The sequence below is a fragment of the Parasteatoda tepidariorum genome, chromosome 9 (genome assembly GCF_982258835.1).
Source record: "Parasteatoda tepidariorum strain Cologne lab strain chromosome 9, Ptep-v5.0, whole genome shotgun sequence".
Classification (NCBI taxonomy): domain Eukaryota; kingdom Metazoa; phylum Arthropoda; class Arachnida; order Araneae; family Theridiidae; genus Parasteatoda; species Parasteatoda tepidariorum.
The window spans coordinates 58529104-58817461 of record NC_141763.1 but is presented as its reverse complement, the minus strand read 5'-3'; the positions used below and the strand labels follow the sequence as shown (position 1 = coordinate 58817461).

The window sequence follows — 288358 nt, the reverse complement described above, 5'->3', positions numbered from 1 at the left end:
ATAGTGAAACTTCTAAATAATGGCAATCTTCAGGGATTTGTTGAAAACTGTAAATAGTTTGATTATTAAAATAAGACAATTGATATAAATTGAATATTATTTATGTGTTACATGTATTTTGGTTTTAAGAAGTTTGACAATTATGCAAATCAACATTAATATAGATTTGTTAAAGGTCATTGTTATGTTCGACTAGTTTATAATTTTTATAACTAAGCAAATAACATTGCCATAAACAAAAACATAAAGATTTCTTGAGGTAATCTTTCTCTGTTAGAAAATATTTTTGTTTTTTCAAAAAAAAATTTTAAATTTTTAATTTTTTTCGAAAATTTCTTATAAAAACTATTTAATCAATAATAGAATTTTTTAAAAACAAAAGCTTAAAATATGAAATATTAATTTGATTGCTAGAATTAAAATTATTTTTTTTCTTTTGTTTAAAAGAGCTCTTGTTTTTTAAAAATTTCCTTCCTTGATGCATGTGTTTGATCAGTTCTAATTAGAAGACTTGATTGTTCAAATATATCAAGTCTTGATTTGAAATTCTTTATTTTGTTAATCAACACTTAAAGTAGTATTATGAATTTGAATATTAATCGGTGACTAAAAAGGTTGAGAATGACAAGTTATATTTTAAATAGAAACCCAGTAATATGAGTTTTAGTTTCAAAGAACCCATAATTGCCTAAGTCTAGTGGAATCGCAGATTGGATATGGTCTTAATCCTAATTATGTTTAAATAATTGGAATTCTGTGGTACTATGAATATTTAGAATAATGGTATCTACTAATCGAACTTGGTATCTTATAAAAATTATAAATTAAATTCCTAAAGATTTTGAACAATTGAGTAAGTATAGTAATAAGTTTTATTTATTATAATCTTATAAATATCTTATTATGTATTATAATTTTTTTTTAAAAACTAGAACCAATTTTCGACTTAGTAAATATTTTAAGTTGTTATTTTATTTATATTTCTCATTTCCGCTTAAGTATACAAATAAAAAAAGTATTTCTTTAAAAAAAAAATAGGCAATTTGTTAAAAAACTATTTATTATAAAAAAATTATTTTTATGTGTGCAATTATGTAATCAAAGGTTATTTTATGTAAATAATGATACTTTTTACCAGAAAATTTTCTCCTCCAATTATTTCTATAAATATCACTATTACTGTGGATGTGTTAATATTTCTATTTCATCAATAAAATTTTTTTTATTGAGATGATTTGCCAAATGACAAAGAATTGTAGGTTACCATTATTTAGAGGTGTTCTAAGAATATTTCAGTGAACTTGAAAATATTACCTCTTAATTTTTTAGTCAGACTCACGTATGAGCTTTTATGACATTTTTATATTATTTTTATGCTGTTTATTACAAGTAATAAACTGCCAATACTCCTTATGTAAAAGAAATATTAGTGGCAGAAATCAATGTGAAATGTAATTAATTGTAACATTGTAAAGACTTTTCTCATTAACTATACTTTCATTGTATGATTTTCATTGCACTATCATAACTTTTTCTTTTTAAAAATTATTCTTTTATAGAATAATTTTGTAGTCAAATAAATGTCCATGCTATATATATGTACACTTCATAATAATTAATTTTCATAACTTAAGTTTGAATTATAGATTTCTTCACTACTTCATTAGAAATTTTTATTGCCTCTTACTTAAAATCAGATTTTGTTTTGTTTTTTTATGCTGAAAAATTTATCCAGAAAAAAAATTCGACAACCAGATGAGCAAAAAAAGATAAAAGTTTATGTATATATGTGTGTTTGACACAAACTTTTTGTTTATATTTTAATGATGCATTTTTATTAAATTTTGAAAGTTTTTATTTGTTTAAAATATTTTATCTTGTAAATATTACATCACATTTCATAATTACTAGAGCATAATATATTAAATGTGTAAATTTCTCACTGAGCATTTTATTAAATTTTTTTTTTTTTTTTAAATTAGGTAGTATGTATGTTTTTTCCCCCTATTTAATACCTGTTTATGTAATGCTTCTTTTTAGTTCAAATAATTGTGCCTCCTTCAAGTTACTGAGACTTTGTATAATAGTGATTGCTGTGAATTTATTTGTTAATTTTCCTAATAACTTTTAATTTTTTTATAATCGTAAATTTTTTTTAGAAATATTTAATTTGAAAGAAAAATTGCAATTATTACTCTAGAATTAAAAATTATTTGTGTTTTAAAACTATTTGGTGTTAATTAAGATAACAGTCAATTCTTTGAATAGTGACAACCAAGACTTTGTGTTTAAAATATTTTTGTAAGTAAAATTTTTTGTTTATTTTTAATTAAGAAGCTTATCAAACCTTTATTTATTTATTATTTTTTTAAATGAAAAAATGACTATTTATAATTCTGAAAAGATGACCAGATCGGTCTAATGGTCAACATTTATTAATGAATTTCTTATGGATTCAGTGTTCTGAAGAATTAAACTTGATTTATCTAATGTTTGTTAGACCTCTGCTCTTTGAGACTGAAATAGAATTTTTTTTTTTAAATATTAGAAAATTTCTCATTGTTCTCCCTTCCTCCAATTAACAGCAGTTGATATAATTTAAAAAAGAGAATTTTCTAACGAATATTTTTTCCTTAAAAAAAGTCTTTATTAAAATAATAAAACCATGTATTGTTTATCGTCATTATCATAACCAAGCTTGCTATACTATTATTCAGGAAGCATTTTTTATATACTTTTGTCCCAGAAAACTATTTCTTAAAAGTTGTAAAAATTTCTTTGCGTCCCACCCATTTTTTTACTTTTTTTAGCCCAATTTAATTTAAGCATAATTCAAAATTAATTGGGAATCCTAAATTCTAATTACGTAGTTTATAACAGGCGATTTTAAAATAACCATGCCAATATCCCCTGTCAGGCATGTTCCAAAGAGCAGAACACAATTTTATGTCAAGGAATAAATGTTAGAAAACTATTTTCACATTTACAGTGATAGAATTTTGAAAATTCCAAATGGATTTTTCTCATCAAATCATGATCTTAAAAGTAAAAGAAAAGACCGTAATGCTGTTTGAACAATATTTTAAACTTAAATCGGGATAAGGTAAGACAGAAGTTAAGAGAACAAGACATACTGTGCTCTTTTGAAATGAAGATTATAGTCAGTTACGTTATAGTCAGTGCTTTCTTTCCATTGTGCATAGAGGTTTTTCCATTCAGAAGAACTGAATTCTAAAATATTCTCTTTTTGACTATATTTCTTCATATTGTAATCATAATCCATTTCATAGGGCAAGCAATGGGGAGGGAGAACTGTTTCGGGAGCGGAACATAAATTATGTTCAAAGATCTTGTTTTTTTGTGCAATGAATTATAAAAGTGAATGTATTAGTCTTTTTTTTTTTCAATGACTCATTTATTGTACATTAGGATAGGTTATTTCCTGGTTCCTTGCCAAGTGCAGTAGAAACGACTATGTTTAAATCACTTTTTGTATTAACAGTATTGATAATAAGCTTAAGGGAGCATTCTCACTGCATACGATTGCCGCTCCTTCAACCAAGATAAAGAGAACCTGATTGGTAAATTTTTCACAGTAAAATATATTTCACCAATCAGGTTCTCATATTCCTTCAATGGCAAACGGAGGATTTGGGTCACATCTAGTGAAAATGGTCCTGAAGTTATAATGTATGCATCAACATTTGAGATTTATTTTTATTTTAATACTTATATTTAGTCTTAATAAATAAATGGATATTGTTAATAAATGACCATTAGGCTTGTCTTTTTCAAATTATATGTAAAAAATTTCTTTTTTTTAATCAAAAAAATTTTATGAATTGTTTTCAGTACATTGACAAATATATTTGATTTCATGTACTTACATAAATATGCTTGTAATTTAAGATTATTGTCTTTGATATATTTTCAGAATTGCAAATTACTGCTATTATGTTATTTTTACAGAGTTTACTTATAAATTGAGGAAAATTTTTTAGAACTGCAAATTTCTAATTATTTTAATGTTTTTTTTTTTCTTGGTACATTTTTTTTTCCAAATGGAAAACAGCAAACTTAATTTAAATTTTTTAGTTATAAAGTTCAAAGCAGTCATATATTTTTATAAATTTTATTTACTAGGTGTGTTTGAAAAGTTAGCTTTAAATAATAAAACCAGAAAAAAGCGTTGTAGACAGTAAAAATACTTTTACTGTCTACAATGCTCTTTTGACATTAGTTGTACGAACGCTTCTTTCGATATCATTCAAAGCATCATCCTTTTTGTCTCTTAAGACATTTTAACCTCACAGAAATATTCTTTTGTAATGGAAAGCATATTGCAGACTAGACCTGTGAATTCAGCTCTCTGACGTAAAACACAATTTTAAGACTAATATTGATAAAATGATATGATGAAAAAGTTCTAATTCTTTAAATATTTTAAAAATAATTAATAAGATTTAGTATTTTCAAAATAATTCAAAGTCATGTTAATATTTTCAGAGTTGCTAATGAAATTTATTAATTACGTCTCAGGGGTCCACAGATTAAAAAAAATAATAATCTGGGAATTGCTGATCTAGGACTATTTAAACAACTTTTCAAATGCACCTTGTTAATTGCTTAATTTCTATACAATTTAGTGTTGTGAAGTTTTATAACTTGGAAAAATGTAACAATAGGTATCTTTTTTGGATTATAAAAGTTTTTTTTTTTTTCTTCAAAGAACAAACGAGTAGTTAACTTCTTAAGTAGTGTGGCAGAAAGTTTCCTCTAAAAAGTTTTTCCTTTAAAGATGATATAAGAAAAGTTAAACCTTTTCATCCCTGATATTGAATTTTTTTTCATAAAAAATGTGGTAATATTCCACAAATTTATACCAAAGTAATGTTTTGAAAATTAATTTTAACTTCCAATTTTCACTATTGATTATCTGCTTAAATCAATCAGATTGTTTATTTCTATTGTGTTAGTGTATATATGTTTTAAAAAAATTCTCCTTTTTAAAAGAAAATCATAAGATTTCTGTGTTAAAAATCAAAGCATGATATTAGAAAACTGTAAATATATTGATTATTTGTGGTGAGAAATTGTTTAACTGGAAATAAATTTGTAAATAAAGCTGAATAATGACTGGTTTAGTTCATCAATACTTTGACAGTTATGCTTGCTTTATACAATGAAAATTTCAGGCGTACTATATTATTCTGCAAAAAATAATTTTTAAAGATTCATTGAAGAAATATTCCTGGACCTATTTAAAAAGCTTTTATCATATCTTTATCTCAGCCAGCTCTTTGGCTCAGCCATTCTTCTTAAAAATAAAATTTAGCATTTTTAAAAACTGATCAAACACAGGAACTACTGTATTTTGTTAGGCACAAAATTAGAGAATTATTAAATTAAGCTTCAGTGTTATGGAATTTTACTTTGTTTTTCAATATTTAAAATTTCAATATATTGTGACAACACAAAATTCTGTTGCCTTACTACCTTACTTAATGATTTTAGATACTTACATGAAATAGAATTGTATTTATCATTAACAGTTATGAACAGTAAAAAAAAATAGCCAACTCAAAAAACATGAAAGAAATTTATTTTTTAAATTTTTATAAAGAAGCGATTATTTTGCCTCTGAACAATCATTACCATTCTAATCTATATTATCACAACATCAATTTACATGTTCTTATTAGTAAGTTTTTGAATTGCATTTGTTGCAGCTTTACATGGTAACTTTTAGAGATTTCTGACTTTTGAATTATTATTTTCTCAAATTGAATTGCAGTTTCTCTGAAAAAGGCAACAGAGGAAAGGTATTCAATAAATTATTAGACTTCCCAATTTCAATTTTAAAAAGTCTGTGAATATTGTATTGCTAATTTAATTAAAATTGTTTTAAATGAACTGCAAAGAGATAAATCAAAATTTTGAAACAGCAAATATACAAGATCATCATCATCATCATAGTTGGCCAGACAGCCCAATGTGAGCCAATGCCTTTCTCTGAAGATTTCTCCACGACGATTTCCAAAAATATACAAGATATGATTTAAAAATACATCTTCTAAAACCAGAGTAAGAAAAATATCTCCACAATGTAATTGTACTCACGTTTCTTTTTTCCTTCGAGAGTTCTAAAAATCCTGAAACAAATTAGGTAGAAAGCAAGCTTAATCACTTTTTTTTTTTTTTTTTTTCCAATTTGAGATCTGAACTGTCGTCAGTTTTTGAATTTCCTTATTTTTAAATCAAATGAACAAAAAGTTAATTATCAAGTGTGATATGTCATCACTTAAATTTTTGTGAACGATAACTTTTAACTGCAAGCGCAAAGTTTTTAAATCTTACAATGTCATATATTTTAATACTGACTTATCAAACTTTTAAGTTATGGAAATGGAATTTTGCGGTAATTTGTTATTTTTAATTGAAAGGGTTCTCCTCATGCTTCCAAACCCCAGTAACTGCTCTTTCCATATTACTTATCTAGCTCATTTCATTTCAACTGAGAGTGGGACAGATTAAGCGTAAAAAAATATAAACTGTGCTTATGTAGTTACACAGGTTTGCTACTCTTAACAGATGAACAAAATTCCCTGACTTTTGCAGACTTATTTTTAAAAAAATTCCAGTCTAATATCGCAGTAGTGCTGTGGTCAAAATATACAGTGAACATAGCTGCCAACTTTACTGGATTTTCCAGTAGACTACTGGATTTTGCCAGCTTGGTCTAATGGTTTAATTAAAATTCTCCTGGATTTAGCGAATTTTAGAAAATTCCCTAAAATTGAGTAAGTTTCCTAAAAAAATCCATATTGAAATAGAATTCTTGCAGTTTATTGCTTGAATATTTAAATAAGTATTACTGATACATAATGAGGCGAACCTCATTTATTGAAATCAGTTCAAAACTTTTTTGTTCTAAAATATTCAGTTTATTATTATTCAGAAATCTGTTTTTAAATTAATAAAAGAAATCTTTAAACTATATTCGACGAATTAAATGCCTATTAATATTCAAAATTACGAGTACGATTAATGTCAATCATTAACTGGAAAATATTGCAGTTTTTCTATTTTGATGACTATAAAAATTCCTTATGAGTAAAATATTTAGTTCATCATTATTCAGTTACATCTTGAAACTTATATTTCGTAAAATCGACTGAATTTTTTCCTACCCACTTTCGCAGCTATGAGTGAACCACAAAAAATTAATAACTTATTCATTATTTCGTATATTTTATTTCAATTAAAAAATGTAACATCACAATATAGAGAAAAAATAGTAGAAACAAAAGAAATATATCATATAAAAGAGTAAAAAATATTTTTAAAAATAAAATTTTGATTCACTTGGCCAATACAAAAACAATTTTTGTTTTGATTCTGCAATTTGGAAGTCAATAGCAGATACTTCTGATTAAAAATTCTTGATAAATTTTATATCCCTGTTTAATTTAATTTTGTACTTCGTACCTGCATGATGCGTAAAATGCAAAATATACAAGAGTTAAATTTTTATAGAAAAAAAAAGGTGCATCTCGAGTCATGTAAATTAAAATAAAATTCTATTTTTCTACATATATTTAAAAATACTGAAAAGATGGAATTATAATAAATAATCCCACTTAATTAATAAATCAGAATTATTAAAGATTTACTTGCTATATATATATATAACTTGCTAAATATTTAATGCAAATTAAATAAAAAGTTGATTTATCTAAGCTTCTTCCTAATTTGATAACAGAAATACATTCTAAGATTTAGTTATTAATAAATTTATTAGTATCTCTACAGGATATTTTGCATCATAAATAATAAAACTTATCTTAAAAATATATGTTTTTAAAAATACTAAATAAAAAATGTTTTAAAAATACCAAAAAAAATTTTTTTTAAATATTAAATAAAACATTTTTTTTAAAAAAAAATACTAAATCATCTCACGAAAGAAACTAATATATAAGCTTTATGAATTCAATAGTAATTAAAATCTTATTTATTCAATAAAATATTTTTAAAAGTACGCAAAATATGACAACTGGATAGGATTGTTCTCTTAGTAATATTTTTTCTGATTTCTATGCACATGTAACATAAAAAGCTCACAAAATTCAAATTCGTATAAAAACGACCTCTTCACGAAATTTAACCTATGAAAATAATCGCACAAAATTGTTCAAAGGCTGATTCTCGGAAAAAAAGCGATTGGAAACGACATAATTTTACGACAGCATCGTCACGAATCGAACGCGTCTAATCTCAAATTCGCATATCAATAATAGTGGAGTTTGGAAAACATTGTAGAAAAAAAAAAAAAAAAAAGGGTGAATGAAAATCACACCCTACATGGCGAAGTTACGATGGAATTAATAAATCACGAATCGAACGAGTCAAAGCGGGGTAATTTAAGTTTCAACGTAGTAATAACATTGCATTAAAGGTATCAGAGTTTGAAAAACCATGTGAAAAGGGTCGACTGCCTAAAAAACTATTACCAAACATCATGATAGTTTTTTCAGAACTATCATGATGTTGTCGTTATCATGATTGATGAGCACAACATTAAGACTGATTGAATCGCAACCAATCGAAAACGTCAGAAAATGATAACTGGTAGTCAAAATTTGCACAGGTTGCGTATAAGCACCTTTTAAGAACTATTTTTAAGCACTTTAAAAATGCTACGCACCCTGTTGCAATAATCATATTAATATTACTTGAATTTGAAAAACTATGCCTAAATCGAAAAAATTATTAATTACTTCGGAAAAAACTATCATCTAACTTCGTGAAATTACGTTAGATCACAAACTGAACGCTATAAAAAGTGACTATTTCAAAATCGAACATCGTATTGAAAATATCGGAAACATCAAACCCATATTAAAGGTGCTGGAAAATGAAAAAATAACAGCTGATGAACTATCAACTAATGACAGTAAAATTATGATGGAATCGTTACAAATCGCTTCGAAAAAAGGTAAAACTCAAATTCGAAATTCTGCTGCGGTAACAGTAAATACGATTTAAAAAACCACAAGGAAGCGGCCGAAAAACGATCATAAAAACACGTAGATTTTTTAAAAAATGAATAAAAAATAGTTACTGATAAAACTAGATGTTCATCAATTATCCCTTTATATTTCTTAAAAAATAGGTACATCCATATCCTTCAACCTATTATCGATTTTAGCAACCATATTCCTTTTTCCAATTGAAAATTTTCTCAGTCAAAAAATCAAGGCAAGCTATGGTTCTGTGCAATTTGGTCCCATGCCAAATGGGGTGAAAACGGTGTAGGAAATGTGTTCTACGGTAAACCCAAAGGTCAAAAGTTTGGCAGTCGCCAAATCTAACTCCCTGACTTCTCCAGAGTTAGGCTAAAAAATTTTTATATTCCTTGATTTTTTAGACCATCTCCAAATTCACAGAGTTTCCTAGGCAGCGTAGCAACCCTTGTCGCAGCACCGATTTATAACTAAAAAATATAATCGCACTCAGTGATTGTTAATTAATACTTTTTAACCATTTATACAGAAGTCAATCATAGATAAGATTTGACAATTTAAATGTCCCCTATTATAGACATCCTGAATCTTTCACACGTGGTTTGCATGAAACTTATTCTAGCATTATGGGCAGCCTCATTCTTCCTGCTTCTTTGTGGCTCCGTGAACTGTTATAAAAATAAGAATTTTAAAATTAAGCCATATGCAATAATTGGTGCATCATTAGTCTCTCATTTTATGCGATTTAGAAGAATTAATAGAACATTTGCCTCTGTTGACGGTTTTAAAAATTTTTTCTTTAAGTTCTAACACTGTTCAAGATATCTGAAGCACTATAGTAAATGAAGTTTAATAGTTCAGAGGCTTTACTGTATTTCCAGGCTAAATTGCCCCACAGTTCAAATTATTTTATCTTATTAATGCTGTACTTTACATGACTATCAACAAACTAAGTAATCAGACATATTTTACAATATAATTTATTATGAAATAGTTTTCTGGTAATACATGTAATGGTTAATTCTAAAACATTTTGCATAGAATAAGATTCAAATAAAATGAAAACATTTTAACAAGTACATTTTAAGACAAGGATTCCTTTTATATATATATATGTGTATAAATATTTCACTTTAAGGGAAAAAAATAACTTTCCAATTACGATAATCAATTTCTGTTTAAATATAAATTCACTGATAGAGGGAAAAATACAATAACTTTGAATGTTTACATTTGAAAATAATTATCTCGTTTTAAATCACGTTCTTTCTTTTTATAATTATAAAGCTAGTATAATAACACTCAATAAAATAACTCACATCTTAATGAAAGCCTGATTAGGAATTTAGTAGAGTAACAAGTTTAAATAACATCTTATACTGTAGCTAAGTTGTGGTCACTGGAAATATACTCCAAAATTATGGGAATAATTTAATTTTGTTAATAAGATAATTAGTTTTAATAACTCAACATTTATAAGAACGTTGTTAAAAATGTATACAACCACAGCAAATAAGCATTAAAAATTAAAACTCAGGATGAAAAAATGATTACAGATATCAAATGCCAAATTTCCTCTCTTTTAAAGCAATATAATTTATCGTTTTGGCAAAAATAGATCATTTTATTGCAATATGGCACGAGAAAAAAAAATATTTTCTTTAAAAAGTTCTTAATTTTTCTTCCAACAATAAATGTACAAACCGTGAACTATCTGTGAGCCGTTGAAATAAACTATGCAAATGAATACAATGTTCTTTTTTTCTAAAATATAAAACTGAACTAAATTCACGTACTCAACGGAAATATTATAAAAATGGCAAAAGATAACTTAAAAAAAATAAATAAATAATTAGATCCTGGTGACCACCACATAATTTTCAGTGGGACAGAGAGAGAAAATATTGGCATTACCGGTCCATGCAGGGAAAATATAACTTCATAATATAGAGAAATAAAAAGATTAACTGAACTTCTATTATATTAAACACTTATTCATTGTGAATGGCCAGGAAAGAAAACAAATAGACAATTGTTTTAAAAGCAATAACTAATTTTATTAAGCTGTGTTAGTATATCTAAACCAAAGTGGGACGAAGGTTAAATTTGTTTGCATGGAAAAATAAACTGAATTGTTGAAAATAATTCAGAAAACAAATTCCTCAGAATTAATTTTTAAAAAAATATATTAACCTGTTTTTGAAACTTATACCAGCAGATGCATTAAAAAGTAAACATATGTAGTGATTATGGAAAATAAAGTTGGAACTTTGAATTTGGAAATTTAAGAGTATTTTTTAAACGTTCTGGTAATGAAAATTATTTTTTAAAAAAGGTTAACATAACAAAAGATTAGCTAGTAGTATTGGAGTAAATATCATTACATTCGGAACCATTTTTTAAAGCAACAAGTTTTAATAAATAATGCATAAAACCTAAAAAAAAAAAATTTATACAAATTATAAAAAATTGATTGCAGATGGTTTTCATGCTTTTCTTTAAATATATATATAAATTTATTCTTTCTTATAATAACTTTTTACAAAATGAAAAAAGAACAAAAATAATATATATATGTCTATTAAGTATAACAATATAGATGTGTTAGACAAATAAAAATCTGAAGTTTAAATCCAATTGAGCAGAAGCACATTAACTGTACTCATACGTTGGCAACAAAAAAAAAATGTTTGAAGAATAACGTAACAAATGTAAAAAAGTAATGAAAAAGAAGTAAAATGATAACTATGTACATATTTAAATCTGGAGAAAAAAAAATGAATAGCAATATAACTTTACTTTACATTTATACATCAAATATAATTTTTTTTTAACAATAATATTTACACTTTTATGTAGGATGAAGAAATAAAACAAATGCTAAAATGAACACTTGAGAATCTGAAAAAAATGTACAAGTTATGATAAGTTTATAAAATCTTAAAAGCCTCATCCATTTCATTTGTAAAGTCCAGATGGATAGACATGTAAGTATGATTTATGGGGTGGTGGTGGAGGAGGTTGTTGAACCAGAGCAGCAAACTGTTGTGCGTTGACAGGAGAGTAGTCACGTTGTGGTGGCCGTAAAAGCGCCATTGATGGAGTAAAAGGATGAGTTGGAGGTATTAATGGAGGCTGAAGACTGCACTGTGCAGAATTGGCATTTAAAGGATGAACTGTAGGAATAATTGGAGGTTGTGGTTGCAAAAAAGGGCTAACTGGAACCTAAAAAACAGGAAAACATTGTGTAAATTAAATATATTAGCATGTTGAAAAGTGATAGTGAGAGGGGCAGCAGAAACTTCTAGAGCAGGGTTTCTTAACCTGTGGTTCATGAACCCCCAAGGGGTCCATGAGTTATATTTTGGGGGTCCGCTGACTACTCTTAATTTTTAAAATGTTTGGAAGCCTACCCATTGCTTGTAAAGCGAGATATGGCAGCTATTATTCGTTTGCTACAGTGCATCTTTGCAAAACGTGATTTTCCACACTTGTGACAATAAAAACATAACATCGAAATCGATTGAATGTTGAACATGATATGCACGTTGCTTTGTCGAAAACCATCCCCCAATTCAAGTTATTAATTAAGGAAAAGCAGCAGGAACCTTCACATTAAAAATGTTAATTTTAAAAATTTTGTATACTATTAAAATAATAAAATAAATTTTTTTCTAATAATTGATGTTTTATCCAATTATTTTTTTCACAGAGGGGGTGGCGGGTGGTCCGTGACTTCTTAAAATTTTTTAAAAGGGGACCATTATATCAAAAAAGTTAAGAAACACTGATCTAGAGTTAAAAAAATTTTTTTTTTTTAGCTTTCTCTAAGAAATTTAAGCACAATCAAGTAATTAAACACATAAATTTTTTTTCTCTAATATATTTTTTGAGAACCATGTTTGAAAGCATAGATTTAGTTAAGATTTTTTTCAAATATAAATCTGATTAACAATAATTATATTTAGCATTTTAATATCTGCCTCATTAACTATTTTTTTCGTTACTAATTTTTAGGACATTTGCAAAAAATCATTAATGCTGCTAACTTTCTTTATTTTTTTTATAAAAAAAAAGTAGATAAAAATTTATTTAACATAAAGAAACAGAGTATTAAGTGTGCATGGATATCACAAAAAAGAGAGAAGAGTACTTATTATTATTAGCAACAAATGAAAATTTAAATCTACCTGTGGAGGAACCAGATACTGGGGCCGAGGAAAGGGTGAAGGTGTGAAGTTAAACTGTGTCGGCTGTACAGCAACAGGTATAGATTCTTTAAGTGGAGGACGAGTATGACGAGGTGGTGGCGGAGGAGGAGGGGGTGATGGCCGAGCACCTATTAATAAAAATGAATACGAAAAATGAAATTTTAACTGCAACAGAAAATAAGTGAAGAAAGAATGCTTCTTGAAAACGAACATATTATGCTTAAACTAATTTAGAAAATAATATAAATACCTTCCGACACATCAAAACCAAATTCACGCCTCAACCGTTCATTTAAATTTTCTCGATGTTCTGTTACATCAGTTTCTGGCACTACTTTGATTTCTTCTTTTTTAATTTTGCTCACTGTAATAGGAAAAGAAGTTTTTAAAGGGGAGATTATAAAAAGGATAAACTCAAAATAATGAAACAATTTAAAGGGCAGATTAAGAATACTGGGCTACAGTACTCTTCCAATGAAAATTATGTGATGAACATTTTTAAATATACGAAGCTTTGCTATTTTATGAGATAGTACACAGAGTTGAATTGAATTGAACGTAGGGTTTAGTGGCGCAAGGTCCAGGTGAGGACATGCTGCACCGATAGTACACAGAGAATCTATATATATATTTCTTTTACACGGCAACAAAAAAAAGCCTCATTACAACTCCCCAAATGGCAACGATAGAAAATCGACCAATGATTGCCGCTAAAAATGTCACATACCAACTCTAGCTGAGATGGCCCAACATATAGCGCTTTTAAAAACGGAAACTGAAATAACCAGAGAGCATAAGCTAGGCAGAAGTGAGTAGTCTTTGTTGATAGATCTCTATTTTAGTATTTTGTTGAAAGTGCTTTTTTTCACGAATTTATTTGTTTTACTAGAATTTATTTGTTTATGCACGTTTTTCCATTGCAATTCTCTTATTTCAACTTTTAATAGACTTATAGCCAAAATTTTAACCTTTTCAAAGAGATATCAGTTTTAAAAATTTTATCTCAAGATTTTATACTATAGAACATTTCTAATAGGTTTAACGAATTTCATGTCATTTATTTGAATTCAAATTTATTTTAATGACTTAGTATTTACTAAAAAAGTTGTTATATGGATTTGAATGATTGTTTTGAATTCTTAGAATTTTCTGCATTTGCAATGTACCTAATTTAGTAGCGAGTGAAGCGAGCTTGCTTTAGGAAGCAAACCATATAAGATTGCGTAGCAATTTTCGGGGGTTGGCGAACGTTAGTGAGAAGGGGGCGCAGCCCACTAGTACAGTTATATTACCATAATTCCTAGCCACGATGGCTTAGTGGTTAAGGCATGAACTGTCATTGTGAAGAACTGGAGTTAGATGTCCAGTGATGGCTTAAAGCCCACCCAGCTTCAGATTGATGGGTACCAGCTAGTCAGTGAAGTAAAGGAGGCTTGTGAGCAGTGCTGACCATATGGACATAATCACGTTGATGGTCATGAAATTGTAGAACTTTAACCTTCATGACCCCACTGGCCCGTAGAGTGCTGTTGTGGGAATGCTTTTTATTAACATAATTCAATAGAGGACTCTACCGTGGATCAAACTCGCCAAAGAAGTTGTTACTTTAATGATCGATTTGAAATTTATCCGCATGTTATGTAATAACCTAAATTACTAAATTAACGGAATTTAAAAAATGATAGAATCTATGTGTGGAGAAGAGGAAAAAAAAAATCTTATGTCGAATTGAATTTTGTGCGTCCCAATGATATCAAATAAGAAATATTGGGATTAAAAATAAAAAAAAATTTTTTTAGTAATAACTGCTGAAAAAAGTTGAAACATGGCATCAGTTAACAACGGAATTGGCTCAACTCTTAACAAGTCAAAAAATGATCATGCAAATACGTAAGTAAAATCTCAGAGCTCGTAATATCGGAAAATAAAAAACCAAACGAATATCAATAGCAATAATTGTTGAAAATTCTTGTTATTACCATGTGGATTTACAATAGAATTGAACGTATTAAAAGTGTTTATTTAAATGCACAATTTGAAATTTCTAAATGGTAATATTATACTAAAATATCAAGATTTTTGAAACATCAATAGGCAAACAAATAGTTGGAAGAGAATTTCCCTAGAGCATAACCCTAAGTTTTGATGCTTTGCCTGAATTCCTTTTTTCTATATTTTAAATTACTTAAGGGAGTGAAAGAGAATTAGAGAGAAAAAGTTTCTTCCCTGGTATAGCTTAATATATATATATTTACACATCGGAATTTGTAATTTACGCTACCGTCACAGATTCAACTTTAAGAAAAATGGTAGTTTCACAAAATAGATACTTTTTCCAAAAATATTATTTTTGTATCCCGTAAGAAACGATAAATCCATATTTTTGTGTTGATTTTTTAACATAATTTTTAATTTTCACAAATTATGTCTAAATTTTCACAAAATAGGTACCTCTTAGAAAAACCTAGACAGACCCCTTCTCAGAGATGACGCCGCACTGTGTTAAGTCAATCAAAAACTAGGCTTATGTTATAAGTTTTAAAATATAAGTTAAAAAATTCTAAAAAAATAATCCATTTTGGAGTAAATTTCTTAAAGTACACACTTTTTAAATTTTTTTTTTGCATGTATAGTTAGTTTATAGAAAGAACTTCCCCTGCAGCTAAGCCTAGAGCAGCCTGTTGAAATGGAAACATTAAAAAAAATAGTGCATTTCAAAAAACGGAGCTACTCTCTCCCATGACTTTCTTTTTCTCGTCAACCCTAACTGAAACCTTTCTTAAATATTGATCCAACAATTCTACTTGAAATAGTTACAACTTGTAACTATAGTAAGCGCCACAGCTCCAGGTGAATGACAAGGGGAATTTTTTCCATAGACAGACTATACTATCAATTTAACATAGTTGGAGAAAATTACATGCCTTGCTCTTAGTTTTAAAATACTGAGAGACGAGAAAAAACTGGAATAGAATCAGCCTTGATATTATCCATTAAAAGACGATGCTTTCATATAAAAAACAAGAATTCGAAAAAGAGTATTAGAGCCTCGTATAGAATTAGGTTAGTAATTGTGGACTACTGAAATCTGTGTTAACAACACAGAAACTTTGCGTAATACTGTTCCCAAATCTTTTCTACTTGTCAAAATTTTTCCTTATGGCTTTTGAGAAAGATTTAACAGATTCCAAAAGATTAATAAACATGCACTATTTAATAATTAAGAAATTTCAGATTTCAACTCTCAATAAGGGGAATGAAATACCGTAAAAGTAAAAACGCCATACCTATTTGTGAAGCAGGATGCTTTGCAGCTAATTTCTTTGCTCTTATTTTTTCAAACAAGGGCAAAGGAGTAAGAGTAACCTGTTCTGGCAATGTGTCAGGTAAAGATATAGCACATATTGATGTTGTAGTAGTAGCTGGTTTGATAGAACTCTCAGAGTCTAATTTACTTTTGGTTGTATTTTCTCGCATTCTCATTCTATATTCTGACAAAGAAACCTGCAATAGAAAATAATCAACATTTAGATTTTAACACAGAATATTGAAAGAAGAAAAATTAACATTTATGCAGCTTATTGAAAACCTGTTCTGTTCATATTGACTGATCTTACTTGATAGCAGGGTAAGACAGCGTGTGACACAAGCTGTCTTACTGCTTAACAGATATGCTTAATCCTCAAATCTTTAAGTTAGTTTTACAATCATGACAATAACATAAAACATTATATGACTCGAGCTATTTTTATTTTAACCATTTGAAAGTGTTTTATAGAAGGGAGTTACATAATCAGTTGAAACGCCAGGCATGGGCATCTGTAACTAGGTTTGAAATAGTACTTCAGAATCAAATAAATGGGTAAATAGGGTATGGCCCCAATTAAGTCTGTTTTCTTTGATATACAGGGGTCAATGATATATGATTTAATATAACAAATAAGATAATTTAAATGTCTAATGGCGACTAGTGGTGTTTTTAAGCACCAGATAGATACTTGTGAAAGTATTAAGAGCTACAATTGCTCTTCGTAGTGTATCAGTAATGCTTCATAAAAAACGAATGAACATTTTTCTTTTAGGCCCAGAGAAAAAAAACTTTTATTCCTATTTAATTCATTCATTGTTATCTACAGAAAAATATTTTTAATTAATTCAAGAAATTTCTTTCAAAACTACCCTCTCCCCCCAAAATTTTTCCCCTTCTCTTTTCACGAGTGAAACTACTCAATTTATTTATTATATAAATCATGTTGCATTAAAGAATATGGCCAGATGCAACATCCACTTGTTTACAGTTTTTGATAAGATTACGAAATCTATATTTCTCTGCTGAAAAATCTAATTAAATACTGACCTTTCGTTTTTGTGTTGCAGAAGCACAAACTTTAATATCTGGACTAGTATCTTCACTGGATGTGCACCGGGATATAGGAGAAGGTTTAGTGATTTCTTCCCACTTCTTTGTTGAACTTTCACTCGATTGTGACTCTACCTCCATGGCATCTTCATTGGTTTCTTTATTTACAGAAGGTTCATCTTTGATATTATCAGTCTCACCAGTTTTATTTTTTGAAAGAGATTCACTGTCATTTGATTGAAAACTAGAGTTACTACAGCTATTTACATTATTACAAGAAACGATAGGACTACACACGGTTTGATTAAGTGGATCTGTTGTGCCACAATTTGTACTAATGTCACTCGAATTATTTACAAGAGTTTCACTGTCACATTCAACATCAGTATTGTTAGTCAATAAAACAGCACAATTATTTTCTTGATTTTTTATATCTTTGTTAGGAAAAATATCTTTATTATTTTGCATAGATAAATCATTGAGCTCTGATTCTGGATCACTGTCTTTTATGTGTGACTGCTTAATAATATCAAAAGAATAAATGTTTGAGTTAGATGAATGAGGTGCCTTACTGATAAATGATGAATCATTTGTTTCACTGGATGCTGTTGTATTTACAGATGAAGGTGCTGTATTTGCACCAGTTAAATCCTGTGATTGCTTTTGAGCAACCAAGTCTTTTTCTGATGTTTCAGATTCACTCAATGTTGAACAGCTCTGGTTTCCAGAAATTACTTCAGACATGCTGATTTCCATATCTGATGACATGTTTTCTTCTGTCGTTGTGTCCAAGTTCGATGCTTTCAAATCAGTTTCTAGCATTATAGAGCCAGTTCCAGAATCTGATTTGTTTTCAATGTGATCTTCAATATTTTCTGGTGACTTTACTAATGAGTCTTTAATCACATCAGCTTTTTCTTCTGCAAAAGATAAGGGGTCTGATAAAGTTTCTTCTGATAAAGATTTTTCTGCAATAAATTTATTTTCTTCAGACACCAATTCTACAGAAGAAATTAGTGAGAAGCATGTTTCAAAACTCGGTTTCAATTCCTACAGAGGAAATCGAAAAATTCACATTAAAATTTTAAAACTGGCAATAAATTTATACAGAAATGCACAAACAAATGTAGAATTAAAAATGTAATGATACCTTTAGCAAGAACATTAGTAATCAAAACTTGGAACATTACAGCTATGAAGTTTAATTACCTTGTATGTTATAAATCAAATACGTTAATCTAAAATGAACGAAAATTTGTTTTTCATTTAAAAGACAGATCTTCAAAGATAATATACCACGAGAAGAATTATGCCTAATGTTCAGCAACAAGACTTTTGTTAATTAAAAATAAACAACTCCCACAAGTTAAATTGTTCCAGATCTTTCACAAGCCTTTATTATTTGAATGTCAAATTATGTTTAGATCCCGAGTAATAAAACAAAAGATTACACAAAATTTTCGGTGCCACAAACATAGTCATTCTGTTCTCATTATAAAGTTATACACCTTCTTTGATGTATATCACAGTTTTGAATACTTTTTGCTTGAAAGCATAAGTTATTTCAGAATGCACAAAATCCCACGCTTCGAAAGAATCACACGACAATTACATGCTATGCGAAACAATATACATTTTCTGCAGTATGGAGAAAGTAATGATCAAGGCTGAGAATTAATAAATATTTGTTTTGTTTGGTACATTTCTATCAAAACAAACTGTTTCATATTTTTAAGACAATAATTGATGGTTAAGAAATAAAAACAATGTAAATATTACAGATATACAATGATGTGACAATAAAATGCTTTACAAGCATAAGCTTAAAATACGAACCTTCTTTAACTTAGCATTCTCCTTCACATTTTCATTTGTTACAATTTCATCATTTCCATTACTAACAATTGAAGTCTCTGGAATAATAGCAGCTGAATCTTTATCAATGCTAGATGTCTCATTCTCCACAGCATCACTTCCATGCTCTGTACTGTTATCACTGATAACAGAATTGGATACAGTGGTGGCATCTGTATCATCAACAGAAGTTGCAGTGGATGGACTTTGAGGAGATGGCAGTGATTCGATAGATTCTCGCATCAATCTTCGTTTCTTCAAAGGTGTGGGCAACATATCTATCAAAGAAAAAAAAATTTTAAATACAAAATTCAGCAATATCCTGGTAAAATTATTGAGTTACAAATTTTTTAAAAACCATTTCATACAGTGTAGAGTAAAAATAAAAAAGTGAATTAAACACTGTTCAAAAAAATTTTAATCATAACTATAAAATAGTAACAACATACTGTAACACTGGAAATTACAATTTTATATACGGTATCAAACCGAGCAAGGTTATTTATTAAGTTGGATCTGATACAAATGAATTATCAAACACAATTTTTTTTCTGTATTTGATAAATCTTCTTTACATTACATAAAACAATGATAGAAATACCTTCTCCTGGTCCTCCATAATTATCAGAATCTCCATGGCAATTAGGGCTAAGACAACCATTGTCTAAGTTTGACGGAGGATCCATACTGCAATGATCTGATTTCTGTTGAATTTCACAGCCATGGCAGTCATACATTGCCTGTCTTAACCACCTCTAAAATAATTGAAAGCAAAAGAAAAATTAAGTTGGAACACAAAGAAAAAAAGCATAATTAGCATCTAAATAAACCATTTCTTTAAATTCTAAAGGAATAACAATAAAGTGTTAAAATTTGTTACATAAAATGAACACTATTAAAAACAAAATAAAAATATAGTTAACAAAAAAATTATGTATAAACCGAACACAAACCAACGAATCCGAATTGGATTTATCGGTTAACACTTCTTCAAATCACAATTTATTATAAAGAAATTTTTTTAAATTAAAAAAAGTATATATTGGATACTTATTGTTTTCACAAATAATACCAACAACAGGACTTGGATGTTTTACTATAATACAAAAAAAAATAAAAAAAATATTAGTACTTAAAAGTTGACTAACTTTTTTGGCTGAACCTGGGCCAGTACCAGGTTTCATTTGACCAGCTGAGTTACTCCGGCGAAGATGTGCAGCAGATATTCCAGATGAATGTGGGGCATCTTTCGTACAGCGCACATAACAAGTAGCAACAGCTGCTGACATGTTCCACTTCATTTCTGTGTGAATGGGGAGAGGTGATGATACTGGAGTGTTGTTCACAGCTTCAGACTTTTCTTGTAACCATTCATTCATTAGTGACTAAATAAATAATACATTTATAAACAAATTTAAAAACAAAAATTCATTAGTTTTTTTTAAACAGTAGTAAAATACTGTAGAAGCAATATATTTAATACAAACACGTTTGTGAAATAGACAAACTTTTTAGAACTATCAGCAATTTCTATCATTAGTGACGTGAATTGTTACTGCATTAATACTATCAAATAAAATTAAATAACTTAAACTTTTATACCTGCCAACCTCCATGTTTTAAAATACAGAAGATTCACTAAAAGATTTAAAGAAATGACTTAAAATGCAGAAGATTTTTCAGGCTTTCATTTTGTATTCCAAATTCAAGAATTCACCAGCATTGCAATAATTGGAATATAGTGCTCCTCAAGTAAAATATATATTACTCCATCAGGAAAAACAATGACTTAAAGTCTTGGAGAGTCCCTCCATCCCATTATTGGTATTGGCGGAGAAGTCCTGGGGGCTCCATTGGCATTTCCTGCAATAGAGTCAACCAGACGGCGCTGTCGAGATTTGCCAGTGGCCACCTGAGGAGTGGCTCCTTTTGTAATGGCAACAGGGTTTTCCCAATTTGTGCAAAGTGCGTCCCTGGAGCATATTCTGGCTCGTCTTCACATTTCTAAAAACACTTTCGCGACGGACCCTTTGCTTGCCCTGGATTTTTTTCAGTATAGACAATATAGGGTTTTGAAACAATCAGCAAAAATAAACCAGAAATAGAGGTAAGATTAGATTCTTAACATTTTATGTTTTGGATCAATTAATAATCTTTAACATATATGAGGCTGAAGCATAGTGAAAATTGAAACTACAATTGTCCAAGGAAGACATGAGAGTACATTCTCAAACATGTATAAGTATACATAAGCCCAGTAGCAGAAACCCACCAGCACAGAAGCAAGAGCTGAAGAATTTTTTTTTTTTTAAAGCAAACAAGAGACTCCTTTTCACACTTCTCATAACTTGTTTTGAATAAAAATTAAAAAGCTGAATCGAGAGAATAACACAGACAAAAAGTCAAGAATTTTTTTAACGGTTACTTGCTTCCAGGCTTAACTCAATATGAATTTACTCAATTATTACTATTATTTCCTTAGATTTCTGAGTAGAATTCAATTAATTCAAACAACTAAGTTTTTAAGTGCAATTTTTACACTAAATAGAGTTGAGGCTATGGAAAATTCTGGCACTGATAGAGAAAGATGCAGAAAGGTAAAGCCCTAAAAATGGGGCTAGGTACTTGGCCATGGTTAGGTGATATGTGAGTGAGATGCTGCAGATTAAACTCTATAAATTCTGCACCCAGGTACATAAGTACTTCAAAGTAAGTACAAAATTTCAAAATGCAGAAGATTTGAGGCTCAGTGCAGAAAATAGGTATAAATACGAAAAAGTTAGCAGCTATGAAATTTATGTGAAGTTTAAGTAAAATATATCAATATATTTAAAAAATATTCAAATAACTGTTATTAATTCATATGTTTCACATTCTATGTGTTTTATAAATAATTCTTAGGATTACAAAATTATAAAAGGAAAACATACCCGTTTTGTCTTTAACACATGAGATGAGGATGCAGTTGTGACAGTTGATATTGGCGATATTAAACCTGGTGATGATGATGCAGGTGGTGGTGATGACACAGGCACGTGAATGTTTTCAGTTAATGAAGAATTAATGTCGATTGATGGAGTGATTTTTATTGGCGAAGATTCGTCAAATGACATCAGATCAGATCCACCACTATTAGTTCTTGTCCGGCGCCGAGAAGGAGTTCCAGAACCTCTTCTTCTCTTGCTAAATATCAAAAGATAAATATTGTAATAAAACTTGAAAAAAATCCAATTGCTACAGAAAACTGAAGATTTTTCAGAGATTATCAAAGGTAATATTATATAACTTCAAATTAGGTAATGAATTAGAAATACTCTTAAATGATGATTAAATTATGATCCAAAAGCAAAAAAAGCTAATAATCATATGTTATTAACCTTTTTGCAAAAGAAAATGAAAAAAATAATTTTTAAAGCAAGAAAAAAGAAAGCAAAAAATGGGACTTATCAGTAAACAAATCTGCTAATGTAATAACCAGATTATAAATAAAGTCAGAAAATCAATAATTTGTAACACAGCATTAGATTTTTAAAATTTTTTCTTCTTCTAACTTTTACTTGTTAATCAAATTTTCCATAGATTTTAATTTATACTGCAAGCACAACAAAGAGGAAGCAATAACTTTGAAATGTAATAAAATACTTATTACAAAAGTCATAAGAAATAAATAAAAAAAATAAAAAAACTAACCCTTTCTTTTTGGGTGTTAGGGGTGCAACTTTTTCTTCCTCCTTAGGAATTACTTCAGATGTTCCACTTGTTTTTTCTTCTTTTTTTGGTTCAGATTCTGATTTGTCATCACAAGAATCTGATTTATGATGGTGTGTTTTTTGTTTTTCTAAAGCAAGTTGTTTTCTTTTTTGAGCTTGTTCCATCTTTTGAAAAGCACGCATAATAGCATCTATTTTACGCTCCTCTCTGGTCTGCTAAAAATATATTACATAGTTATATTACATAGTTTAAGCAATGTAATTAAGATAATTTAATACACCAGCATTTTGTATAGCCTACATAGATTAACTTACGCAATTATTTTTAAAATGAAATTTCTTAGATATCAGTATTATAGTGAAGAAAAAAAGTATACACAGAAGTCAAAGATATTCATCTCTTTAAATGTAGTTAATACATTTACTCATATTCATCCCTTTTCATTATCTCTTCTTATTCCCTTTACCCAGTGATTTATAAGTAAAATTACTTTTATTACCTTTCGTTTCCCACCACTAATTGGTTCTTCTGATTCAAAGTCTGAAGTGCTTTTTACTTCCGGTTCTTCTTTGATGGGAATAGGGGATTCTTCTACAGGAACAATCTAAATACAAGTAAAGATGAAGTGCAACAATGCATAAAAAAGACATAGACAAATAAATAAAGAACACAAAAGCATTTTTCACAAATTGCTTTTTGAAATATACAGAACATATTATTTGGTGTCACAGCAATAAAAGAAATCTATTATTTACAAAGAACGAAACACACAATGTAAAGCCTTCCATTTGTCTCAGTTTTACACCCATAAATTTTACAGAGAATATCAAAATTCATATCCAACAAGCAGGCATCCTGCTCAAACGTTTCACTCATTTTAAAATTAATTGTTACTTTACTTCAGTTCTATATTAAATTTTTTGATTAACTTTTAATTTATCCTTAGCTCAATTGCCAAACACACACATACAGATATATAGTCAAAATAATTTACTACATTTAAAGAAATTCTTAGTTAATAACTCAACTTAGAAATATTTTCACCCAATCTAAATTAAGTTGCAAATACCAATATAGATAATAAAATATTCATGCAATTTCTTGCTATTTATAGTAAATTTCACTGAAAACGGAAGTATAAATAAATAAAATTATCTTTATAGCAAGTCATTTATGGATAAAGCGAATTTTAATAACTTCATTTGCATACATTAAAATCTTTTTTTAAGAAATGTGCAAAAACAAATTTTTTCTGTGATAAAAAACACATCAAGTATCGATATAATATAATAGTATAATAATGCCAGACAAGAACACAGATGATTAATATTAGTAAAAAAAAAAATGTATAATTAAGTTGAAACTAACAGTATTTTTAAATTAATACACATCTTTTCATAACCTCTGGATGCATCATAATTTCATGACATACCCAGGAATTAATACTGGTATACAAATCAAAATATTGAGTAGTAAATATTTAATGAAGATCTTGATTTATACTTATAATATCTTTAATTAAAAATATAAACCCTAATTAAAAATTTAAAAAAAATTATTCATACATTAACATTAATACATTTTTACTTAATTCCAATATAATATAATCGTTGTGTCAGTGCAACACATTTGCATTAGAAAACCTTTAGATTTTGAGAAAAGTTAAGAACTTTTAGAATTCCAACTCAATTTCAGAAAAAACTTTTGGTAAATTTCAATGAAAATCCAGACTATATTTTACATATACCATGCTATTTTTAATCAGAATACTTTCATTCTTTAAAATTTTCTAATGCCAAATATCAAACGTTGTGAACAGTTAGACTAATGCGTGAAATTTTCACAGCAAATGATTGTAAGATGTTAAAATTATAACATTTTAATCTCAATAATTGATTACTGTAACTGATAAATTTGAGGCCAGCTGCTTGCCAGGTACAATATAAGAATTTTCCAAGATTTTCTAAAAAAATTGCACTTTCCCCTGATTTTTGGAGTTAAAATAAAATTACCTGACCCATGGGAGCCCTGAATTTGTAACTTATTTTTATTAAAAAGAAAAAAAGCTGGAAATATCAATTTACCAAGGTTCATAACTTTCACCCCTAGTTTTTATAACAGAAATGATAATTTTCCCTGAGGCTAAGGTGCCAATTAATAACTCCAATTAATGATATGATTTCATATCATTAACTTAAACTAGAGAACTTGGCAATGAATAAAAAAAATAAAGTTTAATTAGATGCCACAAGCAATCTGATTTAGAAATTTATAATATTAATGTACAAAAAGAACTAGAAAAAAAAATATTATAAAATGAGTAATTGATATATTTAATAAATAAATGAATTTTAGAGGAAAACAAGTCCTAACCTTTAATATATATAAAAAAAATAGTATGCTTTACAAGAAACAAAATTTATCAATAATAAAAATATAGCCATGGTAATACCTGATGTTCAATTGGTTCCGTTTTAATAGTCACTTGTTTAGGTTCACTCTTGATAGTCACTTGTTTAGGCTCAGTCTTGATAGCCACTTGCTTAGGCTCAGTCTTGATAGTCACTTGCTTAGGCTTTTCATTTGCTTCACTGATTCTTCTTTGATGTCTAGTTTGTTTCACCTCAACAGAATGATTGCTGTCCTCATCTGCTGTCATTGTTGACCGCCTAGTTCTGCGCCTTCTTTCCTGACTACGAATGTAAGAGGAAATTGTGAGACATTATTCAAATAATAAATAGCCTCAATTAGAGTAAAGGTATAAAAATATATATTTACCAAACTTCAATTGTACCATTCTTTTTCTTTGGTTTTACAAGACATTCTTCTGATCCACAAGAACATTCATAATCTTTTACACTAAATGTAAGTTATAAAATTATAGCATTAAATGAAGTCTCAATAAATAACATAATTGTTAACCAATTATTTACTACATTAGATTTGAAAAGGAAATACTTTTTATTATATCTAAATAAATTTTTTCGGCAAAAAATCTTACAATATTGAAGAGAAAACTTAGCAGAAATAAATGATCTAGAAATGAAAATACTACTGGAATATAAAACTGAAGCAACAAGTATGTATAATTGTAAAACAAATATATATAAATAATGTACATAAATTAGCAATAATGTATATAAATTAGCAATAACGTATATAAATTTGAGTTATAAAAAATACTGCAAAGCTCATATAAAATACATTAAATAGAAAAAAAATATCCTTCCTCTTACAATTCACATTTCTTAACACCACCCCCTTCCAATAAAATTATGAGTATAGCTCGTCTGTGATCTTTTTCAAACCATATAGGACAATGACAAACTGTAGTCTTCATGAGACTCAAGTTACTATCGAATATAATTATTTTTTTTTAAATAAAAATTAAATGGTTACTTCATGCACAATTTTTCAATATTAAATCCAGGCATGAAAGTGGACAAAAATAAAAAAAGCTGAACTTAGTCAATGCAGGCCACTGAGAGGAGGGGTGGGAGAGTGCTCTATATGAGATTTATAAAAGCAACTTTTAACTATGCTGGGAGATTTTTATTTAATATTTAAAGTGGCAGAAGCATTTAGACAGTAAACTTTAAATTTTTCTTAAATATAATTTTAAAATTGTGAACACTACTATATTAAAAAAAATTAAGCAATTAAAGGAAGGCACGACTATTAAATTACTTACTAATGAAAAATATACCACATCTTTACCGTAACTAATTCAAGAGAAAACTTACTTCTACTTTGTTCAAGAATCGCGATATTGGATTTTAAAATCGCGTGAATATGAATCACGATATTGCATTTTAAAATCGAGTGAATATGAATCACGATATTGAATTTTAAAATCGCGTGAATATGAAGCGCGATTTTGGATTTCAAAATCTCGATATTGGATTTTAAAATCGTGTGAATATGAATCGCGATGCATAATTTTTAGATCACGTGAATACAAATCGCAATTTTTGGATTTTAAAATCGCGCGAATATGAATCGCGATGAATAATTTTTAGATCACATGAATACAAATCGCAATTTTTAAATACCGCACAAATAAGAAAAACAATATCTGATATTACAACTGCGTGATAACGAATCGCAATATTGGATTTAAAAATGCGTGAATACGAATCGAGATGTTGGATTTTAAACTCGTGAGAATACAAATCACAATATTGGGTTTTAAAAACGCTTAAATACAAATCGCGATATTGGATTTTTAAATTGAGTGAATAGGAATTGCTAGTACGGCTTCTAAATCGCAATACGTAACTTTTAAATCAGTTAAATACGAAAATCGATGATTGATATTAAAATCGTCTGATTAAAAATCGCGATTTTAGCAGATTCCGGTGCAGTTCCTAACATTTAAAATTCCGAAAATCAGCCAAACAAACAAAAAAAAAAAAAAAAAAATCAAATATCGGCGGTCGGAAACAAAATGCTTATTCTCCTTTCCACTCTATAGCAGAAGTCGCGGTAATCCGACTATCGTTCGGGAGGCTTGGGTTCTCTAATTGGACTCACCCAAAATTTTAGTTTTTTGAACAGGGTCGGAAATTTTAAAAATTGGGAGAAAAAAGTGGATTTCCGCTTTTTTGCGGAAGTCTTTCATTCCTGTAAATCTTACCTTAAGGAATTTTTTTTATTCTTTTTCATAAAAAGAACACAGTTTTTCAATATTTTAACACTTTGCCGACAGATGGGGAGGTCTTCCTGTTTTGCAATAGCTAGTTATTATACTTTTCAGACTGCATTTTTTGTCCGACATTCATCAGGATTTGTAATTAATTCACCAAATATTACACTCAATATACTAGTACCATAAAGCAGGTAACTATATGTGAACAAATTCTTTTAAGGGAAATATATAATAAGGTAAAATAAAAAATCTTTATATATATTTAATACATAAAAAATAACAGTCATTAATAGAGAATTATGTTAATTATTAACATAATACCAAACACCTTCTTAATAAACATCAGTCATCTTTAAGCCTCAAAATATACCTTAGTTTTCTTACATATAGCAGGGGTGATGATAGTGACTCAAAGTGAAAAACTCTGAAAATTTTGTGTGCTAAATATGGATATCAAGAAATTAATTTATATACAATACACATTTCAAATTTAACATAATTTTTTTGAGCTAAGATAATTAAATACCTTGAAGAATACCTATATATTAACTAAATTTAAATAAAACAAACTTAATTCTGATAATTACGACATTGTATTTTTATAGAACGCAAAAATACAAACCACAACATTGGATTTTTCGCAATTCGAAGATTTTAAATCACGTATAAATACAAAAATCAATATTTGATTTTACAAATGCGGAAGAACGAATCAAAATATTGGCTTTTTAAAATGTGTGAATGTGATTCACAATGTTGATTCTAAAAATGCTTAAACCTGATTCGCAATGATTTTAAAAGCATGTGAATATGATTCAAAATTGCGTAAATACATGACGTGAAGTATGCTAAATAACGCGAATATGAGCCACTATGTATGGTTTTTAAATTGTGAGAATAGGAATTGCAAATTTTAAATTAGGTAGATACGGAAATTTATGTCGGATATTAAAATAGCATGAAGAATCGCAATATCAGCAGAGTTTGACGCAGTTCTAAGTAGTCAATTGGCCAAATCAAAAATTTTGTTGGATTACAAGTTTTTGATTTGCAGAAGTCCGTCAACTAATGTTCTTTAGTTTCACAGAACACCGCAATATTCACAAAACATAAATAAAAAATCAAGTCCTGTTTCTAGTTTTAAAACCTTGATGGATGATACGTAAAACCCGGGACACAATCACCCCTGATATAGAAATCAATAAAATCAGAAGATTTAGGTCCTACTTTACATAAATTTTTTTACACTCATTAAAACTATTTAAATACATTTCATTATTATAAACTTACCTATAGATTTTACAAAATGGGGGTAGGTACTTAATATTAGAGAAAAAATATACATACCTTTAGTTTAAGTAACAGAAAATAATAATGATAAAAATTTAAAGTTCCATTTAAATTCATAGAAACTTACACTTTCCTTTTGCCAAAAGAGACAGCTGCCTTACTTAAAGAAATTAAACTTTTGGAGTTGCCTAGTATAACAGTTGTACCCTAAATCTTTTTCTTTTTTTTGTTACAAAAGTGTTTGATACAAGAAAGATAAACATTTTATTATTATTTGCTATACCGTATTTGTTTCAAATTTAAAATAATATGTCTCTGAACATAACACTTCTCTTAAATATTTATACAAAAAGATTTAGAGTACAACTGTTGTACCAGCAGTCTTCAAAAAGTTAAAAAGCAGTAAATTACATATTAGATATAAATGTGTTTAACTATTAATCAGGGATGAGATTAGCAAAAAGGCAAAAAAGCTGAATTTCCACGATAGTAAATTTTACGCAAGCGCAACCATATAATAATAAATTCCAGACAGTTTAAGGTAATAAATAACGTGTTGACATACAATTGTGTACTAATCTATTATTATATAAATGATTACATTGATACTTAACATACCAATAAAAATTACCAATTGAAAAAATAAAGCTGGATTTTATATTATTCCTCAGTTCACATAAGAGACAATTATTACTTGAAAAACTACCTGGTTTAGCAAATTAAAACTACTGAGAATATACATTAATATTTCATTTCTTTTAATAAATACTGTTATGTGATTTATAGCAAATATATCGGTAATATTACTTTTAAATTATATTGAGAAAAAAAAACTTTAACAATGGACCGAATTATTATGTTCATATTATAGTCTAATCTAACTAGAGCTCTCTGAAACATATCGTAACTCTTTAACATACAAAAATTGCTATTTTAGTTTGAAAAATTACATGACAATCAGCAACTGTTTAGATAATTGTTTTTTATTTGATAAGAATTTTGCATTTTATAGCATAAATAACAGCAATTATAAATAAAATTTTGATGATGAGTTAATTAACTCTTTTTCCAAAAAAAATTTTAATTAAATCCTTTTTTAAGTGATTGCTTTTGTTTGCTATATCTTTTATGTTTGCTATATTTAGTCGTTAGTTCATCTTCAAACATCTTGTGACAAATCCTATTTTTTCTTTTTTGCAAGCACAGAATGTAAGTTTTGAATATATTCCCTTCCAGTTTCTCTGATGTTGTAAAACTTACATATACTAATAATAGTCGTGAGAAAAACAGTCACCTTTATAATAACTAATTAAATAAAAAATTTACTTCTTACAAGAATCACGATAGTTGGTCTTAAAATTGCGTGAATATGAATAACAATTATGGATTTTGAAATCACATGAATATGAAACTAGATATGCGATTTTGAAAATGAGAAAGTACAAACTGGGATATCGAATTTTTAAAACGCGTAAATACAAATATGAAAAGCTATGTTTGATATTAAAATCGTGTGAATAAGAATCGAGATATTAGCAGAATCCAGGCTCGGGACCTCTAAAAGGCTTGTCAGAAGCAGCATCGTTTGAACTACGAAAATCGGATCGATCTGGAGGGCGGGTAAAAAATTCGGAAAATTTTATCAGCTGCGTGAAAAAGGGGAGAAAATAGCTAAAATAAGTAAAAATGAGAAAGGATTGGTAGCTATGTAGTTTCTGTAATTTTCTGTTTCTCTTTGAAAATCGGTGAATTTTCTGAAAAAGCGGAATACTTATAAAAAAAAGTGAAATTTTTAGAAAATCTGAATTTTTGATAAAAAAAACTGAAATTCAAGAGAAAAAAGCGGAAATCCGCTAAAAAGCGGAAAAATCTCATCCCTGATTAATGCAATATATCTTTACATTAAATTGATCTTAATGATTTGTGTAAATGGAAAATAAATCAAAAATTTAAATATCTCACCTGTCACTTGGATGAATTATTAGAGGGATTGTTACTTCATCTTCTCTAAATATTACTCTAGTGGATCTTAAGTATAAGTGCAATTTTCCATTGTACATCATATGTCGGATCTAGAAGATAATATAAAACAATTAAAGAAACAGCTAAGAAAAATTTCCAGAACACCCTAATAACATTCCCTTTCAATGAAGGAACTTAATAAAAGATTTTGAATGAAAATCTCACAATTACAGTAAAAAAAATATTGGTAAATAATAATACTCTGTTTAATGTTCAGAAGCAAACAACTTGGAAAGAAATAACATTTTTTGATGTACTTTGAAAACTTAAATGAGTTCACAATCAATTCATAATTGCTCTGATAAATGCATAATAAAGTTCAAAACTTCAGCAACCTTCAACATTTTTTAAACATATTTAAAATGGCAAATTAAAATAATGAGCTAATTACCTAAACTTTCTGCATTAGTTTTGACAGCACACATTATTTATAATGCCATAATCTTTTCACATGGTTCCAAATCAATTTCTGAAATTTATTCCACTAAATTTTCAACAAAATTTAGATTTCATAGGTAGATTTTATAATACATAAGCATATTCTCCATAAATAAAAGTACATGTCCATTGCACAAGGAAAAAAATTTATCTTACAATTACTTTAGACAAGATTACAATTCAAGCTACAATTACAAGCTTAGAGAATAGTATCGATGAACTACAAATGTAGTTATAGTTAACAAAATGCGAAACAAGATTTTGTTGAATACAGAGTATTTTATACATACATTCTTGTTTTAAAAAAGAAACAACACAAGAGATACTTGGCTTATTTACTTAGAACTTCACTATATATTGTTACTGTCACTTTTAAGATTGGTTACAATTATTTTCTAGGTTTCCAGCTAAGACAAGGCGTTCTCTAGCAATTTCAAGTTTTCGCTGAGCTTGTGTAAGTCATATGACACTACTCGGTTGACAGTAAAATTTTATAAATAAAAATTTAGCAAGGTTCAAACCAAGCATAGCTAAATGTGAACTTTGGTTAATAGGGATTAAGTTAATTTTACTTAACTTTATGCATAATCGATTATTACATATTTTCATAAATAATGATAAGCCAACTGAATCAATCGTTATACCTTTAAACCAATATGTTTAAACTATTATTCACATATTCTATGCTCATATTTTCATAAAATAATGTGGCAAAACACAAATTGATATATAAATGACATACATGATAAAAAAAACATAATCATGTAAAACACCTACTTCAGCATTAGGTTTACAAGATCGTCTCACAAATCTAGCATCATTCCCATACATGGAAGCATCAACACAGACACTTTCTTGGTCCAATAGATAAAATAACACATACGGATAAAGCCTGAAAATATAGATTTTCTCAAAAAACACAAAATGACATTTTTATATTAATTACAAACAAGCAAAGGAGAATAACTCTTTTACATGTATAACAAAAATAACATTTAGGTATTGAGTGTAATTATAAAATAATATATTAAAACATTCAGTTACTATTTTTGTGTAAGCATATTTATGAAATATTCATTAAAAACATTAATCAATCATTAAAAAAGGTTTCCATGAAATACTTTTAATTCAAGGCTTTGATCTCTTTTTTTTTTTTAAGCTATGCCTAACATGCAAACTCATTTTGAAAGATGTGATTAAATTTAAAAAACATTTTTTGCTAAAGTAGTTCATATATTTTAGTTAAAAAATATAATTGTTTTTTTTTTGTTTAAATCCTGTAAAAAAATTTAATTCAAAAATAATAACTTATAGATTGAATAAAACATACTAAATAGTTATCACTGTTAGATCAAAAATCTAGGAATAAAAATCAAATGTATCAGCTGGGATTAGAGCTCTTAATATCTAAGGAAGAAAGTAGATAGCTTAACAGTTGCACAAGTCCAAAGGAGTCCATATCATATAATTTTATAAGTAATAAACAAGATCTTTAAAGAGGCATCAGTAGAGGAAATTTTTTTATACTACCCAAGTTTGGAACCATGCTCTTCAATTTAAGATAAGTTTCGTTTCAATATAGATTTCGCAAATGCACTGAGGGCAAATAAATAAATGAAACATTTGGAATAAATTTTGATCTAATAATCTGATTTTCCCGTATTATAACTTAATGGTTTGAGGGTTACCTCAAATATCCTAATTAATTAGTGGTGATGATAAATTAAATCACGAAATCAGACACAAAAACCTACTATCTCTGAATAAACATACTTTTGTTTCTAGACGGATTTGTATTTTTGACCTCTTATAGAGGACGAAAGTTTGGACATTCTGAATGTTAATTTTTGCATACCTTGCTACATCTCAAGAATTTTTTTTGTTTATGCAAATTGAACAGTTTTTGCACACAATTATAAAATTAATTTATACAAATTCCATGCAAAGAATAATTATTTCATTTAATAATAGTCGAAAAATTTGAATTGTTAAAAAAAAAAAATTTCCACAAAATTAGTCAAATAGTTTCATGAGAAATTAAAATTTAAAAAAGTTAAGATATTTAACATTTGATTTCAAGAACTATTCAACAAATTTTGTTCACTTCCCTTATTTTACGATCTATTAACTATTTAATTAATTAAAATACTGCATTAATTACCGTCTGTTATATAAAGGATGAATATCATGAAACTGTGAAGCCAGTAAAAATTTTCCTTTGTATTCAATAAGAGGAGAGTTTCTTGGCAAATCTCGAAGGCAAACCAGCTGCTTCCTTTTCCCGTCATCATAAGCATGGCATTGTTTTGTACGCATTTGCTCAAGGAAACGTTTTTCAAAACCCTAGTGAGAATTAAATACCAAATAAGTAAACAAGTTAAATATTATTTATTTAAATTGCTCTATATGTATTAAATATTCACCTGAGTACTTAATGACCTAGCTATATGCTGAATCTCTGGAGTGTATTGGTTATTTATAGCATCTTCAAAGTTTTTTTCACACCACTCTAGACTGTACTCCCAAGCATCTTGAGCTTCTTCATCAGCAGTGCTGGTGCTTTCTTTATTTTTACCCTGCAACAAAATAAAATTTGTAGCTAAAGATTTTACAAATTTCTGCAACTAAATATTTTACAACTTTCTACATTTAAAGCTTTTACAATTAGATAGACCTAAGTACAGGCATAGCTTTTACAATTAGATAGATCTAAGTACAGGCATACATCTCGTTTAATAACTAGTCATACAATTGTTATAATTTTATGCATTATAAAAGTTTATTCAAATACAGAAAAATATGTGCTTAACCTACTTAAAGTGCTGGGTATTTAGTTAAGTATTTAAATTTCCTTTAAAACAAGCTTTAAACAAAAGTAATAATTGAAATTTTTTTATATTAAATAAGATGGCGAAAAAATTTTTATTATCAAGGCAATTGTTTAGTCCTTAGGTAAGGAGCAATGATAAAATTAAAATTCTTAGAATCTTGTTCTCTTCTTAACAAAATACATAATATGAGTAACAATTTGTACAGAATAGAAATATAGTTATATTACCCTCCGCAACTTGGATCTTTTAGCTTCCATTCTTTCTCTTCCATGCTATAATAGAAAAATTAAGAAATTTTATTTTATTTTTAATTGTTATATTGATATTTTTGATAATTTCAAAAATGAGACATACTTTTTTAGATTTTTTTCTTGTTGTAGAATGCTCATTCGTAGCTGGTGTTCCGTTATCCTCCCTTTTCCTACGTTTACTTCGAGTTTTAGGCCTACGATCTGCATTTTTATTTAAAACATCATCACTATCAGAAGAATCTGAAATGAAAAGAAAAAAAAATAATAATTTGACAACCATGAATATTTGCATCAAATTAAAAAAAACATAACATAACATGATAAAACAAAAATAGGAACACAAAGCATGATAATCAGGGGTAATTGTGACACTAACTGTATAACTCTGAAAATTTCATGCGCAAAAAATAGATTTATATGGTATATCAATTTATATACCATACATCTTTCATATTTAAAATAATTTTTTAACTAACATTTTTTAATTAAATTACTTGCTAATGATATTACACCTATATAGTAAGTAATTCAGGAAAAAACTTATTTGTTACAAAATTTTAATATTGGATTTTAAAATCACAAGAATTCGGATCTCGATACAGGATTTTAAAAATGCAAAAATACAAATAGCAACATATATTTTTTAGATAGCGTAAAAACGCATTACAATGCATGCTTTTTAGACCGTATGAATACGAATCGCAATGCCTAGTTTTTAAATCAGAATATTTTGTTCTAAAATGATATTTTCTGAATAAATATGATTTAATTTGAACAGTTAGCAGCTATGTAATAGGCACAAATATTTGAATAAATGTAAAAAATTGATAGACACAAATGTTATATACAGAAAAAAATTTATAAGCATAAACAGTAAATGGGAATAATTAAAATAAATATAAGTTATAAGTTAAAGATAGATGAAAGAACATTATTAATGAAATCTAAAATGTTATAGAAAACGGCTTACAATTGAAGCGCTGCAAATTTGAGGAATCTCGAAAATCAGATTTATGAACAGACCCCCAATCATCAGAATTATGTCCAAGAGATTTCTTTTTAAAATCCTTCCCAAAAATTCGATTATTAAAGTTTGGTTCTTGTTTTAAAGACGTTGAAGCTTGAGGTTTCACAGCTGCAAGTAGAAATATATATATATTATTTTCAACTTACATATATAATGTGTGATGTAAATTGAGAGTTGCAAGTTTAAAATGACTTACCAGTTAAAGAACCTTTCTTTCTTGATTGTAAGAGCTTAGCCTTGTGGCGATCCAATTTTCTTGGTTCACATTTATCACATAAATAGGTATCTGGTATGTTGTTCCGGTCCAGACCCATACAATCAACATGTTGCCAGACTCTAAAAAAGTAACGGAGATGATTACCAACTATTGCACTAATATAAAATAATTTTTTTTTAAAAATCTTAATATACTTACAAGCAATTATCACAGCTAATCATATATTCATCATCATGCTCAAAACCACTGAAATAATTTATTTTTCATCAGAAACATTTAAAAATATATTATGAAAAAAAAAAAAAAAAAAAAACATAATTCTACTTGTTCGAGAAAATGCTATTAGACTCATGAAAAAAAGTTTGTTAGCTTTGAGAATTCCTCCAGATTAAAAAAGTAGGGGGCTGTCTGCTGCTATGGTAACAAGCTAGAGTACATTTCTAATGAGGGTGCAATGGAGGAATGAAGATGTCAATTGGTTTACTCAGTTTCATTTCATTTGTTTTGTTGTTAGATTCATTTGTTTTATTTTCATTATGATCTAATCTATTTTTGCGTTTAACATGTGGGGGGGGGGGGAGTAGAGAGAGGTAGTTTTATTATTATTTTTTTTTTTACACGTGTGTTATACATGCGGTAATTATTTTATTTTATAAAGTTATTTTTTGGGCTAGAACTTAAAGCTTTGCAATGTCATTTTTATATTTATTATTTCTAAATTCTCACAATATGGTTTTTCTTTTGGCACTGGTTTTCTTTTATTAATTTTGTTATGCTTTTCTTGATTGTTTTTCAAAATTGTATACACAGCACAGTCCCATTCGAAATGACTTTTTTCACGCCATGATGACAGAATAATGTCTGGAGGAATTCTCTTGAGAGCTGCACTATACACAGGAATGAAATTCGGAGAACTTTTTTTATGCATTAACTCAGAACCTTAAATAATTAAGTACCATAATTATTGTGATGGTATTAATTTTCATAGTACATCAAATGCAGATTAGAATCTCATATATATATATATATATATATATATATATATATATATATATCAGTTAAAATAAATATACAAATCATATTCAATCAATAAATCAGTTAAATATATATATATATATATATATATATATATATATATATATATATATATATATATATATATATATATATATATATATATATATACACATAAATAAGTTAAATTATAGCTACCTTTTTATAGGAGTAACTATTTCCACTTAATTAAGGATCCTTATGAGCAAAATTTTAATTTAAAAAAAAAAAATTCACAAATTTTTATTTTTCACCTGCAACTAATTAATGGCTTTACTGGGTATATAGGGTACACAGAGTTGCATAGTTTCAGAACAACTGATTTATACATTGAACAATTATCTCTTAAAATATTCATGACAAAAATTTTTTGTGTTTCCGATTTCAAAGCTGACTAGCTTTATTAGCCACATTTGAGTTAAGAATAAAAATTTCAATTTAGTATAAAAGATTTTTTTAAAAAAAGATACAAGGGACAATCGAGTATTTTCCAAAATTTTCTCAATGCCCAGGCTTAGTGTGATTTTTACAGGAACAAAATAAATTACGTATATTAATTGTTTTACTTAAACAACCAAGATGTTTAAAATAATCTGCCACTTATTGTTTTTGTATGAGATATATTTTTTCTATTCCACATCATTTTCCTCTATTCTTCATACAGATTGTCTTTAAAGCAAGAGGAAACTAAAATTTATCTAATTGTTTTAATAATAGAACAGCTGACTATTGTTTTAGCAAAACATTTCAAATTATTTAAGATTCTTAAGGATAAAAATTAGTAAATAAAAACTGAAACATACCAAATGCAACGAGTAACACTTTCCTCTTGAACTTCTTCATTTGTAGAATTGGAAATAACAGAAAGAGTAGTATCTTCATCTGGAGGAATAGGTACTGATAAGATAGGTGACGGACAGGGTGAACAACTAGGGGGAGTTGGTGGAGGAGGAGCACCATAATTATGATCCTATATAATAATAATTTTTGTTAAAACTTATCCAATCAAGTTGTCAATATGTGCGAAAATGCACAAATCTTTGGTACCGGCACCATCATAATGAAAAAAAATTTCCAAAATAAACATTCTAAACACATTAAATTTATCAAATAAAAACACAAACTGTAAGTTTAAAATGCATAATAAAAAAAGAAATAAAAAGAATCAAAACAAAGTGAAAACCTCTATTTTTTTATAATTACACATTGAATTATTCTTGAATATAATTATTCATATACATTATTATAAATCATTTCGGCGACTAAAAATCCTTCATAGCTTTTAAAGTGTAAACAAATAAGTCTAAGTCATTACCATTTTGCAGTGGCCGCCACATAATTTTATTTAAATAAGAATTCAAGTGTTTGGGGGCAGTTCCGCGGTATTGGTTTAATATAAAATCTGCGGTTATTGGCGCAGAAGCTACTTTTAGGCGAAAATAGTCGACAGGTTAAAAGTACACATTCCTTAAAATAGCAAAAATTATAAATTAAACAATTATTTATCTAATTTTTTTAAAACATATAGAACTTATCAAAAACTTTTTTTAGAGATTAAATTATCTTTACAGATTTTTAACACCTTGACATTAATAAAGTTAAAAATTGAAGACATATTAAAAGTTAAATGGAAAATTTTTTTTAACAATACATGAATACAAATTATTTAAAAATGTCTACAAGTAGCAATTACTTTACGTAATTGCTTAGTTAATTTTACATTTTAAGAGATGTAATTCTCCTAAGTACTCTCTAAGGTAATGCAAAAAAGCAAAATGGCCTATTTAATTTACAATCCATAATTAATATAAAACAACACAATGCACAATAAATCTCACCTGATATGGTAATCCAAAACAAGTATTTGTGTGATTACTAGAGTATCTCACTTCTTTTAAAGTGGTAGAAAATACTGAAGAACTGGCAATATCTAAGGAATTTTCATCATCTGTCATGCCTGGTACATTAGAACGTCTAAAATAAATATAACAATTTATAAGAAAAAATCTGAAAAACAGAAGAAAAAATATGACATATAATGCATTAATAACTAAACACAATAGATGAGCAATAAACCCCCGTGGCAGAAACACGGCGACACAGCGACATTGTCGCAGAAAGCGACTGAGATCTTGCAGAAAGATTTTTTTTATTTGGAAAATAAAAATTTTTGGTTTGCCACAACCAAAAGTTCTCAAAAAAGATTCTGCAGAAACAGAAGCTGTTTTACCAACAAAAAAAAACATTTTCCACAGAAACAAAAAATTTCTGCAGAAGCTATAATGGTTCTGCAAAAAAAATTTCTTACAGAATTGTTTTAAATATTTTTTTTCTAGCGTACCGCGGAAGGAAAAAGCGCTCGTAATTCTCCGTTAATCTCCAACACAAACAGTTACTTGATAAATGGGGGAGAATTTTCCCCCCCTTTATTAAGCTATTTTTCGAAATTTGCCAACTTCGGCCTCAATCGCTGGCGCAGTAATTTGCTTTGTTTTCTTATGAGAACAGAGCATTTTATATTTTTTGCACTTATGTGGAAAATTTCATGCGTAAAAAGATTCTTTTTTTTAAAAAAATCATGTCTAGCGAAAAGGTTATTTGTTGCAATTGTGAAGTCACAATAATCAAAGCAAATTTGAAAACTGATTTTTCAAAGCGGCATACCGAAGAAGAAATAAGATGGAAGTCGACAACATCTAGCGATGTCAGAGATTTTTTTCTGGAAAGCGACAGGAAAAGAAGCTTCACACGCTACTAATATTGAAGAAAAAAAAAAAAAAAAAAAAAAAAAACGTTCTAGATTCGAATCAAATATTTTTACTAGTAGCGATATCGATAGTAAGGATGAGACAGCATTTCCAACAAATCAAGAAATTTTAGAAGCAGTAAAAAGTAAAAAATGACTATATATATATATATATATATATATATATATATATATATATATATATATATATATATATATATATATATATATATATATATATATTCTTTTTGTAAAGATAAAATGCCTATATCCTTTGAATTAAGTCGTCGATAAAAAAAGAAAGAAAAATCGCAATCTAACGATAAATGAAATAAAGCCTGAAAGATATCTCACTATCTACGATTTTTTGGCATGCGAATTAAAACCTGATTGGTGGAAAATATTTACTGGTGAAACACTTTCAAACAGGTTTCTATACGCATGCGAAAAAAATTGCATCCAATGAGTATGGCTCTAATACCGATGTTTCAGTACTGATAAAGACTATTTCGTTTCGAGATGTTGAATAGACTTGAGAGCATATTGAGTCGGAAACCGCTTCTGCGTATTTCGTGTGGAATCAATGCTATATATTTACACAATACAGTGCGAAATCACAAGCGCTGTGTATTTTTTTCGTTCTGAACTTAATCTGATCACGAAAAAAGTTTTATTTACCTCCTTTTTTTTAAAAAAAAATCTTTCAATAAGTCAGTACAATATTAATCGAATCTAATTAATCTATAATTAATTAGATGTAGAAAAAATTGAAACAAACATTGCTTTAATTTTTTGCTTTTAGAATTCGGTTATAGTCAATTCTATTTTATTATTTTGATTACTCAACTTCAATATTAATTTTTTCATCTGATTTGTTTCTGTACCTGATATAACTACTATAATGAAACATTAAACCATACTGTTTTAAACTGCTTTAATAATTTAATTTTGATATTGTTTTAAACTGATACTTCAAATTCAGTTATCTTGTTTTATAAATTTAATCTTTTTGTCCATTCTTAGCTATTTCTATAAGTTCTGTCTTATTACAGGTTCTGAGTAATCTTTACTAGTAGGCATTTTTGTCTGCAGATCTATACATTTATAACTTTTCGTTATTATCGAAGATTATGCAAATTTATACTTAAACAATTTAAACTTATTAAGAAATGTAAACTTATATTATGAAATTAAGAAGAAAAAAAATCTACACAGTTTTATTCTATGCATTTAGACTTATTTTATAAACACGAATTTCATCTATTATTATAAATTCATTACACATACATTTATAACGATAAAAATATCTTGCAGAAAGAGATTGGTTCTAGTTAGGTTTGTCGCAGAAAGTCAGAAAAAATTCTGCCACAGGGCAATAAACTATCTCTTACGAGCAAATATAGATGAAAAAGAAAATATAAAGAAACTCAAATTTAACTGGTATAATTATTTTATCCTTCAGCTGCGTACCAGTTAAAGCTTGGCCAAAATCTCCAAGTTCCAATGCTTGCTTCTTCAAATTCTGCAGACCCATTCTAACATTTTAATAGTCCCCCCCTCAAAAAAAAAATTAACTAACTTTATAAAAGACAACACTTCAAAGGTTACAATTAACAAGTTCAAAACAGTTAACCAATAAAATATCCTTCTCAATACATAAACTTAGTAAATGTTTTGGTATAGAAATTTTTATCACACTTAGCAAATGGATATAAACTCACATTCCCCACCCCCCAAAAAAAAGAAAGAAAGAAAGAAAGAGTGAAGCAAATAAATAAATGTTTAAACACTTTTTTTAACATAATTTTAACTTATCAAAGAATATGATAACTCTTAAAAGATAGGGTCTTATTGTTATAGTATAAGACTCTCAACCACATTTTCAATAAAAGTTAAATAAAATTTATATTATGCAATGTGTTATCTTTAAAAAAACTTTTAAAGTTTGAAAAATAGTTCAAACTAAAGCTCGATTAAAAATTTTTCAAGATCAAAAGAAAACGAACCAACCAACAAGATAAAATTTTTTTTCAAAATAACTATCCTCTCAACAAGTTTTTATCTAAATAAGTTCAAAATTAATCAGGTAATTTCCCTAAAATAATCAAATTGATAAAATTATTTTAAGATGATAAAGCCAAAGACAAATATAGATATTTACAATATATTAAAATCCTTCCATTAAAATAAAATAAACTAGCATTTATTTTAATTTGAAATTTAGAGATTATGATGATTCCACAATCATTCATTTTCTACATGAAAAATATAATTTTATTAGGAAAAAATAAAAGATTCATACTCAATTCCTGGGACCATTTCCAGCTTCACATTTCTCTTGGGGTGACATTGATTTGTTGAAGAAACAGCAATCCCAGATTGACTAAATGCAGATGAGTTGAACTGAATAATAATACTCATTATATGCTACAGGTTTAGAAAACACTGCAGCCTTTTAGACTCATAATACTAGCAGCATATTTTGGGGGTTGCATGTCATTTCCTTAAGTCTTTTATCTCGTTTCTTAGCTCGATCACGATAGAACTCTAAAATACTGAGATGAACTTGGCTCTTTGAGCATCTTGGGAACCAATCCAGCATGGCAGATTTATAAAACAACTGAAATGAATAAGAATATTGACTGAATGAGGCATGATTACTTATTGGTAAAAAATGTAAGCAATATTTGTAACAAAAATTGACATCTCTTATTAACCATACCAAATGTAAATTACATAATTAGTTACCTGTTTTCGTCACTAAATTTGGAGAAAAAATAAATATTCCATGGAGTTCTGTTCAATTGCCTTACAAATTTCATATTATGAATTTATATTATAACACACACACACACATATATAGCATAATAATAACGCGCTTGATTTAATATTTTGTAATCTGGCAATCTTGTTACGAAAATATTTTAAATCATTCTTGAAAAATTTCCTGTTCATTTGAACTCACTACTTGCTTTATAGATTTCGTTTTATGTTTCATTCTGTTTTACTTTATATTTAATTTTCTGTTTTAACATGAAATTTTTACTTAAATGTGCTCTATTTTATTAGTTGTAAATTTTTTGAGTGTCCTCACATTATTGCATTGATATATTTTGCTTTGGTTATATTGATACAATATTAGAAAGCATTCTTTTTTGTGGACATAATCATGTGAGCTGATGAAAAGATTATATCTTTTATTTTCTGGATTTTTATCATTTTTCTGTAATTTTTTTATGTTTGCTCTACATTTTTAACACACACACACATATATATATAATATATATATATGTGTGTGTGTGTATCTTATTAAAACAGATAAAAAGAATTGCGGCATTTCTTGCAAAAATTGTGTTTTAACTTGGAGAAAAAAATTTTATACATTATTTTTTTACTCAACAAACCGAAATATGCTATATTTGTGGGCTTAACCAGGTTGTTATTTTGTTCAGTTAAATTTGTCCCCCTTTTTGGAATTAACACCATAAGCTGAATCTTTCTGAAGGGAAAAGCAAGTTGCCACCTTCCCCTCATACAAACAAGGCAGTTTAAAAGGATCAAAAATAAAAACCTTTTTGAAGAAAAAGAAAAAACTGTTCAAAATCATTTTGATTTGAAATTCAAAGATTTATTTCATTAAAAGTGTAATATATTCAGATATGTAGCTCACAATAATATATATGGTTTATAATGGAATATTCTGTCCTAAGTTTTTTTAATTCTTTATCTGCTCATTATTTTACTTAGAGCTTAAGTAAATGCAATTCCATTTTAATTAAATCTGTAAGTCTTATTATTATTTTTTTTAATGTGATATTTGCAGTGCCCTCACTAAACGCTTTTAGAAGGGAAGTCTGCCTTGCTTGCTCTTTGCCCTCTGTCCTTTTTCTTCATATTCCATTTTTAAAAAATTAATTTACTGTTTAAATAATAATTATACCATGGCAAATTAATTTGTGTTCATAGGTTTAATTCAAATTACTATACAAATATTTACTTTGTTAGGATTAATCTCAACCAGGGTTGGCAAGGTTTAGGACAGAATGGATTAATCCACGGTTTAAACCGTCCTGTCCAAAACCCCTTTGTCCAAAACCCTTTTACTCAAATTATGTCACAATTTTATCTGAACTATATTTCAAAGGTAAAATAAACATAGAACTAATAACATATTGATAATTAAATATACTAGAGAATATTTGTTTTAAAAGTATAATGTTTTATTAATATTATTTGACTAAACAAAGGAAGATTAATCAGTAATCAAGTTCAATTGGTCCTCTCATTCAATAGTACATAACTGAAGTTTGGCCTTGCCATACATTTTAAAATATTAGGGACTAAGTACTTGGTTCGTCATAAACAGGTTTATTTATCTATAGTACTATTCAAGAATACTTTTATTTCATTCATGTTCAATTCTTTTAGCATAGTGGTGATACATCACCAGTGTCAGTAACTGAAACTGACTTTATGCCCTTCAAAACTGTTAATACATTTTTCAGTTATTTTGTATTTTCAATTTAAACTAATATATTTATATTTAAGAACATTTTTTTTAAAAACAGATGTCTTTTTCATCATCCTGTGATGCTGAAATTATAACATTTTTTTAAAAAAATATTGTGAAAAATAAAAGGGTAATTTTTGAACAAATTTAGTATTTTTTTTTAAGAAAAATTATTATTTTTTAATATTGCCATATTTATCCTTATGCAAAAATATTATTTATCAGTATTAAAAGCATATTTATATTTAAAGGATTAGGTATTCACTTTTGTTGTTCAATGAATTGTGGAGCTTCAAAAATTATAAACCTTTTCCTATTATATTATATTATTTTCTTTTAATAAGTTATAGTAGATTGTATAAAAAATATCAAATATTTATTGATACATGTAATTATTAAGTGTACAATGGTTACACCTATAGAATTTTTACCTTTTACCAAAGTTCAAGGTTTAAGGCAGTTTTATCCAGTTTAGGACAGTTTTACCCAGTTTAAGACAGTAAAACCCATGTGTCCTGTCCAAAACCCCAACCCTGATCTCAACTCTTTGTAAGTATTTCTTTCTTTAGGGGAAGGGGATATAATTTTTTTTAAATGGTCCTAATTTTTAAAATTTAAATGCTTATTTTCTCCTAATTTTTAGTTTAAATTATTAAAGTTTATCAATTAAGAATTTTTTTAGTTTACTTTTCTGAAAAAATTTAAAGCCTAGAGATAGTCTATATTAGCATGCCTTTAATTATTTTCATAAACTACAAAATAATTTTTCGAAATATACAAGTAGTATAAGAGGATAATTTAAATATTCTTGAGAATCAAATTCAGTTATTAGATGATACATTTCAATAAATTTTCACGGTGTCAAATGAGTGCTTCTTCGAACCTTGTAGTGCCTTATGAGAGGCAGTGTCCTGCCCTTTTTTCATTCCTAAGAACTCTGATATTTGTAATCATTTGAAATAAACCAAAATGCATTAATTTATTGTAAACATGCTTATAAGTTAAGAGTTTTTAAATTTGCTCTTACATGAATAATCCTAATTGACAGTGTATGAAATTAACAATTATAGAACTGTGACTAATGAAAAAATTGTTATCAACTAAAAAAACCAATTCAAATTCTCCAAAAGAATTGTTATCTCAACTAAAAAAAACTAATTCAAATTCTCCAAAAGAATTATTTTCCCATAAATTTTCTTGGAATAAGCTAAGAAAGTTTCTAAAAAAAATTTTTTTTTTTTCTCAAAAAATCTTGTTAAATAATTCATTATGTTCAACTACAATTAAGAGCATAAATGGGAAGGTCTTCTGAATTTTTTTTCCAGTGAGAAGGGAATTCGTTATAATGATACCAAACATTTTTCTAATTATAACAGGCCTTCCCTTTTCTCTGTTTTTAAGAATTAGTGATTAAAAGTCTCTTCCCTTTTTTAATAACGCTATAATGATACATTTCTGTAAAGACATAGAAAATTGCAATCGTGGTTTGAAATTATAAATTTATCAAAACAAAATAAATAAAATTTCAAAAATAACGTCATTAATTTTTAAAGTTCAAGCATTCATTTTTAAGCAGTTATTTTGAAGGAAACTCCGAAGGGAGGGGGAAACAAGAGGTCATACGGGTTATGTTAAAGCCACCTCGCCTTGATTCAAACACATACATGCATTCATACACAAGAAAGCGCAAACGAGTTTCCGCGGGGAGTAATGGGGATCTACTGCGCATCAGAAGTGGAGAAAATCTATTGGGGGACATCGTTAAATAAAATCATATAAAAATTGACAAGTCTTTCGACGTTTTAAAATCGATTTTCTGAAACGCGGGAATATTTAGAAATAAAATATTCGAATTTCACTCAGAAATCGATACTTGTTCAGTAAAAGTAAATTGGCAGGTAATGCAAAACTCGGTATTCATATTTTTTATAAGGAATACCAAAAATAAAACTATTTCTATGAAGAAAAAAATTAGTCACTACTAGAGTGCCTGTATTTTTACTCTAGGCTCTCTAGTCACTACAAGTTAATCATTATATACATCAGAAATGTTAGAACGAACAGTTATATAAGCCACGTATTCTCGGAATCGTTTCCTCCTTATCAACTTCAAGTTTCTATGTTTGAATAAAATACGAAACACCTAATCTCTATGAGTAGAGAGAGAAAACTTTTTAAACTAGTTTTATTACTTTTCTTATAGAAATCACCGTTTTTTTTGTTGTTTTTTTTTTAAACCATGAGGAAGATTTAAAAGATTTTTTCAAAGAGTAACGATAATTTTAATATATGCCTGTGAATAAGAATTAAACATATAAAATTTAAAGTAATCTTTGTAAATTAAAACCGAAAAATTAATCAAGCTATTAAAGGAAACCCAAAATCAATAGTAAAAGTACTTTGTTAAAGAGATATGCTACTGCAAGACGAAAAATCACTAATTTCAAAAGTAACAAGACTTAAATAAAGATAAGATAGCTTGAAAACAATAGGATTAAAAACATTGGCAGTAAATTCATCCGTCTGAGTAAATCACACAATTTAGAGAAGGAAAAAAAAATTATCAGACAAAAAAATTATCGAAAAAAACTTTTTGTTGATAACGATTTGAACTCCTTGAACTCAATCAGGTTAAAAAATTTCTTTTAATATCAAAATATTTCGCTCACGAGTGCATTTACCAAGGGTTTACACAACCAGTGGAAAATTGCTATCTCCTAAATAAATAGCGAATATAGCAAATTCGCTTTGGCGTCTGTTAATGACATATTTAAAAATAAATAAAATACTTTGGTGCGAGGAGTTCATTTCGGAATGGGTCTAAAGCTAAACGATATCAGCAAATAAAAATTATTAATAAAATAATGTTAAAAATTATTAATTAAATTAAAATATTATGAAAAAAACCGTTACGTTTCATTTAACATATCTATTTTCCGAGTACAGGTTTAAAAAAAAAATTGCTTGTTAGTATATTTAACTTCTCCATTGCTTGTTAGTAATATTTAATCTTTCTCTCTTTTTAAAGGCTCATATTAGGTTAGATAAGAAAAATCTCTGTTCTTTAGACGGCTTCGTGCAAATAAAAAGGATTCTCTTTTCTTAGAATCTTATAACTTCTCATTGAGCCGCGATGGCTCAGGGGATAGAGCGTTCGTCTTCCAATGAGGTGAACCGGATTCAAATCCCAGCAATGACTGATCGATACGATTTCCGCATCCAGCTTGCACCAACCACAGTGCTGACGTGAAATATCCTCAGTGGTAGACGGATCATGGGTTAGAGTCCCTTTGCCGTCAGACTAACTGTAAGAGGTTCTCGTTTTCTACCTCTCCATGTAACGCAAATGCGGGTTAATTCCACCAAAAAGTCCTCCACAAAGGCAAATTTCTTCCAATACTTGACCCAGGAGTTCGCTTGTCTTCTGGACTGGGTTCTAAATTAACAAAGCTAAGTAATTGAACATTATTAGTCGTAAACCTAAAAATTGGGTCGGAGGTTCAAAGACCGTTAGAAAACAAAATAAAAATTTCGCTTTGTTAAAAAAAAAAGAAAAAGTAAATGACTGCCTATGTACGTAAAATCGAAAGTATATGTTACTATTTACTTAGTAACACATTCTTCGACAAATAAAAAGGTTCGTGCTTAGGAAACCGACTGATGGCGATAGCAGAATAAGTTAATATCAAGTTAAAGAAAAGAAAAACTAATCCGTAAGTAAGCCTATACCATAAATTTAATAGTAACAAATACTTATTATATTCAAAACTTAATTTGAAAACCTAGCATAATTTTTTTAAAAAATTCTACTTGATTAACAACGTATATAAGTTTGACTTCATCTCATTTTGATAGCTATTTCAATGCTTTAAAATTCCTCAACTTAAAATTCCTTGTCTTATAATCGCGTTGGCATTTAGATCATTAACTACAACTAGAATTTAGTACTTCGCCCCTAAAACGCAATAGAAGTGGGCGAACCTTTTATCTGCACACCTTCAGTACCCGTACAATTCCTCCTCTCTACAACGCATGCGTGTGAAACTGACGCGCAATAATGGCGAATCTGAAATAAGATGCAATGGGAAAACTAGCCAGGATGAATATCGGCGATTTAACATCTCGGTATGGTGTGTTTGATAAAAATGAAATAACTAAAGGAAGCTGGAAGAATGCCAAATCATATTAGGCTGTAATTTCCTAATGAAGAAAATAAGGATTGTGCGTTTTCGCGATACCATCAAGTTGCTAAGCCTTGATTTTGAAGTAATAACTTTATGGGTAAAAAATAGAAAATAAATAGACTTCTGCCAACAACTTTTACTTTGGCATTCTTGCGCTTCCTATTACCTGAAAATAAAGATTAGCTCATATTTTCATAACTGTAATTGTAATTAATTTTTGATTAAAACATTACATACTTATTAAACCGCTCGCAATATTACATATTTACTAATAAGAATTGGCGCGATGAATATATATAACTATAAATATATTGTATCAATAAAAGAAATTAAAAATAATATGCTACTATCAATTCTGACCAACTTAAATCCACCATAGGCTTAAAATACAAAGAGCTTTAATTTTACTAATGTTCATTAAAGTTTATTACATATGTACCTGTTTCATTTTAGATAATAAGTTATAGCTGCTAAGGTTTGCAACATCAAATTATTATAAATTTTCTATAAATTATGAGCCTAACACCACAGGTAAATAGAAAACATTTTACAGAATTAAACAGATCTAGAACAATATTAGAGTGCAGAATAATAGAATTAGTGAAAGTCCTTCCTTTAACAATAACAAACATTTGCCTGAGTTTGGTTATAATTTCTTAGGTTGCTATTAATTAGAAGAAATAAATATTGAAAAAAAAATGATATATCCTTAAAAATACTTAATGCAATAAATAATATAATGATACAATGTTAAATCCAATAACTTAGTATGTAAGTTAAAAAAATTTCCATTAAATAATGCATGTATAGAAATTACATGACATTCCAGTTTGAATAATATCTTATATGAAATGCAATTTAATCTCCCAAATATTAAATTTAAATGAGAATAACGACATGTATTTGACTCAGTGAATGTTTTATAAAATTTTTTTAAGCAACATTTATTTCAATCCTGCTAAACTACTTATCTTAATATGAGGTGATCTTATAATAATTCGACATAGAAACAATCTACATTTATTAAAAAGAAAATCATTAACATTTTCTAAAAACGCCATAAGTATAAAAACCTTCTAAGGAGAGTCGAATTATAGGTAGCATTCTTTCTGACAGTAACCAATGTTGAAATTACGGTGATCAGAAAAGGAAATATATAAATCGATAGTTAACCAAAATACTATATTTAAAAGTTTGCTTACCTGTCAAACCAGTGCCACCAAATGCATCTCTCTTTTAATAGTGAATTATACATAGAACTGGTTTTGATAACACGATTCCGAATAATCTAGTCACATTTTAGAAACACAAATAAGTTTTCGAAAATAAACAATTAAAAATGGCTATTTGACAACTGAGTAAGTTTCAGATTTATTCAATAAAAGCATAAAATTTCCTACAGTTAGGATTACATCGAACTAGATGCTTGTTTCAACTACGCTGATAAAACGAATTTAACTCTGCCTTTTAAAAAGTAAGAGCAAAATTTGTAACGTTCCATCTAAAATAAGTTGCCAGCTACAAAATGTAAACAAAACGAACGAAGTCGTTTTCTAATCATATTTGGAAAAGAATCACAACTAAAAGTGATCTATTACATCAAATATCTTTTGAAGATCAAAATAAAAACTTTTTATGACTTTAATTTCCAATTTATTGATCCGTATAAAGCGAAATTGATGCGCTGAATAACATTGCATTCGGCAGACGCACATACAGCAGCCATTTATAAACTTTTAAATGTACGGGGCCCAACACTTGTTTCAAAACAATGTTGTAGAGCAACTGCCATTAAAATTTTACTAAAACGCTAATTTCTTTTTATTTTATTTACCGAAATATTATTAAAATTTGCAATATACCGTATCAATAATAACGATCCGTACTAAAAATAGTATAAAAATATTCCACTTCAAAAAGCTATAAGGAACTTAAATTTTTTTTAAATTTCTTCGATAGATTTATCAAAAATTACCTTAAGATTTTCGTAAAAATAAATTATTCATTTAATTTTCGATTTATTTCAAATACTTGCGCATAAATGTGAAATTTAACTAAAAACATTTGAAAGTTTGCATAAGCAAAATCAACTTTTGGGTAGTTCATGAAAAATCCCGTGGCAATCATCCTTTGTGTTCTTCTGTAGCAGACTGAAATTTGCAGTTTTGTTTATAGTCGTAGTTGTAAAGTAAATAATGAACGCAGTCTTATTGAATCCAAGAAAAAATGATTTCAAAACTTAATTATTTCCTTTTTCTGGGTTTATGTGTGCTATCAATAGGAAAGTCCTTCAAATACGAAGACATATCTAGTGAAATATTCCCCGTTAGTGAAGATACAGGAATTATAGCAGCTTACGGGCACTTTAATAATGATGAATTTACAGATGTTGTTACGTTGCAGCAAGGAGGTAACAAACTTCAGTTATTAAAAGGCAGTGAAAACCGTCCCTATTTCGAGCCATCTTTGAATTGTACTTTCGGTAATGGGGAAGTTGTTACTAGTGTGGTACCTGCTGATTTCAACGGAGATTCCTTATTAGATATCTTAATTACTCTATGGAGTGATTCAAGTAAGACCAAAATTAATGACATTAGAGTACTCTGGGGTACTGGATTTGATTCAGTTGATTGCAAATCGGAGTCACTATTTTATCTTAATGCACAACCGTTTATTGCCGATTTCAATGGTGACATGATACCAGACATCATCGGTGAAACATTAGATGGGAAACGTTATGTTTGGATTTCGTCACATGAAAAAAAGTTTACGAATCGCAGTTTGTCCCAAATTGGTGGTAAAACGATAAGTAATCCTCATTCTTCAGGTCTGATAGATTTGAACAATGATATGACTCCTGATATCTTAATGAGAACGAAAGAGGATATAGAAATATGGCTTAATACTGGTCATGATTTTATTCCCAATGGAACAATTCAATATCCTGAAAAGGCTGTTTATAAGTGGCAATCTACATTTATGGATATAAACATGGATGGTAAACTTAATCACTTGTTACCAATCTGCTATGACCGAGAATGCCGTAAATCTGCTATAATGATGTGGAAAGCCAATGACTCACAGTGGGTAACTTTGTTAGATAATTTTCGCAATCCAAAAGAAAATGTTACGTATGGTTTCAGACTACCTATGTCTACATCTCATCTTGAACGATCGGCGTTACCTACAACTCTTCGCTATGGTGATGTCAACATGGACGGTTATCCAGACCTTTTGGTAGTTTTGCAGTCCAGTATAAATTCTGCTCATGTAAAGGCTGTTATTTTGAGAAATATACCTTGTGAAAGTTGTACATTTGGACGAAGTCTTGAGATTATATGGGATGTACCAGGCCTTTCTAACATGAAAAATATTCAATTGGCTTCATTTTTTGATTTGTTTGAAGATGGTATTCTAGATATATTGGTATCAACTAATAATGATGGACAATGGAAAATACAAGCTTTTAGAAATACTGAAATTTATGATTCATGTTTTCTGAAAGTGTTAGTTTTAAGTGGATTGTGTTATAATGACTGTTCTACTGAGCCCTATGGTGTGAACCAGCCTGGACCGTTGGTCCGGTACAATATGACCAAGCAAGATGGCACACCTGTTGTCAGTACCGCAATTCAATTACCACAGTCTGCTCACTTTCCACTACAACTTCCATATTCGATGTTTGGTTTGGGACCAACACCTAACTTTATAGACGTACTCACAGTTTCAATACCTGCTAAATTTAATGGCTCCGTTCACAGTCGTGAATGGCTTCAAATCATTCCAAATTCTCAAATAGTTGTGATACCTTACCCTCCTAATGACTCGAGTAAATGGGTCAAGAAACTTTTTGTGACGCCCAGTCGCTTGGTGATGTTAACTTGTATTTCTTTGGTAGGAACTTGTATATTTATTGCTTTAATTGTTGCTTTACTTCATTGGAAGGAGAAAAGAGAAGACAAAAGAGAAAGAATGCAAGAAGCCTACAGATTTAATTTTGATGCTATGTAAAGTTCCTTTCTTAATAAATTAATATATTTTAAATTTCTTTACTGTTGTTTATTATTTATTCTCTAGTTTTATTAGTTTATTAATTGCTTTTTTTTTTTGTCAGGAAAATCTATTTCAACTTATCAAGTGCAGAAATTTAGGAATTTTGTTAAAAAAATCTGAATATAAATTTTTTTTAAAGTAAAAGATTAATCGATAGTAAATAAAGAGAATAAGTTCCTTTAAAATTAGATTTCTGTATTGGTACTTCAGATTCCATATTTTAAAGATAATCTAGCAGTAGCTCATGAACTTAAAAAACTTCACAGAAGAAACTAACTCTAAGGGTATAACTCATAGCCAGACAAACTACTAAGAACTTATTTTAAAACTTTTTACTTGTATAAAAACACTTTGACTCCTCGGTCTTGGTAGTTGGCGCAAATAAGTACTGATACTGAAATATACCCTCCAGTAACTTCGGAATATTAATATTTTAAACATTTGTCTAAGTGACTGCTAACATTTGTGAAATTTAGATTACCCTTAACATTAGCTAATATTAAGAGTATTATTTTTTTATCACTTCTTGATATTTAAATGAAAATATAACAGTATTTTAAAAAAATTAAGCTAATTTATTTAAATAATGAAATATTAAGATATAGACACATTTTAAATTTACTAAGTCTTCAACGGTTAAATTTAGTTCTGTATCCGTGGTTAATAATTTTTCTTATTAGCTGGATATAAAAAGTGTACAGTTTATATTTCTGTGTATAAGCTTAGAAATTTCGGAAACTTTTTCTGTAGCTAAATTAAGGACTTCAACTGTTATGTTGATCGACCCTGCTAATAAGTGCCAGTGCTACCATAAGTAAAGATTCTAAAAAACGAAAAATTACTGCAATCTAACTTATTTACTTTTATAGAAAAAAAGTTATGCAACTTTCCTAAATTAAAATCTTACAACTGTCTGGTATTTGACTATTTTAATTTCTCATGTTCACATAATTTTAATTCATGTTTTTTGCAATCTATAGTTAAACAAATTTTTGATCTGTTGTATACAATTCAAACGCAACTAGTGCTCATAGAATAGTATACCATCTTCACATATCTCATTCCTAATATGAAATAAAAGCAAAATTATGAACTACTGGGATTGCAGATTAGTATGACTTAATCAACTGAGCATTTGCAATCACGTAAAATTTATTTTCACCCGATATTTTTCTTCTGGGAAAAGTTTTTACCTTTCTTATTTAAAGAACAAATTGTGTGCCTGAATAGAAATTTATATAGAATATTTTTGAAAATTTTAAATCCTTTAGAATGTCAAATGGTTTTCTTTTTCTTTCTCCTGAATATATAAGAGAGTTTAGTAAGTTTTTCCTAACTGCTTACAATGGCTAAAAGGCAATATAAAAAAATCAAAGACATTGTTTGTTGAAGACCCTCAATTTAAGATGCAATTTTCGACATAAATATTTGCATATTTAATTTTTTAGATATTTAACACATATTTAATTTTTTTGATTCTAAACTTTGTCTACATAGAAATGGCAATTAAAAATTGACTTTTAATAAAATTTTCGGTTTAGCCTCATAAATAAATTCTGCTTGAAAAAAGAATTTTAGAAGTGTAAAAATTTCTAATAAGATTGGCAGTGCAGTTTTTGAGAAAACGTCCACCGATAATAAAAATACAAAATTTGAGAAAACTTTTTTTTTCTATTTTTACTCAGTTGAGTCTAATGGAAGGATTTTCTAAAGATTCTCTTTCATAGAGTTTTACATAGTTTGACTTAAAATGGGGGGAAATTTTTGTAACTCATTGACAAAAAAAAATGAAATAAGTTAAACCGGTTAATACATTAAATGATTAATATTTAAAACAACATTTAGCGCTGTGAAAATAGTCACCTTTATGAAACCCGAGGGGTCACGTCCCAGAGGCAAACCCCCTACCAGATGGCTCAACGACATTGAAAATGATTTAAAAACCCTAAAGATTAGAAATTGGAAGGGAGTTGCCATGGAAGAACAAAAGACATTGCATTTAATCTATTAAAATTAATTAATGTTAATTAATAGAATTAAATTATATTTTAATAATAAATAAAATAAAATCTTGCGTAGGTAAAATTTTCATTTAAAAGCAATTCCAGATTCTTTTTACACTAATTTTTATTTTGTCAAATTAATCACTTCACTGTAGGTGATAAATATCTCCCCTGCCAAGAATAGATTCTTCTGGTAATGTATGCACTGTTCACTGTATAAGAGGGATAAATATTTTTAAAATATATATTTCTTTACTTAAATGTATTACATTTAGTCATTATAAAAGTAAAGCAATCCAAAAAAAATGCATTAAAATCGCATAGATATATCTCCCATTTGAATACTGTGTTAATTTTCCTATAATTAAATTTGCAAAAAGCTCATCATTTCAAAATTCATTTATAAGACGAGCCATCCCACATGGAGATTTATTGTGCAAGCATAAAATGTTAGTTTGGATGACTTTTGAAATTTGAGCTGGATGTATGAAACCAAGCAGTTTTAAAAATCTATATATCTTGACTTTTCAATGAGTAAAACAGTATTCCATTTCAGATGCTTTTCTTTTTATATTTCTTACTGCATTATGATACAAGGCCTAAAAGAAGTTCTTATTTATACAGATTACTTATAAAGGATAAAATAAGATTTTATTCTTATACCTTCGTACTATAATAGATAAAGTAGAAGTCAAGAAATAATAGACGCCATTGGGGAGAAGAACGTTGGGTGTGTATCTCTCAAAATAATTAAAAAATTTTAAAAGCTCCCTCAATATTTCAGACAAATAAAGAAAAGTTTTGTTACTTATTATCAATTTAAATTCTTTACAATTAAAAACAAGAGAGAGGTAAAACTAATAATTCTTTTTGCCAGTATGTACACATTTAAGAAAGATTTTTGTTCTTGTGAAATTTAGAAAACTATTGTGATTGAAAATTAATTTTGTTCCCGTCAAAAAATCGGGCTCCTGTGACACCTGTGGATAGAACTCAAGATATTTAGAATTCAGGATACACAATGTTTTTCGAAAAATTGTTTTTACTCCTATTTTAAATATTAGCCTAGCCTCTCATTGCAAATGCTCAGAAAACTTCACAAATGTGCGTTTTTTTAAAAACATTTTTGAAATTGGTAGTTCTCATAACTAAACAAATCTTTATAGACTGAAAATTTAAATCGCAATTCATCACAGAAATTTGTATGTTTATTAATTTTTTTGTTATGAACAATTTTCTGTTTTTTTTTTTAAATTTCTTTTTAAAAAGTGCCATTTTTGCAAAAATTAGGATATTAAAAAAATTTTATGTATTTCTGTAGTTATTTGCATAGATAATAAATAAATAAGATTATCTAATCCTTACTTAAAAATTTCTGTTTGTTGAGCTGTACTCACTTCCAAAAAAAAAAAAGCTTTTTTTAAAGAAAAATTGTGTAGCTGCATCTTTGTCTTGTATCACTTACAAAAAATTAATTTTTACAGATTGCTAGTTATTTGGAAAAATATATTTTTTTGAATTTTAATCTTTTACAATGATTTGCTGAAAATTTTAAGGAAGCTAATTTTTGGACTGTTAAGAGAGGCCAAGCCCTTGTTAACCCCTTGCCAGTGTCGCCCGAATCCAGTTCGGGCAATTACTATGTGCAGTATTTGTGATGCCCGATCTGACTTCCGGCAGAGAAAAATTAACGTGTCCATCTTATGAAGCCCGAGCTGTGTTCATTTCTACTTTAGGATACTTAATCCACTACTTTCCTAATAGATGGCATTAGTGGTTCTAGTTTTCATCGACTACGACTTCAGGGAGGGAAATGAGGGTGGGGGTTTTGAGATATACCATACTATAAAGGATTTGTAAAATTTATATATTGAGAATCATATTGTATATTATACTAGTTATATTATATTTAACTTCAAAATTTTGTTGAATTTGCTCTAATAGAATAAGATGTGTGTGCAATCCATTACTTTTTTATGTGTATGTAAAAATTATAAATACAGTAGTTATTGCATTTAAAATTTTATTTTTGTAATAAAAAACCATTTTCTAACTTTTATAATAATATAAAAAACAAAATTAAACAATCAAAAAATTTTTCCATTTTTGGTCCATTTTTCTGAAATATGTGTCACTGTTAAGGGGTTAAAAATATGATTATGTTTAGCTTTATAAAAAAAATATATATATATTTATGATTTTCATATCGACTTGTGAAATAATAATTATTTTGTTTCATTTGTGTAAATTATAATTAAAATATAAATTCCAAAAAACTACTTCTTAAAACTCTATTTTTCACTTTTACAAAAATGAGTTCTTTTCCTAAAATTTAAAAAAAAAAAAAAAAAAAAAAAACTGACAGATTAGGGAATACACCATTCTTGCAAACAGTTTATTAAATCTTTAAGAATATGCCTTGTGTGGGAAAGATAAAGGGAAAAAGATTTCTTGAGCCAGATGATAGACACATCTAACTGTTAGGACTGATTGTGGCTTTTTTTTTTTTTGTCTCAGAAGCAAGTGCAATTGTAATAGGTTTTGCGTAAATATTTGATGCAACAGAAAAATTATTTATTTTTTTATTACTCTTTATTTTTTACAAATACACAGAATATCAGTTCCTATAATTCTAGTAGCATTAATCACGATTGTAAGCTTATTCTCTGATTTGATAGATTTGTCCAGTTTGGGGGGGGGATAGGTGGGAAACAAGCTTGTTCAGTTCTGAAAATCAGATCACATCTATCATCCAGCTTAAGTAATCTCTTTCACACCTTTTTTTAATTGATTTTTCCGGCCTTAAAATAAAAGTTCTCCATCCCGCACAAGGCACATTTTTAAAGACCTGACACAGTTGATACGAAAGATGAATCAACAGGTAGCATTATTAAATAAATATGGTTCAGGAAATTGTTGCAGAAAAATTAAATGACTAAAATTTATTGGGTAGCATTATTCATTTATACAAGCATCAAGAAAAGAATTATACATGAAAGTAATAAAACTAAATATATTATTAGACATATTTATTTCAGGAAATGTGTTTTTTTTTCCACATTGGCAAGTGCCTTAAAACAATACTGGAAGAAACCAATAAATAATACATGAAGTAGAATATGTTATGGTATTAATAAACTTTCAGATATGATTTGATCAACAAATTCAGGTATACATTGACTAGAAATAATATTAATAACAAATGATAAACATTAAAATCATGAACAATGTGAACAATATGAAAAACAAAAACTTAAAGAATAAAAATAATCTCCATTAATGGCTATCTAATTAACTAAGTAATCATTTTTGTTGAAAAATATGAAGTAGGCCATGTTTAAGACTAGAACTATAGAGAACAGCAATGTTCATGAACATACAAAAATGAGTTCTCAGGTATACTCTAACATAAAATGCTGCCACCAAACATTACGCACAGAATAGAGAAATTTACGAATAAGAAATTGAGCATTTAAGCTATTATTTCATGGCTTTAAACATAGAAGTATAGAATAAAATACATTCTCAAAAATGCCAACTTCTAGGGATTTTTTTTACCTAAATTATTCAAGGTTTAATTAAAGTATGGTACAAAATACACAATGGGGAAGATAAGCTAAGTTTTACTCTCCGACTATGTTTATTAAAACATAAAAAAGAACATATAGAGAGATGAATGTAGGCAAAAAATTCAATACTAGAAATTTTTTTGTCCAGTTTAAATAAGTTATCCAAAAAGTTATGTCGCTGTATTATACATTAGTTTAAAACATTATGTGTTCAATGATTATAAGGCTACTACAAAGACATCACATTCTAACCTTATTAGTTTTTAAAAAAAATAAAATGGAAAACAAATATTTAGAGTTTATATATAAATCATTTAAAAAAACTGCTTAAAATATATTAAATCTAGATGTTTCCAGGAATGAAACTAAGAAAAACTCCATGAGTTAACTTTATTGAGGCGCTCTTGATATGAGCTTTTATGATTCTTCAAATGTATGAGTTAAAAATAATTTCACAATAAGCTGCTTAAAAAATACGCGGTGAGATTAGAAAAATTTTAACTTTTTACACAGCATTTAATATTTCATTTAATTGTTTTATGTTATATGTTCAGTTATTAATATCAGTAGCAGCTGTTTAAAAATGTATGTATATTTGAAAAACTAAGCCAAAACGCAACAGATGTTAGATAGTGTTAGTTTTCTAAATGCATTTCATTGTAACTTCAAATGGTTAATTTTAAGCTTTAAAGATATTGATATGAATAATAAATAATTTGCTTTAAATGATTATGAAAATCATAAGCTGCAGTAAGTTTCCACTGAAGTTGCTTAGAAACATTTTAAAAACTTTTTTTTTATGACTAGAGAAAACCCATAGTAGTTGGCATATTTGAATTTTTACAACTGCAGAGGCTGCCATTAAATCATTAGAAGCTATAAAAATTACATTACACACATTAGATAAATTCCTAAATAGAAAATTATTGCTACTAGGTGAAGAGAATAAAAAGGAATTTGGTGGCAGCACAAAACGTCAAAGGAAATTATGTTGAAAGATATTTAGAATGAGACTAACATTATATTTGCATAGATTATTTATATAGAAGAGACAACAGTCTCTTCTCCGTAAAAGGCAAGACAGCACTATAACTAAATATTTCTTAAACAAATATTAAAATGTAATGAATTAAAACTCCTGTCAAAAAATATTAATTAAAAACAAAACTTTAATATATATTTATTTTAATATTGCTATACTTTTCTCACTTCCAAGACTTGTTAGATGAAAGACTTTTAAAGTAAGATAAAAAACATAATATTTTTCATACGAATAACTTTTGAATACAGAGAGGTAATGTTTTTATAAGAATATTGTTATCATAAATTTAGGTACAAAAGATATTTTGAGCTGAAAGGTCGGAAAAATTAAAAGTTTATAATCTATGTTTTTCATCTAACATGTCACTTTTCTTAAAAACATACTTTTTCATCTCAGTCTTCAAATAACTTTTAAAAAATTATAAAATATATTTTGAAACAAATATAACTATATAAATAAAATAATTAAAAAAATGAAAATGATTTAAACAGACTTGCTAATTCAACAAATTTAAAAAGATCAAAAAACAGGATCAAAATTTAAACCTCTTAGAACTGAAATAGATATTTATTGAAGTTCCATATTAAAATAAATAAAAAGTATCAATAGAAATAAAACATAAAATGAAATCAATAAAATTATTTATCATTATTTCATTACAAGAAAAACTGGAAATGTCATGCATACTTGTTAATGTTGAATTATTGCTCTTGATGGACAGAAAAATTAGTACGAAATCCAGTAAATTTAAAAAACAATTTTAACATAAAAAAAATTTCAATCTCGAATCTCGATTTCATATATCCTCGGTATGCTGACCAAGTTTAAAAGTGATATTTGTATAAGCATTAATTTATAAGACTAAGGGAAATTTTATGTCTATGTTTTGTCAAAAATTAAGGTTTTTTACACTCATCACACTTTCAAATTTTTATTCAAGAAATTTTCCACTTATTTCCAACCTTTATCACATAATTCTTAATCAATTTTTCATAAAATAATTGCACTAAATTTTAATAAATCACTTTTGGCAGCGTACCGATGATATCACGATCTCGATATAAAATTTCGATATCGAATATTATTATTACTTACAGATTTATTATAATTTACTGATTTATTATTTTTATGGTTAGTAATTACTTGATATTTATACTTTCTCCTTCATTTGAAAATTGCCTTATTTTATATAAAATTATTTTCAATAACAAACAAAATGATTAAGTCTTTGAAATTAAAGCTTTTTAATGGTAATAAAAAAAAAAATTTCTTTTAATTTAACACAAAAAAATGTACATATTATAAAACAAATCGTATGAAATGAAAGATATTTCATAAAACCTTTAGCTAATCAAAACTATATATTCTATCCTTTTAAAAAAATTTAAATGATTAACTATAGTAAATGTAATCATAAAATAAGCTATACTATCATTTTGAACAGGAATAGTCCAGGGTACTAAAGTACTGAACACTTCAAAGTATTTTCTAAAAAGATCATAAAACTGGTTCTTTTTCTGCCAAAAAATATTACAGCAAGTTTCATACACCAATAGTTTTTATATTTATAATACTCACATAGCTGTAAAAATAACATTGTATAACTAATGCGAGATTTGAAGAAAAAAAATCAAAAGTTTATTCATGTGTTTTTATGTCAGACATTGATTTTTCTGAGTGGATCATAGAATTAAAAAAAAAAAAATAAAACTAATTGGTTTAATTTTTTAATAGCATTAAAGCACAATCTCTTAATTTCAAAATTACTGATATTTAAACAAATTTCAGTTGTCTACTGAATATATATCATTATTTTTAAATTTATATTAGACTACAGCATAAAATAATAAATGAGTGGTAAAAAAATATTTTTGTGATTTTAAATAAAGCATTGATTGTTCAAAATTGATTATAAAATTAAAAAATAAATGATTTTAACTTCTAAAAATATAGAAGAACAAACTCTCCTTTTACAAATTATTTAGATTACAATAATATTGAACCAGCTTTCTGCCCTCCTTTAAAGTCAAGCATTTGTGGTCATTATGTAAACAGGATTTTGAAATAATTAGCAAGTCTGCTTAGTTATAAAAATAAAAGCAATAAAATAAATAAAAATATAATATACAGTAAATGCACATGAGGTGAGTAAACAGGCAAATATACACACTATAAGAAATTCTATGACACACACATAGGAGACTAGAAAGGTTAAGTGGCAAATGTACAACAAAGGATCCTCCCCTTTCATTAACAATAGTAAGTTTATGATGGGTAAGAAATATTCAAAAGATCTATGTGACCACTAAAATGGTCTAAGTTTCGTTGTTTAGAGAATGCTGATTTCAGCACCTTAGTAGTAGAATCCAAGAACACAGAAACACTAATTTTATAAACAACACTGTATTTATATCTACAAAAAGGTTGATAGAGAGCATTAAGAGAAAACATTTTATGATAACATCTGGGAAATTGAAAGTTAACTAAAAATAGTGTTTGTACTATAAAAATATTTTCATGAAAACAAATAATAATCAACTATATGTAATTTATAAAATTTATATTTCTATAATAATTTAAACAAGCTATTTAAATTGATGGAAGGGTGTTGGTGATATTTAGTGGATATGAAATAACGTTCCATTCACTTGTGTCATATCATTTTGTTTAAAATAAGATACTTAAAATACGTATAAAAGAAATGTAGACTCTATGATTTGCATATCTAACTGTTTATAAATTCTTTTTTAAAAAAATTTTGAGATACACATTACAAATTGCAAAATGGAAACATTTCGAAATAAATAAAAGTTTACAAAAATGTGTTGTAAAAAACACAAAGAAACATATAAATACTGGAATGTTAAACACAAAGTAAAATGAATTTAAAACAAAGATAATTTATCATAGCAATTTAGGATAATAATGTTATAATACATAATCAAAGAGGTTATGGAATAAATAGTTTACGATTTGTCCAACAATGTTATTAAAACAGAAGTATTTCACATTTTTAAGCAATTAGTAGAAGAAAGAAATTAGTATTTTCATGTAAAAGATGATAAATAAATAAAAAATAGTTAAATTTTTAAAAAATGAATAAAATATAGGAATATTGAAACATTAGTAAGTAAATAAATAAAAAAAAACACTTTTGATTATTTTACATTACTTAATGCTATATTTATAACTTACAAGTATATAAATAAATTAGCCGGTATGTTTTCATGATGGTATAATAAAGTACTATTCTATCATTAAAACATTATCATAAGCAGTAATCACAAACTGAAACGTTAAAAAGCTGATTAATTAAACAATTAACCAACTTTATAAAACTAAAAAATTTTCTACAACTATGAAATCCAAATAAATGTAAACATTTTTATAGTACTTGATATTTTCACATGATTTTGTAACAGTTCCAAATTAATGCACGTCAATAAAATTAAGAAGTTTTTTTTTCTTCTAATTTTTCTTTGCAAATGAAAATTTATTCAACTATTTTTCTATTATAACCTCAAATCACAGTATTATGAAAAGCATCTAAATCATGAGCATTTATCTAATAAAGATGTACTTTTCATTTAAACTAATTCACAATATTTTAATTTCATAACAAGTTGAGGAACATACTATTGAGACGTAATTTGATTTTTTATATATATAATCTAAGACTTGTTTAGCTGTTTATGTCATAAATAGGGGGTAAATATTGATGACTTTAGATTTGATTTTTTTTTTACAACGTAACATTTTTGATTTTTGTTCCATTTTAAAAATCAAGATATTTTCTTTCTTTTTTTTCTTAATCAAGATAAGAAATATTTCAACAAAAAATTTATATATTTTTTTTCACTATCTTTTCTAATTTAGAGCAGCTAACTTTCCTAACTAGCTATTAGTAATCAGAAGTACAATTAATATACATAATATTAATAAAATTCAAACTAATGCAATTTCAACTTGTTTTTGCTATATAATTTTATGTAGGTATAGCGTAATATTAATAATATTAATAATATTACGCTATAAATGAATACTAAATAAAAGAAAATAAACACCTAACTATTACTTTTTTTTCTCCAATATTTACAGCAATAAACATTATTTCATAATTATCGGTAGTTAAGGAGGAAAAAGCTTATTTTTTTACAGATTATTAATAAAAGATTTTTAAAAAAAACATAGTTTTTATAACCAAACCGTAACACTGTCATCTTGATTACAAAATCACAATAATTATGGATAAATCGTAATAGCTGGCACCTCAGCTAAATTTACATAAGAAAAATCAAATACTAATTATCGTTCAAAACTTAATTTAATAAGTTTGAATTGCTATCTTTTCTTTAATTTCCCTTAATTGTAAGATAATGTTTTAACTGATAAAACTCATTTCCCTTTAGTTCAAAATTTGTATTTAATTATGAATTATATTTTAAGTCATCAACATTCACAGCCTAGTCAGAAAGTTAGTTAGCCTAACCTCAAGTATAAGAGGCATAAATATAGCATGCAATAAAACAAAAGAAATAAAGTATAACAATAACCCTAATTAACAGTGGTGTGAAATGTATTGCACTTCTGTGTTCTTTTTTTTTAAATTTCTAAGGTGTAACTGTACACGCTTTTAAGAGCCTAGGACATAGTGAAATAATGGGACACATGGAGAAAAATGCATAGAGGCTAAAATCTCACTTTTCACTTCAAAAAAGAGTGGATTTTAATAAGTTTATTTGCTAGATAAATGTGCCGCTAATCTAGGGGCACTTTTGGCATTTACAAAGAACATGCATTCTTATTGTTTTGTTACTGCTAATTAGGCATCTGTGTTCTATACTCTGCACACCCTTTTGTTGAAATATATTACTACATAGCAATCATTATACATAATATAATCTGAGTTCATTTTGTTACATAACACTCAGGAAGCAGAGATACTATGACAGTAACCTTTGCGATACTAAATGCAATAAATGCCCCGAAAAGGATATTTCCATCGATCAGCAAGATCCACATCTCCTCGCTCTAAGATTTCTTGGAGGGCTTTAGAAACAACCTGAGTGGAAATGCTCACTCGATAAATAATTTTATAAATACTGGTGAGATTTAAGAAGTGTGACTAGTACATATGAACTAAAAGTTAAGGAAACCGCCAGAAAATTTGTTTGCTAAGCCACCCAAACCTCCACGACTCAAATTAGATATTCTTCCAACCATATTTGATGTGACATTCTTTATACTACTGACGTACCCTTCCGCACCTTCATCCCGCAGCACAGTTTTTCCTTTAGCGCCTTCTTCGTCTCCATATTCCCTATATAAAGCAAATAAAATGCGTAAGTTCTATGGTTGTTTGACACAAAAGTACAGGGTATGCATAAAATAATGTGAGGTATTTACAGCCCCAAGGCATGTGAGTGATGTAAAAGAATATGGCATACGGAAACAGCAAAACAGAATTTAAAAAAAATTAGATGTAAATAACTAACATAAGTTTAGTGATGTACATGGAAAAAAATGGAGATGTACAGGTTCAGCAAAACACCCAGTTTTAATTAATAATAATAGTAATATGTAAAAAAATAAAGAAAATAGCAATGTAATATAAATGAAATGTAAGACAAATGGCATTTATGCTCAGCTGAGTAATAAATTTAAATTACTAAAATTATAAAAAATAATATAAAAAATAAAATTAGTAACATAATGTAACCGTTTAGTGCACATGCTCAATAGAGTATTTTGTTTCAAATGAGAAAATAATGAAACCTGTAATTTTGTACCAAAAGTTGCTGATAGAATGAAAATTGATGGTTAAATCATATTATGTCATAAATGATTACATATTTGTGAACTACAGTAGAGAACCGATTATCCGGAACGATCGGGACTATCGCTATTCCGGATAACTGATTTTTCTGGTTTTCTGAATCGCTACAAAAAGCCCTTTTTTAGTGTTAAACCCAACTAAAAAAATATATATATATATATGGAAATAATCTTAAAATTAAGAAAAAACGATGAGGTAATACACTAATGATTATTTCTGAAATGATGGTAAGGTAAACATCTTACAAAAAAGAAAGAAAAATCCTAAAATCTTATGAGGAAAAAAATTGCGGGAAAATTTATCGAATTTCGTTCCGGTTTTTTGGTTTTCCGGTTTTCTGATTTCCGGATAACGGGTTCTGTACTGTATTATATAATAACAACAAACAATAAATAATAACCTTGTCAGAAATGAGAAGTAGCATTTATCATTACTAAGCACAATATGACTACTATTCTCTAGGAATAATATATCATGCTTGAAGTGCCTAACTTTTTGCCTATTGTAAACATTTAGCACTATTTATGATCTTTTTTAATAAAGAGGCTAGAAATTTTCGCTGTCTGTATACACAATTTTTTTCCGTCATAGCTTCTAGTACTTCATGTGTTATGAAATTCTAAATACCACGTTATTTTATGTGCAATCTGTATATGCTTTATAATGTATAGCTAGTGAGAAGAATCATACATAATTAAAGTGTATGGAAAATTAGGAAAACAAATAAAAAATATTATAATTAAAATTATAAATAACAAAAAGTACAATTTAATAGTAAGAAAAGGAAAAATAAAACACCCCATCACCAATTATAACACACCATGCATTTTTTAATCAATGTCTACTTACAAATTTTATGACATTTAAGGTCTGAAATAAATAAAAAAAGAAAAATGAGGCACAAAATAAATCTTAAGCAAAATTAAGTGATTAGTAGATATTTCAGTGATTGAAGCAGCATGAGAAGTAAATAACTCGGTTACTTGTATCAAATTAAATATACACAATCGTTTCAATGGATACCATATTTTTATTTATTCAGATTTAGCTTAGAATAATTTTAATTATTCTAAGCTAATTATTCTAAGTTTTAATTATTCTAAGTTTTAATTATTATTCTAAGATTAATTTATTTATTCTATAAATTCATCTATTACATTCCTGCAGCAATTCAAATTTACCATATTCAGAAACAATATTTATTAGATCAGTTTTTGTAGAAGTTTTTGTACGAATTTGACTAAAGTATTCAGCAATCAAGAAGTCGAAATAAATTTCTAGGAGTACCACCTACATTAAAACAGTATTTCCAAAGGCAGTATAGAAGTATACAAATGCACAATTAAGACTTATTCGGTGCATTAATGCAATTTTTCCTGCAATTTCAACCTAAATGACAATAAATTTAGTTAACCAGTTAAAGAGAAAACTAAATGAATGCTTCAGTTTAATCTGTTGAACATTATCTCCAATTCCTTTACAAAATAGAGGAACAGAGGAAATATTCTTACAAAAATGCTATTTCAATAAGTTAAGAAAATAATAATGCTGATAAAGAATTTCAATATTGAAATAAGTAAAGGAATAGTAAAAAATTTTCTTATGTGTCGCATAAACACCTTCCTATAATTTTATGTTTAGATTTTTTCTGCTATATTTTAGCAAACTTAAAATCAGACATTGGTTTGAAATCTTCTACATTCAACATTCTTTAAAACTGAAATGACAGTTTTTTCATGTAAATAATACATACTCAGAATCGTCCTTCTCCCTCGAATCATTGACTGAAGAAGCAGCTTCTTCAAGTTGTAAACGACTAGTTATCGTCTGATAAGTTTTAGAATTCAATTTTTCTTCTTCAATACCTTGCAGCTCAAAATCAGAATATAATTTCTGAAACAGCACAAAACATTCAAAATTATGACATATGTAAGATTACCAAACTAAATGATCTCCAAAACCAAAATTTTTTAAAGAAAAAGACTTCAAATGTAGAGCGCTCAAAATAAAAAACAGAATACCTTGAATATCTTTTCATCTAATGATGGGATTTTTACCTTACTCAATTTCAATTGTTAAGGGCCTGACAGAACAAATGACATTTTAGAAACAAAAGCAGAACAGATCTCACTTTCTTCAAATAAACATGTCTTTTTTTGAAAGGATTTGGATTTCTGATCCTCAAATGGAATGCTGCAATATGGAAAATATAGACCTAATAGTTTGGACAGGAGAGTAGTCCAATATTTGAATCCATTAATGATAAATTTACTTTTTACATATTTCACCATCTCAAGAAATTTTGAAGCAAATCAGAAAAAATTTGTACGCTATCATAGAATTCAGTTATCCAAATATAATTTTTTGCAAAAAAATATTTTCTAACCATTATTATTTCTTATTATTTTACTCAATATTAGTTGAAAAAATTTAAATTGTAAAATATACAAATTTGTACATTTTTAAAAAAAATATAATTTTAAATGGCAAAATAGAAAATTTGAGCAAAACCATCAAATAGTTTCTGAGTTAACAAATTTTAAAATAGTAGTGTATTTTTAAAATTTAATGAGAACTATTTGATTGATTTTGTCCAAATTTGTCTCATGAAATTACATTAATTTAAAATATAGTAAAAATTTGTAAACCTTGCAATTCAGGATTTTTTCGGTCATATGAAATAAATTAATAAAAATAAACGATAATTAAAAAATATTTTGTTGGATAGTGTGATCTTTAGATAATTGAATTTTATAATTGCGTAAAATTTTTTTGATTACCTTAAAAAGTTGTTGAGATACAACGAAATACACAAAATATAAAATAAACTTTAAGAGGTCTAAAATATCTGCTGCCCCCTTGAGTAAACTATTGCGACCATCATAATTTCCAGACTGCTACTACTCCCATATTTAGAGGGACAAGAATCATATACAGTAAAAAAAATTTAAAAAATGCATGCTTAGTCAGAGAAAGTTTGCTTTTCTGTCTGATTTTGTTGCTTAAAATATCATCAACACTTACTAATTAGCATATTTGAGGTCAGGTCCCCCAAATCATAATGTCTGAGTCCTAGTAAAAATAGATTATTGGATCAAAAGTTATTCAATGTGTTCAGTTTTTCTTTTTTTAATTTTGCGCACTGTACATATGTGGGGGAGAGTCAAAGGAAATTAGAAGACCTGCAACAAAGTGACAATGGAATTTGTTTTAGACAAAAGTAATTGCCAATAGTATTAACTCCCTGGGAGATAAGACAATCAATTTCAGTCTCGTAGAAAGAGATCAGCTGCTGACGGATCAACAACCACACCCATTCTCTCACTTCATGGGCCAAATTAAACCGATGTATAGGAATTTTTTACCTTAAGTCCCCAAAAATGAGGAAGTCACAAGGAAGAAACACCTAGATTGTACAAAATATGAAGCTCTTTCCAGCCTTATCTCTGAAGATTATCTCTCATCAGATTGGCAGTATGAGGTAGTGAGATATCATGCAGAAGGATGATTCTGTTTGACAGAATTGGGAATTTTGAATTAATGATGTGTTTTTACTGTGTGCACCCTAGTACAGACAGACAAGAATAAAAGTGCGCACAGTACAGTACAGAAATAGTTCGTTAATGTGTCTGTATACATAATGAATTCCACTACTCTCAGCTGTTGAAGAGCGAATACACTGATCAGTTTTTGTTTTTTTTTTGCACACTTTTAACTACACTCTTCTCCAGAACAAAAAAAGAAGGCATTTTCTTCAGGACTCTCTCCTCTTCTACAGAAATAATTCATGCTGCGGTTCTAACATGGACTTGCATCCTACCATCGTTAATTCTCTTTTTCTACAAATGATGCAACCAATATGAAACAAAAGTGTTGCCAACTTTAGGTAGGAAAGTGGTTCATGGTAGGTATTTAATTTCCCTTTGACTGTCTCTAATAATTTTAAAACAATAAAATAAAACTCTTTTTGCTTTTTCACTTTCCATGCAATAGTTTTGCATTTTAGCTACATTCCTTAAAATTAGAGAAGGTTCAAAATGCATTGTATTTTATTATTTATAAGTGTATTTATTACTAAATGCCTAAAAATAAGTATATTTAAATTCATCGCATTATATTTTAAATACATGGCTTATAAAGAGCAGCAAGAAAATATTGAAAAAAGTTGAGTGCATGATAGTACAGATTACTTAATGTATAATTTGAACCAGATAAAACATTTGTCAGTAAGATTAATTGAAATTAAATGTGATATAATAACAGAAGTACATAAAATCATAATACATGAAAAGTGATAGGATTCAAGTCATTCACGAACCAACAGAACACATAAACTAGTACAGAGTAAACATAAAAAGTTTTTGATTATCATATTTGTACACTAAAAAAATTTGAATTTACGTATTTTATTATCTTTCTACAACTTTGAACTGATAATAAAAACATTCTAATTTTCTTTCACCTGAAAATAATCTGTCATATTGTTCACGAAAATATGGGGATATTGGGCAAAAATTTAATTGTAAACAGGGTGCGTAGCCAAATTATTCAACAAAAAATAAGCACTTTTCAAGCACTCAAATACAATTTTTAAGCACTTTAAAAAAATACCATAATTAGGCAGGGTTAGAAAGATTTTGACAATGGACGCTTTTATCTGGTTTTAACCGTCATGTCAAAAAAAAAATATAACCTTTTGGAATTTTTATGACAACTGTCAAAATTTTTGAATCATGCAAATCGAATGACGTTTTCATATGCAACGGACTGACGATGCGCCGAAATAGATTGGGGTTCAATTAATTGTGAAAACGTTGAATAGAACAATGTGAACAGTGTCTTACTCCATAATTCATGGCGAAAATCAATATGGTAAAGGAAAAATCTCAATTTGGAAAAAGGAAAGTTAAGCGCTTTATAAAAACACCTTTGAATGAAAGAAAAAAAAGAAAAAAGCACCTTTAAGGGCTTTTAAAAAACAAAAATAAAAAACAAGCACCTTTAAGCACTTTTTAAAAACGCTATGCACCGTGTGTAAATATATTCTGGAAAATTAATAGTGATGCCCATTTTAAAATTTGAATTCTTTTACGGCTACTGTGAAGTTTAAAGATTGCTTACTTTAACTACAGATGATTTGTATATATTTAATCATTGGTTATAAATTTGGGATATTTTAAGAACCAGTGTAGAGGTGACAACTTCTCCGAACTCTACAAATATTTTAAAAAACGGTAGAGAACTACAAACTAAATATCAAAAATTTTTGGGTAGTTCTGCAAACTTTTTATAAGGCTCAATACGAAATAAATGTAATAAGAGTGGTGTTTGATATAAATCTATTTAAAAAATGTGGTGGGTAAATCCTATAAATTGAATTTGCTAGACCAAGAATCATAGATTTAAACAATCAATTTTGCTACCACTAGAAATATTTATCTGCAGTCCGGAGCAAGTTGGCACCTTTGCCAATATACAGAAATTTTTAAATTTTAGCGACAGCCACAAACGTATTGCCTCAATCCCATCACTATATAAAAGATGGAAATGATCAAATAAAAAAAAAATTTCTTTAACATTTTTCTTTGGAGTCATAATTAAGTGAACATTTTAAAATAAAGAAATTGACACAGACCTTGGCTATATGAGATAAAGCTGATAACTGGAAGGAATGTAAACCATGATCAAGTCTTTCAGATAACCACGCACATATCATTGATACTTGAGCAGCATACCAGTCCTAACAATCGAAGAAAGAAATATAGATGAAATAGTTCATAAACTAATTAAAAAACCTATACATTCTGTAACAATAAAAAATAATAGATATTTTGAAAAAGTAGCAATGAAAATTTTGAACTAAAAGTTATGTGACATTAACAACATTATGTGAGTTAACAATATGGAAAAAAGCATATATAACTTGTATTATAGAAATAATATAGCCTTTTTGTTTGGGCATTAATATTTTCATTCTAGTCAAACATTATTTTAAACATCATTACTTATCCATTCTCATTTTGAAATTAAGCAATAAGTAAGATTATATTACTTGTTTGGAACGGATTTCTTCAAGAATTAGCAAACTTTATTAGCATACTTAATATAATCAAACATTTAAGAGAATTATTGATTAAACCTAGGAAAAACTGAAGAAAATGTGATAGTTTCTTAGAAAAAGAGCATAATTGGGGTAAAATATGTGCTATCAAAATAATTAAACACCACATTACATATTTTAGTTTAGACAGCTATGCAAAATAAAAATGTGACAAAATAACTGTGACAGTAAGAAAAATAAATAAATTATATTTTTAAAAAATGTGGCAAAACCATATCACAAAATTTTGTAATATCTATGCCAGAAACTTGCATATAGTACGTTGAGTTCACATTAACATGGTAAAACTAATCAGATAACATTTGCTTCTTTAAATCAAAATTTGACTTTTTCAATAAAATTTGGAAGTTTTCAACTTTACCTAGCACAGAGATGACAAACCTTTCCAGTTAGTGTGCCATTAAATTAAGATTTATTATTTACTAGTGTCTGGTTGCCACTTGTTAACTTTCTTCTTTAAAAAATTCTTTAAATTGTTGTACATCGATTTTATACTACGGACTATTTTCTATTCAGTTATTAACTTATTTTAAATGGTAATTGAATAAAAAGTATTTTAAAAATATTTATTTAATATTTAGCTAAAGTGAAATATGCTAAAGCAGTCACTCTATGTAGTAAGTAATAAAAAGACCTTTTATGTTTTATAACTCGCATTGAACAATTGATCCAATTCCGAGTTTACGACAACCAATGCTCCACCATAATACCTGTCATGTGCCATTTAGTGCAAGGCGTGTCATAGGTTTGCCATCTCTAGCCTAGCATATAAACTAGTTTAAATTTGTTTACCTCAAAGAGACCTAATACCCAGAGCTCATCAGTGACCTTCTGCCTCAACTGCTCCATGCTGTTTCGAGCAAAATTAATGTACGCCAGCCCAACTTCTTTACCTGAGCTAGATACACCTTGCTTATACTAAAAACATAAATATTAAAACATTATTATGTATTTATATAAATTTGTATTAGATATAATAAAATGTTTATAAATAAAAATGACACATTTGCTTAGAACTTTAACATTTATATGCATTGAAATATTGGTAAAAATGATATCTTCAAATCAGAGAACATTGTCTAAACCAGTATTAGTAAACATTTTTTCCACCGCATAAAGCATAACAAAAATAGAAAATTCATTTAAAATTTTCCATTTTTTCATATTAACCGTTTGCTTACAGCTGGAACAACAAGTGAATCAGAATAACAGGCTTCACCATGTAAGAGCTGTAAGCAAAGAGTTAAACATAACATTAAATTCCTAAGGACACTAGCTAACTTCCATCTTGTATTCTGTCTTAAGCCTAGATAACTAAACATTTGCCAAATAGATAATTTTTCCAGGTTTAGGAAGTCAACATATTCAAAGAATGAAAACATTACATTTTATCATTTATCTGTATTTTAATAAAATTTTAAGAGTAATTTTCCTTAAGTTGCATTATTTTTTTCAACATAAATAAAGGAAAAAAAGTATGTTTTTAACACTGAGTTTATGAGTTTGATGGTTATTTACAGAGTAATACTTATTTCTGTTTAGATATCTATGGTAAACAGTTATACAATTTTGATATTTTTTCTTATATATAATCTAATTATGCTTCAAATTATACAACCATGCTTCCAACTAGCTTTTTGAGAATCATATTACATTATTAAAATTACCAGCTATAAAATTGACTTTAAATTATACCTATTTCTGTTCTCATAAATAGAAAGGTAATAAAAACTACAAATTAGCATATGTATCTCTATGGTTTTACTTTTTCTTGTTGATTACAATGGAATAAAATAGCAAATCAATATCTGAAAGGGAGATTAAATTGAGATAAATGACAGATTACTCACTGTGAGCGATAAAATGGGCGCAAGAAGGCTACCTTCATCATAACGAGATAACTTGTTTAAGGTTAACTCTAATATGCTTGTTAACTGATGGGAAAAAATACAAAAGTCATTAGAAACATTAAAATTACAAAACAATAAAATAATTTAGATGTAAAATTTATTACTTTTGTAATGAGCCCAGTTTGCATTTGATTCAAGCTTTTGTCAACCATTTCATCAATTTTGGCATGGTATTGATGCTAAGAAAGAAACATAAATAAATTTGCTACATTCAAGCATAGTTTGTGGTGCATCAACAACTTTTTGTATTAGGTTAACTGGTTAAACTATTTAACCGATTTAAAAAAAATTAACTAAGGTTAAAAGTCAAAAATGTTGAACAAACACCATTATTAAACAAAAATGTGCATTGGTTTTGAACAATTTAGGCACCAATTAGAGAACTATTTTGAGTTTGCAGGGTTTAAAAACAATTTGGAACATAGTTTTTTTTTTATTAATTTCCAAGCAGGCAGGAATAAAAGTTTTATATTTTAATGCAGTTTACAATAGTTTTTTTTCTTTTCTTTTTTTGCTCTGGAAATACAGTCAGAAATTAAGCTTTTTAATGCTGCATAATAATTTAGATTGAAGTATAGTGAAAAAGTAAGTACTTTTTTAATCTCGCAACAAGAAATATTTTTCGAACAAATTTAAAGTGTGATCTCAAATACATAGTTTAAACAATTATTTTTAGTAACTATGAAAATACCTTCCAAGGAGAGATTTATTTAGAAAGATTTAAAACACAACTAGAATTAATAGGAGTAAGAATGACGAAAATTTTTAATCAGTACTAAGTATTAATGCATAATTTGGAGCATCAAGGGAGGATCAAACAGAATCAAGCAATTATATCACAGAAATTAAGAGATTTTGTTTAATTTCTTATGAACTACATTGCTCATATAATTACTGAAAAAAAAACATATATATACAAAACCCAACTTAACTAAATTGCCTATATAATTTAAAAAGATGAAAAGTAAGAGTATAGGCATAAGATTATTAAAAAAAATGTGCTTGAAAAACAACTAAGGAAACCATTTTCAGAACAGAAAATTCATTTATCAGTTGACATCTCTTTATTTGTTGTTCAAAGTGGTTTAAGTATTAAATTTAATATTATATCATACATGGCTTCGAATATTTGAAGCCTTTGCAAAATTTTTTTCTAGTTGTCTCTAAAACAATTGTCTAGTTGGATCTAAAACAGGAATTTTTTTCAAAAAATAAAATTTTTATGACACATATTGCAGAATTTGAGTGCAAGACATTTTTTAAAATCTTTAGGAATTATTAATACGTAGTGGCAGAGAAAATTACATTAGTTTTCATTGAATAATACAGGGTGCGTAGCCAAATCTTTGAATCAAAAATAAGCACTTTTTAAAAACTTTTCAAGCACTTTACAAAAATTTTCAAGCACTCAAAAAATTCATATTCAATCAATGATATTATTGAAAAAAAAAAACTTTTTATAAACAGCTTTAGCGTTAAAAAAAAGAAAAGAAAGAAACGGGCGTAAATCGAAACAATCAGCACTTTCCCACATGACCGAGTGAATTCAACTTGACCCTGAACTCAGAACAAAAGTACCCTTACCCCCTGCATCAAAAAAAGTGTTAGAAGTAAAATAAAATAAACAAGAACAAAATTAAAATAAATTAGAAAGAGAAACATTTCATAAGGATCTGATATTCTCTATCCGAATTGGAGCATCCGGGTTTCAGTTTCAAGTGTGCGCGCATGCGCAAGTCATAACGTGGGTACAACATGAAGTCCGCGTGAATGATTACATAGCAAACTCCCCATTTTTCGTAAAATGCATGAGATCCACCAGATATCACTGAAGGGGAAAAAAATTATTCGAAAAAAAAAGCACTTTTTAAAAATGCCAGCTAAAAAAAACACCTTTAAAAGCTTTTAAAAACGAAATCCCCAAAAAAGCACCTTTAAGTACTTTTTACAAACACTACGCACCCTGTAATAGATTACCTTCCTAACCACTAGGAAAAATATTTTCTGAAACAGAAATCATGTAATTTATATTGTTTAAACTGATATATCACAAACAGATCAGCAAATCAAAAAATCATAGTATTGGAAAAATATTAAAATTATCTTGGAATAATAGAATATTATTAACATTATGTTTCATTTAAGATACATTCAATTACCACATATAAACAAAAAATTAATTTAAGTATCAAAGGATTAAGTAGAAAAACAGGCAATAGGATACTTAGTTGGTTTCGAAATACTTTTAAGTCAATAAAATGAATCTAGAATAGAAAATGTTTACTAACCAGGTCTACTCCTTCAACAGTGCACAGCTTCAAAGACTAAAATAAAAGAAAATATTTTATTTATGGCAAAAAAAATTACCTCAGTTTCATTTTTAAAAAAAAGGAGATAGATTGGTATACCTGATTCTTGGCTTCAAGAACTACGTTTATCATCGCACACATTTCAGAAGGAACAATATAATCGGTGCTAGTCCATTTGCTCCCTTTCTTTTGCCATTGTTGGAATGCTTGAAGAGTCCTTTAAATAAATTTAGAGCATTACAAAATTAAAAATTTGTGATCTGTAGTATGTAAATATTACAAGAGAAAAATTATTACCATAATGAAAGTATGAAAATCAAATATCATTTACAAAAATATAATATAAATTAAAGTACATTGGACTCCTGATTATCTGGTTTGTGTTTGTGACCATCTGGTTTCCGTACTATCCAGCCAGGTTAAAAATTAGGAAAATAGAATTGGTCGATTTATATAGTTCATCGTGGTAGGTAAAAATGAGAAATGCTAAAGTGGTTGTCTATACATTTTGACTCTTCCTACTTAAAGTTTCTTACATGTGTAGTTAATAAATAAATTTTGAGTACTTTTGAATTAATAATTTTTTATATTAATCATTCTATTTTATTTTATACAGCTGATTCAATTTCTAAGTTTACGACTATCAATGTTCAAGTCCGTAGAGTTTTAATTTTGAAAGCAAACCTGAAGACAAGAGAACTTCTGGATTAAGCTACGGGATTGTGGTGTAACTACCACTATAAATATTAAATACCGAAATACCGAATCATTAGTATATAAGATATGTTAACTTGATTCCATTTAGAGGTACCTTTTGATAGACGAAGGTCGACATAGTCTATAATATATTTCCCACAGGATAAATAAGCCTTTGCAGAGGACTTTTTGATAGCACTAGCCTCCATTTGCGTTACATGGAGAGGAAAACCTCCAATAATTAGCCTGATGGCAAGGAGATTTATATTAATCACTTATCTTAAAAGGTATAACATGTATTTTCACAAGGGTGAGGGTAAGTGAAACCTGCTTCAATATGGTTATTTTGTCAACTGGCTAACTCTGCCGCCACATTAGATTGGATAGCATACTATATTCATTATAAAGTGAAAATAAAACTTTAAAAATTCTTAAGCTTCCAATGTGATTTAGGGAGTTATATGTTTTAAAAAAAACTAAAGATAAGTTTCTTTATTAAGAAGAAATAACATATTTTATGCAAAGAAATTAGATAATCTGAATTATGTGCAATTAAAAACATTTTTAAGTTACAAAATTTTTTTTATTTCAGGCTTTTCATAAAATTACTTGCACTTAAGTTTTTGATAGATATATTTCAAACACCATGTTTTCGGCCATGCCAACCATGTTTTCACTGTACACAAAAGTTCATTATTTTACACATTTATATGCATATTTTATTACATGCATTCAATTTTATTAATTTAGTTTACGTAAAACTATATCACAAATATTCCTACGCATTTTTCCCCACTTTCTCTACAGAATTACAGTATAACTTGGATGCCCTGACAACAAAATTATAAAGCTAATAGAATCATGTATAATTAGAATAATTAATTATGTATAATTAGAATAATTAATTATGTATAATTAGAATAATTAATTATTTCAATTATGAATGATTTCGTTACAGATCAGCAGATTGAGTAAATCTTTTTCACTGTAAAATTAGCAGAATATTAACTAACATGATGAAAACCAGTTGGTACAGCAAAAAACAAGTCTGATCAAATACATATCGAGTAAATACAGAAGGTGTTAATTTTACAGTGAGAGAAATAAAAAAAAATAATAACCTGTTAATACAAGACTCCAACATATCACATGCCATGAGTTTTAACCTTTGTTCCAAATGTTTGGCAAAAACTTCATCAGGCCAATGCAAGTCCCGGATGAAAGATTGCAAGGCATCTAGTTTCCAAAAAAGATCTTCTGAAGTAATGCATCCATGCCTACAAATGCAATGCCACAAATTATGTCCCTAACATAGCGGATTTCAGCAAAATAATTTTTATAACAACACAACATTTGAATTTATTAATAGAGATCAATTGCACAGAACATTAACTTTCAGGATACATATGTAAGATTCAGATTTCTTCCTTACAATGCTATTGCAGAAGATTTTAATATCAGAAAAAAGGAACAAATTTTAATAAATTCTAGCAATAAATGATCAATTTACAATATATGATCGATTATTTCCAAGCTCAGGGGTGATTGTGAGCCCAAGTCAAAATTCTAGAAAATTTCTTGAGTTAAAAAAAAAAAAAATACAGTTTAAATGGAAAAAAATATAAACAAGGTTTTTTCTCCTTTTTCTCAATCTCTCTTAGTAACTTAAAATATATTTAAAATTTTACTCATACTTATACCATTTACACATACCTATGTTAACCTGGAGAAATAATTGAAATTTACAAATATGTCTTTCTTGAGTTTATGATTATGATAACTATTTACTGATAAAAAATCAATATTAATCTTGAATATAAAGCTTATAAAGTATCTGGCTCTCCCTTACAAACAAATAAAATAAACTGTGTTCTTAAGTTCCACCTTTCAAAATTTGATTTCCAGAAACTTTTGTGATCAATGATTTTTTTAAACGTCTTGACCTTTGATTTCCGGAAACTTCCGGATCATGGTTAGCGAAAAATCCGAAGATCCGGATTTTTTCCGGAGCACAATCAGCCCTGCAAGCTGATATACACTGCTGAGTTTTGAGAAATTACTCTCCAGACTAACATTATTTCCCTGAGTAAAAGTTGAAAATATTTTGATTTTCAAAATTACAATGAGTGGATTTTTAATAGTAATTTAAAAATTACACATGCACATTAAGAATTTATGAATAATTACAGAAATTTTTACTAAAACTAAAATTGTTATTTTTAAAATTATGTTAAATTTATGTAAATATTTATGTTAAATATGTAATATTTATGTTAAATAAATTCATTATTATTGTCAGAAACATTATAAGAATTAGTTTAAATTTTTTTTTATCTTAATGCTTTAAGAAATATAATTTGAATAAAAGTGTTGCTTAATAGAAAATGGTATTATTAATTAAAATATAATTGGTAACAAGAGAAATAAATGATGGTAACATTGGAAAAGTTTTTATAAGCTATGATAGATTACATAAAGCAGGTTTTAATACATAAAAACAGATTCAAACAACAGTATAACTGTTAAATTGTGTGCATTCATTATACTGCTAATACTTCAAGAACTTTAGATTTAATTATGAATTTTCTTGAACTTTTAGTTTTCCACTGGTATTTTCAAATACCCGAAAAACTCCAGATCTTCTCAGTATCTAGAGTGAGCGGAAACCTTTCAAATTAAGCTAAAAAAGACTATGCAAGAATAGAAACAAGTAGTGTATATATGATGAGATGAATGATATATTTCAAATAATTAAAATATATTTAAATAATATATATTTTAATTATTTGAAATTCCCGCTATATTAGGCGGTAAAATAAAATAAATATCAATACCCTTTTAATTCCCATCGTTCTTTTTCATAGCCTTTATGAAGGGATTGAGCAATAGATGATTCCATTAGATCCACATAACGAACAACTTGGGGAGCAAATGTATCACGAAGATGTTGATGGAACCTCCCTCCGCATAAGTTTTCTGAAGAAAAGCGGTGCTTAAGTAAAAAATGCACATAGTATACTAATAAGCAAGATTAGGATGATGTTGAAGATACATGTATTTCTTCAAATTTTTTCTTTTTTCTCAGAATATGGGTGTATTATTCATGTTTTTTAAAGTCATTTTTTCCACTTTATAATAATTTTTTATGTATTGTAAATAAGATAAATTTTAAGAGCATTTTTGGGGGGTAATTTTTTTTAAATTTGTGATTAGAGTAAATTTTGCATTAAATCTTGTTATTTTAAATATTATTCAATAACAAATTTTGATGTTGAACAGAGACACTTTCAATTTTAAGAATAACAAGCAAAAAAATTTTGCTTCCTTTTTAGGTCATTTTTGTTGGCTTTTAGAGAATTTATTTTCATTTTTTAAGGGAATTTTTTTTAGAGTATTCAGGTTATCAACCACCTAGCCCAGCCCTTCTAACAACACTAGTAGCAAAATAATTTGGGTCCTTATTGGACCAATATTCATAAATCTTGGCTCAATAAGGGCTTAAAGGGGCGTTATTTTTCTGATATTGGCCCTATATAGAATTTTCTGATTCACCCGATATTTTACAGCCACTTTACCACCAATATCGGCTCTATATAGAATTGTCAGATGCACCCGATATTTTATATCCATTATTTAGCCAATATAGATTTTATGTTAAACAATGTAGGCCCTTTATAGGCCATTCTAGGACCAATAATACATAATATCTCCCAATATTGGTCCTCCGGTGCATGTTCTTATATGATCCATATTGAGCCAATTTTGCACCCAACTGGGGTCAAGGTAAAATTGTTTCTAGGGAAGTAATGTGAAATAATACCTCTTAGAACACATTAAGACATACAGTTTATAAGACCGAATTGTTTTTTTTAAAGCAATTAAACATTTTTTTTTCTGAAAAGAAATATTAAAGACAAAAAGCTTGACAAATGCTATTTATAAGGTTAATATTTCTAAGATGCTCCCACTATTTAAAGTTAACTATTGAATTTCAACATGTGGCGTTCACATGGTTGATAACATAATTCATTACCATCTACTCGAAGATAATCATTCAGCACTTGGAAGACTGGAAAACTATCCCATGTATCTGGAGGCTGTTCAGCTAAAACTGTGTCCATATCAACAGCAAACAATGACCAAAAGATCTCCGCGTGTTCAACGAGGAGGTCACTGAACCATGCAAAAGCCTGTAAAATTTATTTACCATTTAATTTATTTTGTTAATGCAAATAATTTGAATAGCCATCTACAATCATATCTAACGAATACTTCTACCATCAAAAATTATAAAGAAGAAAGTTATTTTACTATATAACAAGATGAATCTAAAAATTTTGTGAATGATATTTCAAAAGCAAAGAGAGTTGAAAACGCAGTTATATGCATACATATGAGATAGCTGATAGCAAGGGGTGCAAGATGCAGTTCAGTTTGAGCAGTAAAACACATCTACTACTCTTAAGTCTAAGAAATTCATTAAAAATAGACTCAGAAGCAGAAATCCATATTCAATTGGTTTAAGCATCTCAGAGAGGGAATGGAAATCATACTGATAACAAACCATATTAAGGGAGACCATAAAGAGATGTGATGATTCCAGATATGTGATATATGCTGTTGATCACTTATAAGCATTGAAAGATTCTGGAATTAAGTAACAATAACGGACAATGTTAGTAGATCATTTGCAGAGGTTTGAGCAAATGCATAATACTTTCTCCTTTAATCTCTCCTTTGATTTAACATAGAAAAGGCCTTTGATGATGCACTGAAGACAAGTTATATCTTCTTTTGATTTAACGTAAAAAAGGCTTTTGAGGACTCATTTAAGAAAAGTAGCAATTCTCCTTACGATTGATTGCAAAAAGATCTTTCACTGTCTCAGTTTGTGAAAAGTGTATTGTGACTGACTGATTTTGTTTTGAGCGTTTCCAAAAATGTTTTAATTTGCACTTCCATTCACCAAATTTTTCAGATGCACCTTCTATTAATTTTACATGCATTCAGTAAATCAACTTAATTAAAATTGAATCCTTAATATTGCGTTAATATTTAAACTTATTCAAATTCTTATCAGAAACATTAAGTAAAAGGGGAAAGAAAATTTAGCTTTATTAAGGTTCTATAAGTAAAGTGCTAGTTACATAAATGAGTGAAGTTAAGCAAATATAAAAAGATAAAACTGCTATATAATGCAGAGAATTTAATTTTGAAACGTGACATCAAAATTCACTTTTCAAAAGTTGAAATAAATTTTAGAAAAACTTGTAACCATATCGAATTGTGAAGAAAAAAATATGGGTATGTTTTGGTTTCAGATAGTAAAAATACTAGATTTTAATAATTCCGCAATTTTTTTCGGCCTCTTTAAAATTTTTTAGATTATATTATAAGATTTTGAGGGGAGAAATATAAATCTAAGTTATAGAAAAAAATACTGTTCATTATACTTTCTATCATTTCCTCATTGATAAAAAAAATTAAAAGAAAAAAAAAAACATTTCATATCACAAAAAGTCTGCAAATATGAAGCAAATTTTTCTGAAAACCACTTTTCCAAGAGACAAATAAGCTTTTTCAGCAATCATTAAACTTAATTTTACTTTTAAATTTACAGAACTTTTATTGAAACTTAAACCTCATCATCTTGACTTCTATTAACAATTTTCAAAGCGCACTAAATTTGGAACTGGATAAGATAAAATTGAAGTTTTTAAAGCAAGCACTTTTTAGCAATTTATAAGTTGTTTTAATACAAATAGGTTTAAGAACTGAAGAAAAAAAATTCACACATTTTCTTTTCAAATCTACTAGAAAACAATTTAAACTAACTTAAGAGAGAATAAGTCAGGAAACATATTGGAAAAAAAAACATCTTCGAAGATACGAAATAAAAAAAATGGAATTTTCATATTTTCTACATAATTCAAAAATTTATCAAATGTAGACAATTTTCTAATTTTTTTTTTCATATTACTCTTTGAAGAATTAAGCTTTGTAGAAGAAAAGAAAAACTCTTAAAATGAATTTAAACGGAGAAATATTAAAACCAGTTTAAAAAACGTTAATTTTTTAAAATATGAGATATTTTTAATAAAACATTATAAAAAATTTAAAAAAAAGAATCATAAAAAACAATTCTTCAAAATTAACAATAAAACTAAAAATTCAAATCTAAATCTAAATATCACATTTTTAGTTATCTAAATCAAAAATGAACATTTAAACAATTATTATAAAATAAAAATTATTACAATTTTAGAACTTTATAAAGTAATTGAAAGTCATAATATATTTATGCAAAAATAGTCATTATTTGGAATTATATTAGAATACTTAAGTAAGAAAATTTAACTTTTTAAAACCTTTATATAATATCATGACTAATTAGCTGAGCATAGTTTCTAAAGCAGTGATCATCTGAGAAGCAATACAATAAAATCTGTAGGTTTCATTGCTAATTTAAAAGCGGTGCATAATTTAAAAAAAAAAAAAAAAAAGAACTTAGCCATCATAATAAGCAAAACAAAAATACATCTATACTCACCGCATCCTAATGAAAGATGTAAACAGGGGAAACATTGACATTTATTACAACAATCATTACACAAGCAAGTTGAAACAATTACGTTCACTGCATGCATAGCATTAATTTGAAGCAGTGAACATATATACATACATGCAAGAAAGCACATCAATATAATTCATCATATTTAAATACAAAAGCTATTTATAAAATGTTCCAAGTATTTATTATTCAGTTTTACTTTAATTGTCTTAAAATACTAATTTCTTACTGAAAAATGTGCAAAAATGAATATTGCAAAATTGGAGAAATCTGTAATACATTTCTCACACAAATGTACCAAGGAATTTGGGATTCACAGTTTATTTCAAAAATTTATACTGCTTATATACTTTGCATGGGCAGTGATATTTAATATTCCATATCAGCGTTGGAAAAGTATTACTTGTAAAGAGGCTTTTCTGGATTAATATGCTTGTGGGACTGGATGGAGTAAATTGTATATTAAATAAACACAAAAACAAAATAAGAAGAAAGGGGAGTGGCAATACTGTAGGTATAAAAAGTATCTCAATGTAAAAAAATGCTTTAAACATTTTTGTAAAAAAATTTTATTGAAATAATCAACTATACTGGAGGCAAACCTAATCTGTAAGCATTGTTTATAATACACTATGTAATGTACCATCACTATGAAATAGTTTCTAAGAACATTGTTTATAATTTATTAAAATGACGAGGTAAAAGACAAATTTAGATTTGATTAATAAAAAAATAATTATGAAGAATTTAATGAGAAAGGACACAAAATTTTTTAAATTTATGTCATGAAAAAACTTTTCAAAAATCAGCTTGGCTCATTAATTAGAATGTGTTACTTCAGAACATTTTAGTTGAATTGCTCCCTTGTTAATAATTTCTACTCCTTTTTTAGCCAAGTTCAACATACTTTTATATCTCTGTTCATTGAATATAACATAAATAAAGAAAAATATTCCTGCAAAAGCCCAATATGCATCAAAGGGGCCATTGAAGTTAAGAGTCCACAATTTTGTGAACGAAATTATTGCGGCAATATGGTCAGCACTGCGCACAGTCCAACAAGCACTGTTATTTACCAAAAAAATTCGCGCACAGTTACTTACCAAACAAGCTAGAACCCATCAATCTGAAGCTGGTTGAGGTTCAAGCCACCCCTAGAGATCAAACTTCAGTTATTTTCAATGATAGTTTGGTGACCTAACCACTGAGCTATCATGGCTCATAACACAAATATATGTATAAATATTTAAAAACGAGAAAATTAAGGAAAACTAGGGAGCTTCTCTATGTTTTACTCAAAAACATTACTATATTTCCCTTTTTGCATTTTAAGAAATGTTCAATATCAAACGATCAAAGATTTATGATACCTATTTAATTGTTTTAGCGCCATAAGAATAGTCACCTTTAAGAATCCAGAGGGGTCACGTCCTAGAGGTAGACCCCCGACTAGATGGCTCAACAAAATTGACAATGACCTGAAAACCCTAAAGATTAGAAATTGGAAGGGAGTTGCCATGGATAGGAGGTGCTGGCATTTGTCAGCTGCTGAGGCAACCAAGGCCTGCAAGGCGCTGATAAAGAAGATTTAATTATTTTTTGCATTCTATATATTGGCACTGCAAATAAGAGATTAAGTTTACTTCCTGGAGTGAAACTGTTCCATCTTGTGATTTAAAACTTTATTAAAGGCATTTTTTTTGTCTTCTAACCAACCAAAGTTAAAAGCTAAGTCATAGAAGGCATTATTCATATCACAGTTGAAAACTAAAAGAATTCACTATGACAGATTATCATAGAAGGAAAATTTTGAGAGTTGAATAATATTATAAAAGAAACTGCTCAGGGAATAGAAATCAAATTTTTAACAAATGACTCTCTCAATCAGAACAATCGTAAGCAGTGAATATTGATTTATATTCTAATAAAGTTATAACACGAAATATTTATAATTTCAACAAATAGCCAAGTTTAGTAATAAAAAGGAAAATCATTAAAAACTTTCGTAAACAGGCTGTTTTAGGCTTTGTAATGCTAGCTTTTGTGAGTGTAATAGCATCTTCTTTTGAATTATTGGTTTTATTTTATTTTGTAACCGGGATTGAACAGTCGAGTCAAATATGAGTTTACGACTATCTATGTTCAACTCTCAGTAGCTTGATAGTTTTGAACTGAACCCAGAAGACAAAGGAACTCCTGGATCAAGCATTACGATAAACAAGCATTTGCGAAAATAACCCACTTTTGCATTACTTGATGAGAAAAACCATGAATCCTCCCACGGTTAGCCCGACAGCACGAAATTCTAACCCATCACCTGTCTACCATTGAGGATATTTTTCACCAGCACTGTAGTTAGTGATAAAGCCGGGAGCAGAATTCGTATCAACTAGCTACCGCTGGGATTCAAACCTGTGTCGCCTCATCGGTAGGTGAATGCTCTATTTCAGTATATAATACAAACATGTTGTTCATCATACAAATACAATATTATTATGGGTGGTTTTTTATTTCAGATAAGAGTGATCCTGATAACAAAAATCTATTTATAACAAAATATTATAACAAAAATATTAAACATGGACCACTATATTTAAAAAAGCGAAAGCAGTATTTATAAAGGTTTATGCTTTATATTTAAAAATACTGAACGCAATTCCAAATGTATTTTTAAGTTTATGAGAAAAAATCAGCATTGCACATAATTATTTCAGAAACTTTTAGAATAATTTTTAACTTATGAAAAAATCTTTGACAGTTATTAAAATTTCAGTAGACAAATCATGGTCATAAAACTGTAACCACTTTAAGAACACAAAACTGTATAATTAAATTGTGCAAATAATTGTTTATGAATTTGTTTCAAATTTTTTCCAAATTCCAGGGACATTTCAGTTTACTTTACATTAAGCTTCTATAATATTTTTTTATTTTTAAAATAAGCATGTTTTCACATATGCTAAAATGTTTCTAATGACGTTATAATTAATTTTAAAAAAAGTGCAGAGCAAAACAGCGGGAGGGGAGAGAAATGTATTACATCTTTCAACAATGGTTCCCAACTTTTGTTGAAGTCTTATTTCATTCAGTTGAAGTCTTTTTCAATGGAATAATTTTCTATACTGAAAACAGCTAAATTTAGTAATTACTAATGGCAATAAGAAAACACTTCTATAAGTGGTATGAAATTTCAATATAGAATAATTTTAAATTTGTTTTCTTACGAACTATAGTAACATTAACATTAACCACCATAAAATTTAAACAATAAATGTTTCAGGACAAAAAATGACAAAAATTTAAAATTTAGAATTTTTTTTATGTAATTACTACACATAAAAGAATGGAAAAAAACATGTGCTCCTTAAATCAATTGAAAATATCACTATATTTTTTTGAATAAATAATGAATACAATAAATTAAAAATTTTAATAATAAGTACAATAAATAAAAAATTATAATAATAAATTAAAGGTTTAATGACTTTTTTTCTGTACAAAAAAATACTCAAATAGTGATAGTCTTTAATTAGTCAAATATCTATTTAATCAGTCAAATATCCATTCTGTTTAATGATCTTTTGTCATCTTTTTGGTAATATCAAGATTCCAAAGCTTGCAGAACTTCAGGTCCTTATGTTAAAAAAAAACTCAACCAAGTGTGGTTTGAGATCATCCTCATTACTGTATTTTTTTGAAATAAATGATAATCTGATGATATAAAGTGGAAGGCTGTATGACAGATTTAAAATTGCAAATAAATCCTGTTCCATATGAAAACGCAAGGCCCAATACATTTTCAGCAATATGTACAAAATTATAGTAGCTTTGTTGGGAGGTGATGTCGCACCCCCCATAGAACCCTGATCTAGCACTATCATTTATTATTTATTTATTTACGTCATTTATCATATCTTGATTATCCTTTTTACAAAATTTTTAAATGGTAAAAAATTTTGTATAACAATGGCCTAGAACCACATTTAGTTTAGCTTTTGCTGATAAGGACCTGAAGTTCCATGAGCTTTGGATCATGAAAATACCAGAAATATGGTGAAAGAAGTCATCAAACAGAATGAAAGATATTTGACTAATTTTATTTTTTATAGAGAAAGTTTATTTTTTATACAGAAAAAAATTAGTTTATATCACACTAAAAACCTGAAATTACTTTCCTGCTAACTCAATAGTAAAATAGCAGTTTTAAAGGGTTCCAAGAGTTCTCACTGAGCCTTTTTTTAATATGGGCCTCAAGAATCCAAGTATCATAAAAAAGTAGGGTCAAATTTAAAAACTTGATATGTTATAAAATGTGCTTCATATAAGAAAACGATAAAAACCTGCTACACATCAATAAAAGATCTATTAAAAAGCTTATATCATTTATTTAATACTCTAATATAATTTTAATACATAAAGTATAGTCTTTATTTAACTTAATATAAAAATAATAACTTAAGTTTAAATTATTTTATGACATGAGAAACTATAAAAATAATATAGAATCTTTTCAAGAAAAGTTATATTAAAAGCAACTATAAAATTTAAGAACAATTTTTTAAAATCATAACAATTTATTTAACTAATTTTATATTATTTTAATATTTTAACAAAATTTAGGCTATAAAAAAAGTTGATCCAGAAGGGGCACACGTTTTAAGGGGTAACAAGTGTGTTATTTAACTCTTATTTCTTTCCTTTAAGTGAAGTTTCTTTCATTGCTAATACTCTTCTTATATTTCAAAATAAAAAATTAATTTGATTAAAAATATTAATTAAGATTTAATTTATCGATTATAAATTATACATCATAAATTGATTTGATTAAAATTAATTCATTCCTCATGAAAAATACTAAAAATGATAAATAAAAAAACTGAACTCTTAAATGGAGAACTAGATCATGGGTTCTCAAAATATATATGACTAGATTCCACAAGATTAACAACATGTAATTCATAATTTTCCAATAAAAGCATTTTTTTTTTTAGCTCAACAAGTTTAGAATGAAATTCATTATCAATTTATTGCATCACTACTGAAGAGCTAATCTACAAAGTGTGCGTGACACTTAATGTTTAAATCTAAAAAATTATTATTTATAATCGACGTTAGAACTCAAAAGAAATATTAAGTCAAATATTAGGACAAACTCACCATCATTGTAAACCCTTTAGAAAAAATTACAAAATCAGTGTACTATTACCATAATAAGAAAATTATTATATGCACATGGTGTTCTAAATTAGACTGATGGTTTTCAAAAAAGTTTAAAAACTTATAACTAGAAAAAGTTTAATATTGATAAAATAATTCTTACAGCAAGTTGAATTTTTACACACATAATTTCTGATTAAAGATCAAAACTTTTTAACAAATAGCACTGCAAATTCCTTTAAATGTTCTACTTTAATGTACATACTGAGTTTTTTTATGAAACATGAGTAGAGTATTGATAATAGTGCATAGTATATTGCTTTTTTTCAGCTCCATCATTTAGTTTACTGCCGACGGTGAAATGTTCACTGTCAGCAGTAAACCATCGGCAGTAAGTTTCATGGTTCTTTAAAAGATTAAAAAATTTTACATTTGTGGTTTTCAAGTAATCGACATTGGTTCTCTGTAGACCCCATCTGTTGAAAAAAAATTGAAACTAAAACTTCATAGTAAATTGTTTGCCTTGTTACATGCTTTTTCTGTAAGAATTATTTTTTCAACATAATCACTGTAAATCTTTGAAAATGGTTAACCTAGTTCAGGTCACACTCTGCATATACCAGGAGATATTTTATTTTATATACTAGAAAAAGTATTACCTGATTCTAATAGCAAGGTATTTAAATCTGGTTGCCATTTTCAGGATTTGGTTTTATAGGGTTTAACAGTTTTAGAGCCATTTATACCACTGTCATAAAATTAGTATTGTGCTTTAAAAATATTCATGGTTATATCAAGAATTGCTCTTAAGGTGTGGGTGGATAATCTTTGTGGTAATTCTGAAGTAAAGTTCAAGAGCAAAATCTCTATTCAATAATATTTTATACAGAGACACATTGTTAAAAATGCTAGAGAAATTAGTATTTTCAAATGTAATTAGTTTTTTTGTTTACAAGAGATTCCATACAGTGACATTGTATAAAACAAGATTTTATCAATCATCTATAATATTTATCCACAATTTTTTTAAAATTTCCCTACATATATGTGTAGACTATATCTTCATCATAAAAATAAACTACTTACGAAAAACGAGATAAAAATGTAAGGGAAACAAATTAAGAAAATAAAAATTATTTCATGAATTGTTCTTCATAGCAATACATACAGCAAATATTTTTAAAAAAATAGTTTCCTTGATAATGAAATTTTCAATCAGAAGATTTATATGTGGATATCCTGTACATTTGAACCTTGGCAACTTTGTATTCAAAAGTGTAAATAGTCATTTTTAGGTAGCTGGAGAAAAAAACGAAATTAATAAGTTGGGAACCACTGAAACTGGTTTCTCAGAGTGCCAAATTAGAAACAATGTATAATAAACATCAATAAGGTAACGGATTAGGGTATCAGCACAAAGGCGACAATTGCTACACAAGGGCACACTCACCGATCGGAAGGCCTGAAGGACCAGGTTAAAGGCAACACCAAGAATGAAGGGAAGAGCAGGGTAAAGATAGAGAGAAAGAGAAAAAAGAAACACAATATACATTAGTACAACAACAATTTGATAAAATTCACAACAATTAACCATAGATATAATTAAGATGAAGCATGCAATAGAGGAAGGAAAATAAATACCAAAATGCAGGTACAAATATACATGCAAGTTGTGTAAGCCAGGAAGAACAATGAAACCTACCTTTAACAGACGCACCTATCGATATTTTTTTCTGTCATTAATTTTTTTAAAAAAAGAATTAACCTAGTTAAACTAAAGCTCTGTTGTCAACTCATTAGTTTGGATGAACTTGGAAGAAATTGTTCTAGGAAGTCCCTTCTTTAAAAACAAGCACAAATAAAGTAAACAAGCCTGCAAATCTTTATTCCTTATCCTTCTGATCCTCCTGCGTGTAGAATTTTATTAACTAAATAGCATGCTTCCCAACAGCATAAACTATGAATTATAATCTTATTTCGTATTAACCCTCCAAGCATTATGCGTCTGCAAAGGTTCATGAAGAATTTTCTTCACACTGCTTGAATAACATCAATGGACACTAGTATGTGGAAATCAGCTAGTTAAATTTTGAAAAAAAAAAAAAAAATTCTAGAGATAAACTTATCAAGAGTGAGCATGGAATTAATATTGCTGCTGGGAAAATTTTTCGGAGATTTGAACAATGCTTTCAGATCATACATGACATTGTTTTTCATCTACTGTCACTAGCATTTTTCTAAAGGACAATTTATTTTGTCAAAATGTTACAATAGTGAATTAAAGAACATCTTTACAGATTTCAGCGAATATGGCAGTCTTTAAAACGTTTAGGCCTCAAGGAGTCAAACTGTTTTTCATTTCTGGATAACCATCGTCTCATTTAGTTGATTTTCCAACTAACACTAATTAAAGTAAAGCAGCATTTTTTCAAGCAAAACTCAGAGCACATAAGATACTCTCTAAATTAATATTAAAATACAATACAAGACAAAATTTTGTATTTCATACTACCAACAATTCAATTCTATGATTAGGAGTATAAATGAATTAGTATGAGGATATTCTTCCCATCTTAATTTTTCTACAAAATGAATAAAAGGTATAATTAAATTAAAAGTTAAAACTGTAAATTAAACTTTAATAAAACAAGACTATTTGATTAAAGAATTGAAAACAGAAAGGTAAAAAGGTAGAAAAATAATAAATTTGTTAAACATAAAAATTTTTTGATTCATTTAAAAGATTAAAAGGTTAGATGTAAGAAGTTGTGAAACTAAAAACAAGTAAAATATTATAAAAAGAGAAATATATAAACAAATAAGGGGCTAAATGTACATTGACTTGATATATTTTAAATATGCATACATAGAGATTTACAGATTTAGGACAACTTTTTAAATATTAACATAAATTTTTTTAAAATTTAATTATTGTACAGTTAATTCCTAATTTACCATTAACTATAAATGAGTAAATATCACAATTTTGGTCACTTTCACCTGAAAAGCAATTCAATTAATAATAAGAACATGATTAAAGAAAACATGCTTGATACTTATAGTAGTAATATGAATATGAAATCATTTGCAAATTGAACTTATTAATCATTCATAATAAAAAAGTTATAAAATTCATGCAAAATGTATGTACTAAAAAGAATAATAAAGAGTAAAAAAATAACTCTTAATTGTACACTGTATTAATATATATATATATAAATTAGATGTAATTATTTACAATAAAAACCAAAAGTAGTTTATTGTTAGAGTTAAAAATATTTAATAAATAAATTTAAGTTATTTATTTCAAAAAAAAAAAAAAGAAAAAAAAAAAGGTTGTAAATAGCTGATTTAATACATAAAAGTGATTTATTTATCAAGACAAACATCAATAAGATGTATTAAACTAAAACTTGATAAATTAATATCAAAACATATAAATGTAGCAAATATTTATAAATTACTAATGTATTAAAAACCTAACTTTATATTTAAATTAAGATAAGCATTTACACTGACAACTATAAAGACATAGAAATAGTCCTTTTTCTTTAAAGTTCTACGATTTATTAAAAAATTATCTAAAAAATTATAAATATCTCATTAAAAGTTGTTGTTTAATGTTAACAGTTGAGTGAAGTTATATTAACAAATTTAAAAAAATACAAAGTTAAAATAATTTGCTTTAATTGTCCTGTCAGAAATGTTACAAAATATATACTGAACTGGTTCAATATATGCTCTATTACAATTTTCATACAAAAATGTTTATCATTTCCAAGATATTCATAAATTAATTTAACATGAAAACATTGAACAGATATATAAAATAAAGAACAATTATGTCTTTGCCCAAAGTTAAAAAAAAAAAAAAATTAAAACTTCCATATTTAAATGAGATTATACATAATTCCCAAAATAAAGAATAACTGAATTAATTAAATACACAATCAAAATTAAAAAAACATCAAACAAGGAAATAATTAAGTAAATTGAAAATCATTGAAGTTGGAAATAAAAATCCTTAAAATTAACAATAAGTCAAAAAATGCATTCTCATTCATAGTATCAAATGCAAATGGCATGCATTAGAAATTCTAAAAAACCTAAAAAAAGAGAAAAATAAAAAGTTAATAGAATATACTTGGTATTTGGTATTATTTCACTAACCTCAGCATAGTTCTCATTGTTCTGTTGCAAAAGATCGACACATAATTCAGCTAAATGTATTAGATCTTCCAGTTTCTTTCCAGGTGATGCATTTTCGTCCATCTCTGATTCTATGACATAATAACAAATGCTAATTAAAATATATTATTAAATACATTAATAACAATTATCTAATGAACAACTATAATTAATTTTTCTTGCTAGAATGAGCTACTGAATCATACATATGCAAATGACACTAAGTGATTTTATATTAAACCAGATGTTAACATGATTTAACTGATTAACCTTAACTGATGAGCGACTATACTACTAATCCTTTAACTGATTAGCACATTATTTACATTAAGTAATATATGAGAAAACCGATATTCAATGCACAAAAGTAAAAAGCCTGCTAGCAGTTAGTTGTTTAAAAAAATTACTGTAGTATTTTCAATTTTAAAAAATACATTCAAAAAATTTTTAAAAATGCAAAAAAAGAATTAAGAATATTTAATTGACTGTAGAGTTTAAGGGTGAAGGAGCCTAAATTAGCGTTAATGTACCAAAGGTAAATGACACCAACTCAAAGTAAGTGCTGATCCAGTATTGTAAATGATGCCTGACGAATAAGAAAAAATTTAAGAAAACGAACAAAAAATTACTGCATTTACTTGTATTCAAGAAATCTATGTTTATCTGAAGAAATGAGAAAAAGAAAAGAGCAAGAAGAAGTTACCTGTAAAAGCATATTCCCTGAATAATAAGTACTGTGATATTACAAAATCTGTGATATTTAGTTAAGATATTGATGTCCTTAATTAATCACAAAAATATGTATAGAAAATATTTTCTTGATTGAATCAAAAAGTGAACAACAAATTCATGTTAATATTAGAACATTAATGTATAAATGTATATAGGGGTAGAAATTAAGAAGATTTAGTCACTGGTCGAAAGGCCTAATAACTAAAACACCAGAAATAATACCAAAACAGCAAACCATCCCTTAACATTGATCGCTGGTTTAAGAACACTGACAATTTATTTTATAGTGGTCCAAGTCATATTAAAGTCACCACTAATTTTGAGCCAATAAAGAGATAACAGAAAAAAAAATTTGTAATAAAATTTTTTTATTAAAAATATTTTTAGTCAAAAACAAATAATTAAGTAATTATTGATACATAACAATTAAAAAATTGTTTAATCAAACAAGAATTGTAATAGTCTTGTTTGTTGTCCAAATCTGTTTATAAGTTTTTCAATGAATTCTGAGTCATTTTTGATTCTTTTCTTATGCCTACTGAGCATGCACAGTTTTGGGGGGAGAGATAATTTGCTAGAGGGTTGTACCCCCTTTTATATTATTCTGCTGGCGCCCTTGTTATCTATACACACAAATTGAAACCTGTTAAAGAAGTTCCCTTTTAAAAAATTTTAAATAACCATTTAGACGCCTATTTCTACAATACTAAATTAACACTCTTAAAAAGTTTTGTTTTTAACTGTTAAGAAAATTGTAGATTGGGAAATCAATCAAAGAAAATAGACATAAGTCTTTAGAAATGAAATTCAGTGTGACAAAAATCTGGATTCTGGGAAAAAAATGTTTTAGGTGGCCTTAAATGAGTGGTAACTTTTTTCATTGACCTTCACACTTAATTCAGGAAAACGTATGTTATGACAAGAGTAGAGAGGATAAGCCATCAGAATAGCACGTTAAGTAAGCGGAGGTGTAGGAGCAGAACATGAAGAAATAAGTAAAAAGGAAATGTTACAGAAATTCTTGGTTTATATGATGTTATAAAAGGTTTAGAAAGATACTAAAACCTTGGACAATTTTCCACAATATTTAACCTAGGAGAAGAAGAAACAACACAATATGAGTAAGATATATAACTTCTGCCTACTCAATTAAAAGCTGCTCCCTTCCCATGAAAAACTCTTTAACGGGTTAAACTGTATTAAATATGTTATAAAGATAAATGAATGGGTGGTCAAATGTAAACAATAACAAGCGTCCTTAAACCGGAAGAAATTTAGAAAATTTCCGGTGTATCCCTCCGCTTATGTTATGACTACGAGGCAATGTGTGAACAAGTTTAATATTCTATGCAGTTTTGTTATTGTAATTTGGGTTCAAATCTAAACATAATTGTACCATTCATAAGAGCTTTCAGAAATGTATTGATTCTCAGAGGTCGTAAGGTCAAAAAAAATTTTGGAAAGTTAATATCTCATTGTGAATAATTCTTAAGGTTTGCCATGTTTTGTATTTTATTCCTTATTTGGCTACATTTGAATAAAATGTCGCCAAAAATATCTTTAAAAATATCTTTTTAAGTTAGCCTAATTAGAAAATATTCTAATGATTATAATATTAAGATGATAATGCTGAAGTTTAAAGGCTGAAAGAAAGAACTCGGTACATGTGAAATGCTGCAAAAGATATGATGCAATAATATGACGGCGCGTTTTTTAAATCTGCGGCATAAAAATATATCGGAAGCAGTAACCCGGAAGTCTTGAAAGAGCAATTTTACCACTAGCGCCACCACCCTTAGCTTTACACGATTACCCATCCATAGCAACTAACTCCTTTTAGTTGCAATGTAAAAAAAGATTAGAACTGGAAAAAGATTAAAACTGGAACTAAGCATAAAATATGTCGAAATATTATTAGAAAAAAATGTGTATGCACATTATATATGTTAAATGAAAATCACATGCAGTAACATAAAAACAACACAAAAAGGAATAACAGGAAAAATGCAAATTTAAAGCTCAATAGCATACTCTAAAGTTTACCTTGTTCTTCAGGAGGTTGTTGTTGCTGCTGTTGTTTTGCAGCTTCAGTTCCTACACAAAGCCAAATGCAGCACAAAGAGTAAAGGAACAAAAGAAAAGAGTAAAGAAAGAATTGCACTAACACAAATTATAAAGAAGATACATACGTAGATCAGAAATGACTGAAAGTTGAAAATTTGCATTTAGGACACAGTTTAATAGTTTGCAAGTTGTTTAAAGTAAAAATTACCACTTAAAAGTAAGGTAAAAATATTATAAGATCATATTAATATTATAAGTATTAAATGTTTACTTATAATAATGAATATATAAAATGCTCTAAAGAGAAAATATAAATAAAACTTAAAAAACGAAAATAACTGATGAAGTCCATTAAACTGATGATGAATTTAAAATTTTTGGATGAATCCTATAATTTTCAAAACATTTTATTTTCTACTTCCTTTTTATTTTTCTTAGCAAATCAGCAGTATTGAAATCCCTATGTTGCAAGACTTGACATACACTGTTTAGTTTCAAAAGCTAAAACCACCAAACAGGAACAGTTCTATTTTGAGAAAGAGAGATAGGCTTAAATGAATGTTTTCTCAAGTTTTAAGGCGTGTAGTCACAATTCTTTATTCCTTTCTTTCATTTTGGCTTATATAAATTTCCGATTCTGAAAATCTGATTTTGCTTTAACTTGAATAGAAATATCTTTATTCTACACAATTATATTCTAGCTTTGCTTTAACAAGAAGAAAGGACATTTTTGAAAAATTATGAACAAGTGCTTAAGGCAAAAAACAATATGAATAAAGCATAGATGAAAGTACATATATTGACTTTGCCTTGGTTGGATGAATAGATGAATTTGACTGACATAAATTTTGTGTACTATTCCCTTATTTTTAAACATGAAAAGTTATTATTAATTTTAAAAGTCAGTTTTTTACAAATAATTTATAAAAAAATATATTTAAATTAAAAAAGGTTAATTTAATTCTAAAAAAGTTTTCTTTGAATATCATCACTGGCTAAATTAGCTTCAAAAATTAACATAATTGTTAGATATATATGTCAGCAATATTTTTTTAACAAAATTTGCATATTTTGCTTTAAGAAAAATACTTGTGAAACATTTTACCAAACGTCAGTATTTATTACCAAAAAACTCATAAAAGTAAAATAAAATTTAAAAAAAATTAGCATCAGCACTGCTGAAAAGTGAACAATCCATTAGCTTTATGATATCTAAACCCTATCTCGATGAATTCAAAGTAGACCTGATACATGCATAAACACGTTTTCGGCCTTTTTTGATATGCAAACATATAATGCACACGCTACTATTTCTAAATTCAATAATTAAAACAACTATCAAAACTCTTTTTTTTTTTTTAAATATTTCAATGAAAAGAACTATTTATTACTATCGTATGTCCTGGGGCATAAGTCTGTATTATAAACAATAAGACAGATATAAATAACTCTGTATCAATTTACTCCTTTCAAAAACTATTTTTACTATGTTATATAACAGGGTTGGCCAAACTGCAGCTCTTTGAAGGATTATTTGTGGCTCTCAATAAATGAACCAGAGTTCCCTTTTCATTTTTGCGCTATTATATTTCAACAAATTATTATCATTCCGCATGGGTTTCAAAATGTTTTTTAAATTACTGACAACAAATATGAAAGATTAAGTGGAACATTGGAACTAATTTCATTTCCGCCCAAGATAAGAATGATATGACACATCGAAATTTACGCGAACGAACATAAATAGTGGCGTAATCGTCCAACTCCAGACCGATTAACACGATCTACCAATAATTTATTCCCTTTTTTCTAAGAAAAAGTAAGCTAGAAGGAATATTGACAGAATTCCAAAATAGATTTCAAGACTTGAAATATTTTAAATCATCATGATTTTTTTCGGAATCTATTCGAAATTACCATAATTCAAGGTAAGTTTTCCATTTCCAATATAATTAGGAACCAAAAAGCATCTGGAGAATTAGAATTAATAGAGATGCACAAAGATCAAGCTCTACAATTAAAATATAAGTCGACATCGATTACTGAATTTTGGAAATTTGTACCAGAATCGAAGTATCCTGAATTAAAAAAGGCTGCTTGTCGAATTATTTCAAGATTTGGAACAACGCACTTAAGTGAATCAATTTATTTCACTTTAAAATTCGTGAAATCCAAACACCGATCAGTAATATCTCAAGAAATTACTGAGAAGTGTTGTCACAAATTATTCACCAAATTTTAAAGAATTATTAAGAGAAGTAAAATAAATGTGTTTAATATTTAAATTCAATACACATATTTCATACTTTTATTTATATATTTTCAATAGATATAATTTCTGTAAAACAAAAATTTTTAATTACCTTTTAAATACGTATTTTATTAAGGCTCGCGAAAAATTTCAAATTTTGAAAAATGGCTCGACTATCAAGGATCTTGGCCACCCCTGTTATGTAAAATTAATTTTGCATTTTCTCTCTTACTTTCTTTACAGAAAAAGGTTTTTTTTACAATTCCTTAAAATACGTTCTGAAAAATTAATATTAAAGAAAGTTAATTTATTTAATAGTATTTCAAAAAATATAACACAATGAAAACTTTTAAGACATAACATAAAGCTACAAATTTAAAGATTTCAGATCATCATCTATGTCAGATTCAGTAACATTATCAGCGTCTTTATTCGGGTCTCAATTTTGAAAAGGATTTTACTTCAACTTCATCTGCTGAGTCCCACAAAAAATAATTTTAAACCCCATCCAAAAATTCGAAATTCCACACTTATCAAAAGTTGTCACAATAACAATTAAATTTATATTTTGGAGATGGTCTCTCACAACATCTTTATTTGAGGGAAAATGTATCATATTCAGAGAGATTTAATAAGTTCATTTATTTTCTAATTTCAGAAATTTTCATATTTCGTTCAGACAGCGGTTGACATACACCTGACATACCAGAATAATCAATATATTGTAATCGAAAATTAGGTTGACTTATACCCCAGGATATACAATAATTTATCTGTTTAAGATTATTCATAATAAACAGTAAACAGAAGTTAAAAAAAAAAAAAAAAAAAAGACATGATATTTATATTTAGTAAACCTATTTTAAAAGAAGGAATATAAAACAGACAATATACTTTTAATTTAAGACACTTATTTAAAAATAATATTTTTTTTTGTTTATACTTAAATAGATAGTACTGTCCCAAATTTGCAAATAATTTACCTTCAATTTTGGCTTGTTCTGATATTCTAGTGTAGTTTACGAGTGCTGCATTTTCTAAACATTTTTTAATAACTGATCTGACTTCTTCTGGAGGAGCTGGAGTCATCACGTCTTTCATTAAAACCTAGAATTGGATTTTATTTGTACATATAAACAATGAATCTATCATCGATAGAAGTTTAATTTTTTTTAAAAATTTTTTGTGAAGTATATTCAGTGGTCGGAAGTAGTAGTAGTCATTACCATAGGCGCTACATTTTTTGTAGATTGTAATGAAGTACGCTTCTTCTTAAAAGTAGTAGTGTAGTGAGTGGACAATAAAAACCAGTAGTTTTCTGGTAATTACTTTTAACGTTAAATGTTAACGTTATTTAAAGAGTAAGGTTCACACATAACTAATTTTTTAAATCTGATTGGTCAACACAGCTTTGTCAATTGGCACAATGAGAACGTCACTGTGTTCAAGGGTTAATGTGAATTACATCTCCAGATCTAGAGCAGAAAGTTTAATTCAAATCAGAAATTTATTTCATACTTTGCCGGTTTCTCATTTGGTATTCTATATAATGCATTGGAAATGTGTAAAGTATGAATCGTTTCATACATTGCCATTTAGTTTTAGGCACTGCAGACAAGGCCTGGACATTTTATAGAATATCAGGTTTCAAACTTTGCCAGTAACACATAGAATTATAGTTACTTAATATCATCACAAAGAGCTACACGTAATTTAGTGTTGGTTTTTAGCATTTGTTTTATCTCCTTTTTTTCGCAAAACATTAGAGAAAGAAATTATATAATAAAGAGTAATCTCTCTCCAGAAATATATATTTTATTTTATTTTTATTTTATAACCGTCGTTGAACAGCCGACCCAATTTCATGGGTTTACGACTACTTACGTTCAACTCCGTAGCCTTGTAATTTTGAACCAATCCAGAAGACAAGGAAACTCCTGGATCAGTACCCCCAGAGGTATTTATTTGTTGTGGGAACATGGAGGACTTTGAGACTCGACAGATTTAACGTGCATCAGTCACCATTTACTACACGGGGAGTCTTCGGCCGGCGAGGATCGAACCCACGACCTCTTGGATATGGGCCCAAATTTCTACTGTAAACAGATGTTCTATGGCTTGAAGAGCTTTTAAAATCTAACTTTCTCAAATTTAATAAAATAATAAACTGCTAATTTGCTAACAAATTTATTAGGAACTTGAGCCTCTGATTTTATGTGATAAGGGTGCTTTAGAGATTTTACGCTGTATACTAGGCAGGGTCCACACAAACAATTCATAAAAAAGAAGATTTAATCTATAACTTTATAAAATCTATAAGGGCAGGCTCTAATTTAAGGCAGACTCCCGGTGAGATGTATTAATTGTGTAACACTTTTAAGACAAAAATCAGGAAAACAGTCCTCAAAAGAGATGCCTGAAGAAGATCAGGGCCCACCCTAGGCTACTGAGCCAGTGAAGAGAAAAAAGAAGCAAATCTACACAGTGAAGTTTTTGACATTCTATTTTTATAAGCAAAACATTCTATTTTTTGATAAGAAAAAAAGTGAAATCTATTTTATAAAGCAACAAATAAGTAGCTTTTAGCCTTCATTTTCAATATATGTATTTCCCTAGAAATACGTATATAGAAGTAATATATACATTTCAAAGTGAGTGAAAAATACTAGCTAAGAATAAACAAAATTTTTCATACTCTCTCCAACAAAGAAAGTGCAGCTTTAAGTGCACCTTCTGGTCGACCAAAGGGGAAGCAATACCTAAACAGGGGAGAGAAAAAAGTTAATTGGCCAAAAGATAGAAAAACATATGTTATACAGCAAAATACATTTTGATTGAAAAGACAAATGAATGGTACATATCTATATTTACAACTAGGACTGGGCTATAAATCAATATACTGAGACATCGATTTAACGCCTGTATCGGCAGGCCGATACAGCGACTTTCGTTCCAGGCGATGCATCAGAAACCTGATTTAAGCCGTCGAGTAAAGAAGACGAACGATATAGCGATAAAAGACACGCAAGGATGTCTCACGTTCCGATGCCAACTCGCACTGGGAAAGACGATGCACGTATCGTTATATTGAAACGGCATTGAAGGGTGAGCGGTAGAATCAGAATCAGTTTTGAGAACATATATCGTGATCTCACATGTTCGTTTCCGCATCACTTAGTTTTTTCTTCTTCTTTGTCGCGACTTGATATCGTTTCTTGTAGATTATTTTCAGTGGGACTGACTTTGCGATCGCCGTCATTACCTTGTTCTGAACGTAATCTATTATTGAAAAGAATATAAAGAAGCGTTTCTTAATTAATTAGGTAAAATTTTATTTTGAAACAAAAATTTCTTTGAACATAAGTCAATCAACTTTGTTTATTCAAAAAAATTAGTAATGTTTGCGATTGTCACTTCTTTTTTTAAAATCATTTAGCACTTTGTTTTATTAAAGAGTATAATTGTGTTTTTTAATTTTCTTTCAATATTGTCAGTTGAATATATTATCGAATATCATAATTCTTTTGTTTTTATTTTTAAGAAATTAAACCTTACTTTGTTTTTTTCATTCAGAATTCCGTAATTATTCAATTTAACTTTATTACTTATGTGAAATAATAATGATAAAAAATAGTGTTGTTTTAAAAGTGTTTTTTTGTTTTGTTTTGTTTAATTTATTTAGCACTTCATTTTAAGCATACAAATAATTTTTAACGAACTTATTTTTTAAATTTTCTTTCTATATTGTTAGGTAAATATATTGATAAATTTCAATTTTATTTATTTTTTTATTATTTATTTTAAAACTAAGAAATCTTTCGTTATTTGTGCAATCGTTTTTAGAAAATATACCATTAATATCTTTCTTAAACAAAACATATACATCAAATTCATAAATTGATTAAATCAATCTGAGTAAGAAGTTTTGATAGAAATCCGACTTTCTGCGCCTTACAAGTAAATGAATTTCAAAAATACTATATCGCGATGCAAAACTGACGATGCATCACTATATAAAATTTCTGATATCGCCCAGTCCTATTTACAACATAATTGAAACTCTGTGAAACCATTGGAAGATGCTTTGAAATGTTACTAAGAAATTTTTTTTTATCAGCTTCAGAAAATAAATCAACAAGGCAAATAATGAAAACCAATATTTTTCGCAAAGCACTCTATTAGAAGATCAACAAGCCTATCTCATATATAACAGAAGGTATGGTGAAATGTAACAAGGTAGGTTTAGTTGCACAAATTGTTAGGGAGAGCTAAATGCAGAAAAAAAAATTTCCTTTCAAAATCTATAGCCTTACATAGTTATTCAACACAATATTTATCATACAGTAGATGATTAATTTTACATTTATGGTTAGTTTTTACACTGATTGGAGCAACTACATTGTTCACAGTAATAAAATAAATAAAAAAAGAGATTTACTTTATTATAGTACCAAGCTCCTCAATCGCTTAAATAGCATATATAGTTTAGGAGCAATCCTTTAAATGTTAATTGAGAAAAATACTTAAAAACTGCAAATTATTGAATAACAATGTTATTAATTATTCAAATAACTTTAAGTAAGCAAAATGATATCAAAGAACTCTTAAAAATGAAATAACAAAATGGTAATGTCCTGAAATGGTGAATATTCATCACCCTAAACTAAAAAATGAAAGAAAAAAAAAGATAGTTTATTTCAAGTCACATTGAAAGAAAAATTAAAGCAATGTTAAAATGACAGTTACAGACAGAAATTAAAACCTTAACATTTAATTACGCACGCTAAGCTATGAAATAAAAAGATTTAAACAATTTTTTTTTTTTAAAAAAAAGCTGAGTTTAGAGTAGAGCTTCAAAAATCGGTCATACAGTGCCAAATGTAAACAATATTCTGTTTCAGGTAAACTGATAAAAGTTTGCTATTAACTAAATGCAAAAAGAAAGAAAGAAAGTGAACTGGGGTACATTAGAGACAATTTCTAAGAGGATAATCAAAACTTAAGAAAACAAATTTGCGAGTGGATTTTAAATAATAAGCTGATTTTGACTACATTATAAACAAAAGAGAATTATAATTACCTAAAATGAGTAATTTGGTTTTCGAGAAGTATTCTTAATCGTTCCTTAATTTCGGCAAAAATATCTTTTTCTTCAACAGTCACAGTTCCAATGCCGTCTGGCCTTAGGTAGAAAACAACTTTTACTTTTTTAGAATATTATTTCAGTAAAGCACATATAATATTATAATAAAATTAGTATACTAAATTATATTTATAATATGCATAAATTTGTTCTTAAGATTGATACAATCTTTATAATAAGCTATGGAGTTTATTTAAAAATGGCTTTAACTTGCTTCTTGAATTTCAAATTAAAAAATTAATTTAAAAAAATATTATTTCTTATACATTTTTATCAAGCATTATTTATATAAAGTATATGATGTACACAAAACATTTGATTATTAGAGAAATGTTTAAAACAAGAACACAGTTCGAATAAAAAAAATGTTTCAGATCTTTTTTAATATGTAATTTGTACATTCATGTCACACTGTTTCATACAATTTAAGCTTTTTAAAATAATTTAGGTATGTGTTTACATTATTTTAGACTCTGAACAAACCATCCAAATGTAATGCATAGGTAGAAAAATTAACTTTTATAATAAGAAACTTTTCATCTTTATATGCAAAGTATTGAATGATAATGCAAATTTTAAATTAAATTTAAAATTATACTAATATGAATGTTAACTATTTATGTTTCTTGAGATGATTTTTTTATTTTTAAAACCTATTTCGAAATCAGTTTTCAATATTTAGTAAATAAGCACAATAAAACTTAGTGGTAAAAAGAAGTTTAATTAGTTGAACCAATCTTCAATGAAACTTAGCTAAAGCGTTTGTAAAAAATTCGCCTAACTGTAAGTTACACCTTAATTGTTTTCTACTACTAACTTATACAACTAAAACACTTTATTTTACAAAAATCTCAGGCTCTTTAAAAAGCCATTATTGTTGAAAAAAATATTGTGGAAGTTGTAGATATTTCAGTTCATTATTTGTTTTTAGCTAAATATAATCTATGAAATAACTTTAATTAGCTTTTGAATAATTTTGTATTTGTGCAAAAAAAAATTCACTTTAGACTAAATTAACATTCATTTATGTATCATAGAATTAAAAAAAATTTTTTTACAAAAGTGGTTAAAATAAAATTTAAAAAAAATACAGCAGGATCTTCAACAACTTTTTAGATGCTACCATGCTAATAAACCAATATGATGTTTCAATTTTTTAAATACTAAAAGATCCATGCTTTAATATCAAGCAAATATAATATCACTTAAGTTCACTTGAAAGTAAAAATTATCATAAGATTAAGAAAATAACTAATCATTTCTAATAAATGTAATCATTAAATATACAAGAAAACTTTTTCCAGCTGTAATTTTTAACATTAATATTTTAAGAAATTTAAATTATGCATAATTAAGATTAACAATAGATGAACAACTGTGATACAACAGTGCACCATATCAAGTATTAGCTACTGATAAATATATTTTTACTACAATAACATTAATCAGAAAATGATAGTTCTAAGTCATACATAACAATAATATGAAAGAAACCTTTAAGGAAAATTTTGAATAATATCAAATATTTCAATAAATGGAGTTAAAAACAAAAGGGTTTGTCCCTTAGAATCCAATACATTTCTACAGAGTAATTTCATTTCTCTTAAAGTTTTAAGGAATAAATGGATGTCTTTTTATCAAAGTACTTTGTAATTTAAATACACAATATTAATCTTAAAACAATTGGTAGGTTGTAATATGAACAGTAAATTTATTAATTTAATATTTTTTTAAAAAAATATGAATGAAAAAAAAAAGATTTCTACAATTTTAGGTTGATGTCTTTAACATTCTTTCTGGTTATGTTTCAGTGCTTGGCAATCTTACAAATTAAACTGCTGTTTGTAGAAAATGCAACACCATGAAAGAATCATCAGAATCAAATGAAATTTAATGCAGAAACGACTTGTACTGATACAAATAAATGATGAAATTTTCAAAACAAAAGAAACAAATTAAGCGTCCGAAATCAGTATTTGGTGCAGCCACCACGCGCTGCAATAAGTGCTGCTATACGACGTGGCATGGAGTCAAACAGATGTTGAATATCTGCTTGAGGAAGAGAATTCCATATCGCTTGTATGCGCAACCAAAGTTCGTCTTTGGAAACTGCAGGACGCGGATCACGAGTGAGACGCCGACCAACCATATCCCACACGTGCTCAATAGGCGACATATCCGGCGAATAAGCAGGCCAAGGAAGAAGTTGCATGCGTTGTGCTGAACAGAAGTCTCTAACAGTCCGCGCAACATGTGGGCGTGCATTATCCTGCTGAAAGATAGCTCCAGGGATGCCTTGAAGGAAAGGAACGACTTCGGGCTGTAGCACTTCACGGACGTATCTGTTGCTATTGAGATTACCCTCAATTCGTATCAAATTGGATCGTCCATGATACGAAATCGCACCCCAGACCATAACTCCGGGTGTTCGACCACTATGTCGTTCAATAATACACTCAGGAAGGCAGCGTTGACCGGCATAACGTCTAACACGAACACGGCCATCATGGGTCCACAAATTGAAGCGTGATTCATCTGAAAAGACAACTTGGTGCCAATCAGCTCGCCAGTCTCTGTGCTCAAGAGCCCACTGCCGACGCAGCCGTCGATGATCCGCCGTGAGGGGAATCCTGTATAATGGCACCCTTGCACGCAATCCACGGCGCAGCAGGCGACGACGAATTGACGAAGCCGACAATTGTACACCTGTAGCAGTAGACCAATGTGCTGCCAGCTGCCTGGAGGAAGCTGTGCGATCATTCACCGCCATGCGGAGCAGGTGTCGATCATCGCGCTCTGACGTCACCTTCTGTCGTCCAGTGCCTGTTTTTCGAGTTGTTCGGTGCTCGTCGGTCCACTGCTTCCAAACTCGCATCACTGTGGAACTGTTCCGCTGCATACGAGCTGCTATTGCGCGATAGGAAAATCCTCCTTCTCGAAGGCCGATTATCCTCCCTCGTTCAAACTCCGTAAGTTGCTTGAATTTCTTATTCTTCCGTCGTGGAGGCATACTCAGGTCTCACTAAACGTTTGCCACTAACAAATAATCATAGACTATTTTCAACGTCCCGCTACAGCACTTTATTTATACGCTTTCAGCATCAATTCAGAGGGTGCTGCGCACGCCACGCACGCGCGATGGCTCTGAAACTTTATTAATTTGCATAATATCCTATAATTGACATTTGCTGCGAATTTCATTTGATTCTGATGATTCCTTCATGGTGTTGCATTTTCTACAAACAGCAGTTTACATTACAAACGAGTAGAAAACAAAAAGAAAAATTAAGAATAGAGAGTCCCTTCTAGTCTTTTCTAGAGTCTCTTTTTAATCGATTCTAGAAATATGTGAAGAATAACTTACTTTATTTTAACAGATTACACACAGAAGGATATATTTTTTCAGAACATTTAATAACATAATCAACATTTTGAAACTGAAAATTTTACTGTCTTTTAAGGATTAAAAAAAAATTCATGTGCTAAATACAACAAGTCTCTGTCCAGTTTTTAAAATAATTCATATGTTTCAAAAGTAAAAAAAGGTTTATCCACAATACTTCATAGCAAACAAACTAGTTTGATGATAGCATATATACATATATAGTTACTGAAGGATTATTTTTACAACAAAAAAATCAGAAGTTGATTTCCAAACAGTTTTCATTTTTTACCATGATTGTCATTCAAAAGTATTTGAACAAAGAATATGAAAGAAACTGTGTACAGAAAATTAAATTAAAACAAAAAATGATTTTTAGAAAAATTCAAAATTAGGTTACACATAAAATGGGGCTGTTCAATACCTATATCTAAAACACACAACATAAATATTTAAATGGCTGAAATTTTCACAAACATTTAAGTTAATAATTTTAATGAACAAAACCCAGGATAAAAGAATAAAATTTTTTAAAGCAATACATTTCATTTAAGTTATAGTGTAATAAAAAAAGAAGAGAAAATTTGATTGTAGAATCCTAGAACACTTATCACTTTCAATATTTTTATTCACACAAAAGTACTATTAAATTGGTATATTTTATCTACCATATTCGTTTTTGAAGCTCTGAACACAAAAAAAAAATATTCACATAGATTCAGGAAAGGAACAAATAAATCTTTTTTCAAAACTTTAGGCCAGGAATTTTTAAAGGAAAAATAAATATTTCAGCTTTGGAATAACATGGATGGTTAACTGATTGCTCGGTAATTCCAGACTGATCTACGTTAAAATTCTTGAATAAATTTTCCTTATCATAAAAATTGCTTTTTTCTTAGTAAAATTTAATTAATCATCTGTTACCAAGTATTTAATTAATCATTTGTGCTGTAATACCTACACCAAGGGAAAAAAATAATTTTACATAAATTACAGAAAGAGTGACAATTTTGACCTTTACAAGTATCACTCATAAGATTTTTCTAAGTTTTATAGATTTCATCAGGTCACAAATGATTTTAGGGAATTGAACTCAAAATATTACAACACATAAATTAATAAAACTAAAATTCATATTCTTTTGTTTTATCACCTACTTGTTTAATAAAGAATTATTTTTAGCTCATTAATTTGTTCTTTACTCCATTTTAAACTCTGAAAAAGTATTGCTGATAAAGAAAATCATACAAAAAAAAAAAAAAAAAATTCCTTATTCGAAAATGGTATGATTTCCTAAATTCTAGGCTTTGATGTAAAAATAAATCAAAATTGAAGTTTTTTTTTTTTTTTGGCAACTAATGCCATCTGTGTTGAGCTTTACATGGTTAACCATCCATATAATAATTTTTAAAATGGCTTGACATAAATGGTTAAAACACAATAAAAAGAAATAAAAACTGGCTGGAAAACATTGATAGTGTGTAAACTTAAAAGTGTGTGCAATAAAACTTGGTATGTGATTCAGCTGATAAAAAAAGAGGATGGGAAAAAGTGGTGCAATGTTATATCACAGTTGGTCAGAAGAAATAAATCTGCAATCATAAAATAAATACAGAATCAACATGTTAATAATAATAATAATAAGCAACATGTTATATCAGTTTAATGATGATTAAAAAGTGGATGCTTTAAACATGCAACATCTTTTGCTTTTCATTCCATAATTTAAATTATTTACATCAACACATTCCACAAATTGTCAGAACAATTAAAATTAATTGTTAGTTACTAAATCCGCTTTTAGAAATAAGATTTTTTAAAAATTCCAAATTTTATTCCATGTTAAAAAATAATTTTATTCCCCAATCCTAGCTGCATTTTGCAAAGAAAACATATTATATATGAAAATCAAATGTTGTAAAACTTAATCTCAATAATGCAGAGTAAAATATTTAGAAAACTAAACCAAGTTAATGGCAATTTATACTTTAATATTAAATAAATCATATAAATTTTGATTTTTTTTCTGGGAAAAACTAACAATAAAACCAAAAGTTTAAAAAAAGCAGCAATATAAATTGCATACAAGTTTAAGTTTTCTAAGCAAGCATACTATTTCTACATTCTAAACTACTCTATTAAGGAAAAAGAGATACTTATAAAATAAAAGTGCCTAAAAATGTAAAAGATTTTAAAGAAGTGGAGCTGATAAAAAAGAAGTTGCAAGAATTTTCTGCAATTCAATAAGTTTAAAATGTTTCTTATTTACAAAATGCTGATCAAAACAATTAAATATAAAATTTAAAAAAAAAATCATAAATTTAATGCCAAAATACTGTCCATTATTGTTCTATCAAAGATTTCTAAATCACAAAAATGGATTGTGTAAGAAAGAAAAATAATTTTTGAGGATGATTCTAAAGCTAACATAAATGTTTTAGGTTTAACTAAAGCATGGCATCAGCTTCTAAATAAATTTAGATTTCTAAAAACAATCTTGCAATCAAAGTAGTTACTAAAATTTATTTAACATGTTAGCTTTACTATACTAACAAATAAAAAGAAATACTAACAAAGTATAAATCTAAAGAACTACAAAATTATCAAGGTTCTAATAGGCTAAGCAGTTTTTTTTTCTTTTAATATTTAAACCAGAGATGTATCCAAAAAAAGGTGCAGTACAACTAAAACTTTTTAAAAAATAAATTGTCTCTTTAAAAGTACTTAGAACTTTACAGAATAATGGAAAAATTGTTTTATGAGCACATATAGTCAATTAAGGAGCTACAATAAAAAAGAATACAATATAAAGAAACTGAGCAGTTAAATGAAAAAACTAATGTATGAGCATTATCAACAATGATAATTTTGGAACATATTATTATTGGTGTTGATAATTTTTCAAAGAAAAAGGAAGATAATTTTCTTTTTTTTTAAATATGGTGTGTATTCACATAAGTTTAATTCCCAAACTTTAATTAAGCACATTATTTTATCAGATTTCGAACGAAAATAATAACATGGAATTATTATGACGGAAAAAATATTTTTGTTTTTACTTAAAAATAAAATATACTGAAGGAAAAATATTACCAATTTATTTTGCTTTTTTGCCCTCCATACAAAAAATACTAATTTTTAACATTCCTTATCACATTTCCTATTCTTTCAAAACCAAATTTATTAAAAAAAAAGTGCTTTCTCATAAGTTTAACCCTTAACTAGGTAAGGATACCATAACAAAATTTAAGTTTGAAGTAACTCTGCTTAAAACTTAGAGTATAAATTTAATTTTCAAGTATAAATCAGTGATTCTCAATTTCAGGAGTAAATTAGTTTCAAGCACTTATGCAACAATTGTAGCTTGGAGTACTTAGTGGTATGGTCGATTTAGAAGTCGTTCACGCAGCTGATGAAAAATTGGAGTCATGAGTTTGAACATGGCAGTCGGTAAAACAAGTGGCATGTATATGCCACAAAGTGCGCATTAAATTGGATTAAAGTCCTCTTGTTGGTTGGTTGTTGTGTAGAAGCTTGGAGAGAGGAGAATCAGCTAAGGTGCTGTCCATGTTATCTGACCAGGGACAAAATTTTACATGAAATTAGAATAAACTATTTGACCAGGAGCCAAACTACATGGCATTTTTACTACAGTCATTAAAATGCAGAGTGCCTAAAAAATGAGATTAGGTTTGGTCATGGTTAGGTGATGTGAGTAGTTTTGAATATAAACCAACATTGTTCAGTAGTAAATATCCATCTGCATTAGCTGGTCTAAATAATGAATAATTGGTAACTGCAGTAATGTACATCTCTAATTTAAACATAATTCTGGCAATACCATTATTTAGATTTCCCACAATACCCTAAACATGACTTTCCTTCTGTAACCATTTATAGTTAAAAATATACATGCAATTATCGTGCACACTAGGGTAAAACATCAACAGGTAAGGAATTCTAAAAAAAATAGATAAAAAGCCAAGCATAAAATATAGTGCACAAAAAAGCAAGGCAGACAACAATGGACTAACGTGCAGAAAAGTTATGACATACCTCACATCTGTAGCAACCTGTCCAGGTGGGGCAGTACTTTTGTGTGTGAAGTGTGGAATTAGCATTAGTATTTTACCCAAAAAAATAAACACTATAAACTTTGAAATATTCCTTATTAATTATCCCAAGTAAAGATTTTATAGCATGAACAACTTACTAAAATTCCTCAGAAAGCACGTGTTAATTTCATTAGGAACAAAGCATGAACATAAACATTGAACATTTTTTTAAAAACATTGTTAAATTTGTGTTATTGATGAAATTATATTTAATAAATATGACAGATTTCTTTCTCTCAAATTAAGACAGAACACAAGTTTTGTTAGTAAGAATAGCCAAATCTACAAATGAATAAAAAGTTTGAATAATTGTGACAGATATAAAATACTTAGAATGATCTTTATAAAAATTATCTTTACATCAAAAAACTTGTAAAAAAGAATAATGTTACACTATAAGTAAACCTTTGAATTTATGAATAAGGAAATTTCATACTTAAAATGTTATTTTTAATTATATATAAAATTGAAATATAAAATCGATACATGAAATTTAAAAATCACTTTCAAAGATGAGAGCCTTTATTTTTCATACAGCATTAAATTATTCTCATCTAAATTAAAATAAATAAAGGCAAAAACTACTCATATTTTTAGGTATTAAATTTAAATAGTCACAAGATAAAATTTTTTTTACATATACTTTAATTAAAATTTATAGTAAAATTGCTGTAAATTTCATCACAACTTATTTTTTTAAGTAAAACTACAAAAATGTATTAAAGAAAAGCATTTCTTACTGACCTATTTCCATGAACATGTGACGCACAAAAAGCAAAACTATAATGTATTAGAGTAGGGTCAATCATAATAGATTTTTCTGCTCTATCCAATAAGTCATGCAAGTAGCACAGATGACGATAACAGCTACGAACTCCATAACGAGCGCAATACTCATCAAGGCAAAAAATTTGCCCAGGACTGAACCAACCCTGCAAACACATTTCAATATATAATTAGCAAGAAATATTACTTTTAACAAACAAATAAAAATGTGACTATTAAGACTCTTATTAAGACACTTTGCTTAAAGCTATTAAGAAATTGTTATGTGAATTTATCTTGATAAAATGTACTTATATATTTTATCAGGACATCATCCCAGTAGCACAATTTACAGAGTCAATTTACAGCACTATCTTCATAAATCCAAATTTGTCTGCGACCTCAATGTAGTAAAAAATTACAATAAAAATTCCGCTTAATCAAGATACACGTAGGAAAATTATCATAAAAGTTCTTAAATATTATGCCTAAAAACATTATGTTGTTTAAATTTAAGTTAAATTTTATACAATCATACTAAATAAAATGGAATACATCACCAAACATTTAAGTCTGTAATCTAGCGACAGAAACAAAATATCTTCCTTTTGTTCTTTGCAGCGTCCTCTAAATTCAGCTTTTTAATTTTTATGCTTGTATGCTTTTTAAAAAGAAAACTCAGATGAAAAATAATCTGCAAATGCTGTAATAATCTGCTGTGCTACCACCGTGCTGGAAGTATTCTTAGACTTAGAGGTTGGGCAGCTCTGACGAGCAGGGCACATCAAACAGAGGTCTATTGTACCCAAACCCTAAATCGTGATTAGCAAGAAAGCCCTATAGCTGAAATAAAGTTCAGCAAGTATCTTGCAGTTCCAGGTATTGACGCAATGCTGCCCTAAATGCTCAAATCTTTAAGCAGAATAGACATCATCAATCATAGAGTATGTGTCGTGATGTCTCTTCTTCAAGATGACAACCCCGACAAAGAGAATTGGATTCTATCCCCATTATGTGTAGGTGTCTTTTCTCTTAAGCTTTAAAAGCTCCTTTTGATGTACACTAGGACAGTCACGATTCAGCTCCTTAGCTTGTCTCTGACCGTCAGCAGCACGCCATTACTCATGGGCAATCTTTCCGTAGAGCTTGAAAATGGATGCCCTAAATGAGGTGGGAGAAATTCCCAGCACAGGTTCAGGGTCCCAGAAAATTGCATTGGAGCCAGCCCGTGCTGCTTCATCAGCTGGTTCATTTCCACCAACACCCATATGTCCAGGTACCCAATGCAAGGATACCTTGTTATGAGAGGGCAGGTCACAGTGAACAGGTGGAAGTATTCTGCTAATGGGATTATTATCACAAAACACATAAATAATACTTTAGTTAAGTATATTTTATTGATTATTAGGTTTCTGAAAATACTTATGAATAAACTTAAATGTAACATTATGATTTCTAACAGACATATATAATGCTACTCTATGAAGATTTTTTTTTTAAATTCTACTTTTGAATTTCTAAAAGATTGCATCTCCACAGTCAATAAGATTTCTTGTGCTCATGCGATTAAAAACAAAGAAGATAGAAATTAAATGCTCTGAAATTTTTTTTCATTGATTTCCACATTTTTCTAGATTCTGTGATGATCTCCACAATTTTCTAAAATTAATGTTTGAAAACCCATCCTTGAAATATACCGCACAAATTAAAATGTGCAAATACAAATTACGTTGCATACAGCTGAAGAGTAATAATGAAATACAAAAATTTGGCATACAAACCAAAGAGCAGTATGGGTCGTTTAGCCGATAATCAAGAGTTGTAGTCTGTAAGCTTCTGAAAAGCTTATGATGGTCAAATTTGCATGGATCTGCTGATATAAATTCATCCATGCCATGCTTCCTTGCACGATCAGCATCTAAATAAACAATGACTTATTAACAAAATTTATAAATGGAAATTATGAGAATACTAGTAACTAGAAAAGTAATTAAGTTTGGTGAAATTTTATTACATATTTTCAATCTGCATAGCTATTAATCTGAGTATTAACCCTGCAATGATTGCATAATTTTGAAAACAGTCATAAAAGAGCATATTTTTTTATTCAAGAAAATTATATGAAACAAAGTGTATGTACAATATGTATTATGTATTTTTAATTTATGGGTTAATTGCAAATGAACATGTTTGAGGGATGTTGATATCTAGTTTAAAATAAACTATCTTGAAACACATTACAAATAGTCTAGTGTTGCTATTTGGAGCATAGAAAGCAAAATCAACATGTTTACAGGAATAAGCAATAGATTGTTTTAATCTTTTTGGAGCATTACTTTCGAACACTTCAGCCTAGAAATATCACAATCAAATTTTAGAGGGCAAAAATTTCATCCCATCATTTTCATAAAAACGAGAAGAAGGGGTCAATTGTAAGTTTGGATATAAATTGTAAGTAAAATGTATTTTAAAAACTACTTGTTACAGTTTACTGAGATCAGACATATGATTGGACTACAACTGGACTGGAGACATAAAAAGCTTTAGTGGCAGAGTGTAGACACACTAAAAGATAAACAATATCATATGATACTATAAAACAGTTTTTCTACCATGTGAAAGAAATTAAAGCCTTTTTTAGACATAAATATTAAATAACAGGAGTCAATCTAAAACACGTTTTTTATGCTTTGTATCTTATTTTTTAAACCTGTAATAAGTTCATTTCATTGAAAAATATGGAAGGGGGAACTAGTTCTAAAAAGCAAAACGAAGCAACACTTTTCAAAGAAAAATAGCATATGTGCCTAATAATATAATATTGTATCCCTTATAATTAACTATATTTCACTTTTTTTTCTATCCAGTTAGACTTTTTTTCCGTCAGTTTTTGGAATTTCCACCACAGCAGTTTTAATTGAAATCTGGATTGAAAATATGGATTTGCAATTTTTTTTTAAAATATAAGAGAATTGTGGAAAGAAGAAGTGTCTCTCTTATATTAACAAAAAAATTATAAAACCTGAATTTTTTCCTTCTATCTGTAATTTCCTAAGCAGATATTTAGAAGGTTTTTTCCTAACAAAGTATAAAGGAGGAAAAAAAAACATTGTTTTTTTTAAAACTTATTAACTCCTATTTTATTAACATAAATCAAAAATAACTACTTTTTGTAGGATGAGATCTATCATAAACTAATTGCAGGGTTCAACAATATCATATGCAATAAAATACTTTTTCTACTATGCGAAAGAAACTAAAACTTTAATTATATATAAATATTAAATAATAAGTGTGAATCTAAAACACATTTTTTATGCTTTGTACCTTATTTCTTGTAATAAATTCTTTTCATTGAAAAATACTGATGGGGTACTAGTTCTAAAAGGAAAAAAGAAGCAATGCTTTTCAAAGAAAAATAACACATATGACTAATAATACAATTTTGTATCATTTACAAATAATAATATTTTACTTCTTTTCGATCCAGTTAGACACTTTTTTACCTCGTTCCTGTAATTTCTATCAAAATTAAAAAGTTTTTCTACCGTAGTTGAAGAAAAATATATTATTTTGTATTAAAGCTTGATTAAAATTTATCTCGTCAGTAGATATGAAAATTAAAATATTTTTTGTGGAATGAGAACTATCTTAAAATACTTGCGGACGAATTATGACCTTTATCCAAAATATTTTCTCTAATAGTTAGAGGAGATGAAACATCTTTCTTTTTTTTTTCAAGTATCACAAATCATTTGAGCTAATTTTTGAAGGCAAATATTGCCACATACCTCCTTGTAACCTAGATATGGTAGAGTTTTTGCTGGTTTGAGGTTGAACAAGGGGAGTTGGTTTATGAGATTGTCCTGTAGCCCTGTACATAGCCATGACCCATAGATGACACTCATTTTCATCGTCACTGGCATAAAGTACGCTATCACCTTCCTTGACCGCATTGAAGAAAAACCTCCCACCTTCAAGATCTGAAATTTGAAGCAGCATTAAACAAAACTGGAAATGAGAAATAATATATTAAACTCTATAAGATATCAGTACAAAGAGATTTTATTCAAACAAAAGTAGATTCTTGTTCAGTGATGCCCTCTTTTTTTATGAGCTGAAGTTGCTCTAAATGTTCAATGTGCTTTATTCTTTTTCATTAACTTCAATAAGATTAATAAAAATATTACAGTAACAGATTTTTCCCAGATAACAGTAACAGATTTCAGAAGACACTTTTATTTAAATGAGAAGGAAGCATAACTATTTAGAACACCATAAACTATGAATAACTTTTGGAAACCACTATCACATTAATGAATATTAATTTTATTATGGTTGGATTCTGGAGCCAATGAGACAAAAACAATCTGAACAATAAATTAATTCATATCATACTGTTAACTAACCCCAAAACAAAATGGTATAAATTGTGTCATTTTTCGGAATGCAATCTTTTCAGTTTAAATCAAATTTCATAACACACAAAACTAATGCCAGTTTTTTTAATCACAAAATGGGCAGATTTCTTGTCAAAAGTAAGTAAAAAATTCAATATATAGTTTATATATAGGACATTCGCTACAAAGAAAAATTTTCCGAAAAATATATAGCATAGTCTGAATAATCCCATTCCTGCTGGCCCAAAACAATTTTGTTTTGTACTAGAGTTCATATTTATTAAGCTACACTATGACCACCACTCCAGTGAGTGTGCAGTTCAGCATTGCCATTTGTTAAATTGACTTGTTAATGGCAGACTAATTTTCAGATTAGTTGTTTGGTGTAATAATCATGTGATATGTCTTTTCTTTTTGGTTAAAGGTCTATCAAATTGGTAGGACAAGTTAATTAGAACAATATGTAAAAATATATATGTTTAGTTATTGGAGTTTATGCATATAAATTAAATACAAATTAGAAAACTATGTAAAAAAAGTAAAGCATAGAAAATTTACTACCAAGCACTGGTTCAACATAATCTACAGTATATCCATCCAGCTGCATCATTTCCGTAGGTTCCGACTTCTTTTCTCTGTAACTACACATTGCAAAAGTATACTGTGATACCTACAATAGAATGGGTTACTTGTAATGTTAAAAGATAATGTTAAAGAAAAGCACATAAATAAATTTAATGAATTTAGAAAAAATTATAGCAAAACGAGATATATGGTCTAAATATTTTGCACGGTTTAAATATTTTGCATCTAAATATTTAACATCTATATTTTTATTGAATTGATACTGATGCTAATATAACATAGGGATAAAAGAGACTATAAATAATATACTGTATAGCAAGAATTTGAAAACACTCTATTACTTTGGGGGGGGGGGAGGGAACAAATACAAGTTTGAACATAACATATAGAAAAAATTGCAAGTCATTATATAAGTAATAAAAGTTAACAAATATTTTTTTAGTTTTTTTTCTCTTCAAAACTCACATTTGAAAAATACTACAACTAAATACTAATCTCCTAAATTATTCATAAATTGAGAAGAAAATAATTAGACAAAAGAAAGTTCTTTCAAATCTGAAACAGTCTAAATTAACTACGATTTGATACTATTTTCAAACCAGAATGGTTTTTAAAAAATAATGAGTTTAACGTAATTTTTCTAACTGCTTCCACTAACATTTTTTTTTTAAAAAATGCAAAAAATTAACATATTTTTCTACTTTATTAATAAATACAAGGAACTAAAGCAAAGCATAATACACAAGTTTTAAGTTGAATTTTTAAATTTTTTTAATTATTTAATTTACCATCAGTTTACTATTCCGAGTTATCTCAGACAAATAAAAAAAGTTAAATACTAATCTTTGTACGATAGTTTTTGAAACAAGGAACAATACAAAAGTAATAATTTATAAACACTGGTATAGTGATATGCCATTTTTTTAAAATTCTTTTTTTTTAAATGTAAATTCAGTAACTATCGTATATGCAATCGCACAAAGTGTACAGTCCCACAATCCAACAGCAAAACTCCCAAACAAAATTTGGCAAATTTCCAAACACAGCTGATTATGTTTTGTTTGCTTCCAGTCGAGTAAAAACATGATAAAACAAAACAAACTGACAAATACTGCTACGCCCGAGTTTCCTCGGGATAATAAATATTTGCAATATGTACATACCCGAGTCAACTCTGGATAATCAGGGAAGCAGTTAATGATATATAACTGTGTTGGTGATATTTAGTCAACATTCCTATCTAATTGTCAAAATTAAACAGTAACTGATCAGTCTATAGTTTATTTCCAAATGGTGAGATACCATTTTGCAAGTGCCATTGCTTATTAAAAAAGTATCTAGTTGTCCACTAAATAAGTTAACTCATTACAATGAGTAACAAAGTTGTTAAAAATCATTGTTATTCTCATAAAATAAACATTTATTTTAAAAACAGATTCTCATAATTTATATGTATTTATATGTATTACTATAATATAATAGGAAAAACAGCATAAATTTTAAAAACTCTCATACTTTGATGCTTTAATAATTTTTTTACAACTGATTAATTCATCGATCAGTATGCATTTTAAGACATGTTAAAAAACAATAAAAACACCTACCTGAACCAGCAAAAAATATCTTTTTTTCCATTTTTTCCAAACTTGCTTTCCTTGCGCAAATAAATACCTGTGAAAAAATTTTCAAACAATTTTTAATAAAACATAAAGCACTCATTTCAGAAAAATATATTAATTAAGTATGAATATGAAATGACAATAAAAATCAAACCAATGAGTAAATTTTTAGTGTCATTTCATGTATTGACAAAAAAAAAATTCCAAAAATATTTATCTAGACATTGTAAGCATTATATAAAATCTAAAGTTTAAATGATGAAATAGTTTTGATAATTATAATAAATAGCAAAGAATTTTTGCAAGAGCAAAAGTGAAAGGCAAAGCCTTTTCAAATTCTTATCCTCTGCTGAAAATAAAAGCTTAGTATTTTAAAAATTCTTAAACATTCTTCAAATTCTTCTGAAATTATTTTCCATTTTAATTTTTGTATAACTAGATAAACTTGAAACCACACAAGTATAAAATCCATTATTCAATGTTAAGTATTCACCAGAATTTCAATTTCCGGCAATCAAAGTACTAAGTTAAAAGGCTTAAGGGATATAAATTATAAATAAGTACCTAATAGGCAATGTTATTAAAAAAATTTACACAAATAAAATTTTCTTTGCATTATTATAAATACTTTAAAAAGTTTTTTTTTTCCAATGCCCACCTGGAGAATATTTCATCAATACAGGTATCTGAAGGACAGATTAGTTGTCCTCTCTGTCAGGGACACCATATTAGGTGGGCCAACATTGCTCCCACAGTAAGGACAGATAGTACAGAGAATGATAGAGCATCTGTGCCTTGTCCAGGATTCGAACTCAGAACCTTTCTGATGAAAAGCCAGTTCCCTAACCCTTACACAGATTGTCCGGGACTTCAAAAAGTTTCTTCCGCCATATCACCATTTATGAAGTAATAATTCTGATTTTAGTCTACATTATTGACATTTTGAACAGATGTTTGTCATTAAATAGGGGTAAAAGGAATATACATTTCATACTCTAGAGAAATTTAAATTTGCCGAATGAAATTCTGAATTTCACTGAATCATAAAAGCATGCAGACACACACGCTTACTTTTAACTGAATATCAAATTCATTCAGCCAAATTAGATTTGATTTGGACAAAAACTAAATAGAAATTGAATAGTTAGTAGTGATCTAGAAAAAAATTGCCTAAATTAAATTCAAAAAGATTATATAATTAAGTTGAAACTTTAAAAAATAAACATATATATAAATTCCTCAATTATGATTTTAATCTGATCTTCAATTAAATAAATAAGAATAATTCTTTTGATTTATGATTTTTGGTTTGTGATTGTGATTTGGTTTGAGGTTCATGTTTTATTCGTTAACACACTACCAATTTGTGTTTTTAGAAATAAATTGTCAATAAATAAAATAAATGTAAATGAATTTAATAAAATGGAATTAAAACTGTTAGTTTATTATTTATTGAAAAATTAATTATTTTAAACATTCTTTATGTTTTACTTTCTCAGAGCATTATCAAAAAATCCAAACAAATGTGAAAATTCAAAGTTTATTTATTTATTTAATGTTTAAAAAAACAACAAAAATCTAGACAAAAGAACTAATGCAATTATCTAAATCTGTTAGATGTCAAATAAATTTTTTCAAATCCCCAAAAAGTGAAAATATTTGGAAAGTAAAAAGGACCTTTGAAAATAAATCTGAAAAATTTCATGTAGAAATTATTTTGCTTCGGTTCTTAACTCTTAGTAACTAGTCAAATAATTTAACAGTGCACTCAGCAACTACTGTGACATTCATGAAAGTAAATTGGGACAAAAAATAAACTAAACCAGAAAAACTGATTTTGAATCTGGGTTACTTCAACAAATTCAATCCCTTTTATCGGATGATAAAATATAAAAGTATTTACATTTAAAATTCACTAAATGTACACAAAAAGAGAAATACTTTAGCACTGAGTAATAACAAATACAGTAGGTGCTTTAAATGAGAATAATACCTGAAGTTTTTAAAAAATACTATTTCTTAACAGTTTATGAAGTATCACAGTGTGTAAAACAATGTGTTTACTTGACTGATGTGTTACAATGTGTTTTCATAATCCAATTTTTTTGGTGAATTATATCAAACTTTTGCCATTATTGACACACACTGAAATTATTATTATTTTTTTAATCCTATTTAATATAGTCTCCTTTTTTATTACAGTTATCAAAAATTATGGTAGATTTTTGCATGTAATTTTAGAATTTTCTAATTATTTGAACAAGTGCCAAACCATTTCTTGTAAGTACATAATTTAACAAACACTTTTGAAAAAAAAAAGTTGAAAACACAGTTTAAATAAATTTTTTTAACATGCAAAATTTTTAAATATTGTCATTGTTATTTTTTGCATAAATTTATGCATAAAACACTAATCCGACCAATAATTCACTAAGACAGCGAAAGCTGGACATTTTCAAAACTGGACTGTAGTACTACTTTTAAAAAAAAACAGGCTCCTAATTTTGTAATAAAAATAATATGAGAAACTTTCACTGCTGTCCAAGAAAATAACATCTGCAGAATTCTTCATGATGATTACAATCATGATATTTATAATCAATATAAGCAACCACACATAGTCAAAGTGATGAAACCGAACTGAAAAAGGTATCTTGATCACTAAATTTAGATTAGAAGATTTCAATCCCACAAAGCTGTTAACCTTCAATAAGCCAGGTGGCATTAAATAATAAGAAAGACCTTCATTCAGATAGCGTGATGACATTAAGAAAGATTTGAAAACATTAAAAAGTGACTAATTGTAAACATGCATATGATAGACACTGATGGAAAAAACTTGTTGAGAGGGACTTAGCCAGCTCTGGGTTGTAGAGCCAAGAAAGAATTTTTTCACACAAAAAAATTATGAACTGTGGTAATTTTAAGAACACTCCTCGTAATGTCCCCTCTTAAAAACTGAAGAAAAAATGTCTATGCCAATGCTGAAAAGTAAAGAAACAACGCATCATAGAGAAGCAATGTGCAATGAATAACTATACATAATAAAAATTTACCCGCAATGCTTCATGTTTAGAGGCTTATCCATGCGGACAACAATTTTGATTCGTAAATCTTGATCAGGAGCATTTTTTGGGACAATCATTTTGTACCATTCAGGAGTTTTAGGACTCAAAGGAGTAGGCTTTATTATAACCTATAATGAGAAAAATTATGATGTAAGAATTGGCTTAAATAATAGCACTAGATCATAAACGTTTTAGTATCAAAATACTTACTTTCCCTAATTCTTTATCATCTAAACTTAATAAGCCTGGACTTTCTGTGTATAATTTAACTTTAACTATAGGCAAAGCATGTGTGGTTGTGAAATCTCCTTGAGTATCCCACCTGAAAATGAATTCTCATTTAATTTAATACAAATTATTCAGAACATATGAGGCTTCAATTAAAAGCCTTTGAAAATAAATTCTTGTAAAACAAAGGGAAAGCAAAATAACATAAAAGCCCTGAATATTTATGATTCTATATAAATTTTACAAGTTAGAAGTGCAAACTTTCAGTTTGCAGTGTAAAAACCAAGAAATATTGTAAAAAGCCAAAGGACTCATCAACGAAATAAAAAAAAAAACTAATTTTATAAGTCTGGGATAAGATTTGATTTTAAAAATGTGGCTCTTTATTTTAGAAATAAAAAATTGGAGCACTTGCAAATAATATAAGGTCAATGAGAAAATAAGGCTGGATTTTCAGAATTTCATAATGCCAATTTGCATTATAAAATTTGCATTATAAAATTTTGAAAATTCATTATAAATTAAAATGCATTACAAAAATGAATAAAAATAAGTAAAAAATTTTTAAATCATTTCTTTAATGTTTTGGTATGTACACCATCAGTCCTTTTATAAACATCAAGACGATAAACTTCCGCAATGTCTCACAAATTTCCCTGAAATTGTAGTTTTAGCTGAGGCAATGACTTAATTTTTTTGAGGCTGTTATCAGTAATTGTTTCCCTGTATAAAATGTTTTTATTGAAACGTTTTGGAAGTCATGGTATTGGACAAATCCATATGAATTAGGGAATATTCATTTAAGACTTCACACATAAGGAAGAAAAACGAAGAGTCTTTAGCTTTTCCAATAAAATCACGAAAACCTCTACTGTCATTCCAGACTGAGCTAGCAACACCATCTAGACAGTGTATAGAAAACTATTTTACGCTACGTTTCAGCACGAAATTTTTTTAAAGTTTTCTGCATTAAGTGATAGTGCTAAGTTTTCAACTATCTTACGCCATGAAAAAACAATTTATTCAGCAGAATATTAATCTAGTAGTTTGATAATTAAAAAGGTTAAACAATATTATAGCTTTCATTATTATTCCAAAAAAACTTTTTTTTAACTCAAGTTTATTTTTGTTATTCAAATGGATAAATGAAATGTTTTTACTAACAAGGAACACAAGCAACATTATACTGGTGTATTAAGTAATACTACTGGTTAATACAACAATCTGTTCAAAATCAGATGTAATCTGATTCAGATCTTTGAATGCAGGTAATAATTTCTAATTAATTCATAGCAACCAAAATAATTTGTTATTGTTTCGTTTATATATGCTAACATGCAATAAAGAATTTCAAAAGTATTAACCCTGAAAGGAAGATAACAATACAACTACAAACTTTAATCAAACGAGAAACTCGATCATAAAATTATTAAATAGTGTTCAGTATTTTATAAAAGAATAATAATTCATGAATATTTTTCTTACATGGGTTTCGAAGCTTCCGCGTGATCAGTTTGTAATTTTTCTCCTCCTTCAACTTCCATAGTACAATATACTATTCTATTGGGTGCTAAAGATTTAAGTCCTTTGACTTCCATAACTACTACCTATGATATTAAAAAAATAGCATTAATCTAAAAATATCCTTTCAAAAACTGTATTATATTTTAATTAGCATTTAAATAGACATTTTATTTATGTAAAAAGAAAGTATTGATCTTGTACTGTTCCCACAAATTATACATACTTTAAAATATAGTTGAACCTCGTTCTACTGTTCTTGCATTATTTTCCCATAAGTATAACCTTGTTCTAATAGTGCCATCGCAAATGCTATTCTTATAATGTTAATAACATTTGCTTAGATAGTTTTTTAAACAAACAGATTCTTGAGTCTATAATTTCACAGCCCAACTGAAAACAAAATAAAGTTATTTTGTTTTGAGAAGAAAAACAGTGAGTCCTGATGCTAATGATGTAGAAGAAAATGCGATGCTAGAATTGGGAAAAATTTCTCAAAAATCACATTTGATATTTATGTATCAGTTAGTTGATAAAAATGTTCAAACTTCGGTATCAGTTGATAAAAATGTTCAAACTCCATTCAATAATTTTTTTTCAAAAGCTGAAGACATGCAAGGTGATATAGATGAAAACAGTGGAACAGAGCCATAAACAGTGCAAACAAATTGAGGAAGGTATCGAATCCTTCAAAACAATGAAGAACTTACTATAATCACATGAACTTACAGAAAATGAGAAGTAATCTGCTACAAGTGTCAAAAATTTATTGTTTGCTCTGAAAAGAAAAGAGTGTAATCAAATCTAAATTTCCAAATATTTTAAATAAATTGTGTTTATTCAACTTTCTTTTGCAAAATATTTTTGTAGTATTTTTATAACTTTTTTTCAATTAAAATTTTGGTACCTACTGAAAGTTTATTATTTTTCAAAACCTTAACTTTTTTATTATTTTACAAAGAAGTTAATATTTGATATTTTATATAAACTCATATTCATCCTTCTTTAGCATCTATCGTTCGTAACTATCCTCCCATGAGACATGTAGTACAGATTGTACTGTACTGCATTTGATGAACTTATTAAATAAGTAATTTAAAGAAATTCAAATGTTTATTTAAAATCTATTATATATATATATATATATATATATATATATATATATATATATATATAAGAAAGAGCTTGGACATGAAGATAATTTTAAAGGCAGTAACGGATGGCTAGAAAGTTTTAAAAATAGGCACGGTATTATTTTTCGAAAACTTTGTGGTGAAAGTGCATCTGTTCCTGAAAGTGTATGCGAAGACTGGATTAAAAACATTCCTGATTTAGTGAAAGGCTATGAGCCAAAAAATATTTTCAATGCTGACGAGACAGGACTGTTTTATCAATGTTTGCCAGACAAAACTGCTATGTTTAAAGATGAAGCATGCAGGGGAGGAAAACAAAGTAAAGCTCGTTTGACATTGCACTTAGCTGCAAATGAAGCAGGTACAGAGAAACTTCCTCCACTCATGATCGGATGCTCAGAAAAGCCTAGATGCTTTTCTAAAGTAAAATCCTTCCCTTTTCCATACAAAGCAAATAAAAAATCTTGGATGACAAGTGAAATCTTTGGAAATTGGTTAAAGTCCTTAGACAAATCCATGCGATTAAAAAAAAGAAAAATTATTCTTTTTATAGACAACTGTAGTGCGCATAACAATCTGCCTGAACTGAAAAATGTTTGTGTTAAGTATTTTCTCGCAAACACCACCTCAAAGCTTCAACCTATGGATCAGGGAGTAATCAGAAGTTTTAAAGTTAACTACAGAAAACAGTTGATCCGCAAACTTGTAGATGCAATTGATGAAGGAAGTACCCTTCCCAAGATAAATGTACTGGATTCTATCAGAATGACAGACCACACATGGAGAAATGTAACACAGAAGACCATTCAAAATGGTTTTAAAAAAGCTGGGTTTAAGAATGAGTGTGAAGAAGAGATGGGGATTATTGAAGAAGAGACTGAAATTTCCGAAAAGGAAGCTGAAGAAACTCATATCACTGATGAAGAAATGATCGAAATAAATTCACAAGATTGGAATGCAATAAAATCTGGATTAAATGTGAACATTTCCTTTGAAGAATTTTTGCAAGTGGATGACGCCTTGGCCACATGTGGAACTTTGACAGATTCGGAAATCGTCGATAATGTCAGATGCATTTCCGAAGACGAAAATTAAGTAGACGAAGAGCATATAGAAGCACCGAAAAAGACAGTAAAGGAAGCTGAAAAAGCTGTGGAACGTTTAACAAACTTTCTTGAATGTCAAGAAAACGTTGGACACGAGGGGTTCGCTGCTCTATACACGTTGGACACGAGGGGTTCGCTGCTTGTATATTCCAAACATATTTCAAGACGACGAAATTGTTGCCCTAGCATATTATTTTAGCGAAATTTGCAGAAGACTTGGCAACAATTGTTGCCACATTGCCCTACTGGGGTGAATCTTATATATAACATATATCTTTAAAAAATAACATAAATGTTTTATTTAAACTTTTATAAATATTTTACAAAGCTTAATATTCTACTAAACAAAATTTTTATTGTAAAGTCTGAACTGCTAAAACAATCCACAAGAGACATTTGAGATTTAAGTTTTCAGCATTACCAAGCAAAACTTTTAACTACTTTTACGTGTCATATAAATATTACCGAAAGAAACTCATTATATTTTTTTATGACTCTTATATCACTTATCTAACTCTATGAGTATCACCCTGGCATAATTCTACAATATAACAAACAAGATACACTCGATAAAATATGAGTACCTCCAATGTGAAAGAAAGAATAACATCAAGCTTAGAGAGCGAGGTTTCTCCATCATCAGTAACGGCTTCTTTTGATAAAGATGATTGACTTCTGTAAAATATAAGCCATTAAATATAGTTAAAAGCTAACAAAAAAATATAAAAACATGAATAATTTTTTAAATAAAAACTAAGCATATTTAAAAATGACAGCAGAAAAGTGTTTGCCAATAAGTGTAAAATAGAATCAAAATAGTATAAGATTAAAATAATGCAATTGAAATAAGCATTAATACGGAAAAAAAATCAACTATTTAAAATGTGAAATAAAATATGAAATATAAAAGCATCTAAAAGTGATAATTAAAAATGGTGTTAACTAGAGACTGGTTTCATAATTAAGGGGTCACAGTACCCAAAAAATGACAAAAATACCAAAAAAATTTTTATTGCTTATAATAAAACTTCAAAGTATTTCAAATGTACAGAAAAGAATTCATCTCTCTATCTACATTTTTAAAAAAGTTATGAATGATTTTAAATTGTTCTAATACAGAAACTTGCTCAGCTGCCTGACTTTAAAGTGCTTTTTCGCATAGATGAAAATTTTGTGTCAATCTTAATTAAATCCCTAAGGAATTTTTTCTATTTAAGATAAAGCTATGAAGTAAACTTTTTTATCTTGAGTATAATACACTTATTTAAACTGTGCATGGAATAAGCATTTTATGAGGTATTACAATTTTTACGGCATGTTATATATACCTAACAGGAATTTTTACCCTTTTTTTCTACTTTTTTACAAAATAATCTATAAAAAATATTCTAATTGATAAATCAACAAATGAATGCACAAAATTATTAAGATAAATATTGCAAGCACTATGAAAAAAACTTTTTTTGAAAATATGTTAAAATAAAAAAGCCTTAGGGATTTAAAAATTTGGAATTTTTCCAACTTTTTTTAAAATTTTAAAAAAATTAAACAGTTTAATTACTTTTTGAAGATAAATTATTGATTATAACTTAAATGAGCATGTAAAGCATCCTTAAAATGAATGATTATACCTTTATTTTAGAAAATTGTTGCAAAGGTACTGTGACCCCTTAAAAGGGATAAGTATAGAACTTAGTTTTAATCTAAAAGAAAATCTAAATTAAAATCTTATGAGACACAAAAATTTATCGGCAAACATTGCAAAAATTTAAATTAAAGGTTATATAGTTACCAAAATATTAAATAGTTACATGCATAAAAAATAGCACAATATCCTGTTTTTGTTTATAATATGTGTTGTAATGACAAATGTTTCAGTGGGAAAACACTAAAAATTAAAAAAATTTTTAACTTTTGTTGTTTTTGGTTTATAACACTTTAAAATAGGATTTTTTATTTAATTTCATAACATAGTCCGATGCTAAATAAAAATATATAGTTTCAACAGGACTATTTAATTAGTCTTTTTTAAATTTATGCTGTCATAGGATGATAACAAATGCCTAATTGAGTGACTTTGGTATTTCATGGCTCATATTTCGGCAGCAAGGCAACAGTAGCAAGAACAGTTACTGCCTTGCACACAGAACATTTACTATATAAGTAACTTTAAAAAAAATTAAAAGGTTTTGCAAAACAAAAACAACAAAACAGAATTAACACATTTTAAAATAAGTAAACAAATTTCATTAAAAATAAAAAATAACTGCAAAGTTTTTTAAAAAAATGGTATTTTACCAAAAACCCAATGAGGTATACTATTTCCCTGTTCTAATAATGTGCAACAAAAATGCTTAGTATCATTTAAAAATAATTTCATAACTAAAATTAAAATACTTAATAATCATACCTGGAATGATTGAAATTATTATTTAACTATTATAAATACCACTGAATTAATAAAAATCATAAATATTTAACTTCTAACTTTATCATCCTCATGAATTTGTAAGGACGATAACCAAAGTAGTCAGTTAAAAAATAAATAAGATCAATAGATATTTTTAAAAAAGTCAATTATTTTAAATTTCTGATGGCAGAACAATTCTGATTCCTTTTTAGTGCACTAAAACCATATATTTAATAAGTTTTAAAAGTACAATTTAAATAAGTATAAAATTAAATGGGGGTAATTAAACAGCATTTAATAAATTAAATACATGACTCTCTCAACATTTCTCTGATGAAGTCTTCAATATCAATGTAATTAAAAGTTTAAAAAAATCTATAACTTAGGGATATGTTTAAAAATTTTATTATAAAAATATTTCACATGAAAACTTATTTAAATCACATGATTTTCGTTTAAATTAATTAGGTGATTTTAATCATTCTTCAAGATAAAATTCAATGTTTTTTTTAAAGTAAGTTTCTTTTTCTATTTTTTTTTTTTTTTAAAGAAAGGTGATTGAATGGAAAAAAAAGAGATTAACAATCTTTTTTAGGGAAAAAAATCAGATCATTTGAATTAATAATTTAAAAAAAAAAATTCTGATGTGATTTGAATAAATCACGTCAACTATTATGGCACTATTTTCCTACAAAAATATAAGAAAAAGTTTATTTGCTTATTAAAATTTAATTTTAAAATTAAGTTTTAAGTTTCATAGGAAACATTTTTTGAAAATACTTTATTTAATACTTTTTGAAATTTACAATGGCTTGGGCAAACTGTGATTATAATTAGCATAGGCCAGTGTCATTAGTCTGCCTAAACCTAAGACCATGAATGGCCAACACACAGCACTCATGCCACAAACAAACATTGCTTATCACTGCCTAATGCAATTTTTTTAACTTTTCGCTATGTAAAACAAAATTAAAATGGAAAGGCATAATCAAGATTTTTCAGACTTTTAAAGAGCAAAGGCAACTTGAGATGCTCGCTTTTGGATCAACCCCCTCACCATACTAAATTAATAACTCAGTTTCAAATTTTGAGAATACTCTGCACACATTTTAACTGTTATATTGCGGAAAATTGTTGAATTGTACTGCTAAATTCGATTCAACAATAGCATAAATTATAATTTTTTTTAATTGAATAGTTTTCTATAAGTAACTCTTTTCAATATTTTTTCTTGTAAAAATGCTTTAAGCTTTGCAATTTTGAACCCAATCCAGAAGACAAGGGAACTCCTGGATCGAGTATTGGGAGAAATTTGCCTTCTTGGAGAACTTCTTGATGGAACTATCCCGCATTTGTGTTACAATAAGAGAAAAACCATGAAAACCTCCCATGGTTAGCCTTATGACAATTATATGTTATAAATAAATAGGTATTATAAGTTCCCATCACTAATTAGAAATCTATAGAAAGTCTATTCCCAATATTTTAGGCAAATAGGGAAAAAAAATTATAAAACATTTTTATTGCAAAATCAGTTAAGTCAATTTTTAGAAATAATAATTTTTTACACATTGAGCAAAATAAATAAAATATTTAAAAATTTTTTAAGTGTGAAATTACAGAACTATTATAATTAGGTATTTTAATTTAATTTTTCCATCTTAAATTACAGTACATGCTTTTTCGAATAAGTTTAATTTCTCCAACAACTCCAGCTGTAACTGTGTTTTAATGAAAACTGCATCTTTCATTGTGTAAGACTTCAAAAAATGCTACACTATATTCCTGTTCTAATAATATCAGCTGTTGAATAACGTTTTTCAATATATAAATTTTTAAAACAGACAATTGCTTCATGATGGTTGCCATAATGGTGAAATGCACTTCAGAAGGCTTTTAACATGCATCAGATGGGGTGTTAAATAACTGAAGTGCTGTATAATTGGGAGTTTGATACTGTGCTTCATTTCACTCTTTAATCAAAGTAATTTTCATACACTATATGAGATAAGCTTATACGAATTAAATATTGTTCATAAAACTAACAAAATATTAAATGTGGCTTTTACATTTTAAGTTTTTAAGGGTGTAAAAATGATTACTGTCGGTGACAAAATAAATATGCTACATACTAAATTTTATATTATATAATATAATTATTATTTATATACTTAAATTTTATATTATATTATATAATTATTATTATTTATAAATTAAATGTATATACTATATTGCACTACATTTTTAGAATTAGAATAATAACTAAATAACAGTAATAAATTGTTAGGAATAAGATAATTAACTTTGTATCAATATCCTAGCTAGGTAAAAAAATTAGGGTAGTGTTATTTAATTAATAATAGCTATAATATTTAATTGGTTTCTGGATGCTGATTTATGTTTTTTCAAATTTCCAGAGTCTAAAACTAATTAGTCAATCTAATTTGGCCTAAATTTCTACAGCCTAATTTGGCCCGAAAACTAACTGTTTGATATGTCCTATAAAGTTTTGTGAACAAAAGGAATATTTGTAAAGGAAATATAGCTTATTATACTAAATATGACTCAGTAAAATTATACTATCATATATTTACATTAAATAGTTAAAATTTTTTGATACTGCAGAACATAAGAAATGATACTATCAAAAGGAAGTATCCATACTTGCTCACTAATATTAAGGTATATCCTGGTGTATAAGTCAAACCCCTATTTTTGATTACAAAATAGCAAAAACTTCTGGTATGCCAGGTGTATAACTCAATCACTAAAAAAAAAAAAATATGAAACTTTTGCTCTCAAATAAAGATGTTTCAAGATGCCTTTTCAAAAAAAGTTCTATTAAATAACATGCTAGATGCATATCAAAACGTAGATTAAAATCCTAATGTAAAATACTTTAAAAAGAGAGGAATTTCGATTTCTTTAAATGGTAGTGAAGATGATTCTTTGTGGAACTCAGCATATGAGGATGGAGTAGAATCAACTGCAAAGTGAGATCTGAATGATGACCCTGCAAACTTTATTGAATTTGACACACACACGTTCTGGAATCTTAAAATTTTTGGCTTTATGGTATGTTTTAATAGTTTTCACTACATTGTATTTTTGAGATATACTCTTTAATAAATTATTTCACCTTTTTTCATTCTTATTTTTTTAACCTGAATGTAATTTAAAGATCTGTTTCTAAAAAAAAATTTTATATGTAAAGAAAATATGACGAGAGTAAATGCAAAATTAACTGCATATATCATTTTGAAGCTATTTCTCAAAGCTGTGGCAAAGGAAAATAAAAAGGCACTAGTTTAAGTGCCTTACATTTGAAGCAATGTGATGATTTTAAGCTATACATATAATCTTGCCGTGAATAATTATCTGAACTTTAGAACAAACAATAACTTAAATATTTTAAAGGTTATTAAATTTTTTTAAAAATTGTCAATTTTGTGACATTTTCCCACCTAAATGAAAATTATCAAAATCACGGCCATATTCTCAGTTTTTGCAAATTTTTATGAGCCCAGGTAATGCAACATTGCAGTAAGTTTTTAATTATTAAAAAATTATACCACAAACGCTTTTCATTTTCACAAAATTGTGGCTTTTCTCCATATTGACGTTTTGCATCATTTTCAACTGACTGACTTTCAATAGATAACTTGGCTGCTGACTTCAGATAGGCTAAACTTAACCTAACAGTCATGAGTAGGGCTGCAAGTTTGTCACAGGAAAAAAGACCCGAAATTCGCGGAAAATTTTGAAAATTACACAAATTTTAAACATAAAAAAATTTATTATATAAATGATGCAAAAAACAGAAATTGCGCAAACAATAAAAAAAGCTTAAAAAGACACAACAAAAGTACTTCTTTGAATTTCAAGCAATATTAATATTTTTATTTAAATGAACAGAATTTTGGTACAAAGTATTGTACATTGTCAGATTATTCTCCTTTATCTTTCGTCTTTCATCACTTAATACATTTTTATACTTAGAAAACGATCTTTCTGTGTCTACGCTGTTTTTAGCACCGACAAACTTCGAATTGCCAATTTTGGAGCGTTCGGTCTTTGATTTCCGAAACTCGATCAATTTTCCTTCACCGATGCCCAATTCCTTGACCATTGCTTTGTAAGAAGTAATTGCTGTGAAAACTCAAACATTCTACATTCAAACTGCTAGTTACAAGTCCCTACTAACTACTAGTCCTCCCTTCATCTAAGAAACTGATTCATATTTAAGAAATCACAAGAAGTCGTCTAGGAAAAATTAACTGGATACGTAGAAAGGCAGTAGAAATTTCATTGCCCAGTGCAATAGCATGTATAACAATTTTTCTGTCAAAGATTTAATTTATAACATTTTCCTTCTTTTGTGATTCCAATTTCTTTTGTACTCTTACTGACTTCAAGAAGGTAATTACCCTCCCTAAGTGTAGAAAGACCACCTTAGTTGACAAGATTGTGATTATATCTTATCTCTGAACTATTTTCATGTCATTTTGCTATTGATTCACTCCCCTAAATATCTAAACAATTTTGCATGTTCAATTCAAGGTTCAGGAAAATAAAAAATTCTGTTTAATAAAAAAAATAAATTTAAAAAAATGGAATTTTAAGCAATTTTCGCGCAAGTCAAGTCATATTGAGAAATTCGCGGATTTTAGGAAAAAAGATGACAATTTCGTGGAAATCATAGCGGAAATTCGCGTTGCGACAAACCTGTAGCCCTAGTCATGAGTAACAGTTGCAAACACACAGCAGTTATAAAAATAGCATATTATTCGCATAAAAGCACAATTTCATATTACGAGGGAGCCTTTTCAAAAAACAGCCTCAAAAGTAGTTTTTAAAAAAGATAAATTGACATAAAATTATTTATATCTATATAATTGTTAAAAATGCACCAATATAAGACCAACAAACATCTGATTTTTTTATCGTATATAAGTCAACACCCTGATTTTGATAGCATTTAGGGGATTTGAAAAGTCAACTTACACAGTGGGATATACATCATTTGGATTAATTTTAATTGATTCAATAAATGTCATTATATTCCTGAATGTCCTTTCAGTGTTATATTCTTGTCAAATTTTTCTTGAGGAGTGAAAAAAATTATATGTTATTCAAGAGATCGTAGTTGCAAAGCACTTTGTTATATAATTCTTATTCAATTTAGCAACAAAAAAAAGATGATGAAAATATAGTTTAAATAATATAAGATTATTAAAAGTATAATTAAATTTGTGCTGTAGTTTTTTAACACCAGTGCATAAATAATATCCTGGCAAAGTCTATATTGCATAGGAGTGCACAAGGTTTGAGGGCACACTCACCAGAAGAAATAACAGAGTTACAATAAAAATATTTTTTATTTACAAAATATTTTTCAATTCACATTATAAATAATAATAATCCTCATCTAAACTTTGAATGTAATTACTATAAAATAGTCAGTTATTTTCTCCGATTATTAAAAAAAAAAATTATTTCAATACGGTAAGTGTAAACAGTGCTTCAATTTAGTACCTTAATTCTATGTTTTTATCACAGTTACTATTTTCAGTTTCTCAAATTGAAATAAAAGTAATGATTTTTAATAACTGAAAATCTCTTCACCATAGTGCTGTTGTTTTATATTATAATTTTAAATTTTTTATTATAAGTCTGAGGGGTTAGAATGCACCCATAAATGTAGCAGGAAGATGCACCTAACTCTATATACACTACTGTTCAACCAAAAAAAAAAAAAATTAAGGAACCACAATTTAAGGAAACTTACATACAAGGGGAAAATTAGCAGGAATACATTTGGATTGCATGAGATTAGTTCATAAATAAATTTTTCAAAAATGAGCTTTTTTTTAGCGAATATTTTGAAGAATAAAAAGCAAATGCCTTACTCATGCTTCATAATAAACTAATAAATAAATGTTTAGTAAGCAAATAAAAAAAAACTCAGCAAACTATAACAGTATATAATAAAATAACAAAAAATTCATGCAAGGCAATGCAAAAGAAATAAAGCATACATGTATGTAAAAGAAAAGACTAGTGCATTGTAAATAATAATCCAAAGCGGAGCTTGCAGGCACATTAGCAGTTTTAGTGGACTACATTCAGGCCAAATATTTGCAGATGCAGAGAGGTAGCTAAAAATGATATAAAAAAAGTTAATAAACAATTGAAGAGCAGAGTGGATGAAGGCTCTAAGTGACAAATTAGTGATTCAGCTTTGAAGTTCATACATCACTATTTTTTCCATATGTTAGGAAATAAATACTGTACCTTATCTTTATTGATTACCCATCTTTTTACAATCTAAAAATCTAAATGTTACATTCTAAATTTTTCAATCAAAATCTCAATATCTTTAAAACTGTCACTTAAACCCTTCTTCCACTAAGCTCAAAAAAATAAAAAAAATTAGTAACAAAAGAGAAATAATGCATTTTTAGAACTGTATGCTTGAATAAATATTTATAATTAGGAATAAGACTTATAATTAGGCTGTTTTAAATACAGTACAAAATCCCGTGTCAGGACTTCCGTTTACCACAAACATTTATTTTCTAGACATTTTTTAACTATCTAAATAAACAAATATCTCCCCCCCCCCCTTCAAAAAAATTCTGATAATTTCTTTTAATGTTCCCGATCTGTACTAAAGAAAATATCACTAATAAAAAAAAAATTTACGGCCTTTTGCTGATTTTAGCACACTTAAAGTGTAGTTGAAAAATAAGAACAATTAAAGAAAAACAAATTTAAGTGAAAAGAGTAAACTATAAATATTAATGAAGCTGAAAATTAATAATGCTTGAAAAAAAACAGGGAACATCTCCCTTTTTTTCCATTTAAATTATAAAAGTTTTTTTTAAAAAAAAGATCGAATATTTTATTTTTCTTTTTTATTAAATAAAATTGATTTTCCTTTCCAATTTGAGGCTTGTTTTTATTATGTTATTTTCACATGAATATTTACAATTTTTACCTTTCAAATGAAAAAAAAAAGAAGAAAAAAAAAAAAGGACAAATAAATTTTCAACATGCGTGAAATTTAACTTATCCTCTGCCTCATTTTTTTTCCTTCCAGATTTCATTAGTAATATTTATTTTATCACACTAAATATTCTTCAGTTAATTAAATATCATTTAATTATTTAACAACAAAATGTTATTGAATAAATATTAACTTCATTATCAATGACTTATTATTATTTTATTAAATAACATATGTTTTAATATTTGATTGACTATTCCTATTTTCCGGACTCATTAAAGTTATGACAATTCCGGATACGAGTTTTTCCACTACGTAAAAAATTTCCTTTTTCAATAACTCCCCTACATATTCACATCTTTGAAGCATGTAACTATTCCTTTTGGCAAAATAATAAAATCTGTTGACAGAGTCTAGTCAGCCTAATAAAAGTAACCATTCGTTCTTTCATATTTCAACATTTATTGAAGCATGTAACTATTCCTTTTGGCAAACTAATAAAATCTGTTGACAGAGTCTAGTCAGCCTAATAAAAGTAACCATTCGTTCTTTCATATTTTGTTGCACAATGCACAAGTTTTATAGGAGCAATTTTCAGAAAGAAAAATCTGGAGGGAAAAAAAACTATTATTCCACACAGTATTTCATAGACAGGATTAAAAATTGTAACTTCAATTGATAATTTTGTAGTGTGCTAATAAGTTGATTCAAAAAGCTATGAATTATCAACAACTGTAAAATACAAATATATTTTTTTAAAAGATTTTCACAAAGGTTTTTCTCTATTTCCCAAATAAAAGAAATGTTAGCTACGTTTCTAAACCTAGTTCTTATGACTGCTTAAGAGAATTTCATTTAAAAAATATTTTTATTACTGTCAGTGCGAACTATCCTATATGAAAGTAAAAAGGCTTTTATGATTATGTCAAGCATAATAGATAGCTAATTTCATGCTTAAAATTGAAAAAGTTAACCAAACTGTAAAAAAAAAATCCTAGCCGAAATCTACCTGCCTTAGAATAGAGGAACGACGTCGACTACAAGCAGCGTAGGAAAAAAAGGACAAAGATTAAATGATACTTAAAAAGGAACACATTATTTTAAACATAAAAACCACACAATCATGCAGGATAAATATTCACAACTAAAGCCAATCTCTACTCTAAATATTCAAATGCATTCTCAGTTTTGAACCACAATAATAAATTATAACATAAATATCAAAAATGCAAAATAATTCAAACAATTATTCATTTAACTTCTAAAAAGTTTAGAAGCATTTCATTAATAAAAAATAATTATAAATCTCTAATATCACTACTTAATACTATTATACATTTGAAAATAATCTGGCTTTTTTATTACAAAACATTTTTTTTAAAGATATAGCCAATTTCAAGTGATACTCATAGTTGCCAGTCCGGTGTGATACTATAAAAAATACAATTATTTGAACTATAAAAAATTTAATTCAGCAAATGAAACATTACAAACAGAAATATAATAAGTCAAAATAAATTTTCAGCATACTTTACCTTAAGCTAATAAATATAAATTTAAATAATATATATATGTTATTTAAATAAAATATATAAAGTAAAAAAGTATGCTTTTATGAAAGTACATTATTTAAAAAAATAATCTGAATATATTGTGCAATGACAAGAAATAATGTTATTTTAAATAAAATTTGAAACTCTCAAACTAAGCTAACTACAAAATGCGCCAGTTTGAGTTAATTACAATAATCCTAACATCAAACTGAAAAAAGTAAGAGATAAAAGTTATCAATTAATTAGTTAATAAGTTTAATTGTAGTATTGCAAAAGCATTCTCAACAAGATGCCAGATCTGTATTATTTTAGTTCAGTAGTACACACTAGCTGTAATCTGATTTCAAAAGGAGAAGAAAAAAATCTTAATAATGATGAGATTTTTAAATAAATTAATGATCACAAAAAGCTAGGTGTGAAATTCAAACAGTATTTGTTTTGTTTCACCAATAAACAGCAAAGTGTGCATAAAATTTGAAAAAAAAAGTTTTGATTCAAAATAAATTTTTTAAAAAAAACATAGATTAGTTGATACATTAGTCTAAATTGAGATTTACAAATTTGTATTAGAATTTTAATAAAAAATTGAAGAATTGCTAAAATTTTAAAATGTAAAATTAACAACATTAATTTTAAAATTTTTTAAAATAAAACTAAAGCATTCTAAATTTTAATCTGTAATCAATTTAAAGTTATATTTAAAACTCTTTCAAAATCAGCATTTGTCAACAGTAAAATTTAAAGAAGTGTTTTCCTCCCCCAGTACTTAGATTAAATTATGCCAGAAAAATTTTATTTAAATATTTTTGGCGTATACACATTACAAACTTTTTTAAAATAAAAGTTATATATCAGAGTAATAAAATAATTAAAAACATTAGCATGCTTAGTTTAAAAGCAAAATAAAAAATAAATAAAAGGCTCTAATAATAATATAGTTCTAAGAATACTGATTAAAAGATTTTTCTTACCAAATAAATGAAATGATGACTTTTATAAAACATTATGCGATTCTTTCAAATTTTAATTCAGAGATGCTATTTAAAATTAAAAACCAATCAATCCCAATCCATAAATAAAATTTAGTTGCACTACTGCTGTCAGTCTTAACATAAGCTTCTGAAGCTTGGGCAATGACAAAACTGGAGGAAAATTGTATCGCAATATTTGAGAGAAAGATTTTGCAGAGTATACTTGGTGGCGTAAATTAAAACAATAACTGGAAGAGATTTAACTACAAGATTTATAACAACCCGATATTATTAAATACATAAAAATAAATAGAATGAATTGGGTGGCCCACGTGATTCAAATGAGTGATGACAATACAATAAAAAAAATATTGCTTTTTAGACCCACTGTAACAAGAAAGCGGGAAAGGCTGCTGTTGAGATGGGCTGACTCAGTAGTAGAGTCTGATTTTCTTGCAATTAATGAAAAGAATTGTAGATCAAAGATAGCTAGAAAGCCGTTTAGGAGAAATCTTCAGAAGAAGGCATTGGCCCACACTGGGCTGTCTGACCAACTATGATGATGATGATGCATTACTGCTATTTTATAATTAAAAATTGTGCTATATTTTTTAACACAAATTTTAATAAGTTTTTTTTTTTTAATTTTTTTATTTGTTGAGACTTTATTTATAATCATAATATTCCAAATGTTTAAGGAAAATTGTACAAAAAATATAGATATATCTATTAAGTTTTCAATTCAATGAATAATTTGAATTGTTAAATGGGAAATTTATAGAAAATATGCCAGATCATCTGTTCTATAGATCTATAGATGCTTAATAAAGCTTGTGACTTTATTTATAATCATAATATTTCAAAGGTTTAAAGAAAATTATACAAAAAAAACAACATAGAAATAGCTATTTTATTTTTCAATTCAATGAATAATTCAAATTGTTAAATGGGAAATTTATAGAAAAATATGCCAGATGATCATTTCTATAGATCTAAAGAAGCTTTAAGCTTTCTATTGAAGCTTAAAATTTTAACAGTAGTAGAAATTCTACTCATCAAGACATTACATAGTTACCCCCCTCCTCATTACATAATTTTTCATGGGCATAATATTTACTCAATTTGCCCACTCAAATAAAATACCTCTTCTCATTGCATTTGACTAAGTTAATGCTTTTGTAGAATTAGCAAATATTCTTAAATATAAGAAACAGTACGTACTATAATTGAACATTACCAAAAAAAAAAACATTTCATGAAATATTAGAATATGTTAAATACACTTATATACTTTCTGTAGCCCGAACAGAAACAAAAAGGCTTGGGTAGCATTAAAACAAATTGATTTCCTTGAAAATAATTATTGAAAAGAGACAATTTTACTATGAAGTGAGAATATTATACTTACTTATCAACCAATTCTCTGAAATTTCTTTCTTTTTAATGACGAAAGAGTTGCCCATTTCAAATATATAATAATTCCTCCCAAATTTTTAATTAATTTACTTTAGTTATCAAAAATAAAAAATAAATATTAATTTAATGTGATTTTAAACAAAAAAGAAGCAATCAAATTTGTCTGCAAATTATACGTACAGATATTAACACTCAGGGGTAGCCCAAGTCAAAATTCCGGAAAAATTTCAAAAAAAAAAAAATAAAATAAAAATAAAAAAACGTTTTAATTGAAAAATTAAAAAATAATTTAAACAAGTTTTTTTTCCCTTTTCTCAGTATTTCTTAGTTTGATTAAAATATATTTAAAATTTTACGCATACCTATACCATTTACACGTACCTATGATGACCTGGAGAAGTAATTAATATTTACAAATATGTCTTTCTTTCTTGAGTTTATGATTATAACAACTATTTACTGATAAAAAAATGAATATTAATCATGAATATAAGCTTATTAAGTATCTCTCTGGCTCTCCCTTACAAACAAATAAAATAAACTGTGTTTTTAAGTTCCACCTTTGAAAATTTGATTTCCGGAAACTTCTGTGATCAAGGATTTTTTGAAACGCCTGAACCTTCGATCTCCGGAAACTTCCGGATGACTGTTAGCAAAAATTCCGGAAATCCAGATTTTTTCCGGAGCACAATCAGCTCTGAACACTTTAAATTGATCTCATCTTTTTTTTTTCCCTCAAAAAAAGTTCCATCATTCCAGCTTACTTTGGTATGTTGGTCACCCTAATTACATTAACTATTCCTAAATATAAAACTAGATAACTCAAAAATAATTACAGTATTTAAAGCACTAATTTTAAGTACTTGCATTAATGAATACATCTCTGTATTATAGAAATATATAAAATATTTGTGCTATGAAAATAAATGACTCAAAATAATAAATTTTATTATCTAAGTTAAAATTGAAAATCAGTTCCCACTGAAAAAAAATTATTTCAAAATTTTATAATTATTTGCAGAAAAAAAAACAGAAATATAAATCTTAAAGAAAAACTATTAGATGTTTAATAAAATTTGAGCAACATCAATTTAAAAAAAATATTTCACATGCCTATAATTATATAATACTTCTATATATTCTAACATAAAAAAAAACATGCAAAGTAAAAATTTTGAATAATTCATGATTATTAAGATTTTATTATTAAGATTATTATAGTTTATTAAGATATAGATTTATATAGTTTATTAAGATTTTAGCAACATCAACAATTAAAAAAAAATATTTTAAATACCCTTAATTATATAACACTTCTATATATTCTAACTCTAACATAAAAAAACATGCAAGTAAAAATCTTGAATAATTCATGATTTTAAATTATAGTTTTCTAATGAATTAAACTTCCCATAGTCATACAATTTAAATTAAACATATACAACATTATGTAGACACTTTTTCCTTTGTTAATATTAGTTTATAATGTGTGATATTTTTTTAAATATTAAAAAAAAAAGTTTGAACACATAAAAACTATTTTATTATCTAACTTTTATACTATTAACTAACTTTAAAGTTTTTTAAAATAATATTTCAGTATATGACTACTTAAAAGTGTGTGATTCTGAATACAGCAAGGGTTTCTCAACCATTTACATATCAAAGAAAGATTTGAATAACAGTTATTAAACTATTAATATACATTTACAGTATAAGCATCTTTTTTTTCAATGAAACATAATAAAAGGGATTAATAAATATACATTTGTAAGTATTTATATTGGGAATAACATCAGTTTTTCCCCCTTTTTTTGTATATGTTTGTTGATTAATTTTCAAGCTACATTCATTGTGATATAGCATTTACTTTAAACAGGTTAAGTTAATTCAATATTAAACAAATGAAATACTTTAAAATTAAAAAAAAAAAAAATTATTGAAACAGATAAATGAAAACATTAAAAATTTTAATTTTAAAAAGTATAAGCATTTTTGATAAAAAATAAAATATAATTTTTCAATTATTAGATATCTATATGTCATAAGACATTGAAAAATAATTACTAACATAAAAATTCTTCAATATACAAAATTAAGATAAAACTACAAATCCAAAACTGATTAGTTTTGGTAAGTTCAGAAAAATTATGAAAAATTACCTTGATCGACTGTTTGCAGCAGCATGAGAGAAAAAAATTGATTATTAATACAGGTGTTAAAATTACAGAATAAAATAAAGAAACAGCTAAGTTGCTGAAATAAAATAAAAAAGAAAGCATTTGGATAATTTGCGAAAATCAAAATAACTTTTGCAGAATTTACTTTTAATTTTTAACTACAAGCTTGTATTCTGGTGGCACTGTAAGAAAAAAGCAAAATTCTTTCATGAAAAAAATTTAAATAAAAATTGCAAAGCTGTTGAAGCGAAATTCCACCATACAAGCTTTTATAAAACAATCACCTGTGATTATACCGCTTAAGTTTCTGTAATCCATATTTCCCTTCAGCTCCAGTCTTAGAAACAGGTAGACTTTCTAAATTCAACATCAGCTGGTTAATGGAAGAACGTAACTCTTCTATGTACAAACTTTCCATCTCTTTCAGTACAAATTTTGGCATTAATTTGCGGTTCTAAAAAAAAACACATTATATTAGCAAAAAATAAGCAAATATTAATACTAAGTTTAATTATACTTACATTAAAAAATATAAATGACTGAATAATAGAATCATTCAATTAGAAAATTGATTGTTTGTTTTTTTAAAAATCAAAACAGAATCACTAGAATATGAAAACATGTTAAAACCATTCTTTAGTAAAAGCATTGCCGTTTCTTAAAATCTAGCTTTAAAGAGGAATGACTAAAAAATAAACAAAAAAAATCTTTTCTTTTTAAATTTTAGAATGTTTCCTTTATTTAAATTAAGAAAGATGTGCAGCACATAAATAACAGATTCTAATCTGCTATGCATGAACAAGAGAAAAAAAGCTAGAGATGAGGATTACATTTCGTTGGTAACCTGAATAGCCAAATAAAATAAAAAATGAAACAGGGAAGGAATTGAAAAAAATCCGAATGAAAGTTGCTTACGAATTAAGGGAAGTTATTGAGTAACCATCATCGTTCAATGTAATCATCAGTCACTCATTAACTCATATAGTTAAGAAAGAATAAATCAACCACAGCAAGGAATTTAAATGTAATTAAAATAGATTGAAAGACTTATATATTCATACCGTATAATCAAATAATATCCATTCTATTAGTTAGTTTATTTAAAAAGTGGGACAAGAATATTAATGATCAACTTTATAATCTTCAATCAATGTTGAATCTGTAATTTCAATTTATGCATGTCCAACGACAATATTTTAAGACTCTTACTTACCTCAGGTTTAGTCAGACTGTCAAATGTAAGTAAAAATAGTTAAAATAAAATATATAGTATTCAATTTGACTACTATAAAGAAGCAATTAAGTAAATCAGAAAAAAACACATTCTATATAATATACTCAGAGAATTCACAAGTTTTAAATAAGTGATAATTAAAATATTTGTGCATTATTTTTATATAATAAATAAAAAAATTTAGGGGAATTTTTTAAACTTTTATTAAATGGCACATTTAATTCTTTAAATTTATTTATCAAAAACTTCCTCTTTTAACTCTTAAAAAACTAAGATTTTTATCCCTATTATTATAAATCAATAATTTGCAAGCTAAAAATTAACGAGCTTGAAGGACATTCTTTCATATTATCATAGCTAATCAAAATAGTGGATGCATAAGAGAGCAAAAAACCTTGCAATTTTAAAGTCAAATCAAATGACAAGGAAGCTCCAAATCGAGAAAAAAAAAGGTCTATTTTTTTTTTTCCTTTTTAACTACATATGGGACTTTTTTACTGCAACTAAAAACATTTGAGAAATCAGGTAACATTAACATCAATAACATTTGAGAAAGAAAAATAATAATACGATAATAAGAATAGAAGCAACTTAATGAGAAATGGAGCTTTAACCATTGATTTGTTTAAAAATGATCAAATTGAAATATTCTATAAATATAAAAACATTTTTTATACTATGTACAAAGCACAAAACTATAAAATCTTTTTCTAATCCAAGCATTAGTCTAAATCAATAAAAATTTATTAAAAAAAGCATGAAATCTTTATTTCTGAACTATACTTAAAAACTTGCAACAAACTACAAACAAATATTTTGAACCAGAAATATGTAAAAATTCTATAAAACAATATCCTAAATCAAAAGATAAAATTAAGGAGAAAAATGCTACTTGAAAAACCTTTCCCTTAATGGTAAAATATTTATAAATTGTAACATTTGTAACTAAGGAAATCATGAAAAGCATAAGAAATTCAGTTTTTAATAATATCAGAAATACAATGAGACAAATTAAATAATTTGAAAAATCTTTTATACAATATCAATGAAAAAGATGTACAAAAAATCTGTTCAAGTCAATTTAAAATACTAGTAAAAGCATCTATCAGAGTTTCTCAAAAAATTCGATTGATTGCAAACAATCAATTCTTGTAATTTGGAATAAAAGTAATCATAATTTCAATTAAAGCAATAACCATTATGATTAATAAACAATCATACTAGCAAGTATTTATTCCTAATTGCTAAAGATATATTTCATAAAATTTTATGTCCAAAATAATGCTTACACAAAAAAATATTTCAAAATGTATTTAAATCACAATGACATGTAATCAAATAAATTGCAAAATTTAATGATTATTTTTCTAATAATCATAATATTAATTAATGTGATTGATATTAAGTTATGATTGCAAGAAATTATTTGTAATTGTTGTATATATAAATATTACAAAACTTTTCTCAAATAAATGAAATTATAAATAGAAATCTTAATATTTTAAATCATAATAACATTAAATTAGCATAATTGTAAACTCAGTTTATTATTACATGATAACAGAAAATAACAAAACAAAACAAAAAAATATAAAAGATTTGGAAAAAAGTAAATTAGAAAGCATCATACTTTTTCCATTTCATTAACTTTCTGCACTCTACCATCCAATTCACGCCGAATAGCAGCTGCTTGTTCATCTTGAGAGTCCAGCTAGATACAAAGTTAAATTCAAAATAAGGTTATGAATAAACATTGATTTACATATAGAGACATTTTATATACTGTATTAAAAGTATATAGAAATTAAGTTTATATTGATAATCTTTTAAGCCGTTAAAAAATTACTGAACATTTGTTTAAAGCTTTTGACAATCCTATTCCCAAAATTTGCTGGATGAATTGAATTATCAAAAGCTTAAAGTCTCATTAGATTAATCAGTTGATTTATGAATTGACCTAATTTGAAACTCTGTCAAAATTACGCCACCTGAGAAGATGAAGTGGTACTGAGTTCTCCTTTTAAAAAAAAGAGATTATTTAGGAAGTTTCTTTATTTTTTTTTAAAATTAAATAAATAAAAAACTTCCTAAATAAAATTGAGTTTTTAAAAATACATTTTCTTAAAATTTATAGAAGTATCACTATCAATGCAATACAATTATAAACCTTCAAACCTCTTCTGTATACATATTTCCCTAATTCATAAATCTAAAAAAAATTAACAGGTTTTTTAAATGGGTGAGATTGTAGAATAAAATGCAATATGTACATATAGAACTGTTAATTAAACCCATATACTTTTATTCTGACTATTTAAATCAGATTAACTAAATTTACACTAACAGTTTACATTTTTTTAATTTTCTCTAGATGTTGTAAAACTGCCTAGTCAGGGTTATCTGCAGAGGGCACGATTATAAAACAGGAACTTAAAATGTGCTGTTGTGATACTAAAACAATTATACTTAAAGACAAATACCCTCAAAAGCCTCTAATATTTATGTATGAATTTAAAGATGTCTTCTAAAGTGAGATCTTTTCAAAAATGTCAGTTTTATTTGTTGTTTTTCCTTATAAGTTTTTACTATAAAACTCTGAGAGTATTTTTGTATCATGATTTATTAAGCCAACTACTAACACCAAATGGATTTTAAACTTCTAAATTTAAAAAACAACATGTAATGTTATGCCCACGGGTGGCTTCAAGTTATATCTTTCGAGTTGGTCCCCTTCTGTGAGGCTTTTTTTAGGCTTCTCACGCCACTGCCCAGATGCCGTCAAGACATGGCAATTATTTTGGTGTAGATCATATTACAGAAATCATTTAAAAGAACGATGCAAAGATACTATTGGGAAGGTGAGATCTATATAATTTTGATATCAAGGACGTACTCAAGCAGTGAAGAAGATGACAGAAACAATTATCTGGGAGCAAAAGAGGAACTGACTGCTTTGTTCAAATTGAGTTAAACATGATGCAAGGAGTAAAATTGAAGGGATATTTTTTCAAATAAAGAAAATACTTGTGTAATGTTCAGCAATTTTAATGAAAAAACTCTTCCTGTTCAGTATATATGAGTTGTTTGTAGATAGAAACTATTTATGGTATTAAGAAAGAACACAAAGACTTTCGTCCTAGAACCCATAAAGCTAGTTTTTAAAATTATAGTTAAAAAATAATTTAAAAAAAAAAAAAAAAAAAAAAAACAGAATACCTGTAATGCATTATATAGAAGTTGATGTTCAAACTTCTTGACTCCCAAGATATTTTGAAACATGTCATATAATTGTTCCTTACTTAATATCAGTTCTGAGGCAACATTCTGCTGTAACCTACTTTGAGGTTTTCTGGTGTCCTCATCTCCTCGGAGGATTGCATCAAACTTATTTAACCATGCCGTGAGGACTGTTTCTTTGCTAAGGCCATTGATTTCAGGCAAACTGCGTACCCGTTTCTCGATATTTATTTTGAAAACATCTCGAAAGTCTTGCTGTGAGCAAGCCCCACTCTGTACCATTCTCAGTACACGATCACTCTTTAGAAAAACTTCATAGTAGTTTTGTACTGCATTGTTAAAGGCCTCGTCAGATGAGATAGTCGTCTCCCCCTTGAAGAACGCTTGGAAACGTCCCTGAATTGTTTCAAGCTGCTGCTTCGTGACTTTCAGGTTCCTGCGAACCATGTCTGTGGGTTGTTTTGCATTGAATGGATAAGAAATACAGCGAAGGACAAACACGTACAGCTGCAGACGCTTCTTCCGCTCTTCTTCCTCTTTTTCAGCCTTATCGACATCATCTTTTTCCTTATCTTTTTCACTAACCAGAGATGGACTGGGACTAGAAGGCCGTGCTAAACTATTCGACCGAGACTGAGAACTGCTCACCACGCTTAAGTTATCCGCCCCACTTGCTGGCGATATGCTACGGGGAATACTACCACTCCTTGGGATTTCCAAATTTGTCGCAGAAGCAGACAGCGCTTGGGGTTCCGAACTCTCTTCCTCGACTGCTTCGTTCTCGCTTTCTTCTTCTGACGACGAGGGTTCTAACATTTTTGTAGGTTAGATTTTTGCCAAGGTAATATTGGTAAGAAAAAGATCTAAGAGCTCATTCCTCTATGACTAGCATCTTCACTTCTTTTAAAACGGAATGTATCTCTAGCAAACATATAAACCTTTTTTTTATGGGAATTCCAAGAAGCTATAAAATCTACTATATAAAGTATTTCAACAATTGGTAAATGCTATATTATAAACGCTGATAGGTTATAAAATTACTATACAAATTAAAAATATTTATATGTTTTATAAATATCTTTATATATATAATTTATTTATGTTATATACATATATATTTAGCGCTACTGAAGGAATTAGATATTACATGCAATAATAAAATAAGAAACATTCAGACATAATTATAGACATTTCTATCTCATCCAACCCCAAACATGATAAAAAATGAACGGTGAACAAAATTGAGATAAACCCATCCCCTAAACGATAACGAAACTAACGAACGGACACACATCCGCAGTTTTTATACAATGCAGTTCAGCCTTTACGAAAACACCAACACATTCTGCAGTACTGATGATGTCCTCGAGATTAGGGTCAAATGTGCGCGTGCGCTTCAGCCACAATTTACAAAATTTAGTTTCATTATCGATTGTATATCGTAATAATATATTTTTCTTTCAAATTGTTCTAAAAAAAGCAACTAAAGGATTCTTAAAAATAAGATATGAGCTGTTTTAAATGTATTGCAACGTAACAATTTATATTTTAATTAAGAAAAAAATTGTTGAAAAAAATTAAAAAGAAAGCTTTAAGCAAAGTAACAGGAATATTGAAGTCTCTGGAAGAATCCGATTGGCTAATTACTCGTACCCATTTTCTTTTTTAAATGCGATCAGGAATTTTTTTTTTAAAAAATAAACTTAATTTAATCCTTACTTATACATCTAATTGATGAATAAGTTATGAATTATTTATTCATCAAATATAATTAACTTAAAATAAATACATTTATAATCCAATTATAATAAATAAGATCACAAAAATTATGAATTAAATGATATGTTGAGTGTACTCTTATGAGATAAATGGACTTCGTTTTTTAAAATTATTATTCATTGAATATTCAGAGTAATTCCATGATTTTTATCAGAAGAATTAGAAGATAAATTATTCGATGTAAAATTTTCTGGACGATATTTTCTTAGGATAAGCGAGCATTAAGATTTTGAATGTTAACCAACACATCCCTTTCATACATTCTTATTTAATTTAGAATTCTGATCATACATAAACATCAGACCCAACCCAACAAAAGCGGGTCCTTATGTTAGACTTCTTCCTCATCAATAGAGCCGTGCTGGATTTAGCATTTCGTGGAGCCTGTAAGAAAATGAATATCTTAAGATCCCCATAGATTTTCGCCAATTTATTGAAAGAACAACTTAACCATTTATTCTATTATAATTATTTCTAATATTCACAAATTTTGGATCATCCTTTACAAATAATCAAAATTTCTGCCCAGGTTTCCATTGGTTTTTCTAGAGCAAGTAAAAGCTAAAAATAAATAAAACATTTCGTTGAGATGAAAAAAAAATGGTTGTAAATGTTGAGAATGATTATCAGACACATCTTTTTTAACTGTTAAAATTTTTTAGATCGAAATAACAATGCAACTTTTTTTAAATGTTATTCTTTCCTATTAAGTTTTTTTTTAAAGTTTGCTAGCGTTTTGATTAAAGATTTTTTGCAAAAACGGAATATAGTTAAATGAATTATTAATGAAACATTAATAAAATTGCAAGTTACATTATAGAAATATTCAACTCTCCACTAATGTCCAATTTCCCCCATTATATTCATTTATACTGTGGATACAATAAAGCTCCTCATCTTCTAAGGCCCCAATTTAATCTCACAGATAGCGAGGGGTAAAAAAATACTTATCACCCTGAATAAATTTTGATTTAATTATCTGATCTTAATGATTTGGGAGGGTAACTTTAAATATGCTAATTAGCGCAGACGATATTACATTACAAAATCAGACAAAACAAAATTCTTTGAACAAAAATACCCTTCTTCCAACGGACCCGGATTTCCGAACGCCCAATATGGTCCCAATAATTTCGTCAAAAGAGCAGCCCAAAGTATAGACCCATTAATGTTAATTATACTTTGCGCGTTTCATCATATATGAGAATATTTCAACTGTTCGAGTGCTGAAGAGTTTTCTTATATATATGCTAATAGTGCTGAATGAAATGCGTAATTTTTTTGGAGAACAATAGAAATAGTTATAATTAAGGCCCGGATTTTGATGACATTTGCATTTTTGGACATTTTTTGTCTTTTAGAGCATTTTTTTTAGATTTATAGGGCATTTTAGGGCGTATTTTGCTTTTTAATGCATTTTTTTAAGTTTTTTGTTAATTTTTCCAATTTTTATTATTTTTTATCAATTTTCATTACTACACTGGCTTCCAAACAATGAAGAAAATCTATAGGATATTAACAGGTGAAGCAAAATCTTTTCAAATTGAAGAATTGTCAGTAAGTGAGACCGTCTTTTTCAAGTACACACCTATAACATCAGTAGACGTTGAAAGAAGCTTCTGCAGGAATGAAAATTTACTTTCAGACAAGAGACGCTCGTTTACATTTCAAATTATCAAAAAACATTTAATAATCCAATGTAATTCTGATATTTAGTAATATTATGAGATGGAAGTTGTTATATCCATTAAAGTTTCTATACAAAATAAAAATATTTTGGTGTCAATATATTTTCCTTTTTTTGTTATTTTAGGATATAAAACATATTTTTCAAACTTTAATGAACGTAGAACAAGTATTGCATTGTTTTATATTTTTTAAATGACTCATAATAATTTTAAAGAGCAAAACATTTGTTTAATCAGGGTGGCCACTCAAATCAGATTTCAAATTTCCCTGATTTTTCCAGGTTTTCCAGATAAAAATCTTAAAATTTCCAGGTTTTTGTTTCTTTTTTCTTATAAAGTATAGGATGTGTACAAGAAAAGTGTCTATATTATAAAATATTTTATTCAAAATGTTATTTTTTGTAACATATCATCTTGAAAAAAATAATTTATTTTGACAATTTTCAAGATTTTTTATTTATTTTTTAATGTTTTGGCACAAAACTTTGAATCAAAAATCATATATTGACCAACAAATGAGCCTTTTTTGTTTAAAATTAAAATATGTTATGAGAGGTTAAAATGAAATAGAAAAAATTAGCATTAATGCAACAATTGTAACAATTTGTCGACAAACATTGCTGTTAGTGATAGTAAAAAAATGTGTGATTGGTTGGTTTGCTAAGAAAAAATAATTCACAGATTTCTTTGAATAGGAGTAGAAAAGCTTTCAGAAAAAGAGTGCGATATAAAATCTATTATCATAAAATTATAACCAACTAATTTTTGGAGAATTTTATAAAGTTAAAAATATAAAAACATTTTGTCAAAATAGAGGAAAAAAAATAACCACCAAAGCATCGGAACAAACTTGAGCCATAAATGGATTTAGCCCAAGGACAGAATTTAAGAACAGAAGCTAATATCCTAATCCCTTTTTCCACCAGAATCTTACCTAAATTTTCCTAAATTCTTAAAGCGGTCAAAAGTTTCCACATTTGTTTAGCAACCGTGGAAGAATTTTATATGGCATTCTAGTTTAACAGAACTATAATGGAGCAAATTTTGATGCAAGCAAAGTATCGCTAAGTTGATGATATTTCAACTGTTTGGCGATACATTTCCGTTAAAAAAAAGTGGGTATAATGGATGAAATAATTTAAATTAAGAAAATTAGCAAATAATTTAAATTAGTGAAATTTGAAAAATCATCAAAGAAAAATTTCCAGCTTTTCTTTAAAAATCCCTGATTTTTCCAGGTTTTTATCCAAATTTCCCTGATATTTCCAGGTTTTTTCCAGTATAAAAAAATTCCCTGATAATTCCAGGTTTTCCAGGTGGGTGGCCACCCTGTTAATTCAATATTTTTACTTTATTTAAGGCCTTTTTAAGGGCATTAGTTGAGATTTTTTAGGTCATCAAAATCCGGGCTCTAGTTATAAGTAACACTAATTAATATGTTTATCAATACTAATTGTTATGCTAATTATACTAACCAACAGCAGCGTCTCCGAATTTTTGGCACATAACAAGCGAAGCGTGATAGCGCTTCACCACACTCAAACGGTATAGTGAAATAAAAAAATTTTTGCAAATAGTTATTACATTTGTTTATCCAAAGATAATTCCATGGAAAAAAAAAGATTTTTTTTCTCTTAAGGATAGTCAAAAGCATTTTGTATTTGTAAAATATAAAAATTTTTACATCATTTTAAAAAACAAAATCGATCAATAATAGTTCCTGATAAACCGAATTTCAATTTTTGCTAACTGATGATTTAAAAATAAAAAAAAACTTTCTCTGAATAATCAGCAAGAGTAAGATTTTTTTGAATTTGTTGATGTAGCCTTGAAGCACTAAAAATGTTGAAGACACTAACTCTACTTTAAAGCAATAATTTTTTTTAATAATGCGGCAATGGTCAGTTGTTGTGGTATATTAAACATGATTAAAAAATGAGAACAAGAAAATTTAATAATTTATTCTGACATAAAGAGGTGATGATTCACAAAAATGTTGCAGTTTAAAATCAATCATGATGCTTATATAATGATATAGCAATAACTACATGTCTCTTGATATCTTCTTTCTAAAATTAACAAATATTCTATCATACACAAAACTATTTAGATTGATGAGTGAGCATTACAATATCATATTTTACATAATATTACAAAACAGAGCTTAGTAAGAAATTTCTTTATGTTTCTTAAACTAAAATTATTTTAGTAAAGATAGTTAGCTTCTTACACATTTTTAACAAATACAAGACAACAAAAGATAAATAAGAAAAATAAAATAAAAAACAAAGCTTCTTTCTTATAAAGATAAAACAAACATAAGCAAATTAGTATTAATCAATACAGTGATAACTGTCAACTACCTTTGTAAGTGGATTTAATATCAAATTTGATCACAATGATCAAGTGCCTAAGTGTTAAAAACAATTTAATTTCCCCCTTTATAAATTGACCACCTGTTCAAGTGGACCTCTTTAAATTGTTTTCCAAGAACTGGTCAACTTGTATAAGTTTCACTGTAGGTAGTGTTAAAAACAAATAGAATGAAAGATTTTAATCTGAGAAAAGTTGTGCATTAGTTAAAAATATTAATAATTTTTGGAATAGAATAGAAGATTAAAAAAAATTCAAAGCATAAGTTTTAAAGCTAAAAAAGGCAAATTAAAAAAAACAAAAACTAATAAATATTTATTTTGTATTTCAGATCATTTTGAAAGATTAATACACTTGATATCTGCTTATTTACTAAAAATTGAAAATGATTTGAAATTTTTTTGATTATTCATTACATCTTTACTCATATGAATTTAAAAGAATGCTATCCATGAGCGATAAAATAAAAACAAAAAAATGAAGCAAAAGCAAAGAAACCTATAGTTAGCAACACTTACATGAAATACAGTAACACACATAAAGGTAAGTCTCATGTGCAGTTACAATTAAATGGGAATAAACTTGCATTTAATTATAAAATTTCCGGAAAAAAAAAATTGAAGAAAAAGAATCTTTGAATCAAAACAATTATATATGAGTACCAATGTAAAACTAAAATCACAATACAAATAACAAGATTTAAAAAATCAGTACTATGCAGCATGCACAAAGAAGCTGTATTAATATCACTTAATAACAAAGTAATTTGGAATAAAATCTAATTTAGCAAAAAATGGCATTTATAAACTTTTAACTATTTGTGTAATAGTCCTGGCTTTTTTCCGAACTTTAAGCAGACTTTGTTTTCTCTACGTCATTTAATGGGGGAAATAGTGCCGAGCAAGGGAATTTTGGAACTATTTTTCTCACAGGATTAACGTTTAGTGATTAAAGAAAATAAAAGTCAGCTAAAGTACTGATTCATAAATCAAAAAAAAGTCCAGGATGAACTTTTACAGTTAAAATAGAGTTTTCCCATTTTTCTCGCCCATATTTACATTCCTATAAGTCTTGTAATAATCCAAAGGACTTCACTGAAGGTATGTACATGGATATCGTTTCAAAATAGTCACTTTATACTTTTATGTCATAACTGCATTAAATCCATTGAAATACTACAATTTATATTCTATTGAGAAAATACAGACATTTCATTATTTGAAATAAGTATATAATGTGATAGAATAGAGGTACACAACTTTCTCTGGAGGGTCGCATGAAAAGGATATAAAAGGATAAATAACATAAAAAGTCAGCTAAAATACAAATTCATTAATTTCAACTATTTATCCTCAAAAATACAAACAAAAAAAAAAAGTCCAGGATAAACTTTTACAGTTAAAATACAATTTTCTCACTTCCTCTCTCTATATATACTTATATTCCTATAAACCTTGCAATATTCCAAGGGATATAATTGAAGATATGTACATGGGTGTTATTTCAAAATTAATCACTTAATACTTTTATGTCATAACTGCATTAAATCAATTCAAGTACTACTATTAATATTTTAGTGAAAACATATTAAAAAACATTTCATCAATTCATTAAAGTATATGTGGTAGAGTATAGAGGTGCAAGACTTTCTTTGAAGGAGGATCACACAAAAAAAAAGAAAAAAAAATTAATTTTCCCTCCACTGAATTGCTGTTGTTCTTCATTTACGTCGCACTAGAGCTGCACAATGGGCTATTGGCGACGGTCCCACTGAATTCAGTTTTCTAACTATTCCTCAATTCAATATAAGAATATCAAGTAGTTATAAAAATTAAAGTATAAGTAAGGCATTTATATATATATATATATATATATATATATATATATATATATATATATATATATATATATATATATATATATATATATATATATATATATATATATATATATATATATAAAGCAGTACTGCTCAAGATTGTTGTGGGCCAAGAAGGTTCAACAATTTCATGACCAACAAAATGAGTAGAAAGAGTAAACGTAATATATGTAGAATATTCTTAAAGCAAAATCAATTGCAGTTTTGAAAGCATAGCTTTTAGTCAAACTACAATTATTTATTTATAAAAATTTTTTAACCTTTCTTCTTAGGAAAAATAATTTTATCTTTTTGTTAAAATAAAACTACCTATGATCAATTAAAAAAAATACTTGCAAATCAATACCTCTGCATTTTGAAATTCGAATACGTTGTAATTAGTATGAAAAACAATTATGAATTTTTCTAACCTAGTTGTGCGGCATTTTTCATTTTTTTTTTTTTTGGGATAAAAGATAAGGGTAACATATTGGCCACATGAGATCCATTTGTTGAGCACCCTATCCTAGAAGCTAAATTAACAATTGCAACGGGAAATATAATTAACATGTGAAATAATGCTTATTAAATACAAAGGTCATAACTTATAAAAGAAAATACACAAATTCACATTATGCTTATTTGTAACGGGAAACATAAACACAAAATTAAATTTTAAAACAAAGATTACACTTTCAATGCATTACAAAATTAGCATCATGGGTGAAGTTTAACTCCTGAAAAAGGACAATATTTAAAAGCCTAACTTAAGTGTAAGGGGCTAACTACAGTTTATTTTTTTAAAAAAATGAAAGTATGATGTACAACATTTCATATCTTGCACCAAATATTTATGCAGTTGTCTTTTTCTTGTTTCCTTTTGATTTCACATTTTTTGCCTTTTCAGCTTTTGCAGGAGCTTTGCTGGTTTTTACTGCTTTCTGAGGAGACTTCCCCTTCTTTTTTGCAACTATTGCAACGACTAACTTTGCACTTTTCTTTGGAGTTTGAGGCTTCTTTTTCACCACTTTCGTTTTTGCTGGTTTAGATTTTGTTTTGGGGGGAGATTTCGTAGAATTTGTTGTAAGAGCGCTAGACTTCCTTTTACCAAAGTCAAAATCATCAATTTTTAGTGAGGATTTGGTTCTTGCTAAATATGCAGCAACGTCAGGTTTCGAACGAAACTTCATACCTTCCGGGCTAAATCATGAAAAATAAATAAATAAGCATATAAAATAAACTAAATTCATGCATGGATACACAACATAGTAAAACAATGGTTAAATGTTTGGGACATATAAATATAACCTTGTTAATCTCATCCAAACACACGTTAGATGAATGAATTACAACACAATGCGAAAAAAGCTTTAACAAACATTAGAGTAAAATTAGCTGCAAGCACTGGAATTTCATAGCTCTTGATAGTTTGAGGAAGAGAAACATATTTTAAACAGATTATTTGGAGAATTCTTAAACAATAAAAAATAACCATGAAAGCATAAACCTGACCTGCCTGTCTACAGGTAAATACTGCCACTATCTGACTTTATATACAAGATTTGAAGTATCCTATTACTATTATCAAATTTTATGATATGGAATGAAATACTTAAGGTATTGAAGAAACTAAGAAAAAATATTTTTTCCAAATAAAAAAAATCCTACATAACATGCTAAATGATTTGAATCTGCTTCAAAAACATCGAATGAGTCAAATCTATTTGGGACAATCTTTTATATTTCTTTTTATCAATGTAGAACATAGTATGTGGGACAACAAATAATTTAAAACAATAAAAAAAAAATTTGAGATCAGACAATTATAGGCAACCATTTTAGTTTTACTTAATCTGATATAATGCAAGTATCATACATGATTTAATATCTAATAAAATGACTCTTATGTCAAAAAAAAAGCAGCTTCCTACAGGTTTTAGACAGTTATTGACATGTTTCGTCAAATTTTTGACACCAAAAACCCAACCCTGATAAAATGTCAGTTAATTAGTAATTTATTTTTCATAAAATAACTCAAGGGTTATAAATCTTTGAAAATGATATGCAGTAACACTGATAAGAAGCCTTAAATACTTTGTGCAATTAGTAGACAGTTCTACAGTGCAAAATCTCGCACAATTAAAATTTTCATTGAACTTAATTTCCATTAATCAAAAAGGGAGAAGAAAATTACAAAATGATAAGGCCCCGTCATTGACTGCCCTAAACTCAACTAATAAACAAACCCCAAGATCAAGCACCGAGGAGCAGATTTATAAATAAAACAGTGAACTAACACCAACAGATTTACAGAGACATGACTGCACCAGAATAACATGTTCAACACAGAGAAACAGTGGAAATTGATTTAAAATATATATATATATATACATAATTCTTTTCAGGAAAAGATAGGTTTACAGATATTTTAAGTTTGTCCCTTTATTTTGCAAAAGTGAAACTATTTTTGACACGACTCAGCAAGGCGGGAATTAAACCAGAAATTTTGAGTTAGTCGTAAATGCTGAGTTGGTATGTCTGAAATTCCTCACGCTCCACCACTGTTTTCAAAAAATTGGTATTCAAATGTAAAGACAGAAGTTTTGAATTTTTTTTAAATCATTCATATCCTATTACTATTTCTCATTACCAGAAATGCTGAAGAATAAAAAAGAATCTCAATAATGGACCATGTGATGGTCAACTCTGCCATGAACTTTATTACTTCTTAATATTACTGCTCTGGAGACAAAATATAAAATTAAACTGAGTTAAGGCGCATGTGGGCATCCAGGGTAACGAAGAAGCTGACGAAACAGCCAAGATGGCCATTGGGTTAGACACGGTGGAACTCCAAGGGCTGAGGACCCCGAAACAGGTTAAGAGTAAACTGAGGGATAGTATCCTTATTAGATGGGCAGAGGAGTGGAGGAACTGTCCAAAAGGGAGGCAAACCTATGATCTCATTAAAACACCATCAACTAAAAGGTTACTTACAAACTTTTACCTAAATCAATTCATTACTGGCCACGGAGTGTATCAAAAAAGGTTTTTCAACAAAAGTGGTATCTGTCAATATTGCACAGAAGAACAAACCATTCACCACCTACTTTTTGATTGTGCAGGCTTCCCGGCACTCCGAGGGGATATCTTTACTAATAAAACTGAGCATCAGATCTTCTCAAGTAATGACTACAAAAATATCGTCAAGGAAATCATTAGGGTCACACTAGAAGATCTACTAAAAATTAATCAGGTCTAGTCTCACCGGCCCGCCCTCCACTCCTGTTCTTCATTCGTTCCCCCAGTAGAGCCATTGGCCGGCATCCGGGCACGCTTGCTTTTACGTTGTGCGCCTCTTGTGTTTTAACTTCTTGCTAGTCTTAACTTGTATACCTCTCAGGCTTTGACTTGCTGCTGGTTTCAACTTTTAAATTTCTTTGTGCGCATGTAACTTTTTTGTATTACCACTGTTTGGTTTTATTTTCACGAGTCCCTATTGATTCAAGGTTTTAACTACCTTGATCACTTTGTACCCCTTTTGGCTTGTTATAACTCTTTTAACTTGCCATTGTTATGTATTTTTAATATATATATATATTATATTTTTAACTTTCCCTTTGTGGCTGTGTATTGCCAATGTTTTAAGGATCTTTCGATTTGGCTGTCTCTTGCTCAAAACACAACCAGGTTTTACTTACTTTATCGCTATGCATTGCTCTTTATCTTTCTTGTGTATTGTAAATTTTGTATCTGATGGCCTGTTGCCATCCATCCACTTGATGCTAATTTTTGTGTATTGTAAATTTTGTATCTGATGGCCTGTTGCCATCTATCCACTTGATGTAAATTTTGTGTTTTTAATGCCTCTCCCGTATGCCCATAGATGGGCGGGTCGGGGACATACAATAAATTTCTTTGTGTAACTGCAAACAAAAGCATGAAATCCCCCACTTTCAGCAAAACTTGAAAAGGTGAAGAATTTCTAGACAATTCCAGGTTATGAGATAAAATCAAGTTCCTCCCCTGACTTTTATTTTAATATCCAATCTCATATTTCCTGACTTTAACTGGTTCATAAGTAAAATATAAATATTAAATAAGAGTCAAATTATTCAAAACTATATAGCAGCAATAAAAGTTAAGAAAAATCTTAACTTGTGCTTTTTTTTAATCATAAATAACAATACAATATTAAGAAGGAAAAAAAAAACATTGATAAATTTTTGTTTTTGATTTAATAGTAATTTTCTAGCACTTAAAATTTGGAATGATTGCCACAGCAATGAATTTTTTTTTGTTGATAAAACTGCATTGAATCAGTGTTTTCACTACAGCATGAGAATCTCGCATATTTTTTTCTTTTCTCACATTAAAAAATTATTAACGCGAGAAGTTCGGACACTGTATTAATCAATTTTAAAATGCATGAATCTCACGAATTTCGGAAAAAATTTAGTTTTCCGCCATATTGAAAAAGACATGAAAACAGTTACGACAAGTGTTGAGAAAAAAAAAGTGAGTTCTTCATAAGTTGTTTAAAGTTATCTATATTTTTCGCTGTTAATGAATTACCAAATTCCCTCATCGACAATTTAGAGCAATTTGTAAAATTAAGTCTGAAAACTAATCTGGAAGACCTAACAAAGAGTATGAAGAAGATGGAAATAACTTCAATGAACTTCACTATTCCATAACAGAAATAATTGAAGAGCATATGCTGGCAGATATAGAGGATAGGAAAGTGTGTGCACAATGCTATAAATTTAATTAGTGATTCCGAATAGTTCAGCATCTGTTGCAAGGACATTTAGTCCCAAAACTGAATTAAAACATCGTAACAGATCGATTGATAAGCATTTGAGCAAACCTAATGAGAATAGCTGATGAAAAAGTAGATACAGAACATTTCCCATATGATAATGCAGCAATTTAGAAATTAGAAGATGTTAAAAATTTATTATAATTAAAGAAATATTTTTTCCCAAGTCTATTCGTGTTTTTTTAATTTTCAGAAATATCACTTAACTTTTTGAAATCTCACCCTGTTTTTGAGAAAGGGTGAGAAATTATCTCCCATTTTTTTTTCTGTAATGAAAACACTGATTGAATATATGATTTATTGGCATAAGATCTAGAAATGAAATAGCAGCTATAATAATTATGAACTGTTAATCAGAATACTCTTATTGTTTGTTAAAGGGATGCCAGATAATTGAAAGTAAAAGTATAAGATAACAAGCAGTTTTGGTAAATTGGTATAAGAATCAGAAAAAATGATAACTCAAATTTGTAATACACCATAAAAAATTATGTTAGAATTTCGCTGATGAATAATAACAAAGGAATTAATTTAGAATTCAAAAAAAAATTTTTTTTTATTAAAATGAAACTTACTTGTAAATATACACATCAATCATACCCGCAGTTTTTCCAGATTTACGAGTTACAAACTTTCTAACCCAACCCTTTGGTAGATTAGTGGTATCTTCAATTCCATCATCTTTAGAAGGAGTTTTAGGTGTGCTTGCTTTTTTGGTTTTGGTAGGTTTTTCTTCACTTGTCACTTTTGCTTTTTTAGCTGGGCTCTCAACAGTTGATTCAGTCAGTGCTGGATCTTCAGTAATGTTTTGAACTTCTTCTATGATTGATTCGTCAATCACATTTTCCTTTTCCTCAACCTTTCTCTTCCTACCCCTCTTTGCAGCTTTAGACGTTTCCTTCTCTTCAACTACAGGTGGGTCCTCTTTAGTTTCAACCTCGTCATTATTCACAGGAGGAGTATCAACTTCTGGCTTCTCCTCAGTATTGACAACTTCTTTCTTCTTACCCTAAAGTAATGAACAAAAAGCTTACCTTAAAATAATTATAAACATTTTTATCAGTTTTCACTACAGCCTAACTATTACATCAGGATAGTCATAAAGTTTCAGAAAAATATTTTTAACTGATTTCTATACCATTATTTCTTAATTTGTTTTTCATTAGACAAGTCAGTTTACAAATCACTGAAATTTTATAATTTTATGCAGTTGTATTATTTTAAAATTTAAAAAAGCTTCTATTTAAACGAAACATAATTTTGTTTCAACAATTATTAAAACTAAACTAATAGCAATTGCAAATTATCAATCTCATTAAGCCTTCTAAGAAATTCGCTGAGGTGAGTTCAAAAAATTAAATCGAAAGGAAAAAAGGACATAAAAATAAATTTTTTCTCCTTTGCTCTAAAACTACAATTTCAACTATAATATAAAATGTTAATTACATATTAATATTAATACTTTTTATATTATAAATTGTGTCCAACCAACATCAGGTCAATTTCGAAACTACCAAACTAAAAAGCTTATAAAATGGCCTTTAAAATTTGCAGCATGGTATCCATGTGCCATCATGCGGTCATATTGTCACAATGTTTGACACCGTATAAACAAGAAAATTAAAATCCCACTAAAATAAAAATAATAGAAAAATTAAATAAGTAACAAGTTAATTTATATTATTAACAAATTGTTCTCTCCTACAAGTAGTGAGCTCTTCAATGATGTGAACAATTAAGATTTTTAATGCTAAAAATTTCCATTCACACATATGCCTAAGTGAGATTATAATGGACCCAAATTAATTTTATTAAGATGTTATAGGCTTTGATATTTTTTACTGTACAATAACAATATTGTAAGATGACATATCACAGGATAATAAAAAATATGGTTACTAATACATATTAAGGACAACTATTGGTATACTTTGTAGAAAATAGTGCCTTGCAAAGGTTATAAGAAGAATTTGTAAAGGACATAGCGGCCAACATGGAAAGAAAAACATCCAGTAAACTTACTGAAAAATACTATTGCATAATTTTGATATAGCATCACCAATATCTAGTTTTAGGTTTCATGTTTTAATTTGCACATTTACACTAAATATTCCAGGTGTAGGGAACTTTAAGTCAAAACCTGGAGTGCACAGCCTTTTTGAGTGATTTATCAAAAAAGTTCTTTTTGATTTTTAAGATTTTTTGTGAACCATGTAAATACGAATCACAATGTATAGTTTTTAAATCACGCATAAATAGGAAACTAGATTTTTAATATTACAACCTCGTGGATACATATCACAATACTGAATTTTAAAAATGCGTGAATACAAATCAAGATATTCGATTTTGAATTTGCACGAATAAAAACCGCAATGCACAATCTCAAAATCATGTGAATAAGAATCACAATGTGTAACTATTACATCGAGTAAACAAGGAAAACAATGATGTTTGACAATGTATTAAAATCACATGAGTAAGAATCGGGATATCAGCCAACTACAGCACAGTTCCAAAATTTCAAAACAGGGAAAATCAGCAGAACTAAAATGGTGGAAGAACCAGGTGTTTGTAAACGTTTCGTTAACAGAATTTCACAAGTTCCAAATTTTCATCGGAGTATAAGTTCCTGATTCGAGAAGTCTGTGATATTCGAGGGAAAATCCCATGCCTCACTTTTAGTTTTCAGACATGGAAGAATGATATGAAAAACCCGGAATTCTCGGCTACACCTGGAGTACAATCATCTCTGATATATGATAAATTAATATTTGTATACAAATCAATTTTTGATAAAAATCGGAAAAACTTTCTTAAAAAAAGTATCAGTTTTTTAATTTTTAAATAAATTCTATGAATTAAAATAATGTCAATTTTACAAAATAATTTAGAGCTCTGAACACTAATGTTTTTAAGAAAAATTATTATATTTGCCATCAACATGTCTAAATATGCATGTCGCCCTTTGTTATTCAGCCTGATTTGTAAGAGGCCTCTCACTCAAAAGTTGTGCACCCTTATTTCATGGTAATACTTATTTAAATACTCAAACAATAAACTGTGTAAAAAAAATTGCAATGGAATTTTTTTCTCCAAAAACTTTTTCATTTCCAGTTTTTTTCTCTAAAGTATGCAAAAGTCAGGTGACTTTTTTAAACCGTAAAAGAAACTGGTAAAACCCAGTAGGGTGAAAGGAAAGCCGTAAAAGGAGTTCTAAAATGTCCATCATAGGACACAAATTTTGCGAGCAATCAACAGATTTTTCTTTTTTTTGCCTTAAAGGAATTAAATTGCAACAGATTTTTATTTAGCTCTTAAGAGTTGGCAACAAAAATTAAAACTAATATATATATATTTTTTACCTTTTTAGACACAGGTTCTTTCTTGGCCACCTCTTTTTTCGGTCTTCCTCGACCAGCAGGCTTATCTGCTTTTTTTGCCTTTGAAAATTTACCACCTTTCTTTTTTGGAGATGAGGTACTTTCCATTTTATCAGTGTCTTCTTCACCTTCACTATTTTTTTCGTCTGCTTGCTGAAATTACAAAATAGACACATAATGACTGAGAAGATGTGAACACTGCTATAACAATTCTATAGAGGCAGTATTTTTTCGATAATTAAACAAATTTATATTAAACACATTTTTAAAAAAATTATTCCACTTTGCGTAGGACTACTACTCTAGATTTCAATAGCTAAATGACTTAAACCTTGATGAACAGTATGAAATTTTTTTTAATGGATTGATCGTTATTAATGCCATAACCAATTCATATTTATAATAAATAAGTTAAGGAACTGTTTTATTTTCCCTTGGGTGCTACTTTCATTCGGGCAGATTAGGAATGAGTGGGAGAAGCAAAGGTTTTCATCTAATATCTTCATTTTTTTTTTAAGCGTAAGAGTTATTTGCCTGGCATTAATTTACCATGAATTCAAATTCATTAATGTTTTCTTAAAAGTTAAGAAATTGCATAACTGTTTGCATAGCATATAAACTTTACTAATAAGCAAATAAACTGAGAGGCAATGCACGAAATCCTTATCCACGTTTAAGTATAAACAGGGATGAGATTGGCAAAAAAGCTGAATTTCCATGTGAGTAAATTTTACGTGTGAGCAATTGTTTAATAATAAATTCCTGACAATTTAAGATAACAACCAACAAAAATTGCTATTTTAGTTTGAAAAAATTACATGGTCAGCAACTGTTTAGATAATTATTTTTCATATGATAAGAATTTCGCATTTTATATCATAAATAACAGCAGCATTATTTCTTAAATTTCGGTGCTGAGTTAAAAAACTCATTTTCCACAAAAAATTGAATAATTTAAGTGATTGCTTTTGTTTGCTATATCTTTTTTTTTTTGCTTAACTTGCTGCAAACGCTTCACGTTTTACAAAACCAGCAAAAAATCTTTTAACAAGGTCAAATTTCTCATAATGCAGCTTGTGAATGAGGGGAAACAGAATGGTGATTAATTTAGTCGTTAGCCCATCTTCAAACATCTTTTCACAAATCCTATTTTTTCTTTCTTTAACTGCCTTCGTCACATTCTTCTTTGCAAGGACCAGGGTTGGCAGGTTTTTGACATGTGACAGTTTTTGACAGTTTAAACCATGGTTTAAACCGTCACGTCAAAAACCTCACTGTCAAAAACCTATATTCATATGTGAAATTTAATTAACACATAAAATTTATATATTTTTTTTATAAAGGATAGTGTTTCTAAATATGTTCTAGAAAAAATAAATTTAAAATTTTGAAGAAACACTTATATTTTGAAAAGTAACCAAAATCTTGTACTTTTGAAAGCTCACATCTTTTGTAATATTATGTTTTCATTTTCACGTGTTATTGAAAATCTGCAGTGATATTATTAAGAAATTTATTTAAAACCAAATTAAGTGTATAATATAGATTATACTAAAAATTAGACATTTTTAAAGATAAACATTAGCAGTTTTGTACATTAGACATCCTTTAAAGATAAATCTTTTAAACAGGTTGGGCACATGCAACATTCACAATCAGGGATTTTTTGTCCATTTTTAGCTCTTCTAAAGTAAACTGGGGGGAGGGGGATTAGTGAACCGCTTTCAACATACTTTGTTTGGTGGTGGAAAAATTTTCAAAACTAGTTATGTGCTACCGTATGCTGCGAGGAGCAAATGAACTAGACTATTGAATTTTGAATTAAATTTCTACTTCCATCATTTTCATTTTGATTATGTAGTGTGATGGATGTTCTAATTTTTAAAATTTTGTATTTAATTAGGGTAATTACCATAATAATTTGTTTACATATTTCATGGATCAGTGACTGTAATGTTCTTCTGTTTCGTTTGACTTTCGTGATTGGTTGTTAGTTTTTCAGAAAAATCAGTAATTCTGAATTTTAAATCTTAAATTTTTTTTAATTCATAGTTAACATAAGACAATACAAGTTTAAGTGCTTTCTGTTAAATACACAGAGCAGTTAGTGTCGATTTACAGTATATTCAGCCTATTCATTTACTATACTGAAAATTTAGTTTATCCAAATACTTGTGAATTTCATTTTGCTGAATACTATATAGTTTTGTTGAATATCTAAATATTCAGCAGTTGAATAATTACTTCTTACTTTCAAGATATACATTATTTGTATTCTTAATACAAGTGGAGAAAAAAAAAATTAAGAGATGAAAATTGTTTTAAAATGATAAGTGTAATAATTATAAATAAATATAATAAGCAATATGAATTATATTTATCATTATTCATAAATATAACTACTTTTAAATTCAAATTAACATACTGGATAATAAAGATATTCAGTCTAACATTAAAAAAAAATTTTATACACTTGTATCAAGTTTATATTTATACAACATAACTTGTAAGTTCCTTATAAATATAAATATTAGTTAAATGTTCCTTATATGTCAAAAATGCATGGTAATAAACTTTTAATTTTCTTAAATATCAAAAAAAAAAAATTTTTTTTTTCAAAATATAAATATTTAAACAATTTTTGTGCAAAATTTTTCTGCACATGCATTTGAATATAAATTTCTGAGATTTTAAATCTGTTATTTTACCTTAATTTTAATAAAAAAATATTTTAAAACCTGCTGATTACCTATAGTATAATTAAATTTCCATATAATGCATGGCAACTGTTGGTAGTTTGGAAGTTTATATATTTTCTTGGCAAACTTCAGTTTTTGACGGTTTAAACCAGTATTATACCCTTGTCATGTCAAAAACCCAACCCTGGCAAGGACAGAATGTAAGTTTTGAATATGCCTATATATGCTAATAATTGTTGATAGAAAAACAGTCACATTTATAGTAACTAATTTCAAAGAAACGTACTTCTTACAAGAATCGCGATAATTGATTTTAAACTCGTGTGAATACGAATCGTTACATAGGTTTTTAAAAACGCGTAAATACAAATAGTGATATTGGATTTTTAAATCTCGTAAATAAGAATCATATTGTAGTATGTTCAAATCGCGTGAATAAGAATCGAAATGTTATAGAAAATTCCGGGAGTGAGACTTTTAAAAAGCTTGAAGTACGAAAATACGAACTATCTGGCAGACGGGTAAAAATGAGGAAAATCGCATCTTCTGTGCATAAAAGCGGCGAAAATAGCTAAAATATAAAAACGTGGAAGAATTGACAGATATGTAGGTTGAATTTTCTGTTTATCTTTGAAAATCGGAAATAAATATAATTCTTTTATCTCAATGGCCAAAATTTTCGAAAAAGCAAAATCTTCATTTAAAAAAAAATTTTTTAAAAAAGAGAAACTTTTTGATAATCGGAGTTTTTGATAAAAAGGCGGATATTCGAGACACAAAAGTAAAAAAAGCGGAAATCCGCTAAAAAATCTCACCCCTGTATAAATGAAATTGTCTGTTGCCCAGAAATCATCACACATACTTCAAGTTTTTTTTCTTCCCCAAACTACTTACACTGCCTTGATAAGTAAGGAACTTTAAAATTAATTTTGAAGGGATTCATAAAATTTTCGTGCAATTCACTAGAACCTTTATTATGGCCTGAAATGCCAAACTTACAGCAAATAAAATTATATTGAAACATTTAGTATAGCAAAGGCTTTTCTTAAATTTGGTATTTTAAAAATTCAGCCTGCGTGGTTAATACTTCACTCATTAGCATAGTGCTTGTGAAGTAATCACATAGTACTTATGAAGTTACGATTTCACTCATTCATCTTGTTTAATGTTCACTATAAATATGAAACTTGGCATACACTTCTGTTCAAGCAAATTCATTTTAAAACCCTACCTCTTCAATATCAGGCTCTTTGTTGTAAGTATGATCTCTTGGAACTTCTCCGTCTACATGAGTTGATACTTCAAGACCATTTTCTTCACAAGTAGTATCGATTCCAAGATCAAGCAATTTATCACTTCCGTTTTCTGGCTCCTTTACTTCAAAAGTGCTACTAGACATGTCTAAAAAATTGAATTATTTTTTATAACATTTGTATATAATGAATGATCAAGACCAAGTAAAAACAATAATAAAAAGCAAACAATTATTAAGGAGTGAATAATGTGTTTGACGATTACAGATGACATAATTTAAGTTTAACAGTTTATTGGTTAGTACACTAAGTGAAATGTCAGTTATCTTCTGATTTTCTGCTTAACTTATCAGCTGTTTTCGATTGATAATTTTATAAAATAACACCCAATTACTCCGTCCCCCCCAAAAAACCATCCTAAATTAGCTTAAAAAAATTCAGCATTATTTATATATTGTTAGTAAACCAATCTTAATAATAAAAAAAAGGCATTTCATTTCTTTACTACATTTCTCATTAGCAATCAACAGCACTCTTTAACACTTAAAACCAAAGAACTTCATTTCACAAATTGCGTATCAATTGCAAATATCATTGATAAATCTTACACTTATAAAATATATATACCAAATATATATTTTATAAGTGTATACCAAAGCTTACACTTATAAAAAGCTAGCTAGACAGGAAGTATCAAACGAGTTCAATGCAGCATACTTCCTGTCGAGTTCAATGCAGCATAATATTTTTGATATTTGACTAAGCTCCAATTTTCGTTTTGAACATGACATGTAGAACATCTGAAGAAATTTGGATGGTTTAACTATGTTCAAATATTCAAGGATAGTAATCATCAACATTAAAGAATATTTTTGATTATTTAAGGAAGCTATTATTTTTGGATAGAGATAGTCCTTAAAATCTTTTTTGGAGAGAAACATTTTAATTTTACTGTATATTTAAAAAATTTAATTTATACTGATCAATGTTAAAATTTACAATGAGATAAAATAACAAATAAGAGAAGCACATTTAAAACTAGTGGTTTAGTTCTAGAAGAATGAAAACTTTTTGGTTGGGGATACTTTTTGTATTTTTTTTTAATGTGAAATATTCTTTTCAGCCAATTTCATTTTATCTCAAACATTAAATAATAAGAGATGCAGATTTATAGCCAGTGGATCAGTTGAACTAAAATATTAATTTTAAGAGGAAGATTTAATAACTTTTCTAAAAAGATGTTGGTGATCTCTAAGAAATCTAAGTTATTATGCAACAAATCCTTATTTCTTGTAACAACTGCAGTGTTAACAAGTCTTACAAAAATAAAAGTTATGCATTTTGCTGCTGGTTAAACTCCTTAGTTTTTGTATAAGTTTACAAAGAATTGAAAACTAATGCTAACATTGATGACATAAACGGTTTCGAAACTGCAGAAGAAAAAGATTTCTCTGAACATAAAGGAAAGTTAGTAGCAAACCAGAGACCTGTGGATTTTGTTAAGTTTTATATATATATCCACTTTATTTATACAGGGGTGATTGTGAGTCCAATTCAAAATTTCGGAAAATTTCTTGAGTAAAAAAAAAAATCATTAAAGATGCATAATGTCTTTATAAATTCAAATCATTGATATTTTCAAAACATTGAATTCTGAATAAATTATATACAGCATAATTTAAATGAATAAATATGTATAAGTTTATTTTTATCTCTAATCACATTTATTATTCTACCAGAAAAAATATTTACAAATGAAAGATGCCAAGTATAAATTTTAGATCTAATATTTTTAAATAAAATATACAAGAATTTTTATACACAAATGTGATCGATGATTTCTTGAAACTTTTAGACTTAGGATTCGTGAAAACTTCCGGAGCACAATCACCTCTGCTTACATATAACTAATCATCATGTTTCCCAATTACATTCGGATTTTATTAACTGTGAACACAATCCCAATAGTTAAATTATTCAGCAGTAAAGACACTTAGCAAAGTTAAACTTGTAAAAAAAAAATTTTCCACCCTGCTTATGAATACTCTCACAGGTAAGCGTAAAAAGGCAACAAAAAATAAACACCAGAAAAGTATATTACCATGTAAAATTAAACCACGTAAATTAAATACTCTTAACTAAATGTATTTTAAAAAAATTAAATTTTTTTTAAAGAAAAACATAACAGAGTTTTCACTACAGCGCGAGAATCTCGCATATTTTTTTCTTTTCTCGCATTAAAAAATGATTACCCCGAGAAATTCGCGCATTCTATTAATCAATTTCAAAATTCGCCAATTTCTCGCATTTTGGAAAAAGCTTCGAATTACGCCATTTAGAATAAAATCTGTTTCACTTTTCTTCCTGGATCTTTCATTATTTTCAACATTTGCCTCATTATCTAGCCTCCCTATTTACCAGTATTGTTCAGAAACTTTTCGAACAACAGAACAGAACCACGGAACCCCTTTCAGAACACATTTCTCTGCAACCACGTGTTTACCGTAGGTAAGGTTTCTTCATGTAAGACGTTCAAATTTTTTATGCACTTATGTAAGATGGACAAATACCTTGTAAAGGCAAAATCTTCAAATCTATGATGATGGGCCAAAAATATTCAATGCTTTAAAAAATAGAAGACGTTTAAAATGTATTATAATTATAGAAATGATTTTTTGTTCAAGAGTTTTTGTGTTTTTTTAGTTTTTAGAAATCTCACTTAACTTATTGAAATCTCACCCTGTTTTTGAGAAAGGGTGAGAAATTCTCACCCATTTTTTTTCTATGATGAAAACACTGCATAAGTATATTCTAAAATTAAATAATATAAAAGAATTAGTCTGAAGTTAAAACAGAAAGGAACTTTTCATGCTTCATACTTAAACAAACTTCATAATGATGAAAGAATTCATCATTATCATAAAGATTTTTAACTCACAATAAAATTAACACCCTTAAATAGTATGTTTAATTCATACACAATGTGATAAAATACAATCCCCAGAAGATATAATTAAAAACTTTTAAATTTTAAAAATTCCTTTCCACACACTTCAAATTAATTTTTGTATATAAATGTATTTTTTATATGTACAATATCTAGTTACAATGACGTTAAATTTAGGCGTTGCAATCTGAATCATAAGGTTAAATTGATACATTTTGAAACCAGAATATTTTACCCTCTTGTGTGTTAGTTTTGCATTAAGATCTAAAAGAATTTTTTTTTCTTGTTAAGTGTTTTTTTTTTTTTTTTTTCAAAATGTTAATTGTCACCAAAAATGTACGCTTTTCAGAATTTTTCTAAGTATGACATAAATAGAAATAAGAATTTTGCTGTTTAAATCTAAAATTTTCACACGCATCTTTATTGTTTGTGTAATTGGGGGAGAATTTTTTTTTAAATTTGAGGAGATGGGCACAAGAGATGAACTTGGAGTAGCTTTCGTAAGTCCGAGCCCACTAGGGATTGAAGTATTTTTATCCGAGTCACACCAAGATGCACAAGGTTACTTATAGCTTGAGTCGAAGATATACATCAGTTAAATGCCGAACTTCGAGGTCAAACGTTGATGTTGAAACAAGGAAATCAGTTATTATGATTTTTTAATCAATAACCTGTAAAAAAAAAAAAATCACGGTAAAAAAGTCAATAATTCAATATGAAAAAAAAAAATTTCGAAGAGGACAGCAAACAAGTTTTTTTATCGTCTGTACAATTCCCAAACATAAACTCTCTTTGTAAGCCTCTAAGATGAAAAATTTATCTTTATACTCTGCTTTCTATATTACATTACGTAAAAATGTCTTGTTAAGCATTAAAAAAGCTTATTGGTAAGTAATAAAAAAGTTTATTAAAATTTCACAATGAGTCTGAGCCCAAAAACCTCATTTCAGTAAACGTAGGAGAACTCGGTATATAGTTCTCTGGCGATTGCAGTAGATGCAAACAAATACTGGCACATTCCTAAAAACGGAAATATCCCTGATCACTCAAAATCCACAACCCTTAATATCATATTAAAAATATCAATGTATGAAAAACTATGCAAAAATGGGTTCAATACTAGTATACTTGGTTTTGGCAAAATTGGCAATGTTTGAGAAAGCAATAAAGTTTACAATCTGAAATAGATTTGGCTAGACATCTACTTATTAAATGATTTAGACTTGCTCTTTTGGCGCCACTGCCTGATATACCAACAGTTTGTGACAAGTTAACAGTTTTCAACACAATGCAACATATGCTAGGATTTTACCAAAAAAGTTTGGAAACTATTTAAATCATACTGGAGGACATTTCTGCATCGTGATCTGCCCTGCCAACTACAATCGCCAAGGTGAAAAATTGATTTTAAACGGGAAAATTTAAAAAAAAAAAAAAACATTTAGAGGTTACAAGTTAAACCTTCCGAGATGGCCCCTTTCGTGATGTTTTTTTCTGTTTCGCGCAGGCAACTGCCAGGAAGTTGCCAAGACTTTCAGGTCATTCAACCACAGATCACAATATGGAAACCTCCCCTATGACTGGAATTGAACATACACACACCAAATGTGAAATTCAAATCTATTGAATAAACCACAAACCCGTTTAAAATAAAACTGTGCATTTTGGATTTATTAAATTAACTTACGTCGGGAGAGATTTCCGTATCGTGATCTGCGGCAAAATAATCGCCAAGTCTTGGAAACTTCTGGGCAGTGGCCTGCAAGAAACTAAAAAAAAAACATCACAGAAAGAGACCAACTCGAAAGGAATAACTTGTAGCCAACCCCGGACAAACATCTACATATTCTCTTTACAAAAATGCGCAAATTTTAAATTTACTTGGCACCTTAGCGATTGCGGTTGACGCGACCTCAGATCATGATACAGAAATATCTCCTTTTGTCTTGTCGCTTGCTTTTTTTAAGCTATGAACCGCAAAATTAAGTAGTGGCTAACGGACATGTTTACTTACAAAACATTTTGCCCAGATGCTAGATTGCTTGTTTTTAGTATTAGTCTATACTTTACATCCACCTACCTTTAGTTGGTTACTATAGCATTATGCGGTTTAAATAAGATATATTAACTAAGGTTGTGTAATTATTATATTATGAATAGTTACAATATATATACAATAATTTTCACTCAAACCACTTCTAACTAAATTTCAGTATTAGATATCAGACATTTTGAAATTTTTAACAGATAGTAATGACATACTAATTTTAACACAAGTGTATTTAGGAAACAATACACTGCATAAATTTTAGGAGAATGCACAGTGGTAATAAACTCAACATTTAAACAAATCCCATAAAGCAATAAAAGTTAAATAAATCTAAACTGAACCGTAAATTTTCCAATGCTACTTAATCCATTTATCATATTGAAATAAAAATTTAAAAGATGATCTAACACTAAATATTTTGCACTAATAACAAAAGATATAGCATTTACCATTTCCTCGTCATATAATACACTTTGAAAAGCCTATAAGTTCTTAAGCGTGTGAATTTGTACTTGCCAGTTTTATTTTATAAAAAAAGCATCTACATCACTAAAAACGGTAAGGTACACTTCATCAATGAAATTTCTAAATACCTAAGATAAAATAGTTGTTTAAACTACGCTTTTTGCAACAGCCTAATAGAACTGACAAAATACGACAAGAAATTTAAATATATAATATTTTATACGAAATACAACGTTGTTAGCATTTTAACGGCAACTGCTAACGTCTGATGGGCGATGAGGATATAAATCGGTACTTACCAATTAAACAAAAAAAAATTCTTTATTAACTTCAAAAAGTAACAGAAATCATAAAAAAAATCCACAACTTTCTGTCAAAATAGTATAAGGAATTTTACTTGGTTAACATAACTTCTACAAATATAATTTACCTTTTTTTTTTTAGAAAATATCACGTCAACAAACGGCGCGAATTCAAATTCAGTTCAGTACCAGCAACCAGCGACAAAAAGCTTGAAAAATTATTTTTTGCTGATTTTTTTTCCTCATCCGCGCAAGAGTTATAACACATTGTGAAAGTGACCAATAGGGAGAGGTAAATAATTTAATTCGAAGATTTGATTGGCGTATGTACTGGCAATGATTATTTATTTGTGTGAACAAGAATGTCTCAAAAATAAATTTAAAAATAAAAACGTCTTTAACTGTTTAATGTCAAACAATTAAAAGAAAAAAAGGACAAAAAATGTAAATATAATTTATTTTCACATGAATATTTCTTGTTTGAACAAATTCTGGTTTTTTGACTTGAACGAAATGATTCAAATAATATACACATATTTTTACTTTTTGATTATTAAAATTTTTTTATTGATTATTAACATTCTTTATTGAATTCTTTAAGCATAATAAAATTCTGTTTTGAAAAATAATTTTGAAAATAATTTCTGTCAATTACAATTTAAAATTTTGGCAATGGCTTTATTAACCGTGAAACCGTAAAGTTGACAGAAAAGTTTATTGTTGATTGTGTGGAAAAAAGAATTAACTATTAATAAAACAGAAACTCTTAAACATTGAAATTCTGTTTCATAAATTTTTGGAAATATGGTATTGGAAAGTACAATTATATGGTAAAAGCTATATTTTTAAGTCATGAACTAATAAAATATTTTAGTTCGAAATGTGTCTCGATCGGGAATGACTTGCTATTTTAAATTAGGGATCTTTGTTTATCATTATCTTTCCTATATACATGAATTACTTAAAAATGACTTTTGATTATATTTTACTTATGTAATAGTGTGTGCCGTTTGTGTTTTATTAATTGCATAATGTTAATTTCCTTTTTTTAATAATTATTTATATCTTTACGTCGGCGTAGCACTTTTGCAAGAGCTAGTATCCTAGTCTTTAAAAAATTTAATGATTTTATGTATCTTATGAAAATATGTTTTTTTTTTCTTCAAAATGTGTGCGTCATTTTAATAATGGATGTTGTTAAAGGTACATCATTGCTGTAAAAAACTTACTGAAATTTATATATTAAAACCTTTGTTATGACATTTGTGTGTGTTGAGATTCTAGTTTTGGAAGGATTTAAATGGTTTTAATAACAAAAAATTATGACACTGTCCAGATTGAATAAAAACCCATAATTCGCGAACACTTAAAATTTTAAATATGCTATTCACTTATTGAATATAAAAAAATTATATCTATTATCTGCTTTTACAAAGCAATAAGTTGAACTTGAATTAACGAATTGAATATGTAAAATTAACATTTTACAAAAAAATTGATTTGAATTGCTTATTGAATGAAACAAAACTATTAAGCAAACCCTGTGACAGAATTTTTTCTGGCTTTCTTCAACATACCTCTTTAATATTACTATTTTTCTACAAGATATTTATAAAAATATCAAATATACTTGTTACTAATTTAAAGCAGGGTTTGTTGATTTAAGGCACTTTTTAAAAGTTAAAAAACAGTGTTTTAAATAATTGATACTTTAATTATTTTCTTTTCTTAGTTTTAAAATTTATTTTAGATAAATTGCTGCATTAATTAATTTTATTTAACGAAATTACTTTCTTTCTTGATGTGTGTTAAATTCCAACACATTTGAAATTACACTTTTGAAAATCTTTTGATTCTTGAGATTGAAAGTACAGATTGAAGTAAATATTTAATGCAGTCTTAGTATAGACTTGCATAGCTGTTGAAAGTAAGTAATGAACATGAAATTTTTTCCAAAAAAAAAAAAATGCAAATAATATTAATTAAAACTCTATGTTTTAATTGAAAAAGCATGGAATTAAAATCTACATTATATTTTATTGGTAGAAAGGGTATATTTCCAAAACTTGAGGTTATTATAAAAAGAAATTACTCTAATATGCCAAAAATATACTCTTTTTGCCTTTCAAAGTCTATTTGAAGCAGTGCTATTATTAACTGATATTTCTTTTTCTCATAATATGTTTACAGTATCTTTGACATTATCAGATTTTCTATAAAGAAATTTTGTGAGAAACATAGATTTTTTTTAGCTGAACTTATCTATTTTGATATAGGATTAAAAATGAATATTTTAATATAAAAATATATAGATTAAATATTTATTTAATTTTTGATGAATGAATACATTTAAAACCCAATCTGTTACATAATTTTTGTCATTTTATAAATCAAGAGAGAAGAATTAAAGAAATCACAGTTTTAAATTAAAATTATGATTATGGTTTGCTAATTGAAACTTTGTTAAAGAACAGAGAAAAGAAAATAGTTAAAGAACACAGGTCTGTCCAAGCCTAATTTACTACCATTTAGCGGTACCTTCACAAATTCAACTTTAGAAAAAAAGGTAGTTTCACAAAAGACTTTTTCTTAAAATTTTATTTTTTAGTCTCGTAAGAAATGATACATTTATATTTTTACCATATTTTTGTGCTCATTTTTAAATTTAATTCTCTTTAATTTAATTCTCTTTCACAAATTATGTCTTAATTTTCACAATATATGTACCTCTCAGAAAAACCTAGGCAGACCCCTGAAGTATTCTTTAAATTCTCTATTTCATCGAGTCTTTAAGTTTCGTTCATGCATTTGTTTCAAAATGGTTGCTATGCATTCAAAGCTATATACTTATAATGAAAAATTATTTTAGTAAGTTAGAGCTTCTAAAATATTGTTATAATATAGATTTAATATTAATTTAATTTCGATAAAACATTTATAATGTTTTTTAATCAGAAAATAAAGTTCTTCCAATGTATTTGAATAAAAATCAAAAAAATCAGATTTAAGTAAGAAAAAATGTGATTTTTTTTTTTAAAAAAAAAAATCACAGGCCCTGATTTAAAGTAACAGAAGTATCAACTTAGTGGGAAAAAAATTCTGATCAAATAAAAAAAATTTGTTATTCTAAAATTTTAAGCGATATTCTCACATTTTGTAGGGGAATATCACACTATTTCCTTTTTGAATTGTGTAATTCATCATCACATTAAAATAATAATAAAAAATCTTGAAATTCCCAGCAGTTACTGAAAATAAAGATCGACGACAAAATCACGTGAATCAGGTTCTTCAAAAAGTAGTTACTGAATGCGTGTTTTCATTTCGAGTTGTAATAAATAATATCCTATTAGAAGAAATATTGGATTTAAAAGCTATGTGGAAATCAATAATAACTACATAAAAAAATAGAATAAAAATGTCTGCAGAAAGAAAACCATTTTTTTTTTAATTTGATTACTCTTCATTTTTTATTATTCTGAAATAAAAGTAGAAAAATCACAAGCATTTTTTTCCACTCCTTTGATGCACGAGAAAGGCATCTTTTGAATATAATTCCGAAGAAGAAAAAAAATCTTTCGAATATTTCAGCAGAAAAGAAAACCAAAATTTTTTACTCCCCAAAGGAAAATTCTTTCTGCTAGAACTCGGTGACGTTCTGCGACAATGTTGCCGTTTCGTCACGATTCTACCTTCGAGCAAACTAATGACTGAACTCTTAATTGAAATGTCATAATTATTTTTAATTAACATAGTATTATAATAAACTATAGATTTTATTGAACTGGGATAATATCTATAAATATTAGCATTTAATATTCATAAAGTTTTATTTAACTACCTTGTTCATGTTTGTTTGATGTCTGAGGGATACTAGCATGTCATGCTATTCGTCAAACTAGTGATTTTTAGAGTGTGTGAGCTGTTGCCAGCTTATTGATATTTGAAATGTTGTAAAGATTTCTATAGTAGTACCGGTTTTCTACAATAGTAAAAGCTTCTATTAGTTTAAAAACTCTGGCAATTGTAGCATATTTTATACAAAAATATTCTCAAAATATTTATGTCGTTGCAAAATTACATAAAAAAATCTTGTTTTATCCAGGTTAATAAAAAAAGTGATGTTATCAGGAGAATTAATGTATAACAAGTATACCCATTAGGCAACCCCCCCCCCCCCAAAAAAAAAATAACATTTTAAATTTCATGATGCAAAATATAATTAAATACTGTATTGAATATGATCAAAGTTTTTCTTCTTATACCTTCTATTTAATAGCTTTCAAACTTTGATTTTATATATGTTTTATGTGTAAAAAAACTCTTAAGTATTAAGTTAAAGATTTTTTTTTCGCTTTGAATTAAGATTTTAATTCAATATCTGTTTATTTTCAGTTGGTGCTTTACGAAGCTAACCCAAAAAAGAGAGTACAAATTTTTCAAAATTTACGTGAAATCCAAAATTATAAATCTTTTACTATAATTGATTATAAACTGCCTAACATTTTTTGGTTAACAAACGGTCTGGTATGTTTTAGTAACAGACATTTTATTTCTTCAGAAAATTCTAAAACTGAGATTTTTTTTTATTATAAATTTCTTCTAACAAATTGATAAATCTATGGTTAATATTATGTATATATATTACGTTCTTTTTATAATTGTAAAGATATATCCTTCCAATTTTAAAGTTTATTATAATTTTTTAATAGTGTGGATAACAGTGATTTTATGCGCAATGGAGACTTTCTTCCCACTCGTTTACAAGCACAACAAGATGCCGTAAGCTTGATTTGCCATTCAAAGATTAGATCAAATCCAGAAAATAATGTTGGTTTGCTTACGTTAGCCAAGTAAGTTGTAGATTGCATATATAGTTTATTTTACTACCTAAATACCTATTATAGCTGTCATGGAGGAAAATGTTTTATTTTAACTTGATTTAGTTCCTTTTATTTGATCTGTGGTATTACCAGTTTTTTCCAGCAAGTTTAAATTATACAAATGCACCTGCTAGACTATAATTTTTTTACTGTGTGATGCTATTTACGTCTTGATTATGCACAATATTTAGATTATATATATCTTATTTATTTACCTTCTTCCTTACCTTCATATTAATTGTGCTGAATTTTATTTAAATTTGCAAATGATTTATCTGAAATTTTAATGCTTAATCGATAGAGAATCGTATTAAACTAAGCACAGGATGCACGATTGATTAAGACTGGTAAATAGATTTCCGAGTAACAACTTAAAAAATTATATTGTTATTGTATTGTATTTATAAAATTATAAAATTATAATTATTAAAAAATTATATTGTTATTGTATTGTATTGTATTATATTGTATTTTATAAAATATTGTTATTGTATTTATACAGTTTACAATATGACTTTAGCTATTTATCTTTCTACCATACATCCCGGTGTATGTCCTTACCATGTATCCTATCTACGTTTTAAATCTCAAAATTTTAAGAAAAATCTGGGGGTCAACCTCTCTGCCAGAATAAAAGCCAGACATGAATTATAGGCTGAGATTAATATGAATATCTCTATTGATTTATCCTTTGCAAAAGTTTTTTAATATGTTATATAAAATTGATTTTTTATTTTCTCTCCTATTTTACTTTCCATATAAATGTTTTTTTTTTTTTTTTAAAGTAACTACTTTAAATTAATCCATAGTAAAAAATTACGGATGAGAAAGGTTTAGATAATTTATCCCAGATTATTTTTAAAAAATGTAACACTTTAAAAATACTCTAAAGAATTAAAATATTTCAGAATATCAACTGTATTAGATTCAATAAGGTTAGCAATGTCGTCACACAAATCTCAATTTGCAATGGCATCTATTTCGAGCCTGATCCTGCTGAGTCCCATCAAAAATTGCCGTTACCCCTATTCAAAGAATTCAAAATTTTTATACCTCACTGCATTTGTTGATGCATCTTCATTTGAAACGTCGCCTCATAGCATCTTTTTTAGTGCATGTGTATTATATCCATTGACAACAGCGTGAAATATTTTTAACTTGAGAAAATTTGTATAATTTTTTTTTACTGTTCCTTAATTTTAAAAATTTTTCATATTTAGTTTTTTAAGTGGCTGACTTATATTCCGGAATACAAGGTATTTGTAATTCCATAAAACTACATGTAGATTTAAATACATATTTCAAGCAAATTCCTGAAGTACCATTCATTTCCTAACATATCAAACCTGTTCATACATTATCTCAAGGACATAGCGTAAGCCGACGGTTCACTTTAAGTTTTCAAAATTTCAGTCTGGTTTCAGAATCTTCTTATTGTTTATCCTCAATTCTTTATCCATTTTGAAGACTTTGAAACAGAGCTCATAATTTTCCTTTTTTTAAAAAAAAGATGTCTTATATTTAAGTGTATTATTATTATATAAATAAACAATTTAATCATGTACCTTTTTTTTTCTTTTTTTCTAATTAGGCCTGAAGTTCTTGCTACATTAACTACAGATGTGGGAAAAATTTTATCTAAATTACATCAAGTTCAGCCCAAGGGTTATATAAACCTATGTACTGGTATACGAATCGCACATGTGAGTTGTTTAATGTCTTATCTGTTTAAGTTTTTTATTTAATATGCAAAATATAGTTTTTCTTATTTTCTAATTAAAAGACATGTGTATATTAAAAACTTACAAACTGGGAATCAAGCTGACAATTTTGTTCATGAAAATAGGCTTTTGATATATTAATCTCAAAGCTCTTTAAAAAATTCTCTTTGAGAATAGTTTTATCCTAACTATAACACATAATAACGAATAATTGAAAAAAATTATCTTATTTGATGTAATTATTATTTTTTTTAAACAGGCAAAGTCACCATGTAAATAGAAGACTTATTTAAATTTAGAAATTTCGCTTTTGCATTATTAATTATGTATTTTAATTTTTTTTCCTTCGCATTTCTCTGTAATTTTGATGAATTTAATTTTTCTTAGTGAAAAGAAAAGAATAATATGCTACTATTTGTACAATAATACGTGCCATTTATGCATAATATCTTTTTTTAAAAAAAAGACCTAATTTTTAGAAATGTATTATGCTTAAAAAATGTTTATTTATGCTAATTTTTGTCCTTATAGCTAGCTTTAAAGCATCGCCAAGGTAAACATCACAAAGTGCGTATAGTTATTTTCGTAGGAAGTCCAATAGATGATGATGATAAGGAGGTTAGTATTGATTGATCTGATGAAAAGATATAGTATTATGAAACCCTTATTAATTTATAAAAATAGATTAATTAATAATTTCTGTATCTTTATATATATTAAAAAAATTACTTTGTTTATCTTTCTAAGATTTTATTTTGCAAATCTTGGGTTCTACAACTCCAAACTTAGAAAAGAAAAAGAGATTGAACTGATAGTACGATTTTATTGTTGTAGTCAGTAGGATATTTGAGCAGGCCGAAGTTTAAATTAACAATATTCAACTTAAAAAGAGTGTGTTATAAAATTAACTTGAACAATTAATAAGTTACTTATTATTAAAATAACTAACTCTATTACATTTATGAATTAAATGTCGTAAAATTTCCTTATTTATTTTTCAAGAACTCAGCAGTAAATTTGGTAAATAATCTTTCCCAAATCCCAATTTAGTTTCCAAATGATGTTATATTTCTGTTATGTTCTGTTAATATTCCTTTATGAAATTATTTTATGTAAATAGTTTATAAAAAAGAAAATCCATTCTTTTTAAAAAATAATATATATATATATATATATATATATATATATATATATATATATATATATATATATATATATATATATATATATAATGATTTTTTAGTAAATTAGTATTGAGAGCAACATGATTGAAGAGTCCAGTTGTGCATAATCTTCTTTTATTAAGTTGCGATGGTGAAATAGCAGTTTAACCCCTCTCCGAAGCGGGAGAGGGGGAACAGATATCCCGTCTAAGCTGACGGATTTTATTTTAGCAAGATAAACATCAAAAAGCCACGCAAAAATTAGCGCTCTGCATTTTATAGGATGATTAAACAGTGTGAAGAGGTCCCAGTCATATGCTTTTTCTGTATTCTTACGCCTCATCAAATTTATTTATTACTCAAAGCAAATCGTTTAATCTTTCCTTATATGGAAGTGAAAGATCTTAAAATCTCTTTTGAAGTATTAATCTAATTATTATTCATTGGCATGTTTTTAGCCTTGAAGTCCCAAAATAGAATTTCTACCCTTATCCTTTACTAAAGATATTTAATAAAAAGGAATGAAGTTTTAATGCTTTTATTAATACAAAAGTATTTAATTTTTGTATTACATCCCCCCCAAAAAAAATTTTGGTAAGCCAAAAAAAATAATAAAATTAAGAATACTATGAATATATACTTTATGATGGTATGACTGTCCTCTTTCCTACTATAAATAACCTTTTTCCACTATGTGAAAAAAATTATTTACAGCAACAACAATAATAAAAACATAATAATACAATTTATCTATTTAGTGAACTAAACAGAAAGAAAAATTAAACATATTATATAACTATTCTAAAAAACTTTTCGAAATTTTTCACACAAAAATATACAAAATTTTTATGCAAAACGACCTGGACAACAAGTGTCATTTAATCAGAATTTAAGATTCTGTATGGTTAATGGGGTTTTTTACTTGATGAAATTCTGTATTCCCCGTTAAAATGGAAGAAAACAGAATTTCATGAAGCACTGTGTAATTGAGAGATCCATACTGGATAAAACAAAAATAGTTTAGAAAGTTTTTTCTCAGTGTTGAGAAAGAAAAAAAGTTCAAGTTACTTCGCCCTCACTCCTAACTGATGCTGAGGTAAACATCTCCACAAAACGCGATTCGGATCTCTCAAAAATATAGGGATTACTTCTTCCCTTGAAGAAAGTAAAAATTTTCTGTTGGTGACTATTCATGATTTAATTTTAACATTTGTGGGTTGTGATATTTCCTAAGCTTTGAAACATGTACTATTTCAAAATTTTGTTTACTTAAATTATTCTTTTTATTTATTTTGTAATTAACTTCTGAAATTTTTTGAAGAATTTTATACGGTACACTAAAAGGAGGTGACAACTTCCTCGTATTAGGATAAGTAAATTCTTCAAACAGAACTAATTCATCATTTTTAAAGTCTATATCTAAAAATCTAGAATCATAATAAATTTTATTTCTTTCATGATATTCTCTAGTTCTTTGAATCGCTATTTTTTTAGCTTCTTCAACAGGTGGATAGACTTTTTCATTTAAGGGATTTACGTAGGGGAGTTTACCATGCATCAGGTATGCAGGTGGAAATTTTGTTACAGAATGGGGAGTTAAGTTATAAGTATTAACTATATCTTTTAACAAAACAGGCCAGGGAGTTTTAGTAGGTTTTTCATTAATTTTACATTTTAAACGGGTAATTATTGTTTGACCAAGGCGTTCAACCTTGCCATTAGACTGCGGATGATGTGCAGTTGTCAATAACTGTTGAATTTTATTATGTTTCAAAAACTTTTTAAAATGAGAAGAAGTAAAAGCAGCGTTTCGATCACTTAACAAGGATTTAGGGATTTGATTTTGAAAAATTTGATGCAAAAAATTTGTATAAGTTTCTGAGCTAATGGATTTTGATGCAAAAGCCCACATGTAGCGTGTAAGGTGGTCAATAATTAAAGTTAAATATTTCTTTGTTGAATTATAGTAATTCAATCCACCAACACTATCTATTGCTAGTAAGTCAAAAGACTGATTAACAGGGGGTAAGGATTGTAATAATCCAAATCTTTTTTGTCGCGGTTTTTTTATTTAATTGGCACGTATGACAATGTTTACAAAATTTTGTTATATCTGAAGTTATGTTGTTCCAATAAAAAACAGGGGTTATTAAGTTAATCATTTTCTGAACTCCTGGATGATTAAACTTATCATGAGCATTTTGCAGAAGTCTTAATCTTAACGAAAATGGAACAACTATTTTAGTAAAATTTTTCTTACGTACACACAAAACATTATTGATATCAATAAATTTACCTTGTAAGTTATCTTTCCTTTGAGCTTCCACTATTTCACTCAAGTTCAATAAATGTGAAACATGAACATTATTATTTTTACTATTACTTTGGACAATTGAATGTGTTGCATCTCTCGAAAGCCAATCTGCTTCAAAATTAGCAGAGCCTTTTGTGTATTTAATATCATATTCATACATACTTAACAATAATGACCATCTAAATAATCTTCCTTTTAAATTTTTAACATTTTTTAGCCAAACTAAAGCAGCATGGTCAGTATGTATGGTGAATTTTTGTCCAAAAAGGTAATGATGGAATTTATTTAGAGAATCGACAATAGCAAGACATTCAAGTTCTGTAATTGCATAGTTTTTTTCATAGTCCCTTAATGAACGAGAATGAAAAGCTACAGGATGCAATACACCACATTCATCTGTCTGTTTTAGCACACATCCAATTCCAACTAATGATGCATCAACAAAAAGATGACATTCATGATTAGGGTTAAAAATTTTCAAAATTGGTTTACAACTAATAGCATTTTTTAAAAGTTCAAAAGATTGTTGACATTTATCTGACCACACCCATTTTACATCTTTCTTTAACAAATTATTTAAAGGATGTCGAATACTCGCATAATTATCAATAAATTTATTGTAAACATTTATTGATCCGAGAAATCTTTGTAATGATTTTACATTTTTAGGGGGCAATAATTTTTTAATAACCTCAATATTATGGTTATCGGGTGACACAATTCTATTTTTAATTTCATATCCTAAAAATTCTATTTGTTTTTGCAAAAATGAACATTTTGAAAGTTTTAATTTTAAGTTTTCCTGTTTACAAATATCAAAAATCTTTTTAAGATGAGTTAAATGTGCATCATAAGAATTAGAAAATATAATGATATCATCAAAGTAGTTTGTAGCAAATTTAATTTTATGTTTATTTAAAATTCTACGAACTGTACGTTGAAAAATGCTCGGGGCATTCTTCCAGCCAAAAGGTAATCTTAAGTATTCAAATAGACCATTGTGAGTAGCGAATGCTAATTTCTCAGTGTCATCAGGATGAATACGAACATGATGATATCCCTGTGATAAATCTATTTTAGAATAATAACTACTATTAGACAATTTTTCTATTAAAGTTTGTATTAAAGGTAGAGGTTCAGAATCTGTTTTTGTAATTTGATTTAGTTTTCTATAGTCGATACATAAACGACTCTTTTTATTTTCATCTTTTTTAAAAACTAAAGTTACTGGGGCAGCATAAGGGGATGAACTTTCTTTTATAATGTTATTTTTTAACAATTCCTCTATTTGTAAATCAATTTCTTGTTGTTGTTTTGGGGATGTTTTGTACGGCCTTAGAGATATAGGTAAATCTGAGGTTAACCTAACTCTTTGCGGTTCCATTCTAATTTCTCCTACGTCGTGTTTATGTTTTGCAAAAATATCATCATAACTTTCTAAAATTTCTTTTAAGTCCACATTTTCTATTTTGCTTTCATTTTTTATTTTTTCGTCGATATTAACCTGATAATGTGTGCACCCATTACCTAGATCTATCTTCGAATCATTTGAAATTTTTGGACATTTTTTCTTTTTCCTATTTGTCCGTTTCCTTTTATTTTTGTTATTATTACCTTTACATTATTTTTTTCAATGTTTACTTTTACTGAAACATCTTCAACTTTTATTTTTTCAACATTTTTACCCTTAACATTTTGAGAATTTTGCTGTCTAATGTGCAAAGATAAGTTGTCACTGTTAAAATTAGCAGAGGTGATCAATCTCTTACCAAATTGAGTAACAACTGGCCCGACACAATCAATAAACAAACAAAACTCTTTGCAAGCCTGCAACCCAAGTAAAGCATATGGTAAATCAGTATCAATTACAAAAAACTTAACTGACTTAACAATTTTGCCTAATTTAAGGGGAAACTCACAAATTTTGTTAAGTGTTAGTTGTCCTTTCGTTTGGGTAACCTTTAATTCCTCACATTTTTTAATAGGAATATTCAATTTTAACACCAAATCTTTTGGTATTACATTTAATGTTGACCCGGTATCAACATTCAATAATATCTCTTTTACTTTTTCATTTTTATTTTGTTTTGGACGTCCCTTTACGTATTCATTTTTCACTTTATATCCATTTAGGTACCTATTTTCTACGATATATCCGTTTACGTACTCGTTTTCAACTATATATCCGGATATTAGTAATTGCTATTGATTACTTGTCATATTTTGAACGTTCACATCAACCACATTACTAGGGTTGTTTACACACGTGGAGCCCATGTGAAATTGATTCAAAAGTCCTTTCTTTGAGCAATATTTACATTCATTCAATGGGTTCTCCTGTGTAGTATGATGTATTTTGGGTTTTGTCACATTCGGGGTTACATTTTTATTTTTAGGACAAGCCGGGGCTTTATGTCCTGGTGCATTACACTTAAAGCACTTAATGTCATATTTCGGGTTTTCTAACTTCCTAACATATGGTCCCTTATTAGCTTGAAATTTATATTTATCTAAGTCACTTTTAATTTTTTCATAAAGTTTAAGTTTTTGTTTAAATTCAAAAAGGTTACTGGCTCCATAAAGAATTGTTTTATTATTTGTTTGGTCTGGTATTCCTTGAATTATATAAGTGATTAAAGCTAAGTCATCAATATCACTTTGAGTAGCTATTTCTCTCATTTTTAGGAAATATTCTTGAAGAGTTTCATTATACCTTTGTTTTCTTTTTTGCAACATTGCATGTACTTCTGCACTATTGCAACTAAGTCCAAATTCTTCAAGCAAAAGATTTTTTAGTTTTGCATACGAATTTAACTGAGTTTCACTTCTAATTAAAGTTAATGCGTTACCTTTCATGCATCTTTTTGCAAATAAAAACTTTTGCATATCAGACAATTTAAATAAATTAGCATGAGTTTCAAAATTTTCAAACCAAGAATTTATGTTATCATAGCGATTTCCATTAAACATAGGGGTAACTGCTTCAATATCTGAAAAACTAACTACTAATTTTGTTTCATTTTCCCTATTTATATTATTACTAGAACTTTGACTATAGGATACCATATCTTCATCAACACTAATTTTTGTACATATAGAATTTAAATTAACTTGTGTAAATTGATTTACACAAGTTTTAGTTGGTAAATGTGGTTCAAAATCAGTTTGAGTGTGTTTACTCTCAAACTGAGTAGTTTCCTCCTCATCTTCGGAGGGATTTTCCTTTACGATCGAATTTTTTAAGTGATTAAAATCACATAAACAATTTAAAATATGCTTGGCAATTTCCTCCTTATTTCCTTCACTGGAAATATTTAGAATGTCTGAAATTTTGATTAAATCCGAAAAATTAAAAGTATCACAAATTTCTTTTAGTTTGTTTGCAAATTCATTAGTGTTAGTTTCAAAAGAAAATTCTGAAAAATTAAGAATTTTGTTACGGTTTAATCTAGACAAATCATTTGGAAATAAAAGTTTAAATAATAACTTAATTTTGTTTGCCTTCGTTACTTTAATTGACGTTTGAACCACATCTATTTCTTTTAAAAACATTTTAAAAGCAGTATAAATGCACTATATCATAAAAACTATGTATCATAAAAATAAAAAAAAACAATATAAACACAAGAATGCACTTCATACTTCACTCTTTCAAAGATTCGTAATAAAATAAAAAAAATTAGATTACTAAAATATGAAGTAAAACTGATTCATTATCGAGGAAAAAAAAAATATACAGATGTTCACTGGATTCATTTTTGTTACTTAAAAAAAAAAGCACTTCGAAGGAGAAAATAAATCCTTTCCTTTGAAAGAATTTTCTCTAAAGGAGCAGAAGCTCGTCTAATAAATATAAATCGCGCACATTTTTCTTTTCTTTTTTTTTTTTTATTTATTTATTTTTTTTCTCACAACATCTTGATTAGGACTTTCGCACACTTGATTAGGACTTTTTAAAACACTAATCGCACACTTCATTGTTTCTGAGGGCACTAACAGGCATTGTAGACACAAACGTTTTCATGGCTGTCACAGTTTCTTTCAACATTCAGCAAAAGCGAACGGTCTGTCTCCAGTAGGTACCGTAAAATCACCGATGAAGCAATTTTTCTCCCGGGTGGGTGAGGAATCCTTCTCGACGAGGTAGCGGTCACGTTAGGCCAAGTCCCACGAGATAGTATTGCACAAAAATTTTCTTTCAAGGGGTTTCCTGCACAAAGCAAACATCCTGCGAGGCTTCTAATGATTTTTTAGTAAATTAGTATTGAGAGCAACATGATTGAAGAGTCCAGTTGTGCATAATCTTCTTTTATTAAGTTGCGATGGTGAAATAGCAGTTTAACCCCTCTCCGAAGCGGGAGAGGGGGAACAGATATCCCGTCTAAGCTGACGGATTTTATTTTAGCAAGATAAACATCAAAAATTAGCGCTCTGCATTTTATAGGATGATTAAACAGGGTGAAGAGGTCCCAGTCATATGCTTTTTCTGTATTCTTACGCCTCATCAAATTTATTTATTACTCAAAGCAAATCGTTTAATCTTTCCTTATATGGAAGTGAAAGATCTTAAAATAACTTCTCTTTTGAAGTATTAATCTAATTATTATTCATTGGCATGTTTTTAGCCTTGAAGTCCCAAAATAGAATTTCTACCCTTATCCTTTACTAAAGATATTTAATAAAAAGGAATGAAGTTTTAATGCTTTTATTAATACAAAAGTATTTAATTTTTGTATTACATATATATAGTTCAAAATGAAGATAAAACAAAGGAAAATTACAGACATATGAAAAAAAAGGGGGGGAAAGGATAAAAAAATTTTTTTAAAAATCCGGAAAATAAAAGATATAATCTTTTCATCAGCCCACACGATTATATCCACAAAAAAGAGTGCTTTCTGATATTGTATCAATAGTGCTAAAGCGAAATATATCAATACAACAGTGTGAGGAGCACTTAAAAAAAATTTACAAAAATTACAACAAATAAAATAGAACCCAATAAGTAAAAATAACACATAAAAGCAGAAAATAAAATAAAGGAAAAAGAAAAAACTGAATAAAACAAACTATAAAGTGAGTAGCGAATTCAAATGTACTTACATGAACGGGAAATTTTTCAAGAATGATTTAAAATGTTTTCGTAACAAGATTGCAAAATATGAAAACAAAAGCGCAAATGGAGCGTAACTAGAGGAGTTTTGTTTTAAAGTGCTGCTCTTACTGCATTGCTGAAGTCCGCTTGATTTGTTAGTTACCAAGGATGGGCCCGAAAATGGATGTGCACAAGGTAATATTATACTGGATAATTTAGAGAAATTGACTATAAATAATTTTAGAAAATAAATATTTATTTAAGAAAAAAAATATATAATAGAAAAGAGAAACACGAATTGCCTGTTTTTGCACATAATTTTAGCCATGGATTGGCCCGAAATGGATTTGCACATGGAAAAATTATATCAATTAACAAAGAAATCTTTTTAGTAAATAATTTTAGCCACAGATTTGCCCGAAATGGATTTGCACATGGAAAAATTGTATAAATTAATAAAGAAATTTATTAGTAAATAATTTTACCCACGGATTTGCCCAAAATGGATTTGCAGATGAAAAAATTATATAAATTAACAAAGAAAAAAAAATTTTATAACTTTTTTTTAAATTTATAACTTATTAAGACAGGAAAATCTGCATTTGAATTAAATGTTGTTAATTTGCTATGTAAAGGAAGTGTTTGTGTTTAGTAGCTATTTATGACAAAAGTACTCTTGCAAAATGCTTCTGTTACATTGAAAATTTGAAATGAAACTAAAATTTAAAATTTTGTTCTAAAAGTGATACTAATTTTATTTATTATTTTTTGTTTCAACAAAACTTAAATGATAATTTTTTAAAAACTTTTTTCAGATCATAAAATTAGCTAAGAAGTTCAAGAAAGAAAAAGTTTGTGTAGACATTGTTAATTTTGGGGAAGATGTAAGTATAATCGAGTAATTCACAGAAGAATTTGGTGTATAATTTGCTTGAAAAATTAAAGAGTATTTCAATAAAGTATTTCTAAAATTATCAACAATTTCAAATTTTAAAGATATGTAAAAATAATTTTTTTTTTTCGAAGTAAGACAATATAGATGTGAGATGAGCATATTGCCCCTTCTATTGTCAAATTGAATTTTTATACTGAATATTTTCTTAAAATCATACTTCACTATCAGTAACACAAAGTACTTAAATACTATTTAAACTTTTTTTTAAATAATTTTAAGTTTAACATTATAAATTAAGTTAAACATTATATGAGCATTTAAGTGTTAAAAATTAAATTAGTAAGGTTTAACCAGCCAATTATGAATGTTTTTTTTTTTCCCTTTAAATAAGTTAAGTTTAAACAGATTTTTCTAAAGCTTACTTTTTTTCTTTCTCCACGAAAAATTTAATTAAAAAGAAATATCTTAAATATTTTATTAAAAAAAAATATTTTTTATATATATTTTTTAATTATCGATTTATTATTTTTATTTTATCTTTTTTTTTATAGGCTGTCAATACAGATAAACTAACATTGTTTATTAATACTCTAAATGGAAAAGATGGTACTGGGTAAGTAGAAATTTTTTTATAACCCTATTTGAATGCAAAATTAATTAGAAAGTCTTCATTTCTAGTTTTTTTTTTCTAAGTAATGTTGTGCTATTACTTAAAAAATTAAAGACTATTAATATATTTAAAAAATATTTTTTTTCGTCTATTTGATTTAATAAATTAACATATTTGAATTTTATAAATTGATATATATCATGAAGCAAAAATAAATATTTTCTTAATCAAATATTTTCTTAAATAATTTGACTCTTTGTTTATCCTTTGTTTTGTTAATACTTTGTATTATTATTTATGATGAACGACCTAACACATAAATTAAAATTGTTCGGTAGTGATTCATTACTTTTATTAAGAAATTTGTCATGAAAAGTTATCTAACTTTTCAGATAAAAATCTATCGCATGGTCTTATTAGTACTCATTAATTAGGAGATAATGGATTAATAAAGTGAACTTATTTTAGCTTGTCTTGATGTATATCACGTTCAATAAAAATTTTGATATTCATGCTTTTGTGTACAAAAATGTAGAAGACATGAAATTTCTTCCATAGACTTTGTGTTAAAGAAAACCTTCTGGAGAGACCTTTAAAGCCTCCCCCAGTGACCGGGAAAACTTGTACACCAAGTGAGGAAAAGTTCAAAAAGAGAAACACAAAAAATTTATAAACAAAAGATACGTAGATTAAAATGTATTCAAACTTTAATTTAAAGACCCTTTTTGATGATCTCCGAAAGAGTTCTCTTTTGACGATCTCTCTTTTTGACAACCTCATACTGCAGTCGGAGTGCACTAAAGACAATACTATCAACGATTTACTTTTAGAGTTGAAAGTTAAGTTAGGAGAAAAAAAATGAAGCAAAGAAACTTCTCATTTTTTAAAGATAACTAAATTTCAAGGTATAAAATTAAATGCAAACTTAAATTGAAAAACGTAATTGTTTATTTATTTAAAATGGTTCTATCATTCATAGTTGGTAAATTTGTTTTTACACATTATTATTACCTGTATGGATCATTTTTATTGACGCTAAATTTTATACAAAGATTTGATTTTCATGGCCTCAACACAAGCGGCATTTCCACACCAAGAAAGTAGCACTGACTAAAATTAAAATTGTTTACAAAAAATCATGTACCTTCGATGGCTTTTTGTAGTGAATGTAAGTAACCCCTAAGAATGACCAACCTCCATTAACGACCATTTTACTGTGGAACATAGAGTGATCGCTCCCAAGAGGGTTCACTGTATATATGTATGAATGTTTTGCGACACCCAAAGATATAGTGAACTATCTAAACCTTTAAAATTCAATTTTTAGTGATTTTTCACTTCTCTCCTTTTATTATTATTTATTTATTTTTTTGTTCAAAAGGGCTACAGTGTTTCCATTTTACCACGTTTATATGAACTTGCCTTCGTGTATGTCTGTCCGGGTGGAATTTTGTAATCGATTTTAAACTAACTTCCCGACTAGCTACAAACTTCAAATTCGGCACATAGTTCAGAATTGGATGACAATAAAAAGAGACATACAAAGTAAAATAAAATTAAAAAAAAAAATTTCGAGATTGTCTTTTGTTGTCGATTCCATTATTTCAAATTAGTATTACATGTCAGGGGAAAAGATTTTTATTGTCAGAGTATTTTTATTGCCTGAAAAATCACGTGGTAGGATCCAGTTTTTCCTCATTCATTTCCAGATTGTTTTGGTTGTCATCAGCATAAAACTTATGAAAGTCGTAAAGGTATTGTTTTTCTATAAAGATTTTTGTATCCCTAATTTAAAATGAAAGTTCTATTATTTTAGTAGTGGTCTTGTAGTAGTCTTGACTACTTTTGACTAAGAAAAATAATCTAAATAAAAATATATATTTTTAAAAACCACGTTTTTTGTAATGAAGAATAATATTTGAAAAGTATTAATTTTTAAAAAATATAAAATAAAAATTAAAGAAATTATGATTTAAAATAAAAAAAATTCAAAACAAAAAATAATATTTTTAAAAACCACGTTTCTGTTGTGGAGAATAATAATTAAAAAAAAATTGAAAGACGAAAAACGTGGGGAGCATGAAATACATAACAGTACATATACACATTTTCTTACTCATACACATGCGCAGCCACATATACATTCACATACATATGCATATACACAAACATATTCCACATCCACATTCAGATACAATTACAGATATACATACACATATTCTCAAGAGCACACATACACACACTAATATAACATTACTGTTATGTATTTCATGCGCCCCACGTTTTTCAAATTTTTTTTTTAATTATTGTTCTCCACTACAAAAACGTGGTTTTTAAAAATATTATTTTTTGTTTTGAATTTTTATCCTTCTTCTGTCTTCTAACTGGGGTTCACACAAGCAGGGTAACAAAATGGTGATTAATGCCAAGTCCTTATCAAATGTTGCTAAAATCTTGTGCATAATAAACTAGTAATCTCCTCACTTGAAACATTACCATATTTTGTCATTTATACTATTGCTTCGTATCTGAATTATAAAAATCATGTGAAAAATTGTAGTGTTTCATATGAAACATGAGACACTACAAGTTTTCACATGAACAGCTGCAGAAAAAGTGACAGACAAAACCACATTTGCGATAAAGTATTTGTGTTTTGAGCATATTAAAAAATGACTACTCAAATGTGTGTTGTTGTTGTTTCTAATCCCCATGAGGTCCATCACAATAAGACCAAATCCATAAGTCCAAAAATGTCCAGAAAGTCTAAAAACAGTTGAGGTTTTGAAAAAACCTCGTCGATCTTAAAATCGATACAGTTTAGAATATGCTCGGACGAAGTCTGAGCAGTCCTACATTTAGTGCAAAGTCCAAAAGTCTTTTGCCCCTGAACATACGAGAGACACCTCAAGTGACCACTTGCAAAGCGAGATAAACAAGTCTGCTGGTTTCTAGGTCCCTCAAAATGCAAGGCACTTCCAGGTCATTTTCTGAAATACCAACTATGCGGAGGTGGAACCCTCTAGAGGCCCATAAAAAAATTTTTGCACTCTGTAAAGACCTCAATGACAGTGGAAGGTAAATCTGGCTGTAAAGGTTCCAAAGAAGCATCTTTAGCCAGTGAGTCCGCCATCTCATTACCTTTGATTCCAATGTGTGATGGAATCCATTGGAAGTGTACCCCAAAGTCCACTGAGAGCCTGAAGAGCATCCCCAAAATTCAAGCCGCAGCCCTGTCTCCAACATTCATCCAGTTGCTAAGGTGTTGGATTGAAGTCTAGTACCATGAGTCTAGTTCAAATGTGTGATTCAAGTTTCTAATGTGGAAAGAAAAAATCAAGATTTCAAAAACTGCTGGAAAAAAAGATTGAAAGAGAAAAACTTAAATTTGAAATAAAATTTGATGCAAGTCAATGTGTCTAAATCTTGTATTATTACGGCATTTTAATAATCTTAGGAACTACATTGTAATAATTGCTCAAAAAACCATATGAGCTTAAAAAAAATCGGCGTGTCAAAATGTTGTAAGGTATCAGGATTTGAAAATCCATTGCATTAACTTCTGAAAAACTGTCAAAAGACCATGGGATTTTACAACAATGAAATTCTTACGAATCACCAAAAAGTAATTACTCAAGTATTTAGTGTCGTAAATGTATAGTTTAAAAAAAAATCCAAATTTTATTATCCTCATGGCATTTAGAATATTTTCAAATTGTAATATTTATGCTTTTATAGTCATTATGCATAGATCTGTTTAAAAATTTATCTGCACCCTAAAAACTGTGTGTACTGTGTATAGCTTAAACTTTTTTACAATTTTCCATATTGTTATAGTTTTGAACCTCAGAGTTTTTGTTGCACATGTATACCCTAATTGTAAATAGCACGACTCTTATTGTATGTGGGGGGAAAAAACACTTTTTTTTGGTTAAGGCAGGTAAAAATAGCAGGGTCTTTGATCAATTCCGTTAATCAACGTTCTGATAAACAGGTTCTACTGTATAAGATACTGTCTGAGAGAATAAATCTAAATTTCATCTAGAAAAGATAAATTAGCTTTTTTGAATTAGTGACAGTGCAGCAAATGTATGTAGGTAGATTTATTCTTTTTATAATTGTAATAATATTCACAACGGTCTGTGTATACACAAACACAGAGTGAACCCCCAAGGAATCTTTGACCACTAGTTTGAAAATAATGTTCATTAGTTGAAAGTCATTAATTTAAATTTATAATTTCTTTTTTTTTACTTTACTTTTTGAGTACTTTAATGTATTGAGTAAGAATATTTGAATATTACTTTTTGGAAGTAAATAAGTTATCAAATGTATGTAATGTAGCATTTGCATTTCTCAGATCCCATCTTGTTACTGTACCACCTGGACCTCATCTCTCTGATGCATTGGTCAGTTCTCCTGTAGTTCAAGGTGAAGATGGTAGTGGAGCAGTTGGAATTGGAGGTATGGGATATGAATTTGGTGTGGATCCCAATGAAGACCCAGAATTAGCTCTTGTAAGTAATATGATTTATTTATTAAGTTTTTTTTTAAAGTCAAATACATATGTATGTTATACTTATAGAGTAATAACCACCAAAAATTACTTTTTAATTTAGTCAAGTTTTGTTCATAGAAATAAAAAGCGAAGTTAGAAATTTTTCTTAATGGTTGACATACAAATAACATGACAATTCGCTGGTTCAATTTAAACACAATTGGATGAATTAAGAACATTTCACAAAAATAAGATGTTGTTTCTAAAGAGTAATTGGGACTATTTTTTTATGTAGCTTGTGTTCTTTTTTCCTTATACATTGATTGGATAAAAATCTTTGTGTAAAGCAAAATTTCTGAATGAAGTTTTTTTCTTCTTAACCTGGTTTAGATGCAACGGGATTATTGTTCTTTCATAGAGATTGTTTTAATATTTTAGTAAAAATAAAACATTGAAAGGTCTAAAAGTTAATGGTTGTTATAATAATCATATTTAACTACTTACAATCACATTTTTTCTCTATTTTATGTATTGTCAACTGGAGTTATTTACGGGCATATGGTTTTAAATTTTTAAGATATTTTTATTTTATTTTCTACCATAGGCGTTAAGAGTTTCTATGGAAGAACAAAGGCAAAGACAAGAGGAAGAAGCTAGAAGGACTGTTTCTGCTACTAGCAATGAGTCTGCTGGGCAAAACCCTCCTGATGGTAAGGCTCACTTGGTCAATTATACTCTTAACCCCTTCCTTCTCGCTTCCGTGAAAATGACGGGGTGAGATTTCACCCTCACCCTCGAAGTAACACGCCAATAAGAATAAAACTGATTACTTTCTTTTGTCCAGAAAACATTTTATTCCTCATTTTACGCACCAGATGGCAGTACCAAGATATTTTTTGAAGGTAATTGTAGTTCATTTCTTTTAAACTAGATGTCAGCACTAATCAAATACGTGTATTCGGCAAAATAGGCACTTTTATGACCATTTTCTTGAAAATTAACCAATTCAATTGTTAATATTCAAGTTTTGTCCGATATTCAAGTTTTTAAATCTAAGTGTACTCGTATGTCCAAGCAAGGTGCCAACTATTTTGATTTATCCATAATTATTACGATTTCATAGTCAAGATTATGGTTTTTCAAGAATTTTAAAAAAATGTAAAGAAATCTTCTTTCTACCCTCCCTCAAACTGAATTATCCCTCCTTATAGAAAAGCAAAAGAACAAGTTCAAATCTGAAATATTGTGAATAAAATTTTTTAATGGTTCTAAGGCAGTGAGGGCTAGTTCTAATTTAACCAAAGACTAAAACACTGATTCCGATTAATTAATTTAATTTCACCATTTTGTAATGATTTATAAAGTTTTAGTGTTGTATAATTTTTAATTAAGTACCTGTATCTAAATATTCATTTATTTTTTTTAATAGTAAATTTCTGCATTATTGATATTATATTCCCATGATAGAAATAAGTAGTACATACACCTTAAAGTTTTGCTGATTCCAGTTTTGTAAATTCTTTATATATTTCTGTATTATTGTACTTTCTAATTACTCATAGCTGGTTCAAAAAGTTGGTATCTCTGTCAAAGCACCTCATTTAAAATGTTTATTGTTCAAAAATTGTGCTAAAGAAAAAATGTCTGAGCTTAAAATATGTGAAGAAGAACTGAATAAGACATATGTCTTTAAAAAGTGTTTAAAAGAAATAATATTTTAAGATACTTTTTTTATTAATTTACTATTTTGTGCTTTTTTTTTTTTTTTTAATGTTGTAAATTTAATTTTATAAATAGCTATATTAAAATTATACTAAGTATATAATTTTCCCTCTCACTTCCTGAATTTATTGTATTGTACTCCTGAAAAACTCCTTAGAAACTCCTGAAATTTACTTTCTTAGAAAGAGTATGAACCCTGTACTGCTCTTGTGCGGCACCAAAGCTGTGGTTATTCCATTCTCTTAGCAAGTAACAATTGTGACATTCTGATTTTAAAGGCGGACATTTTGTAATTGAGAATAATTTATAAAGGTTTTAAAAAGCTTATGAGGCTGCCCTGTTTGGGCAGCCCATGATATACTTTGATCCGTGGTAGAATTCTGTCGACATTGTAGCGGAGTGTTACAGAGTTTTTACAGAAAGGTTTTTCTATTTGGGAAGCAAATAATTTTGATTTTCTTTTCGGCAGAACTTTTCAAAAGAAGTTTTTTCTGCTACAGAATTGTCAAATGATGCCTTTGAGGTGTTGAATGAATGCTCCTGTTTTTTTTATTTTCCTTTTGATGCACCACAGACAAAAAAAATAATAATAATAATAAATAAATAAATAAAATATATGACTGGTATTAGCTCGAATTTCAAATTTATAATATAAAGAGTAATTTCGAAATCATAAAAGTTCAAATAGTAATTTGCTCTAGAAACAATTTTTTGAGAACATATTTTATATATTAATAAAATATGACAGACTGTTGCAGATGTGTTACAAATTCAGATTTGTTGTATACAAATGTAGCATACAAAACACTATATGCGTATGTGCCATTGTAAACATATAATGTTTTGATTTTTTTTTTTTTTTGCCAATTATTGCTTTAAATGTGCACTCGTTTTTTTTTTTCTTTTTTTAAAGTCTCAATGTTTTTCATTTGCTCAGTTATTGATATTAATGATTTCTTAAACTGTCAATATTATTATGGCACAAAAAGTTCCAATCACGCATTTAAGTACCCTAATTTTGGACGCTGTGGTGTTTGAATTAACCAAAATAAAAGATACAATTTTAATATAAATGCTTTGTAATAGACTGCATTAATACAAATTAATAGTATGATTAGAATTATTCATGTTTTAATTATAAGAAATCCAAAGCATTTTCTTGTGATCTTTGAAAACACTCAAGTTAGTGAATATTATTGATTTTAGTGTGAGGAAGAGATTGAAAATGTATTTATATCTGTAATTTTTTTTCTATTTAGACAGTAATGAAGAAGCTTTGCTTGAGCAAGCTGTTGCTATGTCTTTAGCCAATACTGAAGCACCTCCATCTTCTGGACCAGTTATTCCTGATTTTGCTGCAATGACTGAAGAAGAACAGATTGCTTATGCAATGCAGATGTCTTTACAGCATGCACGTAAGTTATTGTTTAGTATCTGCTTGGTATACGCAGTTTATCTTTAATGTGATTGCACTTTAGTATAAAATTGTGCATTATGAAATCAATAGTTCAGTCTAACAATTTCATTTTTGAAGAGAAATTGATGTGTAAATATTGTAGAAAATCATAACCTTCTGCAGAGTTTTATAAGTTTTTTTTTCCTACTAATTTAGCAAATTAAATTATTATTTTTGGAGTGTCGTAATAATTAAAAATAAAAAATGTATTCAAAATATATAAAGAGAAAAATAATATGTTTGATAATAGTTAAAAGCTAAACAATCTACTTTTGACTGTTACTTCTAATTTCAACTATGGCAACTTTGTAATAATTTTGAGAGTTAAATGTCCATCTATATATTTCAACATACATCTATATATTTAAATATCAATATAACTATTATAGCAATGTTCAAGCATAAATTTCTAATTTTAGAGAATGTGTGTGAGATTCTTATTTTTAAATCATTTTATTATATATTATTGTAATAAAATTACGTGAATTATTAATATAATAAAATTGTTATTGCATATCAATAGTTTCGTATTATGTTAGAATAAAATCCCCCCCCCCAAAAAAAAACGGAAAAGCCTTACCTCCAATTAAGTACTTTCACCCATAATTTCAACAAATGAAATTAATCTTAACTGCTTGGCTTTTCTATTTTGCATTTTTCAGTAGGTATCTTAAATTCTCTTTGGGGCCGTTCAAAAAGTACGTACATCCCGAAGGGGGGGAGGGGATTTGCTATTATGTACGGTTTTGTACGATGGGGAGGGGGGGGAGGTATTATACAAAGTACGTACTTTATAAACATACACCAAATTTAAATTTGACTTTATCCTACACACTCCTTAAGTAAATATTTAATGTTATTTAAAACATAATTATTTTAATTTTTATGATAAAGGGGGGTAGACTAATAAAATGTACGTACTCTAGGGGGGGGAGTAAGACCTTATGTACGAAGGGGGGAGGGGTTTAAAATTTCTCCATTTTTGTGTACGTACTTTTTGAACGGCCCCTTTGAAATTTTCACATTTTATTTTGCTAATTAATTTGTGCCAATAATTATTTAAGTTACAAAATCATACCCAAAAATGTGCTTCCTCTGATTAAACATATCCTTTTATCGATGGACTTAGATATTTGACCCTTTAGATATACAGGTATACAAGGTAAGATATACAGGGGGTAATCGTCATCTGGGTTATATGGTGCAAATAGTTTGGTCAGGAGAACGGTTCTAAACTTGGGTTCCTTAATGTTAATTTTATTGTTTATGTCTTTCACAATATCTCGAGATATTTTGAAGAGAATTGAAAAATTTGTGCACAAAAATTGTTTAACCAAAGATAATTCAAAGACCAAGATAATCCCGTGCAAAAAATAACTTATAGTAAGCATTTACTATTATTTATTTATTTAATAATAATTGGAAAAATTTTGAATTGTAAGATAAGCAATTTTTACATCATTTTAAAAAATGTATTTTTAAATGCAAAATATAAAATTTGAACAAAATGGGTCGAATATATGCTGAGAAATTGAATTTTAAGAATGCAACTTTTTCTAAATTCAGTTTCTCAGAAACTTTTCTGCCAATTTTGCTCAAGTTTTGTATTTTGCCTTTTAAAATACTGTAAAAATTTTTACATCTTAATATTCAAAAATTTTCTGACTACTATTAAATGAAATATATATTTGTCAACTTTCACTCTTTCTGAGAATAGATTTTCCAAGTGGTTGTAAAACAAATTACCAAAAATCAATCTTACTCAACAATATTGTATTTATATTTTGACTAGTTTGAAATTCGCTATTCTAAAAGACTATTATGCTTTTGGATATTCATTGTAATTATTTATATGTAGTGGTGGTCAAAATCATCTATTAACGAAATGAAATAAGTTTTGCTTCCACTTTAAATATGAAGATAAAATTTTATGAGAAAACTGGGAGAGTTGGCAGCTATGCAAATAATAAAAATGTTTACTAAAAGTAAATTTTTCATGGATGTATTTTTAACTCGACAATCATGTGCAAACATTTTTCTTTACTTAATTTCTCGAGACATGGCAAAATATGCTTAAAATGAAATTAACATTAAGAGGCACAATCTTTTGGCCATTCTCCTGTCCAAACTATTGCAACTCTATTTTCCAGATCAAGGCTACCACCTATATCTTGGGGGTCAAAAATCCAAATCCGTCAACAACAGAAAAAGCATGTTTATTTAAAGAAAATGCAAGTGTGAGTCTGATTTCGCAAGTTAAAATAGTGTCTGCACGAATTAGCATATTTAAGGTCACCCCTTGAATTTTTAAGATTGAGTCCTCGAACGTGAAGATCTGATCCTTAGCTCAAAAGTTTTTCAAGGTGGTCTATTTTTTATATTTGCACTGTGGTTCAGGATCACTTTTTTTTGTCCCATTTTTAATAAATATTATAGTAAATAAATCTATTGTTTAACAAATATATTGAAATGTAAATTATTTTATTTATTAAATGTTATTTTATGATAAAATTTCAATAATTTTATTCTATCTTAATTATTTCTTTTTAAAATGAAGTTTTTAAAAGTTAGACTTTCTATTCACAATTTTTATTTGCATGTTTTTTGTTTTGTTTTTTTTCCAAACTAGAATATAGATGATATTTATCATAAAAACAGTGACAACAACAAAAAAAAAAATAGTTTGGCATTTCGCATAAATAATAAAAAAAAAATTTACATGAAATTTTTTTTAATTAATCTGCTCAAAAGCATACTTCATTAACGTCCAGAAAGATTTCGCTTATCTAACATATTTTATCAAAAACTGAAGATCACAAGTAATGGAGAGATCAAGAATAATATAAAATATGCATGGTATGCTTTTAAACTGCTAAAAGTTTTTTTTTTTTAAATTATGTTTTTAAAGGCTAATTAAGTATGTTTTCCAGCAGATCAGGTTCAAGAATGTTAATGTATACAATCGCCTTTCAGTTATGAATTAAATTTGTGCAATGTGTCAATTTTTTATTTTATTTTCAGGCTTTTTGTAATAGCTACAATTCAGATTCTTGTTTTAAGAATAAAATTTCTAGATAAAAGTTAACTTTTTAATTATATAAGCACTATTTATAAATACAAATATTTTAACCGTTATTATTTTTTTGAAAGATAGTTTAATATTAAAAAAGATAAAGATTTAAGATAATTTAAATTAATATATCTCAAATTTATATAAGAATTAAGACAATTAAAGAAAAAAGGAATTGAATTACTGTACTTAAACTATTAAGCAATGTCTAATGTTCAAAAAAAAAGAAAAAAATATATATATATATATTTTGATATATATATATATATATTTTTTTTTATATATATATATATATATATATATATATATATATATATATATATATATATATATATATTTTGATATATATATATATATATATTTTTTTTTTATATATATATATATATATATATATATATATATATATATATATATATATATATATATATATATATATATATATATATATATATATATATTTTGATATATATATATATTTTTTTTTTGATATATATATATATATATATATATATATATATATATATATATATATATATTTGATATATATATATATATATATATATATATATATATTTTTGATATATATATATATATATATATATATATATATATATATATATATATATATATATATATACAATAAATAAAATTGTTTGTTAATTAATAATATCTGTAACAGTAGATTTGTTAAATATATTTTATTGGAAACGAGAAACAAATATTGATTCACAGCTGGAATCAAACTATAAAAGTCCTGTTATTAATCAAGTACATTACTATCAGACCACAAAGCAATTGCAGAGATGAAATTTGAACTTGTTTATAAAATGTGCTGAAATTCATGCCAAAGAGAATTAACCGAGATGTTTCTTTCCATTATCAGTAATAGTTTTGGGGGGATCCTGATTACATAAATTTACATGGGCAATTTATAGCATTATCATTGTAAGCAGTAAGTATGAAGTAAAGTAACTCGTTGCATAGGACTTGTATTGAAATAAGATCTTTGAATTTAAAATGGCTAAATTATTCTGAAGATGCTATAATAATCCACTGCACCCATTGCTGTGCTAGAGGGTTTTTGCTACCAATAGAGGTTGTTATTAAAATTTTAAAAAAAAGTTGTGTATGCAATATTTTTAAACTTGGTCTGGAATTTTTCTTGTGTTCTATTTATGTAAAACTTAAAATAAATGAATTCACTTTTAATTTTTATTGATTTTACCTAGGTGATGGTTCTGAAGGAGAAGATGAGTCTAATGTTCCTATGGAAACAGATGATAAAGATCAAACAAAGGTAATTTATTAGACCTTGGATTATTCATTGAATATAATTTTTCATAATTTTATTATAACAAAATTACACAGGAAGAACATAACAGGATTCCCACGGGTCAGGGAGAACAGGGATTGCCTGGAATTGTCAGGGAATTTTATTTCAACTCCAAAAGTCAGGGAATGTTGCAATTTTCTTACAAAATCCTGGAAAATTCCTTCATTTTTCTTGGGAAAAAACCAGTCTTAAAATTGTCAATAACAATACTCAGTTATAGAGATTCGAGTTAAATAATTCTAACCTCCATTACAATTATTTATTGTAAAAATTTTACATTTTAGACCTACTGAAATGCTTCCTTCCTCATAAAATGATATTTATTTTACACAAAAAATCTAATACTTGGCATAACAAATAAAAGAATCCAAATTTTCTGATGAAAAATTTCGTAATATAGATAAAATATGGTATGGATTTTCATTGAAATTTACCTGGAAAAGTCAGGAAATTTTTTTCTGAAATTGGGTGGGAATCCTGCATGAATGCTTCAGTTTTTTATAAAAATAAATTATACCAAGGCTATTTAGATTACATTTATTTATATTATAATTGATACCAAAAGAAAAAAACTCAAAGTGTTCTGGAAGGCACTGTTTGTTGTTAGAAAAACCATGATTTTTATGTATTGTGCAGTTATCTAATTGAGATTTTCAAAACTTCAGTGCAGTCTGAAAACAGTTACGAAAATATTTTAAATCATTCTTGTAAAATTTCCCATTCATGTAAGTTCATTTGAATTCGCTACTCGCTCTATAGATTATGCTTTATTCTGTGTTTTCTTTATATTTTATTTTCTGTTTTTATATGTTATTTTTACTTATTGTATTCTATTTTTTATTTGTTGTAATTTTTGTAAAAAAAATTTTATTGATACAATATTAGAAAGCACTCTTTTTTGCGGATATAATCGTGTGGGCTGATGAAAAGATATCTTTTATTTTCCGGATTTTTTAAAAAAATTTTGAAATGAAATATAACAGTAAATATGATAAATGAAACATTGTTTTTCTAGATTTTCTTCATGTTTTTTTGTATTTATTTATTTTGCTATATACATATATATATATGATAAAAATCTTGCTTTCATCTAAAATTTTTCTCCACGTAGGATGAAGAAGAAGATCTTCAAGAAGTCATGGATGATCCTGAGTTCTTGCAAAGTGTGCTTAGAAATTTACCTGGTGTGGACCCTCAAAGCGAAGTAGTACGAAATGCTGTTGGAAATCTAGATAATCCTAAAGATAAAAAAGCTTCCCCTAAAAAAGATGATAAAAGCAAAAAATGAGATTCTGAAATTGTTAAGCATTTAAAAGTTATTTTCCTTCTAACATTGTAGTGTTTGATAACAAGTTTATCAAAAACGACTTTTATTTTTATTGCTATTAAAAGGACTCTGTTTTCAATTTTGTTTTGTTCACTTGTTTATATAATATGCTCAAAAGTTACTGAGAAATAAATTATGCCTGACTATTTTCTTCCAAAATTTGCCTATTTTGTTGTAGTTAATTTTCATTTGATAATTGAATGTTCCTTGATATAATATTAAAATTCCTAGCCTTACATTTATTATCTTTAATAGTTTGGGCATATTTATTGGAAATCATGGGATATATTTATATGAATATATTGAATATTTATGGATAAAAAGCATTAAAATTACTTTAAATTTAAAGCTAGTCCTAGGTAAGTGTGTATAGTGCTATTGCCGTGCCTTGTGGAACTTTTTTACATAAGTCCACATATCTTTAAAAAAAAACTCACATTTTGATATCTTAATTGAAATTAGAAGAAGAAAAAAAGCTAATGCGTTTTTGTAAGGCCCCCTAAAACAAAGAAAATAAAAGGTAAAATAATTATCTTGGTTCAGATTTTTTTTTAATTGATTTAAAAGGAAAACATTTTGTTTTGATAGTTGAAAGAGTAATGATTAATATGATGTAATGCAAAGCAAAAAAAAAAAAATTTCAAGGAACCTCTTAATAAAGGTTTGCACTTAATAAAGGCTTGTTTACATTTTTTAATAATTAAAACTAAATAGTAAACACAACCATGTGTTATGAAGAACCATAAAATGCTGATTCTGTACCATTTCATCAATATTAATATTTGCCAGCTAAGAAATTTAATAATTTTTGGAGGAAAATTTGTTTTATTATTTTGCACAATTTTCTTTTAATATATAAATTGAACAGGGTTCCTACACGGTCAGGAAAACCTGCAAAAGTCTAGATATTCTAAAATTAAGCTAAAAAGTCAGGATTTTTCTTACATATTCATAAAGTTAGGAAAATTAAAAAAAAAACTATAGTTCATTAAAAGACTGACTGGCAAAAATAAAGTTTCAAGGAAAAATTCTGTAATTTAAAATATGTAATTTTCTCATAATAACATTCCTCTTTCCCTGGTAGAACCTGTCCTGTTAGCAATTTTCCTCCTGTTTATCCAATGATAAGGAATTTTTGATAGGGTTGCTAGGTTTATTGTTCTTCGTATGAATAACTGGTTTACAGACAACAGCAGAAAAAGCAAAAAAAGGAATTTTCACTGTTTTGTGATGCTATCAAAAAAAAGAGCAAAAGAGTTTCTTCGAGTTTAATCCACAGCAAAAGAGATTAGATAAAAAAAATTTGAAATATTTGCAGGGAGAAAAAAATTTTGAAAATATGCAGGAGGTTATAAAAATTGTTCTTATCCTCTCTCATGGTAACGCAACAGTCAAAGGGGGGGTTTTCAATCAATAAAAGCTTATTGGTTGAAAACCTCAATGAAGACTCTCAGGGGTCTGCCCATTCTGAATTTACTACCGTTTAGCGGTACCTTCCCAAATTCAATTTTAGGTAAAACGGTAGTTTCACAAATTCAACTTTAGGAAAAACGGTAGTTTCGCAAAATACTTTCTTAAAATTTTATTTTATTATCCCTTAAGAAATGATAAATCCATATTTTTGTGTTGATTTTTAAATATAATTTTTATTTTTTCACAAATTATGTCTAAATTTTCACAAAATAGGTACCTCTCAGAAAAACCTAGACTGACCCCTGACTCTATTATTTCACAAAGGCGTGTGTATGATTGTGTTTCGTTTATAAATAGAATAAAAAACAGACATTAATGAAAAAATGCTAGATGCTGTAAAAAGATCTAGAACAAGGTTTTAGACATTCATTAGAAGCCAAAAAGAAAAATGAAGAGAATAAAAAAAGCTGAAATTTCTAGAAAACGAATAAAAGAAAAGATAGATGATTTGAAATTAAGAAAATCTAAATTGAGGAAAACTGCTGCAACAGAACTGGATGTTCTTAATTCAGAAATTGTCAAACAACAAAACATGTTGAGAAATATATTACTGAGGAGCCCCTGAGTTTCTCCGGAAGCTTACAGTATTACAGAAATAAATTTAAAAATACTGAAAAAAAAAGATATTTTTGATTTTATTTTTCTCACAAGTTGCATAATTTTTCTATCTGATTTTTTATTTGCATATAATTAACTTTTCTTGACTTTTTTCCCCTTTATATTTCAATATTATCTTTTAAAAGAAAAGTCAGTTTGAAGTGAATTGGTGATTTTTGAAAATTTATAACTTAATGTAACAAATGTTCTAGTATGTTTCAAGAGTAAATATTATTTGAGGATACTGATACATATCTCGCAGATTAACCCGTTATATCCTGACGACACTCATGCATTTGGTTCCACTTAACATTAAATGAAATAATATTTCCATAATCCAACAGATTTTCTTGATATTTTTATTTAAATAGTTTTCATATCCAACTACAAAAACACACTAAAAGTTTAAACTAATCATGATAGTTAAAAATATGTTTCACAAGTTTTCTGAAAATATAATTTGGATATAAAGGGCTATTGCGCAATTCCACTTTAATATATATAAGTGTTTATCCTATTCAATATATGATACTTATGACTAAGTAGCATATTATGACTAATTGAAACTGCAATGTTAAAAGTTTTGTTGGAGTGGGAAACGGCGGGTCAGGAATTTTATTGTAAAAGGTCAGGAAAAACATGCAAAAGTCAGGATATTGTTTTCTCAAAATAGTGTAGGAACCCTGTTGAATTTCTAGAATTAAAAGTCAAATAGATCTAATTATATAATGTTCTTTTTGATTTTAAGAAACGGAGTTACATATGAATTTCAAGTTTTATCTTTCCTAATTTATCAGGGTGCGTAGCCAAATCTCTCAACAAAAAATAAGTACCTTTAAAGTACTTTTTAAGCACTATTTACATTAACAAAATCCAAAATAATTTTAAAAAACTTTTCATGATCATGATAAAATAGTTTCTGAAAAAAAAAATCTGTTTTCTTGATTATATTAGCCACCACCATCTTCTAAACAAATATGCAAATTTTGTACATCTAATGCGTACGCATGTGTGTAGACAGAGCTAGAGCCCCTGAATTAGACCGGAGTATAGTATAGGAGCCTTAGACAGAGCCAGTAGAGAAAAGAGCTTTATTAGTGCGTATAAGTTAAGACCTATTTCATTCGCTAGCACACCTCGGCGAATTTCTTGCGTTATTTTTGAGCAATAGGTTAAATTATAACAGTAAAATTAAATTGAGTAACCACAATTCAAATTGTAACTTTAATAATCAGTAACGACCAACGTTTAGATGATGGAATGAGGTGGCCAATTGTGGGGAGGCTAGAAGCAAGCCTATCTCAGCGTCGTGAGTAACTAATGGAAACTGTTCCAGGATACCGGATCCATAGAGAGAAAGCCTAGTCAAAGTCATCCGAGAGCCACGACTAACAGAGAAGATCGCCATTTGTCCATTATAGCAAGGCGTAACAGAGGGGCTACAGCTTCTCAGCTCTTTCATGGCTTGTATGCAGCCACAAAAACCCGTGTATCAAGGGTGACTGTTTCCAAACGACTTCATAAAAGATGGTTATTTGCAAGAAGACCTGCTGTTTGCGCCCCGCGCACTTTTACGAACAGGAGAGTCCGTTCAGCGTGATGCAGAGAGCATAGAATCATTGGACGACCGTTCTCTTCACTGATGTGTCCCGACTCAGCCTAAACACCAATTCTCGCCGTCCGTTCATATAGAGAGAGCCAGAGACCTGCTACCTACCCTCCAATGTCCGCGAAGTCGACCATTATGGCGGAGCAGGTTTAATGGTCTGGGCAGACATCATGTTGGATGGTCGCACACCTCTCTATATCTCTGAAAAAGGCTCTGTGGCTGGTGTTAGTTAAAGGGATGAGGTCTTCTGCAAGGGTGCAGTTGACCCTGAGTTCATTTTAATGGACGATAACACGAAGCCACATAGAGCTCTTCTGGTCCACGAAATTCTAGAGAATGGGAATATTTGCCGGATAGATTGGCCAGCTGGATATATAGACCTCAACCCTATACAATACAGCATGTCTGGGATGGGCAATTGCAACTCGCTACTCCCTCCAAGAACCATCCAGGAAATGAAAACAGCGTTGCTGAAGGAGTGAGACCAATTGCCACAAGAATGACTGCCATATTTTAAGAAGGCAATTCCCCCGATTAAACTTTTTTTTTATTCTGCTACCGCTGCTTCATACCTTCCGACTCCAACGAGTGTATTACAAATGTTGTTGAATTATTATTTGTTTTGTATTGTATCAAATTTCATTAAAATCGGTAGAGTAGTTCTAAAGATAATCGACCAAGTCTGCAAATTCTCTTAATTTCTTTTTATAGAAATTAAGAGTGTATTTTGAGTAATTAAATTGATTAAAAGCACTCAGTCAGGATTATATGCTCTCAGGAGTGTAAATTTAGTATCGAATATATAAAGAATGTTTTTTAACACTTTCTCAAAGTATTTGAATTAAATAATTTCAACAACAAATTGCTCATTAAGAATTTAACGTTTTCCAAATTTTCTTAATTTAACACTTACGACTTCCAAGTTAGCTTAGTTTGTTAATCTATTGTAACTGTTTTAATTGTACCCTATACCCTTGATATTTCAAATGCAACGAAATAAAATTCAAACTTAACTTTTCACACATGGAGTTTAATTTTATTAATCTATGGTAATTTTACACAATTGTGTAAAATTATCAGTTATTTAAATAAGTGATAATGTAAAAAGTATATTTTGAATCACCTTGGGTGTTAAGAACTTTTAATTAAGAATTTTGAAACAAATGATTAGTTTTATCATTAACCAAACCCTCATTAGCCAAATGTTTTCTTTTATAAACTTTGGATAGCAAATTGACCATTTCTCACCTTTTTGGAAAACTGAATTTTTTTTTTTTTTTTAAGAATTATTAATTTGAGTTCTGTTGCTTTTTTTGTGATATATGGGACACTGTTTTCTTTTCTTAACTGAAAAACCTATCACACCTCATATTTAATATATATAACCAAACAAGTTTTTTTTTTAGTTAACAACGAATAACACAAAAATGCTAGTAGGCAAAAAATGCTTTAAACGTGTAATAAGTTTGTTGCTCTCTCCCATTATTTTACGGGATGAACGCTTCGTTACTTTAAAAATCATAGTAAAAATATGTATTTTACCATTCATCAGACTTAATTTAAATTCATGTGATATTGCGGCATATCGTTAACAGTTTAAACCGTACAATTGTACTGATAATGAATGTTGGAGGTCTCTCTTAAAATTTTATTCCTTAATCTACAAGTAGCTTTTCTCAACCTGCTAGTATAAACAAGCATTAAGTTTCAAATCTAAATCATTAATGATTTATAAACACGCTAAGTATCTATAAAATGCACTCTTCAATGAGGGCGACCTAATCCAGGGGTGCATTCTGCAATTTTAAGCTGCTTTCGTATACCAGTAGTAGGAGTAGTTCATTTAAGTCGCACTAGAGCTGCACAGTGGGCTATTGGCAACGGTCTGGGAAACATCCCTGAAGATGATCCGAAGACATGACATCACAATTTTGATCCTCTACAGAGGGGATGGCACCCTCGCTTTGGTAGCCCGACGACCTGCACGCGAAGTCGAGCACTTTACGGTAGAACAGTTTAACGAGAACCAATACCGCACACCTTCGGTCCCTACGCAGACTGATCCAAGTGGTCACCCACCCGCACACTGACAGCAGCCAGTGGTGCTTGACTTCGGTGATCTGTTGGGAACCGTGTCTTAACGATCAGTCCACTACGGGACTCCGCATACAGGAAATGTTAGATTCTTTTGTGCTTGGAACAAGCTACCACATTCATACTGGGAGATGTGTGGGGATACCAGATAATGGACCTTAATCTTTAAACTTTACTAGGCATTGCCTTCCCGATTATTTTTCATACGATTATTATTAATAATACGCGTACATTATTTACAATAATGATATAAATACATATTTTAGTACCAGTAGTACTTTATTTACATTGTATTAGAACTGCACAATATAATATATGATATAATATAGCTATTGGCGGTAATCTGGGAAAAATTCCTGAGTACGATCCTGACATGCCATCAAAGCTTTGATCTTGGTGGAGGGTATGGCTCCCCCACTTTGGTAATCCGATAACCTGAGCTCGAAATCAAGGACTTTGTAAGAGAATAGTTTAACAAGGGCCGATAATGCTCAATGCTCACGGGCGGCTGCCAGTAATGTTTGACTTCGAAGGTGATCTATTAAAAACCGTATCTTACGATCAGCCAGTGGAAAGTGGAACGACAATAACATTTAGTAAATGAGACAAAAAAGAGCCTTAACCATATTGTCCGCTATTCCTTTTATTTATTATTTTTTATGGTTAATGAGCTTAGTCCGATACAGCATACACTGATATGCGTCCTTAGATTAATAAACTCCCATTGGGTAGGAGCATTCTCATTGCATGCCAAATAAATGGCAGGCAATAAAAATGCTTTTAGAAATCTTGGAGCTGAAGAAAACGCTTAATTTACACTTCGACTGTCGCTGTGGAGTGACTTATTCTAATTCACTTCATACAAGGGTATAGGATCAGTCGTTTTACTGGGGTATAGGTAGGGAGAGTCCTGTAATTTTGTTCATTTCTACTCCATTAGAAATAGAAATTCGCAAGCGCAACACTCGAATACGCCATCTGGGGAAAAGACCGCTCCATGGCTTGACCCTTCCCTCTCCTCCTTTTCTCAGTTGCATAGAAATGTGCAACGATATTTCCAGTTTTTTAAAAATGTTTTTCATATTTAATTGTCACAAATATTTCTTAAAAATTCCACGACACTTTCTTTTGAAAATATGTTCAATGTAGTTTTCGGTTCCATGTAATTTCCTAACTTAAATGTTTTTAATCTATTTGAAAATCAAGACGGAAACTAATGTTCTTCTTTCTCCAATGACTTTCCACACACTATTGGTGAAAGCATGTAAAGTATTGCCATGTATAGAGAGTTCTGCTCGACGCCACTGTAGCCCACTTGCTCTTCTGTACGAATGGCTCATAGCCTCCACTCGCTTATGCCTTGAACTTTATTTTAAAAAGTTTAAAATATTCTTTTCCGAAGAATTAAATAGCTTTAACTTATATTTCAAGGAAATTAAAGAAGAATAACCACGTATTATTGATAATGAATATGGTTTGTTACCTCACTAATATTTTCTACAAAATCAAAATAGAGGGTTCGAGTTTTGATTAAAATACACAAAGCTGAGCTGGATCGTTTATCTGCCACAGCGGTTATGTTCATCCAGCAAGTAGCGCCCCCTGTATTGTGACGCAATGAAATCGTCGCTATCCCAACTTGTGAAAACAAATCAGATGTTTAGAAAAGTTTTGGTTTAATCGGTGTGTCATGAATGAGATTACTGTTTGTTGATGTTCATTTTAAATGTGAGTGGGTTGGTATGACTAATATGATAAATCGAAGGCTGAAACATCTTATTTATAAATACATTATTTGTTGCTCATTTTACGTGTTACTGTGATTTCCAAAAGAATGGATATTTACACCAAAAATAAATAATATATTCATTGTGTCATTTGGTCTGTCACTTCGGTGGTATCTTGTTTCGAAAATGTGATTACGTTAGAAAAAACTTTTGATATTTTGAGTGTTTATTGATGAATCGACTGTGTTTTATAATTTAAAGAAATTTATTTTGATCCATTCATCATGGTTGTGCAAAATAATTCGTCCACCGATCTTGTGTCAACACCTTTAAAAAGTGATAAAAAACATAGGTTAAAACAAAGATTTGATGTCCAGCGTAAACTTGGCCAAGGCACTTATGGGAAAGTACAGTTAGCCGTTAATCGTGAAACTGGACAAGAGGTAAGTCTTTTATATATACATATTTAATTAGCATTTCCTGTGCGTTCATTAATTTTATACAGCTTGAAAAAAACCGAAATTAACACCTGTTAAAAATTACTTATTTTAAAGTGTAAACTAAACATAGAAAGATAAAAGGAAAATTTTTTTTTTTGACTGCTTAATACAGTTATTGATAAAGTAAAAAGAGATCCAGTCTATTACATACAGTTATTATCAATATCTAGTGATTCATGATAAATGAGCAGTGACATTTTTTTTCTTTACTTTCTGTACAAAAGTGTGTAATTTTTCACACTAGTTATAAGAAACACTTTCTCTGAAGGTAACATTTTAACAAACTGTTGCTTAGGTTATTTTTCAGATCGGTACTGTACAAGTTTCTAAAATTTCCAACTGTAAAAAAATATTGAAACATCCCAACAACCTATTGCTTAGATGGAAATTGTGTTCTTTTTTTTCTAAAAACTCTTTACTGAATAATTCAAAAATGTGGCTTATCCAATCCCTTTAATTATGTTGCTCATTTTTATCCTACCAGTTTAAGGAGATACATTTAAAAAAATAACTTCGAACATAACTTTGAAAGACATAATTATTTCTTTAATTTATTCTATCATTTATTCTTTCTGTTATTTGGATGAGTTTCACACTTATCATGGTGAATAATACTGTGTAGGTGTAGCATAAATTGTTTTGCTTGCATTTCTTATAAATAAAATATTTTCATTACAATGTGAGGGAAATTATTAAGAAGATTCAGCTATATTGATACAGGGTAAATTAGGGGCTCATTTATTCTTAGACCATAGAGTTTCTATGTCTTTTTTGAAATAAAAATATATTTACTTAGTTATCGCAATTGGCATCGAAATTGCAGCTAAGAGAATTCCTCAGATTATCTGCAAAATGACCAAATAAAGGTATTAATATTAGCTTGATAATTTTTTAAACCAATTTTGTAAGATATTTAAATATTTATTAATTGTTACTTACGTACAACTGTTTTGTTGCTTATTTTTTTGCACCTTCGTGGTTTACCACTCTGAATAGCAACATGAATAAAGGATATGACTTTCTCTTCTCTTTGTTACTACTTATGTATTATTTATTATAGTTAATATTTCTGATTCCTTAAAATAATTTATGCAATCCTTTGTTGAATAGTGCTGCTTAAATTTAAATTTATTAGAAAAAATTATGTACAGTAAAAAATATAAAATCAGTTTTTTCTCAAAGGAATACAAATTGATGCTTTTGTGGGTCCCTTCCGAAAAGAAGAAATTTTTTTTTTCGAATAAATTATTAAATTTTTTTTCATGACCTTTGTTAAATAAACTCACTTTTAAGGCATAATATTCAGATAAATTTTTTAAAATGACTAAAAAAAGACATAAGACTGACTGATCTGCTTGTTGATAAGCAGTTGTTATTTTGTACTTCATTAGGACTTAATCAATGAATTCTTTATCAGTTCATCTTTTTTCTAACACATTTGTTCCATTTTTTTAAAAAGAGTCAAAGCTAGATCCTTAGGTATTTATTTAGAAAAGATAATTATTGTAACTGAAAATTTGCTTTTTTATAGAATTATTAATCAGTTCTTTTTTATTTTTTTAATAACACTTATTGTGTAAAAGAGCTGTTAACTAAATTATGTATGGTGAAATCTTAGTATAATTATTGTTCAACTTTGTCCACACATATATAAATTTAGACAATGTAAAAGTTTAAATAATTTAATTTAGGATTGTATATATTTTATTCAAGCATTATATTTAATAAGTGATTGATGCTTTTGATTAAGGATATTTTTTTCCTATATTTCAAAAACAAACTGTTTAATGGAAATTTACCTCAGTCTGAAGTCCACAGCCTCGTGTTCATGTAAGCATATGATGTTAGTGACTTGTGACTGCATTTTTTCCCCCTCAAAAATTTATGTATTTCTCATCATAAACAAATGTAAACTTGATATTGCAATATCTTTTCAGTAAACGTTTAGAGTAGGTAAAATGCCCAAAACTGAAGCTTGGTAAAAATCCCCCTCCCCCTTTAATTTAATGAAAAGAAATGGGCCCTACAGTGTTAAGTCTACTATTGGAAAAAAAAAAAAAAAGGAAGAAAATACAAGGCCAGGAATCATCAACAAAAATGTGGATTCATCTGTCATGTAGCTCTCAATTTTCAAAAACCCTGAACTGTCAACTATCTCTCTTTTAATTGGAAACATTAAAATATTAAAATGCGTTGACCGGCCTGTGTAGGGGCCAGGAAACTGGCCTTGCACCAGAAAGGTTCTGGGTTCGAGTCCCTGGCAATTGATGCTCTTTCAGTCTCTGTACTATCTGTCTTTATTGTGGGAGAATCGTTGGCCCGTCTAATATGGTGCCCATGAAAAAGTGGCGATCAAATCTGCCCTTCAGATGCCCTTATTAACAAAAGGTCATTCCCCAGGTAGGCATTAGAAAATAAAAAATGTTAAAATGACAAACTTTAGATCTTCAGATTTAGTACAACTTTATGTGTCATTTGCTTATATATAAAATTTTTAAAAATGAAATTAAAAAAATAAATATGGATTTTATAATCATTAAAAAGGTAACCATTGAGCAGTATATCATTTATGATTTAACATAGTTCATTGTAACTACAATAATAAATAAAACTATAGAATACAAACCAGTGTATATTTACCCCCTCTTTTTTCTTTTTTTTTCATGTAATGTAATCTCTTCCAAGTTTTGCCTTGAATTTAAAAAATTTACAGGACTGTTTAAAATCAGAATTTTAATTTTTTTTAATTAAAATAATTTCAATTACATAAGTAAAGTGTGGAATTTTTTTTTCCAACTGTGATCTTTTATCTAAAAAGGTCTGTACCAACTTTTTTAGATTATTTAGGAATATTTTCTGCATTTTCCTTTATTATCTACTTTCTATTTTGTAATTACATATTTTTTTTAAGAAGCAAAGCTCAATTCCATAAATTATTTTACCATGAAGTCATCAAGATCCCATTTTCAAACTTACACAATCACTTTAGTATTTTACAAAGCATTATTAAAATTTTTTTGAAATTTTTTTATGTAGCACAATTTAAAAAAAAATTATTTTAATTAAAATTAAGTTTATTTTTTTTTATAAATTTGTAGATGTGTTGCATATCATTGTAAAGGTTTTGAAAACAACTTTAAAATGGTACCTAGTTCAACTCTCTAGCTAAATTTAGGGAGTTTTCCGGTCATTTTAAAAATCGATCTGTGAAGAGTTTTTAAAAGCCATATTTATAAAATGGGTCAATATTTTCTAGTGCCAAATTTGATCTAATTCCGATAGGGTATGGTAAAAGTTTGCCAAAAATTGAGTTGATTTGACACAGAATGACCCGGAAGTGAAATAAACACATGAAAAAAGATACATATATTTTACTTCCATACAAACATATATGTATTTTGGGAGCTTTTAAATTAACATAAAAAACCATAAATATAAGTCTTTCTATAGCTTGATCAATATGTTTCAATTATTATTTGCATTTCCTGGCATCTTGATTTCTTTTTCTTTTTGAAAAACACTGAGGGCGAAATCGCTGAAATAAGGCATAGTTTACTTTTATTGTCGACAGCTATTGTTGTACTATTAAAAAGTTATTTCAATAAATAAAAAAATAATTGTTTCAAATTTTGTAATTACCGAAAGAGTGACACAGTGTTCATGTATACTAGGAAGGAAATTTATCTTTAGATCCTCTTTTGCAAACTTGACTTATCTCGAATTGCTCTTGACTCACATTCGTGACTCACCTAACGATTTAGTAACGGTCTGAGCCTACAATTATCGTCACCTGAAAATTGTTCTCCGTATTTTAAGATAAAGATAACTTTGTGGTCGAAAAAAGGTTTGGTGTTCCCTTTTACTCACTAAAAAGAAAGAAAGAAAGAAAAAAACGATAGCTACTCTGAGCAAGAGAAATAATATATATAATAGTTTCTATTTTTTTTCTTCTGTTTCTTTTATCTCGTACTTCTTGGAGCTCTTTCTCAAAATTCTTTACAAATTCGGCTGGAACCAACTGATGGGAAAAAAGGAAAATGTACGACGATTGAATATTTATTTTTTTTATTGTTGCTGAAAATAAACTTACACGCTTACATAATTTTTTCGCAGTTATTCTGCGATTTTCTTTTTCTTTCCTTTTCTTTCTTAGAAACAAACTAGTTTCTGTCTAGTTTGATGGGTCTTTAAAAAATAAAATTTCAGTTTTCACCAAGGAAATTTTAAAGCCCCCTTGATATTGAGATTTTTTAATTTTTTTTATTTGTTATCAGACACAAAAAAAATTATGTATATATTTTTAGTTGTAAATTTAGTTACATAAATATTGAGTAAAAAATTTTAATCTTAGTCCTGTTCTTAGGCTGTGTCCGTTCATTTATAAAATGTGAGAAAGCTAAAAACCCCTCTGCCCTCCGGTTTCGCGGCCCCTGTCCTTTTTTGTTACTCACTGACATATTTCACTAAACCCCCTTATCACTAAACTTTATGTAAACAGATCCTTGCAATACAGAAATAAAGCTCTACGTTATAGATTATATTTTTCAAATTGTGTTTTTAAACTTTAATTACATAGTGAGACTAATAATAATGATTACATGATCTTAATCAATCAGCATCAACGTTTTTCGATGCAAAATGACATCATTGGAAGTGCAAAACAAAACCATCGAAAGTAAACAATTTTATCTTTTGTAAAGAAGCATGTGACGAAAAAAATATATATTTATTTTAGATTTGATTTGTTGTTATTAGATCTTCTTTTAAAAGAAGAGAAGAAAAAAAATGTGTGTTGTCACATTTTTTGTTCTATTTCCTGTCACAAACTGTTCCAATTGCAAAAACCACCTTCCATTTGTAATATAATTTGTGAGGAGCTCCAAAGAGTATACATCGATAGTAGGCAAAATTGCGTTTGAATTACTAATTTGTGAAAATTAATAAATACACCACTAGCAGTTACAATCCAATGTATCTTGAATCATCCCATCTTTGTGATACGATGCTGGAACGAGGGCTCGTTATCTGTCGATCAACCAACCTGTCGATGATTTAGTGAAAGGTTTAATATGTTCGTATTAAATCAATTAGATTGTTATAAAATGTAACACATAATCGCTTAATCCTGATTCTTCTAGAAATGCATGCTTTTTAATTAATTATTAGTCAATTATACATTAATTAAACTCCCTTCAGCTTTGAAAGTTTTGTAAAAATGCGATTAATGAAGTTTACTAAGATCTAGAATATAAATAGATGTTTACTAATGAAGTTAAGATCCTTCAAAAAGTTTTAATTGACATCTAAAGGTTTCATAATTGTTACATGCATTGTATCTTTCATAGCGTCTAAAAATTCCGAATTCTATTTTTCATCCCATTTTATTACTTACTAGCCGCCTGAGGCGGCCAGCTGTCCGCCACGCTGAAGGTTTTCACAAATAAAGTTTTTTAAAACATAGCAGGAAATCTGAAGATTAGTGGACAATAAAAGTGTTCCTGTCCAGCAATTTTGTCTTCATATCCAGTTCTGCTGCAGATGTGTTATAGCTCTTGAGGATGTTTGAAATTATATAACTACAACGCTTAAGAAAAAAAACAAACTAAAATGCCAAATACATGAAAAGAACACGAAAACGAATAAATTTTTTATGGTATCAATTTCTATTTCTATATAATTTTTTATGGTATCAAATTCTATTTCTATATCTGTTACGTCAAGCACTCAGGTATTATAATTTGATCTAGTTGTGCTTGTATAATTTTGATCTAGTTGCGCTTTCTACGTCATTTTGTTAACATCGTTTGGTTTGTTATTTAACATCGTTTGGTTTGTTATTTCTAAGTTAACTTTCAAAAAATTGGCTGGCATCAGCATTTTTATTCTTTAAGTTGTTTATTTTTTCTTTTGGAATTCGTTCCTTTTTAGCGAAATGTTTTTCAACCTTATCGAATTCATTGCCGACTGTTCTCTGTATATATAAAGAAAATAAAGTAAATATTTTTAAAGTGTTGTGAAAAGAATTTTTAGTTGTACAAAGTACTACAATATCGCTATAAAAATTATCGTCTTCGCTTAAGAAGAAAAAAAAAATAGAGCGTGGAAAGAAGAAGAAAAACTTATTATAACAATTGGGTATAATATAGCCTACGTCACAGGTTGTGTTGTTCCAACTAAATTTAACCCATGAACGGCATTTTCTGCGAGCCTAACTTCAAGCCACAAATAAACAAACGAAGTGTTCGATCGTTTAAATAGCTGCTCGCCAGATTTTATTGCATTATAAAGAAAAGTTATTGAAACTAAATACAACTAAATAAACAACAACAACTAAAACAAATAACAACAACTACTAATAACAATAACTAAATAAACAACAACTAAATTCCATTCGTTTAGCATTGCGTCATATGTTGTTCCTACTAAATCGAAGTAGTTGTGTTTTTTTCATATTATACCCAATTATGAACAGCGACAAATATATCAAAGCGAAGCGTTCTATTTACGTATCGAATATGTTGCCACATTTTTAATACAAAAGTTAAACTTTTCTCCACTTTAATAAATGTAAACTAATGCGAACTTTATAATTTAATTGTTAATTCCTTCGTATATTATTGGTTTAAGTTGTCGAAAATTAATATTTCAATTGTGAGGTTCGCATTAGCATACATTTATAAGAGTGGGGAAAAGTATATGCATTTTTTAATAGTTTTTTGAATATGGCTCTTTGAAGACGAAAAAGCAGACGAAAAGCATAGACTTACAAAATGACTGATAACTAAATAACTAATCAAAATTTTTGAAAAAGAAAAAAAATACTTCTTCATTATGTCAAAACACAATTATGGGCCGAGTTTCGTGCCCGGGCGAGGCTTCTGGGGCGATATATTGTGATTACAGACACACACACACACACAGCCGCGTTTATTATTATGTACTAGCCGCCTAAGGCGGCCAGCTGTCCGCCACGCTGAAGGTTTTCACAAATAAAGTTTTTTAAAACATAGTGGACAAAGATTAGAAGATTTTAAAGATTAGTGGACAATTAAAGTGTTTGTGGGGGAATTAATTATCGACTATGTCAACCTTCATCTATCAAAAGGTACCTCAAGATAGGATCGAGTTAACATGTCTTATATACTATTGATTTGGTATTTAATATTTGTAGTGGTAGTTACGCCACATTACTCCCCTTCCAGAATTTTATCTGTGATAGAATTCGATGAACAATTACCACTAGTTGATTAATGCTGTTTATTTATTAACTTCAATTTTTGCTCATTATATTTTTTTTTTCTTCCAAGCATTTCGCTCGTTATTTTTTTTTTTTTTTTTTTTTTTATAGCTTTTCGCTATTTTTTTCCATCATTTTTTTATAGCTTTTCGCTATTATTATTATTTTTCTAGCATTTCGCTCATTATTATTTATTAACCGGGAGACTTTATTTACTTCACCGGATTTCTTTCTTTTTTTTTTTTTTTTTTTTTTTTTTTTTTTTTTTTTTTTGAGCAGTTTATATTAAGCAAATCAACTGTTTTTTTTTAATGTGGATTCATCCATCAATATTGACAATTTCTTATCACGTCCGTAGGTCACCAATGTGGGGGATTTAATTATAGACACGTCAACCTTCATCTATCAAAAGGTACCTCATGATAGAATCAAGTTAACATGTCTTATATACTATTGATTTGGTATTTAATATTTGTAGTGGTAGTTACGCCACATGTTCCTGTCCAGCAATTTTGTCTTCATATCCAGTTCTGCTGCAGATGTGTTATAGCTCTTGAGGATGTTTGAAATTACATAGCTACAACGCTTAAGAAAAAAAAAAACTAAAATGCTAAATACATGAAAAGAACACGAAAACGAATAAATTTTTTATGGTATCAATTTCTATTTCTATATAATTTTTTATGGTATCAAATTCTATTTCTATATCTGTTACGTCAAGCACTCAGGTATTATAATTTGATCTAGTTGTGCTTGTATAATTTTGATCTAGTTGCGCTTTCTACGTCATTTTGCTAACATCGTTTGGTTTGTTATTTAACATCGTTTGGTTTGTTATTTCTAAGTTAACTTTCAAAAAATTGGCTGGCATCAGCATTTTTATTCTTTAAGTTGTTTATTTTTTCTTTTGGAATTCGTTCCTTTTTAGCGAAATGTTTTTCAACCTAATCGAATTCTTTGCCGACTGTTCTCTGTATATATAAAGAAAATAAAGTAAATATTTTTAAAGTGTTGTGAAAAGAATTTTTAGTTGTACAAAGTACTACAATATCGCTATAAAAATTATCGTCTTCGCTTAAGGAAAAAAAAAATTGAGCGTGGAAAGAAGAAGAAAAACTTATTATAACAATTATGAACAGCGACAAATATATCAAAGCGAAGCGTTCTATTTACGTATCGAATATGTTGCCACATTTTTAATACAAAAGTTAAACTTTTCTCCACTTTAATAAATTAAAACTAATGCGAACTTTACAATTAAATTATTAATTCCTTCGTATATTATTGGTTTAAGTTGTCGAAAATTAATATTTCAATTGTGAGGTTCGCATTAGCATACATTTATAAGAGTGGGGAAAAGTATATGCATTTTTTAATAGTTTTTTGAATATGGCTCTTTGAAGACGAAAAAGCAGACGAAAAGCATAGACTTACAAAATGACTGATAACTAAATAACTAATCAAAATTTTTGAAAAAGAAAAAAAATACTTCTTCATTATGTCAAAACACAATTATGGGCCGAGTTTCGTGCCCGGGCGCGGCTTCTGGGGCGATATATTGTGATTACAGACACACACACACACACACACACACACACACAGCCGCGTTTATTATTATGTATAGATAGATTAGATGGTAACGATTCTCGTATCCTTTCAAGTTAACAAAATTTTTTTTCCTGAATTTATAGTAGCCGATACGTAGTATTTGTCAGTATATTTGTTGGAAATTTAAATTTTTTAATAATAATGGATTAATCAGTGCCAGTGATAAATCCAGATTCGGCATGACCGATACAAGAAAAAAAAAAGCAATTTATTTTTAAATCTATATATTTTTATTTATTTTTTACTTTATTAACGTATAATTATGAACCTCTGAACTGGCACAAAAGACAATGAAATTCTTTGGTTCACTGGGGAAAACTTGCTATCGTGGAGGACTTTTTAAAAGCAATTATTACTCTCCTATTCATTGGTATTACAAGAATTGATAGAAGATATTTTATAGAAAATAATTTTTTTATTTTGGTTTCTACGGGTCTTACAAATTTGTTGTATTGGTATATAGTTAACGTTTAGTTGGAATTACCTTTTTTAAAATGCTGCTTTAACGTTAAAAGATCCGACCGCTAAAAATTCGCATGGATGTAAATTTCTATTAAAAAGAACCGTATCTAGCGATGATCACTCATGTATTGTAGTGATATTCACTAATATATAATATTCGTTAGTATTTTTTAATATTAGTAAGACGACTGTAAATCCTGTTTACAATTTGAATTTACCCACTTCAATCGCGTTGTTATATATATCTTTTTATTCAAGCACATCATCTACTTAACAGAACAATTTTCGTAGTGAATTTTATTAGGGAACGTTCATAAATTGCATTTACATTAATTTATAATGGTGAATTTAGTGTTGTTGACGTTGAAATTTAAAACCTACAATTTTTTTTCTTCTTCACACATTTACGTAAACAAAACCTCGGCCGAAGAAACCCAGTTCTACCCTAATTTTAATGTTTAAAAATTCTGAGTAGGTTTTTTATAAAATAACGAACAATATCTTTTACAAAAAAATAAGTAAATAAATAAATAAAGCATGACTAGACAAACTCCGTACTCAATTTCAAAAAAAATAATAAATAAAAATTAAACATATTTTTTTTTTTTTTTTTTTTTTTTTTTAAAGAAAAAACCCGGACCTTTTATGAGCAAAGATTAAACCGACCTCTTATTTATACTGTGGGCAATTCACAATATCAAGAACTATTACAAAAAGAAGCTTTGGCACTCCAAAATCGAAGTAAAATAAGCTTTTTCAATTCAAATTATGTACCATCAGGGTTTTGAAATATAATGCCATATAAATTAATGGGTCAGGCAGTACAAGGTGCTGATATAGGAAATGTTGAAGACTCCAGAAAACTTAACTCTTGACAGTACAAGAAGTTGTTGAAGAGTTGACTCGAAGCCAGCTGGCAATCACCGAATGGTTATTTTTCTTTTTACCATTCTAATGACGTCAAAGACATTGCTTTCGCCTGAATCTGTGTTCTCTGTGTCGAATGGATGAAACTAGATTTTCCTTTTGCCCCGTGTTAACTAACATGAAATTGCTTTTAAGTTACTTTCATTTGTTGAACTGAATCAACTCATCTGCTAAGTGATAAAAAATAAAAAAAATAGTGAAAAACATTTTAATTGAAGTCTGGTATCTATGTTTAGGGGTCTGTTACCTCGAATTCTAATTTTCGGTGGTAGTCTTAAACCTTAAATTGTCCCGTGTTAACTTAAGTTAAATCCCAAGGTTGTTATAATTTTAAATTTAAATGTAATTTATATCGTAGGTGTATTTTAATGTCGAAAATGCAATGAAACTTATTTAATGGTTGTAAATCTTCTGATTTAAATTGATCGCATTACAGTGACTTAAACTCTAGTAATGTTTAAAAAAATATTTATAAGAGTTTGGGGGATTTAAATACTGTGTATGCGTCCAAAGTGAGTTGGGTTTTACGTTTATTATAGCTGACATAGGAAGAGAGTCGATGTGTGTAGTTTATCTTTAATAGGGATTAAAAAATTCCTTAAAAATTTATTAAGAATGTGAATCAGCAAATTTCGATTGAACATTTTAGTCAGACAGTACAGTAAGTGGAACGACATACTTCAGTTCTTTGTTGTTGTAGTGAATAGTGGTTGCTAAACGTTTATAAATAATTAGTTCTACATTTCTGGTGGTTTGTAACATTTATTAAATTAGTGTTTCAACCTATAGAACCTTTTAATTGAATACTTGCAACTCAAGAAGAAGAACGTGATTAGAGCGACCCATGTAATTTAAATCACATGGTTGGCTGTTATCACGTGGTTGTGCTTAGCTGGTTAACGTTGCAGCATTGGTTTATTATTATGATGAATCAATTTTCGGATCAGATTTAATTTGTTACCTGTAAGTAAGCGACATCAATTGCATGTGTCGAACCTGAGTGGCTTCTGAATCGTATCATAAACGAATACCATGATTTACATATTTATCCACTATGAAAGACATAAAAACCACTCGCCACATGGCAGGTCAACATAAAAAAAGAAAAAAGAAAGAAAAGTGGGGACTTAAATTAAATAAGCAACCGGTCACTTTTCCCATCGTCCAGAACGCATAATTAAATTTTTTTTTTAATAAATCAAAAGTTGCAGTTTAACATTGCGATAAGCTGTTGCTGTTATGTTGTGTTTCATTAAATTATTTTCATTCAAATTCCTAAATAAAAATTAATTCCTAATAAAAATTAAACATTTTTTTTTTTTTTTTTTTTTTTTTTTTTAAAGAAAAAACCCGGACCTTTTATGAGCAAAGATTAAACCGACCTCTTATTTATACTGTGGGCAATTCACAATATCAAGAACTATTACAAAAAGAAGCTTTGGCACTCCAAAATCGAAGTAAAATAAGCTTTTTCAATTCAAATTATGTACCATCAGGGTTTTGAAATATAATGCCATATAAATTAATGGGTCAGGCAGTACAAGGTGCTGATATAGGAAATGTTGAAGACTCCAGAAAACTTAACTCTTGACAGTACAAGAAGTTGTTGAAGAGTTGACTCGAAGCCAGCTGGCAATCACCGAATGGTTATTTTTCTTTTTACCATTCTAATGACGTCAAAGACATTGCTTTCGCCTGAATCTGTGTTCTCTGTGTCGAATGGATGAAACTAGATTTTCCTTTTGCCCCGTGTTAACTAACATGAAATTGCTTTTAAGTTACTTTCATTTGTTGAACTGAATCAACTCATCTGCTAAGTGATAAAAAATAAAAAAAATAGTGAAAAACATTTTAATTGAAGTCTGGTATCTATGTTTAGGGGTCTGTTACCTCGAATTCTAATTTTCGGTGGTAGTCTTAAACCTTAAATTGTCCCGTGTTAACTTAAGTTAAATCCCAAGGTTGTTATAATTTTAAATTTAAATGTAATTTATATCGTAGGTGTATTTTAATGTCGAAAATGCAATGAAACTTATTTAATGGTTGTAAATCTTCTGATTTAAATTGATCGCATTACAGTGACTTAAACTCTAGTAATGTTTAAAAAAATATTTATAAGAGTTTGGGGGATTTAAATACTGTGTATGCGTCCAAAGTGAGTTGGGTTTTACGTTTATTATAGCTGACATAGGAAGAGAGTCGATGTGTGTAGTTTATCTTTAATAGGGATTAAAAAATTCCTTAAAAATTTATTAAGAATGTGAATCAGCAAATTTCGATTGAACATTTTAGTCAGACAGTACATTCACAAGTGCGACCATATATAGTACAATCTAAGTGGAACGACATACTTCAGTTCTTTGTTGTTGTAGTGAATAGTGGTTGCTAAACGTTTATAAATAATTAGTTCTACATTTCTGGTGGTTTGTAACATTTATTAAATTAGTGTTTCAACCTATAGAACCTTTTAATTGAATACTTGCAACTCAAGAAGAAGAACGTGATTAGAGCGACCCATGTAATTTAAATCACATGGTTGGCTGTTATCACGTGGTTGTGCTTAGCTGGTTAACGTTGCAGCATTGGTTTATTATTATGATGAATCAATTTTCGGATCAGATTTAATTTGTTACCTGTAAGTAAGCGACATCAATTGCATGTGTCGAACCTGAGTGGCTTCTGAATCGTATCATAAACGAATACCATGATTTACATATTTATCCACTATGAAAGACATAAAAACCACTCGCCACATGGCAGGTCAACATAAAAAAAGAAAAAAGAAAGAAAAGTGGGGACTTAAATTAAATAAGCAACCGGTCACTTTTCCCATCGTCCAGAACGCATAATTAAATTTTTTTTTTAATAAATCAAAAGTTGCAGTTTAACATTGCGATAAGCTGTTGCTGTTATGTTGTGTTTCATTAAATTATTTTCATTCAAATTCCTTAAAAGAAAACTTATGAAACGTGATGTAATGATTCAGAGTGTCCCGTGTTTGAACAGTGCACATAAGCACTATTTTTACGCTGTTTTTCGACAAATCAACATTTCAGTCGTTTTCATTCGAGTAGAAAGAACAGCTAAGTAGTCATTTGACATCAATTTTTTCCTACCGGTAGCGTTCCTGCTAAAAATACTCATCCTATTCAAGGGCCAACCGGATGTAATTACGCATTGTTTTCTCTCTTTTTATTATTCAATCAATTTCTCTTTTCATATTGAAAAGTGAGAGTCACGGCTCTACTTTACGGAATTGAGAAAGAAAAGTTCTTTGTCTTAAGTAATTTAAATCTTTTATTTAATTTAGTATTTCACGATATACTTCTTTTTTTCCCTTCAGAGCTCTTTCCCATTGTTTTCACTGTGTTTACTTAATGATATATTAGTAAGGATTGACTTTTTTTTGTGTGGATATTTAAAGAATATCTCTATTCATTCTCAGGACGGTGTTAAATTTTTTTTCCATTTCAAAAGCTCTGTTGCCACTTTTAAAAAGCGCTGTATTTTTTTTTTTTTCCACGAATCCCCCTACATGTAATATTTTTTTCATCGATAAATCGATGAATCCCATAATGAGTTCTTTTTCCTTTGGCTGTTATTTGGTATATCACTTGTGATACGACAAATCACTAACATTTACAAGACTTAATAATTCTTGTGATCCTGGGAATATATTATTGGTGGAAAATACTTTTTTTCTCTTCTCCTTCTTAGACATTTAACTGTAAGTAAATTCAGCAAAAAAGGAATAAAAACTTTTTATTTTTAAGACTTTTATTTTATTAACACGCTTATATTATTGACCTGTTATTTTTTTAACTCGCTTTCGAGACTGTGTGGGTGGAATGTTGCACTCGAAATTTCAGACTCCTTATATAACTCTTATCTCTGTTGGAGTTTTGTTAAGTTTAGTGACAATGTTAAACCCAATTGTGTTCAGATCTCTTCAAGCTGAAAACTATAGTGCCCAATAGAATTTATCATTTACCAAAATTTCTGTGCAACTAAAGTGTACAAATATAATCGAAAACGCTTTGTGTAATGAAAATACAAGTTGCAATCGTTTCCTGCCCGCTAAAAGTAATATCTGTCGTTCATCAAAATTTTTAGACAACCTTCCGATTGATAAAATAGATCAAATTTCAACTGGACTTAGTAAATATTAGTGCAATTTTTTCCTTAATGGTCTTAGCAAAATTTATCTCCTTTTTTTCTAACATAAACTAACAAACAGACACAAAATGAAGAAGTAATTTAAGTTTTTAAACACACTAAAAAGAAGAAAATAATTTTATTTCTGTCAGATCTAAAACGTAGGGCGCATTACATCTGGTAAAACCAGACCATTAAAATACTATTCACGTTCTAAATAAGTAACACTCGGAGAGAAGAATGAAGAGCTAACTTAATTCTGTATAATAATTCCTGTAGGGAATAATATTTTATGGTCCTGTATTTGCTTATCTTACTGTCAGCGCATTTAGTTTTGAGATCATGAAGTGAATTCAACCACATAGAATAAACAATTTTTGATATTCTTTCCATGTTTAAGTGTATAATACTCTCATAAATCCAAATAAAAAATTTCTGAAGTTCAAAATTTCAAAACTTAGAATTCCAAAAGTATTCGGGTACCTTAATCTATATATATGTTACTGTGAATGATCGAAATTGGTGGTTGTTGACAATCAGTACCAAACATATTAATATAGGTATAAAATATTATATTGATTTCTTTGGTGATTATTAAAACTGCACCAATACTAAGCAAACTAATATCGATACCTTGGAAATAAGTGTTTTCAGTCCTCGTGAAAGGGATATGTGCCGGTGAAAATTACTTGGTAGTGGTAAATTTTGACTATGATGAATTGGCCGTGAGCAATAGCATCATGCCAATATGCTAAATACATTTTATCTTTATTCTAATGGGATGAACTACGAAAAACGAGTTTTGCTTACTTCAATAATGTAAAGCCAGGGATAAGGACAACAAATAATATTTAATAAAAAATAAAAAAAATATTTTGGGTATATTAATTGAAATACTTTGGGAAAGAACCAGGTAAGTGACATTTTCAGAACGAAAAAAAAATTGCAACCGAATTATTTTATTACTAATTTATTAGAATACGGGACTAATAACTCTTTGCTCTATTTTATTTACCACAGCCTAATTTGAAATAAAAATCATGCAAGCATACTAACAACTAATGTGGATTAGTTATGTCAAGATTAAAGTAAAGGCAAAAACAGTTCTGTAACATTAAACATACCCATATTGATGCATCCACTTTATGTTATTTTCTTCTTCCATTAAGCTCTTTAATTTGTATTGGTATATACCTTTCAGTTTAGAACATTATTTCGTAGTGATTCTCAGTACTGATTTACCCCGTGCGAAGAACGGGTTTCCATCTATTAACGAAAATAAAATTCAAAAAAGCATATCCACATTTGGTTCTTTAATTGATAAATCGCATGAAAGTAAATTTTTTTTAGAAAAAATATTAAAATCTACGTAAGGAATATAATTAAACATAGTGGTAAGCCTAAGACATGAATAAGTGTCGAATTTATTTTTATTGATTTTTGATTGATTTGTTAACAAATTCGTATCCCCAAATTCACGAAACATTTTAACCCATAGGTTCTTTAGTTTAACCTATTCATTTATTCTTCCCCTATCATCTTCAACAGCGTTTTTTTAGGTTGGCTGGAGCTGTATTCACAATTGGAATAATAGCGAATTTTTTATTTCAATTTATTTTTTTCTTTCGTAGTTAAACTGTATCTGTGATAGTTGATATTTGGATAAAATTCCGCATTGTTGTACTGTACAGTGAAATGATAAATCACGACCGAAAAGGTTATTCACCTTTACGAAACGAACTTTTTTAGAGTTTTTATCTTTTCTTTTTCTAGGTTAAAAAAAGTTTCAATCGCTTGTGTTTAATGACCGTGTGTGGGTGATTCATTTAAATACTGTAACTATACATTTATAAATAATACCACGGCTATTAATTTTTAGGCCTTATTTTGTTAGTTTTTATATCTATATGTAAAACGGAATTAACCAATGAAGCGCCTTTTAATTTGTCATGTGTGTATCCTATTAATATTTATTTATTGTTATTATTTTAAAATTAAGACGTAAACGTTTCAATGTTTAAGGGGCTGTTCAAATTACATTACCGTACATAAGGTCTTACTCCCCCCCCCTTAGAGTTATCAGTCTACGCCCCTTTTTCATAAAAATTAAAATAATTATGTTTTAAATAAAATTAAATATTTATTTAAAATAATTTATTTTTAATTATGTATTATTCAATTATAATAATTAAAAGTTTCGGGGAAAGTTTGGTGTTTGCAATTTTTTATTTTGCGCGACAACTTTTTTTCAGAACTGATTTACTCATTCTAACAAGTGGCCGTCGTGTGAAAAAAAATACAAGAGCAAACATATGTATAATACATGTGTAGGAAAAAGTTAAATTTAAATTTGGTGATGCTTATAATGTATAAATCCTTTGGGTAGTACCTCCGCCCTCCCTCCCTATCCTACAAAACCGTACAAAATAGCAAATTCCCTCCTCCCCCTTCGGGATGTACGTTCTTTTTGAACGGCCCCTAATGGATTTTGTACAGAAACTTTTATTTGATCTCGTGTTCCTATCACTATTCACTATATTGAAACTTGAAACCTAACTTATTAGATGGTATAAAAGAAAGGTTCACTGCAGAACCTTTCTTGGAAAAGGAAATTCTTGCACCAAAATATCAATTCGTATTCCTCTGTAAAAGAACTTATTTTATATTTTTTACTGTTCATAAATTTCATGCATATTTAATTTTTAAATAAATCCACAAATAACATATACTTCGATTTAAATTTTCTCTAAGAAAAATTTAAGATTATTGAAAGATTTAAATCTTTTAATACCCTGAATTAACCTCTACATTTTGGATTTTTAATTATTTAAAGTACTTTTTTTAAACTTCTTGAAATTAGTTTGAAAAATAGTAAAATATTTTTATACTCTAGTGATCTATTTCGAAATCAATTTAATTTTTCATAATTAAAATAGAATATTTTTTAAACATTTCGGTAAGTGTGAGTTTTATGCTCCGCAATATTATGTTAACACATTTGAATCAAAATTTAAACTTTAACTAATGCTTAAACATCTATTTTATAAGTTAAATGTAAATTTCAATAATATTTTAAGGTAAATTTTAAATAATATTATTTAAAAAATATTTTCAAAAATTAAAAGTTTAAAAAACATTTTCTAAAGTTTTCTATTAAAGAAAATTTTTTTATTTGCAATTTAGGTCCTAGAATAAGTTATCTTAATGTTAAATAAACTTTAGGTAAAATTACACTCTAATGTCAAATTTGGTTATAAATTGAAACTCAAAATTTTCAAATTGTTTAAAAAAGGTCTACTTTAATTACATAATTTAACATTAATTTTTCGAATAAAATATTTTAACGGAAATAGGAATTATTATCTCAACAATTATCTCATTATATACTGAAAAGAAATGGCATGCTGTATTTAAAATTCTGTGAATGGTATGAAGTTGATAAATGTTTACATTTCGATACTTTTACTGCTTTGTTCGCTGTACTCCTTTAATAATAAAAATGAAAAGTACAGAAATAATTGTAAAGTGGATCAGAAACTAACACACTCAGTTTTGTACTCGAATTATTTTTAGTAATGAAGTAATCGCTATTATTCTTATAAATATGGTAACCCCTGATTAAATATTTGTTCCCTGTTTCCTCTTCTTTAAAAAGTACAATAGCAATGATAAAATGAACTTTTTGGCAATTGCTTTCTCAAATTTGGTAAATTGCTTTCTCAATAGTGCTTGGACGACTTTTTAGTTTGATCAGTTTATTTTTTTTTTATCAATCGAAGTGATTGGATGGAGCTGGAGCATTTGTTTGAATTGGTGAAATAAAAATGTTATGATTCGTCGATAGTCTGTTTCGTTTCATTATGTATTTAGTCCACGTCTCGTCAAGGTTGGTCAGTAGTGCTTGAGGAATCGATGGTGTGTGCAAGATGAATGCCCATCCCTTCATCCTGCAAAATGATGCCTTAAAATGCGCCAGTTTTTTTTCTTCTTCCGCAAATAAGGTGACTATTTGCTGGATTAGTCTGACTCAGGCTGACAAGTTCTTTGGTCTGACTGATAAGCTTTTCGCCGAAGGTTCCTGAATGTTGCGTTATGTTTTTTTGATGCTGTCAGTTTAGTTTTTTTTTTTTTTTTTTTTTTTTTTTTTTTTTTTTTGACAAAATGTTTCCTCATTTTTACCAAATTAGATTTTTAAAATCATATCAAAAGAAAAAAAAAATTGCGAGTGACAAATATACGTATCTAGACTCTATGTCAATTGAGAATGACGCACAAAAAATAACTAGTTGGTGAATTTTTAAATCTGGACACAGCTTAATTTGATTGACAAATGCACGCATTTCGAGCTGCGTCCATTCTCGTAAACATGCAAATCGAGCTGTGTCAATTTTTATGAAAACACGTCCAGGTTTAAAAACTCTCTGACAAACTAAAATTTGCTAGAAGGGTTGGCATGAAGTGATTTGATTTATATTTGAAATCATTTATTTATGTTAAAAATATCTTTTAATATTTTTTATACAGTTACTCTTAAGAATGGGATTTTTAAAAAGTTTTCTTTAATTGGAAGTTGTAGGTTTTATTTCAATAAAGTAGAGGAGAAATTAGAGAGGAATGTATGTAAATTATTTTTCAATGTTCAAAATATTCAAAATAAATTATTAGAGGAAAAAAAACGCGAGAATTTTTAAATCATGATTTTCCATTAGCTGTAAGTAAAATAATATGCTTAAATGCCTTTTTTTTTTTTTTTGCCCATTTAGTTTTATGTTTACTTTTAATCACGATTTACTTTTAATCATTTTTAAATCATGATTTTCTATTAGCTGTAAGTAAAATAATATGCTTAAATGCCTTTTTTTAAATTTTTTTTATAACCCATTTAGTTTTATGTTTATTTATCCTCTTCACTACTGAAGCATAAAGGAATATAGCAAAAAAATATTTTACTGTTCCAATTTTCTTTTTTACTGTCATAAGTCATAATTAAACAAAGAAAATACGAACTAAACTGCCAGGGGGGTCTAATAATTTTAGGTCCACGTACGTGGAGCTCAGGTTATATCTAAGTAAAATAATATAAATTTTTCAAATGTTAAATTGCGCCTAAAGTGGGAACAAATATGCTTAATGTTGTATTATGATCTATCTATTGTTGTATTATGATCTTATGATTTAATGATGAATACATTCAATAATTATTTAGAAAAAAAATTAAATTTTAAAAAATACGAAGTTTTCTTACAATGAGATGCAATACCAATGCATTACTGCATGAAATCTCAGTTTCAAAATCTTTTAATTATGTTAACGACTCAAAATAAATACTTATGAAAAGAACTTGACATTAACTATAAATTTATTTTTGAATTCTTTGGGGTAAAATTTTAAAATTATGATAAAAAACACAAAAAGTTAAAGTTATTAAATGTCTGTATGGGCATTAATATAAAAAAATTACATTTAAATTCACATAAAAATATTACTGAATAAATATAAAGTTGAATACTTATAACACTATGAGATTTCACTTTACTACGCTGTCATAAATTATCATTACGTTTTGTGTCAGATTTCGTAGATTAAAATATCGCCTGCACTTATTAATTAGCATATATGAGTCCATCCCCTCGAACCATTAAGATTGAGTCATAGAATGCAAAAATCTGATCATTAGATCAAAAGTTATTCAGGGTGATCTGTTTTTTGTTCCACATTGTAAATACATTTTTTAGACCGTACTGTGTTTAAAATCACTTTTGACTTCTAAGTGAAATGGGATAAATAATAAACTATTTTCATGACTCACGGAACTATTATGGCATTGTTGTTAAATCATCTCACTTTTCTCGTGTTTATAACCGAACGTGTAATTTTTCATTCAGAAACTTGAGTTATCTGTTAATTCGCTCGTTCACTTCTTTGTTGTAAGCTCGTATTTTGCATTGCAAACAACCAAGACCTTGAAAGATCAGTGGAAGAATATGCTGATTCTCCTGCTCCTGGCAAAAACAACGCCTCTTACTGTTATTTTTGTGATGAATTTGATAAATAGAATCCTCTTGCTTGCATCGACTCAAAGCTCACTCTGTTCGCCCAAGTTAGTTTCTATTTCGATGCGCTTTGAATATTGGCTGAAAACATAATGCGATAGACTTGTTTGTGATAGCGTTTCTTTGGTTGATATGTCATTTTTCACCATTTGTTCATGAAAATTATTGGTGTTGTGAAATCTGTACATGTCATAGATAATATTAATTTTAAAATATCAAGTAAAAAACTTTTGATGATTTTATTCTTAGCTACCAACATGTAATCTCAATGATTCTAGGGCAATGGTTCCACACTTTTTTACCACTATGGAACCTTTAACGATTGAACTTCTTCTAGCAGAATCCCGGCATTATTAAAAAGTTCAAAAGCAGCTGTGAATAAACTTTAAAAAAAGGATATATTATATTAAAAATATTTCGTATGAAGAAGGAAAGTAAGCTTAATTATGGTTTAAAAAAAAAAAAAAAACTGTTATAAACGTTGAGAATAGTTATCAAGGAAACGTAATTCTTTCATCTTGAATTTAGTTATTTTATTTTAAATTTTATTTGCTACTTTTTTCATTGGTATTTTACGTAAATAAGTTTACATGAAAAATGAAATAATTCAATTATTGATTATTGATTGTATATTAATATCAGCATTGGTTTTAAAAAAATCTAGCTTTCGGAACCCCTGAAACCCTTCCACGGAACACTAGGGTTCCGTATAACACATTTTGGTAACCGCCGTTCTAGGATATGACTTCAAATGTGTGCCCAACATCTTCCATTCGGAATTTCACGTCGCTAAGAACCACCACGTTTTGGAATCGAAGATCCTTTTTTTGTAGTTCTGTCAATGCTCTTCCACTAAATGTGACCCAGCCACATCATTATCTTCATATCTGTGACAATATCATTGTCTTCATACTTTATCCTAAGTTTAGAGTCCATCCTATTATCCATATTCATATTCCATTACTATCGACAGGCCTAAAACTATTCCCCACTACCTTTTTCTTCTATGCTTGCTAACAAAAGATCTTGATCTTTTTATAACCGAAATCCCTTCCATACAAAAACATGTGCTTGAGGTAAACATCATCATATCTGGCTAGACAGCCCAGGGTGGGCTAGTGCCTTCCTTTGAATTCGAATCCACTTCTCTCTACTTTTGACACTTGTTCGCCAGTTTTTCTCCTTTAGAGTAAGGAAATCAGTCTCAACTAAATCCAGCCATCCCAGCCTGGGTCTACCTCTTTTCCTGTTCGTTAGGGGTTTGTGTAACAGCATTTTTTTTTTAAATTTGAGTCATCATTCCTTCTGAAAATGTGAGCTGCCCAGTTCATTCGATGTATTTTAATGAATTTCACAATATCTGGCTCTCTGTAGATTTTATACAGTTCAGTATTATATCGTCTTCTCCAGGAATTATTTATTTTTATCCCACCAAGGATGGCCCTCAAAACTTTTCTCTCAAAAATGGCAATTTTATTTTCACCAGCTTGAGTTAGGTTCCAGGTCTCAGATCCATAGGTAAGTATTGGCCTAATTAATGTTTTATAGAGTAAAAGCTTTGTATTTTTTGATAAAAGAGAGGATAACCATAAACAATATACCATAATATTTTGTTTTTAAGTGAGAGCAAGATAGACATTAAGTATTTGATTGCACCAATCAGTAAGCCTTGTTTGCCACAGTTAACCTGTTCGTTATCTCAATTGTGGCATCTTTATTTTCAGTAATTGAGATATTAGATGATCTTATCAAATACAGCAACTTGTTAAAATCTATTGATGAATCTTCAAATTATTTGTACAGCACTTTTTCATTCTTCTTTCTCCCTTTGGAATTTACAATATAATCAAGATAGGGAACGGCACGGTGTTCCCTTACTAATTTTTAGATGCAGAAATGCGACTGAGAAATCTTTGATTTATAAAATGATTTTGCGTTTCGTGATACCTTATCAACATTTTATCGAAAATGGGCGACCCTTGTTGTTTTCCTGAAACGATTTTATAAACTAATAATTCACGTATTGTTTGCTTACTGAACAGGAAATGTTTACTTTTCTAGTCTTAAATTTGATAAAATGCTTTTTGTTTCCCCAAGTGGTTTCCATTCCGAGCATTGTTTGATAGTTAGTCACAGAGGGAATAAATATACTATTTCGAATAAACAACCTTGTTTACCCTGTACTAACATTTGGAAAAGATAATGGTGAAACATACCTGTAAATAGTTCTTTCACTTTGCCATGCAGTGATTCTGCCAGACATTGCAAACTACGAATTTTAGGACACAAGACTTCTGATATTTTTTTTTTTTTTTTACAAAAAGCTGGTTTCTATGTAAAATAATATAAATCTATACATTAAAAGATTTATATAAAAAAATAAATATCTGGGAAAAAATGGAATTTGTAATTGATTCAGTAATAGTAAATTATTTCAACCTAAAATTGAAATTTCTATATCAATTCAAGTCAAAATTATTTTTATTTTTTCCATCTGTTATTTTGTAAATTAAATTTTTTTTATATAAATCTGCTGCGAGTTTTTTTTTTTTTTTTTTTTTTAAAGAATTACGCGTGCTGTAAACGTGTTGTAGTTTTTTTCTTTCTTCTATTTCGCCTTACGATTTTCAGTGTATTTGACGCACTATAACTTAGAGCGGAATCACTGGTACCTATTTATTATCTGAATTAGCTAATCCAGGAAATTTTTACCTTTATTACCTAATCCACCCAGCTAAAAATAAACTGCAGAAAATTTAAAGAAAAACTGCAGTTTGAAAACTGCGGTGATTTGGCCCATAGCACTACAGAATTTTTGAAGTCGAAGGACTACAAAATTACTACAGTTTTTAAACTGCAGTTATTTCGAAGTTACTCTACTGCAAAATAACTGCAGTTATTTTGCAGATCTGCATGCTGTGTAAAAAATCCAGACTTCTTTAAAGTTAGAGTTAACGAGAAGGCATTCGTTTTTGAGAAAAATTAGAAGCGTTTAAGTGAAGGAATTTTAACAAAATGCTTATTAAATTGATTGATTGGTCTTAATAAGTTTGACTTGAGCTCTTTCATCTTTCTCCTCCTCTTCCATCTTAATGTTACTATTTTAAGTAGATCAACGCCTTTTGGATTTTTAAAAGAGAATAGTGTCTCGAGATAAGTAACTAAAATGTTGTTATGTCTTAAAAATATAATTATCTATGTAACTTATTCACTTGACCGTCCTTTTAGTCAAGAATGAAATATTTAGTCAAAGTCAAATGATGGTTAATTGTATGAGAATTTTGAAATTGGGAGTATTCTCTATAACGTACTGCAACGTTTTCAGGTAAATAGAGTGTTGATATGTCTTTTGAAAAATATAAGAATCTATGCAATTTTTTCACTTAACCATCCTCTTTGCCTCAAATGGAACCCGTTACGAAATATTTGGCGATATAAGAGTTAATTGTTGTCTATTGGAACTGTGAAATTGTGAGTATTTTCTGTAACGTACTACAACGTTTTCGGGTATATAGAGTGTTGATATGTCCTTTGAAAAATAAAAGTATCTATGCAACTTGTTCACTTAACCATCCTCTTTGCCTCAAATGGAACCCGTTACGAAATATTTGACAATATAAAAGTTAATTGTGATCTATGAGAAGTTTGAAATGGCGAGTGTTCTCTATAACATGTTGCAACGTATTGTAGGTAAATAAAATGCTGATGTGCCTTTTCAAAAATATGAGTATTTATGGAACTCAACTTGTTCACTCAATCATCTTCTTTGCCACGAATTTAACCCGCCATGAAATATTTGGCGTTATAAAAGTTAATTGTAGTCTATGGGAACTTTGAAATTTTGAATATTCTCTCTCTCTCTCTTTTTTTTTCTTCTGCTTTTATGAAGAATAATTTTTGCTACAGACTTAATCGACAGATGCTGTAGTGGGCAAAACAAGCTGATTTATAAGTTTATTTAAGGCTTTTTTGTTCAAAAATAAAATTTCCTTTAGGGTTGTCACTATCGAATGTTTAAATTAATGATTATCCATTTCTTTTCGCATTAATAGGAATTCAATTTGACACTTCAGTTTCACTATCAGCCTTTCCGAAAACAAGACGATTTATCATTATTATCATTGAAATTCAAGAAATATGATGAAATTTATTTCGACATTTCTAAGGATCAAATAATATAGGTGTCGGCAATCGAAAGCACTCTTCTTAACTGGCTTACAAGGGCTCTTCGATTGAAGTATCTGAGAGCTCCACCGACTCGACGACAATGCAATCCATTATTTCATTCCATGCAAAGTGCTCTTTAATGGTCCTTGAAACTTACAAGTGTTTGATTTTTTTTTGTCCTTAAACTATTCTAATGTTGCGTATCTTTTTTTATTTATTTATAATTTATTTATAGTGTAATTCTGAGCCACTTTGATGTAAAATAAACTCGACTTAATGCGTTTAAAAATTGCGGTGCTTTTAGAACCTTGTTTTGTTAGACTTGAGGCTTTGCTTCTTCTTTTTTTTTCTTTTTTCTTCTAATGTCTGATTTACAAAACGATTCCCTTCACGCCTGAATAAAATTGGCCTCGAATTCAGTTAACACCAATTTTTCCAGCTTTATGCAAATATATATATTTTTTATTGTTAATCTTTTTTTCTGGCGGAGACAATCACAGGTAACGGGTACAAAATTATGTAACTTTTCAAATTTTGAAAATTTAGATACTTTATTTTTAAATAAATAAATAGTGCAAAAACTTTGGGGGAAATTTAAAAAAAATATCATTATGGATAATGGCATAATAGAAAATTTATCTAACAAGAAAAATTTTCTATTACCTTTCTTCTGTACTTAAATTTTTCATAACCTAACCTATACTTCGTGTTGGAAATTATATATATTTTACCATAAAATTATTCCATTTACATAAATATGACTTTATATGTATTAAATTTGTATCAATGTATATCTTTCAGAATTGGCCTTTTTTTACTCCGTTTAGTAAGTAGTCTTTTAAGTGTCAGCTAATTAAGAAGTAAACCCCGGGCGCGATTTTCTAATCCGGCTTCTGGTTTTTAACGACCCCGCTCTTCTATTTGGCATTTTTTTCTTGCATTTCACACTTAATTCTTGCATTTTTTTTTAATTTAGGTAACGATTTTTTAAAGAAATAAAATATATCATTATAATCGCGACCAACTACAGCCAAGAGAAAAATCTCCGAAATTGTTTGTGACCGGGCATTCAAACACCTCTGAACTCCACTGTATGCGGCAATTGATTATTCTTTCGGCTTTATTCCACGCTGTTAATGAAAATTCTTAAGTAGTGTCTTTTATCATTTAAATATATTCTATCTGCACGCTACAGCGATCTGAGTATTGAAAGTGTGTGTAAACAAACGCGCATTATTCATGAATATGATTGCTCGTTCGTAAAAGCTCGCTGAAAGTCCAAGTTTCTGCAAGATCGCTCGTATATAATGATGCTTGTCTCAGTTCGTTAAACCTTTCATGTTGTGTTACATTCCTTTTAATTTTATTTAACTGACTGCTTTTTCTTGCATGCTTTCATTATTTTTCATAAAAATTAAGTAGGTTTTTCTCTTTCATGGCAACACTCTGATTCCGTTTTGTACTGATATGGCAGTGGCGTGGCGTTCAATTCCAATGAATTTCGACCACCCACTGAATTTGCTTGTTTCGTGCTTACTTGGCTGATGATTTTTCTTTTTATTTAGATTTGATTGTTAAACATTTATGTTATCCTCTTTCGTAATGATAATTTATTATTCAGGATGTTTTTAAAAGGAAGGAGGCGTAATTCCAGGTTTTGCATCCCTTGAGCAGCGACTCCTAATTTTTTACGGCTGCGAAACCCTAAATAGTCGAGCCTCTTTGGTAGAACCTCCAAGTTAATAATTAAAATTAGTAGGGGAGAGTTGGACAAAACGGGATATCTCGCCTAGGGACCAGACTATTGCAACTATCTAGCGGACGACGACAGAAACTTGTTATTTGACTGTAATTATATCATTTTCAGTGCGTACCGTCTCGAGATCACTGGTTGATAGAAAGTTGTAGGTCTCAGAACTTTTTTACTCTATTTTTTTGCCACTTTCCACAGTTACGTGCGTTGTTTTTCACATTGTACTGCCTATATATATAGGATTTCAATTCAGGTGAGTATTACATTTGATGAAGCATTTATTAACGAGTATTCTCATGTCTAGTCAATATAATTTTTCTTTCACGTTTAGGCAGAAGCCATGTTTGATTTGAAAAGTGTCTGAGTCTGACAAAACGGGATACTTATGAGTTGGATAAAACGGGATAGTGTTTTTTTATATCCCGTTTTATCCGCCTATTTATTTGTTGGCCTAATACTTTTATTATATTATTATTACTATATTGAAGGAAAGGTAAAAAAGGCTCGTGCAAATACATTGACCACTGGATTGGCAGCAGTGAAAAAGTTGGACAGATAAGAGACAGTATTCAATGCTGAACAAGAAAAAACGCGTGAGCATGTATTGGCTCTAGAAGAGAGATTATTTGGTATAATTCTAACGGGCATACGAATACTAGCATTTGAGTTAGCTGAGAAAAACAATATTAAGCATAATTTTAACACAGGGAAGAAAATTCTCTTCCCCCCACATACAACTCATCGCCTTCAATCCCTGAACTGAGTCCCTCCACTGAGCGCGTATTATGAACAAGAAGTTCGAAAGTGGCTGTTCAACCATCCAGGTAGGTGCGTTATAATTTACGAGGTTACAAAACTGTTCAACGCAGCCAACTCACGGGCAGCCGTTGCAGAAACTACCATTAAAAGGTTTAGTAAAACTTGTATAAGTCCTTACAATCCTGACGTCTTCCCAGATCACCTGTTTGCATTGTCTGCCACCACTGATTTAACAGCAAGAACTTCCAGACATTGAACACCAGGCTGATGTGTGCAGTTTTAGGATTATTACTCTCTTGTTATCGACCTAAGATACCCTTTTCCATCCTTCCAAAGTGCGTTGTACAAATACCTCAAGTAAAAGGACCGCTCCCAGAAAAAATGATAAAAGAGAGAAGAAAACTGTAGTAATAACATCATCTCCATTTAAAAGTGCATTATAAATGGAAGAAAAAAAAGTATGATTAAACTACAAGAATGAACCAAGAGAATTGAAGAAAGGACTGCTAAGAAATCCTTCTTAAGGGCACCAGACGCATCTCGACAGTGAAAATCATGGAATAAGTGTTCATGGTTGCAAACTCATAAAATCTTTAAAAACTTATGCAGCATCAGAATTTTTGTGTACTTAATTATAAAACAACAGTTTATATAAAAATGTTAGAAGCAATAAAATCCCATAAATACAATTTTTAAAAATTTTGCTTTACAGTTTTCTGTCAATTAATTATGTTTTTAGTTAGTTTTACACAAAAAATTAAACATTGTAAACCCTATCCCGTTTTGTCCGACCCAGGTATGCTAAAACGGGATATGTAAGAGTTTGGAAAATGATTTTTTTTTCTATTTCACAGTCATTAAAATTAGTTTGAAATATGTTTTTTCTGTGCTTCAATAAGTGATGTAGCTATAAAAAAAATTATGTGTAGTTCTCTTTAACAGATTTTCTGTAGTAAATAAAAACAATAATGGTATCCCGTTTTGTCCAACTTTCCCCTATATACAAACGAAAATAATTTTTCTCCATCCGTCTGCATGACAGCCCAGTACAGACCAGAGCCGCCCCAACTGGTCGTTTCCATCTGGCTCGATCAGATCTCCATCTGGTGTTTGGTCTTCCGCTTTTTCGATTGCCAGTCAATTTTCTAAAAGATCACCATCATTCCTTCTATAGATGTGGCACCGCTATCTTATTCTATAGCATTTAACAATTGAAATTATGTTTGGTTGCTTAAATTTTTGCATAATTCATAATTGTACTAAATCCTCCAAACGCTGTTTTCTTTTAACACCTCCGAAGATAGCTCTGAGTATTTTTTTTCTCTTTGAAATATTAATAGTTTATTTTCCTCAGTTTTATTTAAAGACCAGCAGTCGCTGCTATAAAGTTATTCAGGCTTAATTTAAGTACTATATAAATTAATTTTAGTTTTAATGAAAATAAGCTTTCATTTCAGTTGGTTTCTCAATTCAAAATAACACTTATTAGCCATCGTTATCCTGTTATTAATTTCTGTTTTGATGTCATTATTAACTGTAACAATTTTCCCTAGATATTTGAACTGAACGACACCTTCAAATGTATAATCATTAGTCACGAGAGATAAAACCCCAAAAGTTTGATTACTGACTGCCTTGCATTTTTATCTTATCCTGATTAATAGTTTAAACACGATGTTTTAGCAGAAGCCTCAAGCTTGGTAAAAACCTCTGAGACAGCCTGTTTGGTACGTCGTATTAAATCAATATCATCTGCATAAGCCAATATTTGAACAAACTTTTGGATAATTGTACCTCTAGTTTTTATATTGGAATCTCTAAAATAATAATAATAGTAGAATAAATATAATACCAAAATAAAAATAATACAGTCTAACCCCGCTATAATGAAACCGGGAAATAGTGAACACTCCGTTGTAGTGAACGTTTTTATAGGTTACGTTCGAAGTGCTTTTCAACTATGTTGCACGATTAAAGCGTATCGCTAAGAAAGTGATAGTTCGTTTATCGGGAACTCAAATTTCTTTTTTTTAAAATTATTTTTTCGATTATTTAAATAAATAATGCAAGTCTATGGCAGTAATGATTTGTAATGATAAGTAAATGATTTGTAGTCTGTGGGATAAAGTTCAAAAAATGATCTATGATTACAACTTTTAATTAAAAATAAAGTAATACACATTATATAAAAGAGAGTTTAAATTGTTTCATTTTGCTGGAATGAGTAATGGTTGTGATTCTAAAATCAGACAAATGAGAGAGCCAATTGTTTGCGCAGAATTTAAAATTTTTAATTGCAACTTTCTTCAAAAATAATGTAAATCAAAAAAGTATCTAAAAAAATTCTAAAAAATGACGAAAACTGAAAATGTAAGCGTCTAAGAAATTTGTTACAGTGAGATAGCCACTTCTGTATATATACGCTGAATGTTATTTATCGTTTAATTAAAAATTTAGTTATACGAAGAAGTTTACTCTAAGGGACCTTAGTTGCTAAGAGATTAGATATATAATACGACTCGATTAGTAAATAATTGATGGAGCAAAAATCTGAACTATGGCAGTCACTATTTCCTACAATGCTACTGAATATTGTTTCATTGCTTCAAAGAATTCGGACGTAGTAAACCATCCTTTATAGTGAACTCGTTGCTGGGTTCGCAGATGGCTCACTGTAACGAGGTTCGAGTGTAATAAACTTCGTTTTATTTTAATCATATCTAGTGTGAAGAATGAAATTTATTCAATCATCGTTTTATCAATAATAGATTTATAATTATGAATCTTATGTCAAATACTTCAAATCGCGTACCTGGAGTAGCATTTAGACTAGTTCTGAATTTGATTTTGGCTTATGCATAAAATGTATAAAACGAATGAAGTACGCGGAATTATAGTTTTCAGAAAAGAGCTCAAAGAAAGAAAAGTTATAAGAGAAACATAATTCTTTATGGGTCATTTTATATTGAATTGAAAAGTTCGATGCGAAATAATAATGCAATTTTTCTAAATGCATATCCGTTTCATAATTTGTTCAATGTAATGTTATTGGAAAAAAATTTAAAAAAAAAATATGCTAATTCTTTTTTTATTGTTTGTTTACTTAGGTAAATTATGAAATTAACGAAAATGTCGAATAAATGATGATTTATTGTTTATATATTAATATAATGGAAGGTTTCAAAAATCGTTACTGGTTTAAACAATTTAAACTCTCGAAGCCCCCTGTGAGCCTTCTACGTAAGCCTAGTGTTCCGGGAACACCATTTAGGAACCGCTGCCCTAGAGCACTGCCCTGCAATAGAAAAACCACGTAGGCGGAAGAAAAAAAAGACTTTTATTATATTTGTATTTTTGAAAAATAAATTAAATAATGCAAAAAAATGCATGCTTTTTTTCCTTTTTTTTTAAAAAAAAAAGAAATCAATGTTTTTATAAGTTTTCTGAAATTCTATTTTAGAATTGTTATATAATCTGTTTTACAATAGGTTAGAATTTTATATAAAGAAAATAGCTGTCAAACCACTTTTCTCGAATTGCACGGTTGAACAGCGGTTCTCAAAATTTTTAGTTGTGCGGACCACCAATTTTGTGAGGAAAGAAATTGAGGCTTACTATAACTACTTATTGTAGTAGCTTAAATATAAATTTTTTTCTTGGCTAGATTTATTTAACTTTGTTTCTCGAACAACGTCTACGATTTAGTACAGTACTGCCCTCGGTTCGCTTGTGCGGCTCATAGATTGTTAACCGCTGTCCTAGAATTAAGATATATTTCTTTCCCCCTTAAAGGTTATCACAAAACGGTTTTCAAAACATTCAAAACTTAATTTCTTTCTTAAAAACGTTAGGAAAGCAACGCACTATAAAAGGAGCATGTTTAATTTGATTAAGATTAGGGTTTTAGAAAACATGGATTACTGTTTAAAAAGTCATCTTTTCATCTTTAAACATCCAACTCTTTCAAATCGTTTATCTTCTCATTTTTTTTTTTAATAGACAAGTAATAACCGCTATTCACTCAGACTATAACACTTTCGTGTGAATAAATTTATTTAGTTCAATGATCTTATCGGACTGTGTGAATTACCTTGCTGCAAATTCTTTGCTTCATTTTGTTTCTCGTTTCAATATTATCAGATTCTAAAAGAAAATTGTTTGCTGTTCCCTTTCATTGACTTTTCATGAAGATAAGAGACACTTCATTCAATTGTTTATCCTCCCTTAACTACAATCGATTACCGGTTGGCGCCAACAGCCAGAACCTTTGACGACTCCGACAGTGATGATAAATCCAACAGAGCGTGCGTGCTCCATTGATGAATAAAGTCTGTACACGAGAGATTCTAGAGATAAAGATGTGAGGATCGAGTTCCTAGGTTTTGCAAGATGGAGAATTTCGAGATAATATCGTAATCGCAACTACCTGAGTGTGAAGTTTCTTATTTTGATAACATTTGATATGTCTGACAATACATTTATAATGCTCATATTAGAAAAGGTTATTTTGATAGTGCACAATTTTTTACAGTTGCGGAACCTTAAATGATCCAGTATCTTTTGGCAGAATCCCAAATTTATAAATAAAATTTATTAGCAGCCCGGAATATATTAAAAAAGAAAGACTATTAATAATTTTGATAATGTTTAATGTGAAGAATGAGAGCCTTGGTGGCTTAGGGGATAGAGCACTCGTTTTCCAGTGAAGTGTACTGAGTTCGAACTCCAGCAATGGCTGGTCAATTTAAATTCTGCACCCAGCTCTTACCGACCTCTGTGATGGCGGAAAATATCCTCAGTTGTAGACGGAACATGGGTTTAAGTCCCAATTGCTGTTAGGCTATCCGTGGGAGAATTTCGTGGTTTTCCTCTCTATGTAACGTAAATGTGGGTTAGTTCCGTCGAAAAGTACTGCACGAAGGCAAATTTCTTCCAGTACCTGATACAGGAGTTTTCTTGTCTACTGGGTTGGGTTCAGCGATTGTTATAAAATAAAAATGAAAAATGAAAAAAAAAAAATTTTAAATAATCGTTTTATTATGATCTTAAGATAATAGGGTTTATGTCAAACATATGAATTCGCAGGGCCAGAGTTGTGTCTAATTGTGAATTTTTCTGGTGCATACTTTACGGGTGAAAATGAATAAAATAAACTGAATTTAAGTTTTCGAAAAAGAATTCTTATAAACGTTGAAAGTAGTTATCAGAGAAACATAATTTGTTATTCTTGAATTTGTCTATTTTATTTTGAATTGAAAAGTTCGACGAGAAATACTGATGCAATTTTTTATAAATTTTACCATTTCTTTCTCTTTTTTTTTAATAGCATTTTACTTCAATAATTTCCTAAAAATAACCAAACTATTAAAGAAATTACAGTTTATTGTTTTGATATAAATATAATGAAAGGGACCCCATAATAATTTTACTTTTTGCTTATTTCGCCCTATCTCAAGAACTCTTAAACGAATTGAGAAATTTTTGCACACAATTATAAAATTCATTTATTTAAAACAATTCCACTCAAAAAAAAATTTTTAATAATTATTTATTTATTTTAAGTTTATTTGTTAATGGTTGACAGAATTTTTTCTTTCAAGGTGTACAATTTTTTAAACCATTTTGAAGAACATAAATATAGTATTTATTAAATAAAAGTATTTTCGAAGCTATAGTAAAGTATATAAACTACAGTAAAAGCTATAGCATTTATAAATTATTTGCTGGATGCCAATATATAATTAATTATACTTATTGACAGTTAGTTACTTTCGAGTTGAACTTGAAATTAGGATCTGCATTATCAATTGAAAGCTTGATGCGTGCTGTCATTGATTCAAATTAAAAGAATTCATCATCAATGGCTCGACAGCTCAGGGTGGGGCTTGACCTTCTCATGAAGTTTTTTCCTGCTAGCGTTTTCCAGTTTTTAGTTTTGACCAAAAGTTCCTTTTTGAGGTCATCTATCCATCTCCAATTCTGCTGCCTTTTTTCTGCCCAGTGAGTTTATTTCATAGATATTTATTGCGTACTATCTAGAACTCAGAATTTTATTTTATTGAGTTTGGTTTTGTAGCACCTTAAGTACATTCATAAAATATTTTATTCATCGTTTAAATTATTATTTTTTAAATCATAAAGTAATTGGAGCAAAAATCGAAGCGATACTGATAAAAACAACTAGCTTTAGCATTTAATTAAAAAAAAAAAAAAGGAATTTGTACAGTTTATAATAACTTTGCTTTTTTTTAATTAAATTCTATTTAAAGAATCATTTAGATCATAAGATGCGTCGAATTCGATAGCATTAGTATTACTATATCCATTTCTACTTTTTGTTAAATCACCATCGGAAACATTGAGCTATTTATTGTCAATAGCTCAATGGCAAGTATCAACCATTGAAGTATCAACCATAGATGATTTCATTTGCTTAAGTATTAAGACACATTATCATTCACATTCTAAAGTTCAAATCAAAATTCTACTTAACAAAAATCAATGATACATCCGACTTTATGAGATCATCTTAAGTAAGCTGCTTAGAGAAAAAAATTCCGTCAGCAATTTACAGTAATCCGAGTAGGGAAAACTTATAAAAAAATTTCTTAGTAGTTGTTTTTGTTTGTACATTACAATCAAGCTTTGAAGGATTCATTAAATGTCTAGTAACTAGGTCCACAATGTTGGCACTACTTAGACTCCTAGGGTGGCATTAGGACTTGGTGTAGAATTCGTACATCTTGGAATAGAAAATTATTTGAAATATCGAATGCACCATAAAATCAATTTTTCGTTTGTTTTGAAAAACTAATACATATTTAACTCTGTTTACATTAAATTTTATTGAAGTAATTATTAATTTAACAATTTGCCGAGAAAAGTTCCACAGTTTCGCCCATTTATAAGTAAAAACGATACTTTGCTTGCTGTTCTAAAAAATTTGTACATTAAAATGTTCGGTGATTGTTTTTATTTTTGTTAAAAAAAACATTTATATAGGGGCACGTTGAAAAATCTTGGGAGTTGCAAAGATGATCGGTGTGCTAAAAAAGGTTGGGAACCTGCTTTCTAGTTTAATATTTCTGTTTTTCTATGCTGAGAGTAGATAGTAACAATTTAAAAAATCTTTAAAACTGTATTTTTCATGTTTTTCATTTATGTATTTGTTTTAAAGTCTTCATTACTTGGTTTTATTTGTCCGTGAATAGATACAACAAAGATAATAGCCCGTGATTTAAAAATTGAGAGTATGTTATCCTAATTCTTTGAGAAAATGGTGTGTTTGAAAAACGTGCCAAATATTCATTGATAAATATCCCCAACTAATCGATTTTAAAATCTCTCACCTCAAGAAGTACATTTTCAAAATATTCGATTCGATGTTAAATTATTTGTGGAATTATAATATTGTGACTTTGAAGTGTGTAGTGAAAACTTGCTGCAATAGTAGCTAGATGTGGAATTTAACCTCATATCTGTTCAAATTGAACATTATTACGGTGCAATTAAGTTCAAGAAGAGTTAAGATAGTGTGATTCAACTCAGCATAATAATATACTTGCAACAAATTTTTGATATATTGTTGTTCAATCCGTTCCGAAATTCCGAACAGCTTAACTGAATATGGCCAATTTTATCTTGATTTGTAATGACGTTTTTCTATTGTTAAATCGATAAATATTATCAGGGGTCTGTCCAGAAATTTTGTGAAAGGTCCGTTTTTGTAAAATTGTGAAAAAAATTACTCCTAATTTATGAATATAAAATAAACGTTAAGTCAATTTCTTTCAACCAGAGTCCGCTCTTGTGAATTTGTGCAAATAGGATCCGTTATTGCAAAAAAAAACTTTTTCGAGGAGTTTTTAAATTGTAAAGACATACAAGATTATGCTAAACACTGTAAAATTATAATTTAAAAAATTAAATTTTAAAAAATAAACAGCGATTGCTGCTACTATTTTAGAGATGCAACATACAAATATTTGGCATTTAGCCTATACTGCTGAACGCAGAATATTCATTTCGGACGAATAAAGGACGAAGATTCTGCCGAAGACAAAACTTAGTTCGTTTGCATTTGTCTTTCCCCCCCCCCTTCCTGGGAAGGGTTTATTCGATTAACAAAACAATAATGAAGATAAACAAATTTTTGAAGGGTCCGATTAAAAGATAAATTATTTTGTGAAGGGTCCATTTTTATGAAAAGATATTTTGTGAAGGGTCCGTTAACGGAACCAAATTTCTTCTAAACAGACCCCTGATTATGCATGCTTTAAATACAACTATCATTTTTTTTTTTTTAAAAGAAAAATTTTCTTTCCCAAAAATTTCATTTTTTAAATCGCAAATTGCATACATTCCTATTCGAATTAATTTAACAATATTTGCAAAATACTATACATAAAATAATATACAGAATAAGCAATAATTTTTGATATCTCCTGTAGATTTTGAAATCAATGTTTTTGGAAATATTAAATGAAGTCATTTTGTTTTTTGACTGAAATAATGTTTGTGAATCTTGAAACTAACTTACTCATTTCTTTCTTTCTTTTTTGTTTCCGTTGAACTACGGATATGAAATTTGGATGGAGTAGTGATGAAATCTGTGTAGTCGGATTCTCTTTTTCCTGGAACTTTGCCCAAGGTCGCGGTTTCTCTGTAAAAATTGCTTCCCTCCGCTGTTATTAGGCCGGCAAGGAAACAAACTTGTCCACTCAAACCTCATTTCGGATACATCACCTGTAATTAAAGAAACAGTTCTTTTTCGCTTAGCTTTATCATATTGCAGCATGCACTCAAATAATAGTTTTGTTTTCCAATGTGCATAGCAATTTTTTTAATGGTTTTTTTTTTCTTTCCTTCTTTGAAATCGTGCCGTGATAATGAATTCAGTTGATATTCAAAGAATACTTATGTGGTGGTCATCATATTATACGGTCTTCCCTTCCAATCTTAAAAAAATGTCCGGAAATAGTTTTTTTTTCTTCCGCAGCTAGTTAAAAAGTTGTTATGATAATACTGTAAAAAAGTAATTGTGCAAAATCTTTTTTAAGTGATTTTGATAGTCTTATTTATAATGTAATAAAGTTTTGAAAATTTATTCGCATTTTTTTTCACTTTATATTAAAATTTTAATTCTTATGTTTTATTAAAGTTATTTATAAAAAATTGTTTTAATAAACATATTTTCCATATTTTTTTATTCCATTTTATTAATTTAGGTCGGAATAAATGAAAAGTATTCAGCATTTTCATAATTTATTGTTATGAACTACAACATGAGAAACCGATATCTTTTTCTGCAAATAAAGGTTAAAATCTTCCAAACAGGGCTCATTTTCCTCAGAATCATTTTTCAAAAAAGCAGTTATTTCGATATAACAAAACGGTTATTAATAATTTAATTTTTTTAATTTGCATAATCAATTATTGATAAATTTTTGAATATGAATAGAAAAAAAATTTTTTTTTTCAAAATAATTTGGATTTTATATTTTAGTACAAATATAATTCCGATTATCTAAGATTTTTTTCCAACAATTATTAGACTTTTTTTTTATAGTTAAAAAATACTAAAATATATTTTTGCTTGTAGTTAGATCGTCAGAGAAAAAAAAATACATAAAGAGCCAGTGTCCCATTTGCGTCAAATGGTTAAATGTATTTTATTACGTGTATGTAATAAATAAAAAGGCTAGTTGAGGAAATACTAAGCAATCTTATATTCTAAAAAATAAGAAAATTAATTTACACGTATTTCAACACCTTAACAGTTAAACCATTTTTTCTTAGTTATCAAGATATTAGTAAAAACAATTAATTCAATTAGTTTTAATGATAAATAATTCCTTTTTAAGAGAGGCGTGAGGACAAATTCTACTTTCATAAAATTTTACCACCATTTATGAGCAATCGATATACATTTCCCTACCAAACAATGTAGCTCATTTCAATCCATTTGCTAATATCTCGTGTCGACATCGCCATTATCATCTATTGATTTTCAGGGAGAATATTATGTTTCGTGTTGGAAAGATTTCCGAAATTCGAGGCAATTTAAGGTAGTATTTTCCTACAAGATCTGTATAGTTTTTTCTTCAATATTGCAGTTCAATTTATATAGATTGAAAGGTATCCCGAAAATAATAAACAGTCCAATGTAAAAACGATTCGTAGAAAAATTTCTCTATATATAATTTTTACGTAAGTTATAATTTTATGTAATTTGTGCTTAAGTTATTACGATTCATAACATTGGAACTTTAAAAATAAATTATGTATTTTCCCTTTATTTTCAACTATTTTTTACCAAAGTTTAAAACTAATTTGTGTTACGTATTTCTCAGAAAGATTTATACTTTTACTGAACACTTTAGACAAAATACTTTTCATAGACACTTTTCAGTCAAGGCCTGTTTTTTTTTTTTTTTTTTTTTTTTTTTGAGACATTGAAATTCTTGATTTTCTTCCGTCAGTTATTCATTAGTTTGGTATGCTGTTCCATGTTTTTGTTTCAAATCTTCTTCTTAAATCTAACTGACAGTTTTTTTTCTACAGTGCCTGAAAGTGCCACACTTTAAGTATTGTTTCAAACTGATTAAAAATAATTAAAACGTTGCAAGTGTACCAAATGGTGGGGGAATATAATATTTTATTAATTGTTGCCATTTTATAAAAAAATCCGAAAACCAATAATTTTAATAGTAAATGAAGATCAGAATGTAATTTAAGAAGAAGAAAGTTACGAACTCGATTGACTTAAAAATATAGTCGTTCGGCCATATGAGCTCTCAAGTTCAGCTTTTAAACTGTGCTTACAGTATTTTACTTAATTGTTCGATTTCTAAAAATTGCCTTCTGGATATATTCTAGACATCTTCTAGAATCTTTGAAGAACATTCAATATCGTTAGTGGATCATTAATTTTATATTAAAAGAACTAATAAGTCATGTTATTGGAGGTTGTTTATTTGGAGTATTGGTAAAAATAGGTCATAAAATCTATAGATGCATTTCTTCATTTTTAATCAACTATTTTCGTTTCGTTTCTATTAATTAAAAAGCTTGTGCTATTTCTACTTAAAGTTTTCAATTTCTTTTAGAATTTTAACTTAAAAAAAATTTTATGTTTTCATACCCTATAAGATTTAACCTATTTAAAATTTATTACAAAGTTTATATTTTATTGCGAATTCAATTTTAGCTAATCTTTTGTACTTAGTATGGGTTGGATTTTTCATGGGATTTAAAATCAAAACAAATGAATAAAAGATAATAATAATTAAAAAAAAACACTCGTTGTAACTATTGAAACGTGTGGCAACATCTTGGTAATCGCTAATAGACTCTTAATAACTGTAAATTGGTGCGTTTCTTCTATAGAGAGATTTAGCACTTTCACGTACGTTTGTTCTACACAGCGCAGTTTCTACACAGCTCGCGCAAAATATAGATGTGCTAAAACTCTTCTCTATTATTTGATGCTTGGAAGTTTCATCGAAAATCAAAATTCTCAATCAATTCTTGATTTTTCCTATCATTTTTTAAAATTTGATCTTATAAATTTGTAATTTAAAGTCTGTGGGGTTCATTTACAATATTACACGTGTAATGCTTAAATGCCATAAACTACATCGCAAATCAATACTTTATTAATTGTAATAAAATAAAATTTTTGCTTGATCTGCAACCCTATGAAGTTTATTTTCCTGACATTTTCTTGCATGACTTGTGTGGTCAATGTCATCATCTTTATATTTTAATTATCCTTTGACGCAGATGAGACATCGATGTCTTTTTTATATATTTTTTTTCTGACTCTCTAATTGCAAGCAAATATATATTTTGGTATTTTATACTTATAAAATATGCAGTCTTATAGTTTCTAAAAAAATTTTAGATTCACGGAATTCAAAAATTTATCAATAATTGATTTAATAAAATAAGGAAATTTCAATGAGAATAATTGTTTCTCTTAGATCTAAATAACTAAAAATAAGTGCAATATGAAAAATTATTGAAGTGAGCCGTGTTTGGAAGGTTTTTTCTTAACGCAGAAAAAGATACCGATGTTTAATGCTGTATGTATTTCATAACCATAGATTAATTAAATGCTAAAGATAATATTTTACACTTATTTTAACCTAAATGAACACAAAATAATGAGAGAAAAAAGTATGAAAATTCTGCATAGTAAAAATTCTGCGTCTGAGGGTTAGAAGAAAAAATTTGTACATTTCAAACAAATATTAATGTGTATTTATAATAACTCTTAAGAACATAATATTTTTCTGTAAAACATAAAAGCAAAATACCCTGTTTTCAGGAGTTCACATGAGTAAAATTTCCACGATAATGCAAAAACAGAACCTTTAAAAAAAGGAAAATCGGGATGGATTCTTAATACGACCATTTAGGATACTCTTAATAGGCTTGATAAATATTTCAATTGATAGTCTGGCACGCGCAGTGCGTCACCATCTCTTAGAGGCAGTGTACCTTTGATTTGAAGAATAAATTTTGTTTTTATATCCGCTAGGTCCTTGATCCGATGTGACCCAGTGGAGTGAGAGAGGCCCATTGGGAAACTGGTTCGCTATACCAATCGTGCGTCGATTGTCGACGACCTTTAATACCTATTCCTGTCGCGCCCACTTAAGCCTACCTTGATGAGATAACTAGGGAAAAGCTTGGACAGGCTCGGCTGAGCTGGACCATAGGCCACTGTGCGTGGGTGTTTCGGTTTCTTTTCTTCAAATCTGCTCCAGAATTGTGCAACTTGAGTAATATTGACATTTTTGTAGCACGGACAACTGCGCGTTTTGATTAGGGTTGACTTGGAGATTCGCTGGAGTGTGAAAGCGTGAATTGCTGTTTTGTAATTTTTGTAACTAAATGTGTTTTACCTGTCTGCATTATGTTTATTTGTTAAATTAATGTTAGTAGAATTTTGATATTTTTATGAAGTTAGTTTCTACAAGAATGACTGCAATTAAATTAATGATTCCGGTAACTATTACTTTTCCTACCATTAGGAATCAAATAAGTTTTTTCAAGAAATCTTACCCTGTCGAAATTTTATTGGGCAAGAATTTGCTTGAAACACGTATTTAATGAATTCGAATGCAGTTCGGTTTAGAAAACCTGGACTTTCCTGATATTGTTAGGAAATAATGATGTTTAAGGTAGTTATGATTGATTAATTGACGTTTTAATTCTTAGATTTTTTGTTTTCATATCTTACAGAAAAGGACGAATTTTAATGAAATTCACTAAAATTTTTTAACCTGAACTATACAAAGAAGAAATTCTTAAATTAAAAAGTTTTTCAGACATAAATATTTAGTAATAGCAAGACTTAGCAATATTGAGATTTATTACTTTCACTTACCATTCCGCATTTCCACATTTCTTATTTTTCTAAAATGACCGAACCAAGGCAAGTGGTAGACACCGTGTAACAGTGGCAAGCTTGCGCTGGCAGTTCAGAACATACGTGCTTAAACATATGAGATAGTACGTAAAAATTCATCTATTAAAATCTCTTTTTACATTGAGATTAAATCTTTCACTTAATATCCCGCACATTCACGTACGTATGCTTTGTGCTAACTCCGTTGACAATTGTGATTGTTCTGCAGGAACTGTGCAGAACTTGCATATGTGAGCGTGTAGGGGATGCTAGGTGAAAGTGCCAAATTTCTCTAATACTGTTTATACAGCTGCCATATCTTCTTTTTTTTGCAGAAAGTTTCTACATTTATGTTCCATTTTCTGCACTGCGTCTCAAACCGACTGCATTTTGAAAATTACATTAAAATTGTGATTTTTTTTTTTTTAGAACTACTTATATATACGCTTACACGTGTGAGGTTAGGCTCTCCTTCTTTGTGTTTTGCTCAGATAACATCTTGAATTTTCTTTGTGCTTCAGCCTAATCAATGTTGTAGATCATAAATTAATGCAAAATATAAGATGTTAAGTACACGTTAATACAAAAAGGGTGGTTTTTCTTCAATTTCGGATTTTAAACTGGCTGTGCTTAAACACTATATTCCAATAACTATACTACGGATTCTTTGAATAGGAAATAAAACATGTAAAAAAAATTTTAAAAATCAAGCCCATTTTTAAAAAGAAATGGGCTTGGCAGGTATGTGTTTCACATCCTCTCGCGTTTATGTATGCATCTTCAGAGTTTATGGGCTTATAATTCTACAATATTTATTGTAATCTAAGTAATATAGAAAAAAGAAAAACTTGAGTGGGAAATCTAACGGAGTGAGACTATGTAAAATTACATAATCTAAAAAGGATTATAGCTCTTCAATCTTTTTTGAAGATCTGCATGAGAAACTGTAAACGCCTATCAAACTGTTAACTTCCCATATTTATACTCTTTGGTCCGCATCCATTGGGGAGTGTCTTTAGTGCAGAGAAATGTTTCAGAAATCTGTGGTTTTCTTTTACTTAATTTGAAGAGCAAGATATGCTTCTTGGAATTGATGGTCCATTTCCTGGGAACTGAATTTAAAATGGTTGGTTCAACGGTTTTCGTTTTCAAGGATAACTTTTTGTTGCTCTATTTTTCTGTGTGGTTGATTCAGACGTCTACCCTAAATGGTTTTAAAGAGGTACCGTTTAAAAAAGCGTTAAACAAATGTGACATGAGGTTTTTATGCTTGATGAGTTGAAATAGCTTGTTAGTTATTTTTAAATATGGATTAAACTTGTCATAAGAGAAATGAAATGTAATAAGTAATTACTTGCTGCATAGTCTGTTAACCTTCTTGTTGAATGGTTAATTTTCTAATTACAGATATCTTAAGTTGTTTAAGATATTTTAAGTTTTAATCTTAGGTCGAGCTACGAGAATTCCATCAAAATCACTATTTATTTCAATAGTCACCACACCACTTTGACTTCCAAAACACTCTCGGTACACGGCCTTAGAATTTGCAAATCTGTCTATTAAAGTCCTGCTAGGTTAAGTCTGTAAGCTCTTTAGGTTCCGTTGTAAGACAAGTTTAAATAATAGTTTGTTCGCTCGAATTTATACTAGGCCATCTGGCAAACTCTTGTTTAGTTACGAGGTTACCTAGTCATCTATTCTAGATTACTAATAATAGCTTTTCAAAATATAATGTACGTATACTATGTATTAGATTCTTCCTTATTTACAAAAACGTATTAAACAAAATATAGTCTAGTCAATTATTTAATTAAAAAATTATACAATTAAGTATTTAAATTAATCAGAATTTTTATATGTATGTGTGTATGTATGAATATGCCTTATACAAATTCGGAATTCTGAACAGATCCGCACCAAATTTAGCGCATATACGTTCTAAGATGCGACGGACATAACTCTCTACTTTAAAACCCCCTCCGATCACCGATAGGTTCACGTACTACTTCCCATAGTAAAAGTTTCGTTGGATTTGGTAAATATTTTATAATATGAGTGATTTGCTAACCTGCAGCTATAATCAATAAAAAATTAGTTCGATTGCTCGTTTTTGTGAATTATTTATTTTTGATTTCCGATATTAGGTTATCACAAATAACATCGTTATAATTTCGAAAACTATGGTGATAACGTCACCGATTGTATTTTAAAAGGTATATGAAGCCACGTATATTGATACTCACGCTTTTAAAGAACTAATAAAATAAAATTAATGTAATCTAATAAACTTAGGGGAAATTGTGGTAAATTCTGAAAATTGTAAAAATCATACAGTATGAATATAGTTAAGTAGAATTCCTAACTTATATTATGGTAAATATAATAAAGCAAAGCCGTCACGAAATATACAACAAATAACAGAAAATAAAGATACTAAATTCCATGGATATGTAGTATGGTGATATTAGGGTACTTATCAATTTTGGAGAACGGTAAAAAACCTATTACCACAGTATCTATATTAGTATAATTAGTTTTCATTTCCATAATACCTATAACGGCAATACCTGTAGTATTTAATGCCACATTTTGTTAATCATCACTGGTTTGACGATATTTTACGGCCTTCGAAATAAGTACTGATATTTGTACGCCAAAAATGGTTTAAAAAAAAGTATTAGTGTCGTTGCAAATTATTTTCGAGAATGATTATTAATTAATTTTGGTAATGTATTAAAAGTCTAAATTAATGAGAAAAGGTACATATTCGTGTATGAGAATTTCAAAAAATTACCACTGTTATTGACGCCAATAATGCTTAATTAATTTTGGCAATCGATACAACTTTTATTATGCTGATTTGTTTTTTATTATGTACTAAATATGCTTTTTATTGGTACCAAAATACCTACTGTAGATACTGTCGAAATAGATATTTTTCGGGACAACAAAAGAATTTAGTACCAGAGGAAATTGTTGGTCATGGTAATTTTGACTATCGACTATGGTTAATCTCGAATAAGGCATAATGCTACATAATACGGAATATATATATAAGTATTCTTTATTTTGAGGGAATGAACTTCTGACAACATATTTTGCTTAATCTAATAACGTATAATACACCGGGAAGGGCTGGAAGTAATTATAAATTGGATATGTTTTGGCTTAGTTTTTTCGAAAAGTTAATTTTTATTTTTCGTAAATACTTAAACTATTTTTTCACTTTTAAATTCCAGTTAATTCTTCAAGACAAGATATTGTATATATAATGTGAAATTATAGCTTTCTTTCGGGCTTAAGAATTTCTTGTTAATTTTTATATATTTATTATTATTATTTTCTTAAGCGGAGGAGCTTCAAGTAACATCTTTAATAATGATTGTTTCTAATTGGGCAACTTTCCAATTTTTTGAATCGAGTTTCGCCGACATATATATTTTTTATTTTTATTATGAGAGGATGAGTGCATTATTTACTCCATTCTATAGTTCCAACTGAGAAATTTTGTAACCAGAAACAGTTTAAATAGACCTTACTGACGTAATGTTTCTTTATAAGGTCACGCATTCGTTCCGCGACCATTGTTAGAGGAAAAAAAACAATAACTGTTTCGGTGGTTATATTGTGGATCCTTTGCTCTCTGGCTTGCTGTTTCATTCGTTTTTTTTTTTTTTTTTTTTTTTTTTTTTTTTTTTTTTTTCATTCTATGTACGTTAAAGGTTGCGTGATAGAGTGATCAAGGGTAAAATACTCTAATTTCATTATATTGAACTTGGTTTGTATCAAATGTTAAAAACCTCCAAATTCTCACGTATTTGTCATTACCTGTATAAATCGAGAAAAGAATTCTGACGTGCAATAGAAAGATTAACGTAAACGACGGAAAATTCAATATTAAGCTTTTTATATACTTATATATTTTTTTTTAATGCTTAGCTGCATGTTCCATTTTTTTTAATCAGTTTTCTGAAATTGTATTTTAATTTTCATAGCATTTGCAAGATAAAGAAAGTAGTAAAGCTGCTTTTTTCGAAATCTGTCGTGGGGCTTTTATTACAATGTTTTCTCAATTGCACAGCAGAGGCAAACAGTGTAGGTGTAGATATGCATGTTTGCAGAAAATATATTCTTCTGAAAAACCGCTTGTTTGGAAATTTTAAAATAAGTTTTCTACTGGTAAAAGAGGGAACATGTATTGATCATAGAATTTTTTTTTCTTTATCCATTTCTGATGCCATTACAACAGACATACATTATCAAAATGACGGCATATATTTGTTTTTAGTTGCCAAATTCCAGCTAAATAAATAAATGCCCTAACTCTGCCCCATTGCGAATCGCCCAAGTCCCAAGCAGTGGATTAGTTTTAATAGTCCAAGTCCAAGCATAATAGTCCAAGTTTTAATAATTTCGGCTTTATTTTTTATTTATAATATATAATATAAAGAATAATTATAGTTGTATGTATTGCAAGTATTGTGCATGATTTAATATCTTAAAATGTCCCAAATAAAAATAAATAAACTTGCCTCAAGTAATTGAGAATTTTTGTCTGAGTTTAATAGTTTATGACAATTTTTTAGCATTTTCGACGGTTTTTGACGTGTCATATCGGAAACCAATTTTTGGCATCAAAAACCCAACCCTGTGTCGAATCCTAAATGACAGGCCTTCGCTTGACTGAACTCCGATTTTACACATAAAGTTCATTAGCAAACCTGAGCATATTAACTAAAGAAAACAATCATCAATTTTTCATCGTTTCACCAATGCTGGTCTTAAAATTTCGTTTTAAGTCGTTGATTTCGTTTAAGTTAAATTCACTGACCTGAGAGTGTAATTCTAAATTCCATTTTGGTTTACAAGCTGAAAATGAATGAAATAAGCTGCATTATATTTTGCATTGAAATGAATACGAACTGCAGGGTTGCCACAGGCGACTAAAATGCGACTATGGCAACTTTTTTTGCATGAAAAGGCTAAAAAAGCAACTATTTTCAGGAAAAGGAGACTATTGGGAGACTTTTCTGTGCTCCTAGAGATGTTTTTTTTTGTTGGTATAAATTGGATTGACAACCTGTGGTTTGCCGGAGCTTCTGAACACAATGAATTTCTTTTTCTTAAAAACTAAAAAAATGTGAAGATTTTGAATTGCACTTTTGAGTCCTCACTTTTTACTGCTCCTAATATGCACATATTTCATAGTAAGTCCATTTTGTGTTTTATCACTTTTTTAACGGTTATTGCTACAAAATTCTGCACGATTTGTAAAAGAAAAAAAAATTAATACGATATTATGATGTGTGAATTTTGAATTTGAGTAATCACCTATCACAATAAGTGTGTATATATATTTGCTAAATTAATTATTGATAAAAGGAAAAAGTTTTTAGAAAAAAAATCTTTTTTTTTTTAATGAAAAAGTATTTTTTTAATGAATTCTAGTAATTAAAAGTATTTACTTTTCTGCAAATATGCAAATTTTTTATGTAAAAATTTAATGCTAGATCTCTAACGTTTACATAAAAATTATAATATTTGCTACCAACTTGACTAAATGGATCATGGTATATGACAATTAAGTAATTTAATAAAACTTTAGTAATATAATTGAAAATTTTTGTTCTTCATTGTTTTTGGCTACTATTTTCACGCTTTAGGCTACTAAAAGCAACTATTTTGTTCATTTTTTTCTGTGGCAACCCTGGAACTGTGATAAAAGTTGAGATTGGTTACCGGATAAACATTTCTTAATCGTTAAATTTAGTTTTATTTGAGATTGAAAGATTCGACGGAAAAAACTAATGCAAGTTATTATAACTGCATATCATTTTTATTATTTATTCATGCATTGTTTTTTTTTTCTTCACCAGCATTTTACTTAAATAATTTCGTGGAAATTTTTAAATATGGTTTATTGCTAGGATAAAGATATATAATTACAAATTTGAATAATCTAAATTGATTCTTAAAACTCAGAACCCCTGTCACCTTTCCACGTAACCCAAGGATTACGCGGAACATCTATTGTGAACTACTGATATATAACACTAATACTCATCATGACTAAAGTTTGGTTCCATTCATGTTTTTTTCCGCCCCCTTTTCCTTTATTAATATATTCTCTGAGAAGAAATAGAGACGTGGAGACTTCATTTTAATTTTCCCACGTCGAACATGCTTTTTTCGTTTCTTCGTAGGAAGTAGGAAGAGAGGAAAACGCATCATCCATGAAGCTCTCTGATTTTGACCTATTTTCTACGAACTCTGAATAAACTGTGTATTCCATGATCGGATATTTGTTGATCTATCCTTTCGACCGTTTTGTCACACCATCGAGCGTAAAAATGCCTTTTCTTCTTCTTTTTTATTTAGACTTTTCCTTCCAGGAGACAGATTCTCGTGTTTACTATTACCATTGATTTATTTATGGGTCAAAATTGTTAACACAGTTTGGATTAAGCCAGATGCGAATTTAGTATGTTCTATCAAATTACGTTTGTTATTACACTTAGGTGTCGCCTATATCTCATATTTTCTGCCACAAACACCGCGTTACCTATCAGTGTTATATATATGTATTTAAAAAATAAAGCTACTTCCGCCGTTATCGCTGTTACAGAAAATTATCACTATCATAAACTCAAAAACTCTAAAACAATATGGAATTTAGCGTGTTTCTAGAGAAATGTTTAACGAATATTTTGATGTCAAAATATTGATGCGGTTATGTATTAGTGGGAGAGTTATTTTGGGCCAACCAAAGATATCTTTTTTGCATTGCTTCAGTTTAAGTAAAACTATTAACAAGGGAATTATGAATTTTTTTTTAAAACTCACGTACTCTCTTATGTTTGTGCATAATTGAATAACTTGTCTCACTTAATTTCAATCGACAATTTTCTTTTTAGTTTAGTTGTAAAACTTAATCGCAGTGCATTAAAATATTTTTTAACTACGTACTCTTAAGAAAGAAAAAAAAACTATAAGTCTAAGATAAGAAGAAAAACTTTTTTTTTTTTACCTTTTTTTAAAATTTCAAATTAGTTTCAAAGTTATCGAATTCTATTTTATTTATTTATTGTATAATCTTGATTGGTTTACAAAAAAGTTCACGTTTTGTTCGTCTTTTATGCACAGTGAAAGTAAATGCGCTGTTTCCTCATTACAATTGAATGAATTAGTACTATATTTTATACAACGACATTTTATGTGTGTTTCTAACTCGAAAAAATTAAGTTTCCTATTTTCTATACTTTTTTAAATTATCTTGAATTTTTTTTTTTTTTTTTTTTTGTACATTAAAAAACGAAAGGCTTGTAATTTTTATGTCTTTTTAATTATTATATTATTATTTTATCTAAAATTTAGGTAAGTTTATTTTATCCATTTACATTAAAGAATATAAGATTTGCAGTTTTGTGCTATTATTTATTTAAATTTGTTCTCAGTTTTTTTTTTTTCTTTACATTAAGAAATGTTAGTTTTAAAACTTTAACCAAATTCTATTTTTATTTATTTATTTTATTTTTTTAGTTGAGCGACATTAAAATTCTTGAGATTAAATTATTTTAGCCGAATAACTCCTCAATAATTTTTTGGTGACGAAGAAATTTCCATGTTATTAACCCCACTGGAAAGAACCTCGACCGCAAAATATGATCTCTGACGCAGACACTGCGAGTTGGAAATAGCATCTACGTTCCCCCGTTGAAGAAGAGATCTTTCCTATTTATCTATCCTTCGTGCTTGTCTCAACTTTTTCTTCTTCTCTACAAGAGAGAGTGGGCGAATACTGATTTTGAGAGAATGTTATTTTAATGTGTTTAAACTGTCTCCTCCTGCTTGTTGGCTCCCGAAACTGCTGCCGGGTGTCTCCTAGAGACTAATCCTTGATCTTAATGTGAGGAAACTGGCGAGAATATTTAGATTATCATTAAACGACTTGATCTTGGCTGCAAGTAAAAAAAAATTTGATTGGGCTTGCTATCAAAAAAATAAACAAAATAATCGTCTGTAGAATTTGTAGTACGAAATAGTTTGTCCTTGGCAATCGACTACAGACTAACGTATTTTGTAAGGGTTCATTGAATGCGAAGTGGTAAAACTTGTTTTTGAATTGTTGTAAAACATAGGGTTTGGAAACGAACTGCCAGTTAATATAACTAAGAATTGATAAAACAAATTGTTAGAACTTTCATAAATCATATGATTATTAACTTTTGCCTGTTCATTTTTTTTACTGCATCGCTTCTGAAAAGTGTTAATTTCATAATTATTAAAAAAAAAAAAAAGTATGCTTCAATCGTAAAATAATGAATTTAAAAAACATACATCTTTTATAGAGTAAAATTAACGATCGCTGCAGGGTGACTAAATATAACAATTAGCGATTTAAAAACAGTCTGCTAGTCACCACCCACTCGCTACTTTTTTTTTTTTTTTTTTGTCGAAAAGATACACCACGTGCATTTAACCCTTCGACGCAAAATTTTTATTAAACATATTTTCTAGCTTTTTTAATTATTTTGTATTAATTTAGGACGAAATAAGTGAAAAAGTTTATATTTAGCATTTTAATAGTTGGTGGTTATGAAATAAAGCATCAAACACCCATGTATTTTTCTGCTTTAAAGGTAAAATCTCCAAAACACCTCTCACTTCTAAACAATAATTTTTCAAATTTGCAGTTATTTAGATCTAAGAGAAAGTTATTCGTCATTAAAATTTCTTTAATTTACAAAACTAATTATTGATATATTTTTGAACATAAATGGAAAAACAAAATTCAAACTACTTCTTTTGGATTTTATATTTTCGTACAAATATAATTCCGAATTTCTTAGAAATTTTTTTACTAACTGTTAAATTGTTTTTTTATGATTAAAAATTAACAAAATATATTTTTTTACTCGTAATTAGAGCTTCAGGAAAAAAAATATATTTATAAGGGACACTGGCATCCCATTTGCGACTAAGGGTTAATTAATAATATTATTATTTTTCTTATTAAATTATGGAATTATTATGTATTCTTTATAATATTTTGAAATGTTTCCTGAGATTTTTCTTGATTTTATCAATGGACTTTGTAATGTTTAACATATTTTGAGAAATTCTTTTTCAAAAAATGCCTTACATTATTAATATCAATAGTTTATTTAATAGTTTAAATTTTTTGTTTTTTTAAAAAGTAGTCACTGTTAAAAATATCCCAACTGAGCATTGGCCAGAAGCAAAATTTCCCAATTTTACCTTATAGCATCCTTTTTATTTTCTGTCACAAATTTGATTTTAACATGTATTTAAAATTTGATTTCATAGTGTTCCTATAATGTATTTATCGACAATATTCTAAAAATTATAATATATATTCTAGAAAGACACTGCAAACGAAATAGTGCTTTTTTTCCTGACAAATAAATTGTAATTATGTTCTTTTTTAAAGGAATTTTCAACTTGAAGGCAAACAGTGGAAATAAGTGGCAAAGCGCAATTCGTTGAATTTTAAAAAGAATCATTGGCAGCTATCTTTTAAACACTTTTAAATTACCTTTTAAAAATATATTTTAACTGAAAGATTACGACTGATGTTGTGTTACCTAAATTCAGTTACAAGCTTTTAACAGGGTAAAATATTTCATGGTGCTTCAAAACTGTAATTCTAAAAACATAATCAATTGTTTATCATGCCTATCAAGAGAAGTTAAAATGTTAAAAGCAAATTATTTTACAATGTCGAATTGTTACGTTTTGATCCCGAATCCAAATTTCTCCGTTTTTATAATTATTCGCAGGATTGATTTTTTTTTAAAAAAATTGTCCCGTTGTAGCGGTGTCATGTTGAATGAAGAAATAATTATTTGTATTATTATTCTTTTTTTAGCCTTTTTTTTCTTTTTTTTAATCTTCCCGTTTTTTTCTTTTTCAGACGTTGCATTTTTTTTCCCGTCGTGTAGATATTTTCGATCATATTAATCTTTTACTACTCAATGAATTAAAATTAGGTACAGATTACAAAAAGATAATCGTTATTAACTTATGAACTTTTTGTCGAAATTGATTTCGTAAAATTTCCCGATCATATACCTAAAGAATTCATTTTGATGTGCATAACAACCCGGTTTTTCTCTTTTGATTTTATACAATTGTTAGCATGCAAATTTTATAAGTTTTCCTTTGACGGCTTCTTTTGAGTTTCAGATGTTTACTTAGCAAATTATTTAAATAGGTATGGAAGATATTGTTTAACGATGGTTCTCACGATCGTTCAAAGTACTTAACTGTAACAAATTATCTTTTATGACCTTGTAAATACATTTGAAAAAGTTTATCTTTTTAATCCTATAATGTGGGAAACTTTGTTTCTACAGGAATTATTTTTCTCATTCAAGCATTCCATGCTTAACGTTGCCCATATATTTATCTGAAAAATGGTTTTGATTACTTCCGAATAAAATCTATATCGCTTCTATTTCTTTTTAGTATGATTTACAAGACTATTTATTTAAATGCTATGTATCTTTTGAAACTTTTGTAATTGCGTTCCCCATTGAAGCATTATATTCAGCTTTATTAATTAAATATATTTAGATGTGGTAGATTTTTTAATTAATTAAACGTAGATTAAAAAAGTCATACATATTCAAATCTAACATTAAAAATAAACTTACTAATGACACTTTTGTCTCCATGAACTATTATTTATTATCTTTACTTAGAATTTCTCAAGGAATTTTTAAGACAATTCAAAGTGAAAACAGTTCATATATTAAATTTGAACCAAAACAAATCATTCTCTAGTTATGAGACAAATTAACTACTAATGCTTAGAATATAATAAAAATTTTTTTGACAGAATTCGTGTGCTTTTTTCTTTTATCGATCTAAAAATAAAGTTCGTCTGCTATTAGTTTTTGTAATAACATATGTGATAAATTGCATACAATGATAATGAATAATTCTGTCAGCTTTAGCGTTGGTGTCATTCGTATTTAAAATAGAACAAATTTTCTTTCTCTGGTGATGATTTTCTTTTTACCGTTGTGAGGAATTAGTCTTGATTTAAAAATAGTAAATGACTTAAAACAAATGAAAACGATTTTTAAAATTAGCTTATTAATGTACTGTTTTCATTAAGGTTGTTGTCCTCTAATGCTAAAGCAAGGCAAAATTCGATTTACTTGATTCTTGGTTTAAGTATAGATTTTACATGTACATTTTCTATGCAAAGTAAACTTAGAAAGCACCGCTATAAAGTTATCTGTTACTAAAAAAATTTCTTTTTGTATCCTATTCAAAATCTGTAATTTGTAAATTAGGCGAAAACACATTTTATAATATCGTTTTCCCATTTTTTATGTATTATCGATTTCTCTCATTTTTAAAATTGTTTTCTCCCAATAAAGAAAGCCAATCCAAATCACTTTTTGGGAGGAATGCAGAATTATCACAATAATTAAGAAAAGGTGTGAGAAAAAATATTTAATTAAAGGACTGATTGAAAGTTTGAAAATGTTCTACTTCTTGCATTTTGTATGGAGGTGGGGATCAATACGTTTATTTCGCATAAAAGTATTATTTTAATGTTAAATTTCGTAGCAAGTTTATTAATTCCATAAATATATCCTTGTTTAATCATTTCATACATAAAATATTTGTTTAATTATTTCGTAAATGCATGTTCGTTTAATTATTTCTTAAACATGGCATTTTATGCTCTCAGTAGTAAATGATGCATTTCAATATGAGCATTACGCAGAATCGCGACGTAAATTTTTTTTTACTTTTAGCCAGCAGCTGCTAAGAAATCGAAAAGACTTGTAAATATTTCGAAAAAGGAAGAACTATTCCGCAATATAGAAACAGATGCTCCAGGTATTAAGGGTCGCAGAATTAACATACATTCTAAATACATATTCCCGAAGGTCATAATACACACTATCTAGGATTATTTTCAATTGACTATTTCGCTTTAGCAGCCTTTTTACTAAAGTTTGCTGAATTATTAGTTTTTATGTTTTAAATGAAATATTACTTGTTGAAAGTTGAGATATTTAATAATTGAATTTATTATCAAAGCACCGATATTTGCGCGAATACTTTTATGATAGCCGAATTGAAAATTTGTAAATTAGTATGAATTTTATGTTACAGAAGAAAAAGAAAATCATTCAAAAAAATTGTCTTTTTATTGACCATTTTTGAATTTTCAAAGGAAAAGCGAATTACACTTATTTGAAAATGCGTAATTATTGTCCAAACATTATGTAAATTTTGAATAAAGTTATGCTTTTAATAGTACGCAACTTTTCTCCTAACGCTCATTTTTTTTTTTTTTTTTAAATTTATTATTGTTATTAAAGTAAAAGTTAGAGGTATACCGGGGTCACACAATTTGAAATTTTAGAATTTTTTTGGGGTTTTTTGTTGTTGATGTTTTAGTAAATTTTATCTACACAGGCACATGACAGAAACAATAAAGGATATTCGCATAAGTTTTTGTTTCTATTAGCTGCATTTGAGAAAAATTTAAGAGGGGAAAAAAAAGGAAAATCAATTTGGATGCGTTCTTTTTTTACACTAAAGTTATCATGAATTTAATGATGGTGATATGTTATGATGAATTGAAACCAGTATAAAAAGTTTTGTAATGATTATTTCAAGAAAATTCTTATTTATCTTTCAAATTATTATTTATGTTCATGTCAAACTTACAGTAAATTGCTGAAAAAATTAAGGCGCAAGGAGAAAAATCAAAAAAAAAATAGAAACAAAAAATATTTTTTATAATTAAATATTTTATAATAATTTATATTGTATAATAATTTATATTTTATAATATAATATATTTAATTATAATAAAAATCTAATTAAAGGGCATATTAAAGCAAAATTGCCAATAAAACAATAAAATATCTTTAAAAAATTTAAACTGATAAAAAAATATCAATTCAAATTGGCAAATATAAATTTCCTTACTATTTAAAAAATAATCCATTTTCGTAAATTTGATCTTTAGATTCCCGTACCTCTAAAAAGGAATTTTTCAGTCAATATATTTAACCAGGGCTTTTTAGGAAAACTGTAAATCATCTGGTGAATAATGCAATTTTTTGGTCATAATCTGAAAAATGACCAATTTCATATTTCTTGATGATTTCTTGTAAAAAATGCTACAAAGTTGTTAAACTTTCTACATAAATTAAAACTGGTGAAGACTATATTTGTAGTTCTTAAATACTGTGTTTTTCAAAATAAAACTTTTTCTATAAATTAATTTTGGTTCATAATCTTAAGAAAGATCTATGATTAGTGACTACTTTACTGATGAAAACTAGAAACTGAGCAACATAAAATTTTTAGTTTTTTATTTCCCGGTTGTGTAGAATATTATTCTAATCAATAATGCATATACTTGTGTATACTTATAACTCAGCATGTTAAATCACTTACTGTTTTTTTCTTCTTCACAAAATGTAATATTTAACACCTTTTCTATCTTAAAGTAAATTTATTCGCTTATCGAATGAAAGCAAATCTGACGAAATATTGCCGTGCGTTGCCAAAATGCAATCTGGGATTTGTTGAAATTTTCCTGGAAAAGTCTAATTCACCCTGGGAGTTACGTTTCTAAAATTGATTGGGAATCCTCTTTCTCAATTTTTCGTTCTTCCATACTTATTATAGTTTATGATTCGGTGAGGAGGCCAGGACTATATATACATCATTTTTACCTACATCATACATTTTGTAAACTGAGCCTCTTTATCGATCCGGATCGTCGAACTTCTCTATCTAATCCAGTTATCAACATCCTCGCCATTCGATGTATTTTATTTTCAGCATCCCACCTCACGACTATCTTTTTTGACCTGTCGTCTCCTGCTGCATGCGGAAAATCTATTCAAGAGGGGTGTTGCTGGGCTGTAGAGATGACAGGTGTAGCTATCTGGTTGTTCTCGTAACCTTGAAAGGGTTGAAGAGGCGTTCAGGTGTGGGTCGTCCCTTTTGTACCCGCATTTAATGTGACGTAGATGGATATAATACGTTAATTCAGATAACGACTCCTTCGTTGTGAGCTACTTACAGAACGTGTTATCTTAACTATAATTGATTTTTCATTTGTTTCTTTATGTAATTGTTACATGTATGTCTGGCAGTTGTTTACCTGTTGATTACTAAATTGTTAATATGTTTAAAGAAAAAATAGCATCGTGCTTTAATAAGAATCTCTCTCTCTTTTTTTTAATCATCTGTAATCTTTTTTCGATATTTTTAAGCTACCACTTATCTTATTTTTGTTTTCTATTTTCACTTAAATAAATTCAGTTACAAATTATTAATGGTGTAAACTTGGTGTTAAAATTTATTTGGGTTTATGTTCCATTTGGAATTGAATTCTTCATACCCATATTAGCCTTCTTTCTCAACCCCTGGGAGATTTCTATGGGGTCTTCGAGTTTAGTGTCATTAGAAAAATTAGTATTCTTTTTATTATTATTATTATTATTATCAAACAAATCTTTTTTTTTTTTTCCGATCTGACGTGTACTTTTCGGAGTACTTCTATTTTAAACGATTTTTAGCAATTACAGCTCCATTTTTGAACCAAAATCCAAGAAGTCAAATCTATAATCAAGTCTGTGTATTTTATTCTGGAAAATCTAATCATGAAATAAAATTTAAAAAAAGGGGGGGGGGTTATATAAGGATTTTTAAGTTGCCTCACCTCTACCTCCAAGATTGGGGAGGGGGAGCCGAGTTTGGTACCATTGAATAAATCTTTTGAAAGTATTTAACACGTGTATATTTAGATTTTTAATCTAATATCTGGAGGTGTTTCAATTTTCCATGCTTTTTGGGTACCTTATATATCTTTATTATTAGTATTATGTTGTACGGGGTATATTATAGTTAGGGATATTTTAATAGAAAATTACATTTTATATAAGTTAGGAACTATATTTTAAAAAATAAATTTGTAAAAAATATTGAAATCGCGCAAAACCATTTTAAGAAAAAAAATGTTAGATATGAATATTTCATTCGTACACCATCCATATATATGAGCATCTTATTACAAAAAGATTGTTTAGTGAATATTCGTAAGCAGGAAAACTATTACAGATGGATGGTACATTAAATTCATTTGCATAGCTTTTTACTTAACATATCAACTTAGCTAAAACTTAGCTAAATTTGCTTTTAGAATTTATGAATCAAAAGATAATTTATTTGTTATTCCTTTGTTAATATAGAGTTTTCGGTGTTCTTTATCATAGTTCTTTATTAAACATACTAGGTTTATAAACATTCAAGTATTAAATTAGTGATATGATAAGTTATAATATAATTTTCATGCTATTAATTTGAGTAATATTTTTCTTCGTATAATTTTATTTTAACTGGCGTTGAACAGCCGACAAAACTCTGAGTTAACGACTATAAATATTTAACTTCGTAGACTTATAATTTTGAACCCAACCGAAAAGACAAGGGGACTCTTGGATCAAGCAGTGGGACAAACTGTCCTCCGTGAAGGACTTTTTGATGGATCTAACCCTCATTTGCGTTAGATGAAGAGGAAAACCTCTAAAACCTTCTTGGTTAACCCATGATAACTTCGTGGTAGAACCATGAAGGGAGGATGTTTTACATCAGCACTATGAGCGGCGTGAGCCATGAGCAAAATTTGGATCGACCAGCCGCCGCTGGGAGTCGAACCTGGGTCACCTAGGGAGGTGAGTGCTCTATCCCTTGATCCATCGCGACTCTTTCTTCATATATTTATAAATATTTATGTTTATAATTTTTTTGATGATCAGAAACTTCTTTTATTTTCTTAACCATGTTAGACCGAACTTTCAACTGACCAGAGTTGGAACTAATTTTTCCGATTCTTGCAAAATTTTCATAAACTTCGGCATCATAGTTGTTGTTATTAATATTTTATAAGGTAGCAAAATTTTAGCTTAAAACTTTAGATAGATCCTTATAATTAGTCGTAAAAGCTATAATTAAGGATTTATTTTCTTTAGAGGAATCCCTAAGTGCCTCGTACTTAATCCCTAAGCCCCCTTTTTTTTTGCTTCCAGCAAAGTTTCTAACACAATTTGGTTTTATTACATTCGGTAAGTACCAAAATACCTATTTATTCTCAATTCTTTACGGCTATAAAACCCTGAATGATCGAGCCTCTTTTGGCGGAACCCCAAATATATAAATAAAATTTATTAGCAGCCGTGAACACATTGACTAAAGAAAGACTGACTACCAATTATTTGATAATATTTAATGTGAAGAATGAAAGTTTTTTTTAATAATCTTTTTATCAATAAAACTTTTAAAATATTAGATTTTGTGTCAAACAGTTGAATCCGCAGGCCTGGAGTGGTATGTAATCTAGTTCTGAATTAGTTTTACAGTCTGTGCGTGCGTTAGCTGAAAATGGATAATATAATCTGAATTACGGTTTTCGAGAAAGAATTCTTATAACAGTTGAGAACAGTTATCAAAGAAACATAATTTGTTATTCTTGAATTTGGTCATTTTATTTTGAAAAGTTCAACGAGAAATACTGATTAATTTTTTTATAAGTTTTACCATTTTTTTTCCTAGCATTTTACTTAAATAATTTCATAAAAATTACCTAACTGTCAAAGAAATTGTAATTTATTGTTTTGATATAAATATAATTACAAGTTTCAAAAATTATTATTGATTTAAAAAATTTAAACTCTCGGAACCCCTGTGATCCTTCCACGGAACCCCAGGGTTCCTGGAACACCATTTGGAAACCGCTGGTTTAAGCTGCTGTCAAATCAATCCGTAGCTTTTTATTAGGTAGGCTGGAACTTTGGAGTTATAGACCTTTTAAAATTTGTCTAGCGAGCGAACTCTTAAAATGTAATTCAAGTCCCATATCCTAATCAAATAATGAAATTGTATACTTTTATCTGTGGTAAAATAATTTGTATGCAGAAAAATCTTCCGAAATGTTGCTCCTTCACTAATTTAATTGAATCATTACATCATTTCTGCTTCGATTAGTTTTATTCTGCTTTTTAAATATTTGGGAGATTTTATGGTCTCATATAACATCCAACACGCTTACGTACGTAGATTCTGCGCAAATCCTGTAGAGATCCTGGAGATAGTTCTGTAGTTATTACGCTGATATGATAAGAACATAGTACGTGAAAGGGGCTTTTTATATATTACGTAAGCATGCTTTTGGCACCTTTTGTACTTGCCTCACCCCCCTTGTCGGCAAAAATATCAAGTTACAAATCCCATACCTTACGCAAGAAAGTCAGAACAGTCCTCCCCTTGTTCTAATTCTGACTTTTACTGTAGTAATCTTGTTTTAAGAATTTTAGATTTAAATTCAAATATAAAAAGATGTAATTTGGAATAAAACGAAGTTTACGTTAAATAATTTATTTTATAAAATATTAAACTTTTTGAAAAAAAATTTCAAACTTTTTTTTTAAAAGTATAAAATATTTCCGAATGTAAATTTTTTGTTACATTTATCTTGGATTTAAGAGAAAAAATGAATAGAAAAGAATTATAGTGACTTAAGTAAGCATTGCTCATACCCTCCCCACCCCCTTGTCTACAAAAATAAGCAAATCACTAATTCCCTTCTGTAAATGCTTAGTTATCATTTGAACGGTTTTAAAGTGCAAAACGTCTCTAATATAGTTCTCAATGTGTATATTTTTTTGTCCTCGTTTTTAACAAAAATAACAAAATTTTTACGGAACAGCCCGTATATGACTATCTACAACTGTTTTTAAATAAAATTTTGTGTTAAATGCTTCATTATGATTATTACTTTAATATTAAGGCAAATAAATTATTTGTTTCTAATACTGCATGTTTTTGTTAAAGGTTGCAATTAAAACCATCAAGAAGAGCAAAATAGAAAGTGAGCAGGATCTCATTAGAATACGAAGGGAGATTCAGATTATGTCATCGATTCAACACCCACACATCATCCACATTTATGAAGGTATTTTTTTTTTTTCATTTATTAATATTCAAATATAGGATTATTTTTTCTGGTAAAATCTACTTACTGAATAATTAAAGAATAATTTATTTTTAATTCCAATTGTTTAATAAAACTTCCGAGAATCGGTATACAGTAGAGCGACGATTATCCGGACCTATCGGAACCAAACCCAATACGGATAACAAAAAAGCCGGATAATTAGACAACTTTAAAAGACGGGGAAAACCTGTTGTAGTATATTGCAAATGTTGCGTTTAAAAGTTTTAATTTTTTTAAAAATTTTATTTGAAACCTGTTTCCTTATTAGAAACTACTTTCCACCCACCCTGAAAATAGGCGGAAAAAACGTGAGGTCCTTTCAAAGGTCACCGAGTGACCAAAAAAAAAAAAAAAAAAATCATTTTTCGTCTCTATTCAGATATTCTCAAAATAAAAAACATTTTATTTATTTTGTGGTAGGTCGGAAAAACACATGGTCCTTGAAAGATCCGGTAAATTAGACAATCCGGCTTGTATAATCGGTGCTCTACTGTATTTGAATTACGGAGATAATATCGTTTTTTGTTTTTATCCATTTTATTTAACAATCTGAAGAAAAAAAAACATGTTTAGTTGTAATCAAAGAACTATGTATTTAAATTTAATTTAAAATAACCATTTAGTTAATGCAATTTTGTCACATGAACATGAACATATTTTATTTAAAAATTCATTTACAGTGTAATTCTCGTCAGATGGCAAAAGATATGTAGAAAAAATCTTGTATATCTTGTAATTATGACAGCATATTATTGAAAAAGGAAAGGGGAAAAAATTTATTGTATGTATAAAAGAACTCAGGATCATCTTTGGTTAACATAAGTAATCTGATTTAACTCATCAAGATGATGAATACTTTCCATAGAACATGTGGTCCAACCATGCTGAGAAGATTAAAATCGCAAAAAATCCATGCAGGTTTCAACGTCACGTTGAAAAAAACTATAAGAGGCACTATTTGTTGCAACTACAAAAAAATAGATGCTTAATTATTGTTCGAACTGGATCTTGCTGACGTTTTTACACAGTCTACAATGACGCAAAAACGATTCCCGAACACCCTCGAAAATGCTATCTATGCTTCCATATTTGCGACGGCAATGCACACATAGAAATTTAGAGCTTGTATGTGGTTTGTGACTTCATGTTCCGTGTTAAGTTTTTATCATGACTCTGAATTTGTTAATCGAATTTCGAAACACTCCGTTTATAATCAAAGTAATACCTTTATGATAAAAGTAATAAACACATTAAAATAAAAACTACAATTGTCATTATATTTGATTAAATTTAACAGTTATGAAAAGAATCTATGGTAATAGTCTTCTCTGACACATTAATTCACAATGTAATTTCATTGCTTAACATAATTGCGTGTTTTTTTTCTTTCAGAATTATGTATTGTGAATTAAGAGGCAATGTAATTCAAAAAAATAAATAAAATGCTTTTTTTTACCTATATTAATAAAAAAAAAACTGAAAAATAAAGATTTAAGAAGTTTTGTATTACTTATTTAAATTTAAGGCATAAAACCTTAGTTAAATCCTTTTTTTTTTCTTTTTTTCCTTTTTTTTTTTTTTTTTTTTTTTTTTTGCATTTTTATCACAGCATTTTTCAAACTCAGTGAAAATTCTAACTCCAATAAACGTAAATTTATTGTTACTAAATATTGCTTAGTTACTTCAACAACAAGAAATACGAATTTCCACCAAAGTTAATCAAATTTTTTAAGTATTATTATTTTTTTCCTTATTAACCTTTTCACGACTTTTTTTCTGTATTGGCATTGCACAATTTTAAAAAAGTCATATATAATAAATAATATCTTATCTATGGTTTTTAGGTTGCACAAGGTAGTTGGGAATTTAATTAAAATTGAGATTTGGTTTTATTTGTATTTCAGCAGCATATATTTTAATCTGACTAACTAATAAACATGCATAGATATAAATCTAGGTGTTACGCAAAAATTCAAATTTTCAAACCTTGTTTAAATTTTAAAAATGTTATCTCATTTTTCCTTCTTTAAACCCATATGTTTAACCACCTATTCTATTTATATAGTTTGAATGTATTTTTCTATTCAGGATTAATGTATTCAAGTTATGTACAAACTGTTTTTACTAATGAATCAGATTTAAGTAAGCTCTATTTACTTATCGTTTCAGTTTTTGAAAATAAAGACAAGATAGTCCTTGTGATGCAGTTTGCCAGTGGTGGAGAGTTATACAATTATCTTAGTGAGAAAAAAGTTCTTTCAGACTTAGAAGCACGTAGAATATTTCGCCAGATAGCTGCTGCTGTATATTATTGTCATAAAGTAAGGTTTTCAAAAATTAACATTATTTGAATTTAATTAATTATACATTTTTGTTTTATCGACTACTTATATTTTAACCTTTTTCAAGTATTTTATTGTTATTATATTCAGAAAATAGTTAGTGTTTTCCTCCAACACCTTTTTAAACTGAATTATATTTTTAAACTTTGACAATTTAATCTTTTAGAAAATATATAGAATTACAAAGCTGAACAAACATGTGTGCCAAGAATTGGTTACAGTTCATTTTGCATAACACTTACTATAGGAGTAACAGAATTAGATGTAAGAGTTTATCAACATCTTGTAATTAGTACATTAAAATTGGACAGATCCTACTTTTTTTCCACTATTAAATAATTTACAGGAGAGATAACATTCAGTCCTATGGTATATTCCAATGCATTCGTAAGGATTGTTTTCAATTCTTTTGTTTACATTCATGTACTTAGTTTCAATAAATGTAGATTTCTTTTTTTCTTTTCTTTTTCCTAATCTCAGTTACGGTTTCATTTTTTTTTTAAACTTAGGCTTCTTAAAAATAAAAAAAAATTCAGTTTTCAATGTTTAAAGCTCTGTATTATTATTTATTTCAGAATAAAGAAAATTATATTTGCATTGAATCTGACCTTCTGTTACTTTTAAGTCTGAAGTTTTTGCATTCAGTTTTCAATTTAAACTTGAAAGATTTTTACAATAGAGAAATACTGTTAAAGAGTAGTAGAAAACACATCTTCCTGATATAAATTTTCAGTTTTAAAAGAATAAAGATGACCTTTTTTGAGCTATAACACCTCTTTATTCTACTTAGTGCATTATTCTTTCAAATTAATGATATCAAACGTATTCTGAAGAATTTTTTTTCTTCTTCATATTAAATATTTTATACACTGCACTGTGTATCAATTAAAAAGTTTACATAAATATTTTATACACTGCACTGTGTATCAGTTAAAAAGTTTACAATCTAAAATAAATTATTTAAATTTTTATTTCTTGGGTTTAGTAAACCCAGTTTAACTAAAAGGCTTAAATGTTTCTTTTCTTTACCATCCACTCAACCCTACTTTCGTATCTATTTTTATTCTATTGTATTATTGCATTAATTTTTTTAAATGCTTAATTTATTCTATAATTGTTATACTACTAAATGTTTTTTATTCATTTATAATATAGAACAAAATTTGCCATAGAGATTTAAAACTTGAAAATGTGTTATTGGATGAAAAAGGAAATGCCAAAGTAAGCTTTTTTTTATTGTTATAATTTCTATATTTGTTGTGCTGTAACTAAGACTAACTAAACATATAATGCTTTCATTTTATTTTATTTATTCATTCATTTATTTTTTACAAACTTAAGAGAGTCTTCGTTTGAAGTTCTCAGTTGAATAAAAGTCCAACTTCACTTATTAACAAAAATGGAATTAGCCTAACTCTCTTGTTCATACAAGTTATTTCTATTTTATTTTAAAAATTAATGCATTATTACTTTTGCTTCAAAATTATTACTGCTGCCAAAGGGAGGTCGCCAAAGATCATACAAGGAAAAACATTAGGTTTCAAAGCTCTCTATCTCAAACGAAATTAAGACTGTAAAATTAATCCACTATTCAAATAGTAATTTTGAATAGTGGTCCGGAATTAATCCACTATTCAAATAAGGTCTTCTGATAATACATTACTCTCTGACAAACTCACTAAACTTCCAATGAGAAAAAATGTATACAGTTCCTGTCTTTCTTTTGGACTCTCCTAAATATCTCTAAATAAAAAATTGGTATAGTTTTTATCTTCTGGGGTTTGTGGGGCCGCTATTGCCATTATTAAATATTACTTGCTTATAATATTGAAGGTTGCTAAAAAAATTTTAAGTGCATATTTTGAAATAACAGTAGTTGGAGCAAAGTGATTCTCTTAAAATGTACTCATTTTTCAAAGGATTGTAAAAAGTTCTGTCAATTTCAAAGCAATTAAAGTTAAAAATTATTATTTTTAAAAGTACAGCCCCAGCCCCCTCCTTAAAAGAAATTTGTTAAAAGGATGAAAAGAAAAAAAAAAGATTTTTATTTATGTTATTTTTTTTCTTTATTTTAAATTTTAATTAAATAGATATCCATAGAAACTACTATATTTTATTTTATTTATTTGTTTATTTTATTTTTTGGGGGGGTGGGAGGGTAGGGGATTATTAACAAGATAGTTTTTAAGAATTCCAACTTCTTGAGAAAAAAATTTTTTCAATTTCTTTGCTTATTTTAATATTATCTTTCTTCAATGCAGATTGCTGACTTTGGCTTGTCGAATGTATTTGATGAGAAAAATCTCCTTAATACCTATTGTGGAAGTCCATTATATGCATCGCCAGAAATTGTAAAGGGAGTTCCTTATTATGGACCTGAAGTAAATATTTTTATATTAAGTATACCTTAAATTGCAAAGTACATGTCTCTGAAATATTTAAACATATTTCTCCATATTTTTTTCTCTTGTTGAAGCAAACGTATCATCAAAGTTTGTTTATAATCTATGAAAACTTAGTTTTTATGTGATATGTTTATTAATTATTAGCTGTTAAAGCTGCTCAAATAAAAAACCATAACATTTTTGATTAAGTGATCTATGGGAGCAGTACGCAATGCATTGAAAATAAATGCATGTTTTATTAACTTATATACATTTTTTGTTAACAAAGCGGTATGATTCTACAGATATCTTTTTTTTTAACCCTGTAATAAATTTTCTCTCTAAATTAACACTTAATGTAAACTTCATTTCCAGTGACTTTACATTAATTTCAACAAAATATATTTTAATTTCTTTTTAATAATTTTTTCCAGCCTTAACACTTGCACGGCACAGTATATAATTTCCATTTTATTATTATTATTTAATATCCTATTTAGTAAATTTATATTATTAAATTTATCAGAACTTATTTTAGTGACTCAACTCACCAAAGGAAAGCTTAACTATATACTGCATTATTTCTCACCAAAGTTGATCCTACTGATCAGGACTAATCAGGTTTAGCCAAGATTTTACTACACTCAGGCAATTTTCCTGATGAATCGGCGCTTATGAATCTTTAATTTTAACTTTTAAGTTTCAAACTGTTTCAAAATCATTACTGTAAACAAAAAAAAAGACATGTAGGTTTAATTAGTTTTCAAACTATATATTCAGTGATGTAAATACTTATCAATGAATACATATTTTCCTCAAATTACAGTATCCTCAAATTACAATTGTATCCACAAATTACAATTTATGTTATTTATTATGATATGTAGCTTGAATTTTTAAATAAATTCAATTATAATTCAATAAATTTGAACACTGCTTCACGATGAAATAATCAGAGGTACTTATGTCTGTTTATATTGTGTGTTATTTAAAAACTTTTTTCTTAGTAAATTTGAATTATCCAAAATAATAATAATAATATGTATGCTAAGTAGTGAAAGCAATTTATTATTAATAAATCAGTTGTCGTATTATTACTTATTATATATACACTCTATTACAATAACACTCCTATTACAATAAATATTGAAGGAGCAAAATAATAGTTAGTGAAAACTATTGAAAAAGATTTTAATATAATTTTCATGGTTGATATTTTGTTAGTTTAATTGGCTTTAAAATTAAAGTCATAATGTTCATTTTTTAAGGTTGATTGTTGGAGTATGGGTGTCCTGTTATACACTTTAGTATATGGAGCCATGCCTTTTGATGGAAGCAACTTCAAAAAGCTAGTGACACAAATATCTGAGGCTGATTATTTTGAGCCTAAGAAAAAATCAAGTATGATTGTTATTGCTTTATATCATGTTCTTAAAGTTTTTAATTGCATATTTGTTTGCGTTTTGACAAAAATAAAATTTTATGCTTTCTTATTTTTAAAAATATGAATTATAAATCTATTTTGTATATATAATCAAGAGCATTGTTTCTCTACTAATTATGTTTGTACCCCTAGAGGTTCAAAACATGTGTAGCTTCTTATTGTAGAGTTTTAAATTCTTGTTTGGTATAAAAAAATTGAAATTATACAATAACGCACATATTTGTAGTGTACTGATACTGTTTTGAAGACGTTCATCTTAGAATTATTGATTATGCATTTGTTCTTTTGTGTACTTTTATAATCTTTGGCTGGAGCAGTTTGCTTATCTAGCTTTGTTAAATTAAATAAATTAGTCAAGTAAAAGCTTGAGTGTTCCGATTTTCAATATGCATGATAAATGTGAAGCTTTACTAATAAGTTAAGTCACATAAGTTGAGTTACTTAAGTTGAAGCATGTAATTTCAACAAGCTAAAAGTGGCACTTTGAGTGCTGTCGGAACGCTAGACATTCCAAAATTAAAATTGTCTAGCATTTGGACAGTGTTGAAATTGCAAAATTATATGACCCAACTTATTGAAAGAAGTTATCTCCACAATAGTTAAAATAAATAATGTTATTTCACTTGAATGTTTTATGTAAAAAAATATATTGGACTTATCGAGTAGAAAAAAAATTCCTTTCTGTTTTTATTTTTTTAAACTGAATTTAGATCCAAAATAATCTTTTAAATAATATGCTGATATTTGACATTTACAAGTGACATATGGTACAAATACAAATTTAAAATTTAGAACAATATGTTATAAATAGTATAAAAAGTGTGCCTAAATTTTCAAATACGTTTTTCACAGCTTTGGCTGGCTAGTGTGCTTTAAGGGATGAACACTCTCTCTACTAATACATCAATTTTTATCCCATAGTGAATTTCTTGTAGCGTCTGATCTTTTCAATTTAAAAAAACTGTCAAACATTTAGATAAACACAGTCCTTCTTTTTCAACCAGATAACCACAAATATCTTATAAAGAATTTTTTTCCACTGTTTTAATGTATGTTTAACAGAAAACCAATAAATATGTTGAATTAATTTTATATTAATTTACTACTAGCTATAATTTTACTTTGATAAATGCTTGTATTTCAATGTTTTACACCATTTTCTGAATTAATTTTAATACTTAAATATTGAAATTTAACATATTATATTTGATTTTATTATTAATCTTATTTTTATAGTTTAACAACTTTAAAATTTAGCAGAAACCTGTAACTCAATTTAACTGAAATTCTAATTAAATTATGAACTCAGGTTTTATTCAGCAAAATAAAATAATATAGAACATAAGTTAGATTTTTATTCTGAACAATGATTTTACTTTTTTACTTCCAGATGCTTCTGATTTAATACGTAAGTTATTGACTGTTGATCCTACTAAGCGTGCAACGATAGTTGATATATGTGTGGACTACTGGGTGAACCTAGGCTACGAACATTCTTTGCTGCAAGTAGCTGCAGACATGGCAAACCTGACACCTGTACGATTAGATTTGTTATTAGCATTAGCCCCTGGTTCTCCCATCCCTCAAGAAGAATTAGAATTTGGAAAGCCATTAACTGATGATGTAACTTTATTAAATAGAACTATTGAAAAAGATATCCCTGATGAAGAGGAAGAAGAAGAAGATGATTACAATCCTGACACTGCAGCAAATAGCTTTGCGTTTATGAAAGGAAGTCGCGCTAGTCAATTAAGTATTAGTTCCCCTAATCTGCAAGAAGCAGTTGATGAATACGCTGAAGAAAGTGAAGAGGAGTTCCTTCCGGCTGATATTGCAGCTGCTCTACAGACAGAGTGTGGCAAGAGGTTAGCTGAGAGCTCATTTGGATCCAGCCTTGCCAGGGTTTCAAGTTTAGCACACCAGAGTAAGAAACCTAAGAAGTCCGATTCAGTTAATGTTAAAAAGGAATTAGCTAAGACTGGGACTGATAAACTTGAGAAACAAATTGAAAAAGTTCCAGAGGCTTCTAGCAACAAAGCAAAATCTGACATTCCCTCTACTAAAGAAAATGACATGCAAAAATCTGTTGATAAATCTAATTTACAAACTCCCAGCAAAAAAGACTCCATGTCTGGAGATCAGAAAATTGTCAAAGACCCTAGTAATTTAAATGAAATTAATCAGAAAGATAGCAAAGATTCTCTGGTTAGATTAAATGAGTCTCAAACCACAGTTAATCGTAGAGAATCTCTGACTAACTCAGAAGAAAAAGAAAACAAAAAAATGGGTCGTCCTCCTGGTAAAATTGTAATACCTAAAACTTTTGATTCTCCACAATCAACTCCATCTCCAAAACCTATGTCAGTTAAAAAGTTATTAAACTCTGAAAGCAAATCTTCATCTGAATGTAATGCGCAATCAAAAACTACTCCCTTGAATAGCCCTGAAGTATCTCAGAAAGATGAAAAACGGAGGGATTCTGTTGGAACTCCTGTAGAGGATATTAATAAAAATGTAATTAAAAATGATTCGCAAGAGGAATGCAGAGAAAAGGCTATTACAGAAGAGAAGAAAACCATTGCAAAAGGTATTCTTAAAAAGGGTATTGCAAAAGCTAAACTCGCTGAACGAAGAATGTCAAAGCAAAGCTCCGTGGATTCTGAAACATCTTCAGTGTGCTCAACTCCTGCATCAGCTAATAGTGCTGCTGAACCGATGCCATCTTTTTATAAAGCACCCAAACCTTATACTAAAGATGAGGAGGCAAATGTTACTAGCAAAGCAGAGATAAAATTGAGTTCGACTCAAAGTTCAAATAATAGTACATTAAAAAGTGAAATAATTAGTTCCAAGAATGCACCATTATGGGACAATTCGTCATATTCAAATGAAAGAAAATTGCAAGAAAGATCTCAGAATTGGAGTACAATATCATCTACAATTGATTCAGAATTAAGTGGCTGGCGAGAACAGATGGAGGAAAGTTTGAGAAGGCTATCTCCTGATGATGAGAGATCATCAAATAAATCATATAATTTGGCCAAATTTGAAGATGACAAGCCACTAGTCCCAATAGCTCGTAGTTACAAAAAATTCACTTTTACCAAAGATGGAGCTTGTATTACAGAGACTAAGAAAATTTATACCACACCTGGAGCAGATGGCTCCTGGACAAAAGTGGAAAAGAAAACAAAAATCACTACCCGCCCTGGAAATGTTGAAGAATTCGAAAAATTTCGAGATCTTCATCTCAGAAATGATTCGCCATGTCTTGCAAGATCAGACAGCCAAAGTTCATCTGGTTCAAATGAGGTGTATGATGACATATTCGACAGTTGGACAGGCGATACTATGATGTGTAATATGAGAAAAATGAATAATATGTTTCAGAAGTTTTCAAAAGATCCATTTCTTCGTAAAGAAAGAAGACGAAATCCCTTCAGATTATTTCGAAGAACTGAAAGTGAACGAAATGAACGTGATAAAAAGAAATTTGAAATCCGCAGTGGGCGATCCGCAGATAGAGAATCCTCTGAAAACGAAGAAGATTGTGATTTACATTTTGATGATTCCAGTGCAGTTGTATATGGATCACAGGGTCTTTGGCAGTTCTTAAGATCAGCTAATAGAGGCTTTCCTAGTCGAGTCACCATCCAACATGAGCCAATAACATATGGAAGATCTGTTAGTCAAGATCGTTCCGAGTCTAAATTTGAACCTCAGTGGAGAAGATGTGGGTCCAGAGCCAGCAGTGGTTACAATACAGGAACTCGTTCTCAGAGCAGAGATAGAACAGAGAGTCCAAGAGAAAAGGTATTAAGATTTGTTTTTGAATCTCCAAATGAAGGTTTTTGTAAGGAGTCAAGTGTTCGAGATTCTCCTAGTCGACATGAAAAGTGGTCTCTTAAAAGAAATATATCAAGACATAACCCACGTCGAGACAGTGGAGTTGGTAGTGACGGATATGAATCTGAATATTCTATTAGACAAAGTCCTTCAGATGAATTTTCTAGAACTGGTAGAGTATCGTCTATGTCATCCATTCAGGGTGGTGGAAAGCAGGAAATGATTAAAAACTTTATGAAATCCTGGTCAAAAGATTTTATGTCACCACCGATCTCACCAACGTCGCTAGGTAGTAGTAAAGAGCCAACTGAAAATTTCCCAGAAAGTAGAAAACATAGAGTAGAACAGTGGTTGCATATGAATTCAGATGATCCATTTGAAGTTTATAATGACCCTTATCCAAGCCTTAGTTCAAGAAAATCTAGCACTCATAGCAATACTTCTGGTTATGCCACCATGCGCCCTCGTGAATATTTTCAATACAATCGCTCATCTAGTGATAAACTAGCAGGCTGTGCTGACTTTTTCCCCTCATTTGATGAGACTCAGCGTAGAAGAAGTCAGAGCTTGAACAAAGAAGCTGAAGCAAGTAAAATGCGCTTTAGGTCTTCCACATATAGTCCAGTTTCGGAAGAAAGCATTAGAGAAACTAACCGCAGTGATGGCTCTCATTCTGGCTCTTCTGTTCATCAAATCAATTTCACATTTTCAGATGGTAGAGCTGCATCTAGTCATGCAAATCCCTCAACTGCTACCAGAATTGTCAGACATTATAGTAGCTCCAATGATGGGAGTATTGTCGAATCTTCTGGACCTGCTAGTTTCCGGGTAGAGCAGGTTTCGCCCAGAGTGCACTCACAACCTGTAGTTCAAATGAGAGTTTCTATTAATAGGAATCGGGACAATCAAATGGTTCAAGCATCTTCCCAACCTAAGGGCTTATGGGAACAGCAAGAAACATTGGCTCCCAGTAAAACAGATTCTACTACAAGGGTACCATCCCCTGTACCTGGCATACGACAGTTTTCAACTGAGGTTCAGCATTGTATCGGAGGATCTGAAAGTTCTCCTCAAATGTCGGTCCAATGTGATGTTGGGAATAGCGGAAAACAATCGCCTAGAAATGCTCAATCAGGTAAGAACAGTCCCTATAAACCTCATTTGCCATCTGAAAACAGCATTTGGGATATGGCATGTCCTCCAACTTGCATGGATTCTGAGCTTACTAACATTAATCAGAGTGTTCCCAAATTAACACCATCCGAAAATTTATTTGCATCTAATGATTTGAATAACCGTCCAAAAAAATTGCTCTTGCTTAAAATGGGATATGACAGGGATGATGGGATAAACTCAAAATCTCAATCATCTATTTCAAATGGTGCAAATACCCCAGATAGTCTTGAGGATCTCACTATGGATCAGCAGATTCCACCTGATAATTCATGTGGTGCTAAGGATGCAATCAGTCCTAACTATTGTGAATCACCCATCAAAGAAAAAACGGATTTTCATGTAGAGGTTAAACCCTTGGGTATTCTTTGGAATACTGGAACTCCCCAAATTAATTCTAAGATGGAAAATGGTAAGTGTTCCAATTTTGCTCACATTCCAAGCCCCCCTCTTAGTAGACTCTCAGATGAGTCTGAAAAATGTGATTTACAGCAAAAATGTCTGGAGAAAACCACTTCAGAAATCGGAAGTATATGGAATCAAAAGAATACCAACCAAACATTCGATTTGCTAAAAAATCTCTTGTCTGACGATGGCCTTGAAAGCTTCAGCTCTTCAAAGTGTGTTTTAAGCTCATCCCATTCGACTCAAAGTTATTGCTCAGATCCCACCTTCAATGAAAATTCTGTTGATCAGAAGAAAATCATTGGGAAACGCATTTCTGTGATAGATAATATTGAACTCGAGCGAATAGCTCATCGTGATAAGCTTCATAAAATCTCAATCATGGATGACTTACAAAGTCCAAAAGAAGTGTTGCGACAGGCCATGAAAATCTGCGATACGTTAGATCCAATTTAAAGACTTAATCTAATCTTTAGGCTTTATTGTTATTATAGGATTCTAAATTTGGATTTGAAATTAAAATATATTCTAAGAAAGTTAACTTTTAAGCTATCATCCCTTAATTTTAAAGAATAGATAAATTTTTATTCATATTTTCCATCAGAAATACAAGAGTTCCTAGACTCACCCCTATGTATTTCAAAAACTCTTGCCCAAAATAATGTCTAGAAAATGTGCCTCTTATATGTTGCAAATTAATATTTTAGTAAGGGAAAATAAAGTTATCAAAATCTGACAAATTTTTTAATGTTAATGACTATGAAAGAGTATTAAAAGTATCAAAACCAGTTTGATTGTCTGAGGGAGCTGAAAGGTGATATTGATTATCAACTTTTTCTGACTTTAGTTTTGTTTGACAAGAGTTTACAATAGGATGCTGCTGTTTTGGCCATTTTAATTTATTTCCAAAAATTGTAAAAATGATTTAAAATGAGATATTAAAATGAATATGAGATATGAAATAAGAAATAGCTATAAAAATAATAGGAAATTGGTGAGATTTTATGTACAATAAAAGGGGCACTCTATTCTTTTTTTCTCACATAAATACTAACTTGTATGACCTAAAATATGTGTATTTTTATATTATTTTTGATTAGAATTTGAAAAACATAATAAATGATTCTGTTAAAGTTGTAAGTGCAAAATTTTGAATTGAGTGCTGAACTCTATTGTTCTTACTTAAAGTTCTTTGTATAGAAATATTGATTTTTATAACTGTGTATATATGCGAGGAAATCAATTCAGATGTGGTTCAATCTAATATTGTTGAATTTGTAGTTTAACTGCAAAGTTTAAATTATAATTAAAATTTCGATTGCTGCATTTACTTTATTGTCCATTAAGTTTTTAATCCACTAAGTTGTAAAATATGAATTTAAACATTCTCATTGCATCTATATTTAACTTTAAGAGATGATAGCTCTAAAATGTGTAGAATTTGTAAATATTACGTGTAAATAAAAATTTGTTGTATTAATAATAGAAAATATAACATTTTACAAAATGTATTAATTTTAAAGAAATGCTGAAAAGAATGCTTTTTTTGCCTATTTTTGTCTTGAAATTGTTGATATCTGCAAATTTTAACATAAGATTATGTGCATGTTATGTTTTTTTTTTACTGAAAATAAAATGTTGCATGAAGATTGTAAAAGCTTCCTAAAATGATTATGCTGTGATTTCATCTGTTTCCCTTATTTAATGATCACCCATTTTAGAATGAGTTTAACGCAATTTGATTCTGTGAAGTCGTAAAATCTAATAAATGTTTTGTTTGTAGATTTTTGTGTGCATTTTTTCTGTGTTAATATGCATGAAAAGTGTTAAAACGAGAAGCGAAACTAATGTTATTCTTATTTAAGTTCAGTTAGAACCTCAAACATCCGAAACACTTTCATCCAAATACCTTTGTTGGTCTAAGTCGAATTCCTAAGGGGTTCTTTTTTTTTCCAGGTGATTTCTTGGTTTTTCTCAATTTCACTAAAATGCTGCCGTAATTCGGTTTACGATGCCGGGCATATTTTTGATAATTTTGTCTCGGGGGGGAAAATAGGCAAATACACACACTCTTCTGTGACTATGTTCTTTCGCAAACTCGTGTTCTTTGCTTTATCTTTTACTGTAGCAATCTATTTAAGAATTTAACTAGGCATGGATACCTTTTTATCATATAAAAGAAAAAACGAAGAGAAATATTGAACCGACTGAAACTCCAAGATTACTGAAACAAAATTTTAAAAAAATCAAAATTTTAAGAGAAATTTGACAATTAGTATTAACCTTGCAAAGCAAAAGCTTGGAACAGTAGTAGCAGACCTCTGTAACTTTTTATCCCTTAGAAATTTTACATTTTTTATACTTAATAACTGAACCCAAACGTTTGTTTAGTAGTAACAAAAAAGTTTAGGAAAATTTTGTTATGAGTCTGCACCCGAAACCTTTCTTCAACAAACAAGTCCACGTCGCGCTCGGGGATGAACCTGTTTCATTTCTGATCTGTAATAAGAGCTTGGTCCAGAATTGAAAAAAGTTGCCAATGAAGTTACTTTGTGCATAAAACTTCTTTCGAATAAATTATTTTTATATTACTAAATTTATTGTAATTATATAAATATGAAGTAAAAATATCATTAAGGATTAAGTTACTAAGGAGGTCAACATCCGTAGCAAAAATTAGTTTTTAAAAGATTTCGCCATTTTTGATTCTGGGTTAAATTTTTAATGTTCGTTTTTTTTCCTTCTCATTCTTAGCCAACTTATGGTCGAGCATTCAACAACCATGTGCTTTTATAAAAAGGGGAAATTAAGTCGTCGCTTTATTAAATTAAGAGTAATAGCGCTTGATAATTGCTAGAATTTCTTTGGATTTTACTTAAAAAAATGTAAAGCAATAAAATTATGCTACTATTAATATTGATTCGGTAATTTAATTTAATACTGTACATTTACATGCATAAATGTTTTTTGTTAAATATTTTTTTAAATTATTGTTTAATTTGGATGATGCTGTAAAATTCTCTTAATATAAAAACAAAGACATTTGTTTAAAAAATCTTAAAAGACGGCAAATATATATAACTAAACTACCTTTAAAGTAAAGTTCAATTCTCTTTTAAAATTGTATTGGTATAATTCTGACGAAAAAAAATTAAGTTCTAAAATAATGCCAGCTATTTGTCTCCCATTTTGATTGGAAGACGATTTAGTATTTTGCATCTATCAAAGAATGCTGCAAAATGGAGTAAATATCCAACATCAGTTTATTTGTGAAAATTAAATAAAGATAGGTAGATACTTTATTTACATCGGACTAGAGCTGCACAGTGGACTATTGTGTGGGTCTGGGAAACATCCTTAAGAAAGATCCGAAGACGTGCCATCACAATCTTGATCCTGTGCAGATTTAGAATTCTACCCTTCATCTGTTTTCCTTTAGCTGTTGAATTTAGTCGTGAGAAAAGGGGTCTCTTAAGAACATAATTTCTAAACACAAAATAATTTTTTATATTTTTAATTACAGATGGCTGTAGAAAACGTAATATGATATTAATAACACTCCTGTGAACGTAAGAATTTAAATTACTTATATCAAAGAACTGGATTATTTTAAACAAGCAATTCGGTATTAATTTTTATATGTATTAATATAGAGAGAATTATAAAATTTTCCTCATACGCAATCGTTCCTTTACTAAGGAAAAAAGTCCCGCAGTGGACAGATCGTTAAGACACGGTTCCCAGCAGATCACCGAAGTCAAGCATCACTGGCTGCGGTCAGTGTGCGGGTGGGTGACCACTTGGATCAGTCTGCGTAGGGACCGAGGGTGTGCGGTATTGGTCCTCGTTAAACTGTGCTACCGTAAAGTGCTCGACTTCGGGCTACCGAAGCGGGGGTGCCATCCCCTCCGCAGAGGATCAAAATTGTGATGGCATGTCTTCGGATCATCCTCCGGGATGTTTCCCAGACCGTCGCCAATAGCCCATTGTGCAGCTCTAGTGCGACATAAATTAACAACAACAACTAAGGAAAAAAAATTTATTTATTTAATATATTTTCTTCCTGTGGTTTGTTATATATCGAGAAATTTTCTCTGCCATTTCTCTTAATTGAAAATGACTGGAATCTGCTTAAAAATATATGTGGAATATATATTTAACCCATTTTGTACATTTTACCTCAAACTATTGATCATTTTTATGATACAAAACTATCTAAAACTTAAAATTCAAACACCAGAAAAGAATTTTGAATTAACACATTTTAAATTTCTGCTCCAGGTACACGGAATCGCGACCTCAACGCTCTAATACGCCATCTGGGGAGAAGACCGGTTCCATGTCTTGACTCCTCTCCTTCTCTTCTCAGTTTTATAGGAATGTACTACGATATTTTCTCCTTTCTTAATATTTTTCGTATTCGTTAAAAATATATTTTTAAATTTTCTCGTTTTTTAGAATTACATTCAATGCAATTTTCAGTTCCCTATAATAGTTCCAAAAGAAATCGTCGTGGAAGTCTTAAAAAATCTTTGAAGCAATTGAATATGAAAAATATTGAAGTACATTTCTAAATAACTGAGAAGAGGATGAGAGGAATGGGTGAAGCCATGGAATTGGTCTTCTTCCCAGATGTCGTATTTGAGCGCTGCGATCGCGAATAGATAGTTTACAATAACATATAATTTAAATTATTTGTGCTCCCATATACTCAAAAAATTGCGTGAGTCTAACTTCCATGTATAAGATACATGTTATTTTTATGTCACGACATGTTATGTCACGACAAATTAGACAAGTTGCGGAAAACAATGAACTCTTTGTCGCAGATGTGACACCGATGTTCCGTTTATAATTATTTTTATCCAAACACTAATTATAAGTAAAAATATATTTTGCTCTTTATTTATAAAAAACAATCTTATTGTTGCTGATTAAAAAAAACTACTACCGGTATTATATTTATACTAAAACATACAATCCCAAAAAAGTAGTTTTAAAGTTTTTCTTTTCATTCATATTCAAATATGTTAATAAATGATTTTGCAAATAAAAGAATTCTCAATGGTGAATAACTGCTTAATTCACAAAGATTAAATTTCAAAATATTTTTAATGCTTTATGTCAAGGATGTGAACTGAAACCATTGAAAGTTCCCGGTAATATTTCTAGTAAGAAAGAAAAAAATTTATGAAGCCAATTTCCGTTCTGGTGAAAATGGATAGGCTAGATTATAATTAAATTTATTTACTATTAAAAGAACCATCACTATGCAGCCTTTGTCAAAAAGGAAAACGATCATTAGAACTTATGGTCATAATATGTTGCATACGCAAATAAAACGTAAGAACCCATTCATCATGAAATTTTGTTTATTAAAGAAGTTGCAATTTGTTGAATAAGAATTGGTCACTTGTAAATCCAAAATTCTTCCATAGCTACCGGCAATTTATCTTTCCAGTCCAAGGAGGGGGGTGAAAATATTGAGGCTCTTCAGTGGTATTCATAGTTTTTAGAACTTATGTTCATAATATGTTGCATACGTAAACAAAAAATTTTGTTGATTAAAGAAGTTGCAATTTGTTAAAGAAGAATCGGTTGTTCCAGTGAAATAGTGCTTAAAAAATTTTAATGATGAAGTTAGGCGATCATTGATGAAAATAAACATTATTCAATTGTCCGCTTAAAGCAGGTCTTCGCCTCCGATGTATACCGTTATATCCTGACGACTCCTAATGACGTTGCCGAGATAAAGAATAAAAACAGGTCTTTGGCAGGGGAAGAAGGCACAATATTTATTTAATTATTATTAGAAAGAGAACAATCATCCAAGTGACACACAAATCGAAGTGCTCCGATATTAAAAAAAAAAAAAAAAAAAAATAGGGGAAATCTGTATCAGTTAAATGTTTCGTTGTAGGGAATAAGAGAAATCTGAGTAATAACAATTGGGTATACTATAGCCTACGTCACAGGTTGTGTTATTCCTACTAAATTTAGCCCATGAACGGCATTTTCTGCGAGCCTAACTTCAAGCCACAAATAAACAAACGAAGTGTTTGATCGTTTAAATAGCTGCTCGCCAGATTTTATTGCATTTTAAAGAAAAGTAATTGATATTCGATTTTTGATAAATAATTGATTTATGTGGATAGTGGCATAGAATTTAGCATTGCGTCATGGTAAATGTTATTCCTACTAAGTGGAAGTAGTTGTGTTTTTTTTATATTATACCCAATTGGTCTATTAAATAGGTCGAGGGAAAATATTGTTTTTCTCGGTTGATTACAGGGAAATTTATGAAATATTAATTTCTACATACTTAAGATCTTAATTTAGAATACGAAAAGAGGAAGTGAATAATTAATTACGACAACGCGTTAAGTTTAGAATATTAAATAATGAAGAAAATTTAGATAAAGAAATGCATAAGATTACTTGAAACTTTTTATGTTACATGTATATACTATTTAGAATCCGTGACAAAAGCGAAATGAAAACATACAACTGTATATTATTTAAGAGAAGAAAAAGGAAAAACATTATTAAAATCTGGCGAATTATTAACGAAATAACGGAGATCAAAACCTGTTTGGTCACCTGTGAAAAGTTAGGCAAGTTTGAAAAGCAATTGGTTATTCAATGCAAAAAACACAACACTTAAAGAACTTATTATATTCAGAAAATTGGATCATCGGTGACAGTTCCTTAGGAAACAAATTGGAAAAATCAAAAAGTTTCATTTTTATATTTTGTAATTTTTGGGGTAGTTAGCCTAATTGACAGTAATGATAAATAACACTTCTTTACGTTAATAAAAATCTCCAATGCGGACTACGTGTTACGAGATGAACAGGAAAAAAAAAGTTTAATTTCATTATTTTGTAAATATAGGAGTAATTAGGGGACAATTAGCCTGATGAACGGTAAAGCTAAATAACATGCTGCTATCAAGTTCTCCAAGTCTCCTATGTGTTAATTATCTGATGAAACGGAAAAACTGAAACAGTTTTATATTGATATTTGATAATTATTAGGATAATTTTGGCATAGTAACTCCTCTTGACATTAATGTGAAGTAACACGTTCCAAGCAAAATAGAAGTTTCAAATTTGAACCTATATATGGACCTATATAAAGATTATATATCAGGGGTTTCCAACTTACATGAGGTCGGTGGCCGCAATTAAAAGCACCAGCCGAATTGCGGGCCGCAACTTTGTCAGAATTTTATATAGGACTCTTTTATGTTTGAATGAACATTGAATATTACTGTCGGATTTTTATCAAGTCGTCCAAAACAAAAGTATTGAATTAAAAATAATCATAAATATTTCCTTGAATAAATATTTTCTTGGATGCAAAACTGGAGAAATAAATTTTTTTGCACCGTTGGTATGTTAAATTTTACAGAAACGAAGACATTGGTTTTTTTTTTCCTTTTCTTTTTTTTCTTCTTTTTTTAACGAAAGAAAAGTATTTTAAACCCATACAGATTTTTTAAGAAAATTGTGCGCAAAAAATGGAAAACTAATATATCTTAATTCGAGGACCAAAAAAAAAGAAGACTTCGAGGTCCCGATGCGGCCCTCGAGCTGCCAGTTGGTAACCACTGTTATAATATACACTGGTGGACAAAATTAAGAGATGGAAAGCATTTCGCACATTTCTATGACGCTATATTCTTCTATGACGCTAGGACGCTATTTCTGGGCGGTTATTGATATGGAGGGAACCTGGAACCCGATACCATCCCAGCAACATTATCGAAAGGGACCATAATGCTGGTGGAGGACTCATGGTTTGGGCAGGGATCATGCAAGATACCCGCACGTCGCTCCATATGTTTGACAATGGTTCCGTGAATGCCCAGAGATACAGGCAGGAGGTCCTAGAGCCCTATGTGCGTCTTTTCAGGGGTGCTGTTGGCCCTGAGCTCATTTTTATGGACGACAATGCGCTACCACATAGGACTCTTATGGTTGATGAGCATCTGGAAAGCGAGGATATTCAACGAATGGATTGGCCAGCCAAATCCCCTGACCTTCTTGGGAGAGCTATTGCGATGCGCCAACCTCCCCCCAGAACCATTCTGGAATTAAAAATTGCTCTGGTTGAAGAATGGGTGGGTCTTCCACAAGTCCTTCTTAACTCCCTTATTAACAGCATGCATACTCGTTGTGCATGCTGTCTGTCTGTCAGGGGTGACCATACACCATACTAGAGGCAACACACACTGTACAAGCCTCACTTTTATTGCCATCTTTTATCCTTAAGTTCAGACTACATTGGATTTATTGGCAATAGGTCTTGCCAGTGAATGGCACTTCATTTTTGTCTTGTATACTTTATTATCATGGAATAAGCTATATCCATACCAAATTTCCTTTATTTATGTTCAGTATTTTTTGACATATTTGGGAAAATGTCTTCCATCTCTAATTTTGTCGACCAATGTATATTTCAAACCTTCTCGTGTCATTTTTTTAAAAAATCAGCTCCCCCCCCCCTTGTTTATGACACAAGAATACTGTTATATGTATTAAACTATGTGTTATTTTTTTATTATATTTTACAGGTGACAGATGAAATAAGTGTATAGTTTTCATAACTGGTGTTTTCTAAATACTTTTTGTGCTTGTACCCAGATTTCTGCTTTATGATCCAGCTGCAAGCTTTGATTCTTCGCTCTTTTGCCTCTCACAACATTCTTTTAGGAGTAAATTGTGTAAAAAATTATTTTTAAGAAAATGACGTATGCAATGATTGTTTATATGAGCATAACTGTTTTTTTCTGTAATGTTTCTTTTCATTTTATGTGTTTCTTATGAAGCATTTGAAAGTTAATAAATTATTTAAGAAGCATGATCTGATTTAGTATTTTTCTCATTGTATATGAAGTAGACCGTAATGCTCTATTCATTCAGAACAGTTGATAGATTAACAAATCCTAATGTAATATGGTTGTTGCCACACTATCGATTACAAAAAAAAAAAAAAAAAACTATCGTCTTCGAGCGAAATATTATAACACACATTAAAGTTTAGCTTCAAACTCGTGCATGAGCAATCTAAAATTTAATTGTACTGTGAAGGTCTGAAGGCTGAAAAAGAGGGTGGAAAGAGTGTGGAAAGAGTGACGACGGTTTTCACAAAATCTACTTAGTTTATTCAACAAGTTAAGTCAATCAACTGATTGAGAATAATTTTTGGTGTAAACGGTTCAATATAAGACTTCATAATAGGCATCTCCTGCGTCGATTTTTACTTCTAGCGGGTTTTCTGGGCATTGAAAGCGCCATGGGTCACGGTAGACTTTTTCCGGAACGTCCATTTCAACATTGGCTCAAGTCTCGTCCACATTATCAACTATTAACGATTGCTGCACTCGAATACGCCATCTTGGGAGAATACCAGTCCATGACTTGATCCTTCCCTCTTTTCTCTTTTTAGTTGTATAGGAATGTATTACGGTATTTTTTTCCTTCTTAATATTTTTTTGTATTTAATCGTCACAAATATTTTTTAAAATTTCTACGACACTTTGTTTGGAACTAAGTTCAATGTAGTATTCAGTACCATATAGTTTCACAACTCTAAAGTTTTTAATCTATTTGAAAATCAAGACAGAAACTAACGTTCATCCTTCGCCACACACTAAGTCCCGCAGTGGACTGATCGTTAAGACACGGCTCCCAGCAGATCACCGAAGTCAAGCATCACTGGTTGCTGTCAGTGAGCGGGTGGGTGACCACTTGGATCAGTCTGCGTAGGGACCGAGGCTTGCGGTATTGGCTTGCGGTATAAATTGTTCTACCGTAAAGTGCTCGACTTCGCGTACAGGTCGTCAGGCTACCGAAGCGGAATACCATCCCCTCTACAAAGGATCAATAATTTTGCTTCATCAAGTGCTGCATATAATAAAAAAAATATTGTTACAAAAATGACTTTTCCACTCTCCTGATACTCGAAGACGCATATTATACGTAGCGCATGTATATTATTAACGTAAAGGATCATTCTAACAGAGTATGGTCCACGCACTTAGGATTACCGCAGAGAAAAATGGTGAATCTCATTGGGGAGTTTTTTAGGAGAAAATATTTTTCACCAATCAGATTCTTACTCGCCCTAAACGGCGATCTGAAGTGCATGAAGTGAGTGTTCTAAAAGCTGGCAACATTCACTGATCCCATTCGGTCCGAGTAGCAGTGACGTGTATTCAAACCATATAAAGACAAAGCCTGCGTATGGTCAGTATGTGGTCCTAACCATCTTATCTCAGCTGATTGTCAGAGTTGAGAAATATTACTGTGGTTAAGTTGTCGGCCGTTTACATCAGATAACCACATAATGTTGTAAAGAAAATGTTATCTTATGAAGAGGTTTTTTTAATATGTAAACTCTTTGACAATAATATATCTTTCATACGATGAAAGTCTTCGTGGGTACTACAATAAAGCTTACCACTTCATACCGGATTCGGAATATACGTTTCTT

General features: G+C 28.4%; 7 protein-coding genes across 24 annotated transcripts in view; 4 read left to right on the top strand and 3 right to left on the bottom strand.

The window, feature by feature from the left end:
• Positions 1-712, top strand: part of RYBP (ring and YY1 binding protein) — a 6798-nt gene extending 6086 nt beyond the window's left edge. For both annotated transcript variants that reach the window (XM_016054082.5, XM_016054084.5), the window contains exon 4: positions 1-712. This exon is cut by the window's left edge and continues 482 nt beyond it. The gene's annotated coding sequence lies outside the window, so the exon portion shown is untranslated.
• Positions 713-9990: 9278 nt separating this feature from the next.
• Positions 9991-50162, bottom strand: LOC107440979 (histone reader KMT2E). Of its 4 annotated transcripts, none has more exons than XM_016054085.5 (26): positions 49582-50162; positions 41988-42305; positions 38778-38913; positions 37743-37909; positions 36085-36132; positions 35866-36005; positions 35613-35777; positions 34746-34882; positions 34619-34663; positions 33984-34136; positions 33722-33903; positions 32338-32452; positions 31063-31172; positions 25941-26021; positions 25615-25855; positions 23662-23766; positions 23142-23377; positions 22382-22634; positions 20600-20836; positions 20053-20206; positions 19434-19729; positions 17595-18647; positions 16525-16741; positions 13488-13601; positions 13217-13365; positions 9991-12251 (listed from the first exon to the last, which is right to left on the bottom strand). In XM_016054085.5, the coding sequence occupies exons 2-26, from the start codon at positions 42104-42106 to the stop codon at positions 11985-11987; spliced, it is 4920 nt and encodes a 1639-aa protein (XP_015909571.3). In that variant the 5' UTR covers positions 42107-42305; positions 49582-50162; the 3' UTR covers positions 9991-11984. The 4 variants fall into 4 exon arrangements, with proteins under 4 accessions (XP_015909571.3, XP_015909572.3, XP_071042203.2 ...); XM_016054086.5 differs by having other exon boundaries at positions 23142-23374; positions 49582-50135; XM_071186102.2 differs by lacking the exon at positions 17595-18647.
• Positions 50163-50477: 315 nt separating this feature from the next.
• Positions 50478-52427, top strand: LOC107440980 (T-cell immunomodulatory protein). The gene has a single exon (XM_016054087.5). The coding sequence runs from the start codon at positions 50606-50608 to the stop codon at positions 52388-52390; it is 1785 nt and encodes a 594-aa protein (XP_015909573.2). The 5' UTR covers positions 50478-50605; the 3' UTR covers positions 52391-52427.
• Positions 52428-62836: 10409 nt separating this feature from the next.
• Cadps (calcium-dependent secretion activator 1) lies at positions 62837-145303 on the bottom strand. 6 transcript variants are annotated; one of them, XM_016054090.4, is made up of 30 exons: positions 143936-145303; positions 142350-142430; positions 139770-139939; positions 132395-132514; positions 124531-124621; positions 121672-121793; positions 120169-120280; positions 119947-120086; positions 116876-116942; positions 115248-115356; positions 114078-114269; positions 112068-112204; positions 110266-110453; positions 109463-109498; positions 101962-102063; positions 99577-99640; positions 97865-97988; positions 94610-94660; positions 91817-91926; positions 79952-80108; positions 78753-78894; positions 77040-77195; positions 75322-75439; positions 75202-75237; positions 73018-73092; positions 72854-72937; positions 71796-71921; positions 70518-70622; positions 66636-66775; positions 62837-64366 (listed from the first exon to the last, which is right to left on the bottom strand). In XM_016054090.4, exons 1-30 carry the CDS (start codon positions 144770-144772, stop codon positions 64186-64188), a joined length of 4173 nt encoding a protein of 1390 aa, XP_015909576.2. In that variant the 5' UTR covers positions 144773-145303; the 3' UTR covers positions 62837-64185. The 6 variants fall into 6 exon arrangements, with proteins under 6 accessions (XP_015909576.2, XP_042901981.1, XP_042901983.1 ...); XM_043046047.3 differs by lacking the exon at positions 109463-109498; XM_043046049.3 differs by lacking the exon at positions 132395-132514.
• Positions 145304-151656: 6353 nt separating this feature from the next.
• On the bottom strand, positions 151657-169844 carry LOC107440983 (uncharacterized). Of its 7 annotated transcripts, none has more exons than XM_071186695.2 (6): positions 169704-169797; positions 167699-167778; positions 163790-163959; positions 159842-160012; positions 157052-157485; positions 151973-152854 (listed from the first exon to the last, which is right to left on the bottom strand). In XM_071186695.2, the coding sequence occupies exons 3-6, from the start codon at positions 163955-163957 to the stop codon at positions 152506-152508; spliced, it is 1122 nt and encodes a 373-aa protein (XP_071042796.2). In that variant the 5' UTR covers positions 163958-163959; positions 167699-167778; positions 169704-169797; the 3' UTR covers positions 151973-152505. The 7 variants fall into 7 exon arrangements, with proteins under 7 accessions (XP_071042795.2, XP_042901977.2, XP_042901978.2 ...); XM_071186696.2 differs by having other exon boundaries at positions 169573-169773; XM_071186697.2 differs by lacking the exon at positions 169704-169797 and adding an exon at positions 169258-169540.
• Positions 169845-170177: 333 nt separating this feature from the next.
• Rpn10 (regulatory particle non-ATPase 10) lies at positions 170178-199821 on the top strand. Its single transcript, XM_016054103.4, has 11 exons — positions 170178-170405; positions 174288-174428; positions 176050-176161; positions 176711-176797; positions 185567-185635; positions 186198-186259; positions 190617-190773; positions 191359-191464; positions 193736-193891; positions 198232-198299; positions 199447-199821. The coding sequence occupies exons 1-11, from the start codon at positions 170380-170382 to the stop codon at positions 199621-199623; spliced, it is 1161 nt and encodes a 386-aa protein (XP_015909589.1). The 5' UTR covers positions 170178-170379; the 3' UTR covers positions 199624-199821.
• A 7208-nt stretch (positions 199822-207029) lies between these two features.
• On the top strand, positions 207030-286723 carry LOC107441821 (uncharacterized). 3 transcript variants are annotated; one of them, XM_087151890.1, is made up of 8 exons: positions 207030-207605; positions 266102-266222; positions 268434-268585; positions 269762-269827; positions 270868-270987; positions 272259-272391; positions 273825-277415; positions 286437-286723. In XM_087151890.1, exons 1-8 carry the CDS (start codon positions 207447-207449, stop codon positions 286445-286447), a joined length of 4353 nt encoding a protein of 1450 aa, XP_087008016.1. In that variant the 5' UTR covers positions 207030-207446; the 3' UTR covers positions 286448-286723. The 3 variants fall into 3 exon arrangements, with proteins under 3 accessions (XP_087008016.1, XP_021002116.3, XP_087008015.1); XM_021146457.4 differs by lacking the exon at positions 286437-286723 and having other exon boundaries at positions 273825-279642; XM_087151889.1 differs by lacking the exon at positions 286437-286723 and having other exon boundaries at positions 207170-207605; positions 268434-269498; positions 269545-269827; positions 273825-279642.
• The last annotated feature ends 1635 nt before the right edge of the window (positions 286724-288358 follow it).

Excerpts from the sequence above, each read along its gene's own strand:
- LOC107440979 (XM_016054085.5), bottom strand. The coding sequence starts at position 42,106 with ATGAGTATTATTATTCAGTTCAACTCATCTGCATTTAGTCAATCTGGG. Across the intron at positions 38,914-41,987 it reads GAAATGGTCCCAGGAATTGA|ACGTTCTAATGTACCAGGCA; the intron begins GTATGAATCTTT and ends TATTTATTTTAG. Across the intron at positions 34,137-34,618 it reads AAAGATCCAAGTTGCGGAGG|GGTAAAAATAAAGAAAGCAC; the intron begins GTAATATAACTA and ends ATTTTGTTGCAG.
- LOC107440980 (XM_016054087.5), top strand. The coding sequence starts at position 50,606 with ATGATTTCAAAACTTAATTATTTCCTTTTTCTGGGTTTATGTGTGCTA.
- Cadps (XM_016054090.4), bottom strand. The coding sequence starts at position 144,772 with ATGTTAGAACCCTCGTCGTCAGAAGAAGAAAGCGAGAACGAAGCAGTC. Across the intron at positions 75,238-75,321 it reads TTCTTGAAGCCAAGAATCAG|TCTTTGAAGCTGTGCACTGT; the intron begins GTATACCAATCT and ends CTTTTATTTTAG. Across the intron at positions 72,938-73,017 it reads AAACTGGGCTCATTACAAAA|TTAACAAGCATATTAGAGTT; the intron begins GTAATAAATTTT and ends TTTTCCCATCAG.
- LOC107440983 (XM_071186694.2), bottom strand. The coding sequence starts at position 163,957 with ATGTCTAGTAGCACTTTTGAAGTAAAGGAGCCAGAAAACGGAAGTGAT. Across the intron at positions 160,013-163,789 it reads AAGAGCCTGATATTGAAGAG|CAAGCAGACGAAAAAAATAG; the intron begins GTAGGGTTTTAA and ends TTGTAATTTCAG. Across the intron at positions 152,855-157,051 it reads ATTGATGTGTATATTTACAA|CCCGGAAGGTATGAAGTTTC; the intron begins GTAAGTTTCATT and ends TTCATGATTTAG.
- Rpn10 (XM_016054103.4), top strand. The coding sequence starts at position 170,380 with ATGGTATTGGAAAGTACAATTATATG. Across the intron at positions 185,636-186,197 it reads TTGTTAATTTTGGGGAAGAT|GCTGTCAATACAGATAAACT; the intron begins GTAAGTATAATC and ends TTTTTTTTATAG. Across the intron at positions 186,260-190,616 it reads AATGGAAAAGATGGTACTGG|ATCCCATCTTGTTACTGTAC; the intron begins GTAAGTAGAAAT and ends TGCATTTCTCAG.
- LOC107441821 (XM_021146457.4), top strand. The coding sequence starts at position 207,447 with ATGGTTGTGCAAAATAATTCGTCCACCGATCTTGTGTCAACACCTTTA. Across the intron at positions 269,828-270,867 it reads ATGAAAAAGGAAATGCCAAA|ATTGCTGACTTTGGCTTGTC; the intron begins GTAAGCTTTTTT and ends TCTTCAATGCAG. Across the intron at positions 270,988-272,258 it reads TTCCTTATTATGGACCTGAA|GTTGATTGTTGGAGTATGGG; the intron begins GTAAATATTTTT and ends TCATTTTTTAAG.